General features: G+C 35.0%; 2 pseudogenes across 2 annotated transcripts; both read left to right on the top strand.

Annotated features, from left to right (window-relative positions):
• The first annotated feature begins 53,036 nt into the window (after positions 1-53,036).
• LOC308429714 (histone deacetylase 1-like) lies at positions 53,037-180,951 on the top strand (annotated as a pseudogene). Its single transcript has 3 exons — positions 53,037-54,471; positions 56,947-57,016; positions 180,835-180,951. The product of its transcript is annotated as a histone deacetylase 1-like (transcript).
• A 71,875-nt stretch (positions 180,952-252,826) lies between these two features.
• Positions 252,827-253,741, top strand: LOC308429713 (annotated as a pseudogene). Its single transcript has one exon. The product of its transcript is annotated as an uncharacterized misc_RNA (transcript).
• The last annotated feature ends 34,617 nt before the right edge of the window (positions 253,742-288,358 follow it).

The raw sequence follows: 288,358 nt of genomic DNA, 5'->3' as shown, positions 1-288,358 counted from the left end.
CACAATAGTCACAAATAATATTAAATACCTTTGTGTGTCCCTAAATAAGGAAGTGAAAAATCTGTATGACAAAAACTTCGAAGAAGGAAATTGTACAAGATCTAAGAAGATAGAAAGATATCCCATGCCTCATGGATTGGAACTATCAACATTGTAAAAATGGCCATATTGCCAAAAACAATATATAGATTCATTGCAGTCCCCACAAAAATTCCGACTCAGTTCTTAAAAAGTAGGAAAAAGCAATTTGAAATTTACATAAATAATAAAAAAACCTTGAATTCCAAAATCTACTCTCAACAGTAAAATCACTTCCGGAGGTATCACCATCCCTGTCCTCAAGCATTATTTCAGATAAGTTTAGATTTCAAAAAAAATGTGGAATTCATACAGAGATAGACAGGTAGACAATTGGAACAGATTTAAAGACTCAGAAATGAACACACACAACTATAGTCACTAAAATTTTGACAAAGCAATGTTAAAAGAACAGCTTCTACATCAAATGGTCTTGGCTCAATTGGTAGTCAGCATGTAGAAGAATGCAAATTGATCCATTCTTCTTTTTTTAAATTGAACAACTTATTTATGAAAACTTAAATGTACAGATTTTTAAAAGAATTTTTGCATAAAACTATGTGAATATATTTTTGTCAGTACTTGATATTTTTAAACGTTTGATAGTATGGTTTAAAATCTTACTAGTTACAATGAACATAAAGTATATGTAGAACAGAATGTAACCTGGAAATAAAGATTTCTTGATGTGTAGAGATTGAGAATAATGCTTTTTTTTTTTTTTTTTTTTTTTTTTTTAGCCTCTCTTTTTCTTGAACTTCTTATAGTGTGTATGTTGTTTCTGGGGTGTTCAAAGATTTCTGGCATATTATGTCTGTTCTTTTGTGAGTGGGTTATCACACTAAGGATGATATTCTCTGGATGCCTCAATTTTTCTTAAGAATTTTATAAAATCATTGTTTCTAATAGCTGAATAGTACTCCATTATATATATGTACAAAATATTTGTATCCGTTCATCTACTGAAGGACATCTGGGTTCTTTCCAGCTTCCATCTATTATAAATAGAGATGCTATGAAAATTGTGGTGCATGTGTCTTTGTTGTATTTTGGGGATTCTCAGGGGTATATGCCCAAAAGTGGAATAACTGGGTCTTCAGGGAGCATTATGTCCAATTTTCTTAGAAATCGCCAGACCGATTTCCAGAGTGGTTATATCAGTTTACATTCCCACCAACAGTGGAGAAATGTTCCTCATTCTCTGCATCCTTGCCAGCATCTGCTGTCATCTGAGTTTTGGATCTTGGCCAATCTGACTGGTGAGAGGTGGAATCTCAGGGTTGTTTTGATTTGCATTTCCCTGATGGCTAAGGATGTCCAACACTTACTTCGATGCTTCTCAGTCATTCAATATTTCTCAATTGTGAACATTTTATTTGGTGTGTACATTCTTGAGCTCTTTGTATAACTTGGATATTAGGCCTCTAACTGATGTGGGGTTGGTAAAGATTATCTTTTCCCTAAATTCTTTCTCTGCATGTTTTTTCTTTGAGAAGAGTAAGGCTACTGATTTGAGTTAATTTTATATCCAGCCACTTTGATGAACTTGGTTATGAGCTGTAGGTATTCTCTGCTGTATGTTTTGGGGTCACTTGCATATGCTGTCATGTCATCTGCGAACAGTGATGTTTTTAATTTTTCCTTTCCAATTTGTATCCCTTTGATTACTTTTGCTGTCTAATTGCTCTGGCCAGGACTTACAATACTATTGTGACTAGGAAGGGTGAGTGGGCAGCCTTGTCTAGTCCCTGATTTTAGAGGGATTGCTGCAAGTTTCTCACCATTAAGTTTGATGTTGACTATTGTTTTACTGTATATTCTATTATTATGTTTAGATTTGGGCCTTGGATTCCTGTTCTTTCCAAGACTTTTAACATGTAGAGATGTTGAATTTTGTCCAAGGCATTCTCACCATCTAGTGAGATGACCATGTGTTTTTTTTTTCTTTGAGTTTGTTTATATGGTGGATTACATTGATGAATTTCCTCATATTAAAACCACATCTGCATCCCAGGAGTGAAGCCTAATTAATCATGGTGAATGTTCATTTTGATATGTTCTTCGATTCGGTTTGCAAGGATATTTTTTGAGTATTTTAGCATCAATGTTCATAAGTGAGATTGGTCTGAAGTTCTCTTTCCTTGTAGGGTCTTTGTGTGGTTTTCGAACAAGGGTTCTTATGGACTCAAAAAATGTGTTAGGACAAGGAGAAGCCGAGAAACAGAGCAACATGTCTGACAAGAATGAGTTCCACCTAGCCAGGGGGCAGAGAGATTTCTGCAGTGCACAGAGAAAGTGTTCCCCTACTCAGATTGATCCAGAGAAGAAGGAACCTGGCATCAGGCCCTCTGTTCCCAGCTGGCAGTTTTTGAGTGCACAACAGGCACTAGGACTGTCTGCCACCAGGACCAGTGGAGATCAAGGGACACAGGCCAGGTACAAGGAAAAGGCGAGAACCAATCACTGACAATAAGATGACATGAGGAAAGCAAAAGAACATAACCCAGGGAAACCAAGACAACCTGACAAGAGTAGAACTCAGCTCTCCAATTAAAACAAAGAGTGGAATGCCAAACTCCCCAGAAAAAGAAGACTCAGACCCGAAATCCTACCTCAAGATTATGAAAGAGATTCTTAAACAAGAATGGAAGGAAAAACATGAAGAATTAGAATCTTTAAAAGAATAAACAAGGAAAACTTTCAATAATCTCAAAGAAGTAGAAGAATAAAGAACCAAAAAGATGAGGAAATGGAAGAAGGAATTTAAAATGGAAATGGACACAATAAAGAAAACACTAAAATAAACAACCCTAGATGTAGAAATCCTAAAAAAAAATTAAAAAAAAATAAAAAAAATAAGGAGTCACAGATGCAAGCATTTCCAACCAACTACAAGAGATGAAAGAGAGAAACTCGGGGGCCAAAGATAACATTGAAAACATAGACAAAGTGTCAGAGAAGATGAAAAAACCAAAAAGCTCCTAACACAAAATATCTAGGAGATACAAAACACAATGAGAAGACCAAACTTAAGGATAATAGGAATAGAAGAAGGCGAAGAATATCAACTAAGAGTTACAGTAAATATCTTCAACAAAGTTTTAGAAGAAAACCTCCCTACCCTTAAAAATGAGATGACCACAAGCATAAACAAAGCATACAGAACTCCAAATAGGTTGGACCAGAAATGAAATTTCTCATGACACATAATAGTCAAAACACCAAGTTCCCAAAGAAAAGAAAGAATACTAAAAGCAGTAAGGGAAAATGGTCAGTAAAATATAAAGGCAGAGCAATCAGAATCACACCTGATTTCTCCGCAGAGACTATGAAAGTTAGAAGAGCCTGGACAGACATCATGCACACCCTAAGAGAGCACAAGTGCCAGCCCAAGCTGCTATACCCAGCAAAACTATCAATCACCATAGACAGAAAGGAAAATATATTCCAAGAGAAAACAAAATTTATAAAATATATGACCACAAACCCAGCACTAAAAAGAATCATAGGTGGAAAACCCAATACAATGAGAGGAACCACCTCATAGTGAAAACCAGAAAACTCCTAAGCAAGAAAAGAAAAAGAAGAAAGGCACACAGGCACTATTCAAACTACAAAAGCAATAATAGCAGGAAACAGCAACCACTATTCCTTGATATCTATTAAAATAAATGGACTCATTTCCCCAATATAGGCTATTAGACTGCATACATAAACAAAACATAGCATTTTGCTGCATACAAGAAACTCAACTCAGCGACAAAGACAGACACTATCTCACATTAAAAGGTTGGGAAAAAAAAAAAAAAAAAACCTTCAAGCAAACGGCCCCAAGAAGCAAGCTGGAGTGGCTATTGTAATATTGAAGAACATAGATTTTATACCAAAGGTTAGCAAAAAAAATAAAAAGGACACTTTTTTTCTCATTACAGGGGAAATCTGTCAGAAGGAAATCTCAATTCTTAACAGATATGCTCCAAATACAGAAGCAGCCATATTCATAAAAGAAACCCTACTAAAGCTCAAAAAATACATTTCACCCCACACAATAATAGGGGAGACATTACTACTTCACTCTATCCAATGGACATATCATGAAAACAGAAACTGAAAAAGGACTCTGTAAAACTAGCAGAGACTATGAACCAACTGGAAGTAGTAGATATCTACAGAACATATCATCCTAAAACAAAAGAATAAAACTTATTCTCAGCACCTCACAGCACCTTTTAAAAAAATAGGCCTCATAAATGGACACAGAACAAGCCTCAGTCTATATAAGAATGTTGATATGCTCCAAGGTGCCCTTTCGGATCACCATGGTCTATGTCTGTTCTTTAATATCAACAAAGACAACATAAAGCCCATATACACATGGAACCTAAACAATGCTATACTAAATGATAGCAGAGTCAAAGAAGTAATAAAAAAAAAATTAAGGATTTTCTACCATTCAATGAAAATGAAAACACAACACACCCAAACCCATGGAATGCAATGAAAACAGTAAAGAGAGGAAAATGCATAGCTCTGATTGCTTCCAAAAAGAAACTGGAGAGAGCATACACTAGCACCCTGACAGCACAGTTGAAAGCTCTAGAACAAAAGGAAGGAGATACACACAAGAGGAGTAGAGGACAAGAAATAATCACACTTATGGCAGAAATAGACTAAATAGAAACAAAAAGAACCATTCAAAGATTCAACAAAACCAAAAGCTGGTTGTTCCAGAAAATTAACAAGATTGATAAATCCTTAGCCAGACTAACTAGAGGGCAAAGAGAGAGTATCCAAATTAACAAACTCAGAAAGGAAAGTTGAGAAATAAAGACGGAAACTGAGCAAATTCAAGAAATCATCAGATCCTATTACAAAAGTCTATACTCAATAAAGCTGGAAATTCTTTAGGAAATGGATGAATTCCTAGACAGATACAAGATATCAAAGTTAAACCAGGACCAGGTAAACCATTTAAATAATCCCAGAACACCTAAAAAAATTGAAGACGTTATCAAAAGCCTCCAAACCAAAAAAAAAAAAAAAAAAAAAAAAAAAAAAAAAAAAACCCAGTTCCACATAGATTTAGTGCAGAATTATATCAGACATTTATTTAGGACATTATATCAACATTCTCCAAACTATTCCACAAAATAGAATCAGATGGAACACTACCTAACTAATATTTTGAGGCTAAAATAACCTTCATTCCTAAACCACACAAAGACCCTACAAGGATAGAGAACTTTAGACCAATCTCACTTATGAACATTGAAGCAAAAATAGTCAACAAAATCATAGCAAACCCAATCCAAGAACATATCAAAATGATCCTTCACCAAGATCAAGTAGGCTTCATCCCTGGAATGCACAGATGGTTTAGTATAAGGAAATCCATCAATGTAATCCACCATATAAACAAACTCACAGAAAAAAAAAAAAAAACAAAAAACAAAAAAAAAACAAAAAACAAATGGTGATCTAACTAGATGCTGAGAAAGCCTTTGACAAAATTTAACACCACTTCAAGTTAAAGGTTTTGGAAAAAACAGGAATCCAAGGCCCATACCTAAACATAGTAAAAGCAATATACAGCAAACCAACAGCCAACATCAAACTTAACGGTGGCAAAATTGAAGCAATCCCACTACAATCAGGGACTAGACATGTCTGCCCATTCTCCCCCTACCTATTTAACATAGTATTGGATGTCCTGGCCAGAACAATTAGACAGCAAAAGAAAATCAAAGGGATACAAATTGGAAAGAAACATGTAAAAACATCACTATTTGCAGATGACATGATTGTTTACTTAATCTACTCCACAAATTCCACCAGAAAACTCCTACAGCTGATACACAAGTTCAGCAAAGTGGCTGGATATACAATTAACTGAAAAAAAAAAAAGTAGCATTTCTATATTCTAAGGACAAACATGTGTAGAAAGAAATTAAGGAAAAATATCCTTCACAATAGTCACATAAACTATGAAATATGTTGATGTGACTCAAACTAACCAAGTGAAGGACCTGTATGACACGAACTTCAGACCTGTAAATAAGGAAATCAAGGAAGATCTCAAAAAATGGAAAGATCTCCCATGCTCATGGATTGGAAAGATAAACATTTTAAAAATGGCCATCTTACCAAAAGCAGGCTACAGATTCAATGCAATCCCCATAAAATTCCAACACAGATTTTCACTGATTTGGAAAGAGCAATGTGCAATTTCATCTGTAATAATAAAAGACCTAGAATAGCAAAATCCATCCTTAACAACAAGAAAACATCTGTGGGAATCACTATCCCTAACCTCAAGCTATATTACAAGGCAATTGTGCCAAACATTTCATAGTACTGGTATAAAGATAGGCATGTGCATGAATGGAATAGAATAGAAGATCCAGATTTGGGCCCTCACATATATGGTCACCTGATTTTTGACAAAGGATCTGTAAACATTCAATGAAAAAAGAACAGCCTATTCAACAAAAGGTTTTGGTCAAACTGGCTCCAAGAATGGAAAAGAATGAAAAAAGAATCTTTCTTATCTCCTTGTACAAAACTCAAGTGTAAGTGCATCTAAGATCTCCACATTAAACCTGGTATACTGAAACTATTAGATGAGAAAGTAGGGAAAACCTTAGAACACATTAGCACAGGAGAAAATTTCCTGAACAGAACAACAATGACTCCAGGTCTAAGGTCAAAGATTGACAAGTGGGACTTAATGAAATTTCTAAGATTTTGTAAGGCTAAAGACAATGTCAAGTAAACAAAACGGTAGCCAAAAGAGTGGGAAAATATCTTTACTAACTCCACATCAGATAGTGGTTTCATATCCAAGGTATACAAAGAACTCAAAAAGCTAGACACCATAGAATTAAACAACCCTATCAAAAATGGGGTACAGACTTAAACAAAAAGTTCTTCAACTGAGGAATATTAAATGGCTGAGAAACATCTAAGGAAGTGCTCCTCATCCTTAGCCATCAGACAAATGTAAATCAAAACAACCCTGTGTTTCCACCTCACACAAGTCAGATTGGCCAAAATCCAAAATTCAGATGACAACTAATCCTAGTGAGGATGTAGAGAAAGAGGAACACTTCTACTGCTGGTGGGATTGTAAACTGATACAACCACTCTGGAAATCAGTCTGGCTGTTCCTCAGAAAATTGGACATAGTACTACCTGTGGACCCAGTTATTCCACTTCTGCTCATTTACCCCACGCACACTCCAACATACAACAAAGATACATGCACCATAATGTTCATTTCAGCTCTATTTATAATAGCCAGAAGCAGGAAAGAATCCAGATGTCCTTCAGTAGATGAATGGATACAAAATTGTGGTACATTTACACAGTGGAGTACTACTAAGCTATCAGAAACAATGACTTATCGAAATTCTTAAAAAATGGATTCATCTAGAAAATATCATCCTGAGTGAGATAAGCCAGTCTTAAAAAAAAAAAAAAAAAAAAAAAAAAAAAAAAAAAAAAAACAGACATAATATGCAGTCACTGATAATGTGATACTAACCCCACAAAGCTCTGAACATCCCAGAAACAACTCACAGACTGTGTGAAGTTCAAAAAAATTAAAAAAAAAGTAGGTTATCCTTTCACCTTGTGTAAGCATTATCTCAGCTACACTGCTTTGTGGAATTGTGTTGCTTTGGCTGTGATCTGAGAATGGTGTCTTTATTTCATTTTTGTGGACCAAGATCTTACTTTCAAGACAACAACTATGCTTTTCATATTGTTTCAGCTTTTGACAATGTTTTTATAACTTAAAGGCCCTGTACTCTGATTAGCTTTTCATTTTCTACAAACTCTCCTAATTTCGCTACTTTTTTGTTCAAAGGTTTTTTGATAAAGAAGAGCTAAGAAAAGAGACATAGAGAAATAAATTATGCATTGGAACTATTTCTCTGAACCTCCCAGTTGTGGATTAAATAAAAAATGTGAAAAAAATAAAAACCCCTATATTCAAAAAACTAAAAAAAAAAAAGATGAAAAATAAGTTAGGTAGTGTTCTATCTGACTCTATTTTGTGGAATAGTTTGGATAGTATTGGTATTTGGTCATCAATAAATGTCTGACAGAATTCTGCACTGAACCCATCTGGACCTGAACTTTATTTTGGTGGGACGCTTTTGATGTCTGATTCTATTTCTTTAGGTGTTATCAGGTTATTAAGATGGTTTACCTCTTAAGGATTGAGTTCCTCCTGTAACATGCATTGAAATCCCACTAATTACCATAAGCATGAAGTACATGTAGGACAGGACAAAATATGGAAACAGATTTCTTGGTGAGTATAGTTTAAGCATAATGATCTTTGAATACCAAAAATTACCACAAGGCTATATTCTTAGCTCTTGGATTATTAATGTTTTAAGGTCCAGGTGTACCACAAACTGAAGAGGTGCTATACATTTTTTTATCTAAGAAGGACTGAGGTTTTCATTTTTTGGCCTTTGTTTTTCTTGAGCTTAATATGGCCTGTGAGTTGTTTCTGCGGTGTTCAGAGCTTTCTCGAGTTAGTATCCATTTATCAGTGACTGCACATTATGTCTGTTCATTTGTGATCTTCCTATTTTAAAAATAATTTTAGATGTTATAATGGTTACATCATATAATCTTTCAAATACATACATATATAGAGTAATGTGGGGCGCCGCCCGCACATTCTCCATTACAAGATGGCACTGATATCCGGCTAGAGTTAGCAGTAAACAAGCCATGTGCGCCCGTGCTGGGTAACTTTCCACTTCTTGAGCTCTGCCTCTCCCGTGGCGTCATAGGGCCTGATGAGTTTCAACCAATCAGGGGGCTCCGCGTCCAAGGCAAGGACTGATCCCTTTATAAGGGGACGGGCTAATTAGTTCCGCCTCTCTCTCCCTCTCTCGTTGGTTTCGTTCCTCTCGTGGGCTCGTCGTCTTGTTCGTCTTGTTCGTCTTTTGGTCTTCTCTGTCTTCTTCGTCTTTTCGTCACGTGGAGCAAGTACTGGTTCTCGAGAGCAATAAAGTTTACCGCAGAAGGATTCTATTTCGTGTGCAGCATCGTTCTTGCAGGCGAGACGGTTGCGCGGGACAGAGTAATATGCAGTATCATGGAATAAAATATTACTATATAAAATATATTTATTTATATCTTTTTAAAAAAATATTCCTACTATAGCTACTGAAACCCTTGGCAATTCCATTTTCCTAAAAAAGGCTAACAACTAAACACGCATTCCTAAATGTACTCTTTTTGTTGTGGTTTAGTAACATTTATTCTATTTTTTCCTTTTTATTTATTTTATTATATTTTTTTTACCCAAGATTTTCTTCCCTCCAGGTTCACCCTTCTACTGTTTCATATCCCATACCTCTTCCCTACCCCAACCCTGTCTCCAAGAGGATGGTTCCACCCCATCCACCCTTGCAAACACACCAGATTTCTAAACTCTCTGGGCCCTCCAATCTCTTGAGGGTTCAGTCTTCTTTGACTGAACCTGAACCTGAGAGTCCTCTGCTGTGTATGTGTTAGGAGACTCATTACCTGCTATATGCTACATAGTTGGGGATGCAGTGTCTGAGAGACCTTGGGGGTCCAGGATTGAGTAATTACTCAAGTCCAGTAATTGAGACTGCTGGTGCTCTGACATGGTCATCCTACTCTTCTGCTTCCTCCAGCTTTTCCCAAATTCAACCACAGGTGTCAGCAGCTTCTGACCATTGTTTGGGTGCAAATATCTTCAGTGGACTCAGCTGCCTGCTGGGTCTCTCAGAGGGCAATCATTCTTTCAAATAAGCTTCAGGATATTATAATCCTGTTCCACATGATAATTAACAAATACTCTGGTATGACACTAGAGCATTGCATTGTTCTAAAGTGGAGTTTGAGCCAACCTAAAGATTTTCAAATTGTGTTCATTTTTATAGAAACACAACAAACCCAACATTCTGCATTCTCCACATTACGTGTTTGGTCTGGAGTAAGATTTGTCTCACATAACCCTATGAGTCATCCTCATCTAGGCAAATGCATGCTGCACTTTAAAATAATTGACAAATACTTATTTTATATCCATAAGCTTGATGGTGTAGGGGTTCTTCAATATCACAAAAAATTTTTTTTCATTTTTGTTTCATTATTTGCAAATAATTTAGCTGCAGTATTTCAGGAATTAGAAACTAACCGTTCATGTGTGTTTGCACGTGTGTGTGTGTACCTCTGTGTGTGTATTTGTGTGTGTTTTGTGTGTGTGTGTGTGTGTGTTTGTGTGTGTGTGTGACAACACCTTATATCATATGGGCTGACCTTGAACTGCTAAATTTATGTTTCTAGCTTCTTCAGTGCTGACCCAGCTGACACATGTAAGCATAGCTCAGTGGACAGATGGACAGACCATTTGAGATCTGCTGCAAGATGAATATATTTTCCTGATGACTGATATATCAACTTTGCTAGCCAGATTGTCACTGTTCTAGGCTAAGAAGTGAAGCAGCTCTGCTTGATGTTCAGCCACAGTTTGATAAAATATTCTCACAGATCCTGCCAGGTGAACTGTAAGCAAGATATAACTTATTCCAATAAAAGAGTTCCTCCTGAAAAAATTTTCCCCATAATGAGTAATAAGTGTCCTTCCTTATCTTTTTTTGATAACTTTTGGTTGAAAATCTACTTTATACGATATTAAAATTGACACTCCAGCTTTCTCCTTGGGACCATTTGCTTGGAAGGTTTATCTCAATCTTTTACTCTGAGATAGTGTCTGTCATTTTTTCTGAGACGAGTTTCCTGTTTGCAGGAAAATGGTGGATTTTGTTTATGTATCCACTCTGATAGCCTATGTCTTTTTATTTGGAAATTGAGTCCATTTATGTTAACAGATATTATGGAATATTGATTGCTGTTCCCTGCTATTTTTCCTTTTAGGGATAGAATTGTGCCTGTGTGTCTTTCTTCTTTTAGTTTTCTTGCTTAGGTAATTTTTTGTTTATACTAGGATGTAGTTTCCATCCTTTGTATTGGGTTTTCCACCTATAATTTGTTGTAGTGCTGGGTTTGTGGTCATATATTGTTTAAATTTAGTTTTTTACTGGAATATCTTGTCTCTCCTATGGTGATTGAGAGTTTTGCTGGGTATAGCATCTTGGGCTGACACTTGTGTTCTCTTAGTGTCTGCATGATGTCTGTCCAGGATCTTCTGGCTTTCATAGTCTCTGTTGAGAATTCGGGTGTGATTCTGATTGGTTTGCCTTTATATGTTACATGACCTTTTTCCCTTACTGCTTTTAGTATTCTTTCTTTGCTTTGGGCAATTGATGTTCTGACTACGATGTGTCACAAGGAATTTCTTTTCTGGTCCACTCTATTTGGAGTTCTGTAGGCTTCTTTTATGCTCATGGTCATCTCATTCTTAAGGGTAGGGAAGTTTTCTTCTACAATTTTGTTAAAGATATTTACTGTGCCTCTTATTTGATATTCTTCTCCCTCTTCTATTCCTATTATCCTTAGGTTTGGTCTTCTCATTATATCCTTGATCTTATGGATATTTTGGGTTAGGATCTTTTTGTCTTTTGGATCATCTTGGACTGTTTTGTTTATGTTTTCCATGTTGTCTTCGGCCACAGAGATTCTCTCTTCCATATCTTGTAGTCTGTTGGAGATACTTGCATCTGTGACTCCTGATTTCCTTTTTAGGTTTTCTACCTCCAGGTCAGTCTTTTTTAGTGTTCCCTTCATTTTTTCCTTTTACATTTAAAATTATGTCTTCAATTCCTCCCTCTCTTTGCTTCTGTTTTCTCCTAGTTCTTTTATTTCTTTTAGTGTTTTTCTTGTTTCCTCTTTAAATGCTTCTATTTCTTTATGCTTTTTCTACAGTTCTTGCTTAAGGATCTCTATCATCATCTTGAGTTATGATTTTGGTTCTGAGTCTTCTTTTTTTGAAGTGTTTGGCATTCTCCTGTTTGCTGTGTTTGCAAAGCTGGGTTTTTGTGTTACAATGTTGTCTTGGTTTCCATTGGGTAAGTTGTTTTGCTTTTCTCTTTCCATCTTGTTTTCTGTGATTAAAAGTGGTCTTACTGTCAGTGATTGGTTCCTGTCTCTCCTGTGTACCTTTACTTTGTCCCTTGATCTCCGCTGTTCACGGTAGCAGATGGCCTGTACATTTAGTCAGCATGCATGAACCCTCCAGGGAGAAACTGAGTCCCTATGGCAGAGTTCCTGTTCCTAGGAACCAGTCTGGGTGCAGGCTTTCTGCATGTTCGGCCCAGTCCTCTCTCAGCCCAGGCTACTTGCTGTGCAGTCTCACCATACCTGTGTCCCTGGATATCTGTTTTTTCTGGTGGCAGATGTCCTGAGCATTTGGTTAGCATGCACAGGCCCATTTGGGTAGAATCTGGTCCCTATGGCAGAGTTCCTGTTTCCCTGAATCAACGGGGGGGGGCACTTTCTATGTGCTCAGCCCAGACATCTCTGAGCCCCAGCTACTTGCAGTGCAGTCTCACCAGACCTATGTCCCTGGATCACTGCTTTTCTCGATGGCCAAATTAATCTATTCTTATCTCCTTGTATGTAGCTCAAGCACAATTGGATCGAAGATGTTTAGATTTTTAAAAAGGACAATGATACCAATAAAAGAGAATGTGAGTAAGAGCTTAAAACACATAGGCACAGGGAAAAGTTTATGACCAGAACATCAATTGCTTATGATCCAATATCAAGAATCTACAAATGCACCTTATTAAATTGTGTTTTTGTATGTCTAACAACACTGTCAATAAGACAAAAAAACAGACAACAGACTGAGAAAAGAACTTTACCAACCCTACATCTGTTAGAGGACTAATATCTAATGAATACAAAGAACTGAAAAAATAGACTCCAGAGAATGAAACAATCCTATTAAATTGTAGAAAGCTAAACAAGAATTCTTAACTGAGGAATATTGAATGGCTCAGAAGCACCTAAATAAATGCTCAACATCTCTAGTCCTCTTGAAATGCAAATAAAAACAACTCTGAGACTCCACCTCAAACCATTCAGAATGGCTAAGGTTATCCTAAGATTAACAATGAACATGATAGTAGATGCTAGTGTTGATGTGGGAAAAGATAAACACTCTTCCACTGTTTCTGGTATTGCAATCTGGTGCAGTCACACTGGAAATCATTCTGGCAGTTCCTCAGAAAACTGGACATAGTACTACCTGAAGACCCAGCTGTTGTACTTCTGTGCATATACCCAAAAATGCTCCAATATTGAACAAGTACACATGCTCCACCAGGTTCATAGCAGCCTTATTTTTAATTAATAGGGAGAAGCTTGAAAGAAACCAGATGTCCCTCAACAACTGCATGGACACAGTAATTCTGGTACATTTACACAATGGAGTACCTCTCAGCTATTAGAAACAATGACTTTATGATTTTTTTAGGTAATTGGTGGAACTAAAAACTATCATTCTCTGTCAAGAAAACAAAACAGCAGCTACCAGAATGGGAAAAGATCTTTACCAACCTTACATCAGATACAGGTCTAATATCCAAGGTATACAAAGAACTCCAAAAGCTAGACACCAGAGAATTAAACAACCCTATTAAAAAATGGGCTACAGACTTAAACAAAAAGGTCTCAATCTAGGAATATTGAATGGCTGAGAAACATCTAATGAAGTGTTAGACATCCTTAGCCAGCAGGGAAATGCAAATCAAAATAACCCTGAGTTTCAGCCTCATACCAGTCAGATTGGCCAAGATCCAAAACTCAGATGACAACAGATGTTGGCAAGTATGTGGAGAAAGAGGAACACTTCTCCATCGTTAGTGGGTTGTAAATTGATACAACCACTCTGGAATTCAGTGTGGCGGTTCCTCAGAAAAATGGACATAGTACCAATGAAAGACCAAGTTTTCCACTCTGGGCATTTACCCCAGAGATGCTACACCATACTACAAAATTACATCCACCACAATATTCATTGCAGCTCTATTTATAATAGCCAGAAGCTGGAAAGAACCCAGATGTCCTTCAGTAGAAGAATGGATACAAAAATTGTGGTACATTTACATAATGGAGTACTACTCAGCTATCAGAAACAATGAATTAATGAAATTCTCAAGAAAATGGATGCATCTAGTGAATATCATCCTGAGTGAGATAACCCAGTCACAAAAGAACAGACATAATATGCAGTCACTGATAATGGGATACTAACCCCAGAAAGTTTTGAACATCCCAGTAACAACTCACTGAGTGTATGAAGTTCAACAACAACACCAATATATATATATATATAATTTAATTAAAATAGAACTGCATCACATCCCCCTTTCATCCCTACAGCCCCTCCTAGTTTCTCTCCTATGCCGTCAAATTAATAGCCTCTTTTCCTATTTTATTGTTACATGTATACGTATGTGTATGTATATGTACCCACAAATACTTAATTACAACCTGAAAAAATATATATGTATACTTTTATGCAAAAATGCTGAAAATTTGTACATTTATCTTTGTTTTTATATAAAGTTAAAGAAAGAAACTATCATTCTGAGTGAGGTAACACAGTCACAAAAACAGTCATGGTATGCACCCACTGATATGCAGATTCTATGTCCAGAAATCTTTGAATATCCAAGAAAGTTTCCTATAAATTATGAAGCTCAAAATACAAGGAAGGCCAAAATATGGGTTACCCAGTCCTTTATGGAAACGAAGACAAAACACTAAAGGGAGGAGATGCAAGTTCAAATAGAGGAGAAGTGTTGGAAGAAAAGATTGTTCAGAGCCTGCCTTACCTTCAGATCCACCCCATATGCAGCCACCACTATTGCTGATGTCAAGATGTAATTATTGACAGCAACCAGATAGGGATGCCTCTTCAGTGGCTCTGCCATAGTCATATGGACAGAGCAGAGCATGCTTGCAGCCAACCATTGGAAAGAAGATGGGGACCCCCAATGAAGCCGCTAAAGGAAGGACTGAAGGAGCTGGATGGGGTTGCAACCTCTTGGGAAGTACAACATTATCAACCAATCAAACTCTCCAGAATTCCCATTGACTAAATCATCAAGCACACATGAAGAGAACCATGACTCTAGTAGTATATGTAGCAGAAGTATATGTGGCATTAATGTGAGAAGAGGCCTTTGGTCCAGGGAGGGCATGTTTTCACAATGTAGGGGAATTCCAAGGCACTGAGTGTGATTAGGAGTGTGCAGCTTAGTGAACTCAAATGGAGGGGGAGGAAATATGAGAGCAGGTTGTGGGAAGCTTATAACTTTTCAAATGTAAATACAGAGTATATCTAATAAAACATTTTTTAATCAAAATTTAAAGTGAGTTAGTATATGCTTTGCTTTCTACAAGTGTGCTAGAGTAGGAAAGCATATATCTTAGAGAATAGACTAATTCAATCTATATTCTTTTATTTATTTATTAACCATTTAACTTCAAATATTATCCCTCTTCTGGATCAGTCTCATTTCCATTAATACCTGGTCATCTAGGTCTTTTGTTAGCTTCTTAGAGGGTACGCCCCCACTTAGCCACCCACTTCTGCCTCACCTACCTATTATCCCCCTTCTCTGGGGTGCAAGCCTCCACAGGACAAACAACCTCCCCACCAACTGATGCTGATAAGTCAATGCTTTGCTACATAAACAGCTGGAACAAAAGACTGGCTCACATATACTCTTTGCTTGGTGATATAGTCCCTGGAAACTCTGAGGGAACCTGTTATTTGATAATGCTGTTCTTCCCTTTGGGTTATGTTCTCCTTAGGCCATTTCCCTAACAATGTCATTGGGGTACTCTGGTTCACTCCAATGGTTGGCTCTATCATCATCTGTCTTAGGTGCTGACATAGACTTTTGGGAGACAGCCATTCCAGGCTCCTGTCAGCAAGAACACCCTAGCATCAGCAATAGAGTATGTCTTCGGTGTCTGCAAATGGGCTTAATCCTTAGGTGCACTTCCATGAACTTTTCTCTTGTCTCTTCTCTGACATCCTCTTTTTTTTTTCTCCCAGGCTCCATTCACCCATTCAAGTCTTATCATCCCTCTTCTTCCCATGATTAGTTTCTTCTCTGTGCAAAGTGAGTTTGAGGTATCCCGACATTTCAGCAAGCTTGTAAAGCTTCAAATGGTCTTTGAGTTGTAGCATGGGTATTCTGAGCTTTGTGCCTAGTATCCCTTATCACTGAGTACACACCAATTTGTTCATTAAGTACTTGACTCATTGAAAATAATAGTTGTGGAAAATTTCTTGATTAAATGGTAAATTATAATTTTTCTTGCATTAACAGATATTAAATTACTGTCTCTAAAGTTGATACCAATGTCACTTCCTTATGATCGCATGGTCCTATTTTTTGTTTTACCTATGTTTATAATGTTTATTTGGTTAAATAAAACATCTGATGAAATGTACTACTTTGAGAAAGATATGATGAATCAAGCCAAAATATTTTCATGTTAACCAACACTTGATAAAATAAATTTTGACTCTACATAGGTTTGTACTAGCATAGAAGACCACAATAATTTTTAACTTGAATATCTATACAATTATATGTTATAAATAAATATCTACTTTAATAATTTTCTGCTATTTTAAGCTTTCCTGAATGATAAGTTTGTACACAGACATATATGTACTTATCATCTTTATGATAATTAGTAGATTTTTTTAAGTCACAAAGTTGTATTGTTCAAAATAAACATAATGTTTTATGTTGGTAGACATATGGCTTATTTAAGGAAAATAGGAAGCACCTGTGCTTATGGAAAAATTTCCCTCTGTCTTTTACTTTGTGTAACATGTTTAGGGATTGAAGAAAATACATTTTTCTGGGCAAATGGTGCTTTAAAGTTCATAGTTTTGTGTACTCAGATATTTTTTAAATGACATGAGCTTGTTCAAAGCATCACCCAGAAACCCCTTTGCTCTCACAAGAGACTTCTTAATTAGCAATCACATCTGTGCCTTTTCACTATATTTTTGCAATGCTAGCAACAACTTAAACCACGTTATTAAATTATGAAAAAAATATAAATCTCAGTGGACTTGTTTAGCGTTTCAGGAGCCAGAAGTAGTGATCTCTATGCCTCTGGGGTTTGGGCTTAAATTACATAAATTTTTTGTTTAATGATGTTTTAAAATATTTAATAGTATAATATTTTGATCACCTTTCACGTATAAATGACATTAAAAATTAACCTTCTTGAACTATTAAAGGTTACCTGTGTAAATTTGATTTGAAGTCTACTTGAGTTCTGTGAAGAATCAGTTATGTTAGGACATGCAGTTATCTGAGAAACCAATGTATCATAATTCACGTGTTTAATAAAATATATATTAAAGAACAAATAGCTACAATCCTTTTACAAGGCTGGAGATTGCCTAAAACATTGAAGTAAATTATATAATATAAATGATATTTCCAGTATCATATCTAAAAATGAATAATCACTGCCCAAAAATTATACAGTGCTACTCTAAAGTAATATGAAATGTCTGTTAAATGTCTTCCAACTTTTCATAAAATTTCAGTTATTTTCTTTTACATTATTATGCCACTTCATTTTCATTCACTAAAAATTTCTTTTTTTTATTTCTTACAACTTTATTTTTTTAAAAAAGAGAGATACATGTACAGATTTTTAAAATCATTTTGGCATAAAACTATATGAATATATTTTTGTCAGTACTTGATTCTTTTAAAGGTTTGATAGCATGCATTGATACCTTATTAGTTACCATAAGCATAAAGTACATGTATAACAAAATGTATCGTGTAAATAGTCACTAAAAATTTCTATGCGACTTTTTAATCTTTGAAATAGAATTCAAAATAAACTCAATTCATACTGAATATCTGATAGCAAATATAATTGTGGTAAGGCAAAATATAGACTCCATGTTTAAAGGTCACTGATTTAATATGCATATCCATACTTATCAACCATATGTCAGATCTGTAATGAGATCTCTATTGAACACATTAACTCTTATTAATAAAAACAATTATGCTGAGTAGAAAAATCATTTATTATGACATTAAGTATTTCAAAATCTCTTCTTGTAAACTTGCTAAAATTTTGTTCAATTTTAAAACAAAATCAGATCCAATGATTAATTACAATTAATCACATGGGAGAGTTAAACACAACTTCTAAAGATCTGAATTTTTTAGTAGAATTTTAATAAAACAATTAAGTCTCCTCATTATCAGTTGAGGTCCAACGGAGATGATTTAATTTTATAGTTCTAAGTCTGTATTAAATGAAACTTTGGAGATGTTTCCTCCAGCTTCAATAGCTTGATGATTTACAGAAAGTCACAGTCAAGTGTGTGATGATATCAATCATTTCCAAATCAGAAGAAAGGGTCATTTGACTGTGGGGTTCTGTGATTTGACTTTGTGACTGCATGGTGTTTTAAAATAGAAATTGTATGATGTTTTTGATGTATTCTTGGATTTGGTTTGCAAGAATTTTATTTTATTTTTTTTCACAATGCCCGACTTTCACCCATCTTGACTCAGTCTCTGCAAAGAAGTCACACTTATAAAAAGGTGTGTAGCCCTGCTTACTCTTTATTTCTTTCCATGAGAAACACTCCTCTTAAATTACACAACCTGGTCATGTATTCATTAGATAAGGCTGCAGGAAGTTTTATTATGTCTAGACACATATTACACATTTTCATTGAGATGAATTATGCACCATCATGTTTCTCTTTTTACAGAATCACAAATTTTCATACACATCATGTAATTGAGGTTAGGACTACTCAATACATCTCCTCTTTAAAATGAAACAGACATTGGGGATCTGAAACATTGCAAATAAGAATAACTGTCAAAGGCAAACACAAAAGAAAATGAAAGCAAGAAACAAAGCACAGCCTGTACACACCACTCCCAAAGGTAGCAGAGAAGTGTGTAAGTGATTTGGCTAAAGTCTAAGACTGTAAGAAGTTCATCTCTGGTGGCTCCAAGAAGTGTGAGAAACAGAAAAATTTAGAATCATCACACATTTTCCAAAGCTAAATAGGAAACTGGAAAACATTTGAAATATTATTGAGGGTAAAATTCCAGTAACACAAATGCCAAGCTTAGAGATTGTCAGATTGTGATTTACCTTCTTTGTTAGAAGAGAAAGCCTTGTTAGTGTGGTGTTACATCAAAAGTTGGGTATGGGAGTGATTTATCCTGGGAGGAATGGAATTCTAGAAATGAATATCCGTAATATAATCCGATAAATGGCCTCTGCTTTTAGATTTTTTCCCTAGGGATATAGTGAATTGGAGAAATTAGGAGACAAATGTCTCAATGTGTAAAAATGGTACTAGGAAAGAGAGTTGGTAGAAGAATCCTTGAACACTTTTGTGCAACAAGAATGCTCTCAAACAACTATTGGACTGAAAATGGGTTCCCAATGAAGAAATTAGAATAAGGACTGAAGAAGTTTAATGGGGCTTTAACCCCACAGGAAGATCAACATTACCAACCAACCAGACCTCCCAGAGCTCCCAACTAAAGAGTACACATAGAGGGACTCATGGCTCCAACTGCATATGGAGGAGCAGAGAATGGCCTTATGGAACAATAAAAAGAGGAGAAACCCTTGATCTTGTGAAGGCTCAATGTTGCTCAAGTTTAGGGGAGTGCCAGGGCAGGGAGGTGGGAGTGAACGGGTGGGTAGAGGAACAATCTCATAGAGGCAGGGGGAAAGGGAGGGGATGGGGAGATTTCAGAGGGAAACCGGGAAAGTGGACAATATTTGAAATATAAGTAAAGGAATTATCCAATAAAATAAAAGTACTCAATACACGTGGAAATCAGGAGTCTAGCTTTGATGAGCAAGAAACTGGGTTAGAGAAGAGTCCAAGAGCAGTATGTTAAAAGCCACTGCAACTGAAAATGCACCTCTCATGGAAGCAAATGCTTTAGACCTAATCTCTACTCTATATTAGAAAATAAAATGAGTTACTGAGAATTGCCAAGTACACTATTTCTTCTTGGTCTACATGACTTGTGATCTCCAGATGATTTTTATTTTCCAGGTGACATGTGGCCTCAGACTTATACCTACTTTTCTGTAAACTTCTGTTTTTCTGGGCTGTTCTGTCTAACCTTTTCCAAAAGGAGATGAGTATTAAACCGGCTGCTGTTTTTGTTTAGTGTCCTGGACTGTGGCCAAGATGTACTGCCTGCCAGGCTCTCCCGAAGATGTCTACTCTCCCCGGGGATTCAGGCCACCTTGGTTTCTTTAATGACTTTACATGTGCCAGACACCTTCTCAAGGTATTGAAGACTGGCTATTTACAATAATTAATTTCCCATTCCTGATCTCATTTCTGTAGTTACCAGCAAGCTGGGAGCAGGTGTTTCTTCCCATTGTTCTGCAAGCTGCTTTGTGTGGGACTATGAACATGCTATCATGCAAGGAGAAAGACACAAGTCAGTTTTCATATGCTTCAGTGATCTCACATCTAGCAGTTTGCTGTCTATTTTTCTGTACTGTACTTGAATCTTCCGTTTTATCCTATAATAATTTGTATTAAAATGATTTATGCACCTCCTCCTGGGATCAAGCTAGAAATAATAATTGACCATCTTTTCTGCCATTGACTCCAAGTATCCTCCAGCTTGGCTAACCTCCTGCAGGCATATTAATTATAGTCTCTTTCATATGGTTGCTACTGGCTGTTTTATCTCCTCTTATCTCCCTCAAAACTTAGAACTTTGGGAAGAGGGGAAGGAAAACCATGATCAGAATATATTGTAAGAAAAAAATGCATTTCCAATAAAGATAATAAATAAAACTATTTTATAGTTTCAACTAAATGTATCAGCTACCTTGAAAAATTCTTGATAAAAATCACAAAGAAAGCCTTTGATCTTCTTTGTTTAGCATTTTGAGTTAAGTATTTCTATGTGTAACTTAATTCTTTTTTTCTGATTTGTTTTAAAATTTCAAATGTAGGTGGCAACTCAGAGTTTTATTAACTCTTTTAGCTCACCAAGATTCAATAAAAGTTTGTATTTATATAAAAGAGAATTAAGAAGTATGAAATAGTGTGTATATCTGGTGGTTCTTTGATATTAATGACATCTGCATCCCTGGTGTGTAGTTACCACTTTAATTAAGTCATTCTTATTAGTACTAAACAGTGTCCTGGAGATATTAAAGTAATATCCTCTAATGATGCCTAGTTGGTGACCAGAGACCAATGAATAACTCATGAAAATTACATCATTATATTGATCTCTTTTTTGTCAATAGTTTCTTTCTGATTATTATAAAACTGCACATTCTACTAAACTTACAGGTGTATAAATTTAAGCAATTTTTTCAATGCTGTTACTCTGCCAATGGCTGCTGGATTTCATTTCCTTGGGGTAATTTTTTTAGCTTTAAAGATTCCAAATTACATAAGAACATTAACACCACAAACAAACTACTTGTACATTTCAGTATTCAATTATTTTTTAATTTCATAAAGGTAATGTTATTAGTCAACATAACTTCAGAAGCAAATTCTTTAATTTGTAATTAATTATTATTTTATTAAAGTCAATTTTTTAAATTTATTAACTTTTTGTAGATATTTCACTTTTTAATTTTATTATTTTTTTTAAACGATTTTATTTTTTAAAACAAAGATAGATGTAAAGATTTTAAACATTTTTTCCTTAAAATTATACATTTTTGTCAGTACTGTTTTTTCAGACATTAAAATAAATTTTACATAAAACCATGTGAATATGTTTTTTAGTCGGTACTTGATTTTTTTCAAGGGCTTGACAGTATGCATTGAAAACGTACTAGTTGCAATAAGCGCAAAGTACATGCAAAACAAAACGCAACATGGAAATAGTCAAAGTCTTCTTGTTTTGTGAATATATGTATAGTTTTTGTTTTCTTTATTTCTAGGACTTCATACAGTCTGTGAGTTGTTTCTGGGGGAGTGCAAGCCTCTGGGGTTAGCATCCCACTATCAGTGACTGCATATTATGTCTGTTCTTTTGTGACTGGGTTATCTCACTCAGGATGATCTTCTCTAGATGCAGCCATTTTCTTAAGAATTTGGTTAAGTCATTGTTTCTGGTGGCTGAGTAGTATTCCATTGTGTATATGTACCACAATTTTTGTATCCATTCGTCTTCTGAAGGACATCTGGGTTCCTTCCAGCTTCTGGCTATTATAAATAGAGCCGCTATGAACATTGTGGTGCATATATCTTTGTTGTTTATTAAAGTGTCTCTGGGGTATATGCCCAGAAGTGGAATAGCTGGGTCTTCAGGTAGTACTATATCCAATTTTCTGAGGTATCGCCAGACCGATTTCCAGAGTGGTTGTATTAGCTTGCAACCCCACCAACAGTGGAGAAGTGTTCCTCTTTCTAGGCAGCCTCGCCAGCATCTGCTGTCATCTGAGTTTTGGATCTTGGCCAATCTGACTGGAGTGAGGTGGAATCTTAGGGTTGTTTTGATTTGCATTTCCCTGATGGCTAAGGATGTCGAGCACTTCCTCAGATGTTTTTCGGCCATTCGGAGTTCCTCAACTGAAAAAGATTTGTTTAGCTCTGTACCCCATTTTTTAATAGGGTTATTTGATTCTCTGGTGTCGAGCTTTTTGAGTTCCTTGTACACCTTAGATATTAGGCCTCTATCTGATGTGGTGTTGGTGAAGATCTTTTCCCATTCTGTTGGTTGTCGTTTTGTTTTCTTGACGATGTCCTTAGCCTTACAGAAACTTTGCAATTTCATTAAGTCCCATTTGTTAATCTTTGACCTTAGAGCTTGAGCCATTGGTGTTTTGTTTAGGAAATTTTCTCCTGTGCCTATGTGTTCTAAGGTTTTCCCTACTTTCTCATCTAATAATTCCAGTGTATCAGGTTTAATGTGGAGATCTTTAATCCACTTGCACTTGAGCTTTGTACAAGGAGATAAGAACGGGTCTATTTTCATTCTTTTGCATGTTGAGTGCCAGTTGGACCAGCACCATTTGTTGAATAGGCTGTCCTTTTTCCATTGAATGTTTACTGCTCCTTTGTCAAAAATCAGGTGACCATATACATGAGGGCTCATTTCTGAATCTTCTATTCTATTCCATTGATCCACTTGGCTATTTCTGTGCCAGTACCATGCAGTTTTCAGCACAATTGCCTTGTAATATAGCTTGAGGTCAGGGATAGTGATTCCCGCTGATGTTTTTTTGTTGTTGAGGATGGTTTTCGCTATTCTAGGTCTTTTGTTATTCCAGATGAAATTGCACATTGATCTTTCCAATTCCATGAAAAACTGGGTTGGAATTTTGATGGGGATTGCATTGAATCTGTATATTGCTTTTGGTAGGATGGCCATTTTTAAGATGTTGATCTTTCCAATCCATGAGCATGGGAGATCTTTCCATTTTCTGAGATCCTCCTCAATTTATTTCTTCAGAGGTTTGAAGTTCTTGTCATACAGGTCCTTCACTTCCTTAGTTAGAGTCACACCAAGGTATTTCATAGCTTTTGTAACTATTGTGAAGGGTACCTTTTCCCCAATTTCTTTCTCCACATGTTTGTTTTTTGAGTATAGGAATGCTACTGATTTGTTTGAGTTAATTTTGTATCCGGCCACTTTGCTGAACTTGTTTATCAGCTGTAGGAGTTCTCTGGTGGAATTTTTGGGGTCACTCAAGTACACTATCATGTCATCGGCAAAGAGTGATGTTTTTATGTCTTCCTTTTTGATTTGTATCCCCTTGATCTCTTTTTGCTGTCTAATTGCTCCAGCCAGGACTTCCAGTACTATGTTGAATAGGTAGGGAGAGAGTGGGCAGCCTTGTCGAGTCCCTGATTTTAGTGGGATTGCTTCAAGTTTCTCGCCATTAAGTTTGATGTTGGCTGTTGGTTTGCTGTATATTGCTTTTATTATGTTTAAATATGGGCCTTGGATTCCTGTTCTTTCCAGGACTTTTAACATGAACGGGTGTTGGATTTTGTCGAATGCTTTCTCAGCGTCTAGTGAGATGACCATGTGATTTTGGTCTTTAAGCTTGTTTATATGGTGGATTACATTGATGGATTTCCTTATGTTAAACCATCCCTGCATCCCAGGGATGAAGCCTACTTGGTCATGATGAATGATGGTTTTGATGTGTTCTTGGATTCGGTTTGCAAGGATTTTGTTGAGTATTTTTGCATCAATGTTCATAAGTGAGATTGGTCTGAAGTTCTCTTTCCTTGTAGGGTCTTTGTGTGGCTTAGGTACGAGGGTTATTGTAGCCTCAAAAAATGAGTTGGGTAATATTCCATCTGATTCTATCTTTTGGAATAGCTTGGTGAATATTGGTGTTATATCCCCAATAAATGTCTGATAAAATTCTGCACTGAACCCGTCTGGACCTGGGCTTTTTTTGGTTGGGAGGCTTTTGATGACTTCTTCTATTTCTTTAGGTGTTATAGGGTTATTTAGATGGTTTACTTGGTCCTGGTTCAACTTTGGTACCTTGTATCTGTCTAGGAATTCGTCCATTTCCTCCAGATTTTCCAATTTTGTGGAGTATAAGTTTTTGTAGTAGGATCTGATGATTTCTTGAATTTCCTTAGTTTCAGTTGTTATGTCACCACTTTCCTTTCTGATTTTGTTAATTTGGATACTCTCTCTTTGCCCTTTAGTTAGTCTGGCTAGGGGTTTATCAATCTTGTTGATTTTCTCAAAGAACCAACTCTTTGTTTTGTTGATTTTTTCAATGTTTTTTTTTTGTTTCTATTTGTTGTATTTCTGCCCTAATTTTGATTATTTCTTGCCGTCTACTCTTTTTGGGTAAATCTGCTTCCTTTTGTTCTAGGGCTTTTAGCTGTGCTGTCAGGTTGCTGATGTGAGCTCTCTACAGTTTCTTCTTGGAAGCACTTAGAGCAATGAGTTTTCCTCTCAATACTGCTTTCATTGCATCCCATAGGTTTGGGTATGTTGTGTTTTCGTTTTCGTTGAATTCTAGAAAATCCTTAATTTCTTTCTTTATTTCTTCTTGGACCCTGCTATCCTTTAGCAGAGTGTTGTTTAGTTTCCATGTGTATGTGGGCATTTTGTTGTCTTTGTTGTTGTTAAAGACCAGCCGTAGACCATGGTGATCTGAGAGGATGCATGGGAGTATTTCAATCTTCTTATATCGATGAAGGCTCGTTCTGTGTCCAATTATGTGGTCAAGTTTCGAGAAGGTGCCATGGGGTGGTGAGAAGAAGGTGTATTCTTTTACTTTAGGATAGTATGTTCTGTATATATCTATTAATTCTAGTTGGTTCAAAGTCTCTGCTAGTTTTGCAGTGTCCTTGTTCAGTTTTTGTTTCCCTCATCTGTCCATTGGTGAGAGTGGGGTGTAAAGTCTCCCACTATTATTGTGTGGGGTGAAATGTATTTTTTGAGCTTTAGTAGAGTTTCTTTTATGAATGTGGGTGATTTTTTATTTGGAGCATATATGTTAAGGATTGAGAGTTCCTCCTGACAGATTTCCCCGGTAATGAGTAAAAAGTGTCCTTCTTTATCTTTTTTGATAACTTTTGGTTGGAAATTTCCTTTATTCGATATTAGAATAGCCACTCCAGCTTTCTTCTTGGAGCTGTTTGCTTGGAAGTTTTTTTCCCACCCTTTTACTGTGATATAGTGTCTGTCTCTGTCTCTGAGATGAGTTTCCTGTATGCAGCAAAAGGCTGGATTTAGTTTATGTATCCAGTCTGATAGTCTGTGTCTCTTTATTGGGGAGTTGAGCCCATTTATGTTAATAGATATCAAGGAATAATTGCTTCTGTATCCTGCCATTTTTGCTTTTTTGGGTTGAGTTGTGTCCGTGTTTTTTTTCTTTTTTTAGTTTTCTTGTTTAGGAGTTTTCTTGTTTTTACTAGGCTGTATTTTCCCTCCTTGTATTGGGTTTTCCACCTGTAATTCGTTGTAGTGCTGGGTTTGTGGTCATATATTGTGTGAATTTTGATTTGTCTTGAAATATCTTTGTCTCTCCATCGATGGTGATTGATAGTTTTGCTGGGTATAGCAGCTTGGGCTGGCACTTGTGCTCTCTTAAGGAGTGCATGATGTCTGTCCAGGCTCTTCTAGCTTTCATAGTCTCTGCTGAGAAATCGGGTGTGAGTCTGATTGGTCTGCCTTTATAAGTTACCTGACCTTTTTCCCTTACTGCTTTTAGTATTCTTTCTTTACTTTGGGCACTTGATGTTTTTACTATTATGTGTCGGGAGGTATTTCTTTTCTGGTCCAACCTATTTGGGGTTCTGAAGGCTTCTTTTATGCTCATGGTCATCTCATTCTTGAGGGTAAGGAAGTTTTCTTCTATGATTTTGTTGAAGATATTTACTGTTCCTCTTAGTTGATACTCTTCTCCCTCTGCTATTCTTATTATCCTTAGGTTCGGTCTTCTCATTGTGTCTTGTATTTCCTGGACATTTTGGGTTAGGAGCTTTTTGTTTTTTGCATCTTCTCTGGCTGTTTTGTCTATGTTTGCAATGTTGTCTTCTGCCCCCGAGATTCTCTCCTCGATCTCTTGTAATCTGTTGGAAATGCTTGCTTCTGTGACTCCTGATTTCTTTTTTTGGTGTTCTGACTCTAGGGTTATCTCTTTTAGCGCTTTTTTTATTGTGTCAATTTCTGTTTTAATTTCCCTCTTCCATTCCTTTATTTCCTTGGTTCTGTTTTCTTCTCGTTCTTTGAGTTCTTTGAGTGTTTTTCTTGTTTCTTCTTTAAAAGCTTCTGAATCTTTTTGCTTTTCCTCCCTTTCCTATCAGCGTCTTGAGGTATGTTTTCAGGTCTGTGTCTTCTTTCTCTGGAGTGTTTGGAATTCCTATGTTTGCTACTATCGGAGAGCTGGGTTCTGGTGTTGCTAGATTGTCTTGGTTTCCTTGGGATATACTCTTTCTCTTTCCTCTTGCCATTTTGTTGTCAGTGATATGTTCTTGCCTTTCCCTTGTATCTGGTCTGTGTCCCTGGTACACTTTCCGTGTGCACTCCTCAGAGTTCTCTCTACTCCCCAGCAGCCCAGGTTCCGGGTGGCAGCTGGGCCAGGCTCTGCTCTGCGTACTGAAGTCACCTCCGGGTGGGAACAGATGTTCCTAAGATTTGTTCCTGGTCACAGTAGCTCAGCCTTTACTAGCCGCCTTTCCGGCTGGTGGTTGGGCCATGCTCTGCTCTGCGACCTGAAGTCCTCTCCGGGTGGGAACAGAAGTTCCTAAGATCTGTTCATGGTTACTGGATCGGGGAGGACAGGGCAGGTCAGGGCAGGGGGTGCCCTTTCAGTGTGCACTTTGCAGAGATCCCTCTGCTCCCCCACAGCCTAGGTCTCCCACTCACCAGTTGCTCAGCCTGTACGAGCCGCCTTTCTGGCTGGAGCCGCCTTTCCTGGCTGGTGGTTGGGCGAGGCTCTGCTCTGCGACCTGAAGTCCTCTCCGGGTGGGAACAGAAGTTCCTAAGATCTGTTCCAGGTCTCAGTAGCTCAGCCTGTACGAGCCGCCTTTCTGGCTGGAGCTGCCTTTCTGGCTGGTGGTTGGGCCAGGCTCTGCTCTGCGACCTAAAGTCCTCTTAGGGTGGGAACAGAAGTTCCTAAGATCTGTTCCAGGTCTCAGTAGCTCAGCCTGTACGAGCCGCCTTTCTGGCTGGAGCCCCCTTTCCGGCTGGTGGTTGGGCCAGGCTCTGCTCTGTGACCTGAAGTCCTCTCCGGGTGGGAACAGAAGTTCCTAAGATCTGTTCCCTGTTACTGGATCGGGGAGGACAGGGCAGATCAGGGCAGAGGGTGCCCTTTAGTGTGCACTCCGCAGAGGTCCCTCTGCTCCCCCGCAGCCTAGGTCTCCCACTCACCAGTTGCTCAGCCTGTAGGAGCCGCCTTTCTGGCTGGAGCCGCCTTTCCGGCTGGTGGTTGGGCCAGGCTCTGCTCTGCGACCTGAAATCCTCTCCGGGTGGGAACAGAAGTCCCTACGATCTGTTCCAGGTCTCAGTAGCTCAGCCTGTACGAGCCGCCTTTCTGGCTGGAGCCGCCTTTCTGGCTGGTGGTTGGGCCAGGCTCTGCTCTGCGACCTGAAGTCCTCTCCGGGTGGGAACAGAAGTCCCTAAGATCTGTTCCAGGTCTCAGTAGCTCAGCCTGTACGAGCCGCCTTTCTGGCTGGAGCCGCCTTTCCGGCTGGTGGTTGGGCCAGGCTCTGCTCTGCGACCTGAAGTCCTCTCCGGGTGGGAACAGAAGTTCCTAAGATCCGTTCCCGGTTACTGGATCGGGGAGGACAGGGCAGATCAGGGCAGGGGGTGCCCTTTCGTGTGCACTCTGCAGAGGTCCCTCTGCTCCCCCACAGCCTAGGTCTCCCACTCACCAGTTGCTCAGCCTGTACGAGCCGCCTTTCTGGCTGGAGCCGCCTTTCCGGCTGGTGGTTGGGCCAGGCTCTGCTCTGCGACCTGAATTCCTCTCCGGGTGGGAACAGAAGTCCCTAAGATCTGTTCCAGGTCTCAGTAGCTCAGCCTGTACGAGCCGCCTTTCTGGCTGGAGCCTCCTTTCCGGCTGGTGGTTGGGCCAGGCTCTGCTCTGCGACCTGAAGTCCTCTCTGGGTGGGAACAGAAGTTCCTAAGATCCGTTCCCGGTTACTGGATCGGGGCGGACAGGGCAGATCAGGGCAGGGGGTGCCCTTTCGTGTGCACTCCGCAGAGGTCCCTCTGCTCCCTGCAGCCTAGGTCTCCCACTCACCAGTTGCTCAGCCTGTAGGAGCCGCCTTTCTGGCTGGAGCCGCCTTTCCGGCTGGTCAATTTTATTATTTTTTATTGAAAAACTTTATTAAGAAACAAAGATAAATATACAAATTTTAAAAAATTTTGCATAAAAGTATATGAATACATTTTTGTCATTGCTTGGCTTTTTTTTTTTGTAAGGTTTGATAGTGTGCATTAAGATCTTACTAGTTACAATGACCATATAGTACTAGTAAAACAGGATGTAACCTGGAATTGGTCAAGGTTTTCTTGGTGTGTAAGGAATAAACATAATGTTTTTTTTTTTCTTTTCTTTTTTTTTCCTTGAACTTCACACAGTCTGTGAGTTGTTTCTGGGGTGTTCAGAGCTTTCTGTGGTTAGTATCCAATTATCAGTGACAGCATATTATGTCTGTTCTTTTGTGACTGGTTTATCTTACTCAGAATGATATTCTCTAGATGCATCCATTTTCTTAACAATTTCATAAGGTCATTTTTTTCTGATAGCTGAGTAGTATACATTGTGTAAATGTACCACAATTTTTGTATTTATTCATCTACTGAAGGACATATGGATTCTTTCCAGCTTCTGGCTATTATAAATAGTGCTGCTATGAACATTGTGGTGCATGTGTCTTGGTTGTATGTTGGACGGTCTCTGGGGGTAAATTCCAAAAGTGGAATATCTGGGTCTTCATGTAGTACTATGTTCAATTTTCTGAAGAATCACCAGACTGATTTCCAGAGTGGTTTTACCAGTTGACAACCCCACCAACAGCTGAGAAGCATCTAAGGAAGTTCTAGACATCATTAGCCATCAGGGAAATGCAAATTAAAACAACCCTGAGATTCCACCACAAACCAGTCAGATTAGCCAAGATCAAAAATTCTGATGATGGCGACGAGGAGGTGGAGTAAATGTATTAAATTTAATAAAATAAAATAAAATAAAATATTATTAAATAATTAAAATTTATTAAATTTTATTATATTTTATTAAATTTTATTAAATTTATTAAATTTATTTAACAGTGAATGTGAGTTATTTGGGAAAGCACCAATATATTAGTGTAGTACTTACACAGCCCAGGGAGCACTGTCCAAGGTACAAGTACCCATCATGTAATTTTCATCAATATAATGGACCTTGGGCAGTATTTGTAATCTCTGAGTATGATAAAAACAAGAAGTTTTGTAGTCATGGTAAACTGATCTTATCACCACATATGAAGATTATTAAAGTAATAATATACTTATAAAATCAATACAATGTGTACTTTTCTTGAATTATTAGGTTAAATTATCAATTTAATTACTGAATTACCAATACTATTCTTATAATAATTGTATTTGTAGAAAAACTTTCCTTGCAGTGGATGCAGATTGGCTTTTTTTTCTTATTCACTTTATATCCAACTCATGATACCTGCGCTGTCACCTCCTCTTGGAATCCTTCCCCTATCTCTCATCAAATTCTCCTCTGAATGGGTGGGAGTTTTCTGGGCATCCTTTCACTCTGGCACTTCAAGACTACAAGGTTATGTGCTTCCTCTCTTACTGAGGCTAGACAACACAACACAACTAGAAGACCATATTCCACAGACAGGCAACATCTTTTGCGATAGTCTTGTTCCAGTTTTTTGGCACCCACATAAATGTCAAGCTGAACTTCTTCTACATAAGTGCTGGGAAGCCTAGGTCCAGATTGTGTATTAATTTTGTTGAGGTACTCCCAGTATTTCATGATTTATTTTATCAAAATCATATGACTCACATATACATAACTCTGTGAAAGAAGATTTTATTAGCTAGAAGCATTTGTTGTCTCAGAGGCTTACTACTGAATAATCTCACACTTTCTAGTTATTTTCTGAGCTTGGGCTAGCTGGTTCAACTCAGCTATTTTGCTACAAACTTCTCCCCAATTACATAAATTTTTCTCTTATCCATTTAGTTTTTCACAGTGTAATCAGAAGGGCAATAATATTACTAACAGAGATTGTGAGCAATAGAATGGAATCACTTATAACACAGGTTTAGCTTACCTTGGAATTCAAAAAAAGCATAAAAATAAAAATTCCTATAACAAGTTACAACATAATATGTTTTGAATAATAAATTTCAATCAAATTACTCTTTAAAGCTAGATTAAAAAGCCACTGGCAATGTCTCTATTACAAATTGTCTATAAAGGGGAAATAAAACCAAAAATGTATATGATAAAAGAAATCAAATTAATAATTTTTGTTCATGTTTTTTCCCTTACAACTTTATTTTATAAAAAGAGGGATACATATACAGATTTTAAAGGCATTTTGGCATAATACTATATGAATATATTTTTTATTATTCAATTCTTTTAGAAGTTTGATAGCATGCTTTGAAATCCCACTAGTTACCATAAGAATAAAGTACATGTAGGACAGAACCTAACATGGAAACAGATCTCTTGGTTAGATTATGCATAATGATCTGTAAATACCAAAAATTGCCACCAGGCTATTATCTTAGTTCTTGGATTATTAATGATTTATTGTCCAGATATACCACACTCTGAGAGGGTGCTATACATTTATTTATTTCCTAAGAAAGACTGAGGCTTTCATTTTTTGCATTTGTTTTTATGTGACCATCTATAAAATTCTTAAAAATTCAATAATCACTATCATTTCTAGGGTATTATTTTCCATGTGTTACCTATTTATTGACACTGCATCTGTCTTTGTGTGGAATTTTAAACCTGTTTATGTAACTTTAAATTTTTACTTCAAAACATTTGGTGTCTAATGATGTACCTATGGCACAATTTACAAATATTCATTATAATAAAATATAAAATTATAGTTCATGTTTTCACACTGCTTTTAAACTCTCTATTATTTTAATAATGTATATACCTAAAAAAACAAATTAATAGTAATTATACATAGTATAATTGGAAATGTGTACAAATACACTTAGTGATTATCTCTAAATTTCTTTATGTTTCTTGAAATTTGTTTAGGAGATAAACATACTTGCTTATAAAAATTTGGAATCTGGTGTCTGAATAATTTCTCAAATTCTTTTAGAGCCAATTTAATTCACAGGTAAAAGTAGTCCTTCCTTCAGAGGGTAAATTTTTTTGTTGTCATTTTTTTGTGATGTCAGCAGTTATGGAAAATAATAATTATAGACCCTTTTCATGATTGATTTATGAAAATGAATTTGATAAATCTTAAACTGGGAATTCATACATCATTTACAATCATAGTAATTTGAACAAGATTATTGTCAACACTCAAATTAATGGTATATATTAGTTTAGTTCTGACAGGAATTTTATTAATTTTAATTGCAAATTATATCATTTATTTTCTATTTCAATAGCTGCTCCAAAACTGTTCTGCGTGGAGACTTATTATAAAGTATGGTAGATTTAGAATACCCAAGGGAGGTTATATGTTATACCCCATCAATAGCCATTTTTCATTTCTTCAAACTGAGTATGCCATTAAAATATATATTTAAATATTTATTGCTTACAAACAAGAAAAACAAATTCTAATACCTCTGGATCCTTTACAAACCATAAATCTAGAAGTGGACTTATGGTGTGAGAGCTCTCATATGTTATAAAGGCATTTTTGAAATAAACTACACAAAAAAATCTAAGTTTTATGAAGATAATTCTAGTAGGAGTTTCTTCTAAGTTATCATTTTATTAATAGTTAAAATAGCACTCATTCTATACTTTTGATATAGATGCAAAGTAAAACTATAAAATATAATGTTGGATATATGATGATACATGTTTCAATCCCACATATGATAAGTTAACAGGCATGCTTCCTCTAGTATATAGACAGAAATAAGGACAGTGCACAGGTCTACTCCTAATCATATAGTAAAATCCCAGCATGGATAGGAAGTGGGCAAAAACTTGGCACAAAACCAACCTTTAACAAAGATCTTGAAACATCTAGGAGTTGGGAGAGGAAGTAATATTAAGAAAATATATTTTATAAAATCATCAAAACTTAATAAAAATAAAAAGTCCCAAGACTTTGAGTACCTAAATGATTTACTTGTTTTGAATTTATATATTTTGATATTACTGAAATGGTTAAATGCTTACTCTCTTCAAACAAGGTCAAGGAATACAAATTAATAGCCTTACATAGATTCCTTGATATCACTTAGTCCAATAAAGAAGCTTATCATGGGACAGAAAGCAGAAAGAGAATGAGAGAGCTGGACTAATATATGTTCAGATCCCCATAGATTCTAGGATTACATTCAATATTACATAATTTTTGAGGATGATCCTGTTCTACAGTATCATCATATTGTCTTATTAAGATTACCTTGTTACAGTCATCACTCCAGGCTCTGAAGGGGCTAGACTGACTTCATAACATTACCTCACCCATCTCTCCTCCAAATCCCAACTCCCAGCCCTATTCCCAGCTTTGTAGCAGACTACTCGCTACAAACTTTCTCCTGTCTCTTAATCCATGCCCATTAATCGTACAGATTGTCTCCTCCAAGCCCTCTTCTACCCAGTTATGCCTTTATCTCAGGCCCTATCTCTACCAGGCTCACCAGAGAACACACTGTCTGAGAAGCAAATAGGCAATCAAAGTAGGATAGCAAGCTTCAGAATCTCACTTTACCCAATTTCTTCCTTTCAAGTCTGTCATTCTCTTTGCCATCTCTGTAGTCAAGTTACTACTGGGCCTCTTTTCACTTTTCCCCTTTTTCCATGGGTCTTTCCAGGTCCTGAAAAAATATCTTGTTTGTCTGCCTTTGTGAGCTCTTTCCGCTTATGCCCTCTAAACTCACTAACCCTAGCCCAAACTTGCCATGCCAAAGTGTTAGTTCTTATTCCTCTAACGAGCCAAACCTGGAATAATTCACAAATCATTCTATACCTGGCATTATAGCAACTACACTCTCTAAAGAATTTGATGGGACAACAAAAACAAAGTTAAAATGAAAGAAAAATGAACAAAAAACCCAAAGCCAAAGCAAAACAACAAACAAGGCAACTAACAAATACATGACCAGATACCTAGAATTAAAATCATCCTAAATCTACATACCTAAACACCAAAAGAGAGAAAAAAAGAATAGAAAAAAATAAACAAAAACAGGATAATATATATTCACTAGAGCCCAGCAACCCGACTACAGTAGGTTATAACTGAAGTATAACTGAAAGCAGAAAGAGAATGGGTTATTATCTGTTAAGTCAATTACAAGCACACTTAAACATAGACATTCAGAGGACCAATGTAGAATAGACACAAAGATTTCTACGTTCCCTCTTTGCCAAAGGGACAACCAACAAAGATTTCTAAGAAAGAGAAATATAATTGCTAGTTGTATTTGGACTGGAGACCATGGTCTGACATAAATAGGAGGATAAAGTTGCCATTGGAGGTAGATGAGTCAGTAGGGAATTTCCTCTGGGCAAACAGCTAAGATTACAAGTAAATTGAGGATTAGTATTGAATCAAATGCAGTAAAATCTTCCTATAATATATATGCATAAATACTATCTAAATTAAACATCCAAATAATAGAAAAGATAAAGTCTACACAGGCCATCTTTTGTTACTAAACAAAGCCTTCTGTACTGGAAATGGATTGCATTAATCTAGTTATTGGCACAAAGGACTCCATAGTACATTTAACATGCCCACTTTATTAATAAGGTTATACATTCCTCTCCACATAATGGCTGCAATTACCTATTCTTAAAAACAACATCTATATACACAACTCAATAAACATGGAAATGTTAACCAAATATGTACACACATATGTGTCCCATATCCTATAGTAATTTCTCAATATAGGTAAGTAATCTTGGCAGGAAGATTCTCTGCATGCTACCAAAGAAGACATGTAAACAACACAGCCTCCCCCGCCCCCAAACTTCTGAGCTACAGTCCTATACTTCCTACAGGACATTCTAAGAACACACAAAGCTTTTGGTACTGAGCAGCCAAGATTTGAGCAAGACCCACTATAGGTTATGGAACACATAACAGATGCAACTTTCTAAGTCAAAACTCAAGACTAAATAACATAATGACCTAAGAGAAAATTAAATTCTATTAGTATTAAGGGACAGAGCCAATAAAAGAGTCCTTATCACACTATGGTACATTAATAGATTAGTAGCTTGCTCAGCCATTATCAAAAAAGCACGCTTCTTAAACATAACAAGCACAAAGACACAGACTCACTACACATATTTTTCAAACAATGAGACATGCTTGAACACTTATCTATAATTAAAATATATCATAAAATTCTGATCCTCGAACATCAGAGATCAATATAGAAACAAAGGAGAAAATAAGAGCATAAGAGAATTAAGGGAGAAAAGTAAACAAAGCTTTCAATCAACAATAAAATTAGCATGAACTTGAACTCACAGATTCCAATTCAGTATACATGGTGCCTGAAGAGTCCAAGAGTTAAAGTATATTACAAGGATATTTATTCTTTTCCTTATTTTTATTTATAGATATTCTCTGTATTTGAAATTCAAATGTTATCTCCTTTTCCCCCATTCCCATCCCTTCTTCTCTTCCCCTTGCTTCCATGAAGGTGTTCTCTCTCCCAACCACCCTGTCCACCTCAGTGCCTTGGCATTCCTCTATACTGTGAAAACAAGCATCTAATGGACCAAATCCCTCTTCTCGCATTGATGCCAGACAATGCTATCCTCTGCTAAATAAGCAACTGGAGTCATGGGTCTCTCCGTGTGTGCTTATTGGTTAGTGATTTATGCCCTGAGAGTTCCTGAGTGTATTTGGTTGGTTGATAATATAGTTCTTCCCATGGGGTTGTAAAACCTTACAGCTCCTTTAGTCCTTTATCTCTTTCTTTGGGGGCCCCATGCTCAGTCTGATGGTAAGCTGAAAGCATCCTCAACTATATCTTTATGACAGCAGCAGAGCCTCTGAGGAGGCATCCACAGCTTTATCCTACCAGTTAGCACTTCTGAGAATCAGCAATAGAGTGTGAGATCAGTTTCTGAAAAAGGGTTGGATCCACAGGTAAGACTGTCTCTGAATGATCTTCCATTCCAGCTCCTCTTTTTTTCTCTGTATTTCCTCCATTGAGTATTTTATTACACTTCTAAAAAGGACTGAGGCATCTTCATTCTTTTCTTCCTTATTTTTATGCTTCATAAGCTCTGTGATTTGTTTCTTGGTTATTCAGAGCATTTGGGGCTAGTATATGCTCATCAGGGAGTGCATACCATGAGTATTTTTTCTAACTGGGATACCTCATTCACGATGATAGCTTCTAGTTCCATTAATTTGCCCTAGAAATTCCATGATGTCATTTAATAGCTGAGTAGTACTCCATTGTGTAAAAGTACTACAATTTATGCACCAATTCCTCTGTTGAAGGACATTAGAGTTCTTCCCATCTTAAGGTTCCTATAATCATGGTGGAGCATGTGTACTTGTTACATGTTGGAGCTTCTTTTAGACATATGTTCAGGAATGGTTTAGATGGGGCCTAAGGTATTACAAAGTCAAATTTTCTTTAGGAACTACCAGACTGATTTCCAGAGTAATTGTACCAGCTTGCAATTCCACCAACAATGAAAAAGTGTTCTGTTTTCTTCACATCCTCACAAGCAACTCTTCTCACTGGAGTTTTTTATTATAGATATTTTGTCTGGTGTGTGGCAGAAACTCAGGGATGTTTTGATTTGCATTTTCCTGCTGACTAGGAATTTTAATCATTTCTTTTGGTGCTTCTCAGCCATTAAAAATTCCTCAGTTGAGAATTCATTGTTTAGCTCTGTAACACATTTTAAATGTGGTTATTTCAATGTCTCAAGACTAACTTCTTGAGTATGTTGTATATATTTAACATTGGCTCTCTATTAGATGTCAGATCAGTAACGATCCATTCTCAATCTGTTGGCTGTCATTTTGTCTTCCCGACAGTGTCCTTAGCCATACGGAAACTTTGCAATTTCATGAGATCACATTTGTCAATTCTTGATTTTAGAGCAAAAGCCACTGGTGATCTAATCAAAATTTGCCTCCATGCCAATGTGTTCTAAGATCTCCCCCACTTTATCTTTTTTTTTATTATTGAAGAACTTTATTTTTAAAAAATACAAAGATAAATGTACAAATTTTTAAGCATTTTTTAAGGTTTGATACTCTGCATTAAGATCTTACTAGTTACAATGAGCAAAAAGTACATGCAAAAAAGGACAAAATCCGGAATTAGTCAAAGTTTTCTTAGTGTGTAAGAATTGAGTGTTGCATGCCTAACATCTCTTTCTAAAGCATACTAAGCCAAACAGAGGGAGAGGTGCCCATTTTGAGTGCAGCAAGAGCTTGTGCTATGACCACTTTGTCACATTATTGTTGAGTATGGAGTTTGCACACCATCTAGAGCAGAAACACAGTCTCTCTGCACAAAAGCATGCCAAAATTACTTGATAAGGTAAGGGTTCTATAATCCCCTAACCCTGCTGTCTCCATGTCTAAGGGCAAGTACAGTACATCAAAGGTTTTAATGGTGTCAAACAAAGGAGGAAAAAGTTTTGCATTAAGGCAAATGGGCGTTGGTTTTGGAAACACCGACAGAATCTCCCAACTCGGTTTTGTTAGAATCGTCATGCAGGACAGGCTCATCAGTAGCAGGTGGAACAGCTTATTGTTCTGGTAGCACTCAACGTGTTAGACATTCTGGGATCCAAATCGGGCTTTTTTCTTCCTGTGGAAAAACACAAATAGCTCCCCTGGATCATATTAAGATAGGATCTGGACCTTTCCAATTACCAGTGTGGACATCTTTCCATTTTATTAACTCTTTAGGTGGCACAGGCCATTGTCTATGGCGCTCGGCAGCTGAATGGCCATGAGCATCCAAATTTAAAAAAAAAATTAAGGTAAGAAGCATAGTAGAAATGGCCAATTTGGGTGTGGGGGGGCACCTCTTCAATTCCCCCTTTTTGTTTATTTAAATAAACCTTTAGGGTGCAATGAGCACGTTCAATGATGCCTTGACCCTAAGGATTATAAGGCAATCCTGTCAGATGTGAAACTCCCATGTGATAACAAAATTGCTTGAATTTTGTCGAAGTATAGGCAGGACCATTATCTGTTTCTAACACTTTAGGTATGCCCCACACACTCCAGGCTTCAAGACAATGAGTAATAACATGAGAAGCCTTTCCTCTTGATAAAGGACAAGCAAAAATGACTCCTGAACAGGTATCAATAGACACATGTAAAAGATACTGAGATAATTATTTATAATAATTTGCAGCTTTAGTTAAATTTTCATACTGAACACTGGTCACACATAATCCTGAGAACTTCCATTGGCAGCCCAGCTGGGCAACCTGCCACAATATATCTATCTGTTCTTGAACCAGATCAATTCTCTAAGGTATTATTATAAACAGTTCCTATATTAGGAGAAAAGGTAAAGAGGCCGTTAAGTGCCCAATGTACTCCCCGAGATTGACAGCCATTCCAAAGAGGCAGGGCTGAATCTCTTCTTCCTGTACAGAAGGGTGACCACTTTGGTTGGGTTGGAATAGACAAGTTACCCTTTGGCTGGGAAATAGACCAGTGACCAGCAATCCAGATGGCATTAGCTTTCCCAGGTTTTTCGTATAATTAGCAGTGACTCCATAAGTTCGGACTGACTCTGCCAACTCTTTAACCTGCTTATGCTCGAGGGGCAGATAACCACGGGCACCATTATCATCCTCGAACACAGGAAACATTTGCCTGACAGCATGGTGTGTCTCCGGTGAACAGAAGGAGAACTCGCACTTCCTCTCTGGATAAAGCAGAGGAGCAGAGGCCACCATGGCGGCTGCTTTAAGAGCTTTTGGTTTCGCCACAGGAGCCTTCCACCCAGGATATTGCTCCACCTCATATTCTGCTGCCTCCTCCTCTAAATCTTCCTCTTCAGCCTCAAACAACAGAGTATCCTCTATGGGGAACTTGTACTTCCTTTCCCTGGGCTGAATTGTTTTCTGTCCCAGAAATCTTTCCTGGGGCTCTCTTGGCAGTCCTTCCACCTTTCGGTTTTCTTTCACTTTTATTTTGTACTCTGCTCTGTTTCTGACATGCTCTGGACATGCCACTCGGAGCTTACCTGTTTTAATTTTTGTTCGTTGCGTGCTCCCAATTTCACTCCGCTCCGTTTCTGACATTCTCTCTTGAAACATTGTGATAACTTTCTGTCCTGCCTTGATCATGGCCTCACATTTCTGATCTCGCAAACATGATCTAACTAACTTCCATAGCATTATTGTCACAACAGTCACCAGGAATACAAGCAATGACCCTTCTGCTGCCAGAGAGAATATAAAGAGGTACATGCCTCTGGGAGCTTACCTATTCAATTTACCTTTTTGAAGATCTGAATCCACTTCAGCAGACTGAAGGTTCCCCTTGATGCCAGGAATGTTAAGGTTTCCCGGGATATTCAGCACCACTTGTCGCAAGCCTAACATCTTACCAGCAAGAACGACTAGAGGCAACAGGATTCTTCTGCACATAACATTATTGTAAAGTACTCTTGAGCAGGGGACAAAGTGGAAGAAAAGTGCACTGATTATATATGCCCAGGAAACTCTTGTTGCTACCTGAATGGTGAGCCCTCCAGTATCTTATTAGCATGCCCTGAGAGCAGGCTGTGACATGCATGGTACAGGCACACTATGTCCCTCAGGCTGGACAACAGCTCTGTTTGCTGAATCATCAGCAGGAAGCCATCACCATCTTTGGGTGCAGGACAAACTGCTACCAACAATTAAGCTTAATGTTTTTGTTTTGTTTTGTTTTGTTTTGTTTATGTTTTTGTTTTTGTTTTTTTGGTTTTTTTTTCTTGAGCATCACACAGTTTGTGAGTTGTTTCTGGGGCAGTCCAAGCCTCTGGCGTTAGCATCCCATTTTCAGAGATTGCATATCATTTCTGTTCTTTTGTGACTGGGTTATCTCACTCAGGATGATATTCTCTAGATGCAACCATTTTCTTGAGAATTTGGCTAAGTCATTGTTTCTGATAGCTGAGTAGTATTCCATTATGTAAATGTACCACAATTTTGGTATCTATTCATTTACTGAAGGAAATCTTGGTACTTTCCAGCTTCTGGCTATTGTAAATAGAGCTGCAATGAACATTGTGGTGCATGTATCTTTGTTGTATATTGGAGTGTATCTGGGGTATATGCCCAGAAGTGGAATAGCTGGAACTTCAGGTAGTACTATGTCCAATTTTCTGAGGAATCTCTAGACTGATTTTCAGAGTTGTTGTTTCAGGTTACAACCCCACCAACAGTGGAGAGTTGTTCCTCTTTCTCTGCAACCTCACCAGCATCTGCAGTCATCTCAGTTTTGGATCATGGCCAATCTGACTGGTGTGAGCTGGAATCTCAGTGTTGTTTTGATTTGCATTTCCCTGATGGTTAAGGATGTCCTGCACTTCCTTAGATGTTTCTCAGCCTTTCCATATTCCTCAATCGAGAACATTGTGTTTAGCTCTGTACCCCATTTTTTAATAGGGTTATTTGATTCTCTGGTGTCTAGCTTTTTGAGTTCATTTATACCTTGGATATTAGGTCTCTATCTGATGTGGACTTGGTAAAGAACTTTTCCCATTCTGTTAGCTGCCATTTTGTTTTCTTGACAATGTCCTTAGCCTTACAGAAACTTTGCAATCTCATTAAGTCCCATTTGTTAATCTTTGACCTTAGATCTTCAGACATTGGCATTTTGTTCAGAAATTTTTCTATTGTGCCTATGTGTTCTAAGGTTTTCCATACTTTCTCATCTAATAGTTTCAGTGTATCTGATTTAATGTGAAGATTTTTGATCCACTTTCACTTGATCTTTCTACAAAGAGATAAGTAACAGTCTATGTTCATTTTTCTGCATGCTGAGTGCCAGTTAGACCAGCATCATTTGTTAAATAGGCTGTCCTTTTCCAATGGATATTACAGTTCCTTTGTCAAAAATCAGGTGACCATATACGCAAGGGCTCATTTCTGGATCTTCTATTCAATTGCATTGATCCACATGCCTATTTCTCTATCAATACCATGCAGTTTTCACCACAATTGCCTTGTAATATAGTTGAGGTCAGGGATAGTGATTCCCGCGGATCTTTTCTTGTTATTGAGGATGGATTTCCCTATTCTAGGTCTTTTGTTATTCCAGATGAAATTGCACATTGAACTTTCCAACTCAATGAAGAACTGGATTGGAATTTTGATGTGGATTGCATTGAATCAGTATATTGCTTTTGGTAAGATCGCAATTTTTTAAATATTGATCCTTCCAATCCATGAGCATGGGATATCTTTCCATTTTCTGTGATATTCCTCTATTTCCTTCTTTAGAGGTTTGGAGTTATTGTCATTCAGGTCCTTCACTTGCTTAGTTAGAGTCACACCAAGGTATTTCATAGTTTTTGTGACTATTGTAAAGGGTATCTTTTCCCTAATTTTTTCTCCACATGTTTGTCCTTTGAATATAGGAAGACTACTGATTTTTTTGAGTTAATTGTATATCCAGCCACTTTGCTGAACTTGTTTATCAGCTGTAAGAGTTCTCTGGTGGAATTTTTGGGGTCACTTATGTACACTATCATGTCATCTGCAAGAAGTGATATTTTTACTTCTTCTTTTCCAATATTTACCCATTTGATTTCCTTTTGTCTTCTAATTGCTCAAGCCAGGACTTCCAGTTCTATGTTGAATAGATAGGGGGTAAGTGGGCAGCTTGTCAAGTCCCCGATTTTAGTGGGATTGTTTCAAGTTTCCCACCATTAATTTTGATGTTGGGTGTTGGATTTCTGTATATTTCTTCTATTATGTTTATGTATGGACCTTTGATTCCTGTTCATTCCAAGACTTTTAACATGAAGAGGTGTTGAATTTTGTCAAATGCTTTCTCAGCATCTAGTGAGATGACCATGTGATTTTGTTCTTTGAGTTTGTTTATATGGTGGATTACATTGATGGATTTCCTTATATTAAATCCCAGAATCCCAGGGATACAACCTACTTGGTCATGGTGAATGATCATTTTGATATGTTCTTGGATTCAGTTTGCATGGATTTTGTTGAGAATTTTTGCATCAGTGTTCATAAGTGAGATTGTTCTGAAGTTCTCTTTCCTTGTAGGGTCTTTGTGTGGTTTAGGAATGAGGGTTTTTTTAACCTCAAAAAATGAGTTAGATAGTAGTCCATCTGATTCTACCTTGTTGAAAAGTTTGGAGAGTATTGTTATTAAGTCAGCAATATATGTCTGAATAAAATCTGTACTTAAACTGTCTGGACCTGTGCTTTTTTTGTTAGGAGCCTTTTAATGACTTCTCTTTTTTTAGGTGTTTTGAGATTATTTATATGGTTTACTTGGTCCAAGTTAAAATTTCGGATCTTGTATCTCTCTAGGAATTCATCTATTTCCTCCAAATTTCCCAACTTTTTGAAGTATAGGCTTTTGCAGTAGGATCTGATGATTTCTTGAATTTTCTCAATTTCAGGTGTTATACCTCCACTTTTCTTTGTGATTTTGTTAATTTGTATTCTCTCTCTTTGCCCTCTCGTTAGTCTGGCTAAGGGTTTATCAATCTTGTTGATTTTCTCAAAGAACCAGCTCTTGTTTTTTTGATTCTTTCGATGGTTCTTTTTGTTTCTATTTGGTCTATTTCTGTCCTAAGTTTGGTTATTTCGTGCTGTCTACTCCTCTTGGGTTTATCTGCTTCCTTTTGTTCTAAAGCTTTCAGCTGTGCTTTACAGTTGCTGATGTATTCGCTCTCCAGTTTCTTTTTGGAAGCTCTCAGAGCTATGAGTTTTCTTCTCAGTACTGCTTTCATTCAATCACATAGGTTGTGGTTTGTTGGGTTTTTGTTTTCATTGAATTCTAGAAAATGCTTAATTTCTTTCTTTATTTCGACTTTCACCCTGCTATTGTTTATCAGAGCATAGTTTAGTTTCCATATGTATGTGGGCTTTTTTGGTCTTTTTTTGTTGTTAAAATCTAGCCATAAACCATGTTGGTTTGAGAGGATGCATGGGAGTATTTGAATCTTCTTCTATTGTTTGAGGCTTGTTCTGTGTACAATTATGTGGTCAATTTTCGAAAAGGTGCCTTGAGGTGGTGAGAAGAAGGTGTATTCGTTTTCTTTAGGATGATATGTTCTGTAGATATCTGTTAATTCCAGTTGGTTCAAAGTCTCTGCTAGTCTTATAGTGTCCTTGTTCAGTTTCTGTTTTCATGATCTGCCCATTGGTGAGAGTGGGGTATTAAAGTCTCCCACTATTATTGTGTCAGATGTAATGTATAATTTGAGCTTTAGTAGTGTTTCTTTTATGAATGTGGGTTCTTTGTATTTGGAGCATATATGTTAAGGATTGCCAGTTCCTCCTGACAGATTTCAACTGTAATGAGTAAAAACTGTCCTTCCTTATCTTTTGTGATAAATTTTGGTTGGAAATTTACTTTATTTGATATTAGAATAGCCACTCCAGCTTGCTTCTTGGGGCTGTTTACTCAGAAGTTTTTTTTTTTTTTTCCCAACCTTTTACTCTGAGATAGTGTCTGTCTTTGTCTCTGAGATGAGTTTCCTGTATGCAGCAAAATGCTAGATTTTGTTTATATATCCAATCTCATAGCATATGTCTTTTTACTGGGGAGTGGAGTTCATTTATGTTAATAGAAATCAAGGAATAGTGGTTGCTGTTTCCTGCTATTTTTGCTTTTGTAGGGTGATTTGTGTCTGTGTCTCTTTCTTCTTTTGGTTTTCTTGCTTATGAGATTTCTTGTTTTTACTAGGATGTAGTTCCCCTCATTGTATTGGGTTTTCCCTCTATAATTTGTTGTAGTGCTGTGTTTGTGGTCAGATATTGTGTAAATTTAGACTTCTCTTGAAATATCTTCATCTCTCCATCTATGGTGATTGATAGATTTGCTGGGTATAGCAGCTTGGGCTTGCACTTGTGCTCTCTTAGTGTCTACATGATGTCTGTTCAGGCTGTTCTACCTTTCATAGTCTCTGTTGAGAAATTGGGCTTGATTCTGATTGGTGTGCATTTATATGTTTCATTACATTTTTCCCTAGTGGTTTTAGTGTTTTGACTATTATGTGTCAGGAGGAATTTCTTTTCTGGTTCAACATATTTGGAGTTCTGAAGGCTTCATTTTTGGTCCTGGTCATCTCATTTTTAAGGATAAGGAAGTTTTCTTCTACAATTTTTTTGAAGATATTTACTGTGCCACGTAGTTGATATTCTTCTTCCTCTTCTATTCCTATTATCCTTAGGTTTGGTCTTCTCATTGTGTCCTGTATATTCTGGACATTTTGGGTTAGGAGCTTTATGGTTTTTGCATCATTTTGGACTGTTTTGTCTATGTTTTGAATGTTGTCTTCATCTCTCGATAGTCTCTCTTCTATCTCTTGTAGTCTGTTGCAAATTCTTGCATCTGTGACTCCTGATTTCTTTTTTAAGATTTCTACTTTTTGGGTTGTCTCTTTTAGTATTTTCTTTATTGCTTCCATTTCTGTTTTGAATTCCTTCTTCCATTCCTTCATCTCTTTGGCACTGTTTTCTTCTAGTTCTTTGAGTTCTTTGAGTGTTTTTCTTGTTTCTTCTTTAAATGTTCTAATTCTTTATTTGCTTCCTCCCGTCCCTGTTTAAGTATCTCTATCATCGTCTTGAGGCAGGATTTCATGTCTGAATCTGCTTTTTCTGGAGTGTTTTGCATTCTGCTGTTTGCTGTAATGGGAGAGCTGGATTCTAGTGTTGCCAGGGTGTTTTGGATTCCCTGGGATATGTTCTTTTGTTTTCCTCTTGCCATCTTGCTGTCATTGACAGGTTCTTCCCTTTCCTTGTACCTGACCTGTGTCCCTGGATCTCTGCTGGTCAAGGTGGCAGATGGTCTGAGCCCTGTTCTGTGTCCCAAAGCCGCTGGATGGGAGCATAGATCCAAATGCTGGGTTCCTAGTTCCTGGTCAGGCAGGGCAGGGGCTTGCTTTCCTTGTGTGCTCGGCAGAGATCTCTCTGCCACCTGGCTACTTGGATCACCTTCTCCCCAGGCCTTTATCTCTGGGGCTCTGCTGGTTCAGGTGGCGGATGGACTTAGCCCTGTTCTTCACCCCAAAGCTGCCGGGTGGGAACGGAGTTCCTAATGCAGGGTTCCTGGTCCCTGGATCAGGCAGGGCAGGGGCCCATTTTCCGTGTGTGCTTGGCAGAGATCTCTCTGACCCTTGGATACTCAGATAAACTTTTTACCAGGCCTTTATCTCTGGGGCTCCACTGGTCCAAGTGGTGAGTGGTCTGAGCCCCACTTTATCTTCTATTAGTTTTAGAGTACCTGGTTTTATGTGGAGAACTTGTATCTACTTGGACTTGAGGTTTGTACAAGGAGATAAGTACGGATTGATTTGAATTAGTCTGCATGCTGGCTATTGAATCAACATCATTTGTTGAAGAGGCTGTCATTTTTCTATTGAAAGGTTATTGCTACTTTGTCATAGATAAAGTGACCATAGGTGCCTGTGTTCATTTCTGTGTCTTCAATTCTCTGCCATTGATCTCCCTGCCTATTTATCTCTGTACCAATACAATGGAGTGTTTATCTCATTTGATCTATAATACATTTTAGGTTAGAGATGTTAATTCTCCTTGAAATTCTCTTATTGTTTATTGTTAATAGTAGTTTTCACTACCCTTTTTGTTGTTGTTGTTATTAAAATGAAACTCTAATTTTCTCTTTCAAACTCCAAGAAGAATTTAGTTGGAAATTTGTTGGGAATTGCACTGTATCTGTAGATTGCTTTTGGCAAGATGGGCATTTTTACTATGTTGATTCTTCTAGGCCATGAGCATAGGAGATATTTCCATTCTGAGACCTTTGTCAATTTCATCCTTCAGAGACTTTAAGTTCTTGTAATATAGATTTTTTACTTGCTGGTTTAGGGTCAGCCAAGTATCTTATATTGTTTGTGATTATTATCAAGGGCATTGTTATTATATTTTCATTATCATCCCGTTTAAACTTTGAGTAGAGGAAGGCTACTGATTTTTTTTTTTTTTTTTAGTTAATTTTATATCCAGACAATTTACTGATATTGTTTATCATCTGTAGGAATTCTCTGGTGGAATTTTTGCAGTCACTGAAGTAAACTATCATATCACTTAAAAATAGTGATATTTTGACTTCTTTTCTGATTTGTATTCTGTGACTTTCTTTTTCGCTCTAATTACTCTGGCTTTGATTTCTTGTAATATATTGAATAGGTGGAGGGAGAGTGGACATTATTGTCTAGACCCTGAATTTACAGAGATTGTTTAAAGTATCTCAGCATTTAGTTTGAAGTTGGCTACTATTTTGCTGTGCGATGCCTGTACTATGTTTAGTATGGGCCTTGAATTCCTGATCTTTTTAAGATGTTTAGCATGAGGTGATATTGAAATTTGTCAAATGTTTTATAAGTACCTAAAGAGAGGATACTTTTTCTTTGATTTTGTTTATATAATAGATTATATTGACATATTTCCTTTTATGGAACCATTCCTGCATCTCTCAGATAAAGCCTACTTGACCATGGTGAATGATCATTTTGATGGGTTCTTGGATTAAGTTTGCAAGAATTTTTTGAGTATTTTTTTACAGGTGTTCATAAGGGAAAATGGTCTGAAGTTCTCTTTCTTTGTAGTGTCTCCTAAGACTGATGTGGGTACTGTTCTGTATGTTCCCATTTTGTGGAATAATTTGAAGTGTATTGCTAGTAGATCCAGGGTTCTGAGGATTTTTTTTTTTTTTTTGTTTTGTTTTGTTTTTTTTTTTTTTTTTTTTTTTTTTTTCTTTTTTTCTTTAGGTTCTATGGGACTCTTTCTATGGTTTATCTAATCCTAATTGACCTTTGGTACCTGGTATCTGTCTAGAAACTTGTTTATTTCCTCTAGATTCTCCAGGTTTGTTGAATGAAGGTTTTTATAGAAGGATCTGATGATGCCGTGAATTTCCTCTGTTTCTGTTGTTAGGTCTCACTTTCATTTCTGATTTTGTTAATTTAAACACACTCTCTGTCCTCTACTTAGTCTAGTTTAAGTTATCAATCTTGTTGACTTTTTTCAATCAAGCAGTTACAATTTTTGTTGATTCTTTGTATAGATCATTTTGTTTCTACTTGGTTTATTTCAGTTCTAAGTTTGATTATTTACATTTGTCTACGCCTATTGGGGTATATTTGATTCTTTTTGTTCTCGAGCTTACAGGTGTTCTGTCAAGCTGTTAAGATTATTTACTTCTACTTAAATCTTTGTAACTTTTTTTTTTTTGACTGAATATACTGACATCTGTGAAATACTGAGAAGATGTTATATTCTTTTATTTTAGGATGAAATGTTCTATAAATGTCTGTTTAAACCATTTGGAATATAACTTCTGTTTATTTTACTTTGTCTTTGTTTGATTTCTGCTTTTATGATCTGTCCATTAATGTGAGTGGGGTGTTGATGTCTTCCAGTATTATTCTATGTGGTGAAATATATGCTTTGAGCTTTCAGAGAGTTTCTTTTATGAATGTGAGTGTCCCTCTATTTGGATCATAGATGTCCAGGATTGAGAGTACATCTTGATATATTTTTCCTATGCAAAAATTTCCTTCCTTGTCTTTTACAATAACTTTTGTTTAAAAATCTATTTTATTTGAAATTAGGCTGGATAATACAGCTTTTTTCTTGGAACTATTTGCTAGGAAAGTATTTTGTTTTCCCAACCTTTCTTTACTCTGAGGTAGTACCTGTCTTTGTTGCTGAGTTGTGTTTCTTGTATGCATCAAAAACCTGGATTCTGTTTATATATCCAGTATGATAGTCTATGCCTTTTTATAGGGAAACTGATTCTATTGATGTTAAGAGAAATTAAGAAATAGAGATTGTTGTTTCCTAATGTTTTTGTTGTTAGAGATAGAATTATGTTTGTGTGCTTTTCGTTTTTTGGGTGTGTAGCAAGAAGATTATTTTCTTGCTTTTTCTAGTTGTAGTTTCTCTCCTGGCATTGTAGTTTTCCATCTTTTATTATTTTTAGAGCTGAGTTTGTGGACAGTTATGTAAATTTGTTTTTGTCATGGAATATCTTGGTTTCTACATCTCTGCTAATTGAGAGTTTTGTTTGATATAGTCACCTGGGTTGGCATTTGTGTTTTCTTGGAGTCTCTATTATGTCTGTCCAGAATCTTCTAGCTTTTATAATCTGTTGAGAATTCAGGAGTCATTCTGATCACTGTGCCTTTATATATTACTTACCATTTTCCCCACACTACTTTTAATATTTTACTTTTATTTTGAACAATTAGTGTTTTGACTATTATGTGTCAGGAAGAATTTCTTTTCTCTTCCAATCTATTTGGGTTTCTATAGGCTTCTTGAATGTTCATAGTCATCTCTTTCTTTGGAGTATGGAAGTTTCCTTATATAATTATGTTGAAGATATATAGTGGACCTTTTACTTGGTAGTCTTTGATGTCTTCTTCACCTATTATCATTAGGGTTGTTCTTTCCTCCCCAGAGTGTCCTGCATTTCCTAGAAGTTTGAGGTTAGGAGCATTTTGTATTTTCTCTGACTGATATTTCAATATTTTTTATGTAATCTTCTGTCCCTGAGATTCTCTCCTCCATCTTTGTTAGTCTCTTGGTGATGCCTGCATCTATGATCCCTGATCTCTTTACTATGTTTTCTATCTCCAGAGTTGTCTTCTTTGTGATTTCTTTATTGTTTCTATTTTTTAAAACAACTTTATTTTACAAAACAAAGATAAATGTACAGATTTTAAACATTTTTTGCTTAAAATTATACATTTTTGTCAGTACTTTTTTCAGATTTTAACATAATTTTTACATAAAACTATATGAATATATTTTTTACTCAGTACTTGATTTTTTTCAAGTTTTGATTGTATGCCTTGAAAACTTAATAGTTACAATGAGCTAAAGTACATGTAAAACAAAATGTAACATGGAAATAGTTAACGTTTTATGTTTTGTAAATATTTTTTTGTTTTGTTTTGTTTTCTTTGTTTCTAGGACTTCATACAGTCTGTGAGTTGTTTCTGGAGGAGTGCAAGCCTCTGGGGTTAACATTCCACTATCAGTGACTGCATATTATGTCTGTTCTTTTGTGACTGGGTTATCTCACTCAGGATGATATTCTCTAGATGCAGCCATTTTCTTAAGAATTTGGTTAAGTCATTGTTTCTGGTGGCTGAGTACTATTCCATTGTGTATATGTACCACAATTTTTGTATCCATTCATCTTCTGAAGGACATCTGGGTTCCTTCCAGCTTCTGGCTATTATAAATAGAGCCGCTATGAACATTGTGGTGCATATACCTTTGTTGTGTATTAAAGTGTCTCTGGGGTATATGCCCAGTAGTGGAATAGCTGGGTCTTCAGGTAGTACTATATCCAATTTTCTGAGGTATCACCAGACAGATTTCCAGAGTGGTTGTATTAGCTTGCAACCCCACCAACAGTGGAGAAGTGTTCCTCTTTCTCCGCAGCCTCGCCAGCATCTGCTGTCATCTGAGTTTTGGATCTTGGCCAATCTGACTGGTATGAGGTGGAATATCAGGGTTGTTTTGATTTGCATTTCCCTGATGGCTAAGGATGTTGAGCACTTCCTCAGATGTTTCTCGGCCATTCAGTGTTCCTCATCTATTTTTGATTTAGTTTTTTCACCTTTTTGGTTTTGTTTTTATATAGCTCTTAAGTAATTCTTGTGTTTCTTTTTGGAGGGCTTCTCCTGGTTCTCCTGTAATTGTTTAATGGCTTCTTAAATAATCCATGTGCTTCTCTGGAGGACCTTCAACATCATCCTGAAGTATGGTTTTAAGTCCAAGATATTTTTATTGTTGTTGTTGTTTTGTGTGTGTGTGTGTGTCTGTGTGTGTGTGTGTGCATGTGTGTGTTGAGATATCCACTACTTGCTACTGTGGGAGAACTAGTTTCTTATGTTGCCAGATTTTCTTGCTTTCCATTGTTTTAATACTTATACTTGTGTCTCGCTATCTTGTTATCCGTGATGCTAGGTGTTCTTGTTTTCTTTGACTGGAGCCTTTCACTCCTCTAGGTCCATGGGTCTGTTGTCTCAGGAGACAGATTGCTACTGGGTGTTCAGTTCTCTGCCGTTAAGCTAGGAGTTCTGATGTTTGTGGCTTACCTTTGGCTCTGTGCTTGAACAGTCTGTTCCCATTCAGCATTATGCTACCTGCATCTTAGGAGTTCCTTGAAGTTAAGTACCAGATAGTCAGTGGAGAGGAAGTGGGGACTCACCCATGGGCTCAGGTGGGTGAGCACTCCTGAGGCTCCTTTGGGTGCTTAGCAATCTGCTCGAATGCAGTGATTCCTCATTTTGGTGGTCTGGTTATATTTCTACTTCTAAGATAGAAAAAATCTCCAGTTGATATTCATTTGCAAATGAATTTTTTTAAGAGTGTCTCATAGGAGAAGCAAAGTTTCACTAGAGAATAGGCTGAGAAAACTGATAGAAAACAATTAAAGAATGTACTCAATAAATTATCATCATTGGCAGTTTCCTGTTTCATAATTCCATACTAAAGATTCTTTTAAAAATGTAATGTTAAATTTCAATTTGTTTTCTATAAAATCATAAAAGACTGTGTATGTTTTATGCATATGCATAGACTCTGTATTTTTCTATGTGTGTCAGCTCTGCAATGTCTGGAGGATATTGTTTTCTTGGAGTCAACCACCATTTCTGTTTTGCTTTTCTGCCTCCTCTTTCATATACATCCCTGAACCTTGAATGCAGCAATCACATAAAGACATCCCCATTAAGTGTGAGTGCTCAGTTCTCTACTTTCCTGTACATTGTCCAGTTCAAGATCTCTGTGTCAATACCCAACAACTGTAAAGAGAAGTTTCTCTGATAAGGGTTGAAAAATACTGTTGTGAATCATTTCATTGTTATGTTTATTAAACAGAATAATAGCAATAGTTTCTTATACGTTTTTATTGGCCATTTTAGCAGTGTCATGTCATGAATTGGCTTTATCTCTAAGAATGATCTGCAATGTTTATTAATATTTCTGTACTGATTTAGACAGGAATAAGTTTATACCTTACTTAAGAAATGCTTAAGGTAAAACCAACTCAGTCATTCTAGATGTAATAGCATATTGTGAGCTCAATACTCAAATCAGCAGAGCAGTAAATTTAAAGCCAATTTTTAGGATGATTTTGGCTGAACTGCCTAGAGTCCCTCCCAAGGCTGATTTCTGACTACAGTTTTATGGGCTTCAGTGCATATATTTTCTTTGTTAGAATGTTAAGTTCTCATAGAGCAGGACATTAGCCTTCCTGAATGAAATGTGCACCAAAATGGAGGCTTAAAATAGTTAGTTTTAAATGATGAATTTATCAGAGGATATATAATTTTAATTTAATTTCTATGAAGAAATATCATGGCAATCTTGAAGAAATTTTATCAAAAATATATTGATTAAGGTTGCATAAACTATTACATCTTTTTGACATTGTAATATGCATCATGTGACTTCTTCCGTAGACAAATATCCATGCATCATTACAACAACAAAAGTTCTTATATAGTCATAAAGTAATAAAACCTGGTAATTAAGTGGTTACAGTTTGATATGAGACAGTGCTGGGCTGAAATCTAAAATATATTTGAAGCATCACATTTTGCTTTCCCCTAGGACAGGATGAGATGAGAGTCACACTCAAAATTTACAAATAAATGGCTTAGGCTTAGCCCAGAGTATTTTTATGTAATTATCCTTAGACCTATGTCAGGAAGTGTTTTAGCTATCATACAATATAATATTTTGTATTCCTAGGCCTTAAATGATTCAGCTTCTAGCCTCTTTCTGCTAACTCAAAACTAAAATGTTTCAGCCTCTGAGACTTAAGTCACCAAATGTAAATTTAAATGTTATTAACCAAATATGATTAACCTCTTGTAGAATTAATGCTGTACATTCTCACTCTTTCTATGTCTTTCTAAATTCTGGCTGGCTAGGTCAATAAAGCTGTTTTACTCAGACTCACCCTCAAATTTACTGATTCAATCTGGATTCACTCTGCTTCTCACAGAATTCCTCTTCTTGGCATTGTTTCGACTTGTTTTAATCTTCTCATTCTCTGGTTTCAACTGTCTCTGGTGACTTGCAGTCAACTGCACCAAAATCAACTCCACTAAATTGAAATGACTCTCAACTGAATTAACTCCCAACTTACTCTCTCTCCCTGCAGTGTTCTTAATAGCATTTCCTGGGAGCTGGACATCTTTTATCTCTGATTTATAACTTTGCCCATCAATTCTATTAAAGCTGTGCATTAAAGGCATGTCTGCATTTCAGTCAGATCACTTAGACCTGAAAGGTCTTTGGATGTGATCCCTTGATAGAACAGTCATGTGCTTAGATGCAAATTTCTCTACACAGTTCAACAGGTTCTATGTAGTGTAACTATGTGAAAACTCTTCATATCTCTGTGATGAAAAGAATATTAAAATACTCACCATTGACATTTACAAAGCTCTTCTGATTTAGGGAAATCTGTGTAATAACACACATTTCAATAGCTCTTCAAACTGAGATGAGATTTATATTTGAATTAATATACTAATATATATATATATATATGATGTTAAATGAATAATAATATATGAAGAATAAAATGTTCGTCTTAATTTTTTTTAAATTATGAATTTATAATTCAAACACAAGAATGTTAAGTAAGGATATAGGAAAAACTATGTTGAAGTCAGTTGTTAGTCTTAGGAATACTTTATAACTTTTATTTATTATGTAGATGTTATAGATAACACAGCATCTTAAGGTGAGTTTTTAATATGTATGTATTATCTCTATTACTTAGTAAATCTAGATATAAATTTTGGAGCATAAATGTAACTCTGACTTGCTTACTTGTTTCTCACATTTGAGTTTTTGTTTGCTTTTGAACTTGAAATTAAGATAATAATTTCTTTATAAATATAATTTCAAAAACAACTGATAGAGGTTGGTGTAAGTATGATAAATGTTGTATATAATAATGCAATGTTTAGTTTGGGCATTCATTGTAACAAAGTGATATGAATCCATGGGTCAGAGGCTGTGAAATGCCATGGGTAAGCAAACAGAGAGATTTCCTAGAGGGCCAGATTAGGAGCAAGATGGCACAGACGCAGGACACCAACAGGAAAGTCTGTTACTACTATGTTGGATGGGGATGGTGGAAACTACTGTTATGGACAAGGGCACCCATTGAAATCTCACTGAATTCGCATGACTCACAATTTGCTGCTCAACAATGGTCTCTACAGAAAAATGAAAACCTATTATCCTCACAAAGACAATGCTGAAGAGATGACCAAGTATCACAATGATGACTACATTAAATTCTTGTGTTCTATTCACCCAGATAATATGTCGGAATACAGCAAGCAGATGAAGAGATTCAAAGTTGGTGAGGTATTTGATGGTTTGTTTGAGTTTTGTTAGTTGTCCACAAGTTTCAATTGCTGTGAAACTTAAGAACCAGAAGGCAGACATATCTGTGAGCTGGGTTGGGGGCCTGCACCATGCAAAGAACTCTGGAGCATCTGGCTGCCGCATCAGTGGTATTGTCTTGACCATTTTGGAACTTCTAAAATATCACCAGAGGGTGCAGTATATCAGCATTGATATTCACCTTAATGATTTTGTGGAATAGGTCTTCTACATTTCAGACAGGGTCATGACTGTGTCCTTTCATAAATACAGAGAGTACTTCCCAGGAACCGGGACCTACAAGACATTGGGACTGGCAAATTCAAATATTACACTGTAAATACTCACTGCAAGACTGCATTGATGATGAGTCCTATGAAGCCAACTTCAAGCCAGTCATGCCCAAAGTAATAGAAATGTTATAGCTTAGTTCAGCAGTCTTAGAGCGTGGCTCAGATTACTTGTCTGGAGATTGATTAGGTTGTTTCACTTGGAACTTCAAAGGGCATGGCAATTGTGTGGAGTTCCTGAAGAGTTTCAGTCCGTCTATGCTAATGCTATGCGGGATATTGCTCAGTTCTGAACTTATGAAACAGCTGGATCCTTAGACACAGAGATCCCAAATGAGATCCCTACTGACTACTTTGAATACTTTGGACAAAATTTCAAGATTCACATCAACTTTTCCAATATGAATAACACTAATGAATACCTTGGAAAGATCAAGCAGTGGCTCTTTGAGAACTTAAGAATGTTACACTTTGTCCCTGGAGTCCACACGTAGGCCATATTGAGGATAACATTACAGAAGATGATATTGATGAGGATGAGGAAGACCCTGACAAAGGAATTTCCTTCTGCTTCTCTGGCACACACATTGCCTGTGAGGAAGAATTTTCTTATTCAGATGAGGAGGGAGAAGGTGGTCACAAGAACACTTATAACTTCAAAAAAAAAAAAAGCCAAAAGATTCAAAACAGAGGATGAGAAAGCAAAAGATTCAAAAAAAAAAAAAAAAAAAAAAAAAAAAAAAAAAAAAAAGCCACAGAAGAGGAAAAACCAAAAAAGGAGAAGAAGCCAAAGGGGACACAAAACTATTGTTGAGTTGGTCTGTGAAAGGTCTGCAGCTCCATCTTCTACCCAAGTCACTCACTTTCCCTCCATTTCTCATATTTTAGATTTTATATTCCACAGTGTATTTATATAAAACATGTTAAATACAATATCTCCAAGAACTAGATAAGAACCAGAGCCATAGATCTTGGAACTGTGATTTCATTTCTGGAATCTTCCCACATCATCAGGCATTTTATTCCTCCAGTTTTCATGATTCTGTCACTTTCCTTACTACTGTTTCACTCTGCTGTAACTCTAATAGCATGTTCAGTGTAAGGGCAGAAACTCACCCTTGAGTCATGTCTGGTGCACTGATAATATCTATTCTCTCTGCCATGTGAAAAGCTTGGGAAGGATTATTTTAAACTCAGTGTCAGCTTAATTAAAAAATGGGTTTCAGGCCAATAAGGTCCTATATTTACCATATATGGATTATATCTCACATCTATAATACATACATATTACATATATGAATATAATATGCTATACATTTACCTTAATTCTGTTAGTACTATATATATATAATATAAAATATTAAACAAGGGCTGTATGTGTTGCTTAGACATAGAGCTTATTTGTCAATTCATGTGAACTGTGAATTTGTAAATCTACAAAAGCTAAACAAAGCAAAATCTCTGCCTTTCATTTATGTGTTACTTTGCCTTAAGTCTAGTCCTCTATGCATAACTTACCTATTCATTGAGGACCCGCATGTTTCCAAAACACCTCTCACTTTATGTCAGCTTAGACTTTAGGTAGTATTTGACAGGAATTACAATCTCCCTTGAAAATCCCTGCAATTTTTGGCTATTTCTGTGGTAAGTCCAGAATCTCTTATTTTCCAATTTTATCAACCCCTGTTTCAGTTAATGATTAAAAAGAAAAATGTATATTTCTGCATAGTGTGAATTCTTTTTTCTTTTGGTGGTGCTGGGGAATAAAACCTGTGGAATTGTAGCACTAAGCTATTTCTCCCAGGTTTGTCAGACACTGTTTCACATGGTAGAGTGGCAGGAATACATTAACTGTAACTGTATAAGTTCTTAGCTTCATTATATCTGTATCATGATGGTGAGAAAAGTATTTTCATTCTACTCTGTATCTCAATTTCATTACAATGGATTTGTACAACTGAAGAATACAAAATAGCATTACAATGAGGGTTAAAAAGCCCTTATGGAACATCACTGTATACAGTGAGTGCTATATAAGCCTAATCGTCATCCTCAACAGCATTAATTGTTATTAATATATACACAAGACCATCTATTAAAAAAAAATAAAGAACCAGAGCCAGAGGATTCCAAGGCAATGATCCTAGGAGAACTCTTCCAAGAGCTTCCTTGTCTGTCATTCCCCAGGTTTTGATTTTGAACTACATTGGGTCAAAATAGAAATAAAACAATCAGAAGGCAAAATCCTGAATTGCCAAATGTCTGCTTCGAAGCTCTGTTCAGATTTCCTTATTAAGCTTTTTAGAAGGGGTGACTGGGCCTTCTTTGACCCCTCTTTACTCTTGGGTAATATCAGCCATTTTTAGATTAGATATGTTTATACATTCCCACCCATTCTGGGTAAGCAGAAAAAACAACTTACATTGCCAGATCTTCCCCCAATTCTGTAGGTGGATGTTATAAGCCTAGTGTCCTTATTGAGATATTTTTATCTTATGTAACTCTTTGTAATGAAAGAACATATATCCTTACCCTCATGAAATGAATCAGTTTTATGAATAATTTTATTTAGATTTTCAATCATTAAACTTTTAGTTGATATTTAGAGAAGAGATATTTTGAGATATTTAGAGAAAAGTGGTATGATTATCAACATTCATAGGTTATTATGAACTACTTGAAATCATGCACAGGTACTGAAAAAATTTACAGAGAGGATTCAAGATCTCTCTTTCCTTATTCAACATGGCAGGGATTAATAGCAACATAAGGATAGATGAGTGTAGCACTTTCGGGTAAATGGCTGTTAATGCAGCTTCGCTCTAAAAAACACTTGCTTATTTTCCTGTGTCTTTGTAAAGTAGCAATGAGTACCATAAACGTGACATATTAAACTTTCTTAAAATGGCTATAAAATAAAAAAGAAATAAATAAAAAAATAAACAGCCGAAGCTACAGGAACTTCAGGATATAAAAGCAACTATGATTGCACAATTCTCATTTTTCTTTGTTTTTGTTTTTCTTTTATTTTTTAAGATCCAAGGAAGTTTTATTAACTTTAAGACAACCTTTCATGAAACACACCACTGACGCAGCTAACAGATTATGATACTAAAAGTTCATGGCTTGGTAGGTATAGTTTGTAAACCTATAATCCCAGCACATGGAAAGGGAAGCAATTTTCCATTTTTTTTTTTTTTTGAAGTATACTATACTCCTTCTTTTTTTGTTTTTCACTCTTATGTCTCATTGATTTGAAGCTGATGAATGTGGCCATCTGAAACATCTCACATAAATGTTCTAGAACAACTACCACTGAAGTCAATGATATAGAAATGCAAGAATTGTCAATAAGCCATGACAAAAATGCTCAGGTAAAAATTTAAGCCATCATGTTTTCCCACATAAGTTAAAACATGCCCAATGCCTGATCAAAGGTGCTCTCAAGGAAAATAATTGGTAAATACCAAAGCTCAAATTTCCAACAAGCAATGATGAGACATGTCCCTTTCTGCTATAAAGCAGAGAATAGTGTGGAATACATTTTTAACCATCCAATGGAAATAAAATATATCCTTTTTCTTTCCCTTCAGAGTAATTGTTTTCAGGCCAGGTCTTCCTGTGTTTCCAGTACTTTGAAACAACCAATGACCTATCAGTTTCAAGTTCTGTCATTGAGAGCTAAATGAGGAGCAATATTAAGATTTTCTCTGTCACTCCAGTCCTCAGAGGTAGAGCAGAGGCTCTCTAAAGAACTAGAGTCCTATTACTGTCTTATTACTAAGTCTTAATGAGAAGATACCTAATGCAGACAGATGTCACGTGCAAGGCACACAGCTCTCTAGGATGATGTCCTGTTAGAAAGATAAACAGCAGGCCTAAACAGAGTCTGAGGCCACATAGAAAATGCTTAAAACATCAAATTTTTAATATAAATGCTTCTGTCAGTCCAAAAAATTATAAAACATCACAGTAATTGAAAAAAAAACTCATTATAATTAAAAATAAATTATTTTAAATTTCTATCACAGAAACAGAAAAGGCTATTACACTTATGTTTGATACTTGAAAAATATAGAAACTTAGAGCAAATATAGTTATTAGTGGATGAAATTGTTTTATAGATAATGTAAAGAACCTGACTATGGAGTGCATCACAATAAGGCAGACTAAAAAATAAAGTAAATTTAAAATTAAAATAATATTGTACTCATGTATATGGAACAAAAATTGGTAAAAAATGATTGTATAAGAATAAAACTAAGTAAGTAGAAGCAACCACAATATAATAGGGTCTCAAGAGCTTTGGGCATAAGTGTTACAAAAAAGCTCATAAAAATGAGAAGAGCAAGGAGAACTGAAATATTATTATGTTATTATTAAAGCACAGAAGATTGTTAATAAAATATGTATTATTATTTTTGTTCATTTTAGTGAAAATTTTATATAATCTAATGTTTTGATCAATTCTATTTTCTGCTCCACCAATTTGGTCTGATCCAATTTTTGTAACCAACTACCAATTTTCCAACCAAGTTCAAGCATTAATAATCCCTTTCTTCAAGCCTCAGGAATTATTTCAGAAGAAGCAAACTGCAGAATCAGAGACTGTGGACCCTGCAGCAAAACATTATCTGCTTGACCAGAGAGGGCTGTGTTAGACTTGTGGTTCTGTGTCTTGAATGACATACACAAGACGTTCACAGGTCCCCATAATTCTTGGGTATAGTAGTTTTAGTGAAGTTTCCAGTACTAGCTGAGAAAGTATTAGCAGTCAATGGCTGCTGAATAAACGGAAGGTAGTTTTATTTAACATGGAGATCCTGAAAAGCTACATAAGACCCAGTAGATTATCCTACACTCATGCATATGCAGGTAGCATTAAGTGGACACAGTCTTTGAAGAGGAAAAAAGAAAAGATTGGAAGGACAACAAACAAACAAAAACAAAAAATAGGTAGAAATCTAATAAGAACAATAATGTCAAAACAAAGCAAAATGAGACAAAATGAAAATACCTAACCAGACCCTCACTTCCACTGAGAATGAGGCAGTGCTGTACAAGCATTAGGCCCTGAATTTGAATTATCAGAACACATGTAGATGTGTATGCACCATGTAGGTATATAGATATCCCACATTGTAGAGAAATAACATGTAATATGTCTTTAGTCCAGATACTCTTACTTTGAGGTAACAGGGTGAGAAAGGCTAATCATTAGAGGTCTGGCAGCCATCTCGGATTATGCAGCAATAACTAAAAGACTCCACCCAAGAATGATAGAGGAAAAAGATCAACACCTGCTCAGCCTCTGATCTCCATCACCTTCTACATTTGTGTTCTCTCATTTTTGTTCTTACTAGATTTTTACTTACTTTTTGTTTTTGTTTGTTTCTTTGTTGTCTTTTCAGTCTTTGGTATTTTCTTTATGTTACTGAGTCCACTTAATGCTCCTTAATGTAGTCTTAACTGGTATATAGGAATACACACAAACACACACACACACAAACACACACACAAACACACACACACACACACAGAGAGAGAGAGAGAGAGAGAGAGAGAGAGAGAGAGAGAGAGAGAGAGAGAGAGATTTCATTATATTAGAAAAATTACTACCTATAATTATGGGTAAATATAAGATTTTCATTATTTTGAAGAAAGTTTTTAATTGCTCTTGTTTGGAACTTTTTAAAAGAAATTCTCACATATGTTCATATTTCTTTCTCAATGTAAGCATAGAAAATAAGTAAAATTACATTGCACTCTATAAAATGTAAAAGAAGGTAAACAGAGATAAAAATTGCAAACTAAGAACTGGTATGAAAGTCATAAAGATAGATATCTATAGGATAGATACTAAAAAGAAAGATAGAAACTTTATTTATAAAACCACTAAAATTTCATGAATATATGCTGGCTCAGAGAGCTGTGACAATATGCCATAGACTGGTGGCTTAAACAACAATTTTTTTTCTACATAGTTTTAGAACTACACATTAACTTCATAGGTCTGCTAATGTGGTCTCTTTGAAAAGTTATAATCTGGGCTTGTATTTGATTACCTCTTCCTGTTGTTACTGTCAGGAAATTTGCTTGGTTCTTGAATTTCAGTAGATTTTAATAACACACACACACCCACAAACACACACAGAAAAAATGACAAAATATGAAAGATTTATTAAGGCAGCAGTATACCTTCAAAAGCACAAGTAAGTGGTGAGCCCAATGGCAAATCAGTTCACAGGTTCTGAAGAATTCTATTCTATTCTTACTCAGCCCATGACATATATCTCTGCTTCTAGAGTGGCAGCTCCAAAAATCACTACCTACAAATAACTACAGCATGTTCACTTGGGATCCGTTTAAAAATCTAAGTAGTTTGTTCTGCATTTAGTTGTTCAAGATCTGATTGATCTCAGGACTATGTTTCTGCATTCTATTGCCTCAAAATTTGAAATGCTGTTATATAAAATTCATGACATCACCAAAGCTGAAGCAAGGAGCTTGTAAGCTTTTTCATATTGAGATCAGTATTCATTACTAGTAATGTCCTCAGAAGTACTATGCATACGTATAGCTATACACATTACTACCTAGCTTAAAGCTTCAAGACATAAGTCCATTATGAAGGTATATAATAAAGTTCTAAAAGTAAGAATGGCTAGGGGGTAATATTAGTGTCCAGTAATGTCACTATAAATGAAGTAATTACTATAATCATTGGATAGATTTTTAGTATGATAAAAAGATTTGTTATGCACTGAATTATGTCTCTTTACATGCATATGCTGCAGCACAAGCTACCAATGTACCTGTATCAGAGAAAAGATGCAGAGTTCAGAGAGGTCACAACAATGCAGCCTTAATGCAACAGCACAAAGCACTCCCTTGTGAAACAAATAAAGTTCCTGTGATTCCATGAAAAGATAAGTAGAAACAAATGTCAAGGGATATCTCATTGTAAATTTTTCATCAGTATTTTTACAACTTTTAGAAATCAGATGAAATACATATCTGTTGTTAAAGATACCCATTCTGAGGTATTCAACAATGGAGTGTGAGCAGACTAATAAATATCTCCAACTATCCCCAAATCATAACCAGAACTTAGTGTGTATAATAGAAAAAGACCTATCTCAAGAAGATATGAAGCTAATGCAGTAAAAATGAAATATGGAGGCACAAATCAACTGCTATGGTGGAAAGAATCAAAAATTGACCAAATAGGAAGAAGTGACCAGATTGGGAACTACTGGACGGTTTTGTGAGTTTACAGAAAAGACACACGACTGAGCCAATGATACACATATCAATTTATTGTACATCTCAGGGTATAAAAAAAAACACCAATCATTTAAATATTTGGATCCAAAAACATATCTCACAAAATTGAGGTAAATATAGAATAAACCCTCAGTTATTCACAGTGAAACATGTTTTACATAAACAATGGTAAAATAAAAAGGTTTAAATTTAATTATTAAGAAACAAACCTGGCAACTTTGGGGCGCAGAAGAGGGCTGGGCACATCTGCCATCCGGACCAGCAATTCCTAAAGTTTTAAAGACTGGTGAGTAGGAGATCTGGGCAGCCAGAAAGCAGAGAGATCTCTGCTGAGTGCTCACAGAAAGCGAGCCTCCGCCCAGCCTGATCCAGGGACCAGGAGCACAGCATTGGAAACTCTGCTTCCACCCAGCAAATTTGGGGTGCAGAACAGGGCTCGGCCCATCTGTCACCTGAACCAGTGGAGATCCAAGGACACAGTCCAGATATAATGGAAAGGCAAAAATATATCACTGACCACCAGATGGAAAGAGGAAAGTGAAAGAGTATATCCCAAGGAAACCAAGACAACCTGGCAACACCAGATCCCAGCTCTCCCATAAAAGCAAACATCAGAATGCCAAACACTCCAGAAAAAAGATGACACAGACCTGAAATCATACCTCAAGACACTGAAAGAGATACTTAAACAAGAATGGGAGCAAAAGCCAAAAGAATCAGAAGCTTTTAAAGAGGAAACAAGAAAAACACTCAAAGAATTCAAGAACTAGAAGAAAACAGAAACAAAGAGATGAAGGAATGGAAGAGGAAATAGAAAATGGAAATTGACACAATAAAGAAAACACTAAAAGAGATAACTCTAGAGGAAAAACACCTAAAAAAAAAAAAGAGGAGTCACAGTAGCAAGCAATTCCAATAGACTACAAGAGATGGAAGAGAGAATCTCGGGGGCAGAAGACAACATTGTAAACATAGACAAAACAGCCAGAGAAGATGCAAAAAACAAAGAGCTCCTAACCCAAAATGTCAAGGAGATCCAGGACACAATGAAAAGACCGAACCTAAGGATAATAGGAATAGAAGAGGGAAAAGAGTATCAACTAAAAGGCACAGTAAATATCTTCAACAAAATCATAGAAGAACACTTCCCTACCCCTAAGAATGAGATGACCACGAGCATAAAAGAAGCCTTCTGAACTCCAAATAGGTTAGGCCAGAAAAGAAATATCTCCAGACACATAATGGTCAAAATACCAAACGCCCAAAGTAAAGAAAGAATACTAAAAGCAGTAAGGAAAAAAGGTCAGGTAACATATAAAGGCAGGCCAATCAGAATCACACACGATTTCTCTTCAGAGACTATGAAAGGTAGAAGAGCCTGGACAGACATCATGTATGCCCAAAGAGAGCACAAGTGCCAGCCCACGCTGCTATACCCAGCAAAACTATCAATCACCATAGATGGAGAGATCAAGATATTTCAAGACAAATCTAAATTTACACAATATCTGACCACAAACCCAACACTACAACGAATTATAGGTGGAAAACCCAATATAATGAGGTGAAACACATCCTATTAAAAACAAGAAAACTCCTAAGCAAGAAAACCAAAAGAAGAAAAAGACACAGACACAACTCAAATCTACAAAAGCAATAATAGCAGGAAACAGAAACAACTATTCCTTGATATCTCTTAACTTAAATGGTCTCAACTCCACAATAAAGAGACATAGACTATCAGACTGGATACATAAACAAAATCCAGCCTTTTGCTGCATACAAGAAACTCATCTCAGATACAAAGACAGATACTATCTCAGAGTTAAAGGGTGGGAAAAAAACTTCCAAGCAAACAGCCCCAAGAAGCAAGCTGGAATGGTTATTCTAATATCGAATGAAGTAAATTTTCAACCAAAGTTATCAAAAAATATAAGGAAGGACACTATTTACTCATTACTGGGTACATCTGTCAGAAGGAACTCTCAAACCTTAACATATATGCTCCAAATAAAAAAACACCTACATTCATAAAAGAAACCCTACTGAAGCTCAAAAAATACATTTCACTCCACACAATAATAGTGGGAGACTTTAGTACTTCACTCTCTCCAATGGACAGATCATTGAAAAAGAAACTAAACAAGGACACTGCAAAAGGAACAAAGACTTTGAATCAATAAGAATTAATAGATAGCTACAGAACTTATCATCCTAAAGTAAAAGAATATGCTTTCTTCTCAGCACCCCATGGCACCTTCTCAAAAATTGACCACATAATTGGACACAGAACGAGCCTAAATCAATATAAGTAGGTTTAGATACTCCCATGCATCTTTTCAGATCACCATGGCCTACAGCTGGTGTTTAATAACAACAAAGACAAAAAAAAAAGCCCACATACACATGGAAACTAGACAACACTCAGTTAAAAAATAGCAGGGTCAAAGAAAAAATAAAGAAAGCAATTAAAGATTTACTAGAATACAATGAAAATTAAAACACAACATTTCCAAACATATGTGATCCAATGAAAGCAATACTGAGAGGAAAACTCATAGCCCTAAGTGCTTCCAAAAAGAAACTGGAGAGAGCATATATCAGCAACTTGACAGCACAGCTAAAAGCTCTAGAACAAAAGGAAGCAGATATACCCAAGAAGAGTAGACTGCAAGAAATAATCAAAACTAGGACAGAAAAAAGACCAAAGAGAAACAAAAAGAACCATTAAAAAAATCAACAATACCAAGAGTTGGTTCTTTGAGAAAATCAACAAGATTGATAAACCCGAGCCAGACTAACTAGAAGGAAAAGAGAGAGTAAACAAATAACAAAATCAGAAAGGAACGTGGAGACATAACAACTGAAACTGAGGAAATTCAGAAAATCATCAGAACCTACTACAAAATCCAGTACTCCACAAGTTGGAAATCTGGAGGTAATGGATGAATTCCTATTCAGATACAAGATCATAAAGTTAAACCAGGACCAAGTAAACCATCTAAATAATTCCATAACACTTAAGGAAATAGAAAAAATCATCAAAAGCCTCCCAACTAAAAAAAGTCCAGGTCTAAACAGGTTCAATGAAAAATTTTATCAGACATTAATTGAGGATGTAACACCAATACTCTCTGAATTATTCCACAAGATAGAATCAAATGGAATACTACCTAACTCATTTTTTGAGGCTACAATAACGCACGTTCCTAAACCCCACCAAGACCCTACAAGGAAAGAGTACTTCAGACCAATCTCACTTATACATGTTGATGTAAAAATACTGAAGAAAATCCTTTCAAACTGAATCCAAGAATACATCAAAACGATCATTCACCATGACCAAGTAGGCTTCATCCCTGGGATGCAGAGATGGTTTAATATATGGAAATCCATCAATGTAATCCACCATATAAACAAACTCAAAGAACAAAATCACATGGTCATCTCACTAGATGCTGAGAAAGCCTTTGACAAAATTCAAAACCCTTTCATGTTAAAAGCCCTGGAAAGAACAGGAATCCAAGGTCCATGCCTAAACATAATACAAGAAATATACAGCAAACCAACAGCCAACATCAAACTTAAAGGAGGGAAACTTGAACAATCCCACTAAAATCAGGGATTCGACAAGGCTGCTCACTCTCCACCTAATTTTTCAACATAGTACTGGAAGTCCTAGCTGGAGAAAATAGACAGCAAAAGAAGATCAAGGAGATACAAATCGAATAGGAAGAAAGAAAAATATCACACTTTGCAGATGACATGATAGTGTACTTAAGTGACCCTAAAGATTCCTCCAGAGAACTCCTACAGATGATAAATAAGTTCACCAAAGTGGCTGGATACAAAATTAACTCAAACAAATCAGTAGTCTTCCTATACTCAAAGGACTAATATGTGGAGAAAGAAATTAGGGAAAATATACCCATCACTATTGTCAAAAAAATTATGAAATACCTTGGTGTGACTCTAACTAAGCAAGTGAAGGAGCTGTATGACAAGAACTTCAAACCTCTAAGAAGGAAAACGAGGAATATCTCAGAAAATGAAAAGTTTCCCATGCTCATGAATTGGAAGGATCAACATTACCATAATGGCCATCCTACCAAAAGCAATCTACAGATTCAATGCAATCCCCATTAAAATTTCAACTGAGTTCTTCATTGAGTTGGAAAGATCAATGTGCAATTTCATATGGAATAACAAGTGACCTAGAATAGCAAAATCCATCCTCAACAACAAGAAAACATCTGGGGGAATCACTCTCCCTGACCTCAAGTTATATTACAAGGCAATTTTGTTGAAAACTACATGGTACTTGTACAGAAATAGGCACATGGATCAATGGAATAGAATAGAAGATCCAGAAATGAGCCCTGATGTACATGGTCACCTGATTTTTGATGAAGGAGCTGTAAACATTCAATGGAAAAAGGACAGCCTATTCAACAAATGGTGCTGGTCCAACTTGCACTTAGGATGCAAAAGAATGAAAATAGACCCTTTCTTATCTACTTGTACAAAGATCAAGTGTAAGTGGATCAAAGTTCTCCACATTAAACCAGACACATTGAAACTATTAGATGAGAAAGTAGAGAAAACCTTAGAACACATAGGCACAGTAGAAAATTTTCTGAACAAAACACCAATGGCTCAAGCTCTAAGGTCAAAGATTAACAAATGGGACTTAATGAGATTGAAGTTTCTTTAAAGCTTAAGACATTGTCAAGAAAACAAAATGACAGCCCACAGAATGGGCAAAGATCTTTACCAACTCCACATCAGATAGATGCCTAATATCCAATGTATACAAAGAACTCAAAAAGCTAGACACCAGAAAATCAAACAAACCTATTAAAAATGGGGTACAGAGCTAAACAAAACATTCTCAGTTGAGGAACACCGAATGGCCGAGAAACATCTGAGGAAGTGCTCCACATCCTTAGCCATCTGGGAAATGCATATCAAAACAACCCTGAGATTCCACCTCACACCAATCAGATTGACCAAATTCCAAAACTCAGATAACAACAGATGCTGGGGAGGTTGCAGAGAAAGAGGAACACTTCTCCACTCTTGGTCGGGTTGTAAACTGATACAACCAATCTGGAAATCAGTCTGGCGATTCCTCAGAAAATTGGACATAGTACTACCTGAAGACCCAGCTATTCCACTTCTGGGCTTATACCCCAGAGACACTTTAATATACAACAAAGATGCATATTAAACATGCACCACAATGTTCATAGCAGCTCTATTTATAATAGCCAGAAGCTGAAAAGTATCCAGATGTCCGTCAGTAAATGAATGGACACAAAGATTGTGGTACATTTACACAATGGAATACTACTCAGCCATCAGAAAAAATGACTTAACCAAATTCTTAAAAAAATGGCTGCATCTAGAGAATATCATCCTGAGTGAGATAACCCAGTCCCAAAAGAACAGACACAATATGCAGTCACTGATAGTTGGATGCTAACCTCAGAGGCTCGGACAGCCCCAGAAACAACTCACAGACTGTGTGAATTTCAAGAAAAAAAAGAAAAAAAAAGTCATGCTCAATCCTTTCACACCAAGAACTCATTGACAAAAACTGGGTTACACCCTGTTGTACATGTACTTTTTGCTCATTTTATAAAAAAAAATAAAAATAATAAAAATGGAAAGGCTAAGCACTGACACAATTGCATCTGTTTATATTTATGCAAAAATGTTTAATTTTTTTTATTTGTGTTTTTAAAATAATGTTTAAATAAAAGCATATTTTAAAAAATGGCCACATTTTCTTCATAATATATAGTGGCATTTAAATTTTTTATTTAAAATTTTTGCATACAGTATAAGTTAGTCATACTCTTTTGTCTTCCCCAGATTTGCCTCCTTTCTGAGATATTGGTTACATTATTTCTATTTCTAAAAAATAAACTAAAATACTATACAAAAAAGACACAAACTCAATAAAATGCATTTAAATTAAGACTTGGAATAATAACATTCAACGTTTTGGAGATGTACATAGACATTGTCATTTAAAGCAGAGCATGGTGGTATGTATGGTCCAAGTATTCTAAACATCTAGAGGTAAAGGATGGATCTTTGTAAATTCAAAGGTCAATATGAATTGTATGCATTTTACACAATGAACCAGGCATGTCTACTTAAGAATATTATCAATAACTTCTTGTCTAAAATCTTCATTTTTGTTCCATACATTTGCCTAGAAATTGCATAAAGTCATTGCTTGTAATATCTGAGTAGTACTTCGTTGTGTAAATGTACCCTAATTTCTGTATTCATTCTTCTGCTTAAGGACATCTGGTTTCTTAACAGCTTCTGTTTATTATGAATAAGGCTACTATGAACATTACGGAGCACATGTCCTTGCTATGTGTTGGATCATCTTTTGGGTATATGCCAAGGAGTAGAATAGCTGGGTCTTCAGGTAGTACTATGTCCAATTTTCTGAGGAACCACCAGACTGATTTTCAGAGTGGTTGTACCAGTCTGCAATCCCAACAACAACAGAGGAGTGTTCTTCTTTCTCCATATTTTGCCAACATCTGCTGTCAGTTGAGTTTTTTTGATCTTAGCCATTCTGAGGTAGAATCTCAAGGTGGTTTGGTTTGTTTCCCTGATGACTAGAGATGTTGAGACTTTTTAGGTGCTTCTCAGTCATACAGTATTACTCAATTGAGAATTTTTTGTTTAGCCCTGTACTCAAATTTTAATAGATTTACTTGATACCCTGGAGTCTAACATCTTGTGTTCTTTGTATAGGTTGGATATTAGCTCTCTATCAGATGTAGGATTGATGAAGGTCCTTTCACAATCTGTTTTCTGCTGTTTTTTCTTGTTGGTAGTGTCCTTAATCATAAAAAACTATGCAATTTTATGAGGTCATTTTTGTCAATTCTTGATCTTAGAGCATTATCCATTGGTGTTCTATACAAGAAAATTTCCCCTGTGCCTATGTGTTAAAAGTCTTTTTCCACTTTCTCTACTAATAATTTCAGTTTACTTGATTTGATGTGGAGGTCCTTGATCCACTTGCACTTGAGCTTTGTACATGCACATAAGAATGGATCAATTTGCATTCTTCTGCATGCTGACTGCCAGATGAACCAACAACATTTTTAGAAAAGGTTGCACTTTTTCCATTTAATGGTTTTAGCTCCTTTGTCAAGGATCAAGTGGACATAAGTATGAGGGCTCATTTCTGGATCTTCAGTTCTGTTCCCTTTATCTACCTGGCTGTCACTGTAACAATACCAGTTAATTTTTTTTATCACAATTGATTTGTAATATAGCTTGAGGTTAGGGATAGTGGTTTCCCTTGTAGTAGCCCCCAAAATCTCTGAATACCCAAGAAAGAGTTCAAAGACTTTATGAAGCTCAAAAAGTGGAGGTGAGGCCAGAATGTGGATGCTTCTGTCCATCTTAGAAGGGAAAACAAAACATTCACAGAATAAAATACAAGGTCAAATAGAGGAGCAGGGATTGAAGAAAGATAATTCAGAGACTGCCTCACTTTGGGATCCACTCCATATGCAGTCACCAAACCAATCCACTATTGTTGATGCCAAGAAGTGTTTACTGGCAAGAACCAGATATGGATGCCTCCCTAGTGGCTCTGCAAGAGTCATACAGATAAAGTTGAGGATTCTTGCATCTAAGTATCTGTCTGAACATGAGAACCCCAATGAAAGAGCTAGAGAAATGACTTAAGGAACTGAAAAGGTTAGTAACTGCATGGGAAAAAACAACGTTATCAACCAAACAAATCCCAGAATTTACATAGAAACACCAACCACTGAGCACACATGGAGAGGCCCATGACTCCAGTTGAATATGTAACAGAGGATAGCATTGTCTGGCATCAAGGTCAGAAGAGGCATTTGGTCCAGTGAAGGCATGTTTTCCCAATATAGGGGAATACCAAGACACTGAGGTGGAGAGGGTGGTTAGGAGGGGGAGAAACTTCATTGAAGTAGGTGAAAGGGGAGGGGGAGCTGGGATGGAAGTGGGTTGGGGAAAGGAGCTAACATATGAAATGTAAATATAAAGAATATCAAATAAAATAATAAAAAACCCAAAACCAAAACAAAATAAAAACCTTCTTTCTTTATTTGTTATTTATTTTTTTGGTTCTTTCTCTCCTTGTTTCTTTCTTTTTTTTCTGTTTTAGTGGGGGTAAGTGTGTGTGGGACTGGATGTTGCCACAGTAGTTTTTAATGTGTCTCATATTTCGTTATCAGTCAGCAGTTATAACAGTTTCCCGGAGGCAGCACAAAGGACATCAGAATTAAAACACTTCTAACAACCATGACAGCTGTCCTTGTATCAAAAACTCATACATATACCCATATTTAAAACCAATAGAATGAATCTTAGGTACTTGGGTGCACATCTCTCTCTCTCTCTCTCTCTCTCTCTCTCTCTCTCTCTCTTTCTCACACACACACACACACACATACACACAAACACACAAACACACACACAGCAGCAGCAGCAATTAAAAAGTAAAGTTCATAGTTATCTATCACCCAGTAATATATATATATATAATAATCAAAGGATTTTAACCATTATTAGTACTTTGTGTTTATAATTAAAATCAAATCAGCAAAACTAAGATAAACTTTTCATGAATGTTTAAACCTAATTGAAACCGATTCTTAGAGAACAGTGAAGGTAGTTGAATCATAATTTCAGGTTATGATAAATAAGCAAATATTTGAAAATTTACATAGAGACACTTATTTTGTGTTTTAGTTATAATTAATAGAAATATCTGAAAAACATTTAATTTCTAAAATAATTATATTATATTGATATTTGGTTAAATTTTTGGTGAGGTAATACTGCAAGCATTTAAAGTACAGTTCATTGTCTTATAAAATGTTATACTATAGCTATTAGAAATGATGTTAAAACATAGACCTATTAGGCATTTTCTATTCTTTCTTATTTTAAAAATTATTTTATCTATTTGTATTCAAGTTATTGTCCCCACTCCCAGTTCCCTTCCTACAGTTCCATATCTAATTCCTCCTGACCTTTGAATCTGAGAGTCTGATACCACCTCAGGTATCCCCCTTCCCTGGGACCTCAAGTGTCTGGAGAATTAGGCACATCTTATATCTTCCACTGAGGCCAGACTACATAACCCTCTGCTATACATGTGCCAAGGAACCTCAAACCAGCCCATGCATACTGCCTGGGTGGCTCAGCCTCTGGGAGTTACTAGGGGTTCAGGTTAATTGAGAATCCTGGTCTTTGTATGTGGTTGCCTTCCCTTTCGGCTACTTCAAACCTTTCCCTAATCCAACTATAGGGATCCCTGACCTCAATGCAATGTTTGGGTATAACTCTCCATACCTGTCTGACAGTTGCTGGTAAGGCTGCTTAGAGGACAGCCATGCTAGGCTCTTGTTTATAAGCACAACATAGCATAGCAACAATATTAGTGTCAAGCCTTGATGCCCCTCCCAACAAAGAAATGGACAAAAAGTTGTACTTGTCACTGGACAGCTTTCCCTTCTGTCTCTTTTTAATTTTTGTCTCTGCAGTTCTTCTTCTTTATCATTGTCATCATCATCATTATCATCATCATCACCTTCTTCTTCTTCTTCTTCTTCTTCTTCTTCTTCTTCTTCTTCTTCTTCTTCTTATTATTATTATTATTATTATTATTATTATTATTATTATTATTATTACTATTATCATATCTCTTTTTACAGTTTATTCATTATACTCCTCACGGTCAGTCTTCTAACTGTCCCTCATCCTATACCTTTTCCCTCTTCTCTAAAAGTATTTCTCCACACACTTCCATCTCATACCACCAGATATCACTACTCTCTAGGACTCAAGCCTCTGTATTGTTAGATACATCTTCTATCATTGAGGCTATAAAAGGCAGTCTCCCTGTATATGTGTTGGAGACTTCATATCATCTGATTTATGCTGCCTTTTTGGTGGCTCAGTAATCTCAAGGGTCCAGGGTACTTGAGACTGTTAGTTTTCCTATGGACCACTGTCTTCCTCAGCATTTGCCAGCTTTTCCAAAATTAAACCACAAGGGTCCCTGGCTTCAGATCATTGGTTGGGTGTAAGTACCTGCACCTGACTATTTTAGCTGCTTTTTGACCCTCTTGAAAAACAGCAATGCTAGGCTCCTGTTTGTAAGCACAGCATAGCATCAGTAATAGTGTCAACCCTTGGGCCTCCTCTTTTACTGGGTCCAACTTTGGGCCTGTCACTGGACCTCCTTCTCTCAGACTTTTCTTCATTTTACCTCTGTATTTCCTTTTTACGGAAACAATTTTGTGTCAGAAATTTTGTCTGTGGGTTGATATCCTAATGTCTCCACAAGACTTTTTGAGTTGCTTCTCCCCAATGTTAGATATTTTGGTTAAGGTCACACATTTTTTTTTTTTCAATTTTGTCCAATTATTTTCTTTCTTTCTTTTTTTTTAGAAACCAATAATAAACATTTATTTATTTTTTTAAACAAATTTATTTTGCAAAACAATGATAAATGTACAGATTTTAAACATTTTTTGCTTAAAATTATACATTTTTGTCAGTACTTATTTATCAGATTTTAACATAATTTTTACATAAAACTATATGCATATATTTTTAGTCAGTACTTGATTTTTATCAAGGTTTGATAGTATGCCTTAAACTTGATAGTTACAGTGAGCATAAAGTACATGTAAAATAAAGTGTAACATGGAAATAGTTAAAGTTTTCTTGTTTTGTAAATATTTTTTTGTTTTGTTTAGTTTTCTTTATTTCTTGGACTTCATACAGTCTGTGAGTTGTTTCTGGGGGAGTGCAAGTGGGTTAGCATCCCACTATCAGTGACTGCATATTATGTCTGTTCTTTTGTGACTGGGTTATCTCACTCAGGATGATATTCTCTAGATTCAGCCATTTTCTTAAGAATTTGGTTAAGTCATTGTTTCTGGTGGCTGAGTAGTATTCCAAGTGTAAATGTACCACAATTTTTGTATCCATTCATCTTCTGAAGGACATCTGGGTTCTTTCCAGCTTCTGGCTATTATAAATAGAGCTGCTATGAATATTGTGGTGAATATATCTTTGTTGTGTATTAAAGTGTCTCTGGGGTATATGCCCAGAAGTGGAATAGCTGGGTCTTCAGTAGTACTATGTCAAATTTTCTGAGATATCGCCAGACTGATTTCCAGAGTGGTTGTATTAGTTTGCAACCCCACCAATAGTGGAGAAGTATTCCTCTTTCTCCACAACCTCGCCAGCATCTGAATTTTGGATCTTGGCCTATCTGACTGGTGTGAGGTAGAATCTCAGGGTTGTTTTGATTTGCATTTCCCAGATGGCTAAGGATGTCCAGCACTTCCTTAGATGTTTCTCAACCATTGGATATTCCTCAATTGAGAACGTTTTGTTTAGCTCTGTACCCCATTTTTTAATTGGGTTGTTTGATTCTCTGGTGTCTAGCTTTTTGAGTTCTTTGTATACATTGGATATTAGGTCTCTATCTGATGTGGAGTTGGTAAAGATCTTTTCCCATTCTGTTGGCTGTCGTTTTGTTTTCTTGATAATGTCCTTAGCTTTACAGAAACTTTGCAATCTCATTAAGTCCCATTTGTTAATCTTTGACCTTAGAGCTTGAGCCATTGGCGTTTTGTTCAGAAAATTCTCTCCTGTGCCTATGTGTTCTAAGGTTTTTCCTACTTTCTCATCTAATAGTTTCAGTGTATCTGGTTTAATGTGGAGATCTTTGACCCACTTACACTTGAGCTTTGTCCGAGGAGATAAGAGGTCACCCCTTTCTAAATGGAATTTGATCACCCTTACGTGGGACTTCATGTTTATGAAACTTTCTTATGGTCTTTGGGTTGTATCCTAAGTATTCTGTACTTTCTGGCTGATATCTACTTACCAGTGAATGCATACCATACATGTCCTTTGTGGTCTTGGTTATCTCACTCATTGTTTTATAGTTTTCATCCAATTGTCTGCAAAATTCACAATCCTCTCATTTTTGATAGCTGAGTAGTATCCCACTGTAGAATCTCTGTAGAGAGACATCTCTGTTGTTTCCAGCTTTTGCCTCTAACAAGAACAAAAACAACAACAACAACAAAAAGCTGCCAAGTCCCAGTTTAAAGGGGGGGGGGGCTGCAGAGCTAAACAGTATTCAAAACAAAAGAATTTCAAATGGCAGAGAAGCACTTAAAAAATGTTCAAAGTTCCCTTGTCATCAGGGAAAAGTCAATCAGAATGTGGTAAGATAAAATTTCAAGTGACAGTACATGCTGGTTAGGGTGTAGAGAAAGAGGGACACTCTTCCATTGCTGTGGAATTGCAAACCAGTACAGCCCCTCTGGAAATCAATCTCTTAGAAATACTGCTACCTGAAGACCCAGCTATCCCATCCTTGAACATATACTCAAAAAATGCCCCACTATACCACCAGAGCACCCGATCCATTGTTTTAAGTGTTTCTTAAGTTAAATACAAAGTAAGGAAATGCTTAACATGTTTATAAGCCTCTATAAAACTATAAGTTCAAAATAAGGTTAGCTCAATAATTTATGTTGCTGCCTTTTGTATTCAATAATTTGGGAGTTTTGTTTGTTTGTTTGAAAAGTTGGTGAGAAATCTATACAAACCCTTTTGCATGCTAAGCAAACTTGTGATAGATCAGAGATATTATTTTGCAGGTTTTTTTTTCTTTCATTTTTTTTCAATAAATCATAATCAGTAACTTAGTGGAACTGTTAATTATATACTTCTCATTTTGATTCATTTCTAACTTTGGAAGAAAATCATATTAATCTCTGAAGACTTGGTGAATAAAATATTAATAGTTGCTGTCTCAATTTAATATGTAAATTAAAATTAAACTCAAGTTACTATAATTTTTGTGTTCCTAATTTTCCATTTTGTGAAATCCAAAAATAACTGTTAAATTTGAAGGAAATATATAGAAATCTTGATATGTTTGAGGAAAATATTTAGGATCCTACAAACTTGATAAATTCAAGACAATAATTGGGTGCCTTTATTAGTAGTACTTGGGTGTGATTGATGTTACTCCTCATTTGCTTGAAAACAATAGATAATTTCTTGAATTAAAATTAATATTGCTATTAATATGAGTTGAAGAATGCTACATTTTCAAGTGTTAGAATAAAATAACTGGAACAATAACACAAAGTATTCTGTTAAAATTATTTTAACATTTTCTATATTACTTCAGTAAATATTAATGTATGATTGGTTCATTTTAAATAGCTAATAATCACACTGAAAATGAGTGACATGACCAAAAGTTTAGTATACACATAATTTATATGCTTAATACAAACTACTAACATCAACTAAAATTTCTTGTAGGACATGAATTAAATCATCTAACCAAGGAGTGGCAAAAGACACAAAATTGAATGTCATGGTTAATTTGTTAGGGAAGTACTGCTTTAAGTACTTAGGTATTTGGATATATAGGTGCATGAAATTTGCTATAGGTCCATGAGGATGTTTTATCAGCTTCAGGCTTTAACTATTTAATTGACAATTCAGCATTCACAGGACTGCCTCTGCTCTGTCATCCACTCACAGCATGGATTCTAAATTACATCTGGCAAGCAATAGAAGACTATTAACCTACAGGGCTTAATCCAAAAGATAATTTAAGAGATTGTGTTTTTTCTTCTTTTTAATAGCATATACTGAGAAATAATTTTTATTGAGAATCCAAACAACTAGAATTTATTTCATGGTCTCTAACTTTATGAGAAATGGGTGATAATAAACAGGCTGATATTATGGGTGTATTCATAAAGCGGCAAGGAGAATGTTGAATACATAGATCTTTACATTAATAATCATGTCCTTCCTTAAATATGATTGAAGTATGAAATGGACACATACATCTGTAATAGCTGTGACACTCCCGGGGTTATAAGAATTATATATATAATTATATACTTTTATATATGCATATACTTTTATAAATAGAGCACATATGTTAAACAAATAAAACTATGGATAACTTTCAGGAGTATTGGAAACCTGAATATTTAGGGAAGGCTAAATATAATCACTTCTTCAGGTCCTCAATTTATCCATGTTTAGTTCTATTTAGGACATATAGACTCTGAGTTCTCATTTATATATTTATAACTAAAGTTGAATACACCTATAAAATTATCATACATACTGCTTAAATAACTAAAGAGATTTTAACATGTGTAAGATTGTTATTAATATAATGAGTGTTATATATAATAGGATTGTCTGTATAATATTTTAAAATATATGTATACATTTTTCTGGTTATGCCAAATTTTTATACATTCTCTCATTCATTTCTTCCATTTTTATAGACATATTATATGATATATTTATGCATTTTCTTCACAGTAGAGAAGTAACATATTTCTTTACATAGAAAGAAGTTTATTCATAGTGATTCTCTGTAATTTTCATCATCAATACACATAACACCGGTATAATCAAAGGAAAAATATTAGAAATTTAAGTATTTTAAAAAGTATTTCATTCAAAGTCTTCAAATTTAAAGGCATCAGGGGATGGACAGGTAGGAGACTACAAAAAATTGTTACATGCTGCACTGAGCAAACACCAAACCAGCTGGACAACTGGCATAATTTGTTATCTTTCTGAGAAAGAGAAAATAAGTAACTCTAAACAAAGTACAGATTTTTGTGAATATTGACATACATTGTAACCGAAAGACTACATACATTTAGAACACTAATAATTTTCTAATCTGAATCTAGAATGTAAGCTAATTAATTATACTAACTTTGTGTCATGTCCTCACTCTGATATTATTATGCAATAAACATTTTATTTTATTTTTGTGGAAAAAAAAAAAAAACCCTAGGCCAAGATTTCATGCGTCTTATGTTTCATAAGATGCCTCTGCTCAGGAATTTTAATGAATGGCTTTAAAAGTTAAGGTGAGAACTATATTTCTCAGTATATAGTTAGAAAGCAGAAATTTTTATTTGGCTGTATATGCTTACAAGATGGAAAGATTTATATTTCTCAAAATTAACTGTAAGAGGTCACTGAGCACTTACAGATGTCCTTTGTAGAGACTGGGGGAGATTACAAGGGACATGAATCGCTAACCTGCCTCACTGCACTGATACCCCATGATTGACTTACTGTGACAAACAGCAAATGAGATTCTTTTCCCAAGGAACACAATGACACACTCACTAGTTTTCCAGCCCCAAGCACATGGCAGGTATCACAGCCCAAATCACTCTTTCTTCTTGAGAAAAGAAGCATCACTTTTTTGTTTATCAACACAACATATTAATTTTAGAGGAACTGATGTCCAGGAATATATTTCTGGTCAGACAATTTTAAGATCAAGAAACTATTGAATTGTTTGGAATTTGTGGTGTCACACAGCGTAAGCCTTCCTGAAGCAAACAGAACTCACCATCTATCCATCAGTTTTCTTTCTAAACTTGAAGCTGAATATTTCTATTCCCAGATCATTCTTTACACACTGTGTTCCTGTGGCTACATTTCACTTCTGCCAGTTTGTGCTAAGACCTATGACTTTAAGAACTACGGACTCTGTTTGAAACAGATTTCAAAAGGAAGCTTGATGTATTCAAAGTAATAAGTTCACATGGACACATGGTTGTGAGCACAACTTTGCAGTCTTTTATTTAATGTGTGAGAAAGAAAGGCACATACATTGCATACATGTGGTTGCTCTGTGGAGGTCTCAGATGAATGTCTTCCAGCAATGGAATCATAATTATGTACACATTTGAAAAATGCAAATGTTTATCTCAGAAGAGTAATTATACCTTGGGCGGAACTGTACAATTTTACTCTTAAATTATATCAAATTTTCTATTCCTTCTACTTTTGGTCAAATAAAGGCATTCTATGCTTTTTTTGTCTATTTTATTCTATGAGTAAAGTATATTACATACACACACACACACACACACACACACACACATATGGCTTTGAAAAATAATATTGTTCATGGTATTAGAACATCATGTAATATAATATTAACATATTTGCTCCCAGCTCCTTCTATAATCATCTGCTCCATCCTTACCCTCCCAATCATCCTGCTCAGGTTCTCTTTTCTTACTTTCCTATCATGTACCGTTTTTGTTATCCAAGGCCTTTTCCTAGTGAGGCCTGTCTGGAGTGTGCCCACCTGCTGGATTCGAAATCATTAGTGAAAACTAATGTTCTACCCTTCGCAGTTATTAAATGTCAATAGCTCACCAGTAAGGTTGGGACTTTGTGCTGGCCTTATTTCCTCCATGCTGAGATTTCATCTAGCTCAGACTTGAAAACATGTTGTGTTTGTTATCACAATACATGTATGTTCCTGTGTGCAACTTGTTTGTGGTGGCTTAAAAACTGTTTCCTTGAAGTTACCTTGCACCTGTGATGCTGAACAATCACTCTGCTCTCTCTTCAGAGAAAAAATCAAAACTGACATTTCAAGGAAGGTTATATTTCTTAGAGTATGATACCAAATCAGTTTTGCCAGTATTTTGATACAGTTATATTTACAATATTTTAAGTTTTCTGAAAATCTTCTCTTTAATAAATAGATTTTTTTGTGTGTACTTGGAAGCTCACATAAGCTGCCTATGATATTCCCTGAACATAATGTCTTGTATTCAAATGGATGTGAGAGTATAAAACTGAGAATTTGAAAATCACAAGGAAAAAATAATAGAAGCTTTTAAAAAAGTATTTGTTTCTCTAACTGATCTCTATCCAAATGTCCGGAAAGAACAGTGCCATCTATTTTCTGAGTTGTGTCCTACTTTGATATTTACTCTTTCCTCATTTTTTTAAAAATTGAAAACATATTTTCCATACATTATATTCTGATCATGGTTCCCCTTGTACCTGAAAACACACTTTTCTGTCTTTCATTAGAAATCCAGTGGCATCTAAAGAATTATAATAAGACAAAACAAAAGCAAACAAACCAGAACAATATAATACACACTATGAAAAGAGACAAAGAAAAGGCATGAGGAAAATAAATAGATACTACATCATCCACATCTGCAGAGAAATGAATCAAATGAAAAGCACAAAGCCTGAAGCCATGACACAAACCCAAATACCCCTAAAAAGAAATGCCCTGAAAAAACATTATGAAACAAGCAATCTCTAAGGACTTCACTGTGTTTGATTCATCGTGCACATTGAGTGCTGGGTATAAGACCTTGCTTTTTGAATGATTTGTATCCCCAGTAGGACTACCCTAGAAATGACTAATTTTTTCATACATAGACTTTATTAGACATAGCTTCCTGATTAGACATGGGGCCTTTTGTCCACTTTTCTCAGCACTAGGACCACCTCTTTCATAGAATGTACATTCTGTATACATGCTGAGATAGTGTTTGTGAGTTCATGTGCGGGTAGATCCTACTATGTGAAGAAGGCCTTGTTTAATTGTGTCACCCATGCTTTCTGCTTTTTAGAGTCATTTATATTTCCTTTTAGTTAAGTTTTATATATTTAGTGGGGGAATTGTTGATATCATCTTTGTTGCTAAGTTCCCCAAGGACATTCATTCTCTGATCATTGTCCAGCTGTGGATTTCAGTATTTGCTCTGTCTATGAGGAAGTTTCTCTAATGATGGCTTAAGGCATCAACCTACAAGTATAAAAGAATATCATAAAAGACCTTTTTGAAGAAGAGTAGATTTTGGTTTTCTTCTATGTACAATGACATAAAGGCCCCTGCATCTATTTGGGTATGGATTCCATCTCCTGGAGTAGGTTTTAAACCAAATAAGGTACTAGTTGTTTATTCTCTCATGAGCTTTGAACCACAATTATACTAATTTATAATAAAAGAATTTACATGTATTTTTGTGTAAAAGAAAGAGTTTGCACTAAACATATGTTTGACTTTCTTCCTTGGTACCACAGAGAAAAACTTACAGTCACATGAACACTAGTACATAGGCGTAAAAACTATCAGTAGGCACTAACTTTACTCTGTATTCAGTATGTTGTGTAGGTGTAGTCTTCAGCAATGAGACCTTAGCATCAGTTATTGGGGAATAACCAATAGACATGGTAATAGGCCAAGTTATTTGGGGTTCAAATGGGGCCAATATAGCTAAGAACTCAATTAGATGTAACACATTCCCTGCACAGTAAGCTTGGTTTGGTGAAGGGAAATATCTATTATTGACATTATTTCCACCTATATTTGGCAATTTACTTTAAACAATATTCATACACACACACACACACACACACAAACACACTTGTTAATTGTAATATAATTGGTGACCTCTGAGAACACTGGCCTACAGCTATTTATGAATTGGCATTCTCATTTAAGTTTCAGGTACTTTGTTATCACACTCAGATGAAGTTGTTGGATGGCAACAGATTCATTATCCAAAACATGTATGTCACAGATTTATTGAGTTTGTTAGCTTTACCTTCAATGCTACAGACACCTCATTGCTTTGTTTTATCTGCACAATTTCATGTAGGTTATGCTGATAACAATCTTGCTATGATCTGAGACAGTCCTTGGATTCTTGATGATCCCGGTCTTAACTTCTCCAGTTTATAAGCATGAGCCACTCAGCCCAGTGTCCTGCTTTCTGTTATTTCTGTCTTATAATTCAAAGGGTATGTTTATGGGCTTATGTCCCTCGCAACCATCTCGCCAGCAAGAACAACGCAGCATACAATATAGGATTCTTCTGCGGTAAAGCTTTAATGCTCTCAAGAGGCAGAGCATAAGCTTACATCAAGTAGAATCGAAGACCACGAACTATCTAGCCTGTCCCCTTATATAGGAATCAGTCCTTGCCTTGGACGTGGAGCCCCCTGTTTGGTTGAAACTCATCAGGCCATATGACGCCACAGGAGAGGCAGAGCTCAAGGAGTGGAAAGTTACTCAGCGCGTGTGCACATGACTTGTTTACTGCCAACTCCAGCCAGATGTCAGTGCCATCTTGTAATGGAAAATGTTCAGGCAGCACCCCACATCTCCCCCTTTCTTTTATTCTTTAAGCAAAGTAGGACACTCATATTAGGAGGGCGGAGATAGAAGTCAAATCGTCATTAAGGTGTATAAAGACCATGTACAGGAGTAACCACTAGGCTTTTGTAGCCTATAGTACTCTTGACCTGTCACTCTGCTTTTTTTTTGTTTTTTTTTTTTTGAGGGAGGGACACTGGGGCAGGCCACCCTCATACAAAATGACATATCTCCCAGAGATACCCCGTGACAAGGGGCTCTCAGTGCGATCCTTAGCTCGGCATCCCTCTTGGCCTGCTCAAGCCAGACACTCTAATCCTGTGCAATGAACCAAAGTTCTAGGAGTGCAAGAGCTGTCTGGCCGGCGACCTACTGCTTAAGCATAGACAACCAGATATTGGCTGATGCTCCATGTTTTAGAGCAACAAGCGCTTGGGCAATAACCACCTCGTCTCTCTTTTTGTTTGGGCCTTGAGCTTACAAACCAGCCAATGAAGTGATGTGATTGTGGTGAATATATCTTTGTTGTGTATTAAAGTGTCTCTGGGGTATATGCCCAGAAGTGGAATAGCTGGGTCTTCAGTAGTACTATGTCCAATTTTCTGAGGTATCGCCAGACTGATTTCCAGAGTGGTTGTATTAGTTTGCAACCCCGTCAACAGTAGAGAAGTATTCCTCTTTCTCTGCAGCCCTGCCAGCATCTGTTGTCATCTAAATTTTTTGAGGTGGAATTTCAGGGTTGTTTTGATTTGCATTTTCATTTTCTGAGATCCTCTTCAATTTCTTTCTTTAGAGGTTTGAAGTTCTTGTCGTACAGGTCCTTCACTTATTTAGTTAGAGTCACACCGAGGTATTTTATAGTTTTTGTGACAATTGTGAAGGGTACATTTTTCCTAATTTTTTCTCCACATGTTTGTCCTTTGAGTATAGGAAGGCTACTAATTTGTTTGAGTTAATTTTGTATCCAGCCAATTTGTGAACTTGTTTATCACCTGTAGGAGTTCTCTGGTGGAATTTTTGGGCTCACTGAAGTACACTATCATGTCATCGGCAAAGAGAGATGTTTTTATCTCTTCCTTTCCGATCTGTATCTCCTTAATCACCTTTTGCTGGCTAATTGCTTCAGCCAGGACTTCCAGTACTATGTTGAATAGGTAGGGGGACAGTGGGCAGCCTTGTTGAGTCCCTGATTTTAGTGGGATTGCTTCAACTTTCTCGCCATTAAGTTTGATGTTCACTATTAGTTTGCTGTATATTGCTTTTATTATGTTTAGGTATGGACCATGGATTCCTGTTCTTTCCAGGACTTTTAACATATAGGGGTGTTGAATTTTGTCACATGCTTTCTCAGCATCTAGTGAGATGACCATGTGATTTTGTTCTTTGAGTTTGTTTATATGGTGGATTACATTGATGGATTTCCTTATATTAAACCATCCCTGCATTCCGGGGATGAAGCCTATTTGGTCATGATGAATGATGTTTTTGATGTGTTCTTGGATTCGGTTTGTAAGGATTTTGTTCAGTATTTTTGCATCAATATTCATAAGTGATATTGTTCTGAAGTTCTCTTTCCGTGTTGGGTCTTTATATGGTTTAGGTCTGAGGGTTATTGTAGCTTCAAAAAAATGAGTTAGGTAGTATTTCATCTGATTCTATGTTTTGGAATAGTTTGGAGAGTATTGGTGTTATATCCTCAATTAATGTCTGATAAAATTCTGCACTGAACCCATCTGGACCTGGGCTTTTTTTGGTTGGGAGACTTTTGATGACTTCTTTTATTTCTTTAGGTGTTATAGGTTTATTTAGATGGTTTACTTGGTCATGGTTTAACTTTAGTATCTTGTATCTGTCTAGAAATTTATCCATTTCCTCCAGATTTTCCAATTTTGTGGAGTATAAGTTTTTGTAGTAGGAACTGATGATTTCTTGAATTTCCTCAATTTCAGTTGTTATGTCCCCACATTCCTTTCTAATTTTGTTAATTTGTATACTTTCTCTTTGCCCTCTAGTTAGTCTGGCTAGGGGTTTGTCAATCTTGTTGATTTTCTCAAAGAACCAACTCTTGGTTTTGTTGATTTTTTCAATGGTTCTTTTTTGTTTTTCTTTGGTCTATTTCTGCCGTAATTGTGATTATTTCTTGCCGTCTACTCTTTTTGGGTATATCTGCTTCCTTTTTGTCTAGGGCTTTTAGCTGTGCTGTCAGTTTGTTGATGTAAGCTCTCTCAAGGTTCTTTTTTGAAGCACTGAGGGCTATGAATTTTACTCTCAGTACTGCTTTAATTGAATCCCATGGGTTTGTGTATGTTGTGTTTTCATTTTTGTTGAATATTGAAAATCCTTTATTTATTTCTTTATTTCTTCTTTGACACTGCTATCATTTAATAAAGTGTCTAGTTTCAATATGTATGTGGGTTTTTTTTTTTTTTTTTTTTTTGGTTTTTGTTGTTGGTAAAGACCAGTCTTAGACCTTGGTGATCTGAGAGGATGAATGGGAGTATTTCAATCTTCTTATATCCATTGAGGCTTTTTTTATGTCTAATTATGTGGTCAATTTTCGAGAAGGTTCCATGCGGTGATGAGAAGAAGTTGTATTCTTTTACTTTAGGATGGTATGTTCTGTAGATATCTATTAATTCTAGTTTGTTCAAAGTCTCTGCTAGTTTTGCGATGTCCTTGTTCAGTTTCTATTTCCATTATCTGTCCATTGGCGAGAGTGGGGTGTTCAAGTCTCCCACTATTATTATGTGGTGTGAAATGTATTTTTAGAGCTTTAGTAGGGTTTCTTTTATGAATGTGGGTGCATTTTATTTGGAACATATTTGTTAATGTTTGAGAGTTCTAACTTACAGATTTCCCTAGTAAAAGTGTCTTTCCTTATTTTTTTTTTTTTTTTTGATGACTTTTGGTGGGAAATTTACTTTATTCGATATTAGAATATCCACTCCAGCTTGCTTCTTGGGGCTGTTTGCTTGTAAGTTTTTTTCCCACCCTTTTACTGTGAGATAGTGTATGTCTCTGTCTCTGAGATGAGTTTCCTGTATGCAGCAAAACGCTGGATTTTGTTTATGTATCCAGTCTGATAGCCTATGTCTCTTTATTTGGGATTAGATTGCATTTATGTTAATAGATATCAAGGAATAGTGATTTCTGTTTCCTGCTATTATTGCTTTTGTAGGTTGAGTTGTGTCTGTGTCTTTTTCTTCTTTTGGTTTTCTTGCTTAGGAGTTTTCTTGTTTTTACTAGGATGTATTTCCCTCATTTTGTTGGGTTTTCCACCCACAATTCATTGTAGTTCTGGGTTTGTGGTCAGATATTGTGTAAATTTAGATTTGTCTTGAAATATCTTCATCTCTTCATCTATGGTTATTGATAGTTTTCCTGGGTATAGGAGCTTGTGTCGCCACTTGTGCTCGCTTAGGGTGTGCATGATGTCTGTCCAGGCTCTTCTACCTTTCATAGTCTCTGTTGAAAACTTAGGTGTGATTCTGATTGGTCTGCCTTTATATGTAACCTGACCTTTTTTCCTTACTGCTTTTAGTATTCTTTCTTTGCTTTGGGCACTTGGTGTTTTGACTATTATGTGTCGGGAGGTATTTCTTTTCTGGTCCAACTTATTTGGAGTTCTGAAGGCTTCTTTTATGCTCGTGGTCATCTTATTCTTGAGGGTAGGGAAGTTTTCTTCTACGATTTTGTTGAAGATATTTACTGTGCCTCTCTTCCATCTCTTGTAGTCAATTGGAAATGCTTGCTTCTGTGACTCCTGATTTCTTTCTTAGGTGTTCTACCTCTAGGGTTATCTCTTTTAGTGTTTTCTTTATTGTTTCAATTTCCATTTTAAATTCCCTCTTCCATTCCTTCACCTCTTTGGTTCTGTTTTCCTCTAGTTCTTTGAGTTCTTTTAGTGTTTTTCTTGTTTTCTCTTTAAAAGCTTCTGAATCTTTTTGCTTTTCCTCCCATTCTTGTTTAAGTATCTCTATCAGCATCTTGAGGTATGAGTTCAGGTCTGTGACTACATTTTTTGGATTATTTGGCATTCCAATGTTTGCTGTTATGGGAGAGCTGGGTTCTGGTATTGCCAGGTTTTCTTGATTTTTTGGGGACATACTTTCGCTTTTTTCTTGCCATCTTGTTATCAGTGATATGTTCTTGCCTTTCCTTTGTATCTGGTCTGTGTTCCTGTATTTCCACTGGTCCAGGAGTCAGATTGGCTGTGCCCTGTTCTGTGCCCTGAAGTCACTGCTGGGTGGAAACAGAAGTTCCAAAGTTGTGTTCCTGGTCTCTGGATCAGGCAGGGCTGGTGGTGCACTCCGCAGAGATCTCTCTGCTCCCTGGCTGCCCTGATTTCTTTGTTAGATTTTCTTCCTCTAGGCATGTCTCTTTTAGTATGTTCTTTATTGTGTCCATTTTCATTTTAAATTCTTTCTTCCATTCCTTCATCTCTTTGCTTTTGTTTTCCTCTGATTCTTTGAGATCCTTGAATTTTTTTTTTTTTTTTTTTTTTTTTTTTTTTTTTTTTAGTATCCTCTATAAAACTTCCAATTCTTTATGCTTTTCCTCTCATTCTTGTTTATGGATCTCTATCATCATCTTGAGGTATTATTCCATGTTTGAGTCTTCTTTCTTTGGACTGTTTGGCATTCTGCTCTTTGCTGTTATGGGAGAGCTTGGTTCCGGTGTTGCCAGGTTGTCTTGGTTTCCCTGGGTTACGTTTTTTTGCTTTTCTCTTGCCATCTTGTTTTCTTCTTGTCAATGATTGGTTCTTCACTCTCTCTTGTACCTGGCCTGTACCTGGATCTCTTGCATCCCGGCTACTTGGAATACCTTCTCACCAGGCCTATGTCCCAGGATCTCCACTGTTCCTGGTGGCAGATGGTCTGAGTGCCCGTTCTGCACTCAAAGTCCTCTGGCTAGGAAGAGCCCAATGATAGGTTACTGGTTTCCTGAACCAAGCAGTGTGGGGGGGGCACTTTCTGATCACTAGGTAGAGATCTCTCTCACCCCTGCTACTAGGAAAGCCTTATCACAAGTGCTGAGTCCCTGGATCTCTGCTGTACTTTAATATATCTCTTCTTAATCTGCATTAAGCCTCTGTTGTCTTCAGATGGAATTATGCCCAGATTACCATAGTGTCAACTTTCAATCTATTCCTTTATGCCAAGGATCTTTATTTACCTTCACTTGTTACACTTACAGAGTATATAAGTTGAAAACTCTTTATTCTGTTTGAAATATCTTTAACTAATATGTATAGCTGTGTATCTTAATAAAAGAAGAAAATAGTGGAATTTAATTTACTATATGATGTACTAATCTAATAGAAAAAAAACAGACTCATAGTTTTGAAACTTTGGTACCTGATGCTTAATTTAATGTGCTTAATTTAATCAAATCAAATAATTTAAAGAGGTACACAAGCTTAATAGTATAGGAAATGGCTGTCTGCTGGCTCTCTTTAAATCAGAACTAGAGATGTGCCAATGCATCACAACTTCTGTGCACAAAGCACACAGTATTTCTTCACAATCCTTTGAGCTCGTATCAATCACTGGAAAATAACATTTTTTTTCTCAGAATGAGCTGTCACTATCAATTTTAATAGTGACTATAGAAGAACTCAATTCCATCCAACTTTCCAGCAAGCCATTTGGTTTGCTATATTTCAAACCAAATTATTTGTATATATATATATATATATATATATATTTACAGTTTAACAGCAAATACAATAAACTTCTTAAAGATTTTGTTTCTTAAGAGTGTTTGGTCAAACTTATATCTTAATTTCTTATGGAATTTTTCTGATTTATAAGTATTTCAGATTAATGTTTTATAAATAGAGTTTTCTTCTCTTTGTCTCAAACATACTTGATCTCTCAGTGACATGGACCTTTGATCCATAAGTGACTATCATCTCATAAACAAACCTTTGTAATGTGTTGTTTCTGTTCCCATTATACAACTGTTAAAAATAGATACCCTTCAGTAAAAATAGTGCCCAGAGTAAAATTATATTTATGAGATGCATTCATCTGAATTGAAAGTCTTTTTTTTTTATGTCACCACAGTTTTAATCTAACTCACACTTGTCCTAAGATTTAACATTATTCATATTCTTAGATCAAACTGTGTGGCACAGTCTGAGGCTTTGTATTAACAATATAAAATAAGGTGCATTTTTTCCACAAGAAATCATGGATTCCCTTTTCTGAATTGGTACTTAGAATAATTTGTTTTAATATTTGTATATAAAAATTATCTGTTCAGAAGATGTATTATTTACTACTATCTCAATATTAATTTCCATTTAGATTAGCTACATTTTAATTAAACCATACTATAATTTTAAGTTTAATACATATTGTGAATCTCCTTATATGTTATGCTTGCTATTATTGTATAGTGGAATCAAGGAAACCTGACTTAAGGTTTCTCAATTTTGAAAAAGAAAAGTAAATTTTAATATCTGCAAAATATTGCTAATAGAGATAGAATAAAGTCCATATGAAAACATTCAATTTTTAATCTTTAGCTAACTTATAACTTTGAACACAGCTTAACTTAATTTTTCTGATAAAATGAAGTTCAAACACTGAATTGACTGTATTGTTAGTAAGCTACTAGAATGTTAATATTTAATAGGCAGAAAAGTTGGGTTGCAGTTTCTAGAACTGTCATAATTCATAAAATGCAGAAAAATGTTTGGGTGTAATATAAAAAAAATTAAGAGGTTGTTGAATAGCTAGCATCATTTTACCTACATTTTATTATCATATCTGAAAAACAGAGCTTAAAGGATATTTCTTTCACCTCTTGAAAAAAATATAAACTTCAATGACAAGTTTTCTTTTTAAGTTGATTCCTTTTTGGTGACTTGAATGAAAATGGCCCCTATATGGTCACTTATTTGAGTATTGGATCCTCAGTAGGTGAAACTATTTGTAAAGAATTAGGATCTGTGACCTTGTAGCATGTTTCTTACTTTTTAAAATTTTTTTATTAGATACTCTCTGTATTTACATTTGAATTGTTATCCATTCCCCCAACCCACTACCATAACCCCTCCTCCTTCACTTATCTTCAGGAAGCTACACTTGCACCTAATGCCCCTCTCTACTCCATTTTCTTGGCATTCCTCTACATTGGGAAAATGTGACCTCCTAGAACCAAAGGCCTCTTCTCACATTGATGCCAGACAGTGCTACCTTCAGCTTTATATGCAACTGAAGACATAGGTCTCTCAATATGTGATCAATGGTTGGTGTTTTAGTCCAACATTTTAATAAGTAACAGTGTCCAGTTTAAAACTATGTCTCTCAGGTTAAACAATGCCTCTCATCTACACTACAATGGTGCAGGTGTACTCCAAGTAGAAATCATTTCTTCTATCAAGAGCTGACCTGCTACCAGATTTTATACTGCTTCTAACAGATATTTGTATTAGATGCCCCTTTTACATTTACATAGCTAACTTACTCTTAATCCTCTGATATGCCAGTAGGACAACACTAGGCTTCTGTTAATGTTGACCACATGCCTTCCTCTGTGCTGTGACAACCCTGTGGAGTCTTAAGGCTCACTCTAGAGAAAGCCTCCTAGGATTTCAGATTCTGTTAGCATCTGTCCATGGGAAGTAGCTCCAGTGTCTGAGTAGCCTTTTGCACAGATGAACTGATGAAAAAACTTATGAGAATAAAATTTTATGTCTTAAATGAATTATTATTTAACAATTGCTGCAAGACAAGAAAATAAATGTTACCAGATTTTCTATACACTCTGGAATACATTTTCAACTAAATTTATCTAAAATTCTTTCCTTGATTCTGTTTTATACTCAGTATACTCTTTGACGCAAAATTGGACAAAAATATATTGCAACAGACTATGTCACATGTCCAAAATAGACCAAATTATTAATAAATCGAAGGAATGTGTAAATTTTGTATTTCAAATTATTAAATGTAGTGATAAAAGAAAGGGCATTTATTATAAAGAATGAAAAATATTTGGGAATTATGTGCTTCAATTATATCCTATAAAACATACATAGGTATTAGTATAATTAATTACTTATTTCATTGATATAAGAATTTTCTTGGCTTATGTCTTCTTTAAAACTATTTTGAAATATCAAAATGCTACATTTCAAGTGCTACCTCTCTATTAAATTCTTTGTTCCTGTGTGTTTGACCCCCATTTTCCCTCATATAACTTAATGAGTAGTACAATGAAAATGGCAGGAGTAAATTCCTTCAATTTAAGTGATTATGGAAATGATAATAATACTCAATAAGATGAAGGTCTTGTTTCTCAATAGTAATGTGCTCATTTTAATATTAATGTGGGAGAGAGACAAATACGCACACTGTAGCATTTTCTTATAATTATATTTTACTTTAGTATTTCTTTGGTAACTATTCCATTATCTGAAACTACTGTTACTTTATTTCTAACTCTTTGCTGCTTATTTGACGTATGAATCCATCATCTATGCTTCTGTGCACTTATCTAAGGTCCATCTTCTCTTTATTTACATCATCTAGCAGTCCCCTTTCTGTGTAACTATATATCGGGAATTACTTTACAGTGTTTCTAGAATACTTATCAACAATAAATTACTTCAGTGAAAGGAGTAGATATAATATTCACTTCAGGAAATCAGAGGCAAACTAACAAAAGGCAGATTTCATGTGAAAGAATTTAAAATAGTAAAGTTGTAATCGTATAATGTTAAATTTTGTTTTCGGTTGAGGAACCTTCTTCCTAATTAGTTCGATGACCACAAAAGTACTGTTGACTATGGAGATGCTAATATCAGCATTTTTGTTGAGTCTCCATTTCTGACTCATTCAGTAGAACATGGCTAAAAGGAGATAATTTGTCTTTTGAACTTATAAATGAACAAATTTGTGAACTTCCATCTAGATCTTTTATTGTGCTTATTTATAGATCATAGTTAAGGTCTGAAAGAACCATAAAGCCAAATGCTGAGGATCCAGATAGTTCTTATAACTTGTAGACCCTTGTCTGATGTCAGTTTACAATCAGCAGTTATTTGGAAAAGCAAGTCTTCATATTGTACTAGTACTCATATATATAATGAAAACTTTTTAGGATGAATGTCAACTATCCCTGCTAACTACAATGGCAATTGCAAGGTTGTTTACAATTATTAATTTTTGGATACATATTAGAAGGTATACAATAGATTTTATGAATTGATTAGTGGGAAAACCACCTAATTACAGAGGTAAATATCAATGTAACAACATAACAGATGTGAAAGTTTAGAAAATATGGTATGATAAAAGCAGAAAACTAATATTTATTTTGTTTAGTTATTTAAAAATATTAACTAAGAAAGATGAATGATGTATATAAATTTAGAAAACAAGAATTTACTATATGTTTTATCCTATGTTCATACAAGTATGAATTTATACCATGTTTATGAGTACTTATATAAATACAAATATATCAAAATTTAATGCAATATTTCTTTAATTATCTTACTCAAAAATAACTGTGTTTTTAAGTATGAAGACTTAGATCATTGATTAATGTGCTTACTTAAAAAAAGTAACAATACAAGGCTCTCAAACACTTTTTTCTTTCTTTATCAAATAAATTTATTTTTCCAGATTTTAATATGATTCCTCACAATTTTGGAACAAGACTATACATACTCATGTCCTCAGTTTAAAATGATTTTCTATCTATGTCACAAAATCTGTTAATTTAAATTACATACAACATCTTATTATATTATGTGGGATAGGTGAGTAAGAGATGTATTGCATAAAAAATGTGAAAACTCTTCTTTTTAGTATAAGTAATTGTTTATTGCTATATATTTATCTTCAAGATTTTGATTTTTTAAAGTGTTTTAATGCTGTTATAATAGAGCATAATAATTATTTGCAACAGAATACAAAGAAAAAAGAACTTTGTTCACTTTCATTGGCTTTCCATAGAACATGTGTTTACCTATTTACTTCTAGGTGACAAAAAGTCAGGCCATTTTAAAATGATTAATTGAGGTGTAAAAACAAGAGCATGTCCTCCAGCAAAGACCAGTATCTGTCTCTGAACAGAACAGAATTTCTATGTATTCATTGTAATTAAGTTTAGTTAGAATAATTGGAAAAAACCACAAAACACCTCTAAGACATTTTACACAAGATTGTTAAATATAGATCATAAGCCAGTACAGAAATAAAGCAAGCATAATAATTTTAGAGATTTGGGAATATATCATTTTCTCAATATTTTCTTAAAAAAACAGAATTCGATCTGCTACCCGGAACGGCAGCTCATAAAGGCTGAACAACTGGTAAGTGGAAGACCTAGGCTGCAGGGGAGCAGAGAGATCTCTGCGGAGTGCACATGGAAAATGCACCCGCTGCCTTGCCCTGCCCTGCCTTGCCCTATCCAGCGACTGGGAACAAAATTCCTAGACAGATACAAGATCCCAAACTTAAACCAGGACCAAGTAAACCATCTAAATAACCCTATAACACCTAAAAAAATAGAAGAAGTCATCAAAAGCCTCCCAACCAAAAAAAGCCCAGGAACAGACAGGTTCAATGCAGAATTTTATCAGAAATTTATTGGGGATATAACACCAATACTCTCCAAACTATTCCAAAAGATAGAATCAGATGGAATATTACCCAAATCATTTTTTGAGGCTACAATAACTCTTGTACCTAAACCACACAAAGACCCTACAAAGAAAGAGAACTTCAGACCAATCTCACTTATGAACATTGATGCAAAAATACTCAACAAAATCCTTGCGAACTGAATCCAAGAAAACATCAAAACGATCATTCATCATGACCAAGTAGGCTTCATCCCTGGGATGCAGGGATGCTTTAACATAAGGAAATCCATCAAAGTAATACACCATACAACAAACTCAAAGACCAAAATCACATGGTCATCTCACTAGATGCTGAGAAAGCATTCAACAAAAACCAACAACCCTTCATGTTAAAAGTTCTGGAAAGAACAGGAAACCAAGGCCCATACTTGAACATAATAATAGCAATATACAACAAACCAACAGCCAACATCAAACTTAATGGCGGGAAAATTGAAGCAATCCCACTAAAATCAGGGACTCGACAAGGCTGCCCACTCTCCCCCTACCTATTCAACATAGTACTGGAAATCCTGGCTGAAGAAATTAGACAGCAAAAGAAGATCAAGGGGATACAAATCGGAAAGGAAGAGATAAAAACATCACTCTTTGCCGATGACATGATAGTGTACTTGAGTGACCCCAAAAATTCCACCAGAGAACTCCTACAGCTGATAAACAAGTTCAGCAAAGTGGCCCGATACAAATTAACTCAAACAAATCAGTAGCATTCCTATACTCAAAAAACAAACATGTGGAGAAAGAAATTGGGGAAAAGGTACCCTTCACAATAGTTACAAAAGCTATGAAATACCTTGGTGTGACTCTAACTAAGCAAGTGAAGGACCTGTATGACAAGAACTTCAAACCTCTAAAGAAAGAAATTGAGGAGGATCTCAGAAAATGGAAAGATCTCCCATGCTCATGAATTGGAAAAATCAACATCTTAAAAATGGCCATACTACCAAAAGCAATCTACAGATTCAATGCAATCTCCATCAAAATTCCAACCCAGTTCTTCATGGAATTGGAAAGATCAATGTGCAATTTCATATGGAATAACAAAAACCTAGAATAGCGAAATTCATCCTCAACAACAAAAAATATCTGCGGGAGTCACTATCCCTGACCTCAAGCTATATTACAAGGCAATTGTGCTGAAAACTGCATGGTACTGGTACAGAAATAGGCATGTGGATCAATGGAATAGAATAGAAGATCAAGAAATGAGCCCTCATGTATATGGTCACCTGATTTTTGACAAAGGAGCAGTAACATTCAATGAAAAAAAGGACAGCCTATTCAACAAATGGTGCTGGTCCAACTGGCACTCAGCATGCAAAAGAATGAAAATAGACCCTTTCTTATCTCCTTGTACAAAGCTCAAGTGTAAGTGCATCAAAGATCTCCACATTAAACCAGATACACTGAAACTATTAGATGAGAAAGTAGGGAAAACCTTCGAACACATCTGCACAGGAGAAATTTCCTGAACAAAACACCGATGGCTCAAGCTCTAATGTCAAAGATTAACAAATGGGACTTAATGAGATTGCAAAGTTTCTGTAAGGCTAAAAACATCATCAAGAAAACAAAATGGCAACCAACAGAATGGGAAAAGATTTTTACCAATACCACATTAGATAGAGGCCTAATATACAAGGTGTACAAGGAACTCAAAAAGCTAGACACCAGAAAATCAAATAACCCTACTAAAAAATTGGGTACAGAGCTAAACAAAACGTTTTCAGTTGAGGAACACAGAATGGCCTAGAAACATCTCAGGAAGTGCTCCACATCCTTAGCCATCAGGGAAATGAAAATCAAAACAACCCTGAGATTCCACCTCACACCAGTCAGATTGGCCAAGATCCAAAACTCAGATGACAGCAGATGCTGGCGAGGCTGCAGAGAAAGGGGAACACTTCTCCACTGTTGGTGGGGTTGTAAGCTAATACAACCACTCTGGAAATCAGTCTGGCAATACCTCAGAAAATTGGATATAGTACTACCTGAAGACCCAGATATTCCATTTCTGGGCATATACCCCAGAGACACTTTAATACACAACAAAGATATATCCACCACAGTGTTCATAGCGGCTCTATTTATAATAGCCAGAAGCTGTAAGGAACCCAGATGTCCTTCAGAAGATGAATGGATACAAAAATTGTGGTACATTTACACAATGGAATACTACTCAGTCACCAGAAACAATGACTTAACCAAATTCTTAAGAAAATGGCTGCATCTAGAGAATATCATCCTGAGTGAGATAACCCAGTCACAAAAGAACAGACATAATATGCAGTCACTGATTTTGGGATGCTTACCCCAGAGGCTTGCACTCCCCCAGAAACAACTCACAGACTGTATGAAGCCCAAGAAATAAAGAAAACAAAAGAAAACAAAAAAATATTTACAAAACAAGAAAACTTTAACTATTTCCATTTTACATTTTGTTTTACATGTACTTTAGCTGATTTTAACTATTAAGTTTTCGAGGCATACTATTAAACCTTGAAAAAACTCAAGTACTGACTAAAAAATATATTCATATAGTTTTATTTAAAAATTATGTTAAAATCTGAAAAAAGTACTGACAAAAATGTATAATTTTAAGCAAAAAAGTTTAATATCTGCACATTTATCTTTGTTTTGCAAAATAAAGTTTTTTAAAAAAAGAATCAGATTAGATCACTTGTACATGGGGAATTAATATATGTTAAAAAGCTAAATTACATATAAAATTATTAACTTATGTTTTAAAAACACATCAGAATAGTTTTCTCATGAATAAAATTTAATGTAGGGTCGAATTTTCTTAAAAAGTGATCAATGTATATTTAAAAGATAATCAAGTAAAAAAATTAAGGAAGAAATATAAATTTTGTTTGCATAAAAATTTCCTTGTTTTATTGAATGACATATGAACCGCACTGCTTGTTAAATTTTCTCCCAGCTCTGCAAGTCATTAATACACAGAGCTCTTTTATTACCAGCAATCTTTATTATTACTAAAGCCATATATTAAATACCTCTCCCCGCATGCATTTGCTTTATTCCACTTGTCTTTGCTGCTTTTAACAAAGTTTAATAGACAATTCAGTATAGCCTCATATCTTCAAAGATCAGAAGAAATCCAAAAGTTGTTTAATGTTTAACTCTTAAAGAAAGTAGGGTAGATAATCAGAAAAAAAGCTTGAACTATGAAACTTTGCATGAAGCTTGATGCCTTTATGATTAATTTTTGCACAAGAGTTTTTAAGGTGCATGCATGTTCATAATTATTTCTCAAGCAAACATTTTAGGAGAAGTAAAGGACTTTCTATGTGACAGAGGTGTGTCTATTGTAACAAAGGTGTGTCTCCGTTGTAATTATGCTTCTTTTTTTTTTTCCTTTTTTTACTGGATAGTTTATGTATTTACGTTTCAAATGTTATCTGCTCTCCCAGTTTCTTCCTTTCCCATTGCCCCTTCCCCTGCTTCAATGAGGATTCTCCCCTTCCTACTCACCCACCCCCACCTCACAAACCAAATGAACACTAGTCTCAGTTGCATAAGGGTAGATTATTACCACAGAACTGATTGATTAAGGTCATGGGCCAGATTTTTTTCTAATAATATCACATTTATTGATTCATGAAAATGTGTGACTCTAGCAAAAGTTTGCTTTACTATAATTTGTCTACAAATAAATTTATAAATGAATTACAAAAAAAAAAAAAAGAAAATCAGAATTCTTCTGCAACGTTCATCCTCTAAATCAGGAAACAGAGTGATACATTCAAACAATTGGGTTTCCGGGGATTTTGTTAAAGGCTTTTGTATCTTTCATATTATGTAGCCATGACACTGTACCAGATAAGAACCAGCAATAAATAAATACTGCTGTCTTCCATACCCAGATCACTTTCAACTTAACAGAAATATTGTGGGGCAACTCATCAGTATGAGTTTCAGTTATCAATTTTCCCACAGGCTGCTTTTACTGCTCAACCTTGAAATAACTATATCTTACATACTGATTAATCTTAGAAATTAAAACTATATTTGTTGAGTGCATTTGGCCATCCCTCAAGTAGAAGTCATCACTCCAATAGTGGAAGTAAATTAACATATTATTTTAAGAATATAAATTCAAACTAAGAGGAAGTAGTTTTAATTTGTATACATATATGCCATAAGACTGAGGAAGAAACCACTTCTCAAGACTTCAAAAAAGCTAATGGATATTCATTGATAGCTCCATGTATGCCATATGCAGTACAATATTTGTTCTTCATTAAAAAAAAAAAAACATATTTAACCAGTATATTTAGAAATCTTTACAACACATACAAAACTACCCTACTTCATGCCAAGATTCTTGAAAATACTATGTATCTATGTATAAAGCTTTGTAAGAGACTTTCATATGGAGGTCAATAACACTGTGTCTCTGTATCTCAGAGGAATGTCAACTATAATAAAGAATCTATAAGGGAGTAAGTTATTCATATAGTATAAACAAAAACTTGGTAGCTGTAATTAATATATTCTAAGGTTTACTCAAATTAAGATGGGAAAGATTAGATCCATACAAGATCCAGATATGCAGCATGTAAAACTGGAAAACTCTCCACTTATAAACATTTTCTGCAATAGTCTTTGTAACTTACAGTTTAACCTTAAAAGGGCAATTACTTGGTATTTAGAATGACAATAAGTTAACTCTTCCTGGTCTTATTTTATCCTATAGTTATGGAAAATATTTTAAAATGAAAAGGAAATCAATGTTAAAGTTGGATTGATTCTCAATTCTAGCATGTTTTCAAAATGTAGTGTGAATAACACACTATTTTAGAAGCAAAATGATTTCAACTCTGTTAATGTGGGCATTATACTTTATGTCCCCAACTCATTCTCACTGCAGGGCTTTAAATTATTAAGAATGATTTTGTGATGTGTTAGTTTGCTTGCTGTGTTCCATGGGATTCATAACATTCTATCAAAATAAAATGCATGGCTTCAAAGATATTAAACATGAACATTCCCACCAACTCACCCCATAAACAACCTTTTAACCCTGTTTCTCATTGTACATATTAACATTTTTAGGGCAGACATCTCAGTATTAGATAACTAATTAGTGGGATCATCCCTGGGAAACAGAGACCTTATTCTCTCAGTACTCTGCACTTGCAAAAAATTCTTCATGCATTCAGTGCTTGATGGAGCATCAACTTGTCTTTTTGTTCAAATCTTATTTTTTAGATAATCACACTTTTGCTACCTTATATGTTCCCTCAAATATATATCACAACTTATACCATAATTTCTATATAGCTCTGACCATCTTTGTCCTCTTGGATGTTCTCTGAGTCTTAGGTGTAGAAATCTGCTTGTAGATATACTAAGTGTGACTAGACACTCCCTAATCAGGTATTTTCTGAATTTTAGCCAACTGTGATTGCAATGATTTCCATTTAATGCAGTAGTATGCATGTTTGAGAAAATATAATGTAAATATTTTCTCAATATTTTATATAAATTAATTTTTAGTCCTCTCAATATTTTATAACTATTTAATTAAGAAAACATGTCACTTTCATTTTTCATCTCTCAGCCAATTGTATCTCTTCATCAATCTTATAGAGTGTATGTCTATTGACATCTTATCTTTTCAATCTTTGAAAACATTATTTTTTCATTACCCAAAGGTTCTAGCATATTTATAATCATACTAGAGTTACTTTATTTTCAAAAGATACTGTGTCAGCAAGATATCTCATTGGGTAAAGAAACTGGTTGTTAACTAAACACAATGATGTGATTTCATGTACAAGGTTCTACAACATAATAAGAAAACACCAATTCCCACAGCTAGTACAGACACCACACACACACACACACACACACACACACACACACACACACACACACTAATAAATAGATGTTTAAAAGACATGTTGATAATGAATACAATATTTGACAATTTAACATGCATATATATTATCAATGGCCTTATTTTAGTAGCTTTTTTTTGTCTCTACTTATAGATAAAATGGAACTTTAGGCATGTACTATTTTTATCAGTGGTATCATTTGACAACATACTAAAAATTTATGATAAATGAATATGTAATGATATTAAAATTGAAATATTTTCTAAGCCACATTATAAATTCATTTCATCACTCATAAAAAATGGGGTTTAACAACATAAAACTTTATACTTTAAAATAAAAACAGAGAGAAAAAATTCAAGTCTTTTTCTCCAGTATTTTCATTTCTACACAATCACATTTACAATGTACCCATATACCATACTTAGTCACTCAAAAATTTTGTTTAGATATATTAGTAATGGGAATCACTGACATATGAATCATACAAAATCTCAAGCAACTTTAAAAATACCTAATACATTGAGGCAGACATTTAGGGTTCCTTTTCCATAGAAGAATGTCTTAGATATTTAATACTTCCAGGTTTTAAGTTACATTTTTTTCACATATTAAAAATTCTTTCCATGGTTGTCAGTGGTTTATTACATTATAATGTTGAGATGATTGAAATGTGAATAAATTAGGAATCTTAGTGTGTTATATATGCTTTATTGACTTCTGTTTATTCATTCTGTTTCTTTTAATTAATCATTTTAGGTGATTCTCCAAATTATCTTCTATTAAATGTTCTTTGTTTTATTTAAAAATGAAAGAAATACATATATTTACTCTGTCAATGTAAAGATTTTCAAGAACTGTTCTTGGTTTAAATATATATTAATGGAGATTTTCTTTGACATTTTTTAGGAAGATCCAAATATACTCTGAATACCAGAGGATATATAGAAATATCAATAATATTGCAGTATTTGGTAGTAAACTGTCAGTAATTTGTCTTTTTAATTTTTATTCAGTATAATATCAAAAGAAAAAAACTCAAGCTATAGCTGGATACAATTTTGGATATCTCATTAAATTCCTGACATGCTTTAGTAGCTTCTAAGTGTAAAGATATTGACTATAATTGGGAATTAAAATGCATTTTGGCTCCATTCCATGCAATTATTTTATCTTAAAGTTTTGTCACATTATATGATTTTATTGCATATTTAAATAAAATGATGACATTTTAACTTAATTCATGTGATTTCCCAATGCTTAATTTAAGATCATTTAAACATCTGCCTTTACTTATATTGTATAAATGCTGATTCTACAGTCTCTGGCACAGATGGCAGACAAATGTGCAGTCCACGTGGGCCATTTCAGCTTTCTGGTCACTGTTCTATCACATCCAATCCCTGGGGCTCCGTGCCTCCTTTATTTTGTTTTTGGCAGCCTTGTGTAAATTGGAGTGTTCCTATTCTCATCTGCTCATTCCTTTACTGTCACAACAATCCCATTTTTGTATTGAAAATAGGTCTTCTCTGAGGCTTAAATATTGTTTTATGTTCTTTATGGTTGTGATATTCTAAATGAAAACTAAGATTTATGATGCCCTGGAGAGACCACTTGTTTTCAGTCCTTCTAAGAAAAATGTTACATTAAAGAGAGTGTTGGTAACCCCTCAGTGCATCAGAACATTTCATGAAATATTAACTAGGCTGGAAAGGAAGTGAACATCACACTTATTTATTGAGCTGACAATAATTATATGTGCTGATGTAATACTGTGAATATTCACAATACTTCTTACTTTATTTTTTGAAGAATATATCTAAAAATATCTGCCTTCCTCATATCAGTTTAAAGCATTCTTTATATATCACTGCATAGTACTAAATAATGCCACAATATGAAATAACCTCAAAGGAATTCATCTATTTTCTTATATACGAAGAATCTATCTTTTAGGATAAATGTGAAGCATTAATAAATTTCACAGGCTCTCATATAAATTGTAATTCAATCTTAAGTAAAAAACAAATAAAAATTTAAAAAAAAAAAACTGTAACTTCTAAGGTTTATCTTCAAAGGATTACTTTTATATGAACATTTTATGAACTTCAACTAGAATAGCTGATGCACAGCCCATGTACTTAGATCATCAATTTACGGTCAACTTTAGGAATTATGTCATTTTAATTATTTTCATTTTCCAAGTCTTAAAGAAAATGCTGTCATGGTCTAGCTTAATAATTCTTATAAAATATTATTTTATAAAAAGTGGAATTTTTGTACTAGATTACATATCTCATCACTGAAAATTTATGTTAAGATAGATTTTCAGTTTATTTTAATGCACTGTTTGCATGGAAATTTGATCATTGGTTTTTGTATCATCTCTTGAAACAGGGCTTACACATTATTTAGCCACCATATGGATTGTGGGAATCAATCTAAATGGGCAATCCGTTCTTTTTAAGCACTGAACCACAAACATAAACTTTGTTTCAGCCAGTTATGGAGTCAGTGTGACTCTGACTAAGTCAGAATAAAAAAAAATGAGTATCTTCTAGCAAAAGTACGACAATGTATGGATTTTGATAAATAACCTATAGCAGGTAAGGGGTGAAACTTAAGTTAAGGACACAACATTGAATTTGGTCTTCTGACAGTGTCTTTGGCCTTACAGAAACTTTGAAATTTCATGAGGTCCAATTTGTCGATTCTTAATTAGAGCATAAGCCACTGCTGTTCTGTTCAGTAAAATTTTCCCTGTGCCTATGTGTTCTAAGCCCTTTTCTACTTTCTGTTCTATTAGGTTCAATGTACCTGGTTTTACGTGGAGGACTTTACTCCACTTGTACTTGAGCTTTGTACAAAGAGATAAGAAGGAATTGATTTGCACTCTTCTGCATGCTGACTGTCAGTTGAAAGAGCACCATTTGTTGAAGAGGTTGGCATGTTTTTTTCACAACTGATCTTTAATACAGCTTGAGGTCAGGAATTATGATCCCCTCAGATTTTTTTTTTTTTTTTTTTTTTTGGTTGAGAAAGTTTTTTGCTATTCTGGATTTTTTATTATTCCAAATAAATTTGCAAATTGCTCTTTCTAACTCTATGAAGATTTGAGTTGGAATTTTCATGGGGATCACACTGAATTTGTAGATTGCCTTAGGCAAAATGGCCATTTTTACAATGTTGATTCTTCCAATCTTTGAGCATTGGGAATTTTTCCATCTTTTGAGATCTTCTTCAATTTTCTTCTTCAGAGGCTTGAAGTTCTTGTTGCACAGATCCTTCACTTGCTTGTTTAGTGTCACATGAAGGTATTTTATATTCTTTGTGGCAATTGTGAGTGGGTTGATTCTCTAATTTCTTTTTCAGTATGTTTGTCCCTTGAGTAGCGGAAAGCTACTGATTTGCTTGAAATAATTTTATATGCAGCCCCTTTGCTGAAGGTGTTTATCAGCTGTAAAATTTCCCTGGTGAAATTTTTAGGGTCACTTAAGTATGTTATCATACCATCTGTAAACAAAGATATTTTGACTTTTACCTTCTCAATATGTATCCCTTAGACCTCTTGTTTTTTGTTGTCTTATTGCTATGTCTAGTACTTTAAGTACTACATTGAACAGGTAGGGAGAGTGTGATTGTTTTTTCTGTGAGATTGTTTATGTAGTGGATGTCATTGATGGATTTACATATATTGAACCATCCTTGCATCCCTGGGATGAAGCCCACCTGATCATAGTGAATGATTGCTTTGGTGTGTTCTTGAATTCGGTTTGCAAGAATTCTGTAGAGTAATTTGGCACCAATGTTCATGAGAAATATTAGTCTTAAGTTTTCTTTCTTTCTATGATTTTTGTGTTGTTTAGTGATGAGTGTAATTGTGGCTTCAAAGAATGAGTTGGGTAGTATTCTCACTGTTTCTATGTTGTGGAATAGTTTGGAGAGTATTGGTATTAGGTCTTTTATGAAGGTCTGATAGAATTCTGCACAAAACCCATCAGGTCCTGGGATTTTTATTATTGGGAGCTTTTTGAAAAATGTTTCTAGTTCCTTCAGGGTTATGGGGCTGTTTAGATGGTTTATCTGATCCTGATTTAACTTTGGTACGTGGTATCTTTCTAGAAACTTATCCATTCCCTCTAGATTTTCAAGTAATGTTGAAAACTCATAGTATGTACTCACTTATAAGCAGATAATAGCCTCCCACTTCCTCTTATAAAAAGAGCTTGGAATACCCAAGAAATTATTTACAGAACTTATGAAGCTCAAAAAGGAAGAAAACTCTAATATGGATGCCTCAGTCCTTTTTAGAAGGAAGAAAAAAACAAGGATAAAATACAAGACCAAATAGAATAACAGGGACATTCATATACTTTTATGCAAATATGCTTAGAATCTGTACATTTATCTCTGTTTTTTTAAAATATCATTGTTCAATTTAAAAAAAAATAAAAGAAAAATCAGTTGAGGAGAAAAATGGAAACTGGTCTATATATATGGCTCACATTTGGTGAGTGCTTTGAATTTGTCTCAACCAACTCTATTAGGCTTCTATTTGCAAGTCCCTGTAGGTGGTTCTCAAAAGCTAAGACTCCATCTCTCCTTGCATTCAAGTACTTTCAACTAATTAAATCAAATGGTGTTTGCCTCCTTCCTGGGCCAGCCTTGTGCTTAGAAGGATTCTCAGGTGTCACAAATCACATATTAATCACCCAGCCCTTTGATCCTAGAAGTTTGTGGAATTTGATCATTACTGAATACATATCGTTATATCTCCTGAAATAAAATCTATTATTGATAGTAAAAAAAAAGAAGAGAAAAGAAAAAATCTACTGAGACTGCTTCACCTGAAGAACCATCCCATGTGTAGCCACTAAATCCAAACATCTAGGAAATCTAGGGCACAATGAGAAGACAAAACCTAAGTACAATAGGTATATAAAAAAACAAAGATGCCAAAATAAAAGGCCCACTAAATATCTTCACCAAAATTATAGAAGAAAAATACCCTAACCTAAATAAAGAAAATATGAAAATACAATAAGCCCACAAAACTACAAAAAGATTGGATTAGAAAAGAAATCCTTCCTGGCACATAGTAGTCAAAACACCAAACGCTCAAAACAATGAAACAATACAAAACAAAAACAAAAAAGAAGAAGAAAAGAAAAAGTAAGGGAAAATGAACAAGTAACATATAAGAGCAGACTGATCAGAGTTATACCAAACTTCTCAACAGAGAGTATGAAATCTATAATATTCTGGACATATGTCAAAAGACCCTAAGAGAACACAAATACCAGCCCAAGTTACTGTATCTAGCAAAACTCTCAATTACAATAGATGGATGAGCAATATATTTCAGGACAAAACCAATTTTAAATGATACCTTTCCAAAAAAACAAGTTCTACAAATGATAATAGATTGAAAACTCAAATACAGGGAGAAAAATCACACTCTACAAACACAAAAAAACAATCTTCTTGCAAAAAATAAAAAAAAAAATTACACACATACAAAATTCTACCTTTAACAATGAAAATAATGGGAAACAACAATCAAGATTCCTTAATAACTCTTAATATCAATGGACTGAATCAAAAGGCATAGATTATCAGACTGGATACTTAAACTGGATCCAGCATTTTCCTGCATACAGGAAACTCATCCCAGTGACAAATACACGCACTAGTTCAGATTAATAAACTGGGAAAAAATTCTAAGAAAATGGTCTTAAGAAAAAACATTCTATTATCTATTTGATAATAGAATGGAGCACCCATTCTATTATTAAATAAAATAGATTTACAACCAAAAGTTACCAAAAAATAGAAGAAATGATACTTTTTACACATCATAGGAAAAACATATCAAGATGAACTCTTAATCCTGAACATCTATCCTGCAAACACAAGGATACCAACATAAAAACAACAACAATAAAACCTCTACTAAAGCTCAAAACATGTATGCACCACACACAATAAAAGTGGAAGAATTCAACACACCACATTCATCAGTGGACAGATCATGAAAACAGAACCTGAACAGAGACAGAGTGAAACAAATCAAAGTTATGTTACAAGTGGATTTAATGGACATCAATTGAACATTTCATACTGAAACAAAAGAATTTACTTTCTTCACAGAATCTCATGGTATCTTCTCCAAAATGTACTATACAGTCAATCACAAAACAGACCTTAACAAATAAAAGAGAATAGAAATAATCTTATGCACCCTTTCAGATCAACATGGACAATGGTTGGTCTTAAATAACAACAAAAACAACAAAAAGCCAAAGTACACATGAAAGCTCAATGATACTTTACTCAATGATAACTTGATCAGGATAAAATGAAAAAATTAAAGACTTCTTAGAATTTAACAAAAACGAAGGCACATCATACGTAAACTTGTGGATACAATAAAGCACTGCTAAGAGGAAAACTCATAGCAGTGAGTGTCTCCAAAATGTAACTGGAGAGAGCATAAAGCACAACTTAAAGCTCTAGAACAAAAAAAAAAAAAAAAAAACAAAAACAAAAACAAAAAAAAAAAAGCAGATACACTGAAGAGAAGTAGATGACAAAATAATCAAACTCAGAGCTGAAATTAGTCAAGTAGAAACAAAAAGAACTATACAAACAATTAACAAAGACAGGGGCTGATTCTTTGAGAAAATCAAAAAGAATGACAAATTCTTAGCCAGACTAAATAGTGTGAAAAGAAAGAGTATATAAATTAAAAAAATCAGAAATGAAATGGGGGACACAACAACAGAAAATGAGGACATTCAAGATATCATCAGATCCTACTACAAAAGCCTATACTCAGCAAAACTGGGCAACTTTCTAGACAGATACCACTTACCAAAGGTCAATGAGAATTGAATAAACCATCTAAGCAGTGCCAGTGCCATAACCCATAGAAAAAGAATCAGTCATCAAAAACCTCCCTACAAAAAAAAAAAAAAAAAAAAAAAAAAAAAAAAAAAAAAAAAAAAACCTCAGGAGGAGATGCGTGTAGAACAAAATTCTTTCAGACCTTCATAGAAGACAAAATACTAATACTCTTAAAACTTTATCAAAAAACAGAAAAAGTAAAAACCTTACCCAACTCATTCTTTGAAGCAACAATTAAACACATAATTAAACCACTCAAAGATGTTACAAAGTAAAGAAATTCAAAAAATTTCCATCATGAATTTCTATATAAAAATATTCAATAAAAGTCTTGCAATCCTAATAAAGAAATGCAACAAAATGTTCATTCTCTTTGATCAAGTAGACTTAATCCCTGGAATGAAGGGATGTTTAAATATACAGAAATCAATCAACTTAATCCACTATGTGAGACTATGGGGTAGAACAAAGAGATAAGCAATCATTTTTAATATTTATTGCAACACCTGCCCACCTATGGTCTTTTACAAAGGAGCTACATATAATCAATGGAAAAATGACAACATCTTCAACAAATGTTGCTGGTTTAATGACAGCCAACCTACAAGAAATACAAATTGATCCATTTTTATCTCCTTGGACAAAGATCAAATGTAGATTAAAGACTTCCACATAAAACCAGTTATACTGAAGCTAATAGAAGAGAAACGGGGAAGATATTAGAACACGTAGGCACAGAAGAAAATTTCTGGGACAGAATACAAATTGCTTATGCTTTAAGAGCAAGAATTGAAAATTGGGACCTCATAAAATTGCCAAACTTTTATAAGCAAAGGGTAAATAGAACAAAACTGCAACCAAAAATTTGGAAAAGGTCTTAACCAATCTTATATCTGATAGAGAGCAAATATCCAATATATGCAATAAACTCAAGAAATTAGATTCTAAAGAATCAAGTAATCCTCTTAAAAATCAGGTACAAAGCAAAGCAATGAATTCTTAACTGAAGAATACCAAATGTCTTTAAAGCACATAAAAGAAATGTCCAACATTACTATTCATCAGGAGAATGCAAATAAAAAAAAATCCTGACATTACACTTCACACCAGTCAGCATGGCCAAGACAAAAAGTTCAGGTTACAGCAGATTCTCAAAAGAATGTGGAGAAAGAGGAACACTCATTCATTGTTGGTGGGATTGAAAGCTGCTACAACCACTCTGAAAATCAGCCTGGAAGATTCTCAGAAAGTTGTACTTAGTACTATCTTAAGACACAGCTATACCAATCACGGGCATATGCCTAAAAGATACTCCAACATAAAACAAGGACACATGTTCCACCATGTTCATAGCAGCATTCTTTATAATAAAAGCTGGAATAAACACAGATGTCCATCAACAGAAGAATTGATACAGAAACTGAGGTACATTTTTACCCAATGGAGCCATTGTGTAAATGTACCTTATTACTCAGCCATTAAAAACAATAACTTCATGAAATTCCTAGGCTAATGGATGGAACTACAAGGTATCATTCTGAGTGAGGTAACCCAGTCATAAAACAACAAATATGGTATGTGGATACTAGCCCAAAAACCTCGAAATACACAATAAACAATTCTTAGATATTTTGAAGCTCAAAAAGAAGAAAAGTGAGGATATGGATGACTTAGTCCTTCTTAGAAAAGAGAAGAAAAGTCATGGGAGGAAATACAGGCATAAATACTAGGACTGAAAAAAAAATACTAGGACTTATGATCTGTCTCATATGCAGTCACCAACCCATGCACTATTGCTGATACCAAGAAGTGCTTACAGTTAGGAGCCTGACTTGGATTCCTTCTCAGATGCTCTCCAGTTGCATATTGATACAGATCAGGACACTTGCAGCAAACCATTGAACTGAACATGGGATCCCAATGAAGGAACTGGAGAAAGGACTGAAGGAGCTGAAGGGTTTGCAACCCAATGGGATGAACAACAATATTGACCATTCAAACACTCCAGAGCTCTCAGGATGTAAAATACCAACCAATGAGCACATAGGGAGAGACCTATATATATATATCATTCCTTAAATCATATTTACAGACAAAAGACTTAGAAATCTTACAAGAATGAGAACCAGACTTATCTTCATCATGATATTATATCCCCAAATTAAGACAATGGCACTCACACTTAGAGACTAGCTCACGGGTTCAGACTCTATCGTAGAGAACCTGACCATGGTTGAACTCTCTAGCACTAGTTTCTGGGTTACTCCCCAAGAAATCTGTACCTCCAGGTTACAGTTCTTCTTCTGGTCCTTCACTTTCAACCAACTCTCTAGAGAAAACAGAAGTTTAAGGTTCGGCTCTCAGCAGAGATGATTATTTTAAAGGACGATAAAATTTCATAATACCTACTTCCCAATCAGATGTATGCCAGGTTAGAAATCCCCTTGCTTGCCATTTTCTATGAAATCCTGTCCCTCTGAGAGGTCATGGTACCACCTTCTAGTCCTGTTATGTCAGGATGAGCTGGGAGCCCTAGCTGAAGCTTGAAGAAAAAGACCCTAGTGCAATCTCATCAAAATCAGCTCCCAGGTTGTCTTTTGGAACACATGAAGGAATTACAATACCAACAATAGTCTAATTACCATTCACATTTATTCAATGTGTGGGAACTCATGTATAGTACTATCATCTAAAAATTACTAATAGCTGGTAAGGTCATGTAAAACCTAGAAGAAAACTTTCTAATTTCTATGTTAGTCAATCAATATAATTTCTAACTGCCATTATATCTATAGACAAGTGTAGCACAAAGTTGTTAAGGGCTGTTCCCTTTCAAAAAAACACAGAGATATTTACAGATTCAGAACTAGTCCAAATGCAGAAAACATGAATATAAAGATGGCTTAGTGTGTAAGAACATCGAGTGTTCTACCAGTGATGCTCGGATAGATTTCCAGCAAGTACATGGTCTTTAAAAATCTGTCCAGTTACTAGTAATTGAATATCACATTTTGGCTATTTTGATGAATATAGTTTACAAATACATAAGAGGGAAATTACATAAAGATTTAATTAAATAAAATATTATTTCACTTTTATACACTTAAAATTAATATATAATTACTTTAATCTTTCCTTCCCTTTTCTACTTCCAGATTCTCCCAAATTCTTTCCATTTAACTACACCTGAAATCTCAGATGATAGTCACTTATTTCTTTGTTACTGTTATGTTTATCTTTAAATGTATAAATAAGTATATAACTAAAACCTAATAATTTTTGTTATTTGTATGTTTTTGTATATATGTATGTACATGTATGTCTGTATTTACTGTTGTTTTTTTATTTATATTGGCTTATTTATTTATATTTTAAAAGTTATCCCTGTTCCAGGTTTTACCTCTGAAAAACCCATATTCCACCTCCAAGAAGGTACTTCCCCACACACCACTCAATTCCTCCCCACTGCCACAACATTTCCCTACATTGGGTATCAAGCCTTCACAGAACCAATGACTTCCATTCCCATTGATGCCAGACAAGGCCATCCTATGCTACATATATAGTTGGAGGCATGGATGCCACCAATTTTGGTTGGTGATTTAGTCCCTGAAAGGTCTGGGGGTTCTATTTGGTTGATACTGTTGTTCTTTCTATGGGATTGCAAACACCTTTAGCTCCTTCAGTACTTTCCCTAACTCCTTTATTGGGCACCCTGTCCTCAGTTCAATGGTTCGCTGCAAGCATCTCCATCTGTATTTGTCAGGCTCTGGCAGAGCCTCTCAGGAAACATCAATATCGGTCTCCTGTCAGTAAGCACCTAGTGGTATCAGAAATAGTGACTCAGTTTAGTGGCTGCATATTGGATGGTCAGTTTCTGAATGGCCTTTTCTTAAGTCTCTATTCCACTTTTTGTCCCTGTTTTGTTTTAGACAGTAGCAATTATGGATTAACCTTTTGTGAAGTGTAGCTCTCCTCATCCCTTAAACAGTGTTCTTGCCTAACCTCTGGAAATGGCCTCTTCAGATTCCTTCTCTTTTTTGTTGTGAATTTCAGCTAACATTATTCTGCTTGGAGACTGTGAGTGTCTTGCTTTTCTGGAACTTGGGACATTCTGGTGGCTATCTTTATTTTCTCATCCCCATTGCTACATGGTTCTGTTCTATTTTTTGAAACTCTGTACATTTTGCCCATGTTTGCCCATATCTAATTCTGCTCCCCCCTTTTTTTTTTCTTCCCTTCCTCTCTCCCTCCAAAGTCCCACCATCCTTCAACTGCCCTTGATTATTTTGTTCCCTCTTCAAAGTAGGACTGAAGTACTTAAACTTTGGTCTTCTTTTTCTTGAACTTTGTGTAGTCTGAGTTTTTCCATGGATATCCCAATTTTTGTTCCTAATATACACTTATCATTGAGTACATACAAAATGTATGTACTCTTTTGGGAGTAGATAATCTCACTAAGGATGATATTTTCTAGATCCTTTCACTTACCTAGGAATTTCACGAAGACATTGTTTTTAATGGCTGAGTAGTACTCCATTATGTAAATGTACCATATTTTCTGTATCCATTCTTCTGTTCAAGAACATCTGGGATCTTTCTAGCTCTGGCATTATAAATAATGCTGCTAAGAAAACAGTGGAGTAGGTGTCCTTGTTATATGTTGGAACATCTTTTGGGAATGTGCACAAGATTGGACTAGCTCGATCCTCAGGTCGTACTGTGTACAGTTTTCTGAAGAAATGTCAGACTAATTCCCAAAGTATTTGTACAAGCTTGCAATCCCAACAGCAAACAAGAGATGTTCTTTCTATACATCCTCCCTAGGATCTGTTGTCATCTGAGTTTTTTAATATTAGGCATTCTGACTGGTGTGAGGGGGAATCTCAGGTCCTTTTTGATTTATATATCCCCTTATGACTGAGGATGGTTAAGATATCCTAAGTGCTTCACAACCATGCAAGATTCCTCAGTGGAGAATTCTTTGTTTAGTTCTGTACCCTATTTTAATAGGGAGTTGTGGTTTTCTGGAATCTAACTTCTTGAGTTCTTGGTATATTTTAGATATTTGCCATCTATTGGATGCACGGTTAGTTAAGACATTTTCCCAATCTGTGGGTTACTGTTTTGTCCTATTGATATTGTTCTTTGACTTTAAGCTTTTAAGATTTACAGTTTTATGAGGTCCAATTTCAACTTTAGGTCTTAGAATATAAGCCATTGGTAGTCTCCTCTGAAAATTTCCCCTGTGCCCAAGTATTTAAGGCTCTTTCCCACTTTCTCTTTATATTAGATTCAGAATTACTATGTTTTTTTTATGTGCAGGTCCTTGACATACTTGGACTTGAGGTTTGTACAAGGAGATAAGAATGAATCTATTTACATTCTCCTACATACTGACCACATTTTGAAACAGCACCATGCTTGAAAATGCTTTCTTTTTTCCACTGGATGGTTTTAGTTTCTCTGTCAAAGATAAATGGACCACAGGTGTGTGGGTTCATTGGTTCATTTATAGTGGGTAATAAATTTTGTTTAATTGTTCTACTTGCCTGTCTCTGTACCAATAACATGCAGTTTTTTTTTTTTTTTTTTAAATCACTGTTGTTCTATAGTAACGCTTGAGATCAGGGATGGTGATTCTCCTAGAATTTCTTTTATAGTTTAGAATAGTTTTCCCTATCCTGTTTGTTTGTTTGTTTTTGTTATTCGAAATGTGTTTTATAATTGCTCTTTATAACTGTGTAAAGAACTGAGTTAGAATTTTTATGGGGATTACATTGAATCTGTAGATTGCTTTTGGTAAGACAGCCATTTTTACTATATTAATCTTGCCAATCTATGAGTATGCGAGATCTTACCCTGTTCAAAAGCCCTCTTCAACTTCTTTCTTCAGGGATTTTAAGTTCTTGTCAAACAGATTTTTTACTTGCTTGGTTAGAGTCACACTAAGATATTTTATAATATTTTGATTATTGTGAATGATGTTGTTTCTCTAATTTCTTTATCAGCTCTTTTATCCTTTGTGTAGAAAAAGGCTACTGATTTGATTAAGTTAATTTTATATCTTACCATTTTGATGAAATTGTTTGCCATTTGTAGGAGATTTCTAGTAGAATTGTTCAACATACTTTATCATCAGGGAAAAGCAAATCAAAACAATCTATAGGTTCCACCTTATACCAGACAGAATGGCTAAAATATCAAAAATGTAATGGCAGATGTTGTCAAGGATGTGTAGAAAGATCAATATTTCTCCATTGTTGGTGAGATTGCAAGCTAGTACAATCACTCCAGAAATAACTCTGGTGGTTCCTCAAAGAATTGGAGACAATTTTACCCAAGGACCCAGCTATACTACTATTAGGAATATACCCCCAAAATGTTTCAATATAAAAACAAGTATATGTGCTCTACTATGTTCACAGCAGCTTTCTTTATAATAGACCAAAACCTGGAAGCAACCCAGATGAGGAATGAATACAGATAATGTATTACACTATTAGGTACTTCTCAGATATTTAAACAATGACTTTATTAAGTTTATAGGCAAATAAATGGAACTTGAAAATTTAATCCCAAATGAGGTAGGAGCCAAAGAAATAGCACACATAGTGTGTACTTGCTCATAAGTGGTTATTAGCCAAAATGAAGCTCAGAATACCCATTATACAACTCCTTGTACTTATGAAACCCAAGAAGTAAGGACATTACACCAAAATTTGAATTCTTCAGTTTTACTAAGAAATGGAGGGATACAACAATCTCTGAGAATTAGATAGAGAGATCTGGCTTGGAAAGGGGGAGAGGAGAAAAAGTTGGGCAAGTCAGATATGGAATGAGATGGGCGAAAAGTAAACAGGGTCAGGAAATTGAAAGTAGGTGTTTAGAAGTGTAGAAGGCACAACTAAGGGTAACCACAAAAAGTCCCAGATTTCATGGACCACTAAATTTCCCATGATGCAACATGGTGTACATTAACCAAAATACCCAACAAAGGAGAGATAAACACTATAGAGAACATATCCAGTGAATAGGCACGACCTGCCAACCTCAAAAATATAAATCCAGAATTTCTCATGTCAAAAGGAAATGTAGGGACAAAGAGTGAAGCAAAAACTAAAGGAAAGGTCACCAAAAGACTGATTCATCTAGGTATCCATCTTATTTGCAAACACCAAACCAAGACACTGTTGCTGATTCAAAGAAGTACTTACAGGAGCCAGGTAAAGCTGTTCTCTGAAAGGCTCTTCTATAACCAGACTGTAGGTTGATGTTTATATGTAGGTAAGGGTTGGCATTATTTTTGTCAAGGCTATAAATTATTTGATAGTAAACAGTAGGGCAAGGACAAAAGTTTTGGTAAGATGGAGAAGAAGAAGCAGGAGATTCAAAATGGAGACAGTAGAGGAAGATGGGTTCAGATCACAGTGAACCACATTGATTTCATGTTTTCTAGGTGGACAGTTTATATTTTTATTAACTGAGAGTGAATTTATTGTTTGGATGTATTGTAGATTCAGAATTTAATATATATATCTGTTTGATAAGTCCTTTATTGTTTAGTCATGGTTTTACTGCACTTTGGAGGACAGTGTATAAAAGCAATGGCTGAGAGGCAGCTGGAGCATGTAGTTCCATCTCTGTTGCCCATATGAGGTAAGGAAACATGGGGCCCATGGAACAATATGTGTGGGTGCCAGGCTTGGTAACTGTCTTAGTTAAGGTTTTATAGCGGTGAACAAACACTATGACCAAGGCAAATCTTATAAATGAAAACATTTAATTTTGACTGGCTAACAAGGTTCAGAGATTCAGTCCAGCATCAAGGCAGAAGCATGGCAGCATCCAGGCAAGCATGGTGCAGGAGGAGCTGAGAGTTATACATCTTTATCCAAAGGAAGCCAGGAACAAACTAAGCATCTTAAGGCAGGTAGGAGGAGTGTCTCCAAGCCTAACCCCAGAGTGACACACTTCCTCCAACAAGGCCATACCTTCTACTAGTGCCACTCCTTGGGTCAAGCATATGTAAACCATCACAGTCACTAACCACCTGAAAGAATATGTGGGATTGGGTATCCAGCCCCACATTGCTGAGGCTCCCCAAAACTGAACATTACCAATGAATGAGAGTACAGAACATGTAGCAACATACAATTAAAGATTTACTACAATAGCAAACATATACAGATGCAGATGTACACAGCCAAACAGGGGACTAAACACTGGGGACCTCAATGGAAAAGTTAGCACACAAACTATTGGAGTTGAATGGCATTACAAACCAATATAAAGAACAGGGTCACAGGCCTGGTGAGAAGGTGCTCCAAAAAGCCAGGGAGCAGAGAGGTCAGTGCTGAGCACTCAGAAAGAGGGCCCCCTCCCTGATTGGATCAGGGAAGCAAGAACCCTGCCTTAGGATGTCTGTTTCCAGCCAGAAGCTTGTGTATGCAAAACAGGTGCTCAGGCCATCTGACACCAGGAATATTGGAGATCCAGTAACACAGGCAAGGTTCAGGGAAAAGACAAGAAGCAATCACTGATAACAAGACCACTTATAAGCACAGACAACAAGATGGCAAGAGGAAAGCAAAAGAACATACCCCACGAAAACCAAAACAACCTGGCAACATCAGAACCCAATTATTCCATCAAGGCAAAGAGCAGAATGACAAACACTCCAGGAAAAAAAGACTCAGACCGGAAATCATACTTCAAGATGATGATAGAGTTCCTTAAACAAGAACGGGAGAAAAAAGCATAAAGAAATAGAAGGTTTTAAAGAGAAAACAAGAAAAAACACTCAAAGAAGTCAAAGAACTAGAGGAAAACTGAACCAAAGATATAAAGAAATGGAAGAAGAAATTGAAAATGGAAAAAGAAACAATAAAGGAAACACTAAAAGAGACAACCCTAGAGGTAGAAAACCTAAAAAGAAAAAGAAGAAGGAAAAAAAAAAAAAAAAAAAAAAAAAAAACAAGACAACCAGATGCAAACATCTCCAACAGACTAAAAGAGATGGAAGGGAGAATCTCAGGGCCCGAAGACAACATTGAAAATATAGACAAAACAGTCAGAGAAGATGCAAAAGCCAAAAATCTGCTAACCCAAAATATCCAGGAGATCCAGGACACAATGAAAAGACCAAACCTAAGGATAATAGGAATAGAAGAGGGCAAAGAATATAAATTAAGAGGCAGGGTAAATATCTTCAACAAATCAGAGAATACTTCCCTACCCTTAAGAATGAGATTAAAATGAGCATAAAAGAAGCCTGCAGAACTCCAAATAGATTGGACCGGAAAAGAAATTTCTTCTGACACATAATAGTCAAAACAATAAGTGCACAAAGCAAAGGAAGAATACTAAAAGCAGTAAGGGGGGAAAAAAGGCAGACCAATCAAAATTACACAAGATTTCTCAACAGAGACTATGAAAGCTAGAACAGTCTGGACAGACATCATGCAGACCCTAAGAGAACACAAGTGTCAGCCCAAGCTTCTATACCTAGCAAAATTTTTGATCACCATAGATGGAGAGATTAAGATATTCCAAGAAAAAACTAAATTTCCACAATATCTGATGACAAATCCAACACTACAACAAATTATAGGTGGAAAACCCAATACAAAGAGGGAAACTGCATCCTAGTAAAAACAAGAAACTACCTAAGCAACAAATTCAAAAGAAGAAAGACACACAGGCATAATTCTATCTCCAAAAAGCAAAAATAGCAGAAAAAAGCAACCATCATTCCTTAATATCTGTTAACATAAATGGACTCAATTCCCCCAAAAAATAAGACATGTGCTATCAGACTGGATACATAAACAAAATCCAGCATTTTCCTGCACACAGGGAACTCACCTCAGAGACAAAGACAGACACTATCTCAGAGTAAAAGTTTGGGAAAAAAATTTCTAAGCAAAAGGCACCAAGAAGCAAGATGCAGTAGCCATTCTACTACTGAATAAAGTAGATTTTCAACCAAAAGTTATCAAGAAAGATAAGGAGAGACATTTTTTACTAATTACAGGGAAATTTTGTCAGGAGGAACTCTTAATCCTTAACATATATGCTCCAAATACAAGAGAACCCATATTCATAAAAGAAACCATAATGAAACTCAAAAAATTCATTGCACCCACAAAATAATTATAGGTGACCTCAACACCATTCTCTCACCAATGGAGAAATCATGGAAACAGAAACTTAACAAAGACACAGTAAAACTAGTAGAAGTTATGAACCATTTGGAATTGATATATATCTACAGAACATATCATCCAAAAACCAAAGAATAGACCTTCTTCTTAGCACCTCATGGAACCTTCTCCAAAACCAACTGTATAATCTGTCACAAAACAAGCCTCAAAAGATATAAGAAGATTGAAATACACCCATGCATCCTTTCAGATCACAATGGTCTAAGGCTGGTCTTTAATAACAACAAAGACAACAAAAAGTTTGTATATGCATGCAAACTAAACAATGCACTGTTAAACAAAAGCAGGGTTGAAGAAGAAATAAAGAAAGAAATTAAAAATTTTCTAGAATTTAGTAAAAATGAAAACACAACATACCCAAACATATCCATATCAGATTCAATGAAAACAGTACTGGGAATAAAACTAATAGCTCTGAGAGTTTCCAAAAAGAAACTGGAGAGAGCATACACTAGCAACTTGACAACACAGTTGAAAGCTCTAGAACAAAAGGAAGCAGATACACCCAAGAGGAGTAGATGGCAAGAAATAATCAAACTTAGGGAAGAAATTAATCAAATAGAAACAAAAAGAACCATTCAAAGAATCAACAAACCCAAGAACTGGTTCATTGAGAATATCAACAAGATTGATAAACCCTTAAGCAGACTAAATAGAGGGCAAAGAGAGAATATCTAAATTGACAAAATCAGAAATGAAAGTAGAGACATAATAACTGAAACTAAGCAAATTCAAGAAATCATCAAATTCTACTACAAAAGTAGATACTCAACAAAGCTGGTAAATCTGGAGGATATAGATGAATTCCTAGACAGATACCAGAAAGTTAAACCAGGACAAGATAAACCATCTAAATAATCCCATAACACCTAAAGAAATAGAAGCAGTCATCAGAAATCTCAAAATCAAAAAAAGCCCAGGTCCTGATGGGTTCAGTGCAGAATTTTATCAGACATTTATTGACAAACTAATTCCAATACCCTCCAAATTATTCCACAAAATAGAGTCTGATGAAACACTACCTATCTCATTTTTGAGGCCACAATAACCCTTTGTTCCTAAACCACAAAGACCCTATGAGAGAAGAGAACTTCAAACCAATCACACTTATGAACATTGATGCAAAAATACTCAACAAAATCCTTGCAAACCGAATCCAAGAACAGATCAAAATGATCATTCACCATGATTAAGTAGGCTTCATCTCTGTGATGCAGCAATGTTTTAATATATGGAAATCCATCAATGAAATCCATCATATGAACAAACTCAAAGAAAAAAAAATCACGTGGTCATCTCACTAGATGCTGAGAAAGTATCTGAATAAATTAAACAACCCTTCATGTTGAAAGTCTTGGAAAGAACAGGAATTCAAAGCCCATACCTAAACAAAATAAAAGCAATATAGAGCAAACCAACAGCCAACATCAAACTTAATGGTGTGAAACTTGAAGCAATGCCACTAAAATCAGGTACTCAACAAGGCTGCCCACTCTCCCCCTACCTATTCACTATAGTACTGGATGTCCTTGCAGGAACAATTAGACAGCAAAAAGAAGTCAAATGGATACAAATTGGAAAGGAAGAAATAGAAACATCACTGTTTGCAGATGACATATTAGTGTATGTAAGTGACCCCCAAAACTCCACCAGAGAATTATGACAGCTGATAAACAAGTTCAGCAAACTGCCTTGATATAAACTTAACTCAAACAAATCAGTAGCCTTCCTCTACTCAAAGGATAATCTTGTGGAGAAAGAAATAAGGGAAAAGACACCCTTCACTATAGTCACAAACAATATGAAATACCTTGGGGTGACTCTAACTAAGTAAGTAACAGACCTGTTTGATAAGATCCTAAAATCTTCTAAAAAGGAAATCAAAAAAATATCTCAGAAAATAGAAATAACTCCAATGTTCATGGATTGGAAGGATCAACACTGGAAAAATGGCCATCTTACCAGAAGCAATCTACAGATTTAATGCAATCCCCATCAAAAATCCAACCCAATTCTTAATAGAGTTTAAAAGAGCAATGTGCAATTTTATCTCTAATAACAAAGACCTAGAATAGTAAAATCCATCCTCAACAAGAAAACTTTTGCAGGAATCACTGTACCTGACCTCAAGCTATGTAACAAGGCAGTTTTGGTAAAAATTGCATGGCACTGGTATAGAGATAAGCATGTGGTTCAATGGAATAGAATAGAAGATCCAGAAATGAGCCCTCGCAAATATGGTCACTTGATATTGTCACTTGAATGTTTAGAGGAGCTCTAAACATTCAATGTTGAAAGGACAGTTTTTTCAACAATTGGTGTTGATCAAACTGGCACTCAGCATGCAGAATAATAAAAATAGACCATTTTTATCTCCTTGTACAAAGCTCAAGTGCAAGTGGATCAAAGATCTCCACATTAAACAAGGTACACTAAACTTATTTCAAGAGAAAGTAGGAAAAACCTTATAACACTTAGGTCCAGGAGAAAATTTCCTGAACAGAATACCAATGGCTTGTGCTCTAAGGTAAAATATTGACAAATGGGACTTTATGAGATTGCAAAGTTTCAGTAAGGCTAAGGACACAGTCAAAAAAACAAAACAGCAGCCAACAGAGAGAAAAAAGTTCTTTATGAATCCTCCATCAGATACAGGCCTAATATCCAAGGCATACAAAGAACTAGAGAAGGTAGCCACCAAAGAATCAAACAACCCCATTACAAGTGGGTACAGAGCTAAACAAATGTTCTCAATTGAGAAATATTGAATGGTTAGAAGCATCTAAGGAAGTGCTTGACATCATTAGCCATCCCGGAAATGCAAATCAAAAGAACCCTGAGACCCCACCTCACACCAGTCACAATTCAGATGACAGCAGATGCTGGCAAGGATGGGGAGAAAGAGGAAAACTTTTCTACTTTTCAGGGGGTTTTAAAGTGGTACAACCACTCTAGAAATCAGTCTGTGTTTCTTCAGAAAATTGGACATAGTCCTACCTGAAGACACAATTATTCCACTTCTGTGTATATACCACAGAGAAGATCCAACATAAAACAAAGACTCATGCACCACAATGTCCATAGCAACCCCCTTTATAATAGCCAGAAGATAGAAAGAACCCAGATGTCTTTCAGTAGATGAATGGATAAAAAATTGTGGTATATTTGCACAATGAAGTATTACTCATCTATCAGAAACAATGACTTTATGGATTTCTTAAGAAAATGAATGCATCTCGAGAATATCATCCTGAATAAGATAACACAGTCATACATAATATGCAGTCACTGATAATTGGATACTAACCCCAGATAGCTCTGAAGAGCCTAGAAACAACTCCTAGACTATATGAAGTTCAAGAAAAAAATAATAAAATTAAAAAAAAAACATTATATTTAATCTTTACACACTAATAAAACTTTGACTAATTCCTGGTTACGTCTTGTTTTACATTTATTTCATGCTCATTGTAACTATTAAGATCTTAATGCATACTATCAAACCTTTAAAAGTACCAAGTACTGACAAAAATGTATTCATATACTTTTATGCAAAAATGACAAAAATATGTATTTTTATTTTTGTTTTTTAAAATAAACTTGTTCAATTAAAGAAAAAAAAAAACAAGTTTAGTAAACAACCAGACCCTCGCCCTCAAAGTCCTCAGGGACTAAACAATCAATCAAAGAAACTAAACAAACATGACAGTGTGTTTGTGTGTCTGTGTGTGTGTGTGTGTGTGTTTGTGTGTCATAGCTTCATATGTAGCAGAGAATTGAGTTATCTGTCATCATGGGAACTGAGCCCCTTGTTCATGTAGAAACCTGATCATCCAGGTTAGTGGAATGCTAGGGTGCTGAGGCACTACTTGAGGTTACGGTAGGGGGGCACCATCACTGACTCAGGGGATGAGTATAGGAGGATTGTGGAGGGGAACCTGGGAAGGTAGATGATATTTGAAATGTAAATAAAATAATCAATAAAATAAAAAATAGAATTCATATAATTATAAAAACTTAGATAAGTGTGCTGATGATATACAAACTAAGTATAATTGTATCATAGAAATATTAAAATTCAACTGTACTTGTTACATTTTTTTCTTTCCTTATTTTTTTCTAAAACTTAAGGCTATTTTTAATTAGTCTTATATAAATTATTAGCATTAACTTATTTTATATTTTGCAAAAACTTCCTGAAAATAGAAGGACAATGATGGGTATTATATAAAAACTTGTCATGGTACACATTACATGTTTAAAAACTCTGAAATTATGCAAAAGTGAATTGCTCTCCAATAAAATCTAGGGAGGCAAATATAAACCTTAAAAAATATGAGATTTTTTAAAACAGTGTAAAGACTTTATATATGTATAATTATGTTGTGCCAGAAATTTTTGTGAACCCCAAAAGACTATCAAGGAGCTGACTCCGATATAATCTTAAGAGTCTCTTTACGAAAACTTGAGTCTGGGCTTACTCATCTTCTACCCACATGACAGTTTGGTGAAGCAGACCTGAACTCTCATTGGGACAAGGTTCTAAAGAAAATAGATGCAAATGACAAAGGGTGGAAATAGATCCTTGCAAGCATCTCAGTTAATGACTATTATAAGCCAACAGCTGGGTGTCTGAAGACCAAGGCTCATCCCAAGACTGAGTAAGTTTAGCTTCTCAAGTATAATTATTTAAATATAGTAATTTTTGTTTCCATATTCAAGAGAAATCAACTATGGAAATAATTGGTCATACCATATGTGAAAGCTAAGTTGGTTGTGCCTTGCTAGTATATGTAATAAACTGTAGCATATCAGACCCATAAATTTTTCATGCATTTAATTAGAATTTTTATCAGCTTAGATTTTTTGGAAGTCACTTTGTGCACTGCCATAAAGAATAAAAACAGCAACTATTTTTTATGGAGAGCTACCCCTTATAGGTATCAATAGCTGCTTTATATGTCAAATAAACTCCAATTTCCTGTGTTGCAATTATTTCAGTCTGAGTAGCTTTGCTCTTTGTACTACATCTATGATGTTTGATACAGTATTTGTGACTTGGCTATTTTGCTACCCATGTCTTCTTTAATACCAGCTTCATATTTTAATACAGCTTTACTTCCTTCCTCTCCTTCAAACCATGCCTTAATCAAAATATAAATCCAATCCAGTTGTAAGTAGATCCATATTTTATCTGGTCTGCAGACATATACAGTTTTTACCTGCTAACTACCTCTTATGAATATGACAGAGGATGACAAATGAAGGGTGACCTAAGTTGAATAAAGGAAATTCGCTGTGAGTCAGTTTTAGGGAAGGAGAAATGTATGTATGGCAACACAAGAGAAGCAATTTGGTATATATAAGGATCTGCATAAAGAGTGAGGACAGAAGATAGAGAGAGAGAGGCAGAGGAGAGAGAGAGAGAGAGAGAGAGAGAGAGAGAGAGAGAGAGAGAGAGAATGAGAAAAGCAAAGTATAGGAGGAAATGTCTGAAAAATAGTTTAAAGAAAATCAGCAAGATCATGTTTCTGTCTGTGAGATAAGCAATAAAAGTCTAAATCAGGTTCAGATCAAGTACTCTAGATATGGCTGATTGGCAATGGTGGTGAAGTCAAGGTTCAGGTCAGAAGGAGTGCAGAGACAATCATAGAAGGATTAGCATCCCCAAAAGGAGCCTGGAGGAAAAGCAGAATTGAAAAAAAAAAAAAAAAAAAAAAGGTGATTATGAAGTATAATGGACAGGAGAAAAATATCCGCAAGGGAAGGAAAGGAAATATAAATAATACTTAATTGGTTGGGGTACACTGAAGAGTTATGTAGGTCTTAGGGAGTTTAAAGAGCAATGAGTATGAAAATGGTTGATAGCAGGATCTGTAAAACTAAGAAGAATCAGCTATTATTAACACATGAGAGATTTTTACTAGATTGTATAGCTAGGTTTAGCGGCAATGTCATTGTACTAAAACTCTGGCATCTTCAATCTATGGACAACTAATTAGAAAAAATACAGAACAACAAACAACAAACAATTTCATAAGGCAGGAGGAGAGACAAAAATGGGCCTCTGTTGACACTAAAGTAGTTTGTGTGTTTGTCTGTTGCAAGGATATGTAAAACTTAAACAAACTATACATAGTTGAGAAAGTCAATCTATTCTATGATAATAAACAGAAGCTGGAAACAACCCAGAAGTCCCTCAACAGAAGAATGGGTACAGAAAATGTGGGTCATTTACACAGTGGAATGCTACTCAGCCTTTGAGAATGAGCACATCCTGAGTTTTGCAGGTAAATGGATGGAAATAGAAAATATCATACTGACTGAGGTAACTGAGACCCAAAAGGACATGTCCAGTATCTCCTCACAAACAAGTGAATATTAGTCAAAAAAGTACAGAATATGAAAGATGTAATCCACAGAACTCAAAATGGTCAACAAGCTAAAAGGCCTAAGTGAGGATGTCTCAGTCCCATTTGGGACAGAGAAGAAAGTAACTACAAGAGGGAAAGGAAGTAGGGATTTTGGAGAAAAAGATGAAGGAGGGGCAGTGCTGGGAGAGGAACATAATTGGTATTGGGTCGGGAAAAAGGTCTGAAACCCTAAAGACCAGGAGAAAGAATGGAAACAGGAAGATTCTTCAGAGATAAAATGTTAGGAGGACTGTCCAGAATGTAGCAAAGATCTGGGAAGTAAGAGACTCTTAGGAATCAAAGGTGGGGCTAGAGTGGGGAGAAGGAACTTTCAGAGGCTATTTCCTGCAGAAAGACATGGCATCAAGTAAGGGATGTGGTTGTCATTCTACAGTCAAAAAAAAAAATCTGACTCATAATTGTTCCTGTCTGAAAAAAACTGGAGGGATAGAAATAGAGAGGAGTCTGAGGAAAAGAAGTTCCAAGAAAAGGCCCAAATTGGATCTAGCTCAAGGGGAAGCCCCATGGCCTGACATCATTACTCAAGCTATAGAGCACTCACAAAAGGGACCTATTATGATTGCCCTCCAGAAAAGGCAATAAGCAGGGGAAAGAATAAGATGCAAATATTTGCACCCAACCAATCAACAGAAGCTGATGACCCCTCTGGTTGAGTTAGGGAAGTGCTAGAGGAAGCTGAGGATGAGAGGAACCTATAAGAGATCTAGCAAACTCAAATAACCTGGACCCCTGATATCTCTAAGACACTGGATCACCAACCAGGCAGCATTTATCAGCTGATATAAGGCCCTCAACACTCATACAATAGAGGACTCTCTGGTCTAGGTTCAGTCAGAGAAGCTGTACTTAACCTTCAAGAGACTCAAGACCCCTGGGAAAACTAGTTCTGGTGGTGTGGGTGGGTGGGGACATCCTCATGGAGACTGTGGGTGGAATGGGGAGAAGGTATGGGATGTGGAACAGTAGGAGGGTAGATCTGGAAGGAAATAAAATCTTGAGTTTAACAATAAAATGAAACAGAATACAATGTAATGTTACACAGAAATGGAAATATTAAAAAAATAAATATATGTGTCACAATAACCAACAAATACCTTTGAAAGGAAACCAGGCCTTTCATATTTCAAATCTACTGCAAGCTGCTAGTGAATCCTAAAACAAATGCAACAGAAGATTCCTGAGCTGTCTACAGTAAGAGCGGGAAGGCAAATAGATCAGAGATATTAGTGTCAGCTTCTGGTACTGAGAAGGGATAGACAATAGATGAGCAATACAGTGATGCTTAGGCCAATAGGAGCCTGAAAGCTCCAGGTTCTTCTGTCTCAGATCAAGAAATTAGACTAGTTATGGGTGTTAGGGAAGAAACAGAGGTAAATCTGCAACAAGCACCAAGACTTTTCACAGTAAATTGTGGGTGTCAGAGCAAGAGCACGTCATGGTTAAGATTTTAGCTTGTGTCCTAGAAAAAGTAGAAAAGGAGAAAGAAAGGGGCATGATTTTATTTTCAGTTGAAGTTGAGGATTAAGCCACCATATTGACTCTACATTCAGTTGTGCTATAAAAGAAACTTCAGTGGTCTATAAGTGTACATTGCTTTAAGGATAACTATTTTTTCCCATCTTAAGTGATTTCATCTGTTTCAGATTGCCTGACATTTTCTGTCCAGTCGATGGACAGGTCCAGTATATTAACTCTTAGAGGAAGGAGGGAATATTATGTTTTTATGATGTTATAATTTTTTGAATGATGTAAAAAGTTATATCATCACCCTGAGTAAGAGGTAGGACTCAGATCTCATTCTTTTAACCAAAATCATGTAATAGTCGGTTACTAATAATAAAAAAGTACAAAAAAGGAGATAACATATGTTTACTGTGAAGAATAAAAGTTCCTAACTGTGGCTCATCAAAGCCCTGTTTCATATACCTACTGCATTTAAAATATTCATTCTTACTTTTTCCCATAATTTTATGTTTTATATACTTGCTAGCATGAGTGTGTGCACACATAAATGTAGGTGTCCTTCCACAGGAAAGTAAAGATTCAATGTCATATGGCTTATCTTCACGATTTCTATAATTATTTTATGAGAAACACTCTTTCATTAAACCTGAAGATTACAAATTAAACAGTCTGTCTGCTCAGTGAGCCTGTCTTAACCAAGGATCTCTTCTGCTACTGAGCAACCTAATTTTGCCATAGTAATATAAAACATTCAGGTGAATTCCCTACCCAATACTAGACTGTTTATTGCACAGATTGCCCATAAAATGTTTAAATCTATTGACAATTATGTTTCATATATTTATTTTCTCCTAGAATACAAGGTAATTATCTATCCTGGTAATTTCAAATAAATATATAACTTTTCCCAAAATTTTCAGCTGCCTATTTGAGATGACTACAGTCATCCCCTGAAATTGGAGTTACATTTACATTTCTTAGCTTCCATGTTTTTGCTGGGAATTTGGATCTGTGTCCTTTAGAAGAGTAGCCAGTGCTCTTAATCCCTGAGTTATCTCTCCAGCCTCTAAATTCACTTTATTAACATAAAATTTGATTTTTCATTAAATATATTCTGTTTATGGATTTCTCTCCCACTGACCCTCTCATATCCTCCCCATCTAACCACACACCTAAGTTTTAAATGTATCTAATCTTATTTAATCCAAGAGTATCCTATTGATATTTTTTACTTGACATCTTAAAATCTAGTCTCTATGGAATACATGATTCACAATAGGGGCTCTAGTTAGCACATATAGTAAACATTATTTTTATTAATTGAATAAACAGTTTTATTTTTCTTTTTTTATGTGTACCTGTGTTTTGCCTACATATATGTCTGTATACTTCACATCTTCTTGGTGCCCATGGGGGCCAGAAGAAGATAGTAGTTTCCCAGAGACAGTTACAGACAGAGGGGAGCATCAAAAGAGATTTCCCAGATACAGCCATACATGTTCTTAACCGTTAGGCCATCTCTATGCATATTAAACGCAGCAAAATGGCAGAAAAGCTTATTCCCCCCTGAAAAGTCAACTTTTCTCCGAATTTTTAAATGCAATTTAGCACACACATTTAGTCATTAAGTATTTCCTAAAGCTTACCAGAAGTTAGGCATAACTCCAAATGTTAAGATCCAATGTGTCACTATCCATTTTATAACAGTATGAGAAAGGTGGTGACCCAGAACATGCAGAGTTCATTGCAAGTTCCAGAGTGTGTATTGTAAAAAAAATAATGGTTGAGAGCTAAAGGAAAAGTAAGCAGAAAATAAGGAAGTGGGGCCAGAATGGAACACTTAGACTGATATCCTATATTATACCTTAGGGAATAAGAAGTGAGCATTTAAAGTTAAAGATGTTATAGAAAAATTATATAAAAATATATCTTATAGTCTAGAAGAGTAGCCATAAAATAGTCAGACTGACTTGACATGGTTGAGGTACTCACATTCAAAAAAGGACCCTTATAAACTATAAATAAACTATTTCTTGACAACATTTCCAATAATATTAACAATATATAAATATAATATTTACCTCAAATAATATACAAGATCAAGATACATTCATTTGTAGTTGTTTTAACTTAAATGTTAAATAAGTTACAGAATACAAAAGAATTATTATTAAATCTAGAAGACAAGTACAGTTCCTATGTATCTGAATTATGTGTTTAGGTAAAAGTTCTGCAGGAGGAAAAGAGACTCTTCAGAAATTTATGATTTAAAAAGCACTGAAAGCAAACGTGACTGTAAGAATATTCTTTCACACTTAAGGTCACTGGGAATATTTAGACTGATTTTTAATAAAGTCAGGACACATAAAGGAAGGTGTTATGGTTTGAATGTAAGTTTTAAATCTCCTGGCAAACTTTAATTCCAGAAAAACTATATTAAGGCATATGACAGTTACAACATATAGAAAATTATATGTTCACAATAAAACAGAGATAATTATATCCATACATGAAAAATAGGCTTTGTCTTTGAGAATCTATTATTATTTATGTGGAAGTGAGTTCTTTATCATAAGGAAATATTTCTTTAAATTCAGAAACCTTCTGTTTCTAGATTGGAGACTGCTATGTCCCATGCATCATGATTTGTTCAGTATAATAGATATCGTGGACCACTGGTTGATGCTAATATACAATTCTGGAATGTGTTAGTCTTCATTCCAAAAGCTAAATATATCAAATTTGTTCAAAGAATGTAATATTGTTACAGCAAAAAATAAATTAAGATTGACATTGACATGTACATAATAAAATTTTAAATACAAACACACACACACATACATATATATTTTGACTGATAAGAGAAAAATCACACTTGAGAGAATTACAATGAATGAAATTAGAATATTTTGTACTTATAAAATATAAAGAAAGAAACAAGTTAAAATACAAACATAAATAATTCCAAGTTTATGAAAGTAATATTGATAAGCATTTAGTCATACAATGAAGGTGATAAGAATGCCAGAAATGGGAAAGATAAATTCAAAAATTTTAAGGTTTTATGATATAAAATATAGAATGTTAAATAGTATGATTAACAATTTAAAATCAATCATTTTAAATTGGGCGTTATAATAGAATGACAGCATTTCTCCATTTTATTTTTAAGTATAAAATCCTTCATATGTGCCCTGACTTTCTCTCCTTCAATTCCGTAGTATTTTAATGTTGACTCAAGTCTCCCTCTCCCCCTCCATTCTCTCTCTCTCTCTCTCTCTCTCTCTCTCTCTCTCTCTCTCTCTCTCTCTCTCTCTCTCACACACACACACACACACACACACACATACACACACACACACACACACTCAAATTTACATGCTAACACACCACTGATTGACTTTGGAAAAATGTAAATCATCCTCTGTGATATAAGCTTTCTTTAGCAAGAACTAGACTTGTTATAAAGAGCCTATTTTTAAAGTATTTCACTTGACATTAACAGATACATAAAGTAACATATTTCAGTATTAAATTCCCAATCATATTAGACCTTTTTTGTTAAAGATTTTACAGAAATGTTTCCAATAATACTAGTAATAAATTTTACTGGGCTTCCATAGAGAGTCCTGAAAAATCTTTTCTCCCTGTGTTGAGATGCCAATAGATGCATTTAAATTTAAATGAAAATGTGTGGCAAAAGGTTACTACAAGAGTTGTTCTACAGCTGTAACAGACCCTCAGATTTTTGTATTTTCAGATTTTTTTTTCTATACAGGGAAAGAGAATGAGTTGTTCGTGGGTCTAGGAGAAAACATTTCTATTTTATATTTCATTATGCAGGCAATTTTTTAACACAGGAGTTAAATGCACACTTCTTAATTTTGCAGCACTTGAATATCCCAAGATAACTATTGGTATTCCACAGCTGGTTGAATAACTTACTTACTAATTTATCTATCTATCTATCTATCTATCTATCTATCTATCTATCTATCTATCTATCTATCTATCTATATACCTGTCTATTTATATGGTATTGTCAATAATCCATTCTAATAATTGATGAAATTCTAATTTAAAATTCCAGAAATGAATTTAGAGGGTTTGATCTTCAGGTAGTATTGGATTATCAAGAGAAAGACTAAAAACATAAGACTTCAAGTTTTACAAGTTAATATTCTTGAAAGTGTATTAGTTAATTTGTTTAAATTTCATGTTATGTGTGTTTATCTCTGTGTTTTTGGTGCCACACAGGCTGGGCAAGTTTGAGTCCATAAAACTAGTGTTATATATACATAGTGTATTCTGCCCACCATAGATGTTGCAAATTAAGATTTTGCTCTGTAGAGGAACAGGATCTTAGTCTTCAAAGGCTAACTCTCTCATGTGGCTTTCTATACTACCATAATATTTTTGAACATCTTAGCTTTATAGAGCAGAAATATTTATTCAGCTCAAAGTGTAAGAGACATAGGGTGTGGTGCCACCTGTGTTCAGATTTGAAGAGAACACAACTGACTGTCACATGACAGTAGACAGCAACAGTGTAGACACATGAACAACCCATAACATTATCATAAGAAAAGACAGAGACAGCTAGTTGCAGAAAATGGTAGACATTTGAGTGTCTTTTGTAAACACTCACTTTGCTAGCAATTTTTCTCAGCTGTTCAGAGCATTCTCTGTCCTTTCAGAGGTCCGCAGATAAATTCCCAGCAACCACACTGCTGACTCATAGCTTCACAAAACTCCAGCTCCAGGGTGTCTGATGTCTTCTGATTTCTATGAGCACATAAATACACAACACTCAAACATTTAGAAATAAAATTAATAAACTAATTTAAAAAAGGGGATAAAGAAGTCACCAGGAACCTCCATAAAATATTTAAATCTCTGAAAAATAATATTTCTCCTGAACTTAAAATCTCATTAATAGTACACACTATTAAAATTTTCCATCTGCCTCCTCCATCTGGCTGTCTCCAGCCAAGGATAAGATTCCCAATCAACCTTTGAGAAAACAATTTGAAGCCACATTCTAAAAGTAGCAATTATCTGTTGAGTATAGACAACATTGCTTTTTGAGCTATTCTTCCTTTTTCTATTATACAAAATATACAAAAACATGTAATCATATTTTTTCTTTGTATAAATTTTTCAAACCTCTCAATACCCATGAAATTAAACACATGGCACTTATAAGATATATATATATATATATATATATATATATATATAAAACATTTTAATACAATAAATTTACAAATTTATATTTACAAAATAAAACATTGAAAGGAATAAGTTTTAAAATAACAGAAATACTCAGTGAAATGTTTTTAACAGTTAAAAATATGTAAGATTGTTCTCTTTAATTATTTAGAGTGACACAAATAATAATATGCGACATTAGAAATAAGTTTGGGGCCAAATATTGAAGATTTGCAAATGCAAGCTAAGAAAACTGGAGTTTTTCCTCTCATCTATGGGGACACTTGGCATGAGGTTTTTTTTTTTTTTTTTTTTTTTTTTTTTTTTTTATTTTCTTTAATTGATCTTCATATAGTCTGTAAGTTGTTTCTGGGGTTTTCAGTGCTTTCTGGGGTTAGTATCCAATTATCATTGTCTGCATATTATGTCTGTTATTTTGTGACTGGGTTATCTCATTCAGGATGATATTCTCTAGATGCTTCCATTTTCTTAAGAATTTCATAAAGTCATTGTTTCTGATAGCTGATTAGTACTCCGTTGTGTAAATATATCACAATTTTTGTATCCATTCATCTACTGAAAGACATCTGGGTTCTTTCCAGCTTCTGGCTATTATAAATAAGGCTGCTGTGAACATTGTGGTGCATGTGTCTTTGTTATATGTTGGAGCTTGGCATGGGTTTAAAACAGAAGAACAACAGCAGAAATGAATGTTGAAGTATATCCTTACTTCTGAAGCTTGCATAATGCCTTCTGGTACCATGAAAGCTAGTTCTCACAGACAAGGCTCTCAGAACCATTCCTACTCAGGATTCTGGGCCCTGCAAATGAAGTACCTAGAACTTTACATTTTCTCTCCGTGGGGTAAAGCAAGGGCAAAAGTAATAGCCTGTGTTGCTCTCTAATAACTTACAAGAGAGTTCCTAGTGTTCGAGATTTTGTTAAATTGACACTGTATCTTAGAGGTAACACTGTCATATCTGATAAGAAATTTCATCTACACTACCTCCCTACATGCATTTATGCATGGGCTTATGTTTATTATGTTTTTGAAAATGCTGTTGTTGAGTTTTTTTTGGTAATTGGTGACATGATGTTCTTATATTTTTAAATATATTCTCATGGTTATGTTAATTTTACTCTCCTATCTATATTTTCTGCATTTACTTTTATTCCTCTCTCTAATTTCCCTGTCAAGTCAATGGTACAGTGCTATTCCTCTCTCTATCACTCTCTGGTGCATATTCACACAAGTAAACAAATATTTATACATATAGAACAAATTAACTACATAAGTATTTTTAAGACATTGGGTGAAAATCTAGAAGGTTGGTGTTGGAGCACATCTTTAATTGCAGTACTCTGGATGCAGAGGATGGTAGAGCTGCATGACTTCTAGGACAGCATGGTTTACAGATGGAGTTCCAGGACATTCAAGGATGCAAAATAAAACCATGTCCTTAACCAATATATTTATATTATTCTTATATTCATACATGGATATTATATTTATATATAAAAATGCTTGAACTCTACTGAAGAATAAATGTAAGAGTGTAAAGTCTAAATATTTCCTCGGAGAGAAAATTCTTTCTTTGCTTCTAAGGAACCAAGGACATATTTTTCTTATGAAATGTGTCTAATCTATGCTGCTGTCACTGATAATTGTGTTTGTCCTATTGCAGGGGAAAATTTTCCTAGTCATTGGCTGTTTTCTGGTCTTCTCAATTCCCCTTCTATTAGTCTACTGCAGCCAGTTTCTGCTCCTCCCATTCTGCATTTTCCTTTCTTTTGTATCTTTTTTAGTTTGCTTTTTTCTCTTTATTTGCTGAACAATGACTCATTCTTTTCTCCCTTTTTACTTCAATTTTTCTTTACCCCCATATTCTTTCAGCTCAACATATTGCTACCAATTAATAAATTTATATGAATAAACCATTTATTTAAGAAAAAACAAGTGATCACATCTTGAATTTTACATCACATGCCACTTATCACTCATTAGTATATAGTTCACATTACCAAACTGAAAGAAAAACAAACAAACAACAAAAAACAACATAATCATCTTACTACTTGTGAAAAAAATAACAACAAAAAGGGACAAAATACAACACATCTTCATGATAAAAGCCATGGACAGAGCAGGAATATATAAAAAAGAAACACACAGCAAGCCAATAGTCAACATAAAATTAAATAGAAACTTAAATTATTCCACTAAAATCTGGGACAAAACAAGGCTTTCTACTTTCCCCATATTTCTTTCATATAGGGCTTGAAATTCTAGTTTGAGCAAAAGACAAATAATGAATACAAATTGGAAAGGAAGAAGTCAATATATCACTATTATCTGATAATATAACAATATATAAAGTGACTATAAAAGATTCTACCAGAGAACTCCTACAGTTGATAACCATTTTCAACAAAGTTGTTAGAAACAAAGACTACTCAAAAAAATTAGTAATCCTCCTCTAGACAAACAATAAATACGCTTAAAAATAAGTTAGGGGCAGAGTAAATTTCATATAGCCACAAATAAAGTAAATTACCTTGATTTAACTCTAACCAAGCAAGTAAAGATCAATATGACAAAAACATCAAGTCTAAAGAAAGAAACTGAGGAAGATATCAGAAGGTGTAAAAGTTTTTTTTTTTCCTTATTGATCAGTAAGATTGACATACTTGAAATTGACATCTTAACAAAAGCAATCCTCAGATTCAGTGTAATCCTCAAAAAAATTCCAATACAACTCTTTGCAAACCTTGAAAAGATACTTCTCAACTTAATATGAAAAAAAAAAAAACAAAAGACTCAGGATAGCAGAACAATAAAAGAACTTCAAGAGGTATCACTATTTCTCACTTCAAGCTGTTATACAGAACAATAATATAAAAAATACATGGTGTTGGTATAAAAACAGACAGGAAAGTCAATGGAAACAAATCAAATCATAGAAATAGATCCACATACCTAAGGACAGTTGATTTTGACAAAGAAGCCAAAAATATACAATGGAAAACAGAGTGCATCCTCAATGAAGGCTACAATTCTAACTGAATGTCTGCATATAGAAGAATGAAAACAGACCTATTATTATCACACTGCATAAAACTCAAGCCCAAATGGATTGACATTCTCATCATAAAACCAGACATACTTATTCTAATAGAACAGAAAGTTGGAAATAGCCATGAACTCTTCAGTACATGAGATAACTTCCTGAAAAAAACATCAACTCAGGCCATGAGGTCAACAGACAGGGGAACTCATGAAACTGAAAAGCTTCTGTAAGTGAAGGATAGCACTTATAGAACAAAATGACAGGCAACAGATTGGGAAAAGACATTGAGCAAGTATCCAAAGTATATAAAGAACTCAAGAGAGTAGACACCTACAATCCCTGCATTCAAATTTTAAAAATGTGGTACAGACGTAGACAGAAAATTCACAACAGACCAATCTCGAATGGCTGATAAACAATTGATGAACTCTTTAATATAATTGGTCATTAGGGAAATGGAAATAAGCATGACTCTGAGATTCCACTTTACACCCAGAAAATGGTTAAAAACTCAAAAGGCAGCACATACTTTCAAGATTATGAAGAAAAGCAAACACTTCTCTGCTGCTTTTGAGAGGATAAATTTGTACTGCCATTATGTAAATCAATTTTGACAGATTATCAGAAGATTGTGCATAGTTTGACCTCAAGACCAGCTACCCATATGTTTAGCATATATCCAAAAGATGCTTCAACATCAAACCAGGATAATTTTTAACTATTTTCCTAGCAGCTTTTAGTCAAAACAAAGAATCTGGAATCCAACTACTTGTCTCTTAACTGAAGAATGGATTTCGAGAAGCGGTGTCTATGCAGTGGAATACTACTCAGCCATTAAAAGGGGCATTATTAGCTTCACAGGCAAATGGATCAAAATAGAATATACCATCCTGAGTGAGGTAACTCAGACCAAAACTACATGAAGAAGTGATTATGGCTGAATCTCAAAAAGATAAAAGATAGAAACTGGAGGATGATTGAAGGAAGGAAAATGGTGGAAGTGAGAATGGAGTCAGGGGATCTTATGTAGGCAAAGCAGGGGAGAAAGTAGGGAGATAGTCTCAACTATATGCAGAGACCTAGGATTGGGAAAGGCCCAAGGGGGATTTAAGGTGGCAAATCTAGCTAAGATTCCTAGCACCGGAGGATATGGATCCTCATGTGCTCACTTCCTCAAGCCAGGCAGGATTCTATGTGGAAGAATAAGAACATCAACCCGCTCACAAAACCTTTGACCCCAAATGTCTCAGGTCTACAAAATGTGCAGGGACAAAGATAAAGGACAGACTGAGTAAATGGCCAACTAATCACTGCCACAAGTTGATACCCTTCCCACGGGCAAGAACCAATTGCACATGCTGTTTTGCTGTCAGATAGTAACCTAGCATAACTCTGAGTGGCTCCATCCAACAGTCAATAGAAAGGCATGCAGGGACTCATGACCTAATAGTAGATGGAACTTGGGATATATTGCAAAAGATTTAGGACAAAGATTTAGGGACATGAAGAGAACAACCATTCTACAGGAAGACCAACAGTTTCAACTAACTTGAACTATAAGGACTCCCTGATACTGAATCACCAACCAAAGAGTGTGCATAGGCTGGACTTAGACCCCAGCACACATGTAGCAGATGGGTGTCTTGGTCTTTGTGTGGGTCCCCCTAACAACTGGCTCAGGGTCTATCAAAGAATATGTTACCCACCTGCCTGCATGTGGCTCTCACACCACTCAATGGAGAGCATTGTCTCTACTCAGTGGGACAGGATATGCATAGTCCTGCAGCAACTTAAACTGTGGGGTAAGAGTGGGGGATGTTAGCAACCAGAGGGGTTCTTTCCATTCTATTGAAAAAGTTGGGAGTACTTGTGTGAGCGAGTTTTGAGGTAGAGAAAGGGACAATACTGGCTTGTAAGTTGACTAAATAAATAAATGTAATGAAAAGTATATTTTAATGTGGCTACTCAAGTTTCAGTTTTACAGTATTGAACAAGTGGTCATGACAAAACTAAATAATTTACATTCATGTATTTCTAGAAAGATTTTTTTATTTATCATTGTAATAATTTAACTTAGTAGGTTGAACCATGGTGAAAGTTATGAACATTAGTGATACCAAGATCTATTATGATTACAAAATATCAAAATCTAAAAATGATTACAAATTTATAAATTAACAATGATACCTACTTTCTATGGTCTATTATAAGAATAAGTAGGCAACTCAACACTATGGAAAGCATTTATATAGTTTAAGTCTAATACTGTGTTTCCTTTGTGTTTGACAACACAATAGCTGACTACATTAACACTTATTTTTGATGTTACTTTTGATTTATATTATGCAGGAATACATATTAATTCCAAGAGAATACAAACATATTTTCATATTATTACTGCATAAAGAGGCAGGATATATTATATAACCGCTGAAATCAATTTCTCCAAAATATCTTCTATTTACAGATTATTTCTGGATATGAAGTGTGAAAGGTTTAGAGAGCACCTAACATTCTTATTGTGTTTTTGGACTACATGGCTTAGAACTTTAAATGTTCACTACTAGTATCTATCCACTTAGTAATAATTTTATTAGATGCATAATATTGAATGAAACAAAAACACATGGACATGAAAATTGCAATTTTGAATACATATATTTGACCTATATATACATTATATATACTAAATATATACATAATAAATATATTATATATACATAATAAGTTAAACCTTTCATATAACATCATGCTGACTTTATGCTTTAGATTGATATTTTATCATAAACCAGATTTGGTCATAGATAATATTTCACTTATTACACTTGTTTTTATGAATAAATTTGGAAAAACTATGAATCAGAAAATAGAGGTTATTTGTCCTAAGCAATTGTTTTCTCAATCTTCAACTGAAAAGTAATTTGAAGTCTTTCATCTTATTTCAGGCTTTTTTTTTCTTTAATTAATGTTTCAGTCATCACAACTACAATTTGCCATCTCTCCTCTTGTCCCAGTTAAGACTCCCCCACCTCCCTTTTTTAACCAGATTGATTCCCTGTAAGAAACAAGCAGGCCTCCCGGGGATATCAGCCAAACAGAGAATAGCAAATTACAGTAAGATTACCTCTTCAATCTGGATGAAACAAACAATAGATCAGACAGAGCCAAACATAGTTATTATTTCAGAGGCTTCATCCAGCAACTGATGAGAATCAATGCAGAGATCACAGCCAAACATCAGGTGTTGCTCATGGAGCCTGGCAAAAAAAAAAAAAAAAAAAAAAAAGAACAGGAAGGATTGTAGGAAACAAAAGAGTCTCAGAACACCAAGAAAATACAGCCCACAGAACAAACTATACAGAGCTCATAGGGGCTTTCTGAGACTGAAGCAGCAATCATAGAACCTGCATGAGCCCCTTAGGTCTTTTTGGAATTTAAGGTACAATTATACATCATGGTGTTGTGTGGGATCTCTGATGATTTTGCCTCCACTTGGGACTATTTTCCTCATACTCATTTGCCATATTCAGCCTTGATATGCCTAACTTTATTATGCTGTTTTCAGTTTTATTTTTAAGTAGACATTCCTCAAAGTAGTTCTTATTTATATGCATTCATAAATGATATACCATTCTCTGTATCACAGACATGCACATAACTCACAACAAGGAAAGAAAAACTAAACATTTAGTATGGCCATTATAAAGGCATATTGGTAAAAATAACCTTGGAAAATGTTAATATGCTTCATTCTTTTTTAATTTGCTTATATTTTCATTTTACATTTCAAATGTTGTCCCCTTTTCCCACACTCCAATTCCTTTTTCCCTCCCTATGACTCCATAAAGGACCTTCCTCTCCCAACCACCCTCTCCACATAACCACCATGGCATTCCCCTAGATTGGTAAAACAAGGCTTCACTGGACCAAAGGCTTCTTCTCCCATTGATACAGGGCAATGATATCCTCTAATGCATATGCAACTGGAGCCATGATTCTCTCTATGTACTCATTGGTTAGGAATTTAGTTCCTGGGAGATTAAGGGTTTTGTTGGTTGATATTACTGTTCTTCCCATTAGGTTGCAAACTCTTTCAGCTTCTTGAGTCCATTCTCTAACTCCTTCATTTTGTCCCCATGTTTTGTCTGATGGTTAGCTGAAAGCATCCTCATCTTTATAAGGATGGCTCTGGTAGAGCCTCTGAGGAGGCATCCACATCAAGCTTTTGCCAGAAAGCACTTATTTACATCACCCATAGTGACTGGGTTTAGTGGCTGCATATGGGATGGAACCCATGGTTACACAGTCTCTGGATGATCTTTTCTTCAAGCCCTGCTCCCCAATTTGCTCCTGTATTTACACCTATGAATATTTTATTCTCCCTGATTACAAGGACTTAAGCCCTTACCTTCTGGCTATTGAGATACATAAGGTCTGTGAATTATTTCTAGAGTATTCAGAGCTTTTTGATCCAGTATCCTCTTCCAATTGAATGCATACCATGTGTGTTCTTTTGTGACTAGGTTACCTCACTCAGTATAATAGCTTCTGGTTCCATCAATTTGTCTAGGAATTTTAGAAGTCATTGTTTTTAATAGATGAGTAGTAAGCCATTGTATAAATATATTACAATCTCTGTATCTATTCCTCTGTTGAAGGACATCAGGGTTTTTCCCATCCTCTGGCTATCACAAATAAGGCTACCATGAACATGGTGAAGAATGTGTCCTTGTTATATTTTGGAGTGTCTTTTGGGCATATGTCCAGGAGTGGTATAGCTGAATTCTTAGGTAGTACTATGTCCAATTTTCAAAGGAACCACCAGAATGATTTCCAGCATGGTTGCACCAGTATGAAATCCCACCAACAGTAGAAGAGTGTTCTTCTTTCTCAACATTCTTCTGGCTCCTGAGATTTTGATCTTGGCCATTCTGACTGGTATGAGGTTAAATCTCAGGGTTGATTTAATTTGCATTTCCCTGATGACTAGGTATATTGAGCTTTTCTATAGGTGCTTCTCAGGCATTGGGCTTTTTTGGTTGAGAATTCTTTGTTTAGCTCTGTACCCAATTTATATAGGATTATTTATTCTCTGAAATCTAACTTTTTGTATTTGTTGTGTATATCAGACATTAGCTCTCTATCAGATGTAGGGTAGGTAAAGATTTTTTTTTCCCAATCTGTTGGTTGCTGTTTTGTCCTATTGATAGTATCTTTTGCCTTATTAAAATTTTATGAGGTACCCATTGTAGATACTTGTTCTTAGAAAATAAGGCCTTGGTATCCTGTTCAGAAAAATTTCCCCTTTGCCTATGTATTCTAAGCTCTTTCCTCCTTTTTGTTTCAATGTACTTGATTTTATGTGGAGTTCTTTGATCCCCTTGGATGTGAGCTTTTAACAGAAAGATAAGAATGGATCAACTTGCATTTTAACAGCCAGTTAGACCAGCACCTATTGAAGTTTCCGTCTGCCTTCCATTGACACATTCCAGGTATTAAATTTGAATCAGAATCAAATAAACCATCTAAACAGTATGATAACCCATAAATAATGGAAGCAGTCATCAAAAGGCTCCCAATCTAAACAAAAATCCCAGCACCAGATGCATTTAGTGCAGAATTCTCTCAAACATTTATAGAAGACCAAATACAAATACTCTCCAAACTATTCCACAAAATAGATACAGATTGAACACTATCCAACTCATTCTTAAAGCCACAATTACGCTCATACCTAAACCAAACAAAGACCTTAAAAAGAAAGAGAAATTTGGACCAATTTCCCACATGAATTTTAATGCAAAATTACACAATAAATTTATTGCACTTTGAATAAAAAGACACATCAAAATAATTATTCACCATGATCAAGTAGGCTTTATTCCAGTTATGTAAGGATGGTTCAATATACAGAAATCCATCAATGTAATCCACTATATAAACAAACTTAAAGGAATCAAAGTAACCTGTGATCATCTCAAGAGATGCTGAGAAAGCATTTGACAAAATTCAGTACCCCTTAATGTTAAAAATATTGGAAAGTTCAGGAATTCAAGGCCCATACCTACACATAGTAAAAGCAATATACAACAAATCAGTAGCCAACCTCAAAATGAATGTTGAGAAACTTGAAGCAATTCCACTAAAATCAGGAACTGGACAAAGCTGCTCACTCTTTCCCTATCTATTCAAAATATTACTGGAATTCATGGACAGACCAATTAGACAACAAAAGAAAGTCATAGGGATATAAATTGGAAAGGAAGAATTCAAAATATGTATTTGCAGATGATATGATAGTATACGTAAATGACCCCAAAAATTCCATCAGAGAACTCCTACAGCTGATAAATAACATCAGTAAAGTAGCTGGATATAAAATTAACCTGAAGAAATCAGTAGCCTTCCTCTACTCCAAGGATAATTAGGCCAAAAGAGAAATTAAGCAATTGTCACCCTTCACAATAGTCACAAATAATACAAAATACCCTTGTGTAAACCTAATGAAGCAAGTGAAAATTCTGAATGACAAGAACTTTAATAAGTCTCTGAAGAAGGAAATTGAAGAAGATCTCAGAAAATAAAAAAATATCCCAAGCTTTGGATCAGAAAGATCAACATTGTTAAAATGGGCATCTTGCCAAAGAATAAATGCAATCCCCATCAAAATTCCAACTCAGTTCTTCATATGTCAGAGTGAAAAATTTGAAAATTCATTTAAAATAACAAAAAACCCAAGATTTCAAAAACTATTTTCAACAATAAAATAATTTTCAGGGGAAATCACTATCCTTGACCTCAAGGTCTATCTCAAATTAATTTTTTTAAACAACTTTATTTTACAAAATAAAGATAAATGTACAGATTTTAAACATTTTTTGCTTAAAATTATACATTTTTTGTCAGTATTTTTTTCAGATTTTAACATAATTTTTATATAAAACTATATGAATATATTTTTTTAGTCAGTACTTGATTTTTTTTCAAGGTTTGGTTGTATGCCTTGAAAACTTAATAGTTACAATGAGCTAAAGTACATGTAAAACAAAATGTAACATGGATATAGTTAAAGTTTTCTTGTTTTGTAAATATCTTTTTTGTTTTGTTTTGTTTTATATATTGCTTGGACTTCATACAGTCTGTGAGTTGTTTCTGGGGGAGAGCAAGACTCTGGGGTTAGCATCCCAATATCAGTGACTGCATATTATGTCTGTTCTTTTGGGACTGGGTTATCTCACTCAGAATAATATTCTCTAGATGCAGCCATTTTCTTAAGAATTTGGTTAAGTCATTGTTTCTGGTGGCTGAGTAGTATTCCATTGTGTCTATGTACCACAATTTTTGTATCCATTCATCTTCTGAAGGACATCTGGGTTCCTTCCAGCTTCTGGCTATTATAAATAGAGCCGTTATGAACATTGTGGTACATATAACTTTGTTGTGTATTAAAGTGTCTCTGGGGTATATGCCCAGAAGTGGAATAGCTGGGTCTTCAGGTAGTACTATATCCAATTTTCTGAGGTATCACCAGACTGATTTCCAGAGTGGTTGTATTAACTTGCAACCCCACCAACAGTGGAGAAGTGTTCCTCTTTCTCCGCAGCCTCGCCAGTATCTGCTGTCATCTGAGTTTTGGATCTTGGCCGATTTAACTGGTGTGAGGTGGAATCTTAGGGTTGTTTTGATTTGCATTTCCCTGATGGCTAAGGATGTGGAGCACTTCCTCAGATGTTTCTCGGCCATTCTGTGTTCCTCAACTGAAAACGTTTTGTTTTGCTCTGTACCCCATTTTTTAATAGGGTTATTTGATTCTCTGGTGTCTAGATTTTTGAGTTCCTTGTACACCTTGGATATTAGGCCTCTATCTGATGTAGTGTTGGTAAAGATCTATTCCCATTCTGTTGGTTGCAGTTTTGTTTACTTGACGATGTCCTTAGCCTTACAGAAACTTTGCCATCTCATTAAGTCCCATTTGTTAATCTTTTACCTTAGAGCTTGAGCCATTGGTGTTTTGTTCAGGAAATTTTCTCCTGTGCCTATGTGTTCTAAGGTTTTCCCTACTTTCTCATCTAATAGTTTCAGTGTATCTGGTTTAATGTGGAGATCTTTGATCCACTTACACTTGAGCTTTGTACAGGAGATAAGAAAGGGTCTATTTTCATTCTTCTGCATGCTGAGTGCCAGTTGGACCAGCACCATTTGTTGAATAGGCTGTCCTTTTTTCCATTGAATGTTTACTGCGCCTTTGTCAAAAATCAGGTGACCATATACATGAGGGCTCATTTCTGGAACTTCTATTCTATTCCATTGATCCACATGCCTATTTCGGTACCATTACCATGCAGTTTTCAGCACAATTGCCTTGTAATATAGCTTGAGGTCAGGAATAGTTATTCCGGCAGATGTTTTTTTTTTTTTTTTTTTTTTTTGTTGTTGAGGATGGATTTCATTATTCTGGGTCTTTTGTTATTCCATATGAAATTGCACAATGATCTTTCCAATTCCATGTAGAACTGGAATAGAATTTAATGGGGATTGCATTGAATCTGTAGATTGCTTTTGGTAGGATGGCCATTTTTAAGATGTTGATTTTTCCAATTCATGAGCATTGGAAGATCTTTCGATTTTCTGAGATCCTCCTCAATTTCTTACTTTAGAGGTTTGAAATTCTTGTCATACAGTTCCTTCACTTGCTTAGTTAGAGTCTCACCAAGGTATTTCATTTTTTTTGTAACTATTATGAAGGGTACGTTTTCTCTAATTTCTTTCTCCACATGTTTGTCCTTTAAGTATGGGAAGGCTACTGATTTCTCTGAGTTAATTTTGTATCCAGCCACTTTGCTGAACTTGTTTATCACCTGTAGGAGTTCTCTGGTGGAATTTTTGGGGTCACTCAAGTACACTACCATGTCATTGGCAAAGAGTGATGTTTATATCTCTTCCTATCCGAATTGTATCCCCTTGATCTCCTTTTGCAATCTAATATCTCCAGCCAGGATTTCCAGTACTATGTTCAATAGGTAGGGGGAGAGTGGGCAGCCTTGTCAAGTCCCTGATTTTAGTGGGATTGCTTCAAGTTTCTCGTCATTAAGTTTGATGTTGGCTGTTGGTTTACTGTATATTGCTTTTATTATGTTTAAGTATGGGCCTTGGATTCCTGTTCTTTCCAGGACTTTTAACATGAAGGAGTGTTGGATATTCTCGAATGCTTTCTCAACATTTAGTTCGATGACCATGTGATTTTGGTCTTTGAGTTTGTTTATGTGGTGGATTATGTTGATGGATTTCCTTATGTTAAACCATCCCTGCATCCCAGGGATGAAGCCTACTTGGTCATGATGAATGATCGTTTTGATGTGTTCTTGGATTTGGATTGCAAGGATTTTGTTGAGTATTTTTGCATAAATATTCATAAGTGAGATTGGTCTGAAGTTCTCTTTCCTTGTAGGGTCCTTGTGTGGTTTAGGTACAAGGGTTATTGTAGCCTCAAAAATGAGTTGGGTAATATTCCATCTGATTCTATCTTTTGGAATAGTTCGGCGAGTATTGGTGTTATATCCTCAATAAAATCTGATAAATTCTGCACTGAACCCGTCTGGACCTGGGCTTTTTTTGGTTGCGAGGTTTTTGATGACTTCTTCTATTTCTTTAGGTGTTATAGGGTTATTTAGATGGTTTACTTGGTCCTGGTTTAACCTTGGGAGCTTGTATCTGTCAAGGAATTTGTCCATTTCCTCCAGATTTTTCAATTTTGTGGAGTATAAGTTTTTGTAGTAGGATCTGATGATTTCCTAAATTTCCTCAGTTTCAGTTCTTATATTGCCACTTTCCTTTCTGATTTTGTTAATTTGGAAACCCACTCTTTGCCCTCTAGTTAGTTTTGCTAGGGGTTTATCAATCTTGTTAATTTTCTCAAAGAACCAACTCTTTGTTTTGTTGATTTTTTCAATGATTCTTTTTGTTTCTATTTGGTCTATTTCTACCCTAATTTTGATTATTTCTTGCCATCTACTCTTTTTGGGTATATCAGCTTCCTTTTGTTCTAGGGCTTACAGCTGTGCTGTCAGGTTGCTGATGTGAGCTCTCTCCAGTTCCTTTTTGGAAGCACTTAGGGCTATGAATTTTCCTCTCAATACTGCTTTCATTGAATCCCATAGGTTTGGGTATGTTGTGATTTCATTTTTGTTGAATTCTAGAAAATTTTTAATTTTTTTCTTTATGTCTTCTTTCACCCTGCTATCCTGTAACAGAGCGTTGTTAAGTTTCCATGTGTATGTGGGCTTTTTGTTGTCTTTGTTGTTGTTAAAGACCAGCTGTAGACCATGGTGATCTGAGAGGATGCATGGGAGTATTTCAATCTTCTTATATCGATTGAGGCTCGCTATGTGTCCAATTATGTGGTCAATTTTCGAGAAGGTGCCATGGGGTGGTGAGAAGAAGCGTTTCTTTTATGAATGTGGGTTTTTTTGTATTTTGAGTATATATGTTAAGGAACGAGAGTTCCTTCTGGCAGATTTCCCATGTTATGATTAAAAAGTGTCCTTCCTTATCTTTTTTGATAACTTTTGGTTGGAAATTTACTTTATTCGATATTAGAATAGCCACTCCAGCTTGCTTCTTGGAGCTGTTTGCTTGGAAGTTTTTTTCCCACCCTTTTACTCTGAGATAGTGTCTGTCTCTGTCTCTGAGATGAGTTCCCTGTATGCAGCAAAAGGCTGGATTTTGTTTTTGTATCCAGTCTGATAGTCTATGTCTCTTTATTGGGGAGTTGAGACCATTTATGTTAAAAGATATCAAGGAATAGTTGTTTCTGTTTCCTGCCATTATTGCTTTTTTGGGTTGAGTTGTGTCTGTGTTTTTTTCTTCTTTTAGTTTTCTTCTTTAGGAGTTTTCTTGTTTTTGCTAGGCTGTATTTTCCCTTATTTTATTGGGTTTTTCACCTATAATTCATTGTAGTGCTGGGTTTGTGGTCAGATAATGTGTGAATTTTGATTTGTTTTGAAATATCTTCATCTCTCCATCGATGGTGATTGATAGTTTTACTGGGTATAGCAGCTTGGGCTGGCACTTGTGCTCTCTTAAGAAGTGCATGATGTCTGTCCAGGCTCTTCTACCTTTCATAGTCTCTGTTGAGAAATCGGGTGTGAGTCTAATTGGTCTGCCTTTATATGTTACCTGACCTTTTTCCCTTACTGCTTTTAGTATTCTTTCTTTACTTTGGGCACTTGATGTTTTTAATCCTCTGTGGTGTCATAGGGCCTGATTAGTTTCAACCAATCAGAGGGCTCCATGTCCAAGGCGAGGACAGATTCCTATGTTAGGGGATTGGCTAGATAGTTTGGGGTGATGACAGCCCTGCTCCTGATGCTTTGGAACCAGAGAGTCAGAGGAGAGGTGAGATGGGCGATACTGTTGGTGTTTCTAAAACCAATGCTTTTTTGCCTTAATGCCAAACAATTTTCTTGTTTGTTTGTCACCATTGTAACCTTTGATGTACTGTACTTGCCCTTAGACACAGAGATAGCAGGGTTATGGGGATTATAGAACTCTTGCCTTATCAGTAGTTTTGGCATGCTTTTGTGCAGAGAGACTGTGTTTCTGCTCTAGATGGTGGGTAAACTCCGTACTCAACAATAACGTGACAAAGTGGTCATAGCACAAGCTCTTGCTGCATTTAAAATGGGCACCTCTCCCTCTGATTGGCTTAGTATGCTTTAAGAAAAATGTTGGGTCTGTGTATGGATAGCCCCTGCACGCTGAGCTTTTTGAGGCATTGCACCAGGATCGGGTGTCCTAAACTAAGGCAGCCTTTGCACCCTGCAGGACTTGTTCCCATTGCATGCAGGAACGTGCCTTACCCAAAAATTATTACTGATCATGGTCTTGAACCCTAAAGGTCCAACAAGAGCCTGATGGTTGATTGGCCATGTTTTTTTTTAAGAAAGTAGGGGGAGATGTAGGGAGCCATTTGTGCCACACCCAAACATGGCGCCAGCTTCCAGCCGAAAACTTAGCAAACAGAGCTGTTGCCCAGCCAAGAGACTTAATGCACATGCGCCACATACGTCATAGCCCGCTCTCTGGTCATACTATTAAGTTACTGGAGGGCGCACCAATCAGGTAGCGACACGAGTCTCCTAGGCATATATAGCAGTGCATTTCTCCCCTACGTAGAGAGGAAGATAGTGGAGAGATTGCGGGAGACCTCACGTGGAGAGATGGCAGAGAGATACCACATAGAGAGAGACCCGATAGGAGAGATTGCGGAAGATCCGATGTGGAAAGAGACTGGGCAGAGAGATCGGACGTGGGAGACTGCACATGAGAGGTCGCCTATACAGTAGACCCCAGTAGGGAGTCCCCGGCTCAGAGAGAAGTTTCCTGCTCAAGAAGGCCCCTGCTCAGAGTGCTGTACAATAAAGGTTGTCCGCAGAAGAATCCGGTTGTTGCACGCCTGTTCCTATGGACGGGAAGCGTGGGCGCGCTACACTATTATGTGTCGGGAGGTATTTCTTTTCTGGTCCAACCTATTTGGAGTTCGGAAGGCTTCTTTTATGCTTGTGGTCATCTCATTCTTGAGGGTTGGGAAGTTTTCTTCTATGATTTTGTTGAAGATATTTACTGTACCACTTAGTTGATACTTTTCTCCCTCTGCTATTCCTATTATCCTTAGGTTCGGTCTTCTCATTGTTTTTTGGATTTCCTGGACATTTTGGGTTAGGAGCTTTTTGTTTTTTGCATCTTCTCTGGCTGTTTTGACTATGTTTGCAATGTTGTCTTCTGCCCCCAAGATTCTCTTTTCGATCTCTTGTAATCTATTGGAAATGCTTGCTTCTGTGACTCCTGATTTCTTTTTTTGGTGTTCTGACTCTAGGGTTATCTCTTTTAGTGTTTTCTTTATTGTGTCAATTTCTGTTTTAATTTCCCTCTTCCATTCCTTTATTTCTTTGGTTCTGTTTTCCTCTAGTTCTTTGAGTTCTTTGAGTGTTTTTCTTGTTTCTTCTTTAAAAGCTTCTGAATCTTTTTGCTTTTCCTCCCTTTCTTGTTTAAGTATCTCTATCAGCGTCTTGAGGTATGATTTCAAGTCTGTGTCTTCTTTTTCTGGAGTGTTTGGAATTCCGATGTTTGCTTTTATGGGAGAGCTGAGTTCTGGTGTTGCTAGATTGTCTTGGTTTCCTTGGAATATACTCATTCTCTTTCTTCTTGCCATTTTGTTGTCAGTGATATGTTCTAGTCTTTCCCTTGTCTCTGGTCTGTGTCCCTGGTTCTCCACTGGTCCAGGTGTCAGATGGGTCGAGCCCTGTTTTATGCCTCAGAGTCATCGGTGTGAGCAGAAGTTTCAACGTTCTGTTTCTGGTTGCTGGATCAGGCACGGCAGGGCAGGGCAAGGCAGGGCAAGGCAGGCTCCGCTCTGCATCCTGAAGTCACCTGCGGGTGGAAATGGAAGTTCTAATTTTCTGTTCCCAATCGCTGGAAAGGGCAAGGCAGGGCTGGGCAAGTTAGGGTGTGCACTTTCAGTGTGCACTCCGCAGAGATCTCTCTGTTCCCAGGCAGCCTAGGTCTTCCACCCACCTGTTGCTCAGCCTCTAGGAGCCTTTGTTCCGGGTGGCAGATGTGCCAGGCTCCGCTCTGAGTCCTGAAGTTGCCAGTTGCTCAGCCTCTATGAGTCGCCGTTCCGGGTGGCAGATGGGCCAGGCTTAGCTCTGTGTCTGGAAGTCGCCTCCGGGTGGAAACAGAAGTTCTAATTTTCTGTTCCCAATCGCTGGATCGGGCAAGGCAGGGCAGTGCAAGTTAGGGTGTGCACTTTCCGTGTGCACTCCTCAGAGATCTTTCTGCTCCCCTGCAGTCTAGGTCTCCCCTAAAATTAATTTTTATAAAAACTGTATGATATTGGTACAGAGGCAGGCTGTTTGTTCAGCTGAATAGAAGTATAGATGCAGAAATAAACCCACACTCTTATTATCACTTCATCCATGAGAAAAATGCTAATATGTTTCATTCTTTAGGAATACCTCTTCTATTTTTAATGTAATTTTTATAGGCCCTATTCATACAGATGATAAACTTATCCTTATTTCAGAGTTTCAAGTCTATGATTTGTTTTATGACTATTATGAACATTATTCAATAATATTTAATTTATAGAATGCAAATAGATAGCAACTACTATTCTAGCCCATCATTTAAAACCGTAATTTAATGTGCCAAAAACTATGGAGGTGTTTATAATATCAATCTGCCAATCTGCCAAGGGTAACAAGTGATCTTAACCACAATAACAATCAGCTGTGTTTTCTTCTTTATCACAATCTTTAATTGATTTGAAAAAAAAACTGAATTTATTATCCAGAACTAAACATGTCATTTCTTGTTTCCACATGATGATAAGTCATGTCCACTCATGACTAAAGCCTCATTTATTGACATGAAAATGTATAATACTTGTCTTATTTTACTTAAAATTTTAATAGTTCTCTAAATTATGTGTAATAGTATTTGACAGAGCTAAACGTTGGCTGTAATATCTTTCTTTTGCTCTTTACATTCTTTTTAAAATTGGTAACTATCTGGAGTAAAATTATTACTAAAAGTTAGAACAGTGAGTTTCTTATGATAGGAAAAAAAAAACAAAGAACACTTTTGACATCTCCTAAGCATATAAGATTTAACCACAATTTCACTTTATTAAGCATTCTTTTCTTGATTGAAGTTATCTTGTTTTCACATCTAGAAAAGCATTCTTTGATTGTAATTTGTAAGCTTCAATTTCTGATTAAAAGCTTCCCAAACACATGTTTGGTCAAAGTCATAAGAATTTATAATCTAAATTTGTACTTCGACTCAAGAATTGTCTACTAAGAGGCATTGCTAGAACCTACTTTCTATCATCTAAATAGATAGAAAAAAATAACAAATCATAATATGCTGGGTTCTGTACATTGGACACATTCATACCAGACTCAGTGTATTCCTTGTCTTACATATATAAAAATATACGTGTTTAATGTGATTTTCAGAATGAAATATTGACTCTGTGTATGTTTATAGTTACCTGTAATAGAAGATATTTTCTTTAATAGAGAAGGCAAAACTGAGACAAGAATTTTATTTGTCATAGAAAAGTTTTATTAATAAGTCATGTAAAGTTTTGATGATCCTAATATTCAAGATTATAAACAAAGGAAATGCCCTTCAAACAAAATACTTGGTTTACTATAAGTTCTTTTTATTCCCCTGCTTTTGGCTCCATTCTACAAATTGAGTAATGAAAAACAGTAAATGCAGCATGCAGCAGACTCAGGGACCGAGAAACTGGTGTGGAATGTTCTTATCCTTTAATTTTGTGACTCCTCTAGGAATGCTCTGTCATTAGTATTTAAATCACTTCATAAATATTTCACTTTAAATACCATTGCAATGTCTTGTATATGCCTTAATTTGTGGCTAACATAATGGTTTTGTATAGTGAGACAATTTCATCAGGACACTCAAACGATTTAAAAGAGATTTAATAGAACTCTGCATCTTTACTTTGATTTGACCATGGCATAGAAACCAAAAACCCATCTGAGTTTCTGAAACATCTTGTATTTAACTGTTTGTGCTTTTAAAGAAACATCTACAAAAAAATGTCTGTCAAAAAAATGTACAATAACTGTGAGTATTATTTAACCAAGGTATGTTTGGAAAGAAAACCAAGAAAAATAGGGACAAATTCAGCCATCACCTATTGTTTTTCTAGGGAAAAGATAGTTAAAAGACAGAACGAATTAATGTAAACATATAAAAATTATTTTAAGTACTTTTAACCCTTAAGTTTATTTGACCTCTATTTTGAGGTAATTTGTCACTGGTTCATTTTATTTAAATCAAACATTTGCAAAATTTCTAAATTTTGTCATTAAGAAAAACAACCTATGTAGAAAATGGAAAACAGAAGTCAAATACATTTGTCTTTCTGCTAGAAACATGGCAGGGGTTGCTGCCTGGCAAATATCGTTCCTTGGTCATGGTTTTTTTTCCCCTCTTATATCTTTATTTAAAAGAGAGAGAGAGAGAGATACATGTACAGATTTTTAAAAGCATTTTTGGCATAACATTATATTAATATATTTTGTCAGTACTTAATTCTTTTAGAAGTTTGAGAGTATGCATTGAAATCTTACTAGTTACCATAAGCATAAAGTACATGTAGAACAGAATGCAACATGGAAACAGTCAGAGTTTTCTTGGTGTGTGTAGGTTAAACATAAAAATTTTTGAATACCAAAAAGTGCCACGAGGCTATACTTTTAGCTCTTGAATATTAATGATTTAAGGTCCAGGTGTACCACACCCTGGGAGGGTGTTATATACTTTTTTTTCTAAAAGGGACTGAGGCTTTCACTTTTTGTTCTTTGTTTTTCTTGAGCTTCATATGGCCTTTGAGTTGTTTCTTGGGTATTCAGATCTTTCTAGGGTGTTTTTTCTTATGTAGTCATGTTTTGCTTAGTTTGAAGGCTCATAAAATAACTAAAGAAAGGAGTTATATCTTCTCTGGTTGATTTTTTTGAAATACTGACATCACTGAATAGCAATCAGTGATTAGTTAAATAACTTATTTTGCAGCCACATTTATGAAAACAGTAAATCAGATGCATGTTTATTCACATGCAGTAATCACACTCTTACCCTTACACATGCTCCACTACATTTATAGCAGTCTTATTTATAACAACCAGAAGCTGGAAAGAACCCAAATGTAATTCAACAGAGGAATGGATACAGAAATTCTGGTATATGTATACAATGGAGTTCTACTCAGCTATTTAAAACAATGACTTTATGAAATACTTAGGTGAATGGATGGGACTAGAAAATATCATCCTGTGTTAGGTATCCTAGTTATAAAAGAATACACATGGTGCACATTCACTGATAAGTGGATATTAGTCTGAAAGCTTAGAATTATCAACATACAATTCAAAGACCACATGAAAAACAAGAAGAAGGAAGACCTAAATGTGGATTCTTCATTTTTTCTTAGAAGGTGGAACAAAGTACTCACAAAGGAAATATAGCAATAAAGAGTTGAGCAGAGACTGAAGTAAAGGCCATCCAGACTCTACCTGACCTGGGGATCCATCCAATATGCAGCCACCAAACTGAGTAACTATTTCTGATGTGAAGAATTATTTGCTGACAGGAGCCTGATATGGATATCTCCTTAGAGGATCTACCAGATGCTAACTGATGAAGGTGAGGGTGTTTATAGCTAACCATTGAACTGAACACAGGCACCCCAATGGTGGAATTAGAGAAAGGACTAGAGGAACTGAAGGGGTTTGTAACTCCATATGAATAACAACAAGCAAATATCCAGATCCTGAGAACTCCTGAGAACTAAACCAGCAAGGAAAGAATAAATGTGGAGGGACCCATGGCTACAGCTACATTTGTCGCAGAGAATGACATTGTCTGCCATCAATAGGAGAAGATGCCCTTTGTCCTGTGAAGTTCCAGTATAGGGGAATGCAAGGGTTTTGAGGTGGGAGTGTGTGAGTGAGATTTGGAACATCTTCATAGAAGCAGAAGGAAAGAGGATAACTTTTGACATGTAAATACATAAAATATCCAATAAAATTTAATTTATTATCCAGAACATGAGTGTGGATCTTGAGGTTTCAAAAAGCCAGTACCCTCCCCAATTATCACTCTCTGCCTTTTGATTGTGGACAAACATGTAAACTCAAAGCTATACTCTAATTTCTGCCTACAGGTTTCTGCCCTACTCCATGCTTTGCACCCATATATTCATGGACTCTTACTCTCTGAGAATGGAAGGCCAAATACACTCTTCTTTCTTGAAGTTGGCTTGGTAATGGTAACATCCTAATGCTCAAGGAACACTGCAGAAAAGGAGGCAAGGAAGATTGTAAGAGCCAGAGATCATGGAGTTTTGTCAGAAATTGTGTCTCCTAGTAACAACAAAAAATAAATTCATAAAGCCATAATGTGAAGATGTCTCAAAAATAAACTGGACAAGAATGGCACCAATAAACATGGCCAGCTTTTAAAAGAAAAGTCCTCGAACTGGCCACATTACTCACAGAACTTTCTATAACTGAGGAAAGCTAGGAATGGGAAAGGTAATGCTCACCAGAGAACATGTTACCAAACCATCCCTGAGTGACAAACTGTATGTGTTAAAATCATTGAGGTAGCATATATTGATGAATATATATGTAGGAATATATACAAATATGCATGTAATAAAAATAAAAGATAAAATGGAGAGCTCGCGAATTTGCAACAGCTGAGGTGGGGAAGAGAACAGGGGGTAAAAAAAGTGAACATAATCTGGTATCAGGGGACTGGACTGAGCTTTGAAAACCAGCAGAAATAAATGGAATCATGCAATCTTGGGAGATCAGTACTGGGAAGAACTTCTAGATTGTACCAGAGATTTGGGTGGTGAGAGGCTCAGGTCACAAAGAGAAGGACTGTAGGTAAAATGCCCTAGTGTGGAAATTTGCCTCCAGTAGAAAAACATGGGATCAAGTGGAGGGATGGGCTTGCCATCACACAGTCAAAAACTATGTTCCAGAATTGTTTCTGTCTGAAAGAACTGCAGGGATTAAAATAGAGAAAGTCCTCAGGGAAAGTAGGTCCAGTAATTGGCCCAAATTGAGATCTATCTTAAGGAGAGGCCTTAAGGCCTGTCACTATTACTGATGCTATGGTGTGTTTACAAACACTATCCCAGCAGTACTGCCCTACTAGAGGCTCAAGAATCAGTTGAAAGACACAGATACAGACACTTACACCCAGCCAATGGACAGAAGCCAGGAACCCCTGTGGTTAAATTAGGGAAAAGCTGAAAGAAGCTGAGGAGGAGGGTGATTCCATAGAAAGACCATAGTTTCAATTCACCTGGACCCCTGAGATCTCAGATACTGAGACACCAACCAGGTAGCATATACCAGATGAAATGAAGTCCCTGACACATATACAGAAGAGACTGCCTTTTATGGTCTCTAAGAGAGAATATGTATCTAACCCTTGAGAGACTTGATGTCTCAGGCAGTGGTGAGGTCTGGTAGTTTGGAGATCAGAGGCTGTGGACATTCTCTTGGTGATGGAACCATGGGGAGAGGAGATTTGGAATGAGAAATAGAGACCAGACCAGAGGGTGATTAAAACTAGCCTGTAAAAAAAATTTAAAAAGAAAAAAAAAGAAAAAAAAAGAAAAGTTTTATTCTCCACCACAGAACAAAAACAAAAACTTAAATAAATATATATGTGAAGAATAACATTCTAATAAATCTATTGATAAATAACAGCATATTTACAAAATTTATTTGACTTACAATAACAACAACAACAAAGCTGAAGAACACAGAACTGCGTCACTAGGGAAATTGAGGGGATCTGGGAGGAATTGAGAAAGTGGGTGGCTATAATAGAAATACACTTTATGACATTCTGAAGGAACTTGTAAACATTGATTAAGAAAAATAGAAAAGAAATTAGATGTATTAAGCAGTCAAAGAGAGAAGCTAGAAACACATGTATATTTCCACAGTCCCACAGTTGTTTGCAAATGTATCAGAAACTGGCATTGTAGAAGAAAAACAGTAACTGGAATAAAAGTAAAATTTTCATACTATGTAAAATGAATGAAATTGTGATAAAATAACCAAAGACCAATGATGGTTCTTATAATAGAGTAAAAATTTTAGCATAATCCTGAAATTAATTTAGAAACAGAATACACTTAAAATCTTATTCACTTGACATGCATATTACAGGAACTATCGCGTTAGTTAGAGGACTTTCTAAGTATCAAAATTGTATAAATTTTATAGGAAGACAATTTTTCATTTAGTTTGAAAACTCAAGGACTCTAAAACAAAGTTACATTCTTATAACCCAGAGCTTTTCAAAAATCTACTTGACATCTGGAGCTTCAAGTGCCTAGTGATATATGTGCATTACAATTTTTCTGAGATTGAATGTTCTAGTTCAATTAATGCCCAATTACAATATACATTTAAAACTATAATATCATTTATTTCTGATCTTAGAGTAAATTTATTCACTGTATTTCTCCTAAGAAATAAAAGTAAGATCACATTTTTAAAGAAATCAGTAGAAATGCAGCTACAAGATAGATTATCTACAGACACCAAAACCAACGTAAAATATGATAATGAGTTTCTAGCTTTGTGTTTTGATATACTCACCTTTTGCTAATGTGGCCACTCCTATTTTTCTCTTCTCAAAGAGTTTCAGTAACTCTTGAATGAACATTTGAACATAGGAGACCAGAAATTGCATCTAATTCAAATCACTGCATTTAGGAATATTTTCCATCTTAGTAGACACTCCATGAGGATAGTGAACTTCAACCCTTTTGTCTGGCATAAAAATATCTTCACCCATGTTCATTGTTTGCTTTTCTGGCTGACTGTCTCATAAAAAAAACATATTTACTTATTATTTTCTAAACACATTTTAGATAAAGAATCACTGTATCATTTGATACAACCTGAGCATTTTAATTCATTAAACAATTTTAGCACAAAAATGCTTTATTCACTGAACAAATACCCATGTTTTTGTTTGCTTTCTGTATTGTTCTCTTCTAACAATTCTTTTGTGACACAAACTCTTCCCACAGTGCTTCCATCTCCATCCAAACCTATGGTTTTCATTACATAGTCTTGCTATCTTAAAAAGTCAGAGCAAAATTAGAAGTCCTTTCCAGGGATATTCCAAAATTCCTGTTCATAAACTGGCAACTGACAGTTCTAATGGTCAAGACTAGTCACAGAGCCCTGTAGGTAAGAAGTAATCCGTGTGAGTTCAGCTTACACTCTATTCCCAGGAAGAAGAGGTAGTTCATGTATATATATATATACTGCAGACAGTCTTCTTTAATGGTAAAGAAAACTCATTGTTAGATAAATAATCTGTAAAAAAATAGTCAATTGGATAAAATTTAGAATATGATATCCAAGCAAGTATAAAGTAAAATTATGAAAAAATATTAAGGCATAGAATATTTCCAAATTAGAAACATCCTTAAAATCATATTTTTAAAACAAATACATATATAGAAATTTACTGCCTCATAGACTATTGGTATGGTAATAGAAAATAACCCTTCAGTGACTATGTAAGCATTTATAATTGGTATGTCACAATGTGATGTATTTAAATCTTCATCTATCAAATCCATGTTGAATAAATCCAGGGTGACAGGCTCAATTTGATGAAGTAGTATTGTGAAGTAAAAGTCAATAGGATAAGATGCTTACCAACTTCATGGAAGCCATAAAAATCTAATGTAGTATTGTTCAACAGTCTCAAATGTGTTGGAGGATGAATTTACCAAGATGTGAAGAAGTTCCTTAGGTACTATAACAAAGGTGGCAGGCTTAAATTATTTTAGAAAATATCAAATTTAGTTTGATTAAATGATTCTTCTAAATTTCACAACTAAAGTGCCTTTCCAATTAGTTACACCTTTTTTCTATTTTTTTTTCTGTTTGTTTGCTTTTTTAGTATGTTTTGTTAGAACCTAGTTCTTCATGAGTTGTTCTACACATTACAGCACGTTCTCTTGATGTAAGACAAAGACTATTTGGTTATATTATAGTATGTCAAGAAGGAAAAATTACTGACAAAATTTATATTTGCAACTCAGGAAGGCAGTAAAATACTAATATTGTATCGTTATTTTTATGTATTTTATCATGTCAACCTCATATTTTTAATATTTAAGGACTCACGCATTAAGTTATTGAAAAAGCACAAATTATATGAAATGCATTTCATTGATTTTCATAAGTCATTAAATAAAAATAAATTATATATCCTAAATTTCATAGATATATTATGAAAAGATTAACTTATCCTAATAAAGGATATTATAGCATTTCACAAAGTATTAATGAGTGTAAATATATTCTCTCAAGATTCATTTTTCTTGTACTAAATATCCCAGTATTCAATCACTCAAATCCAAAATGGCTCCTTTGTGTTTAAAGAAGTGTAAAGTGGTGTCCATGGGATTTAAGGTTTCTACTTTTCAGATTATACTGCCTATATATAAATTCAAAGGCATGAAATGCTCCGAAGGTAAAAAGCCTGTGATTATAATTGCCTTTTGTTTTCTTTGTAGTATTTTAGCATCTTATCCATAAGATCAAAGGCCAAAAAGAGAATTGTCCTCATATGATTTTTTCTAAATCATTTGATTTTAGAAGATTATGTTAAGTATTTTATACACATAAAATAAAACTAAAATTTCATTTTCATTGTGTTTTAATAATAAATATTTTTCATAATACAACTGAGTTCAAGGCCCATTTAGCAACATTACTAAACCGTACATGAAAATTAAGAAAGAAACCAAATTTTATTTTTAGGGTTATGTCTGTGCTATTAGAAATTGTTGGTATTAACCCAATGTATATAAACAGTACCATTGATTTTTTAGCTTTCCTCTTCCTTCAGAAGTAGGAGTCTTTTCTGTTTTAGTTCATTGCCAGTTTTGTGCTGAATGCCTGCTGCTTCCCAACTACATATCTAGAATTTTGTAGTTTAATTGCCACTTGCACAGTGGTATTGTACATAAACACAGCAGCTGCTACTGTATCTTGGAAGTAGCTCAGAAAAATTCTATGGACACTGTTCAGAATTGACTAAAAAGCCAAAAAATTAGACCCAGCTGCATTACTCTAACAGACTGGCAATATAACACCTTCACAAAAAGTATTCAACTCATTGAAAAACTTCTTGCAATATTTTTGAGACCATACAGAGATAATTGCATGAAGCCATGTGGAATAGTGTTAAAAACTTTTTGAAAATAAAGATTACCTCTCTCTCTCTCTCTCTCTCTCTCTCTCTCTCTCTCTCTCTCTCTCTCTTTTCCCAGACACAGACATCCTTGAATTCTGTTTGTTAGAATTCTGTGTTGATACAGATTTCCACTAGAGGTACAAAAGCTAGTATGAAACTTGGATATCTTCCTGGTAGCAGGTAGAGAATATGTTCTTTTTGGTTAAACCAAATAAAAAGTGAAACCAAAGGGGAAATCTAAAGAGACCTTCACAGTAGACCTTTGCTGGGGCAGATTGCACACTTTAATGAATTCTTTGGTATATGAATGAGGTGACCTGATTGATGTTAGATTAAAAATCTAGCAATGCCAAAATGAATGAATGAATAAATAATTAATAAATGAATAAAATAAACTACTTTGAGCTATATGAATTTTTTCAATAGTGTATATTAGAGGGACATTTGTATTTTACCTGCAAGTAATATGCAAATATTTGTAAAAAATGTATGAAATCAAGATCACCTTATTTTTATTTCATCGACTTGATATTTAACCCTGTGGTATAAAAGAATTTCTGTACTTCAACCTTTAGAAGCTCAAGTGAAACCTCTGAAAACAATAGATACTTAGGAAATTTAGAAACCAGTATAGGTCCATTGTGAAACTTGTTATATGGTTTTCTGTTGGAGTTTAGTTAATCTAAGAATGCATAAAATAATTTTTTAAAACTCCCTTAGAAACTGAGGTAACAAGTCACAAAAGAATACATATGGTATGAACTCACTCATAAGTGGATATTAGCCAAAAAGCTGGGCATTCCCAAGATACAGTGATGCTCAAGAAGATCACTTAAGCTTAAGAAGAAAGAAGATCAAAGCATAGATGCTTCAGTTCTTCTTAGAAAGAGTAACAGAATACTCACAGAAGAAAATGAGGATACAGAATATGGAGTAGAGATTGAGAAAAAGCTATCCAGAGACTTCCTCTCATGGGTATCATCTCATATACAGCCACCAAAGACAATATAGTGGATTCCAAGAAGTGCAAGCATCCTGAGAGGCTCTGCCAGAGTCTGACAAATACAGAAATAGATGCTGTCTGCTAACCATTGAACTGAGAACTCAATGGAGTTAGAAATAAACTGAAAGAGCTAAAGGGGTTTAAAACCCCATAGGAAGACCAATAATATCAACAAACCTGACTCTGAGGAGATTCTAGAGATTAAAGCACAAACCAAAAAGTACACATGGAGAGACCCTTGGTTCTAACCCTATATGTAGCAGTGTGTACTTACTGGGCATCAACAGGAGGAGAAGCCCTTACTTCTATGAAGATTCTATGGCCCAGTGTAAGGGAATGCTAAAAAGAGGAAGTCAGAAGACCTGAGTGGGTCAGTGGTGGAGCATCTTCATAGAAGCAGGAGGTGGGGGGATGGGATAAGTAAATTCTAGAGGAAAAACCAGGAAGGGGGAAAACATTAAAAATATAAGTAGAGAAAATACCCATTGAAAAGAAGAAGGTGGAGGAGGAGAAGGGAAGAAGAAGAAGAAGAAGAAGAAGAAGAAGAAGAAGAAGAAGAAGAAGAAGAAGAAGAAGAAGAAGAAGAAGAAGAAGAAGAAGAAGAAGAAGAAGAAGAAGAAGAAGAAGAAGAAGAAGAAGAAGAAGAAGAAGAAGAAGAAGAAGAAGAAGAAGAAGAAGAAGAAGAAGAAGAAGAAGAAGACAGATAAACATGAAGCATATGTGTGCATATAAAATCAAGTTTAATATTCAACAATTTCATGAATGTGTGATGTGCATTTTTTTATCATTATCCCTCAATTCTCTCACATATACCTTTATTTGACTTCGTTCGACATATTAATGGCCTTCCAAATGCTCTTTTGAAGTTTAACCAAGATTATCTGAGTTTGCAACAATTCATGTAGTCTTCTAAGCTTCTCAGTGGGCACACATGAAGAATAATGGGTAACCCTCTCAGACATTATCATTAATCAAGTACTTAATGAAACAAGACAATAGAGTCACATTAGCTGTATCTTAAACCCTCCAATGCCTGTGGAAACCACAGTAACTTTCTGGCACTTTGGATATTTAAATTATTAAAATTATGTGTTTTTGTGTAATAGAAAACTATTTTGAGTACGCTAATCTATCCTCTTGTTAGGCTCTGACTTAATCCTAGTCAGTAAACATATTCTTCAAAATAACACATGCAGGTTTTCTCTTTGTTATTAAAGGTCAGTCAAATCAAGTCCATTGCCTTGCACCTGTGAGAATCTAGGTGGGTCTTTTTTCTTGCTTAATAATTAAAGCACCAACTCACACACACAAACACACACACACACACACACACACACACACACACACACACTCACATTATTTCAATGTAACTATTTTTATAAATAGATATTGTCTTCTTTTATTTTCACTTTCTATTTTATTTACAAAAATAAGACAGTACTGTTCACAACTGCAATATCAACTACATAATACATTGAATAATTCAAAGACAAAAATTTTTATCTTCTAAGCAGAAATTAATTTTAAGCATTCAAATTTACTTTTTTTATTTTGTCTATTTTATTTGCTCTATTTTTTCTGTAAAAATTTTTCTTTGACACACAACTAGGATGATGCTACAATTTAATATTCTAATTTTCAAAAAACATTTTCTCAGTGTTGGGTTCTATAAGATTCTCAGGCACACTTCATTCCTTAATAATATTCTACACATTTCTAGCAAGCCCACTCCCTCATTTTTCAATCATTCTACATCTTTTCAAGGCTAAGCATGTTCTGTAATCTCAAAAACTGTGATTAATTCCATCCTACCCGTCTACTATTGAAATTTGGGTAGAATATTGCTGTCAATTTAAAATATCCTTTCCCTTTCATGCTTCAACTATGCTAACTACATTTCACACATTTTTAGAAACATTTTGGTTTTCCATGAGACTCTGTGTCAGCAACCTTACAGATTCATACTTTTCTCAGCAAAAGAGAAGAAAGGTGTGTGTGCACATTAGGAATGAGACTATTAATGAACACAATAGATTTCTCTCTATTAAACATCAGCTCCAATAATGTGTTGATTTCTAGTCTCTATAACCAAATACTTCAGAAAAATTAGTTTCATAGAAGAAATATTTAATATTAGCTGTTCACCAGTTGGCTCAACTGGTTTAGAAATTATTTTGAAACAGAATATTAAGGGGGTTGGTGTATGAATTGATAATATACAAATGCAATGACTCATATATGACAATTATGAGTGAATTTCTATCAATGTGACATATAAGAAAATAAAGAAAATACAGTTCAAATTTCAGTATTACAATGAATTCTATAATGCATACTATGTTTTCAAATTCCCTGCATGTATTTAATCTGTGAGCATGATTTAATCCCTTCCATTCCTAAAATATATTTATCTATTCCATATAGGTGATGGACAATTTGCATTGGAAGGAGAGGTAGTGAGAGCTCATGAGGTACATGAGTATTATGGAAAACATAATATAACAGAGAATATCTTGGACATGGAGATGCCGTCATGTCACCTGTGTAATTCAATCAAAGCACACCCATTTCTTCACAACTTTTTTCTATTATACTTCAATGCTCTTCTTTTATTCTAGACCCACATAGAATTGATTTTCATTTTAACATATTGTTTAACCTTGAGTGCTTTCGCCTCTTTTGCAGTTTTTACTCATTTACTTGCAATATTGTTCTCTATTGCTTGATTTTTCATTTTAATTACCTACCTAGATATGTGAATGAGGAATGCTCATAAGTGAAATATCATTATCTATCTCTTTCTTACATCTCTTTTTAAAATTTAGATGGATTATTTTATCTCCAGAATAATATGTTAAAATCATATACCAAGGGTTCAACAGCTTTTGACATATTGATATGTTCTCTTCATTAATATTAGTTACACACTGATTTTAATAATATAAGACAACGTGTTCTAAAAATCATATCACAAGTATTGGAAGTTAATAATTTTATTTTTATTCCTATTATCTACCACCAAAAGCCTTTTTTCTACCTGATAAAATAGTACTTCATATTATATAAAAAATTTATATTGAAAATGAATTAGTGTCATTAGAATCAACCAAACATATATTTTCCAATAAGACATTTTAAATATGAGTTAATTTAATGAGAGATGGAATACTATCTATACTTAAGAGAACAGACTTAGTAGCACAGACTGATGTTCCAGAGAAATTGAGTTTATTTAACACCAATCAAATGGCATCTCAGAATTATCTGTGAGTCTAGACTCAGAGCATCCTACTTCTCTTTTGGAACCTACAGATTCTTATAAACACTGTCGTCTCACTCTGTTGACTCTGCTCCAGTGCTGTGGGGCCACATTACACTGCAGAATATCTCTGTCTTACTTGCTTCATGCTGTCACAAGGAACTTAGGCTTGGATTACTCCATCCTTCTCAGCTACATCTGTCTCCTGTGGCCTGTGACCACCCCAGTGTGTTGTTTTCACTCTCTTTACACCATTACCCAGTAAAAACAGGACTCTGCAGTCATTAATTTATCAAACAGGTTTATATGTTAAATTCTTAATCCACAAACCTTCTACACAATCAGCTTACAGCCAATTGACAAATATATAAGCTTCCAACCTAGATAAGATTAATTAACCCATAGAAACCCCCAGAAATAGTCATTAAAACCTCACCCATTTAGAAATACACCAAGAGAAACATTCACATCTGCTTCAATGTTGCCTCCACTTAAATCTCCTCCTTTCTGCACCACTTTACTGCTTACCAGAAGTCTGTCTCCACCCACTCTCTACTGTCCAACTATGTGCCACCTTTACATCAACCTACAGATGAATTCAGTTAAACAAATGGTTTACATACGTATGCTCAGATAACGTCTAGGCATAAATGCATTAGTTAAAAATATATACAAAAGTAGTAATTATATTGTTGATGTTATAATATTACTCAGTTATTGTAGTAGTCTGGAGGAAATAAAATCATAAATTACTTTTTACATTTAACAAACAGAATGTAGGGTTTCTTAAAATCCAACATTTAAGTAATTTTCTTTGTGTCATTTCAGGGAGTAGATAACAAAGTACTTCCTGCTTGTCCTTGAGCTACTACATCCTGATGAATTCTGTTGCCTCAAAGAGTTTAGACTGAAATCTAATACTATGGAAAAAAGATCACTGGATCTGGCAATGACCTTGTGAAAATAATATTTGCATGTTCTTGGCACTTTTTAGCCTCTCATTTAGCTGTAAATTAAAATTTGTATTTGATGAAGATTTTTATGGATATTAGTTTTTAAACTTTTTGCATAGTAAATGATTAGTGATTTCAAAATTCAATTATTGCCCCTAAATTTTTTTTCACATTAAATATGTATATTAACATATATCTATTATATGTAACCTGTGATGCCAAACAAGCATATTAACAAAGAAGAATGTTATAAAAAGAGCAGATGGTGGTAGTCATAGAAGTGGGAAGCTGTTGTGGCATGCAACATGAACAGGGATAATATTCTGAGCCTTCTGTGGAGTTCTAATTCAGCCAATGAGCAGTAGCAATAGAAATCTCACTGGACAATGAGAAGAAACAAACGGTTCCAGTGAACAGAAGCTGCTCACTTCTGTGGTTTAATTGGGAAAAAAAATGTAGGAAGCTGAGGAGGAGGGCAACTCTGTAAGAGGACCAGCCGTTTCATTTAACCTGGACTCTCTGAGATCTCTCAGATACTGGATCACCAACCAGGCAGCATAAAACACCTGATATGAGGCCCTCAACACATATACAGCAGAGGACTTCCAGGAAAGTGTTCAGACAGAGAAGATGCACCTAAACCTCAAGAGGCTAGAGGCTCCACAGAATTTAGAGGTTGGTGTGGAGGGTGGGGTGGGCGGGATGGAGACATTCTTGTTGATAAAGTGGTGCAAAAAGAACATATCTGATGTAGAAAAGTCGGGGGGTGGACTTGGAGAAGAATAAATTCTGGTATGTAAAATAAATTATTTAATAAATTATTAAGAAAGAAAGGGAGAGAGAGAAAGAGAGAGAGAAAGAGGGATAGAGAGAGAGAAGGAGAGAGAGAGAGAGAGAGAAAGAGAGAGAGAGAGAGAGAGAGAAAGAGAGAGAGAGAGAGAAGGAAGGAAGGAAGGAAGGAAGGAAGAAACAAAGAAACAAAGAAAGAAAAAAAGAAATACTAGTTTAAATTAGTAATCCAATAAAGAAGTTCACAGATATTTTGTTCCATGATATTTCCATTTTCAATTGTATATCTAAATATCCTTAATGATCTCAGATCAGAAACCTCACCTTGTTCCAGCATTTAGTTATACAGAATTGAATAATAGTAGTTCTGTTTCCCACAAGATCCAATTAAAATAAGGCATTTTCAATATTTAAATATAGAAAGCATTTATTTGCTATTACTGAAATTTAGTTTTAATTTTCTTATGACAAGTATCATTGCTAAATAATGAAATTTTAAAATGACTTACATTATTCATATTTTGTTGTAAGTATATCATGTTGCTTAAATTAAGAAAAACATACCTGAGGCTTTCAGATTCTTGGTAAAAACATAAGCATCAAGCAGAAATTGGAGGTAGGTCATTCTCACTGTTGATCTGTTTATTACTTGGTCTGCTCAATCAGTTTGTTTTTAAAACATGTCTTGTCTGTGAAACAGTTAGCAAACACTATTTAAGTAATTAATTCCATGTTAATTAGTGGATTATGGTTAACAATCTAATATTAGTACATGGCAAAATCAACCAAATGTGATATTTCCCTTTGAAATAGACACATTCAACAGGGGGTCTGTAAGTGTATTTTTCCCAGCTATTTCCTCCATTTATGAGGAAACAACAAAACCTTATATAATCTTTCCACTCAGCAGTCCTCTCGCATCCCCAAATAAAGATGGAAGAGGGCTTAAAAGCTGCCAGCATCAGGCATTTTGCTGTAAATAACATGAATAAGAAACAAAGTTGTAAAGATTTATTTTATTTATATGAGTGTACTGTTGCTTTCTAATGATACAACAGAAGAGATTGTTGGAGCCACCATGTGGTTGTGAGTCATCATGTGGTTGGTGCGAATTGAACTTAGGAAATTGGAAGAGCAATTAGTGCTCTTAAACACTGAACCATCTTTCCGCACTGACATTCCTCTCTAGTGGGGAAATAGGTCTTCAGAAGACCAAAGACTTCTCCACATAATAGCAGCCTTTTTTATAATAACCAGAAGCTGGAAAGAACCCAGATGTCTTTCAACAGAGGAATGGATATGGAAAATGTGGTACATTTACACAAAGAAGTACTACTTAGCCATTAAAAACAATGGCATCATGAAATTCAGAAAATATCATTAGTGAGGTAAACCAATCTCTCTCTCTCTCTCTCTCTCTCTCTCTCTCTCTCTCTCTCTCTCTCTTCTCTCTCTCTCTCTCTCTCTCTCTCTCTCTCTCTCTCTCACACACACACACACACACACACACACATACACACACATAAAAAACAAACAAGCAAACAAACAAACAAAAAATATGATATGTACTCATTGGATATTAACATGATATGTACTCAAGTGGATATTAACCTAAAATCTCAGATTACCCAAAAGACAAGATACAATTCACAGACCACTTGAAGCTCAAGAAAAAGGAAGACTTAAGTGCAGATGTTTCAGTTCTTAGAAGGGGCAACAAAAATATTCATAGGAAGAAATAGGGAGACAAAGTTTGAAGCAGTGACTAAAGCAAAGGCCATCCAGTGCCTTTCCTACCTGGAGATCCAATCCATATATAGTCACCAAAACTAGACATTATTGCAGTTGCCAAAAAACACATGGTGACAAGATCCTGATACAGCTGTCTCCAGAGAGGCTCTACCAGATCATGCAAAATACTGAGGCAGGTGCTCACAGCCAACCATTGATCTGAGAATGGGATCCCCAATAGAGGAGTTAGAGAGAGGATTGAAGGAGGTGAAGAGGTTTGTAACCACATAAGATCAAGAATACCAACCAACCACTAGTGACTAAACCATTATCCAAAGAGTGCACATCTATGGACCAATGGCTCTAGCTGCATATGTAGCAGAGCATGTTCGGAATCAATGGGAGAAAAAGCCCTTAGTCCTGCCAAGGCTTAATCCTCCAGTGTAGTGTAATGTCAGGGCAGAGAGACAGGGCAGGGGAAGAGTGGATGGTGGAACACCTTCATAGATGAAGGGGAGGAGGGATGAGATAGAGGGTTCATGGAGTGGAAACCTGGAAAGGGATAACATGTGAAATGAAAATGAAAATATATCCAATCAAAAAAAAAAAAAAAGAAACAAGGTTATAATATTAAGAATTATTCCATTTATGAATAGCTCCTTACTGTAGCAAGGCCTAACCACAAATTATTGTTTTTACAAACTGTCTGATTAATTAGCTATAAAAATTACTCTGTAAAAATGAACAATCTGCATACTAGACAGCAGTTAAAAATGGTTCTCATCACTCAAGCAGGGCCTTTACTTGATGCACTAAAATACTTTCTAATGTTTTTAATCTATAAAAAATATGATCAGGAATTATTCTATTTCACCTGTGATGTTTGTGATTATTGATGATATTGAGTCTCTGGTCATGCATAAAATGTTCTTTCTTCTCTGTAAATGATATCACATGGGGACCTGATGCATTATTCTATAAAATTTAATGACTTTTCAATTCTTACCTAACAGAGGCTCGCTCATCTTCTCTTGATTTGTGATGTCTAATTTAGTGAGTATTGAGTCTGTCTCTGTTTTCCATTTTGCTGCATTGTTCTATTTATGTATTCCTGTGAAAATACCACACTAATTTTATTTGTATGACATTAAGATATGTTTACTGTTAGAAGGCTTCACTTATTGAATATTTTCAGTAACCAAATAGACCTGCTGATGTTTAACATTCAAACACACAAAAAGCTTCTTAAATATTATTGAAACTGTTTATTTTGTGAATTAATTCGTCTGCCATCTACTTGTAAATTTACATTAATCACTGCAAAGACAAATCACAACAGGGGCCTTAGCTTCCACCAGACTTCTGTCTCAGCAGATGCTCAACTCCTTCATAAATGTGATAATATTGTTAATAATATCTTCAATTAAATTAATTTTAAGAGTTGGATTTTGCTATGATAAAGAAAGTATTTTGTAGTTTGATAGATACTTAGAAATTTTGGAAATTTTTTTCAGATTTATGGTGGGTTTTTATATTTATCTCCTACCTATACTTTGGAAAGTAGATAGGATAATTTTCAAACTATGATACTCAAATGTGAGTAAACAATATCCACAATCTTCAAGTATATTTAATTCTATAAGTAAAAGAGCTTGAAAAATGCATGCAAACATACTCATTGATAAGAGGGTGATCATCAGGAACTGTGTCTTTAAGTAAGCGAGAAGCATAGGTAGTCCATAACAATTACAAACTGTGCTATTGCTTATCTTTCCAATATTAATAATGCAGTTTGTATTTAAATTAGACATATTTGCTCTTAATGTTAAATGATAATGGATTTAAATGTCATAATAAATATTTAACTAATTTATATTTTTAATGAAGAATAGATTCAAATATATCTAGGCTATTATCTTTGCCTAGAACTTACTTGAAGTTAAAGTCTAGTCTTTGTTTGTTAATAATATTAGATAGTGTAGTTTGTGAGTCATAATTCAAGTGTTGAAAGTTAATAATTTACTTTTCAAACTTATTTTCTACCATCTAAACCATATTTATATCTGATATAATTCTGCTCCTTCAAATTATACAATACAACTAAATATTAAACAATAATTTAATGTCATTAGAATCTAGCAAAACACATATTTTCAATCTAATATTTGGACTCAGGTTTGAAGAATAATATAATATAAATGTTTGATTTATTTATAACTGTAATAATGATAAATAAAATTATGTGACTATGATGCTACCTTGTCATTGTATGGTTCTACAGTAATTTTTCCAAACAAAAATGTCTTGTCATATTTTACATCTGTATATACACATGAACTGTGGGGCGCTGCCTGCACATTCTCCATTACAAGATGGCGCTCACATCCGGCTGGAGTTAGCAGTAAACAAGTTATGTGCTCACGTGCTGGGTAACTTTCCACTCCTTGAGCTCTGCCTCTCCCGTGGCATCATATGGCCTGATGAGTTTCAACCAATCAGGGGGCTCCACGTCCAAGGCAAGGACTGATCCCTTTATAAGGGGATGGGCTAGATAGTTCAGGGTCTTCTTTGTCTTCTTCGTCTTCTTCATCTTCTTCGTCTTCTTCGTCATGAGTTGCAAGCTTATGCTCTGCCTCCCGAGAGCATTAAAGTTTCCCGCAGAAGAATCCTATTTCGTGTGCCGCATCGTCCTTGCAGGCGAGGCGGTTGCACGGGACATCTGGTGCCTGAACCCGGGAACTTGACCACTCCATCGTCTGCACCACAGATGATTCCCTGTCTCCAGGCAGGGAGGATCCAGAACTGCGGGGAGATAAGTTCGGCAAGGTATGTCTGACCCTGGATCTTTCTTTAAATTTGGTTTAAATCTTCCACGGCTGTGGGAAGGGTCCGTAGAGGCTCTGGTTTTTGTCAGTGCAGTTTGTATTCTCTTCCTCTTAATTTCCTCTTGTGTCCATCAGGGCTAGGGTTAGTTTTGTGCTTACTCACCTTTCAGTTTCACTTTGTGCCGCAACATAAATAAGCCTCTTGCATTACATCGCTCTGATGGGCTCTTCACACTCGACCGTTACAGCCCTGCAGTCAATTCTTAAGCAGAGAGATCTATAATTGCCCACCTGCATCTTACAGCATTTTGTAAAAGAGGTAGAGCATGCTGCCCCTTGGTTTGCGGTCTCTGGGTCTCTCTCACCAGCCTCATGGAAAAAATTGGGTAGAGATTTAGACTGTGCACTGACTGCCAGAGATCTTGGGCCTGGGACCATGGCCATTTGGAAAATGGTACAAAATTGTTTAAAAGATGAGTGTTGTAGGCCCGCTGTCGCTGCGGGGCAAGAGGCATTGAGTGAACTCCAGGATAGACTATCAGAAGCCGAACAGAGCAAGAGGATGGGTGCGCGAGGAAAAGATATTTCCCCCCTAAGGAAAAAGGACCTCCAGGTACGCTGTACAGCGGGAAAGTTGTTACCTACAAACCTTCAGATTTTCATTCCCTTATGCCCTCTAATTTTAAGAAAAGGGGAGTCAGCTTGTACCCTGTAGAAGACTTTGAGGCTCTTAACATTGATAGCCCCGAGACTTCAGATGATGATGAGCAAGAAGGCTTAGACCCAGAAGAAGAAGCAGAGCTAGATGAAGAAGAAGCTAGATATGAAGAAAAAAGATACTATCCTGATGAGCAGTTCAGGCCCATGCACTTGTCCCCAATTGTTCCGACAGCACCTCCTTTACCAGTGGCCCCCCCCTCCTTATGCAGCACGCATGCCTGTAAAATCCTTCTCGTTCCTCCTGGAAAGGGTGAGAAGGCAGATGCGTCTTGCTTTCCCTGTGTTTGAGACAGCTGAGGGTGGCCGCGTTCATGCCCCCGTAGAATATAATCAAATAAAAGAATTGGCAGAGTCAGTCAGAAAATACGGGGTAACCGCCAACTTTACTATTGCTCAGCTTGACAGATTGGCTATCTCTGCCTTAACTCCCTCTGATTGGCAGACAATCGCCAAGGCTGCTCTACCGAGCATGGGACAGTATATGGAGTGGAAGGCTCTTTGGTATGAGGCTGCCCAAACCCAAGCAAGAGCCAATGCTACAGCCCTGACTCCTGAACAACAAGAATGGACATTTGATCTGCTGACTGGCCAAGGTCGCTATGCAGCAGATCAGACAGCTTATCATTGGGGTGCCTACGCCCAAGTATCAAGCACAGCCATTAAGGCCTAGAAAGCACTTTCAAAAAAGGGAGGGCGCGATAATCAGCTTACAAAAATCATTCAGGGACCTCAAGAGCCTTTTTCAGATTTTGTATCCCGCATGACCGAGGCGGCAGGACGGATCTTCGGGGATCCTGAGCAGGTGAGATGGTTGCGCGGGACAATGGACACAATTAATATTATTACTCAATTAATCTATCAGATGAAATACAAAGACTTTTTAAGATAATTTTATAATACCATGTAGGTGAAAATAATATAGTACAGTATTAAGTGGAAATTGATATTAAGCAGCAGATGCTATTTTCTGGGCAGCGTTAAAATAAATTTGTCAAAATGCACAATACTGTAGAGAGCTGAACTCAGGATGTTTTTCTTCCTATGTTTTTCTCCTTTCTCTAACACCTCCATTGGTGTCCCCATGAGCAGTATGGTGATTAGGTGCAAGCATCATCATTTATATCCATAAGGCTCTGGGAATGCTTCTCAGGAGACATCCATATCAAAGTGGAATTATTAACTTTAAAACAAATAAGGAACACTTACAGAGCTTTTCTTTGGATTCCCTAAAAGCTTATGTTTGTAGAGGAATTTCCTATAACACTAACCCTTGCTATCTTTCTTCAATTGTTTTATAAAAGGAGCATTTTGATAAAGGTAAATGGAACATCCACTGGGAAAATGATAACTAGGGTCCAGAGAGGTGAGACCAGCAGGGTTCTCCTACTAAATTCAGATTTATTGATTTCCTGTTTCTCAGGAAGACACCATTCTAGTTGCTCTGTCAAGATCTCTGCTTCTAACCCATATAGGTGAATGTCTTATCAGAAGAAAATGCACACTGCTGATATTTACATGCCTGAAAATATTTTGTTCCTTTGTTCAGACAAGAGTTTTGGAAGAAAATTTAGCTTTCTCTCAAACTGTAATATTAAATAAATGTACTTTAAGGATCTAGTAAATAAATTGCATAACGAATGGTAATGGAAATGTATTCATTCAACTATATTAATTTTCTACCTTAAAGATTTCCCTTTCCAGAATATTATCATATTCTTATTAAATGGCATAATTGTTCCTGTGGTGCTAGTGAATATTTATGGCAACAAGAGAAAGATAAGGTGAAGAATAAATGCCAGGTATAGGTGTGAGACAGGGAGAAGAAGCAAAGCCAACTGAACATAGGTAAAGGAGGTAAAGTAATGCAGCCAGATTGTCAGAAACAGTATCAACATCAAAACAGCCTGGGACAGCAATACTCCCTACCCCACAGATTTTTCTTACAGAATGCTTAACACACTTTCTCTAAAGTAATATGAACAAATAAACACTAAAACAAACATCAAGATAAATTAAGAAGAGGACAACATGTACTAAAGCTTATCTGGTTAAGTAAAATTGGATACTAATTAAATAAACCTGAAAGACAGGGAAATGGGTGTAGGAGGAGCTTCTATGGGCCTGTCTTGTGTGGTCCCAGGGTTCCTACAATCTGTATTTGGAACCTAAGAAGCTTTCTAAAACAGTTTCTCTTCCTTAGTGCTGATGCCCTGGAATTCACTTTGTAGAACAGACTGACTCAAAGCATGGAGACCTACCTGCCTCTGCCTCCCTAATGCTTGGATTAATGTTTTGTACAATTGTACCCCACAGGCTCTTTACTTGTCAAAATTTATATATATATTGCATTAATTTTTAGAAAATGAGTTTATATTTACTTTGTTGATGAAAATAGATTTTTCTTATCATACACTATATCTCAGCCACAGTTTTCCCCACACACACCTTTTCACCATTTCATAGTCATATCACTCAAATCCAATCAAACTCCATTTCCCCCTCAGAAAATACCAAGCCTCTGAGAGACAACAATCAACATGACCAAACACAATACAAAAAATAATAGATATCCACCCCCATATCGCAGCAGTATTAGTTTGTGTCTTTGAGAATGAATGTAGTTAGATCAAGAACCATACTGAATGTTCACAAACACATCTGAATCACAGTTTGTTTAAAAGAAGTTCAGACTTATGTTGTCAAAGAGATTCTAGTTTCACAGGCATTCTACCTCCAAATAATAAAAATAACTGTTAATTCCCATTAAAATCTCATGGAAGGCAAAAATCTCAGCATATCGTCATTCAAATATTGTATAAAATATCTCTCCACAGTGTACCTGTGGGAATTATTCTATAATTAGATTTTTAAAGCAATCACCAGAGGATCTTATTGAAGTATATTTATGATAGAATTCTTATGACTTGGTGCCTGAGAAACAACATTCCATACAAAAGCTCAGCTAATATTTAGGCTGCAGTTTTTGTAAAATATTTCAGAACAGAAAAATGTTTATGTTGCCTATGTAATAAAATCCATCAAACTATATGATAACCTTGGTGGAAAATATAAAATTAGAGATTTTATTCTTCTTATTTCTCATAATTAGAGTTATGTAATAATGATGATGCTTCTGTTTAATTTTGTATTTTCATAAAATCTTATTGCTAATATCCCTTAACTCATGTGAGGAGCCATCAGTCAAATGTGATTCTCAAAAATTAGACATTATTTATGGTCAATTTTCTCTCCAGCTATCTCTGTCACTTACCATTGCCATAACCAAAAATATATTCTTATTAAAAATTCATAACTTACTGCAATATTGAAACTCAATGAACTTTTTTCAACTTTATGGAAACTTTACAAAGAGAAGAAAATGAAAGCAAATTTCATCCTGGAAATTATTAGAGACAAAATTAGAGTATTGTATAAACTCTTGAATTTCTGGATGAGGAAAGAGGGTTCCATGACATTCTAGTGTAAGTGAGAGCATTGTGTTGGTTAGTGATAAATAAGCATCATATTGTTTCACTGCAACACATTTCTCACGTGTTGAGGGTAAACTTGAATAAAGATATTGTATTGTTGTGGATTATAGAAAGGTGTAGTCAATAAGAATATGTACAACACAAATTGAAAATATTAAGCCACAAGAAATGAATTAACTATCCACTCTACCACAATTTTTGTATTTATTTCAACAAGCCTTCATTACATAAAAATTATGATTCTTTACTTTTGGGTTATATAATTTGTTTTAAGATTTTTAGGCGATATTGCAAAATATTCATTAGGTTTTCATATGATATTTAGTCAAGTGTCATTTTGTTAACATTTGAATGCTTGACAATATATACATATTTATAATGAATGTGTTGTGAACATGTTAATTTCTCTGAACTCTTCTTTAAAACACTCTTCTTCAACAATCATTCTTTTTCTATTATACTTATTACTTTTTACACATGTCTTGTGGGATTTACCACAACAGCTGTGTGTTCATAATGACAATGAACTTGACAAATCTATAAGAAAGATTATCAGGTGACTCTTCTATACCTTTCAGCTTTTAACCTTTTCACTTATTTCCATAACTATTAGGGGGGAATCTTAGATGTCACTCCTTCCTCTTAGTGATAAGCATGAAGAAGTCATTTAGTGTCAACATTCTGCGAATTTATAGCTCCTTGTACTAATAATCGTCCAGTGAAAAGAATATTCTCTGTCTTCAGTTATAGCAGAGACATATAGGGAATATAAGTATTTATATGTGTGATTACAGTAGAATATGTCTGCAGATTTTATACATATGCATATGTGTACATATTATATACATAAAATATATATATATATTATTATACACATATACATTCATATAAACATACATATTCAAACACATGAATAGATGGAAAGTGTAGGAAAGAGAAAAAGCAACTTTGGGAACTAAGGGGAAAAAATGTAATGTAAATCTTCAAAATAAAGTAATTTTTTTTTCAAATCTTCATTTAAACTAAGCAAATTAAACAAGTACATTTAGAAAGTCTTGTTCTTCTGAACTCTGAGTATGGCTTTTTATACATGTCATGAGAAGAGGATTCATGCAATTATATTTTACCCATGTTTCATCAGGCAACGTAAAAGGTTTAAGTCTTATCCTCCTTATATGAACCCAAATGTGCAACCTGTTTCTCTGTCATCTCTCTAATGTACAATTCACCACTATTGATATCTTAAAACCATTCCTTCTATTACTTGCCCCCAAAAATATGGCATTTCTGTAAACATTATTGTTTTGTTTTGTTTTGTTTTTCCTCAATTAAGAGATTATCAATTTCTTGACTTTACATTCTAACTCATTATAATTTACAGACTCTCCTTTTTCCCCAAATAATAAGACATTGCTAGCCTTTGTCAATGTCCAGTTATTTTACAATTTACTTATATAAAGTAAAAAGTCCATAGACCCTTTTATGATTTATTTCAACGTATCCTGCATACATGAGTTTGAATTTATTCATTTTCTTTTGTACCATCCCTGTTTATAAGGGCATGTTTGTTCCTGTCCTTATAAAGTATCATCTTTCCTTAAGAAAATTTCAAGACAATTTTATTCTAACCAGAGAAAAGACAAATGAAATAAAGTATAAAATCTCAATTGACCAAAAAATTTTACATACTGTGTATGAACTGCTTAATAATCCATGGAAAAAGAAATTGAGAGTAAGTCTATGATATGCGAAGATATTAATATGGTTGAGAATTTCATTTTATCTTATGATATAGAAGAAGAGGTGTGTTGATGCACAGCTAATGTCAATCTGCTGTGAAACTATTTATCTTCTTTAATTTTCTAAAAAAAGAAAAAAAAAGACTATGCTTACAATCTGTTACCCTTAGAATTCAAGTACAGAAATGCAAAGCAACTATTTTCAGTAAGAAAGACAGGTGATATAAAGCAACACATTAGTCTGAAATTGTATTACATAAGAAAATTAAATTTATAACACCAATGAATGTATCCTACAGAACACCAAATAGATTAGATAAGAAAAGAAGGAGTTATTATCATATAATAATCAGAGCAGAAAACATAAGGAGCAAAAGAAGACTATTCAAAACTGAAAGGGAAAAGTCCAATTTAAATATATATGTATACTTACTAGTATTGCATATCAGTTCTCAGGAAAGATTAAAAGCCAGAAGGTTCTAGACAGATAGACTGTAGACTCAATGAGATCACAGGTATTACTTCTGGTTGCTATACTCGGAAAAACATTCAATCGACATAAAAGAAAAGAATAAGATATTCTATGGTATCATCAAATTCAAATATTTGAAAAATCCAGCCTAGCAGAGGTAGAAGTTAACTATTAACTATTAACATGTTAGTGAGGAAATAACACTACCAAACCAGTAAAATCAAAACGCACAGACAAACAGTCATAAACACATACAAATATGTATAAAGACATACAAACTCATTCAACACATTGCCATCATCATGATCACCACCAAAAACAAAATAAAAATTAACAATCATTGGTCACTGATATCACTAAACATCAATGATCCTATTTCCGTTACTGAAAGACACATAGTGAACAAACCTTTCATCTGTGGGATGAAGCCTACTTGGTTAAGGGAAATGATGGTTTTGATGTGTTCTTGACTTTGGTTTGAAAGACTTTTTTGAGTATTTTTGCATCAATATTCATAAGCACTATTGGTCTGAAGTTCTGTTTTATGTTATGTCCTTGAATGGTTTATTAATCAGAGTAATTAAGGGTTCATAAAATGAATTAGATATTGTTCCTTCTATTTCAATTTTATGTGAAAGTTTCAGGTCTTCTTTGAAATTTTGTAGAATTCTGCACTAAAGCCATCTCTGGCCCAAAGCTTCTTTTGGTTGGGAAGATTTTAATGACTTCTATTTTCTTCAGGGATACGAGCCTGTTTAGATAAATTTACCTGCTCTTGATTTATCTTTGGTATTTGATATCTGTCTAGAAAATGATGTATTTCATCTAGATTTTCAAGTTTCCTTGAGTAAATGCATTTGTAATAGGATCTGATGTGTTTTTGAATTTCCGATTTCTATTGTTATATTATCCTTTTCATTTTTGATTTTAATAATTTGCATAGTGCCTCTGAGCCCTTTAATTAGTTTGTCTAGGGCTGAATCTATCTTGTTGATTCTAATAACCAGCTTTTGTTTTCTTGATTCTCTGTATTCTCTTTGTTTCTATTTGGTTGATTTCTGACTTGCCTTTGAATATTTTCTACCTTCTACTCCTCTTCTTTGTGTTGGCATTTTTTTTTTTTTTTTTTTTGTGCTAGAGCCCTGAGGATGCAAGGTTTTATCAATACACAAAAATCCTTTAACATAATCCACTACATAAACAAACTAAAAAAAAAAAAAAATAACATGATCATCTACTTAGAGGCTGAAAAATATTTTGATGAGATACAACATCCCTTCACTTTAAAAGTATTTGAGAGACAAGAAATTGAAGAACCATACGTATAAACAATTAAAACAATTTACTGCAAACCAATATCCAATATCAAATTAAATGGAGATAAACTTGAAACCATCCCACTACAAACAGGAACAAGACAAGGATGCCCACTCTCTCAATATTTATTTCATATAGTACCTGGAGTTCTATATAGATTAAAAACACAAGAAAAGGATCATGGAGATACAAATTGTCAAAGAAGAAGTAAATGTATCATTATTTTTAGATTCTGTTATAGTGTATATATATATTATATATATATATAATCAACACCAAAAATTCTACCAGACAGCTTCTACAGATGATAAACTGTAGGGAGCTGTTTGTGCTGCACCCAAACATGGCGCCGGCTTCCCGCCGAGAACTCAGCAAACAGAGCTGTTGCCCAGCCAAGAGACTTAATGCGGATGCACCACATAAGTCACAGCCCACTCTTGGGGCACGTGATTGAGCTACAGGAGGATGCACCAATCAGGTAGCAACACGAGTCTCCTAGATATATATAGCAGTGCATTTCTCCCCCACGTAAGGAGAAGAGGAAGACAGTGGAGGGATTGCGGGAGACCCCACGTGGAGGGATGGCGGAGAGGTACCACGTGGAGAGAGACTCGGTAAAAGAGATTGTGGGAGGTCCCGCATGGATAGAGACTGGACAGACAGATCGCTCGTGGGGGACTGTGCGTGAGAGGTCGCCTAGACAGTAGAACTCCCTGCTCAGATTGAAGTTTCCTGCTCAAGAAGCCCCCTGCTTAAAGTGCTGTTCAATAAAGGTTATACACAGAAGAAGCTGTTTGTTTGTTGCACGCCTGTTCCTAGCGGTGGGAAGCGTGGGCGTGTGACAATAAACAATCTCAGCAAAGTGGTTGGATATAAAATTAATTCAAATTAATCAGTAGTCTTTCGTTGAAAAATAATACTTCTTCCTTGTGTTGGAAAGAACAATTTTAACATTCATTTGGATTAACAAATAACCCAGGAGGATAACAAATCTATTCTCAAACATAAAAAATTGCAAAGAGAACCACAATCCACCTCCTCAAGCTGTATTACAGAGCAATCATGGTGATTAAAAAACAAACAAAAACAAAAACAAAACAAAACAAAAAAAAAAAAAAAAAAAAAAAAAACAGCATGGTTTTGATAAAGACAGGCAGAAAGTTCAATGGAAAAGAATTGAGGACCCAGAAATGAACCCACACATCTATGGTCACTTGATGTTTGATAAAGGAGTTAAAACATATCCAGTGAAAAAGGACAACATTTTCAACAAATGGTGCTGATTCAACTGGTGGTCAACCTGTAGAAGAATGCAAATTGATCCATTCTTATCACCTTGTAAAAAGCTGAAGACCAAGTGGATCAAGGACCTAGACATAAACTTTGATACTCTGAAACTAATAGAAAAGAAAGTGGGGTTAAAGTTAGAACACATAGCACAGAAGACATTTTCCTGAACAGAACACCAATGGCTTATGCTCTAGATTCAAGAATCCACAAATGGTTATCATAAAATTGCAAAGGACAGAACGGCCACAAATTAATTGCGAAAAAAATTACATCTCATATAGGGCAAATATTTGTACAAAGTTTGGAGCAGAGACTGAAGAAACAGCCATCCAGAAACTTCCACATCCTGGGATCCATCCTGTATACTGTAATCAAACCCAGACTATGTTGTAGACTCCAATAAGTGCATGTTGTCACCAAAGGTGCCTGATATAGTGGTCTCCTGAAAATCTCTGCCAGAGTCTGGAAAATGCATAATTGGATGTTCTCAGCTAACCATTGGAATGAGAATGGGTTCCCCAATGGAGGAGGTGGAAAAAGGACTGAAGGAGCTGAAGGGGTTTTCAACCCCATAGGAAGAACAACAATATCAACTAACCAGACTCTCCAGAACTTCCAGAGACTAAAACATCAACCAACGCACCAGCAACATATGTAGCAGATGATGACCTTATCAGGCATCAATGAGAGAAGTACTTGACCCTGTGAATGCTCAACACCCAAGTTTAGGAAATTCCACTTTGGGGAGATGAGAGGGAATTAGTTGGTGTGGAAACACTCTCAAACAGGGAGGTGGAAGGGGATGGGATAGGGAGATTCCAGAGGGGAAACTGGAAAGGGGAATAACATTTACATTGTAAGTAAGAAAATATTGAATAAAAATTAGAAAAGACAAATAATAACTAAAAGATATATACTAAACCAATAGATATGAAAACAGGGTATTTACTTGTGCTGCATTCAAGAAAAACCTTTCAACATCACAGATAAATATTTCTGGGTAGGATGATGGAAGTGGGTATTTCAAGAAAATTGCAGTAATCAGAGGCATCTATTTTAATATCTACCAAAATCGATTTTAAGCAAAACCGAATCAAAAGTTCAGAGATGGGCATTATATACTCATCAAAAGAAAATCCACCAAGAAGACATTTTATTCTACAAATCTATGTAGAATTGCAAATTGAGGGACCTATTTTAATTAAAAAAATTTAATATAGTTTAAACCACACACTAAACCTCACACTTGGATAGTGGAAACCTTCAATACCCACTCTTAACAATGTGCACGTCATATAGGCAAAAGTAACCAGAGAAATATTGTGGTTCACAGGTGTTATAAACCAAGTGGTATGAGACAGTATTTATGGAACAAGTCTTAAAATATTGTTACTTATTTACTGAGATATATTTTTTTTTATCTTGGAGACTTAATGTTGGCTGACCTCATCCTTTCTAGTTCTTTCGAAACTCTGTCTGGTTCATCTCAACTGTTCTAATGATAAACTCCCATCTTCATGATGATTCAAACTAGCTTCTCTTGGCTTCTCAGTGGATTGATTCACTTGGAAAACTGCCTCTGAAAATCGCAAAATAAACCTGACTATGTGAATGTGATGTAAGTGAACAAACACCTTGAATTTAACTGCATTCTACAGAAGTGAAAGGCCTGATTTGAACTGTTGGAAACTTGTATAGTTTACAGATTTAAGAGATATGGCATACAGGGAGAAAGTGCAAGAAAGAAAACTGCAATTAAGTGGCATTTACAGTATAGAAGGTACACCTAGTCCACTGGAAACCCCCTGGAACCTGATCTAGGTGATCTTACTGTGGACTCCTAGAAATGGGAGGTACAATCTCAACTGGCCATCTCTTGTCTCCAGGAAATGCTTTCTTTTCTCTTCTTCTTTTTTCAAGACAGTAATATTTATTTCAACCTTCAAACAGCACAAAGAATTAACAGCTTCTAATACCAAATCATATAAGGGTTATTGGAGTAACAAAACACTATTAACATAAAGAAAATTATCCAAACAACTAAAAGTGCTTCACATCTCAGACAATGCTGTGCTCTACCCGGGCCTTTACACCTGGGATTCAGTAGGTGCTTTCTATAGATTACTGAGTTGCATTCAATTAAGTTGTTGGTACAGTTGTCCCCATGGAAACCTCCAAACAAACCAAGATTTTGTGAAGACAAATGGTTGTTGTCTGCAAGCTTACTCTAATCTCACTGCAGAAGACAGCACCCAAACAATTCAGTGAAGAAGCAAAAGTCACATTGCGCTAACACCCCTGGATTTTAGGGTCTTTTTGGTGCAGAGAATTATTTGCAGGCTACCAAAAGAGCAATGTGGACACAAATTAAACTCCAAACTTTACATCTTTCTTGCCTACAAAATATGGTAGAGCAATGAAGTCATAGAATTTGGGGAAAGAGCCAAGCAATGTTGAATTTAAGTTAAGGCACACTCCATGAGGAGGAACCCACCACCAACACTGCTGGTGTAACTAAGAACCAGAGACGTAGGGTAAAAACTAAAAAACACATTTTTAAAAAATCTATTTATGATAATTTGCTTATAATGATAATTCACTGTACTTATATATTGGTGCCTTATCTAGTAATCAGCAATGTGGCTTTCTCAAGCAGTGGAAAGGTACAGATCCTTCAACCCATAGAAAGCTATTAAGTGTAGAAAGTCTAAATGGGAGGTCCCCATCAGTCCTTCGGATCAGAGCTAATCTAAATCCTTATGAAAAAAAGTCAGAAAGATTAGAGGATATGAATGGGATTAAAGGCACCAGAGAACAAGGTCCTCTGTATTATCTAAGCTAGGTATATTATGAAGTCACCAAAACTGAGACAACAAGCTAAAGGCATACATGGGTGTATACCAAGTCCTCTGAATATATATCATAGATATTAGCTTGGTATTTTTATGACTGTAAGAATGAGTAAGTCTCTTAACTCTTTTGTCTGATTTTAGGACTCTTTTTTTCTGTTGGATTGCTGTGTTCAACTTAGATACACCATTTTTTGTTTCATTTTACTAGGTTTTATTTTGACATGGTTGCTTGTAATCACTTAGACTGCTTTTCTATTCTAATTAAAGACAGGGGGAAAAGTGAATCTGGAGTGGAGGAGAGGTGGGAAGGAATGAGAAGGAATAGATGATAGGAAAATTAAAATGAAGATATATTGTATGAGAATCTTTTTAAATTTATAAGTCTATTTCTTTTAAAACAAAGTGTATGGGAAAATCGATATCATGGTGGTTGTAATAGGTTTGGCATCCATAGATTCATGTGTTTGAACCGTTGACGCATACAAAGTGACAGTATCAGGAGGTCTGACCTTATATGGGTAGGCATGGCAATGTTATTGGAAATAAGTCACTATGGACTGAGTTTTGAGGTTTCCTATGCTCAGGCTCTTCTCAGTGAGGAATCCAGTTCTCCAGATCAACATGTCAAATTTGTGACTCCTCCTAAATCATGTTTTTCTTCATATTGAAAATGTAAGTCATGTCCAATAAATGGGTTTGTTGTGTAAGAGCTATCATGGTGGTGATGGTATCTCTGCTCTAATCAGAACATATATTAATAATATACAATATTTGTGAAATAAAGTTTATACTACACAACAGTACATAAATATATAAAGCACAAGTGTTATGTATTTTTAAAATGCAAAGTAATTTTATAAATACAGAGTCCTATACAATTCCAATATTTTTTCTCTTTTATTAGATACGCTGGATTTACATTTGAGATGTTATCTTTTTACCCTGCCCTGCTCCCATTCCCCCTACCTCTCCAGTTGCCTTCAAAAAGGTGCACTCCCTTCTGATCCCCCTCTCCACCCAATTTCCTTGTTATTATTCTGCATTGGCACTACAGGGATCTGTGTTTTGGTACTTTATGCTGACTCTAAGAACTCAGGCATGGTTGACTTAACTCCCCACATACTACTTCTCTCCTAGTTGAAGATCAGTGCCCTGTGTGTCGTCCTTTCATCTACTGGCTGGTACAAGCATGACTGGGGTCCAATAACTTGTCAAACAAGTTTCTCTGCAATTTCTCAATCCACAAACCCTCTACATAATATGCTTACAACCAGCAGACAATGATATAAACTGCCCATGCAGTTGAAATTAGATAAATTTCTATTCAATGTTCATTAGCAGCAAAGTCATTATCATATCTATCTTCAGAAAATTATTTTAAAATTTAAGATGCTTTTGCTTATAAAATGCTTTCGTATAATTGTTTTGAACATATTTAAGGTAACTCATTATTTTTTAGTGTTCCATTTTTAAGCCATAGCCACAATGAATAAAAATACAACTAAACCTAACACTACATTATGAAAAACAACTGAGAGCAAATGCATTCAGTGTGTCATTTTATTTAAGAAAGCTCAAACTAACTTCAATGTTTTATATTGGAGAAACTATTTGAACCAAATATAGACAGGATGGAACTGGAAGCTATCATCCTAAGTGAGGTAATCCAGTCACAAAGGAACACATATGGTATGCACTCACTGATAATTGAATAATTACCCGAAAATTTTAGAATACACAAGAAACAATTCACAGACCTTATGAAGCTCAAAAAGTAGTAAGACCAGAATGTGGATAGTTCAGTCCATTTTAGAAGGGAGAACAAAACACTCAAAGGGGGAAATACAAGGTCAAATAGAGAAGCATGGACTGAAGAAAAGACTATCCAGAGACTGCCTCACCTGCCAATCTGCCCCATATGCAACCACCAAACCCACCCACTTCACTATTGCTGATACCAAGAAGTGCTTACTGGTAGGAGCCTGATATGGATGTCTCCTCAGAGGCTCTGCCACAGTCATACTGATACAGATGTGGATGCTTACAGCTGACTATCGGACTGAACATGAGGGACCCCAATGTAGGAGCTAGAGAAAGGACTTAAGAAGCTGAAAGGGTTTGCAACTTTATGGGTAGAACAACATTATCAACCAACGAAATCCACCAGAACTCCGAGGTAATCAAGTACCAACCAATGTACACAAATAGACCCATGGCACCAGTTGAATATGTAGCATTTTCTGACATCAATGGGAGGAGAAGCCTTCCGTTTAGTGAAGGTGTTTTTTTCCCACTGTAGGGGAATGACAACATGCTGAGTTAGGAGAGGGTGGTTGGGACACTGAGCACCTTTATAGATATGAAAGGAGGGTTGGAGGCATAGGGGGAAAGGGAATAATATTTGAAATGTAAATGGAGAATATTTAATTTAATAAAAGTAAAGAGGAAAAGAAATCAAATATTTTTAAGGATATCTGAGTTTTTACTTTAAGTAAATGAAACAACAGAGTACATTTAAAGGTTATATAGAATATTTCTATATATTCACTGAGCTTACATTATACAGTAAGTTTTATTATAATCTGAATTGAGTTATTAAAGCTATAGGGTTTGTTGCTTTTAGTTGCTACTATATTCAGAATTGTGCCCCATGTGTGTAACTGCTTAACAATAAAATATGACTTCATGTAAAATCAAATTTGAAGCATGCAAAGTAAGAACCACCATTCATTATTATTTCAACTACTTGTATTAAAAGTTTGTAACAGAAATTCCCAATCTTTCATTTCAAATCAATTAGGTAAAAACAACTAATGGCTGTTTATAGTTACCCTCCTGTCATAAACGATTATATTTTTAAATAATTTAGTAAAATATCATTGCTCATACATTTCATTACTAAAATTTCTAAGTAGTTAGTAATGACTTTTAGCTAACATGAAAAAGATTCCTTAAATAAAAATAATTATATATATATATATATATATATATATATATATATATATATATATTCTATGAATAATGTAAGATTGTGAAACATATATCCTATCAAGTTCCAATATATTTTAAAAGAAAAAAATGGCTTTTAAAAACACCCTATTCATAATTGCCAGAATCTGGAAAGAACCCAGATGTGCTTCAGTAGATGAAAGGATACAAAAATTGTGATATATTTACATAATGGATTACTACTCAGCTATTAGAAACAATGAATTTATAAAATTCATAAAAAAAATGGATACATCTAGAGAATATCATCCTGAGTGATGTAACCCAGTCACAAAAGACAAGATATAACATGCAATCACTGATAATTGGATACTAACCCCAGAAAGCTCTGAATACCCTAACAACTAACTCACAAGCCTTATGAAGCTCAAGAAAAACAAAGGCCAAAAATAAAAGCCTCAGTCTTCTTAAGAAAAAAATAGATGTATAGCATCCTCTCAGAGTGTGGTACACCTGGACCTTAAAACATTAAAAATCCAAGAGCTAAGAACATAGCCTTGTGGCAATTTTTGGTATTCAAAGATTATTATGCTTAATATATACTCACAAAGAAAATGGACTGTTTCCATATTACGTTCTGTCCTACCTGTATTTTATGCTTATGGTAAATAGTGGAATTTCAATTCATGCTATCAAGCCTCTGTGCCAAAATGCCTTAAAAATCTTTATATCTATTCTTCTTTAAAAAAAAAAAATAAAGTTGTAAGAGAGAGAGGGAAGAAAAACAAAACAAATGGCCATCTTCCTCTTCTCTATTCTACAATTACCTGAAAACAAGTTTTAGACTTTTAAACAGAGCAGATTTCTTTATAGCTGGTAAATAGGAATGGACATAGTGATGTGTGGCTGTGCTCTGCAAGCAAATAGATTTTATTTTCCATCAAATTCATTGCTTTAGTTTAATAATATAGTTTGTAATTTGTTTTAGAACATTTTTGTCAAGTATCATATTTATTAAAATTACTAACAGACAAAAATAGTAAGATTTTTCTTTTTCCCAAGGTAAAGTTGAATTTTAATATAGCTTGGGTTTAAATTTTTAAATAACTATGGTAAAAACTATGAACACTGGCAATTTCCAATTTTGCACATATTTAACAAAAAAAATATTTGTTTTGTTCAGGACCTCCCTATCTTTCTGTGTTTTCAAATATATAATCTAATATCATTTCTTCAACTTTAGTGTTATGGTCTCACTCCCAACAGAATAGCCTTAACCACTCTGTCCCATTCCTGCCAGCTATTTTATATTGTTGCTGTAGCATACCCATCAGTTATTGACACAGAGAAGTGACTTGACTCAAGGGCATTCTGACCACATACCCATTTTTGTTCAATATGTTCTGAATACTCTGTATAGAGTTTGCTCATCTTAACAAATTCCACAAAGCTTTATGAAGGACCAATCAAATAAAGTATCAATATCAACTATTATGTCTAAAATATATTGATTTAATACTTGTATCCTGGAATACTCTTTTACAACTATGTAGGAACTTATTGTGGTTTGGCAACTGACACTGAAGAATGCTACCAAACCTTATGATTGTACTGTGCATCCCATTGTTTCAATGCTTTGAAATTCCCCAGTTCATCACTCTGCCACTTAACATTTTAACTTAATCGAAACCAATGATCTGAAAAATTAGCTGATGGGGGCGCAGAACATGGCTGGGCCCATCTGCCACCTGGACCAGCAGTTCCTAAAGTTTTAAAGACTGGTGAGAAGGAGATCTGGGCAGCCAGGGAACAGAGAGATCTCTGCAGAGTGCGCAAGGAAAGCGTGCCCCCGCCCTGCCAATCCAGGGACCAGAAAAACAGAGTTGGAACACCTGCTTTCAACCAGTGACTTTGGGGTGCAGAACAGGGCTCTGTCCATCTGCCATCTGTACCAGCAGCTACCAAAGGTTTAAAGATTGGAGAGGAGGGGATCTGGGCAGCCAGGGAGCACAGAGATCTATTCCGAGTGTGCACAGAAAGGACGCCCCTGCCCTGCCTGATACAGTGACCAAGAACACAGCATTGGAACCTCTGTTTCTACCCAGCGAGTTTGGTGCACAGAACAAGGCTAGGCCCATCTGCCACCTGGAACAGTGGAAATCCACAGACACAGACCAGATACAAGGGAAAGGCAAGAACATATTACTGACAACAAGATGGCAAGAGGAAAGTGAAAGAGTATATCCCAAAGAAACCAAGACAACCTGGAAACACCAGAACCCAGCTGTCCAATAACAGCAAATATTGGAATGCCAAAAACTCCAGAAAAAGAAGACACAGACATGAAATCATACCTCAAGACACTGATAGAGATACTTAAACAAGAACGGGAGGAAAAGCAAAAAGAATCAGAAGCTCTTAAAAAGGAAACAAGAAAAACACTCAAAGAACTCAAAAAACTAGAGGAAACCAGAACCAAACAGATGAAGGAATGGAAGAGGGAATTTAAAACAGAAATTGAGACTATAAAAAAAAACACTAAAAGAGATAAACTTAAAGGTGGAACATCAAAAAAAAAAAAAAAAAAAAAGGAAAAGAAAAAAAAAAAAAAAGAAACAGGAGTCACAGAATCAAGAATTTCCAAGAGATTACAAGAGATGAAAGAGAGAATCTTGGGGGCTGTCCCGCGCAACCGTCTCGCCTGCAAGAACGATGCTGCAAACGAAATAGGATCCTTCTGCTGTAAACTTTAATACTCTCGAGAGCCAGCACTTGTTACAGGTGACGAAGAAGATGAAGAAGACCAAGAAGACGAACAAGACGAACAAGACAACGAGACCAACGACACCAACGAGAAGACCAAGACGACCCGAACTATCTAGCCCGTCCCCTTATAAAGGGATCAGTCCTTGCCTTGGACGCAGAGCCCCCTGATTGGTTGAAACTCATCAGGCCCTATGACGCCACGGGAGAGGCAGAGCTCAAGGAGTGGAAAGTTACCCAGCATGTGCGCACATGGCTTGTTTACTGCTAACTCCAGCCGGATGTCAGCGCCATCTTGTAATGGAGAATGTGCAGGCGGCGCCCTACAGGGGGCATAAGACAACACTGTAAACATAAACAACACAGCCAGAGAAGATGCAAAAAACAAAAAGCTCCTAACTGAAAACGTCCAGGAGATCCAGGACACAATGAGAAGACCTAACCAAAGGATAATAGAAATAGAAGAGGGAGAAGAGTATCAACTAAGAGGCACAGTAAATATCTTCAACAAAATCATAGAAGAAAACTTTCCTACCCTTAAGAATGAGAAGACCACGAGCATAAAAGAAGCCTTCAGAACTCCAAATATGTTATACCAGAAAAGAAATACCTGCCAACATATAATAGTCAAGACACCAAGTGCCCAAAGCAAAGAAAGAATACTAAAAGCAGTAAGGGAAAAAGGTCAGATAACATATAAAGGCAGACTAATCAGAATCACACCCGATTTCTCAACAGAGACTATAATAGCTAGAAGAGCCTGGACAGACATCATGCACACCCTAAGAGAGCACAAGTGCCAGAACAAGCTGCTATACCCAGCAAAACTATCAATTCCCATAAATGGAGAGATGAAGATATTTCAAGACAAATGTAAATTTACACAATATCTGACCACAAAACCAGCACTACAATGAATTATAGGTGGAAAACCCAATATAATGAGGAGAACTACATCCTAGTAAAAACCAGAAAACTCTTAAGCAAGAAAACCAAGTGAAGAAAAAGACAAAGACACAACTAAAACTACGAAAGCAATAATGGCAGGAAAGAAAAACAACTATTCCTTGATATCTATTAACATTAATGGACTCAACTCCCCAATAAACAGACATAGGCTATCAGACTGGATACATAAACAAAAACCAGCATTTTGCTGCATACAGGAAACTCATCTCGGAGACAATGACAGACACTATCTCAGAGTAAAGGGGTGGGAAAAAAAAACTTCCAAACAAACGCCCCAAGAAGCAAGCTGGAGTGGCTACTCTAATATCGAATAAAGTAAATTTCCAACCAAAAGTTATCAGAAAAGATAAGGAAGGACACTTTTACACATTACTGGGGAAATCTGTCAGGAGGGACTCTCAATCCTTAACATATATGCTCCAAATTAAAAAAAAAAAGCACCCACATTCATAAAAGAAACCCTACTAAAGCTCAAAAAATATATTTCACCCCACACAATAATAGTGGGAGACTTTAATAACCCACTGTCACCAATGGACAAATAATAGAAACAGAAACTGAACAAGGACACTGTAAACCTAGCAGAGACTTTGAACCAACTAGAATTAATAGATATCTACCGAACATATCATCCTATAATAAAAGAATACACCTACTTCTCAGCACACCAAGGCACCTTCTCGAAAATTGACTACATAATTGGACACAGAACAAGCCTCAATCGATATAAGAAGATTGAAATACTCCCATGCATCCTCTCAGATCAAAATGGTCTCTGACAGATCTTTCACAACAACAAAGACAACAAACAGCCCACATACACATGGAAACTAAACAACGCTCTGTTAAATGATAGCAGGGTCAAAGAAGAAATAAAGAAAAAATTAAGGATTTTCTAGAATTCAATGAAAACGAAAACATAACATTCCCAAACGTATGGGATACAATAAAAGCAATACTGAGAGGAAAACTCATAGCCCTAAGTGCTTCCAAAAAGAAACTGGAGAGAGCATACATCAGCAACCTGACAGCACAGCTAAAAGCCCTAGAACAAAACGAAGCAGATATACTCAAGAAGAGTAGACAGGAAGAAATTATCAAAATTAGGGCAGAAATAGACCAAATAGTAACAAAAAGCACTATTGAAAAAATCAACAATACCAAGAGTTGGTTCTTTGAGAAAATCAACAAGATTGATAAACCCCTAGCCAGACTAACTAGAGGGCAAAGAGAGAGTATACAAATTAACAAAATCAGAAAGGAAAGTGGAGACATAACAAGTGTAACTCAAGAAATTCAAGAAATCATCAAATCCTACTACAAATACTTGTACTTCACAAAGTTGGAAAATCTGGAAGAAATGGATGAATTCCTAGACAGATACAAGATCCTAAAGTTAAACCAGGACCAACTAAACCATCTAAACAATCCAATAACACGTAAAGAAATAGAAGTCATCAAAAGCCTACAAGCAAAAAAAGCCTAAGTCCAGACGGGTTCAGTGCATAACACCAATACTCTCCAAACAATTCCAGAAGATAGAATCAGATGGAATTCTACCTAACTCATTTTTTGAGGCTACTATAACCCTCCTACAAAAACCACACAAACACCCTACAAAGAAAGAGAACTTCAGAACAATCTCACTTTTGAATATTGATGCAAAAATACTCTACAAAATCCTTGCAAACTGAATCCAAGAATACATCAAAATGATCATCCAGCATGACCAAGTAGGCTTCATTCCTGGGATGCAGGGATGGTTTAATATAAGGAAATACATCAATGTAATTCACCATATAAACAAACTCAAAGAACAAAATCACGTGGTCATCTCATTAGATGCTGAAAAAGCATTTGATAAAATTCAACACCCCTAAATGTTAAATGTCCTGGAAATAACAGGAATCCAAGGTCCATACCTATACATAATAAAAGCAATATACAGCAAACCAACAGGCAACATCTAACTTAATGGTGAGAAACTTGAAGCAATCTAACTAATATCAGGGACTCAACAAGGCTGCCCACTCTCCCCCTACCTATTCAACATAGTACTGGAAGTCCTGGCTGGAGCAATTAGACAGCAAAAGGAGATCAAGGGGATACAAATCGGAAAGGAAGAGATAAAAACATCACTCTTTGCCGATGACATGATAGTGTACTTGAGTGACCCCAAAATTCCACCAGAGAACCCCTACAGCTGATAAACAAGTTCAGCAAAGTGGCTGGATACAAAATTAACTCGAACAAATCAGTAGCCTTCCTATACTCAAAGGACAAACATCTGGAGAAAGAAATTAGAGAAAAGGTACCCTTCACAATCATCACAAAAACTATGAAATACCTTGGTGTGACTCTAACTAAGCAAGTGAGGGACCTGTATGACAAGAACTTCAAACCTCTAAAGAAAGAAATTGAGGAGGATCTCAGAAAATGGAAATATCTCCCATGCTCATGGATTGGAAAGATCAATATCTTAAAAATGGACATACTACCAAAACCAATCTACAGATTCAATGCTATCCCCATCAAAATTCCAACCCACTTCTTTAAGGAATTGGTAAGATCAATGTGAAATTTCATATGGAATAACAAAAGACCTAGAATAGCGAAATCCATCCTCACCAACAAAAAAACATCTGCGGGAATAACTATTCCTGACCTCAAGCTATATTACAAGGCAAATGTGTTGAAAACTGCATGGTACTGGTACAGAAATAGGCATGTGGATCCAGAAATAAGCCCTCATGTATATGGTCACATGATTTTTGACAAAGGAGCCGTAAACATTCAATGGAAAAAATACAGCCTTTTCAACAAATGGTGCTGGTCCAACTGGCACTCAGCATGCAAAAGAATGAAAATAGACAATATCTTATCTCCTTGTACAAAGCTCAAGTGTAAGTGGATCAAAGATCTCCACATTAAAACAGATACACTGAAATTATTTGATGAGAAAGTAGGGAAAACCTTAGAACACATAGACACAGGAGAAAATTTCCTGAACAAAACACCAATGGTTCAAGCTCTAAGGCCAAAGATTAACAAATGGGACTTAATGAGATTGCAAAGTTTCTGTGAGACTAAGGAAATTGTCAAGAAAACAAAAAGGCAACCAACAGAATGGGAAAAGATCTTTACCAACACCACATCAGATAGAGGCCTAATATCCAAGGTATACAAGGAACTCAAAATGGTAGACACCAGAGAATCAAATAACCCTATTTAAAAATGGGGTACAGAGCTAAACAAAATGTTCTCAGTTGAGGAACACCGAATGGCCGAGAAACTTCTGAGGAAGTGCTCCACATCCTTAGCCATCAGGGAAATGCAAATCAAAACAACCCTGAGATTCCACCTCACACCAGTCAGATTGGCCAAGTTCCAAAACTCAGATGAAAGCAGATGCTGGCTAGGCTGCGGAGGAAGAGGAACATTTCTCCACTGTTGGTGGGGTTGCAAATTAATACAACCACTCTGGAAATCAGTCTGGCGATACCTCTGGATTGGTATCGCCAATTGGATACAGTACTACCTGAAGTCCCAGCTCTTCCACTTCTGGGCATATACTCCAGAGACATTTTAATACACAACAAAGATATATGCACCACAATGTTCATAGTGGCTCTATTTATAATAGCCAGAAGCTGGACAAAACCCAGATGTCCTTCAGAAGATGAATGGATACAAAAATTGTGGTACATTTACACAATGGAATACTACTCAGCTACCAGAAACAATGACTTAACCAAATTCTTAAGAAAATGGCTGCATCTAGAGAATATCATCCTGAGTGAGATAACCCAGTCACAAAAGAACAGACATAATATGCAGTCACTGATAGTGGGATGCTAACCCCAGAAGCTTGCAGTCCCCCAGAAACAACTCACAGACTGTATGAAGTCCAAGAAATAAAGAAAACAAAAAAAAATATATTTACAAAACAAGAAGACTTTGACTATTTCCATGTTGCCTTTTGTTTTGAATGTACTTTACGCTCATTGTAACTATTAGAATTTCAATGCATACTGTCAAGCCCTTGAAAAAATCAAGTACTGACTAAAAAATATATTCATATAGTTTTATGTAAAAATTATTTTAATATGCGAAAAAACAGTACTGACAAAAATGTATAATTTTAAGCAAAAAATGTTTAAAATCTGTACATATCTTTGTTTTGTAAAATAAAGTCATTTAAAAAAATAGGGTACAGAGCTAAACAAAACATTCTCAATTGAGGAATATCGCGAATGGCTTAAAAACATCTGAGGAAGTGCTCGACTTCCTTAGCCATCAGGGAAATTTAAATCAAAACAACCCTGAGATTCCACTTTACACCAGTCAGTTTGGACAAGATCAAAACTCAGATGACAGCAGATGCTGGCGAGGTTGCAGAGGAAGAGGAACACTATCTAGTGTTGGTGGGGTTGTAAACTGATACAACCACTCTGGAAACCTTTCTGGCGATACTTCAGAAAATTGGACATAGTACTACCTGAAGACCCAGCTATTCTACTTTTGGGCACATACTCCAGAGCCACTTTAATATACAACAAAGATACATGCACTACAATGTTCATAGCAGCTCTATTTATAATAGCCAGAAGCTATAAACAACCCAGATGTCCTTCAGTAGATGAATGGATACAAAAATTGTGGTACAGTTACACAATGGAATACTACTCAGCCTCCAGAAACAATGAATTAACCAAATTTTTAAGAAAGTGGTTGCATCTAGAGAATATCATCCTGAGTGAGATAACCCAGTCACAAAAGAACACATATAATATGCAGTCACTGATTGTGGGATGCTAACCCCAGAGGCTTGCACTGCCCCAGAAACAACTTACAGACAGTGTAAGTCTGTAAAAAAAAAAAAGAAAAGAAAAGAAAACAAACAAAAAAAAGTTATTCTATATCCTTACACACCAAGAACACATTGACATATTCCAGGTTACCCCCTGTATTACATATACTTTTTGCTCATTGTAAAAAAAAAAATGAAAAAAAAATTATATTGATTGATTTTCTCTACAACATTTTTTTCTTTCTGTTAAACCCTTTAAAATGTTTTTTTAAAGTCTTGGACAACCAGGCGACTATTGCCTGCAAATTTTTCACTGCCTTATTTAACATGTTTAAAGAGTTTGGTTAAATTCTGTGTATTAGAAACACTGTTTTTCTCCTTTAGCTTTTTTGCATACTATTGTTTTTTCTAGGAAACCCCATTTTGGTGTTTATTGTTTCTATGTGCCCTTTTACCAATAAATGACGGTCTATGAAAAAAAAAAAAAAACTATTTATTTGAGCAGGAAGCTATAGCACAATGGTTTGAAGCATAACTTTCTAAATACAAAAAGTATAAAAAGATGTACTATAGTAGTTAATTCATCTATTTAATTTTTCCCTTTGTGATTTTACTTAATATAACCTAATAAAATCAGCACAAATATTTAAAAAATAGCTGATAATACTTTTTGTATAAGCCAACTCCTTCAACCCCTCTACTCTTTGCTTTTTAAACCTTTGACCTTGTTGTTTTCTTATTAAAAGTCTACTCAGAGAGGCAACTATTATGACAGTTAGATTCTTTTTTTCTTCTGTGGACCTCAACATCTGTCCAACAGTATGGTATACATTCAATAAACTTTTATATCGCTTAACTGTGATTAGTGTATACATAATTTGTGTGGAAATTTCCTTAATCCCAAAATTCATAATCTTTATTTCTGACCCAATCTTAAATTTTGTTTTTTGTAAGACAACCACATCTACATACTTTAACATATACAGTCTTTTCTCAATTCCACAATGGACAATGTGAAAAATATTTGACTCTAAGTAATTATAAAGGATTTTCTCCTTATAGACTCTTCAGAAAGACATTTGTGATTTTGTATATATTAATACATTAAAAATAATCGAGGTACTAATTTGTTAGTGTGCCTTTTCACATATCACACAGGGTACCTGTTTTAATATATATGCATCGAGACAAAATTATTTTAAGATAATTGAAATTTGAATACAAATGTGATTAAATTTGTACGGCATCAAATGCTAAACATGTCTATAAAAGTAACCTTTGTTGCAGATGTCATCTTTGAATATGGATGATGAATGAACTCAAACTTTGTAGCTCTTTCTGAACTCTGAGTGGCTAGTTCAAATCAGCCCTTCAGCAAAATCTACTCTCCAAGAGGTCTGATTCAAACCTTTTCTCTCAGCTTCCCCCTGCATTGCTCTGTTTGGCCTCAAAGATACTGTGGGAGTTTGTTCTAATTTTGTTGCTTATTTCCAGGCTTCTTAGGCTCTAGATTCTGCCTGCCTCTGAACTTACCTAACCAAACTCAACTGAACCAATGGTAGAATAGAACTCAACAAGTCAATTCAAAGAGGCAACCCAGTCACATAAGAACAGACATAATATGCAGTCACTGATAATTGGATACTAACTGCAAAAAGCTCTGAACATCCCAGAAACAATTCACAGGCCATATGAAGATCAAGAAAAACAAAAGCCAAAAAAAAAAAAAAAAAAAAAAAAAAAAAATGAAAGCCTCAGTTCTTCTTAGGAAAAAATAAATAATTGTATAGCACCCTCTCAGAATGTGGTTCACCTGTAAATTAAATCATTAACAATTCAAGAGCTAAGATTATAGCCTTATGGCAATTTTGGTATTCAAAGATCATTATGCTTAATCTATACTCACCAAGAAATCTGTTTCCATGTTAAGTTCTGTCCAACATGTACTTTATGCTAATAGTAACTAGTGGGATTTCAATGCATGCTATCAAACTTCTAAAAGAATTAAGTACTGACAAAAATATTCACATAGTATTATGCCAAAAGGTCTTTAAAAGTCTGTATATGTACCCTTCTTTTTAAAAATAAAGTTGTAAGAGAGAGAAAAAAATGGAATTCAACTTCACTGCACTGTCGAACTTCACAGGAACTGCCCCCAACTTGTAGGAACTGAGTGCTGCTTTTATGTAGCCTCCATTTCCGGTCGGATCTTCAGATTACTGTGTGTGTCCTCTCACTTACTCATTCTGTCATATCTTCTTCTCATTAGTCGGTTGTCTGGCCAGCAATTACATGCTAGTATTTGGGATTAAATATGTGTACCAATGGAGGGTCTGTATGCCAATGAGACAGATTAAATGTGTGGTTTTCCATTCTGACCACACAGAATAGAAGGTCCATGGTTGTAATCTCTTGCCAAAGATGCCATGTAACTGAAGAAAATCCATTCAGTATATAAGAAATGAGAAACAAGTGATAGCATTAGAATAGAGAGAAAGTGAAACATAGTAGTTTATAGTATATTGTGTTACATGTAAATTATGTATTTTATATTCGTATGGCTCACATTAAAATATACTCTACATGTAAAATAAGAGGAAATATAGCAGAACATACAAATTTTATTACAGTATATGCTAACTATAGGTAACTTTGTTGGTTTATTCCAGAAGATAGTAGTTTCGGATGGATGCATATATTCAGAAACATATTAAATATGTGGCTGGGACAATTATATTGCTGTGGAAAATTTCTGAATGTTGAACATCTACTGAAGTTTGTTTTTTTCAAGAATAATGAATGTACATATTTTGATCTTCCTACAACTAAGCATGAACTTGTTGCAGTGGGACTTATAATATAGGTTATTACAGAAAAGAGAATTGCTTTTTTGCTTTTTTCACATTTTCCTATGATATCCATGACAGCATGAAGGATGAGAAATTTTACCCCCATTTTGTCAGTGGCGTATGGGCAGGTGGTAAGCTATTAAATTATTTTGTAACATGCCTTCTGTGACACTCTCACTCAATTAAAATAAGAAAAAAACTTGCACTCAAATCTGTAGACATTTAGTGTTGCTCCTTCTCTTTACAGTTTCTCAACTTATCTACAACATATGTAAAGTTTAAGTAGATATATTTATTAATGTATTAGACAGCTCTTGAGTGGAATTCCGGGTGTTTCAGAATTCACCATATTCAGTTAATGAATTCACTGAGATAAGTTTTCAAATTAAAAAAAAAAATAAAGTTAAAGCATATAAACATAGACTATTCTCCCATGAGAATGGATACAAATAAAAGGAAAAGGTCATGTAACATTTAATGGCAGACCAATCAGAATCACACCTGACTTCTCAACAGAGACTATAAAAGCTAGAAGATTCTGGACAGGCATCATGCAGACCCTAAGAGAACACAAGTGTCAGCCCAAGGTGCTATACCCAGCAAAACTCTAAATCATCATAGATGGAGAGACCAAGATATTCCATGACAAAACTAAATTTACACAATATATGACCAAAATCCCAGCACTAAAATGAATTATAGGTGGAAAACACAATTCAAGGAGGAAAACTATATCCTAGGAAAAATAAGAAAATACCTAAGCAAAAAAACCAAAAGAAGAAAGACACACAGGCACAGTTCTACCTCTAAAATCAAAAATAGCAGGAAACATCATCCACTATTCCTTAATATCTGTTAACATAAATGCTTGCTTATTAATTTCACCTAAGCTTGAAATTGTGTTTTAATAACCCTATTAAAAATGGGGTACAGATCTAAACAAAACGTTCTCAGTTGAGGAATATCGAATGGCTGAGAAATATCTGAGGAAGTGCTCGACATCTTTAGCCATCAGGGAAATGCAAATCAAAACAACCCTGAGATTCCACCTCACACCAGTCAGATTGGCCAAGATCCAAAACTCAGATGACAACAGATGCTGGCGAGGTTGCGGAGAAAAAGGAACCCTTCTCCACTGTTGGTGGGGTTGCAAACTAATACAACCACTTTGGAAATCAGTCTGGTGATACCTCAGAAAATTGGACATAATACTATGTGAAGACCCAGCTATTCCACTTCTGGGCATATACCCCAAGAGACACCTTAGTACACAACAAAGATATATGCACCACAATGTTCATAGCGGCTCTATTTATAATAGCCAGAAGCTGGAAAGTACCCAGATGTCCTTCAAAAGATGAATGGATACAAAAATTGTGGTACATTTACACAATGGAATACTACTCAGCCACCATAAACAATGACTTGACCAAATACTTAAGAAAATGGCTGCATCTAGAGAATATCATTCTGAGTGAGATAACCCAGTCATAAAAGAACAGACATAATATGCAGTCACTCATAATGGGATGCTAACCCCAGAGGCTCGCACTGCCCCAGAAACAACTCACAGACTGTATGAAGTCCAAGAAATAAACAAAGCAAACAAAAAAATCTCTATACAACAGGAGAAATTTGAATGTTTCCAAGTTACATTTTGTTTTGCGTGTACTTTATGCTCATTGTGGCTATTAGGTTTTCAATGCATATTATCAAACCTTTGAAGAAATCAAGTACTGACTAAAAAATATATTCATACAGTTTTATGTAAAAATTATTTTAAAATCTGAAAAAAAGTACTGACAGAAATGTATTGTATAATTTTGTGCAAATGATGCTTAGAATCTGTACATTTGTCTTTGTTTTGTAAAATAAAGTTGTTAAAAAAAAAGAAACTGAAAGACCATCCAGAGACTGCCCTACCTGGGAACCCATTCCATATACAGATACCAAACCCAGTCACTATTTCAGTTGCTAAGAAGTGCATGCTGACAGGAGCCTGATATAGCTGTCTTCAGATAGGCTCTCCAAGAGCTTGACAAATACTACTTGTCGCTAATCATTGGACTGAGCATGGGATCCCCAATGAAGGAGTTAGATAAACGGCTGAAGGAGCTGAAGGTATTTGCAACCCACAGGAAGAACAACAAAATCAACTAACCAGATCTCCCTAGAACTCCCAGGGACTAAGGTACCAGTCAAAAAATAGACATGGAAGGACCGATGACTCCAGCTGCATATGTAGCAGAGGATGGCTTTGTCAGACATCAGTGGGAGGAGAAGCCCTTGGTCCTGTGAAGGTTTGATTTCCCAGTGTAGGAGAACGCCAGTACATGGAGGCAGGAGGGGGTTAGTTGGGGAGCACCTTTATTTAAGCATGGAGAGGGAGGATAGGATAGGGGGTTTCTGGAGGCGAAATTGGGAAAGGGGATAACATTTGAAATGTAAACAAATGAAATATCCAATAAAAAAAAGAAAGTAAGCATCAAAAAAAAGGCAGGGATAAATATACAGATTTTATGCATTTTTGCATGGAAGTATGCAAGTACATTTTTGTCAGTGCTTGGTTTGTTTGGGGGGTTGATAGTGTGCATTGGGATCTTGTTAGATGCAATGAGCATGGAGTATATGTGAAACATCATGTAACCTGGAGTTAGTTAAAGTTTTCTTGGTGTGTAAAGATTAAGCATAATGGTTTTTCATTTTTTTTTTCCTTTTTTTCTTTCATTTTTTGAACAACATTGTTTTAAAAAACAAAGATAAATCTACAAATTTTAAGCATTTTTGCATAAAAGTATACGAATAAAAAAATAGCTAAGTAGTAATCCATTGTATAAATAAACTTCCCATTTAATCCATTCTTCTGTTGAGGGACATCTAGATTGTTTCCAATTTATATCTATTATGAATAGTGAGAGTAGATATTAACATGGTTGAACAACTGTCTCTATCGTACAATGAAGCATTATGGGGGTATGTTCCCAAGAATGGTACAACTGGATCTTGGAGTAGATATAGTCCCAACTTCTTTCAGAACTATCCCACTGATTTCTATAATGGCTGTATAAGTTTATACTCCCATCCACAATGGATGAGCGTTCCCTTTAATCCATATCCTTATTGCCATGAGCTGTCCCAAGTTCTATTGATCTTTGTCATTCTGTTATATTTAAGGTGTAACGTACATCTTGATCATATAATACACTAATTTCAACAAAAAAAAATCATATTTTCACAGATCTTATATTAATAATAACTATATATTAACCCAATATTAGATCTACTTTCAGGTTCTCCAGATTTCTTGACTATTTACTCAAATATTGGAATCACTAGTATTTATTGATATTCTTAAAAAATTCCCGAAGTTTTTACTCTCCAGGATGTCCACAAATGTTATTACAGATTTAATCCATAATTTCTGCTTTGTGAGTACATCTGTGTATATACAGAGAGCTTATATTTTTTTTAATTTATGCTGTATTTTGTGTGATCTGGAAGGTAATTTAGTTTCTACTGGAAAATTAGAAAGTCTACCTGGTCTCCATAAATGTTGGCGCATAAAATCCTGTGCAATACTAATGAGTGATCCCACACACTGTATCTGTTGTTGTCAATGCTGTATTTTTTGATGGAAAATCACAAATGGACTATGATAACTAATACATTTAAAAAGGTTTAAGCAGAGAATTTCATAAATTCATTTCTTATTTTACTTCTGAACATATTTATTAAACAAAAGTCTTAAATATTGTTGAAGTAGCAAAAATTGATGTTTGAATATATACTAATTCAGAAATTTCATTATATCTTCAGTTCACAGTCTCTATAGATGCATATATGTGCATGAATATATATATATATACATATATATACATACATATATATATAAACATACACACATATATATATATAGTAGATGAGTAAGCATGCTTTCAATCAGAAAAACATTTTATTCTATAAATTGCTCAAATAATAACCATGCCTTCTTTTTAAGATGTGTAATATGCACACATTTCATTGTTATATAATAAATTATAAATGCTAATATTTATTACTTTGAAAATTGCAAAAACCTCTCCAAGAAGAAATAAGTAAAAATATAAAAATAAAAGTTTCAAGGGAATTAAATTTCATACATACTGAGGTTCTTGCGAGTGGCTTACTGAGTGCGGACTGTGACTTTATATCTGACATGTCTGTGATTACATGCGAAGATGAAGAAGGCAAGTCTAAATCAGCTCTGATGCCCAGCAGAGGAACATCCTTTACTTCTATCCCCTGCTCTCCATGCAATCCCATTTGACAAATGCTGCTTCAATTCAGATATCATCTTGATAAAATAACTGATTTTTAATGAACATGGATTATATGAGTGTAACAGTCTAATTCTTTCTCTTTGTGCTTGTACATCAGTTACACCTGAATGAATAAATGATTGCACTTCAGACTTAACAAATATCAAATTAAATCACTTTAAAACTTTTTACATTTGAAATTGCAATAAAGTTGCTAGTTTTATACTTTTACTTACATGTTTAGATATGAGATATTCCTGCTTCAGTCCTGAAAATATTGATTTTTGGCTTTTTTTTTAATGACTTTATTTTGCAAAACAAAGATAAATGTACAGATTTTAAACATTTTTTGCTTAAAATTATACATTTTTGTCAGTACTGTTTTTTCAGACATTAAAATAAATTTTACATAAAACCATGTGAATATATTTTTTAGTCATTACTTGATTTTTTTCAAGGGCTTGACAGTATGCATTGAAAACCTAGTAGTTACAATAAGCGTAAAGTACATGTAAAACAAAACGCAACATGGAAATAGTCAAAGTCTTCTTGTTTTGTGAATATATGTATATTTTTTGTTTTCTTTATTTCTTGGACTTCATACAGTCTGTGAGTTGTTTCTGGGGGAGTGCAAGCCTCTGGGGTTAGCATCCCACTATCAGTGACTGCATATTATGTCTGTTCTTTTGTGACTGGGTTATCTCACTCAGGATGATCTTCTCTAGATGCAGCCATTTTCTTAAGAATTTGGTTAAGTCATTGTTTCTGGTGGCTGAGTAGTATTCCATTGTGTATATGTACCACAATTTTTGTATCCATTTGTCTTCTGAAGGACATCTGGGATCCTTCCAGCTTCTGGCTATTATAAATAGAGCCACTATGAACATTGTGGTGCATATATCTTTGTTGTGTATTAAAGTGTCTCTGGGGTATATGCCAAGAAGTGGAATAGCTGGGTCTTCAGGTAGTACTATATCCAATTTTCTGAGGTATTGCCAGACAGATTTCCAGAGTGGTTGTATTAGCTTGCAACCCCACCAACAGTGGAGAAGTGTTCCTCTTTCTCCGCAGCCTCGCCAGCATCTGCTGTCATCTGAGTTTTGGATCTTGGCCAATCTGACTGGTGTGAGGTGGAATATTAGGGTTGTTTTGATTTGCATTTCCCTGATGGCTAAGGATGTCGAGCACTTCCTCAGATGTTTCTCAGCCATTCGGTGTTCCTCAACTGAAAATTATTTGTTTAGCTCTGTACCCCATTTTTTAATAGGGTTATTTGATTCTCTGGTGTCTAGCTTTTTGAGTTCCTTCTACACCTTGGATATTAGGCCTCTATCTGATGTGGTGTTGGTAAAGATCTTTTCCCTTTCTGTTGGTTGCCGTTTTGTTTTCTTGACGATGTCCTTAGCCTTACAGAAACTTTGCAATATCATTAAGTCCCATTTGTTAATCTTTGACCTTAGAGCTTGAGCCATTGGTGTTTTGTTCAGGAAATTTTCTCCTGTGCCTATGTGTTCTAAGGTTTTCCCTACTTTCTCATCTAATAGTTTCAGTGTATCTGGTTTAATGTGGAGATCTTTTGGCTTTTTATTACAATGGTAAAATTTGACTTAAATTATGTGTTAATGTGCTCTTTTGGAAATTTTCAATGAAAAACAGTATTAATAAAAAATAAGAAAAGTATTAGTATTGATGATTATTGGATTTATGTCTCATGAATTTATTATTTATACTTCACATCTTCCAAAATGTGTTCTTTATTCTCTAAATGGTAATGCTCAGTGTTGAATTCTTTAACTTTTCTCAGAGTCCCAGGAAAATTATATTTATTGTATCCTGTGTGTTCCTGCTCAATATAAGACAACATATTTGCTCCTTTCTACAGTGGATTCTTCATAACTACTAATTTATTTTCATGTTATTTGAGTTTTTTCAAAAAATATATTACCAAATCTTTGAGAAATATGTGCAGTTTTTTTTAAATCATATTTTAAGTCTTTACTATAGACCCAACTCTCATACCAATCTAACCAACATTCTTTTCTTTTTTATTTTAACAGACAAAAAAAAAACATAAGGACCAATTCATTTTTCCAAAAACAGTCCTGAAATGTAGCCTTGCAGAAGGTGAGGTTATCAGCTGCTACACTGTCAGGAAGAAGCTTGATTCTCTTTTTCCCTGTATCTAACAATTCTCATTAGCTCCAAAGCTAGGGGTAAAATTTTATGTTTACTCCCATCGTCAAGTTAAATTTTTATTTTTTAGACTTGCACAGGTCATATGCTAACTGTCACAGATATTTGAGTTACTTTTAGGTAGCTGCTCTTCTATATACAGAGTCTACTGTTTTATTATTATTATTATTATTATTTGTATACTCAAATGACTATGATGCTTAAACTTTTTTAGCCCCATATGCTCCAATGATCACTGTCTTGAGGGGAGGAGATGTGGTTGGTATATATGAGCTATTTAGGTCTAATCATTCTCACGACTTTTATTCTCTATAACTTAGCTTCTGTGGTGTCACTGTGATAATTACTGTGTACTTCAGATTAAAGCTTCTCTGATCAGACTTGAAATATAAATTAATAACTGTATTTAGCAAGCAATTAGAGGTTTAAATAATAGAATGGTCATTCAGAAGAGTAATATTTTTGACTTCTCTCTTAGGACACACCTGCCTATCCATAAGTTTATGGTTCAGTAATAGTGCCATGTATAGATTTCATCTTTTGGAATGGGTCAAAGATCCAACTGTCACGTGGTGTGTTATGCCTATCATGTTTTATGTTATTGCTGCACTGTAAGCTGGTCTTGCCATATTAGTCATTAGTGCATCTTGGAGAGTAAAGTATGTGGTTAGGATTATTGGCTCCTTTTCTCTGCAGTGTGGATAGCCTCTTCCGGCACTTCAATATGTGGTACCTGTGACAGTGGTGTCAAATAGACAACTCTGGAACCTGTTACTACAGGGTCATGAGATTTCACCAGCTAAAATGATGCAATACTTTCACACAGGGTTTTTAAATGTCTGTTTATTTTTATTGTAAATAATTTTTATATAATATATTCATATCATTGTTTTCTTTCCTCTTTTTCATCCCAGATAATTCAATCTTTCTTTACCACACAAACTCAGTGTTTTAGTTCCTTTTCTCTTTTGGAAAAGAAAAAGGAAAAGATAAACTAGCACATCTTGCTCATCCATGATTATTGCTGATCTACTCACATTAGTCAGAAACTGAAAACATCACCAATGTCAATCAACAGCTGAACAGAAATGAAAAAGAGGGTATATTTACATAGTAGCATATTATTTAGCTGTAAAAGCATGCAAAAAAGCAAAGTCATGAAAATTTCAGATAAATGATAAATGAAATTTTTATATAAATATTCATCCTGAGTAAGGTAACACAAACACCAAAAGGCACATATTCTATTTACTCTTTTACATGTGGAAGTTAGGATTTTAAGTCTTTGATAAGTGTAGTACATTCCATACAATCTCAGTGCTTATGTAGATAGATTTTAAGGGACAAGGAGAAAAGGAAGAAATTCTTAAGGTCATGATGGAGATGCCTGAGGAAGATTGGAAAGGGATGGTAAACAGGGAGGAGAAGAAAGAGCTGCAGAAAGAAGGGAATTTGGGAAAGAACAAGTAACACACTCGCCAAAATGAGGAGTGATATAGAAAACTGCTATAGTAAAAACTGCCTAAATTCTTAGATTGTATGAATGAAATCTAAGTGTAGTCCACACATAATGGGAGAAACAATCTCCTTTACACACCTCTTTTCATCATATAAAATTTAAGTGCCATGAGTTTGTTACATGCGAAAGGTTTTATGGCACTGGAATTTTTACCCATTACTCTTTGTGATGAACATTGATGTTATTGTCCTGTTATAAGAAACCCTAACTGTGTGTCTCTCTATTTCTTTTTGTGTCCCCCCCATATTTGCATTTGAACTCAAGCGCTGTGTATACATGAAAATGAAAAGGTCCCTTTTAATATTTGTTAGTAATGTATTAAAACAATTTTCCATAATGTGATTTATACTATGCTTATGCCAAACAAAGTGTGGTGCTCTTTTTAGCCTGCTACAGTAAGTCAATGTGGTAAAGCATACAATGTCCTCACAAACAGACTAAACTAAACTAAAGCAAACAATGTTTTCTTCCTCTCCCGCTCTCTCCCCCTCTCTCTTTCTGTCTTCACTTTGGCCTTTTTCCTCCCTCTCTCTTTTTTCTTTCTTTGTCTAATTGTTTTCATTCTTTTCCTTCTTTCTCTTTATTCCTTTTGTTTTACTTCCTTTATTATGCTTTTTCCCACCAAAATACACAGGTCATTCAAATGGATTTCCAATATTTAGATAGGAAGAAAACAGGAGACCAAGTCCAGATGGTCCCAAAGTTTCACAATAGATAACCAGGCATTGGAGATTTGTTTCATGAGTATAATAACAGCAACAAAAATAACTTACATATTTTAAAATTAGAAAAAAATTGAAATTCAGATATCAATAGTATGAAATTCTATGTGAGAGATTGTGTATTTGGTAATTATATTAATCAATCATTAAATTCTACATATGAACTAATATTTTAGTTTTGCACACACACAAACATGTATATATATATATATATATATATATATATATATATACATATATATATATATATATATATATATATATATATATATATATATATATATATATAATATGTATAATTTTACCATCAACAAATTAAGGAAGCTAGGAGAAAGTTAAAAAGATATAAAACACATAAACTATACTAAAATAAAATTCCGCTTCTGGGCATATACCCCAGAGACACTTTAATATACAACAAAGATACATGCACCACAATGTTCATAGCAGCTCTATTTATAATAGCCAGAAGCTGGAAAGAACCCAGATGTCCTTCAGTAGATGAATGGATACAAAAATTGTGGTACATTTACACAATAAAATAATATTCAGCCATCATAAACAATGACTTAACCAAATTCTTAATAAAATGGCTGCATCTAGAGACTATCATCCTGAGTGAGATAACCCAGTCACAAAAGAACAGACATAATATGCAGTCACTGATAGTGGGATGCTAACCACAGAGGCTTGGACTGCCCCAGAAACAACTCACAGATTATGTGAAGTTCAAGAAAAGTAGAAAAGAAAAGAAAACAAACAAACAAACAAAAAAGTCATGCTAAATCCTTACACACCAAGAACATGTTGACTAATTCCGGGTCACACCCTGTTTTACAAGTACTTTTTGCTCATTGTAAAAAGTAAGAAATTAATGTAGAGTATCAAACCTTAAAAAAAAGAAAAAAAAAGCCATGCACTGACACTTTGTATTTGTATACATTTATGCAAAAATGTTTAATTTTTTTTCTTTTATCTTTGTTTTTTAAAATAAAGTTTTAAAAAAAAATTAAAAAAAGAAGTTATAATGAAAATAAATTACCTAGTTGAACTTAATCTAACTGTAAGGAGATTTGATGAGCTAAGTTTGAAGATCTATAGAAGTTAGTTCTTCTTAGGAGAAAAATAATCATCAGAGGCAGAGAGAGGGAGAGATCTGGGAGAGAGAAAGGAGGGGGTGAAAAAGGGGGACAGGATCAGGTGTGGGGTAGACATGGGGGTCAGAAGTTTGAAAAGAGTGTGTAGCAACCCAAGAAGTTATCAGGGCCAAAAACGCATAACAATGAGGAAAGAAAACCTGTAGAGAGTTTATCCAGTGGATAGACATGCCCCCCCCCCAATTGAGGAATAGGGACACCCTACCTATCTCAAAAAATATTAACTTAGAATTGCTCCTGTCAAAAGGTAATGAAGGGACAAAGAATGGAGCAGAGACTTAAAAACAAAAAATCCAGAGACTGCCCAACCAGGCATCCATGACTCTGGAAACAACAAACCCAGACACTATTGCTGATGCCAAGAAGTACTTGCTGAGTGGAGACTGAGGCAGACTGTCCCTTGAGAGGCTCTGCCAGAGCCCAACCAATACCAATGAATATTCTCTCAGCCAACCATCAGACAAAGCACTTGGACCCCATTGGAAGAGTTAGGTGAAGGACTGAAAGAGCTTAAGGGGTTTGCAACCCCATAGGAAGAATAACAGTATCAATGGACCAGAACCCTCAGAACTCTCAGAGACCAAACAACCAACCAATGGGATGGGGGTGGTGCATGTCTCTAGCTGCATATGTAACAGAGACAGTTTATCTAGCAGCAATGAGAGGGACATCCCTTGGTTTTGTGGAGGCTTAATGTTGCATTATAGAAGAAAGCTAAGCACAGATATGGGAGGGGAGAGAGGAGTGAGAGGATTGGTGTTTTAAGTGGCAAGGGGCATAACATTTGAGTGTAATGAATAAAATAACCAGTAAAAGAGAAATCAGCTAGAAGGCGTTAAAATATGAAAATAAACTGCATATTTCATAATGTACTTTTTATTACTATTATTATTATTTAATATTTTTACAGTACAGTCATTATCTCCCTCACGGTTATAATGTGGTTTTGTACTATCTTCTCCTTTCTTACATTTAAATATAAAGTTACTGACATAAACTATTACCTCATCTTAAAATTAAAGACACTCATACTAACAAATTTTCAGTATCTTTAGTTTTGACATTTCAAAAGAAACTAAATCTATAGCTTGAATAATTGAGCTTCATAGTTTTCTGCAGAATTAACTGGCAGGCATATTCATATATTTTAGTATGTTATTTATTTTAAGAAGGACTGCATCCATAGTAAGTTTATGGAAATATAAAATTAATGAAAAAAATTAGCATCATCAGGTTTTCGAAATCTGCCTCCTTACATCACATCTGGATTTTCAGCCTTTCTGATAACTTAAATGAATATTACTAGACATTTCTATGAAACCGCTAAGAGCGGTGATGGTGAAAAATTACAGCAACATTATCCATGTTTATAACTGTCATGATGGCAAGTGAAGCACCTAAGAAGCATTGGCTATCTGTCTTAGAGTGCTTTAACTAAAACATTTGTCTCTGAAACAAAACACTACTGCTGCAGTGTTATTAGTCTTCTCTCTTCCTCATCTACCACTGATTGCACTTTGTATACAAGACATCAAATCAATGTTAGGATGTAGCCGGAACAGACAGACAAGCAGCTTACTTTTCATAGGTGAGAAAGTACACACATAATGGGCAAATGTCACACAACGGAAGAGTGGTGTTGAGAATGTTATAAAAGACTCAACATTAATTTGCAAATGCTCTATAGACAAAGGACTTGCTTATAGGCAGCAGTTATAAGAACTCAACAATAATTTTTAAAGGGATATTATATTTCTTACAAATGATGGCTAGAGAAAATAAAGTCATTGATATATTGATAAATTCAGGGACTTTTCACTATTAGGAAATATTTAACATATGCTGTAAATCTAAAGAACTTATAATAAGTGAAAATAAAAATTTTTGCATGGATATGGGAGATGCTGTCAGAGTGGTAGATTCGTCCTTTTGGTGGTTGATGCCTGTAAGTTCTGGCAATTACAAGGTTGAAATGGTTGTCAAACAATTCTTGAGTTAAGTGTTGAAATTTCAAAGATATATGACCCTTAATTTAATGTAATAAATACCTTATATAAAAAAATCAGAGAATCTTAGAATAGCCAAAACACACACACACAAACACACACACAAGAAGGTATATGCTGAAGGAAAGAAAAAAGCAAAGCTTCCTAGTTTGTAACAAAAGTATTCGGTGTGTGTTAAATACTTCAGCCACCATAATTCTTACTTTTCTGGTTTTTTTTTTGTTTTATTATTATTTTTTTTTGTTTTATTATTTTTTTGCTGTTTAATCCATTATATATTTTATTGGATATTCTTTGTATATAAGTTTTTAGCTCGTTATTTTATTTATTTACAGTTCAAATGCTATCCTCTTTCCTGCTTTCCCTTCCAAAAACACTCTATCCCACCCCTTTCAGCCCTGCTTTTATAAGGGAGATTCCACCACACACATCCTGCCTCATTGCCCTAGTATTCCCCAATGTTGGGGCACCAAGACTTCACGCCAGATAAAGCAATCTTCTACTACATGTGCAGCTTGAGCAGTGAATTCCTCCGCATGCACACATTGGTTAGTGTTTTAGTCCCAGAAATCTCTGGAGGGTCTGATTGGAATCTCAAAGTATCTTTCACAAGAATAAAGAGAAAGAAATTAAATTTTTAAATGATAAATAAGGTATAAAAATTATTAACTTAATTTTTATGTATACAAGTCATGCTTTTAAAGCTTGCTTGTAATACTTACCTGACAGCAGATGTACCAGGAAAATAAAGGTGAAATTTTAGGGGTGAGGCGTATCTCTTTCACTCTGGATACTCTGATCCCTGCAAATCTGACCCCACATGCAAAAAACATAACTACATATTTAGGACTAATATGATACTGCATTGAAAATCATTTTTAAATTATGGCGGATGATTATGTAGTCTAGTTTTTGCTTTACTTTTAGGACTTTTATTTAGTATTTAATGTCAATAAAGTTTTTCTTGTTCATCATGGAGAAAAATGAGAAAACCTAATAATATGGGTTGTTAACATTTGTCAAAATATGACATTTAAATATTTAATAAGTATTTTTATGAGCAAAATTTAAATTGTGTAATGTGTGTAGACCAATTATATTTTTAAGGTGCAATAATTTTTGCTAATGCATAGTGTGATTATTATTGTATAATTATTTGGTCAACCCTGCATAGCCTTCAAGTTGTTACCTTGTGTCATTCCTAAGTTTCTTAAGATTCATTAATTTCGGTTTGTCCTTCTTGCTGCATGTTTACCAATTTTACTTGCCTATTCTCAGAATCCCCGAATTTAAATTTCTTAGCTTTGTCCATTACAATTTTCTTGTTAATTTAATCAATTTTAGCTTTTACCTATAAAAATTACTTTAGATACAGTATGATTTAATTCGCTCATTATTTACTATATCATTTAGAGATTCATTTTTCAGACATCAAGGCATACTTTTAATTCTTTTAATAAACATAAAATGTTTCAATAACAAGGCAATTAAATTGAAACACATTACTTTTGCTACATATTCTATTTTTATATTTTAATGATTTATCATTTTGTTTTAAGATTATTTAAAATATTTTAGTGAACATATATGTATTTGCTGCTTTTCATATTATTTTTAATTTTAGTTTTCCTTTATATGTCTACAGACAATTGTTTTCAGTTCATAGCATTTAAAATTAGTGCAAACTTTGAGGTAAGGTCTCTGAATATTAGTAACCAATTAACTTCAAAACCCAGCTTACCACTCCTAGGCATATATGAAAATGACACACCATCCTATCACAAGGGTGCTCACCTGCTCAATTAGTTCATAAAGCTCTATTCAGCTTTATTCATAATATCCAGTTAACAGGAACAACCTAGTAGTCTCAGCTGAGAGCAGTTAAGAAAATGTTGTATATGTATACAATGAAATATTATTCAGCTGTTAAAATCAATGACAAAATGAATTTCAGTCAAATGAATGAAGCTAGAGAAATCATCTCAAGGGAGGTAAATCAGACCTAAAAAGCTAACCATAGCATTCACTTACATACAGCTTCATATTAACTGTCATTTAATATACAATTATGCACCAATGCTCAGACCCAGAGAGACTAAGTAACAAGGAGGAGTTAAGAAAGAACCCAAGGATAACTTTGGGAAAGAAAGATGGGGAAACAAACAAACAATGGGTGCATGGTGATAATAGGAGGCATCACGTGGCAAGTGGCAGGGAGGGGGAAAATACTGGCAGAAATAAATATAATGGGGGTATGTAAACTTCATGGACTTATCCCCTTTCTCCAGTCTTATCCCCTCCCCTTTCCACTGCCTCCATGAAGGAGTTTCCTCTTCCAACCTACAATAGCTGTGGTGGCAGGAACTTTCTATTTAGTATGGTTGAGAGCTGAATTTTATTCAATATAATTCTTTTGTGCTATGATATTGGACAAATATTACTGATTTATCTTTAAAATAATTGCCTCTTCTGCTCTTTCCTTCAAAAATAATCATTAGATTTGTTCTGAGCTATAAAATTTTCAATTTTTTTTTGTTATTTCATTGTGGAAGTCTTATGTTTTTACATTTGTTTGCCAGTCACTTGGTGGGACACACTGCTGTTTTAAAATCTTTGGTAAGTAATACGAACATCTCTGTCCATTTTATAAATGGTGATTTTTTTGCCATCCAATTTGATAATATTCTCATACTTTGTGTGGGAGGAAGTTTTCAATGAACTCAATAATATTTTAAACATTAATTTTAGAGTTCTCAGCCTTTCAAATTATGATAATGAATGAATGATAATGAACGTGCTTGATTAGGCAAATCAACATAGTGATTAGAGACCACAAGGACTAACCAATATTTGAAGAATGGGGTCCAAAGTGGTCTCCATGTCTGGCAAGTAACTTTGCCAAACTCCTGTCTTTGCTCTTTTTCTGCTGTAATACCTATGCTTCATCAAAGGCAGATCTATAAGGTTCTACACCAAAAACCCTGTTCTGTGATTAAAAGGAAAGTAGAAGAAAACAAGCTGCAGAATTTAAACTGCAGTGCTTGTGTTTTGGTTTCTACTGAGTTTAATAAGACCTATTAGTTATTATATTACCTCACCAATATCCGAAAATGGAGACAAAGACCTGTGGATTTAATCATCTCTGGCACAATTACCATCTCTGTGGCCATGACCCAGATGTATTTTTCAGCACTGGAATGCTAATTGCCCAGCTCTGCTCCCCAAGTACCTGCAGTCTGAGCCTCCTCAGGTTATTTCTATTCTATCATCACGTCTTCATTGTCCGTTTTATTTTGAGAAGTTACTCCTGGCTCATCAAATCTAACAGATGCCCTCTGTCTTCTGTATTTTCTTTCTCCTACCTTATTTTCTCTGTCTCGTCATTCCTAACTGCAAGTCCCTTGCCTTATAGCTGAAAAATCAGCCTCTTCTTTTCTCCCTAATAATTGGCCATAGCCACTCTTATATAACAAATAATTTGAAATTAGGGGGCATCATCTGGTGTATGCTGCTTGGTTGCTGATGCAGTGTGTGTGAGATCTTGGCGGTCAAGGTTAATTGATACTGCTGGTCTCCCTTCTTCTCAAGTTCCTCCAGCTTTTTCCTAATTCAACCACAGGGCTCAGCAGCTTCTGTTGGTCTGCATCTGATGCTTTCAGCAGCTTTTTGTGTCTTCTAGTGGGCAGTCATGACAGGTCCTTCCCTTTTTCTGTTGTTTGTTTTCATCTTTTTCTACTTTATTTATAAAACAGAGATACCTGTACATATTTTTAAAAGCAGTTTTGCATAAAATGAATATAAATATATGAGTATATTTTTGTCAATACTTGATTTTTTTTTAAAAGGTTTGATAGTATACATTGAAATCATACTAGTAACAATGAAAATAAAATACATGTAAAACAAAACATAACATGGAAATAGTCAAAGTTTTTGGTGCGTACCTAGGCAAATGGATGGGTCATGAGAATATCATCCCAAGTAAGATAACTCAGTCACAAAAAACAGACATAATTTTCAGTCACTGATAATTGGATACTAGCCTCAGAAAGCTATGAATACTCAAGAAACAACTCACAGAGCATATGAAGCAAAAACAAAAAAAAAGTAATAAATAAATAAATAAAGAAAGAAAGACCAAAAGGTGGAAGCCTCTGTCCTTCTTAGAAAAAAAAAGTGTATAGCACCCTCTCAGAGTGGGGTACACCTAGACCTTAAATCATCAATAATTCAAGAGCTAAGTTAGGTCCCTTTTCTGTGAGCCCTCCTTACCATTTGTAATGGTTTCAGGCCTTGGGGCCTTCTCTTGATTTGGATCCCATTCAGGCCTGTTCCTGGACCTTCCCTTTCTTTACTCAGGCTCTTCTACATTTCCATAACTACACTTCTTTCAGACAGAAAAAATTATGTGCCATCATAAACATCTTTCACAAATGTGAGTCTTATACAAAGTAGCTGATAAGGTCTTATTCAGAATATGAGACATATTTGTATCTTTTGATACTTACATAAATAACGTCTGCAGTATTTTATTGGTGTTATACTTAACTACAGTTTGAAGCTATTAAAACAGCACTCTATAGGGCTGATGCTTATTATTTTATGTGCCAATTTAATAATCTCCTGTGACAACGTGCTCTTCTCAACAAGCACAAATGAGAGCATCAAATTCCATTCTTCTGAAATAAGATGAGATTAGAGATATTCAAAATGGGTGGACAGAGACAACAGTTTTATTCTTTGTATTTTTCCCCTCATATTTATTGTATATTCTCTGTATGTACATTTCAGATGTTATCCCCTTTCCACTAATCTATTTGCCCCTCCTGGCTCCCATTTCCAAATTGTCTTCACTAAGGTGCTCTCTATCCCATACACCATTTCCAATGTCAGTGCTTTGGCATTCCCCTATATTGGAAAAACAAGCCTTCCATGAACCAAAAGCCCCTCCTCACAATGATGCCATAGATTACTTTCCTCCACTGCATATGCATGTGGAGACATGGGTCTCTCCATGTGAATGCACTGGTTGATGTTTTAGCCCCTCAGTGCTGTGGTGGGTTTGGTTAGTTAACAACATTTTTTCTTCTCATTGGGGTTGCAGACCCTTTCAGCTCCTTCAGTCCTTTCTCTAGGTCCTTCATTGAGGTCCCCTTGTTCAATCTGATGGTTAGCTGCAAGTTCCTTTCTCTGTATCTGAATGGTTCTGGCACAGGTTATGAGGAGGCATCTATATCAGATTCCTGCCAGTAAACACTTCTTGATATTAGCAATAGTGAGTGAGTTTAGTGGCTGCATATGGAATGGATCCCCAGCTGATACAGTCTCTGGATGATATTTTCTCCAATCTTTGCTATTTGATTTGTCCATTATTTCCTCCTATGAGAATTTTGTACTCCCTTCTGAGAGGAACTGAGGCAGCAATCTTCTGTTCTTCCTTCTCTTTGAGCCTCATAATTCCTGTGAATTATTTCTTGAGTATTACAAGCTTTAATTTTTGGGCTAGTATCTGCTTATCAGTAAGTAAATACTGTGACTGTTCTTTTGTGACTAAGTTAACTCTCTCAGGATGACAGCTTTACGTTCCATCCATTAGCCTAGGTATTGTTTTTAATAGCTGAACAAATACTTTATTGTGTAAATGTACTGCAATTTCTGTATCTTTTCTCCGTTTGATGGACATCTGGGTTCTTTCCAGGTTCTGGCTATTAGGAATAAGGCTATTATGAACATGAAGGAGTTTATGTCCTTGTTAGATGTTGGAACTTCTTTTGGGTTCCAGGAGTGGTATAGATGACTCCTCAGGTAGTACTATGTCCAATTTACTGAGGAACCACAAGACTGATTTCTAGAATGGTTGTACCAGTTTATAACCCCACAAACAGCAAAGGAGTGTGCTCTTTCTCAACATTTTTTCCAGCATATGATGTCACCTGAGTTTTTATCTTAGCCATTGTGAATGGTGTGAGGTGGAATCTCAGGGTTGTTTTGGTTTGCATTTCCCTGATGACTAGGAGTGTTGAGCATTTTAGGTGCTTCTCAGCCATTCAATATTCCTCAGGTGAGAATTCTTTGTTTAGCTCTGTAGCCCACTTTTAATAGGATTATTTGATTCTCTAGAATCTATCTTCTTGAGTTCTTTGTATTTATTGGATACTAGCCCTCTATCAGATATAGGATTGGTAAAGATCTTTTCCTAATTTGTTGGTTGTAGTTTTGTCCCTTGACCATGTACTTTGCTTTACTAATGTTTTGCAATTTCATAAGGTCACATTTATTGATTTGTTGATTGTAGAGTATAAGCCACTGATGTACAGTTCAGGAAATTTCCCCCATGCCTATGTGTTCTTAGTTTTTACCCACTTTCTCTTCTAATAGTATCAGTCAATCTGGTTTTATGTGGGGGTCTTTGATCCATTTGGAATTGATTATTGCACAAAGAGAAAAGAATGGATCAATGTGCATTCTTCTACGTGCTGACTGACAGTTGAATCAGACCATTTGTTGAGAAGCTTGCTTTTTCCATTGAATGTTTTTAGATACTTTGCCAAAGATCAAGGGACCAGAGCTATGTCAGTTCATTTGTGGGTCTTCTATTTTATTTTATTGATCTACCTGCCTGTCTCTGTAGAAATATCAAGCAGTTTTGATCACAAATGATTGTGACAGATGGTGATTCTTCTGAAAATTTTAATATTGTTCAGAAGATTTTTTGCTATCCTGGACTTTTTATTATTCCAAATAAGTTTGAAAATTGTTCTTTCTCACTTCCTGAAAAATTAAGTTGGGATTTTGATGGGCATTGCACTGAATCTGTAGATTACATTAGGCAAAATGGCCATTTTTACTATGTTGATAATTCCAATCCATGAGCATAGGTAATCTTTCCACCTTCTGATGTATTCTTCAATTTCTTTTTCAAAGACTAGAAATTCTTGTCATACAGATCCTTCACTTACTTGGATATCATTATCTCATATTATTTGTGACTATTGTGAAGGGTGATAGTTCTCTAATTTCTTTTTTAGTCTGTTTATATTTTGAGTAGAGGAGGGTTACATAATTTTTTGAGTTAATATTACATCCAGCTACTTTGCTGAAGTTGTTTATCAGCTGTAAATGTTCTCTGGTGAAATTTTTGGGGTCACTTTTGAATCATCTGCAAATAGTAATATTTTGACTTCTACCTTTCGAATTTGTATCTCTTTGAACTCTTTCGTTGTCTGATTGCTCTGCCTAGGACATCCAGAACTATATTGAAGAAGTAGGAAGGAAGAGAGTGGGCAGCCTTGTTTAGTCCCCAATTTCAGTTGGATTGCTTCAAGTTTCTCAACATTTAGTTTGATGTTAGCTACTAGTTTGGTATATATTGTTTTTACTATGTTTAAGTACTGGCCTTGAATTCCTGAACTTTCCAAGACTTTTCTGATGAAAGGGTATTGAATTTTGTTAAATGATTTCGCAGGATCTCATAAGATGATCATGTGCTTTGTTTTCCTTTAAAATTTTATTTTAAAATGTGGATTACATTGATGGATTTCCAAATATTGAACCATCTCTGCATCCCTGAGATAAAGCTTACTTGATAATGGGAAATAATCATTTTGATAGGTTTTTGCATTCCGTTTGTAAGAATTTTATTGAGTATTTTGCATTGATGTTCATGAAGAAACCTATTCCCATTCTTTTTATGATATTTTTGTGGTTTAGGAATGAACATGATTGTGGCTTAGATGAATGAGTTGGGTACTGTTTCCTCTGTTTCTATTTTGTGGAAGGGTTTGGAGAGTATTAGTATTAGCTCTACTGTGAATATCTGATAGAATTCTACAGTAATCCAATCTCAATCTGGGCCTTTTTTGTTTTGCTTTGTTTTGTTTTCTTTGGGCGGCTATTGATGACTTCTACTGTTTCCTTAGGCATTGTGGGGCTGTTTAGATGTTTTGTCTGATTCTGATTTAACTCTGGTATCTGGTATTGGTCTAGGAATTTGTTCATTACATCAAGATTTTCCAGTTTTGTTGAGCACAGGTTTTTGTAGTAGCATCTGATGATTTCTTAAATGTCCTCAGTTTCTGTTGTTATGTCTCTCTTTTCATTTCTGATTTTACTAGTTTGGATACTCTCTCTGTGCTCTCTAGTTAGTCTGGCTAAGGGTTGTTTATTTTCTCACAGAAACAGCTCATGATTTTATTAATTCTTTGTATAGTTCTTTTTGTTTCTATTTTCTTAGTTTCAGATTGTGTTTGATTATTTCCTGCTGTATACTCATCATAGTTGTATCTGCTTCTTTTTGTTCTAGAGCTTCCAGGTGTGCTGTCAAGGTGATAGTGAACGCTCTCTCCAGTATCTTTTTGGAGGCACTCAGAGTTATGAGGTTTCCTCTTAGCACTGCTTTCATTGTATACCATAATTTTGAGTATGTTGTTCCTTAAATTTTATGAAATTTTAAAAGGCTTTAATTTTATTCTTTACTTCATATTTGACCAAGCTATCATTGAGTAAAGCATTATCAAGTATGTGGGCTTTTTGTTGTTCTAGTTGTTATTGAAAGCACCCTTAGTCCATGGTGACCTGATAGGTACATGGGATTATTTGAATGTTCTTGTATCTGTTAAGGCCTGTTTTGTGACTGATAATATTGCAAATTTCGAAGAAGATGCTGTAAAGTGCTGCAAAGAACTTATATTCTTTTGTTTTAGAATAAAATATTTTATAGATGCCTGTTAAATTCAACTGGTTCATAACTGCTGTTAGATTCACTGTGTCTCTGTTCAGTTTCTGCTTCCATGGTCTGTCAATTGATGAGAGTGTCCTGTTGGTGTCTTCCACCATTATTGTGTGTGGTGCAATATTTGCTTTGAGCTTTCATAGAGTTTCTGTTATAAATGAGGGTACCCTTGTATTTGGAGCTTGGATGTTCAGGATTGAGAGTTCATCTTGGTAGATTTTTTCTTTGATGAGTAAAGAGTGTCTTTCCTTATCTTTTTCTTATTTAATTTTTGAAAATCTCATTTATTCAATATTAGTATAGTACTCCAGCTTGTTTCTTGGGACCATTTGCTTTGAAAGTTTTTTCTCAACATTTTACTCAGAGGTAGTTCCTATCTTTGTTTATGAGAAGAGTTTTCTGTATGCAGAAAAATGCTGGGTCCTATTTTATTATCCACTCTGATAGTCTATGTGACTTAATTGGGGAATTGAGTCCATTGATGTCAAGAGGTACTAAGAAATAGTGATTGCTGTTTCCTGTTATTTTACTTGTCAGATATAGAATTATGTTTGTGTGCATTTCTTCATCTAGTTTTGATGGAAGAGATTTATTTTATTAATATCATTTTCTTTTATTATTATTATTATTATTAATTATTTTCTTTCGGTTTAGTTTCTCTTTTTGTTAGAGTTTTTCAGTTATTATCCTGTGTAGGACTAGATTTGTGGACAGATATTGTATAAATTTGGTTTTGTCCTGAAATATCTTGGTTTGTCAGTCTATAGTAACTGAGAATTTTGCTGGATATATAACCTGGACTAGCATTTGCTTTCTCTTAGCGTTTGTATGACATCTGTCCAGGATCTTCTATTTTTCATAGTTTCTATTGAGAAGGCAGGTGTAATTCTGTTCAGTCTTCCTTTCTAGGTTACTTGTCCTCTTTGTCCTTTTTTTCCTCACTGCTTTTAGTATACTTTCTTTGTTTTGAACATGTGGTGTTTGAACTATTAAGTTTCTGGAGGAATATTTTTTCTGGTCCAATCTATTTGAAGTTCTGTAGGCTTCTTATTTGTTCATGGTTATTTCTTTCTTTAGGTTAGGGAAGTTTTCATCTATACTTTTGTTGAAGATATTTACTGGGCCTTTTAATGGTGAGTCTTTGCTCTCTTCTACACATATTATTCTTGAGATGGCTCTCCACATCATATCCTGAATTTACTGGATGTTTTGGGTTAGAAGCTTTTAATTTTTACATTTTCTCTGACTGTTATGTCAATGCTTTCTATGTTATCTTTTGTTCCTTAGATTCTTTCTTTCATCTCTTGTGTTCTTTTGGTGATGCTTGTATCTATGAGTACTGACCACTTTTCTAGGTTTCCTATCTCCAGGGCTGTTTCTCTTTATATTTTCTTTATTGTTTCCATTTTTGTTTTTAAAACCTGGATGATTTTGTTCAATTTCTTTATCTGTTTGCTTGTATTTTCCTGTGTTTCTCTAAGAGCTTGTGCTTGTTTTTCTGTGTTCTCCTATATTTCTCTAAGGGAGTAATTCATGTGCTTCTTTATCATCAACATGGGGCACAATTTTAAATCCAAATCTTGCTTTTCTATTGTGTTGAGTTGTACAACTCTAGTTGGTTTCTGTTGCTAAGATTCCTGTTCTTGCCTCTTCCCATTTTCTTATCTTTCAATTAGGTTGATCTTGTTGTCTCTGAATGGAGCTTGTCTCTCCTGTAAATCTGTGGACTGTGGGCTTCAGAGGGAGATAGGTCCTGGGTGTTCAGTTCTCTATTGTCAGGTTGTGAGTTTTGATAGCCATGGGCCAGCCTTAGTTCTGGGTGCAGATTGAGGCCTGAAGAACACAGACCCAAGTGCTACACTGATACCTGTGCCCTGAGAGTTTCCAGAGGTCTTGCTCCAGGTACTCATGGAGAGAGATTGTGGACTCAACCGTGGGCTAAGTAGAGAGACAGCTCTTAACTCTCCTCTGTGCGCTCAGCTTTCAGCAACAGGCCTCTAGTCCTAAGGGCTGTGTGCAGGCTATGCCTCTGCACTTTTATTCTTAAAACTACACAATTGAGTGGAGTAAATGTCTTTCTTTATTCCTTAATTCTATCCAAATTTTCATTTCACAGCATGCTGATTCCCTCTTCCAATCACAAATAATTGCCTACAAGTTAAATTTTTGCAGAAAATATTTCATTAAAATACTCTCATAACATGTTTAACTAACATATCACAATTCATTTTCTCATTTGAAAACAGCTTTATTTCAGTTACATTTGATACATGCATAAAATTAGCATAATAAGAAGTAATATAATAAGAAAGTAACACCAAAAATTAATTGTTAATAAATTATTAAAACCTACATAATCTTAGTTTAGAGTATTTACGAATAATTTGAGCAATAATGTCATGTATGTATATAATTTTTCACACATATTCCAGAATTATGTTCTTTGTTAATAATAAACTGAAACCAATAATTTCTTCCTATTTTGTTCTTAGAAATATTTTGCAGTTAAAATTATTTGAGCACATTCTTACTTTCAAAAATGCACTATTGCTCTTCTGTTAATATTTATCTCTTTAAATTATGTGCAATGAAAACTGCTACATTTGCATTTTTGCAAATCTGGTAGGGATCAGCACAATAATTTTTCTACTTTTCCTGGGTAAGCGTAATTTTGTACTACTGTTAAAATTTTAGGTGCATAAAATAAGATAGTCATTTACTATATTTTAAGCTATGTTTACCTTGTAGACATATAAAAGTTTTATTAAGGACGAGTTGCATATATATTTTATACATACTAGAACATAAATGTAAATAGCAATGAAATATTTGTAATATGTATTTAAACTCAGTTTTATAATTATTAATTGTAGTATAATATTCAAATAATTAATTTACTGAAGAATGTGCATTTGGGTTATGTCTTGGGATAACTTATGTATGTTTCTTTATTTATAGACATGGACATTCAGTTTCAAGCTAGTGTTCTGTGAAGTTGTAGAGAAAAAGGGTACATGTATTTTCCTCTCCTATTCTCCACTTCATTTTATGAGATTAGGGTTCCAACATTTGGCAAGAATTAAAAAGTATTAAATATTAGTTATTTCCAAGGAATATATGAATGGTACAGGTTTTACCATGTTTGTTGATATAACTGTTATACTGAGCATAGGAATATAATATTAAACAGCATCAATAAGCATTGTACTTAATGAATGGATTTAAAACCTATGCATTATTTACAGATAATGAAATTAGAGTGAAATATAAAAGTTGTGAACATATACATACATACCTAGAAAAATAACAGCACCTATTTTATTTAATCTTTGAAAGGGTAATAGTTTAAAATAAAGGTCTAAAATTCAGGAGATCATTTGTAATTCAATATAAAGTTATTTTCTTCTACCTTCTTCAAAAAATAAATCAATTTAAAATTTTAAACTTTGGATTTAAACACACTATAATAAAATATTCCACATCTGGGCCCTAGGTATTGATGTGTACCCATAATAATCAGATTTGTGCTGTTTATAAAAATACACAGTGTTCAACAGAAAAAGAAAAAAATGTTGAATTCTTAAGTAAGGCATTAGCTCACACATGCTATGAGTTCTTCAGACTCTATTGAAATCAATATTTTTGGCAGTGTTCTCAGTACAAACTCTAAAGCCTTAAAACACCTTGCAGTATAAATTGCTTTTACATATCCTTTAGAGGTACAATAAGAGTTCCAGTCAGTAAATTCTCTAAAAAAGTATCATCAGATGTAGAAGAGTAAAACTAATTAAAATGAGTCATGATGAGATTTCAGACATATCTGTATTTCTATTTAAGATTCTACTTATTGTTGTAAAATAGTTATTGACAAAGATTATCATCTTCAATATCTATAATTTATTTATTAATGGAATTTGGCATACATAAATAGCTGTAGGAACAAATATTTCATTCTCTTCAGATCAAAAATAATGGAAATAAATCCTATCTATGCTCTCTATTTCAACTATGAATATTTTAAAAATTGCACTGATTTTCTGAAGCAATGGCTCAAAAATAAATTCTCATATTCAAAACAGACTAATAAGAAAGTCCATCATCTTACTTTGATAAATATTGACTGATGCAGGATAATAATTTAACTTTTTTTCTCAGAATACAAATTATTTTTATTCAGACTTAGACCATTATTTTACAAAGAATTTCTTTTAGTGTTTATTTATTTAGGGAAGAGTTTTGGGTCAAATTTTAATATAAGATTTTGATGACTTACTATTTTATACATTGTAAATCAAACATAGGAACACACAAGTACTTCCATCTCCACCTAAATCCACAGATTATCCAGGCTGAGTACATCACAAAAACTCAAATTAATTTTATGTTTTTGTTCTAAAATGTCACTATTTATTTATCTTCTTTTTATATATGAGTATGTAAATTGTATTAACATTGGAAAGTGTGTAATAGTTAAATGGAATATATTCTCAGATTTTATAGAATTTCATAACAGAAAGAAGAAATCCTACAAATTAATCTTTCATTTTATCTACAGTATGAAGAATATTTTCAAAGCCAGAAATTTTCCATCAACATTACAAGGACCACATTTTAATATTCAACCATAGTTATTAATTTTGGAAAAAGGCTACAAAATATATTTTATGGAGTTTTTTACCTTTTGAATAATTAATTAAATTGGGTATCTTATTTCCAGTCCCTAAAAGATAGAAATGTGATATTGAATACATTAAAATATAAATTTAGTCGGTTCTAGAATTCAGCACTTGCAATTTGGAAAAAATATGTAAGAATATATGGTTGGTAATAAGCCCATTATGGTCTGAATGCAAACAATTGCACTAACAATAATCAAAATGAGAAAGTTTAAATTTTTTATATTTTTCTTTGAAATTACATACAAAAACAAAAACTATGAAACAGTGAAAAGCATCTTTTACAAATCATGTTAAAATGGTCTGTCTATTGTTTAATTGTGCTTAGTTATGATCTGTTCTCATCATAACAAGATATAGGACATTTTAAAGAAATGTAACCGATAAAACTATTTAATTGATTTAAAGACATCTTTTGAGAGATGCCTGTGTTTAGATGTTCAATTATACCATCACCCTACCAATCCATGGAATGCTTGTGACATTAGCTTCCTACTTTGCTTTTTTTGTTCACCCACACAGAGCACCAATTTCTCTTCCTTCTGAAGGGTCTGGTCTACAGAGTGACTCAATAGTGTTTCTATTTCCACATGATACTCACTCTCTTTATTTAATAGAATTGTTAGCCTCTGAAAACATATTTCCCTTCTAGCATTTCTAGCATTCAAGAATTTCAGATTTCTTAGAGTATGAACTCTGTCTCTTTTCTCTCTGTCTGTCATTCTCAGTCTCCACCTCTGTGTCTCTGTCTGCCTCTCTCTCTCTCTCTCTCTCTCTCTCTCTCTCTCTCTCTCTCTCTCTCTCTCTCTCTCTCTTTCATTTATCGTCTAGTAAGATGACAGTACTCCTTTGTACATTGTTTTAATTTTTATAAATAAGTTTCTTTCATGTTAATCTTTATCTGGTTGAATCTTAAAGCTAAATATTGGATCTTTTTCAAGATAATTTATGGCTTAAAAGTGCTGTTTTGTGTCACGTTATATATGATGAATGATCTATAGATTTTAAAAATTAATTTAACATAACCTGAAGTCACATATGAAGAAGAAACCTCAACTGAAGAATTCCCTTGATTATACTGCTAGATTTATCTCTGCAATTTCTTGATTGATAATTGATATTGGAAGCTCCAGATTACTGTGGACACAATTAATCCAATGTAAGAGGTCCAGTGATATATAAGACAGCTATCTGAGTTTTGTGGCTGTACATATGCTGGGTGTCAAGGTGGGGGAGTCTCTGGATGGCCGTTGATTTCTTGAAGTATATTCTGATAAGAGCCTGATATAGCTGTTTCCTGAGAGGCTCTGCCAGATCATAACAAATACAGGAGCAGATGCTCACAGCCAACCATTGAACTGAGAATTGTGTCCCTATGGAGGAGTTAGAGAAAGAATAGGAGAAGCTGAAAGTGTTTGCAACCCTGTAAGAACAACAATGCAAACCTACCAGAGCTCACAGTAACTAAACCACTATCCAAAGCATACACACGGATGGACCCATGTCTCCAGCTGTGTATGTATCACAGGATGGCTTGTTGGATATCCATGGAAGTAGAAGACTTTTGGCCTGCCAAGGCCAGATTCCCCAGTATAGGGGAATGTCAGGGAAGGGAGGTAGGAGGAGATGGATGGTGGAGCACTCTCATAGAAGCTGGGGGAGGAGATAGTATATGGGTGTTATGTAAGGGAATCTGGAAAGGGGATAACATTTGAAATGTAAATAAAATACATCAAATAAAAAAAATTTTTAAAAAATTAAAAAGGTATCTGAGGTCATGCCAGTGGAAAAGCTAGCCAACAAGATTCCTTTATGGGTTTTGTGTTAAGTTTCTACCTGAATGTGTACCCTTACTGATTATCTGCAATCTATAATGCAGGTTACCCATTCCAGTGAATTAATTTGTTATTTCTCTCCAGTACAGGCTCATCTAGTCTTTTTTACATTTTTCTTCTGAAGAATCACTATCTGACTTAGTGTAATACATACATGACAGGCTCATTTATTTAAGAAAATGATTAACTGAATAATAATCCATTTAGGAACAATTTCCAGTTCAAGGATGACATGAGGCAAATTATTTAATGTTCTAATCCTTTATTGTAGTACACACCTCTACTAGTGATAATAGTATTTTCAGTGATAGCCATTAAGATATTATCAGGTACTAAAACAAACTTATAGCATAGGATCCAAAAAAGTAAATATCAATAGGAATATTAATTATTGTTAAAGTTATTGCTAATATTGGGTATTGTAATTTTATGGTAGTTCTAAAAAAATACAACAAAATTTATCATACAGTTAAGTTTTATAAAAAAATGCAGTTAATGTCATACTTATTCATTACTTATAGTATTTAATAAATGTTAGACCATTCAATAATTTGGAATATAAAGTGCTTATTTTAGCTTATTTGTTGTCAGAAATTATAAGTTGTGATTTTCAAAACATTTGAATGTAGCTAAAAGTAGAAAAAGTAGTTTTTTTTAGCAAATTCATAACTATTTGAGTAAAGTCAACATTATCATTTTTGGGTCAGTCTATTAGACAGTTTATGGACAATACAAGTTTTATTTTATTTTTACTTATATAAACAGTGAACATAAATTTGGCTATGTAATAAGTTTGGAGAGGTGCAAAGAATCTAGGAGGAGATGAGAAAGGGGACATCATCAAAATACATAAAAAATTTAAAATTCTAAAATATGTTATTTAGAGTTGGCATGATATGTGAGTCAGACATGCACTTGATTCACAAGCACAAGCACCTAAATTTGTTCTGCACAGGCTACTCTCAAACAAAGTTATGTGTAGTGGTCCATGACACTAATCCAAATGAAGTGTGGGTGAATAAGGTGGATCCTAGGGCTCACTTACAGGTACCTAAGAGTACTCACTGAGAGAACTTGTTTCAACAGAGCAAATGAATGACAACTTATGTACGACTCATTTTATCTGGCCTATGTACAATCTCAGGCATGAGCACCTGCAAACACATGTATATAAAAGTATGCACATGAGTTTGCTAAAAATGTAATATACTTTGGCCATAAAGTCAAGAAGGTAAAAATATGAAAACTTATGTGTGTATATATAACAGCACTTAGAATATATAACAGAGGGGGTAGAAAAATTCCAAAGTAAAATATAAGTGCAGCTATTTTTCAAAGTGTTGCTTCCTCAAACGTTTTATAGTCAGTGTCGTTGTAATTTAAAAGCAGCTGGGAAAATATGTGTTGAATTTTCAAATTACAGACAATATTGTAAGAAATTGTTACAGTGAGACATCATCTGAATCTTTTAATTGTATACTTAATTAGACCTCCAGGAAATGAAAATGTTTGAGGACAGACAAGACTGTACCTGAAGACTGATATTTTATACTATTGTTCGACCTGGATTTGGTGATTTGTCTTTCAGAAAAGCAAATTTCTATGTTTAATAAGGGCACTCTGAGTTAACAAGGTAATGATTTCATCATGTGACATACCCCTTACATGCAATGCATAAACTAAGTGGATGTTTCCATAACTTATTGACAACTTTTTCATGTGAACTTATAAATTGTAAGCACATTGGACTCATCTCTGGAACAGATGGCATGATATTCTCCATTGACCACTCTACAATATGGTTGAAAAAAATCTATGGTATTCATAGCTATTATTGTTCATTCTGCCAATTAGTATTGACATACTATTTACTTGCCAACTTATGTTGACACTAATTTTATGTCATTTTACTGTTCACTTAATATCACCTTCAGAAAGTAATAACTGCGTAGAGAGAGCCTCAAAGTATGTGAGATTGTTTCTGTCTACAGAATTGTTGACACTTATTTTTGCAAATATCATTGCTATATTAAATAACAATATGGAAATGGTTTGCCAGATAACACTTAGAAAGTGATATCAGTACTGCTAAATACATCATCCCTCCTTCAAATCAAATAGAAGTTGCAAATTATTTTTTCACATCATAAACAATAAATATATTTCCCTTTTAAATTTAAACATCTAACTGCAACACAGGGAGAAGCCTTAGTGTTGGAGTTCAGTACAGTGAGACTAGTAAGAACTGAAGTTCTGGCAGCTCTCCTTACACAACTCATATCTATACTTAGGGATATCTGCCTTTTACTTGGGTATCTGATTCTCTATTAATCTTATGTCTTAAAACCAAGTTTTCAATTTCATTTTATTAAACTAAATACTTCATAAAAGTTGAAATTAACAGATCAAGCTTTAATTTTGAAATAATTATTTTGAATAAATTTTAAGATTTTTGCACAGATTATAACAGAGGAACTTTACATAATTCATATTAAAGACACTATGACATTACCAATGCATCATGAAATAAACTTGGACAAGAATTCATACTTACAATAGATTTTTCTTTTTATTAGATACTCTCTGCATTTACATTTGAAATGTTTTACCCTACCCCAACCTTGCTCCTATCTCCCCTCCTCCTCTAATTGTCTCCATGATGGTGCAATCACTCCTAATCACACTCTCCACATCAGTGCCTAGGCATTTCTCTACATTGGGAAAACATGCCCTAACTGTATCAAAGCCTTCTTCTCACATTAATGCCAGACGCTAGTATTATCTGCTACATATGCAACTGGAGCCATAAGTCTCTCAATGTGTTCACAATGGTTGGTGTTTGAGTCCATGGGAGTTGTGGAGTATATGGTTGGTGGATAATGTTGTACTTTCCATGAGGATGAAGCCCCATTCAGGCTTTTCAGTTTTTGTATAGCACCTTTATTTGGGTACCTGTGATCAGTCCAGTGGTTAACTGCAAGCATGCTCAGCTTTATCTCTATGACTCTTGCAGAGCCTCTGATGAGGCATTCATATTTGATTTCTACCAATAAGTATTTATTGGTATCAGCAATAATACTTAGGTTTGGTGGTTGTTTATGGGGTGGATCACAAGGTGAGGCAGCCTGTGAATGATATTTTCTTCAATCTCTGCTTGAAATGACATAACAAAATGGATAACAGGATGGCAAGAGGCAAGAACAAAAATATAAGAAACTGAAGCCAAGACAAACTGGCAACATCAGAACACAGTTCTCCAACCACAGCAAATAGTGGATATTCCAACTCACTAGAAAAAACAAGATTTAGCCTTAAAATCATACTTGATGATGGGGATACTTGAGAAGTACATAGATAACAGAAAAGCCAGAAGAACACTCGTGAACAAGTTTAAGCCCTTAAAGAAAAAACACAAATAACAAAAAATTCACTTAAGAAGCTACAGGAAAGCACAAGGAATTAAAAATAAAAATAAAAACAATGAAAAAAACACAAAAGGAGACAACCTGGAAGTTGGAAAATGTGGGTAAAACATCAGGAGTCTTAGATTCAAGAATCACCAACATATTACAAGAGGTAGACATGAGAATTTCACGGGCCGAAGATACGATAGAAAACATTGACAAAACAATCAGAGTAAATGCAAAAATCAAAAAGGTTCTAACCTAAAACATCCAGGACACCCAGGACCAAATGGGAAGACAAAATCTATGGATAATAGATGTAGAAGAGAGCAAAAACACCCAACTTAAATGGCCCAGTAAATATTTTCAACAAAATTATACAAGAAAACCTCCTTAACCCAAAAAAGGAGATAACCATGAACATATAGAAAGCCTATAGGACCCCTAATAGATTGGATCAGAAAAGAAATTCTTCCTGACTCATAATAGTTCAAATACCAAATGTTCAAAATAAAGAAAGAATTACACAAGCAAAATGGATGACAGGTAACATAAAGGCAGCCCAAACAGAATCACACAAAACTTTTAACCAGAGATTATGAAAGCTAGAAGATCCTAGACAAATGTCATACAGACCCTATGAGAACACAAATGGCAGCCCAGGTTACTATATCCAGAAAAACTCTCAATTATCATACATGGAGAAAGCAAGATATTCCTAGACAAAACCAAATTAATACAATATCAATCTACAAATCAAGGCCTACAAAGAATAATAGATAGAAAACTCCATGACAAATAGAATAACTTCACCCTAGGAAAAACAAAAAATCAGTCTTCTTGAATGAAACCCAAAGAAGAAAAGCACACAATTAAAATTCTGCCTCTAACAACAAAAATAACAGGAAACAGCAATCACTATTCCTGAATATCTCTTGACATCAATGGAGTCAATTCCTCAAGAAGAAGACATAGACGTAAACAGGATTCAACATTTTTCTGCATAAAGGAAACTTATACTAGCAACAAAATCAGGCACTACCCCATAGTAAAATGCTGAAAAAACATTTGCAGCAAATGGTCCAAAGAAACAAACTGGAGTAACCAACCCTATATCAAATAAAATAAACTTTCAACAAAAAGTCATCAAAAAAGACAAGGAAGAACAAATTTTACTCATCAGAGGAAAAATTTTATCAAAATGAACTATTAATACTGAACATCTATGCCTCAAACACAAGAGCACCCATATTCATACAAGTAACTCTACTGAAGCTTAAAGCATATATTGTACTGCAAATAATAATAGTGGGAGATTTCAGCACCCTACTCTCATCAATAAACAGATTGAAAAGATCATAGAAGCAAAAACTGAATATAAACACAGTGAAGCAAACAGAAGTTATGAACCAAATGAATATAAAAGATATCCACAGACATCTTATTTTGAAACATAAGAATTTAAGTTATCAGGACCTCATGAAACCTTATCCAAAATTGAACATACAGTTGGTCACAAAACAAGCCTCTACAGATACATTAACATCTAAATAATCCAACTAATCCTATCAGATCACCATGGAGTAAGGCTGGTCTTAGATAACAATGAAAACAACAAGAAGTCCATATACATACAGAAGCTAAACAATGCTCTACTCAATGATAGTTTTTTGAAGGAAGAAATAAAGAAATCTTCAGTCCTTCTGAGGAAAAAAAAAATAAGTGTATAGCACCCTCTCAGAGTGCAGTACTCCTGGAACTTAAATCATTACTAATCCAATTTCTAAAAGAATTAATTACTGACAAATATATTTACATGGTGTTATATGAAATGCCTTTAAAACTTTGTACGTCTCTCTCTCTCTCTCTCTCTCTCTCTCTCTCTCTCTCTCTCTCTGTCTGTCTGTCTCTCTCTCTCCTCTCTCTCTCTCTCTCTTTCTCTCTCTTTAAATAAAGTTGAAAGAGAAAAAAAAAGAAAGAAATCATAGACTTTTTAGAAGTTAATGAAATGACAGCAAAACATACTCAACCAGATAGGATACAGTGATAGTCATCTTAATAGGAAAACTCTTAGCTCTAGTCTCCTCCATAAAAAACTGGAGAGAGCATACACTAAACCTTTTCATCACATTTTCTTTTGTTCTGAAAGCTTCTTAACAAAGAGAAACAAATACACCCAAGATGAGTAGATGCCAGGAAATAATTAAACTAGGAGCTGAAATTAACCAAATAGAAAGCAAAAGAACTACACACACACACAAAAAAAAAATCAACAAAACCAAGAGCTTGTTGTTTGAGAAAGAGCAACAAGATTGATAATTCCTTAGCCAGACTAGCTACAGGGCACAGAGAACGTATGCAAATTAACAAAATCAGTAATGTAAGGAGATACATAACTACAGAAACTGAAGCAATTCAAGAAATCATCAGATCTTACTAGAAAAGCCTATGCTCAATAAAACTGGAAAATATAGAGCAAATGGACAATTTTCTACACAAATATAAGGACCTAAAATTAAATCAGGATCAGGTAAACCATCTTAACAATCCAATAACTCCTAAAGAAATAGAAGCATTAATCAAAAGCCTTCCACCCCCCCCCCAAATAAAATACTAGGACCTGATGGGTTTAGTGCAGAATTCCATGAGATCTACATAGAAGACCTAATACTAATCCTATCATTTCAAAGAATAAAACAGTGGGAACACTACCAAACACATTCTTTGAAGCCATATTTATGCTCATTCCTCAACCACAAAATCACCCTACAATGAAATAGAAGTTGAGACCAATTTTTCTCATGAACATTAATACAAAATACTCAATAAAATTCTTGAAAACCAATACCAAGTAAACATCAAAATGATAATTCAGCATGATCAAGTAGCCTTCATCCAAATGATTCAAGAATGGGTCAATATACGAAAATCTATCAATGTAATCTACTATATGAACAAACACAAAAATCCACATAATCAGAATAGCAAAAACTCTTCTCAACAATAAAAAAAATACCCTGTCCTTAATCTGTGTAACAAATAAATTGTGAGGAATACTACATGGTATTGGTACAGAGACAGGTTGTAGATCAATTTAATAGAATCAAAGACGCAGTTATAAACCCACAGACCTAAGGTCACTTGATCTTTGACAAAATAGCTAAAATTTTGAATATAAAAAAGAATGCTTCTTCAACAAATCATGATGCTTCAACTGGCAGTCAGCATGCAGAAGAATGCACATAAATCTATTTTTATCTTTTTGTACATATCTCAAGCCCAAGTGGATCAAAGATCTCCTCATAAAACCAGGCACACTGAAACTATAAAAAGGGAAAGTGGGTAAGTTCTTAAAACACATAGGAACAGGGGAAATTTTCCTGAACAGAACACATATGGCTTATGCTCTAAAATCAAAAATCAACTAATGGGACCTCATGAAATTGCAAAGATTCTGTAAGGTAAAGGACACATCAAAAGGACAATTCAGAGTCTAAAATTCTGGGAAAAGATCTTTACCAATCCTACATCTGAAAGATGGCTAGTATCCAAATATACAAAGAACTCAAGAAGGTAGACTATAGAGAATCAAATAATCCTATTAAAAATGTGGTACAGAGCTAAACAATGTATTCTCAACTGTGAAATACTGAATCACTGAGAAGTGCTTATAGAAATGCTCAACATCCCTGGTCAGCAGAGAAATGCAAATCAAAACATTCCTGATATTCTACCTCATACCATTCAGAATGCCTAATATCAAAAACTCAGGTTGCAGCAGATGTCAGCAAGGTTGTAGAGAAAGAGGAACACTTCCCCACTGTTGGAGGGATTGCAATTTGATACAATCACTCCAGAAATCAGTTTTGTGGTTCCTCATAAAATTAGACATAAAACTACCTGATGACCCAGCTATGCCACTCCTGGAGATATACCCAAAGGAAGCTCCAACATCTAACAGAGACACATTGCGCACCATGTTCATAGTAGCCTTATTTGTAATATCCAGAAGCTAGAAAGAACCCAGATGTCCTTCAATAGAGGAGTGGATAAATAAATTGTGCTACATATACATAATAAATAACTACTCTGATATTTAAAACAATGAATTTATGAAATTCCTAGGCAAATAGATGAAACTTGAAGCCATCATCTTGAGTGAGGTAATCCAGTCACCAAAGAACACTCATGGTGTGTACTCACTTATACACAGATACTACCCCGAAAAGTTCAGAATTATATGCGTTCTTCTTCTGGCACTTGCATTCTTTCTGCAGACATTCATAACACCCTCATTCTTTTCCTTCCCCTAATCCTCCACCCTATTTCTTCTCCAACCGAGTTCCCTGCCTCTAACTCCCTCCTGTGACTAGTTTAATTCCCCTTATAAGAGAAATTAGAACATCTTTGTTTTGGCATTTCTTAAATTGAGATTTCAGAACTATATCCAAGGTTCAGATGTGAAAGTGCTAGCTGCACTTACAGATGTTCTGAGATCAGTTCAAGACAAAGGTATGTATTAAACATGTGTTTTTGCAGGTAGGGTATGAATGTGTGTGTTTCTGTGAATTTTAAGTTTTACCATTTTGATAAAAATGCTTCATTCCAAGAAAACATAGACTATCAAACTAAAGCTACTCTGCCAGGTATAAAAAACTTACTTTTGAGTTGTTGATTAAAAAATTTTAAGAGATGCACAAAGCAATATAGGCTATTATTGCTATCTTCCCTGTAGTTCTTGCAAAAGAAAATAATAGCATACTGTTGAAGATGCTATACAGTTTGGAGAAAGAACTGGCAAGATTGCATTTGGATTTGACTAAAATAGTGACCAGAATATCAAGTTAAGTTAAATAAACATAAGGACAATAGTTGTGTGTGGTATTATGTGCTGAAACTGCAATTATTTAGCAAACTGTATTCAGACATGCCCCACATTGAAGTACATTTGCACTATATAAATATGACCTAGTGAAGGTTAGTGGAGTTATACTACCTAGAAGGAAGCACTCACTAGAAGACTCAAGAATTTGTAATGAAATTCTGACCAATTTAAGATGCCTCCTATCTAGCTGTTTATCAGGTGTTCCAAGAGATTTTCAAAACAATGTAAAGTAACAGCATTGTCCTTGGTTGCCTTCAGAAACTTGCAGTTAAGGCTCTGTTACAGAACACAATGTTTAGACACTGGACTTGGAGGACTAAAGCTTCATCTTTCTGGTAAGCCTGCTTTCTGAGTATTAGTTTTCATAGTATCGGAAGGTACTGAGCAAGGTTTCAAGGGTGGAAAGCAAGCAGAATTGCTACCTGGCTATGATACCTTTGAAACACAATAACTGTCAGCATGGAAACTAGTTACTAAAGGCTTAATAGTATGTGTTCTTTCTAGTGAGTGAATCTTAGCTGGATTCCTAGCCAACTTAATAGCACAGAAATCTTACCTGTACTGTAAACCTATCCAGCCACAGTAACCACTATAACATGTGGTTAGTGAAAGAAATAGATATTAAAGAGTAACCTACTACTCTAATGTTCCCAAACCCAATATAATATGAAGCTGCATTCAACATATATCTTCCTGCACACACAGATAATTAGAACTCTAATAACTCATTAAAACAGTTTTACTTTGCAGCAGGAGGAGACCATTAAAAAACACTGTACCTAGGATAAAAGCAAAACATTATATATATACCTAAAACATAACATCTTTATTTAGGATGCAAGCATATTTTAGAAAGAAGGGATTAAATATTGCAAAAGCCTGATGTTCTGAAAATTTGCAGTAAGATTGTTTCTACTTGATATCACAAGGTAGATACCCATACATTATTAATAATATGGTGATGTAAACAAGATAAGCAATTCCAAAACTAGTTGACAACTCACTCTAGTAGGTGAAGTATCATGGGGATCTATACATAGAAAAGTCTATGTACAGTTAAAGACTGATGAAAGAGAGAGAATTCGTCTTTACCAGGGATAATCCACATAAATGGTTATCTTATCTCCACATACTAAATACTAGAAAATGTGTATTCACAAACAATACAAAACAGACAAGCTGGATTTACATATATATTTGTGCATATAAGCAAGTGTGTTCATATAACAGTAATAAAGAAAATATATTTGCAAAAATGTGGAGTGTCATTACATAAAGGCAAATTGTAAAATTATAATTAAATTTATAAGAAAAAAACCCACATTAAGTACTGTATACAATTGAAAAATTAATTGCAAAATACTTAATTAAAAGAAACTTAATTTGTGAGATAAATCATAAACTATTTAAGGTAGTCAGTTGTAAGCATTTAAGATGAGTTTTAGTTTTGAAGTTCACAAGCAATTGCTCTCAGCTAATATTCAAACATTCAGTCTTCAGTTTTACATTCTATGTGTAAGCTAGACCTGGGAGAATTGAGATTCAGAAGGATCATGATATGCTATGTTGAATGGAATTCAAAATAATAAATATATTATTTCAAAAGATATTCATGTAAACAAAAAGGTACATGTTTTAAAGCTGTAGAATGTGAAAATATTTTATTATAAGCATTATCTTCTAGAAGCTCATTATATATTCCAATTGTGATAACATATATTTCAGTTGTGGGAAATATACAATCATTTAAATCTTGGTAATAAGATTAATCTTTCCTTCCCTACAAATATACAACGTAATTTCTTCATGGTACTAACATTTAAAAAAATTCTATAACAATTATCTCCAAATTTTACTATCTCCAATGTCACATTATTCCATATTTGACCTGGGATTTTACTGGGATTCTAAGACTGTAGTCTGTACTTTTGCACCCCAATTCCTTTGTTAGATTATATAGTAAAAATATATTAATATTTTTTTATTTTAATCTGCCATCCTTAAATGGTTCTCTAAATTCATTCTTGTTGTGATAAAATACACTCTCAAAAAAAAAAAAAAAAAAAAAAAAAAAAAAAAAACTGAGGTGTGGTCTAGAACAAGGTGTACTTTCACAGAAGATGCTAGTTTGACTCCTCACACCCACCATCAGAAGAAACCCAACTGCTTACTGCTCCTGATATAAAAGATATGATATTTTCTAGATCTCTGTTAGAATTTTTGCTCCCAGGTGCTCACTCCACATATGCATAATTAAAAAAAATATATGCCCTTTAAAGCAAAGCAACATCAAAATTAGTTAATTCAACTTATAATTATAAACCACGGTCCATCATTGACTAGAAGTTAATACAAGAACTCAAAGATCTAACTGTGATTTATCTACAGTAAATATAAGAGAGAATAACCACCCATGTTCCCTGTTACCTTTGTTATCATTAGCTACCTTTGCTTTCTTATACATTTCAGGACAACTTATACAGAGATTGGTCTGACCCACAGTATGTTAGAACTTTCCACATCAATAAACAATAAATATCTTGCCACAAAGACATAACCAGAGACAAGCTTTATTTTTGATATATGTATTTGTTATTTTATTTATTTACATTTGAAATGTTATCCCATTTTTCCAATATCCCCTACTCAAATCCCATAGTTCCTGCCCCTCACTGAGCTTCTATGAGGGTGCTCCTCTACCCATTCATTCACTACTGACTCACTGCCTTAACATTACCCTACCCGAGGCCTCCACAGGACCAAGGGTATCCCTTACCATTGATGCCAGATAAGGCCATCTTCTGCTACATATGAAGCTGGGTCTCACCATGTGTACATTTTGCTTGGGGGTTTAGTTCTGGAAGCTCTGTTGTAGTCTGTTTAGTTGATATTGTTGTTCCTCACATGGGGTTGCTAACCCCTTCAGCTTCTTCAGTCCTTCTTATAAGTCTTCCATTGTGGTCTGTATGCTCTGTTCAATGGTTGGCTGTGAGCTGCAGCCTCTGTATTGGTGAGGCTCCGGAAGAGTCTCTCAGGCGACAGTTATACCAGGCTCCTCTCACCAAGAGCTACTTGTCATCAGCAATAGTGACTAGGTTTGGTGATAATTTTCTTTTCTTTTTTTCTTGTTTTTATTGGATATTCTCTATATTTATGTTTCAAATGTTATCCCCTTTTCTCCCACTCCCATTTCCCCTCCCTCTCCACTTACCTTCATTAAGGTGCTCCTTATCCCAACCACCCTCTTGGGGCTCTTTCTAGTATCATGTGGGCATGAAAAGTTGTAAGCAATAACTATTCACCAAAGGTGGCTTCACAGTGAGATGACAGTTTATAGCTGAACAAATGAAAGACTAGAAATCAGAGAGGATTTGAATAAACTGATTGCTGTGATGTTTCATTTTTGGCATTTATTTGCTAAACATATGTGTTAATTAACTGCTTTGAGTATATGTTGTTATAACTTTAAAATCTTTCAGTCTCATAGGAAAATAATAAGTCTCAGAGTGACTTTCCCTAAAAAATACAATTAAGAATTGATAAATATATGTTATATTTATAGACATACAAACTGATATATCAATAACAATTATATTTGACAAATAGCTTTAATATATACATGCATATTAAAACTTGTTTTAGTATATAATAAGTGAAGTTTTAAAATATTCTACATGTTTATTAAAACTGGTTAAATATAATTATTTATGCTACTATAAACTATAATAATAATTAGAACTTATTTTAATGATAGGTTATTATTAGGAATAACTCAGCTTCTAATACATTTACAATACTTTTATGAGATACCAAGCAGTTGTTAAGCCATAACATTCACTTACATGCTTACTGTAATGTCAACCCAAGCAAATTTTAAATAAAGATAAAGTGGTAAATTCCAGTATTCCTGTAACACATCTATGCTATAGCCTCTATTTGGTCATTTGGAAGACACAAGTTCAGTTTGTTCCAGTTACTCTTATCTGTCTCTGCTGAGGTATTCTCTCAAAGGAATAAAGAAACATCTTACCATTTGAGTATTTTCTATTCTAAATGTCATGACATGCTATGTGATTTTGACCAAATGCCTCTCATTGTACAGGTGATAGCAGTAGTTATCAAAATATAGCTGCAGTGTTTGTGACAGATTTTGCTACACTTGTAAAACTTATATTTGTAGCTCCAGTCTACCCAAATATCAGTAATAATGGACACTTAGCTGAATGGCAGAAAACATCAGTCCTGTATTTTTAAGGCTACTGTCAGTGCTTTTATTACGAAGAGACTTCTCCAATGACCTAGTTTGAGTTTGTTCTCCAAGCAGCCATTCTTTTCATTAATAAGTTGACATGTATTTTGCAACTCCTTATGAGCTTGGGAAACACAAATCACTAATGACAGATAAAACCTAAGGAGTAAGTCTCTTGGCCTCACACATGAACTATACCTTCAATAGAATTATTGAAAAGATTACTATAGTCACAGTCCCTTAAAGGCTGAAAGTGAATTCACTATAAATCTTTCTTCAGAGTTTCTACTTCATTGCTGCACATACTTGGAGAAAATATTTATGTCCAAGTCTGCAAGTGTTTTCCTACTGTTAGCTTATGCCATAAATCTCAACTTGTACATCTGGCTATCAGTTAGTGACATAAAGCAATATTCATTTTAACTTCAGGAATTTGCCCTTCTCCCTCAGAACTTATATTTACTTTCATATTGAAAGATATTGAACTTTGCTCATAGTGATACAGAATTCTTGATAGATGGATATTTCACTGAAGCTTAACATGAAGGGTGGCTTAGTTAAATCAAGACTGATATTATTTTCTTCAAAACATCTTACATATCACTTACTCAATAAATATTGGCCTGACTTCAGAGTCTAGAGTTGTGGATCTACTTTCATTTCATCATTGATGATTTTGTGACACTCAAGACTTAAGTTATTTCCTTGCTTCATTGAGCAGCTTAAATACTTCCAGTTTGATTGTTGTGAGTGTGATCTTCCTCTTTTTGAGACCAGTAAGTGTGCTAATAGAAATATTACCATATTGCTTTTAGCAATTTTTTTAAAACGCTAAAAAATTTCAAAAATAGAGATTTAAAGATTGCAGTGGGCTATTATTTTTAAAGAATCAAATAATATCAGAATGATTATAAATATAAATTATGAACACCCACAATTACTATCATAATACTGTTACTGCTGGTTGCCACATTTAGTCCCTAGAGATGATACCAAAAAGGAAATCTTCATCAAGTTGATACAAATTTAAACAAAAATAATATATTTTTTTTCAAAGTATAGCTCTGGTTTTCTAGATGTATCTTTAAAAAGAAATAAGAGAAACACATCAAATCAAGGTAGATGTTGCATTTTATAATAAAGTTTTGGAGACTCTCAATACGATGAGATGTTTATATAAAAGTAAAATTCAATTATAAAACTATTAACAAAAGATTAGACACTGCAATACCTTTTCAGACCCATAAAATCTACCTCAAGAATAAAACAAATATTCAGTATGGATTCAAGATTTGGAGACTAGAAGAAAAAGCATAATATAATTTTTACTTTAAATTATTTATTTTATAAAATATTATTATAGCTCACAGAATATACTACATAATAATATATGGTGAATACATTTTTTTAATCTAAGAACTACTGAGGCATCCACATTTTGGCCTTCCTTCATTTTGAGCTTCATAATGTCTGTGAGTTGTTTCTTGGGTGTTCAGAGATTTCTGGGACTAGTATCCAAGTATCAGTAATTGCATATTATGTCTGTTCTTTGGTTACTGGTTTGCATCATTTAGCATGATAGTCTCTAGTTGCAACCATGTGCCTAGAAATTTCCTAAAGTCTTTGTTTCTAATAACTGAGTAGTACTTCCTTGTGTAAATGCACCATGCTTTCTGTTATCTATTTCTCTGTTGAAGGACATCTGGGTTCTGTCCAGCTTCTGGCTATTACAAATAAGCCTGCTGTGAACTTGTTGGAACATATGTCCTTATTATATGTTGGAGCATCTTTGGGGTATATGCCCAGAAGTAGAATAGCTGGGATCTCAGGTATTATTATGTCTAATTTTCTGAGGAACCACAGACTGATTTCCAGAGTGGTTGTAACAGAGATATACTGGCTTTAGATTTTCTGAACATATGGTACAATAGTTTGTTGATTCTGTTGAGTTTACTAGGTCTTCTTTCTTGCTGTCCTCTATCTGTTCTGGATCGTTCAATCTTTCTGTCTCCTCTTCTAAAGAATTACTTGAGTTATAAGTAGGTGGGGATTTGATGGCAAAATCCCATTTATGGCAGAGCATTCCAAGCTCTCTCACATCCTGCAGTATACATGGCTGAGGGACCTCTGTATTTTTTCCCATCTGCTTCAGGAGAAGCCTCTCTAGTGACTGCTGAATAAAGCTCTGATTTATGAGTAAAAATAATTTAATTAGAAGTCATTTTATTGTTACACTTTTTGTATTTGGTTTTAACTTAGGTCTCTGGACTATATAGTAGCTACTTCTTAGTCACACACAAAAAATATCAGGTATGGGTTACATCTCATAGAGTGAGACTTAGGTCATGTCACACATTGATTAATTATTCCCACAATTTTTATGCCATAATATTTTCAGTCAATAGAGATTAAAAATCCAAGGTATCATGTCTGGGCATGTATTTACCCTTCTTTTTGGTAGCCTATAGTAAAGAATGAATATTTCCTTACCCAAAGCCACCAGAATACAACCCGAAAGTTCTATATAGACATCACCTCAATCTTACCATATTTAATGAGTTGTGTGAGTATTATTCTCAGTAATGAAGCTATGCAGTCAGTTTTTGGATAATAACATTGTAGCATAGCAACAGTTTAAGACTTTCATTTGGGGCTTCCTATGGGACTCCTCTTGTCAGCAGCTCAATTAGATATAACCAAAACTTAGAAAAGGCAGTTTCTTTTGGTGAAAAGAGGCTCTGTCTTTCTAAATACTTGGGGATTTATTTATTGCCTTCATATATGGTCATATTTTAAGAAGGTTATACTACCTTAAGTTAACTTATTACCCCTTAAATGGCTCTATCTCACCATGGATTTGCTCTATCTTTCCACTTCTTTGTCTTCTCTACTTTATTATCCAATTCTAGTTCTCCACCACTCATCAGATATTGAATATCCAAATTAACAAAATTAAATATAGAAAAGGTACATAATAAGAGACACAGAGGAAATCAAATAAATCCTAAGAACTTACTTTAAAAATATGTGCTACACCAAATTAGAAAACCTAAATAAATGAAAAAAGATACTGGCACCTATCACTCACCTATGTTAAATCAAGACAGATAACATTTAAAAGGAATTGTAATACCCTAGTGAAACAGAAGCAGTGATTAAAATATTACACAATCAACAAAAGTCTGCACCCGATGGTTGTAGTGCGAAATTCTGCCAGAGTCTAGAGGAATGGTTGAGACCTATACTCCTCAACTTAGTGTGCAAAATAGAAACAGTAGAAACATTGCCCAGTTTATTTTATGCAACTACAGGTATCCCAATGCCCAAACCACATAAGGACACAATAAAGTTAGAGAATTATAGATCAATGTTCTTTTTAAATATAGATAAAAATATTTTAATAAAATACATACCTCCCAGTTTCATGAGGATCAGCGGCCTGCCTGCCCACAGGTCAGGGAAGCTCAGAAGATCTACAAGAGCACTCTTTATTCTAAGTGGAATAGTGAGTCAACTTCTTTTACCCACTGTGCAACCTGGGAGAGGCCACCAAAAACTCTCGCCATAAAAGCAGTAGTACTGCCAGAAAGTTCACACATCTGGCCCAAGTCAAGAACTGGCCCAGGAACATCAGGACTGGGCTCTGCCATTGGAACTCACAGCACACCCTGAGAGAGGAACACCCAGGAACAATATCCCTCTGTAGACCACTGGCCCACAGACTCACAATAGAGACAAGGTCTAGTAGGAGACAACAAGATTACCTAGCATCATCTGTATCAAGATGGGAAGAAGCAAAGGCAAAACTCTAAAAACGGAAACCAAGACAACCTGGAAATATCAGAACCCATTTCTCCCATGACCACAAACAGTGGATATCCCAACTCCCCTGAAAAACAACATTTAGACTTAAAATTATACTTCACAAAGATAATGGAGATCATTGAGAAGCACATAAATAGCATACTTTAAGAAGTACAAGAAAACCAGGAGAATATGGGCAAACAAATTTAAGACCTTTAAGAGGAAACACAAAACTCACTTAAAGAACCCAAAGAAAACACAAACAACCAGGTGAAGAAACTGAAAACAGAAATAGAAAAAATGTAGAAAAAAATAAAGGAGACCACCCTGAAGTACGAAAACATAAGAAAGACATATGGACTCATAGGTGCTACTATTGCCAACAGAATATAAAAGATGGAGGAGAGAATCTCAGGAGAAGAAAATATAGAAATAACTGACACAATAGTCAGATATAATGCAAAAATCAAAAAGGTTCTAACCCAAAATATCCAGAAAAGCAAGGAAACAAGGAGAAAACCAAACCTAAGGATAATAGGTGTAGAAGAGGGCAAGGAATATCAACTGAAAGGCACAGTAAGTATATTCAAAAAGTATAAAAGAAAACTTCCCTATCCTAAAAAAAAAAAAAAAAAAAAAAAAAAAAAAAAAAAAAAAAAAAAAAAAAAAAAGACCACAAACATGCAAGAATCCTATAGATCCCCATATAGACAGGGCCAGAAAATAAATGCTTCACAACAACAAATGCTTAAAACAAAGAAATAATACTAAATGCAGTAAAAAAATAAAAAAGGACAGGTAACAAATAAAGGCAGACCAATCAAAATTCCACCAGACTTTTCAGCCGAGAATATAGAAGCTAGAAAATCTTGGGCTTTCATACACACCCTAAGAACACAAGTTCCATCCCAGGTGGAACTTGCAAAACTCTCAGTCACCTTACATGGAGAAACCAAAATATTCCAGGAAAAAAACAGATTTACACAATATTTTTCTAGCCCTACAAAGAATAATAGATAGAAAAGTCTGCCACAGAGAGGCAAACTTCACACTAGAAAAACCAAGAAATTAATCCTCTTGCAACAAACACAAAAGTAGAAAAGCACACAAACATAGCTCTACCTCTAACAACAAAATAACTGGAAAAAATGATCACTATTTCTTAATATCCCTTAACAACAATGTTCTCAATTCTCTGATAGAAGACATAGACTGGATATGTTAACAGGATCCAGCACTTTGATGCATACAGTAAAATCATCTCAGGAACAGTCAGGCACTATCTCAGTGTAAAGGTTTGGGAAAAATGTTCTGAAGCAAATGGTTCCAAGAAATAAGCTGCTATAGCCATCCTAATATTGAATAAAATACAATTCCAACCACAAGTCATAAAAAAAAGACAAGGAAAAACACTTTTTATTCATTAAAGGAAAAAAATCTATCAAGATGAACTCTCAGACCTGAATATCAATGCTCCATATAAAATACCACACACATTCAAAAGAGCAACTCTACTAAAGCTTAGAGCATATATTACACAATAATAATGGGAGACTTCAGCAACCCACTCTCATCAATGGACAGATCATGGATGCAGAAACTGAACAGAGACACAGGGAAATTAAGAGAAGTTGTGAACCAAATGTATTTAACAGACATCTATAAAGTTTTTCATCCTAAAACATAAGAACATAAGTTCTCAGCACCTCATAGCATCTTCTCCAAAATTGACCATAAATGTCAGTCACCAAACAGGCCTCAACAAATACAAAAATTTGAAATAATCCCATGCATTCTACGAGATCACCCTGGACTAAGGCTGATCTTGAATAATAACAGCAAAAAAAAAAAAAAAAAAAAAAAGCCCACATACGCATGGAACCTAAACTATACTCTACTCAATGATATGTTGGTAAAGGAAGAAATAAAGAAAACAATCAAAGACTTTTTATAATGTGACCAAAATGAAGGTACAACGTACCAAAACTAATGAGATACAATGGAAGCAGTGGTAAGAGGAAAATTCATAGCACTGAGAGACTCCAAAACAAAGAAACAAACAAAAAAAAAAAGTAGAGGGCATACATTAAAAACTTGACAGCACAACTGAAAGCTCTAGAACAAAAAGAAGAAGTTACACCGAAGAGGAATAGATGGCAGGAAATAATCAAAATCAGAGCTGAAATCAACCAAATAGAGACAAAAAGAACTATACAAAAAAAATCATCAAAACCAGTAGCTGGTTCTTTGACAAAATCAACAAGATTGAAAAACCATTAACCAGACTAAATATAGGGAACAAAAAAAATATCCAATTGAAAAACAAAATAAGTAAAAAAGGGGAGACATAACAACAGAACCTGAATAAATTCCAGAAATTATCAGATCCTATTAAAAAAGGCTGGGCACAACAAAACTAGAAAATTATAGGAAATGGACAATGTTCTAGATAGATTCTAAGTTCCAATGTTAAATCAGAATCAAATAATCTATATAGCCACAAAAACCCTAAAGAAATAGAAGATATTCATCAAAAAGCTGCCAACCCAAAAAAAAAAAAAAAAGAAAGAAAAGGAAACCACAATTATGCTCATTCCTAAACCACACAAAGACCTAAAAAAGAAAAAGAACTTTAGATCAATTTCTTTAGTAAACATTGATTCAAAAATACACAATAGAAGTCTTGCAAACCAAACCCAAGAACACATCAAAATGATCATTCACCATGATCAAGCAGACTTCACTCCAGAAATGCAAGGATGTTTCAATATTGGAAATCGATCAATTTAATCTACTGTATAAACATTCTCAAAGAACAGAAGTGAAATGATTACCTCTCTAGATGCCAAGAAATAATTTGACAAAATTCAACATCCCTTTATGATAAGAGTTTTTGAAAGTTTAGGTATTCAAGGCACATACTTAAATATAATAAAAGCAGTATATAACAAACCAGTAGCCAGTATCAAATTAAATGTCGAGAAACTTGAAGCAATCCCACTAAAATCAGGGAGTAGACAAGGCTATTCCTTCTCTCCTACCTCTAAAATATGGTACTTAAAGTACTAGCCAGAACAATAAGACAACAAAAAGTGGTCAAAGGAATACAAATAGAAAAAGAAGAAGACAAAGTATCAATATTTGAAGAAGATATGATTGTATCCTTAAGTGATGCCAAAAATTCCACCAGGGAATATTTACATCTGATAAACACCTTCAACAACATGGCCTGATATAAAATTAACTCATAGAAATCAGTAGCCTTCTTCTACTCAAAGGACAAACAGGTTGAGAATGAAATTAGAGTATTACCATTCTTCACAATAACAAATAATATAAAATACCTTGGCATGACCCTAACCAAGCAAGTGAAAGATCTGAATGACAAAAACTTCAAATCTCTGAAAAGAAAAATTGAAGAAGACTTCAGAAGATGTAAAGATCTCCCATTCTCATGGATTGAAGCATCAACACTGTAAAAATGCCCATCTTGCTTAAAGCAATAAACAAATTCAATGCAATCCATATTGAAATTTCAACTCAATTTTTCATAAAGTTAGAATGTGCAATTTGAAAATTCATTTTGAATAATAAAAAAACCCAGGATAGCAAAATCCATTCTCAAAAAATAAAATAAAATAAATTAAACTTTTGAGGGAATCACCATCCCAAACCTCAAGCTGCTTTTGTTTTGGTGATTAAAAGAACAAAAAACAAAAGAACAAAAAACAAACAAACAAACAAACAAACAAAAAAACAAAAACAAAAACAAAAAACAAAAAAAACAAAAAACCCTGTCTGGTATTGGTAGAGAGATAGGCAGGTAAAACAATAGAATATAATTAAAGACTTAGAAATGAACCCACACACCTATGGTCACTTGATCTTTGACAAAATATCCAAAGATATTCAATGGAAAAAAATAGAGCCTCTTCAATAACTTATAATGATTCAACTGGCAGTCAAAAGGGGTACAGAGCTAAACAAAAAGTTCTCAATTGAGGAATATTTAATGCCTGAGAAGCATCTAAGAAGTGCTCAACATCATTAGCTATCAGGGAAATGCAAATCAAAACAATCCTGAAATTCCACCTAACACCAAATAGAATGGGTAATATAAAAAATTAAGATGGCAGGAGATGCTGGCGAGGATGCAGAGAAAGAGGAACACTTTCCCAATTTTGGTGGGGTTGTAAACTGGTACAACCACTATGGAAATCAGTCTGGCGATTCCTCAGAAAATTGGACAAAGTACTACATGAAGACCAAGTTATTCCACTTCTGGGCATATACCCCAAGGAAGCTCCAACATACAAAATATAAACATGCACCAAAATGTCCATAGAAGCCCTATTTATAATAACTAGGTCGAAAGTACCCAAATGTTCTTCAGTAGATAAATGGAAACAAAAATTGTTGTATATATACACAATGGAGTACTACTCAGCTATCAGAAACAATGAATTTATGAAATTCTTAAGAAAATGGATACTCATTTTGATGTGTTCTTGGATTTGGTTTCCAAGGAATTTGTTGAGTATTTTTGCACCAATGTACATAAGTAAGAGTGGCCTGAGGTTCTCTTTCCTTGTAGAATCATTCTGTGGTTTAGGAAAGAGAGTTATTTTAGCCTCAAACATGAATTAGGTAGTGTTCCATCTGATTCTATTATGTGGTATAATTTTGAGAGTGTTGCTATTAGGTCATCGATAAATGTCTGAAAAATTCTGCACTGAACCCATATGGACCTTCGGTTTCTTTGGTTGGGAGGTTTTTGATGACTGCTTCTATTTCATTAGATGTTATGGGATTATTTAGATGGTTTACCTGATCCTGGTTTAACTTTAGTATCTGATATCTATCTAGGTATTCATCCATTTCTTCCAGACTTTCCAATTTTGTGGAATAAAGGCTTTTGTAGTAGGATCTGATGATTTCTTGAATTTCCTCAATTTCAGATGTTATTTCTTCACTTTCTTTCTTATTTTATTAATTTGGATACTCCGTCTTTGCCCTCTAGTTAGTCAGGCTAAGGGTTATTTTAGCTTGTTAATTTTTTCAAAGAACCAGCTCTTGATTTTGCTGATTCTTTGAATAGTTCTTTTTGTTTCTATTTGGTCTATTTCTGCCTGAAGTTTGATTGTTTCTTGCCCTCTACACCTCTTCGGTGTATCTTCTTCCTTTTGTTCTAGAGCTTTCGATTGTGCTGTCAGGTTGCTGGTGAATGCTTTCTCCAGTTTTTTTTTTCTTTTCTTTTCTTTTTTTTTTCTTTTTTTTTGAAAGCACTCAGAGCTATGATATTTTTTCTATCAGTGCTGCTTTCATTGCATCCCATAGTTTTGGGTATGTTGTGTTTTTGTTTTCATTGAATTCTAGAAAATTCTTAATTTCATTTCTTCTTTGACCCTGCTGTCATTTTATTAACCATTGTTTAGTTTCCATGTGTATATGGCCTTTTTGTTGTCTTTGTTGTTATTAAAGAAAAGCATTTGACCATGGTGATCAGAAAAAATGCATAGCAGTATTTCAATCTTCTTATATCTATTGAAGTTCGTTTTGTGACTAATTATTTGGTAAGTTTTCGAGAAAGTGCGTGAGGTTCTAAGAAGAAGGCAGATTCTTCTGTTTTAGGGTGACATGTTCTGTAGCTATCTCTTAATTCCAGTTGGTTCATAACCTCTGATAGTTTTAGAGTGTCCTTATTCAGTTTTTGTTTCATGATCTGTCCATTAATGAGAGTGGCATATTGAGGTCTCCAACTATTACTGTGTAGGGTGCAATATATTTATTGAGCTTTAGTATGGTTTCTTTTATGAGTAAAGGTGCTTTTGTATTTGGAGAATATATTTTAAGGATTGAGAGTTATTCCTGACAAATTTGACCTGTAATGAGTGAAAATGTCCTTCCTTATATTTTTGATAACTTTTGCAAGAAAATATAATTTATTCCATATTAGAATGGCCACTACATCTTGCTTCTTGGAGCCATATGCTTGATCAAGTAGTCTTTATCACTGGGAAGTTCGGATGGTTTAATATACAGAAATCCATCAAGGTAATCCACCATATAAAAAATCTCAAAGAACAAAACCACATGATCATCTTACTAGATGCTGAGAAAACACTTGACAAAATTCAACATGCCTTCATGTTAAAAACCTAGGACAAAATAGGAATCCAAGCCCCATACCTAATCATAATAAAAGCAATACACAGCAAAGCAACAGATAACATCAAACTTAACAGTGGGAAATTTGAAGCAATCTCACTAAAATCAGGGACTAGGCAAAGCTTCCCACTCACCTCTACCTATTCAGCATAGTACTGGAAGTCCTGGCTGGAGCAATTAGACAGAATATGGGTATCAAAGAGATACAAATTGGAAAGGAAGATGTAATAACATCACTCTTTGCAGATGACATGATACTGTACTTAAGTGACCCCAAAAATTCCACCAGAGAACTCCTACGGGTGATAAACAAGTTCAGCAAAGTGGTTGGATATAAAATTAACTCAAACAAATCAGTAGCCTTCCTATACTCAAAGGACAAACATGTGCAGAAAGAAATTAGGGAAAAGAAACCTTTCAAAATAGTCACAAACTATATGAAATACATTGGTATGACTCTAATTAAGCAAGTGAAGGACCTGTATGACAAGAACTTCAAACCTCTAAAGATGAAAATCAAGGAAGATCTCAGAAAATGAAAAGATATCCCATGCTCATGAATTGGAAGGATCAATATTGTAAAAATGTCCAATCTACCAAAAGCAATTTACAGATTCAATGCAATCCCCATCAAAATAGCAACTCAATTCTTCATTGAGTTGGAAAGAGCAATGTGTAATTTTATCTGGAATAACAAAAGACTTAGAATAGCGAAATCCATGCTCAACAAAAAGAAAACGTTTGTGGGAATCACTATCCCTGACCTCAAGCTATATTACAAGGCAATTGTGCAAAATACTGCATGGTATTGGTACAGAAATAGGCACTTTGGATCAATGGAATAGAATAGAAAATTCAGAAATGAGCCCTCATGTATATAGTCACATGATGTTTGACAAAAGAGATGTAAAACATTCAATATAAAAAGAACAGGCTCTTAACTAAATGGTGTTGGTCCAACTGGCACTCAGCATGCAGAAGAATGAAAATAGACCCTTTCAAAATGTACCCTTCACAATCGTCAGAAAAACTATGAAATACCTTTGTGTGACTCTAACTAAGCAAGTGAAGGACCTGTATGACAAGAACTTCAAACCTCTAAAGAAAGAAATTGAAGACTATCTCAGAAAATGGAAAGATCTCCAATGTTCATGGATTGGAAAGATCAACATCTTAAAAATGGCCATCCTACCAAAAGTAATCTACAGATTCAATGCAATCCCCATCAAAATTTCAACCCAGTTCTTCATGGAATTGGAAAGATCAATGTGCAATTTCATATGGAATAACATAAGACCTAGAATAGCTAAATCTATCCTGAACAACAAAAAAATATCTGCGGGAATCACTATCCCTGACCTCAAGCTATATTACAAGCCAATTGTGCTGAAAACTGCATGGTACTGGTACAGAAATAGACATGTGAATCAATGGAATAGAATAGAAGATCCAAAAGTGAGCCCTCATGTATATGGTCACCTGATTTTTGACAAAGGAGCAGTAAACATTCAATGGAAAAAGGACAGCTTATTCAACAAATGGTGATCATCCAACTGGCACTAAGCATGCAAAACAATGAAAATAGACACTTTCTTATCTCCTTGTAGAAAGCTCAAGTGTAAGTGGATCAAAGATCTCCACATTAAACCAGATAAAATGAAACTACTAGATGAGAAAGTAGGGAAAACCTTAGAACACATAGGCACAGGAGAAAATTTCCTGAACAAAACACCAATGGCTCAAGCTCTAAGGTCAAAGATTAACAAATTGGACTTAATGAGATTGCAAAGTTTCTGTAAGGCTAAGGACATTGTCAAGAAAATAAAACGGCAACCAACAGAATGGGAAATGATCTTTACCAACACCACATCAGATAGAGGCCTAATATCCAAGGTATACAAGGAACTCAAAAAGCTAGACAACAGAGAATCAAATAACCCTATTAAAAATGGTGTACAGAGCTAAACAAAACATTCTCATTTGAGGAACACCAAATGGCCACGAAACATCTGAGGAAGTGCTCGACATCCTTAGCCATCAGGGAAATGCAAATCAAAACAAGCCTGAGATTCCAACTCACAACAGTCAGATTGGCCAAGATCCAAAAATCAGATGACAGCAGATGCTGGAGAGGCTGAGGAGTAAGAGGAACACTTCTCCACTGTTGGTGGGGTTGCAAACTAATACAACCACTCTGGAAATCAGTCTGGCGATACCTCAGAAAATTGGATATAGTACTACCTGAAGACCCAGCTATTCCACTTCTGGGCATATACCCCAGAGACACTATAATACACAACAAAGATATATGCACCACAATGTTCATAGCCGCTCTATGTATAATAGCCAGAAGTTGGAAAGAACCCAGATGTCCTTCAGAAGATGAATGGATAAAAAAATTGTGGTACATTTACACAATGGAATACTACTCAGCCACCAGAAACAATGACTTCACCAAATTCTTAAGAAAATGGCTGCATCTAGAGAAGATCATCCTGAGTGAGATAACCCAGTCACAAAAGAACAGACATAATATGTAGTCACTGATATTGGGATGCTAACACCAGAGGCTGCACTCTCTCAGAAAAGACTCACAGAGTGTTAGAAGTCCAAGTAATAAAGAAAACAAAAAATATATATATTTACAAAACAAGAAGACTTTGACTATTTCCATGTTGCGTTTTTTTTTTTTTGCATGTACTTTACGCTCATGGTAACTATTAGGTTTTCAATGCATACTGTCAAGCCCTTGAAAAAATCAAGTACTGACTAAAAAATATATACACATAGTTTTATGTAAAAATTATTTTAATATCTGAAAAAAGTACTGACAAAAATGTATAATTTTAAGCAAAAAATGTTTAAAATCTGTACATTTATCTTTGTTTTGTAAAATAAAGTCATTTAAAAAAACAGCAAATAAATAAATAAATTAATTAATTAAAAAAAAAGACAATAGACCCTTTCCAATCTCTTTTTACAAAGCTCAAGTGCAAGTGAATAAAAGATCTCTACATTAAATTAGATAAACTGAAACTATTAGATGAGAAAGTAGAAAAAACCTTAGAACATATAGGCACATTTGAAAATTTCATGAACAGAGCAACAATGGCTAGAACACTAAGGTGAAAGATTAACAAATAGGACTTAATGAGATTGCCAAGTTTCTGTAAGGCTAAGGACATTGTCAAGAAAACAAAACGGCAGCCAACAGAATGGGAAAAGATATTTACCAACTCCATATCAGATAGAGGCCTAATATCTAAGGTATACAAAGAACTTAAAAAGCTAGACACCAGAGAATCAAATAACCCTATTAAAAATGGGGTACAGAGCTAAACAAAATGTTCTCAGTTGAGGAATATCAAATGGTTGTGAAATATCTGAGGAAGTGCTGGACATCCTTAGCCATCAGGGAAATGCAAATCTAAACAACTCTGAGATTCCACCTCACACCAGTCAGATTGGCCAAGATTTAAAACACAGATGACAACAGATGCTGGCGATGTTGTGGAGAAAGAGGAACCCTTCACTGTTGGTGGGGTTGCAAACTAATACAACCACTCTGGAAATCAGTCTGGCGATACCTCAGAAAATTGGACATAGTACTACCTGAAGACCCAGCTATTCCACTTCTGGGCATATACCCCAGAGACACTTTAGTATACAACAAAGATATATGCACCACAATGTTCATAGCCGCTCTATTTATGATAGCCAGAAGTTGGAAAGAACCCAAATGTACTTCAGAAGATGAATGTATACAAAAATTGTGGTACATTTACACAAAGGAATACTACTCAGCCACCAGAAACAATGACTTATCCAAATTCTTAAGAAAATGGCTGAATCTAGAGAATATCATCCTGAGTGAGATAACCCAGATACAAAAAAACAGACATAATACGCAGTCACTGATATTGGGATGCTAACCCCAGAGGCTCGCACTACTCCAAAAACAACTCACAGACTGTATGATGTCCAAGAAAAAAAGAAAAGAAAACAAAACAAAAAAAAAATAGTAAGGCTCGATCCTTATCCACAAAGAACACATTGACAAATTCCGGGTTGTACCCTGTAGTACATGTACTTTCTGCTCATTGTAAAAAAAAAAAGAAGAAGAAAGAAAGAAAGAAAGAAAGAAAGAAAATCTTTACACACCAAGAAAACTTTGACTATTTTCAGGTTGCATCTTGTTTTACATGTACTTTTTACTCGTTGTTATTGGTGGGATCTTTATCACACTATCAAACCTTTACAGAAAAAAAAAAAAGAAAAGAAACAAGTACTGACAAAAATGTATTGCATAATTTTATGCAAAATGCTTAAAATCTGTACATTTATCTTTGTTTTGTAAAATAAATTTGTTTAAAAATGGGGAAAAAAAAGATGTGCTTACTAGAAAGAACAAGACATGGATGTCTCCTCAGAGGCTTTCCCAGATTCATGTAGATAGAAATGATGATGCTTGCAGGTCAATATTAAACTGAACACCAGGACCCCAATCAAGAAGCTAGAGAAAGGAAAGAACTGAAAGAGCTGAAGGTTTTGTACCCTCATGGGAAGAAAAACACCTTCAACAGTCAAGGCACTGAGGTAGAGAGAATGATTGGGAAAGGGAGAACCTTCATGGAAGCAATGTGAGGGCGAGGAGTGGTTAGGGTATAACATTTGTAATGTAAATGCAGAGACTGTCCAATAAAATTTTAAAAATATATGTACAAACCAAATCTAAGAATGCATATAAAAGATCATTCTATATGATATAGAAAACTTCATCATATAGATTTACAGTTGGTTATAAATAAATAAATTTATCATTTTATCTACTATATAAACAAATTGAAAAAAATAAGAACCTGATTATCTCATTAGATGGAGTATAAGCCCTTAAATAAATCTAACATCACACCATGATAAAATTCTCAAAAATATTAATAATACAATGGACATACCTAAACATATTAACAGCAAATTACAGGCAAGCAATAACTAATATCATCTTAAATTTAGAGAAGCTCAAAGCAATTCCATTAAAATCAGGAACAAAACATGATTGTTCAATCTTTCCTTACCAATTTAATGTAGTACTTCTAGTCTTAGCTAGAACAGCAATGCAGCTGAAATATAATACAAAATAAAAAGGAATAAGTTAAAGTATCTCTATCTGCACATAATATGTTAGTATATATTAGTGACTCTAAAGTTCCACTGGGAAACTTTTATAGCTGATAAACATTTTGAGTTGACTAGCTGATACATAATCAATTCATGAAACTCTTCATCTCTCTTATACACAAATTACAAACAGACTTAGAAAAAATCAGGGATCAAACACCTTTTATTATATTCTCAAATAAAATAATATTATGTATACAGGTAAAATGTATGCTTAAATTTTTCATACTATGTTTTTAATAAGAGTCCTTAAATGTTTTAATCTCGCTTCTAGTCTATCACCCACCAGAAGTGATGAAAAGGAAAGTTTAATAGGGCAAAGAGAGAATGTGTACAGTGGTAGCACAGTCCCCTTAAGAATATCATTCATGAATCAACAATGGAAGTTGCTCCAGAAACTATGAGACTCTATCAAATTGGCACAATGCAGCTACAAAATCCACTGGAATACCAGAAGTTCTTTGGTTAATTCTCTGTATGAAGTTCCAGAAATTTGAGGCCATCAAATTTGGAAAGATGAACCAATACCATACAGCATTGTTAGTGGAGACTAGCATCAGCAAGGCAAAAGGATGACCAGCAAAGAGTGGCACTTTGTACCAATAACACACAGCATCATCCACTTTCTGTAGGGTTATGTTTATAAACTTTCCAACCATCATGGGTTCTCTTAACAGTCCACTCTACAAAACGCCACATGCCTTCTTTTCCTGGCTATTTCCAGAAACACTGTACTAGCCTTTTATCAGAAAAACCACATCCCATATGTCTCCTTCAACAAAAACATCCTCTCCAAAGTCAGTTTCCAGAAAATCACCATATGACACAAATGAGTCTTCAAAGAAACCAGAAATTTCCACTTCAGGAAAGACGTTAGGACACTGTAAAATTTGAAGAAATTATCAGACGGTGAAAAAATCTCCAATGCTCATTGATCGGTTCAATTAAATCAGTTAATAATTACCTTGCTGTCAAAAACAATCTAAGTATTCAATGTAATCCACATCAAAATTATAAGCAACTCTTCATAGATCCTGAAAAGATATTTTTAAGCTTTATATGGAATCACTCAAAACCGATGATAAATAAAATAATCCTGAATAGCAAAGGAACTGCAGGAGGGATTGCCATCCATTGTCTCAAATTTTACTATAGACGTATAAAAATAAAAGCAGCATGGTATTATCAATGAAAAAGGCTACCAGATCTATGTAATAAAATTGAAATCACACACATAAGTTCACATGCCTAAACATTCATAATAAAATCAAAATACACACTTAGAAAGACAAAGTATCTTCAACAAAAGGTTTTGGCAAACTTTGCAGCTATATGTACAAAACTCAAACGTATCTATACTTAGAACTCTGAACACAATTAGATGCCATGAAGGTCAATGTCTTGAACAAAAGATTATATACACTGAGTAGTCTAAATATTTCCTTCTTGTGGTAGGACCCTTAAGGATTCTCTACGCACATTGACATGTCAACTGATTTGCCATTCTGAAAGTCCTAAGAGAGTTAAGGTTTTTGAGATTTCATAATTATATTTGTAGAAGACAGCAAGTTTGCTGGTTCTCTGTTGTCTTTAATTTTTCTGCCCCACTGTCCAACTGTTGCCAGAGAATTACATATGTAGCTCATTAGTTAGTGATATACCAATTGGTGTGGAAAACCTTGGTGTCTGTTTTTTCTGTGATTTAACAGTTTGTCATTGACTTTCTTAGTAGTCTTATCTGTTTCAAAAAATATATTTTATGGTGGGGGATGAGAGCTGCACATCTCTGTGCATGTGCTTATTGAGTCAGGAAAGTAAAATGGGCACTTTTCTTTAAGGTCCATGACCTCAGTTTTCATGACTAGTAGGATAGGATCTTAGCACAATGTCCAAACTCACTCTTATTAATCACATTTTACATCTTATTTGACAGCTGCTGATTATCTCCAAGACATAAATGCCACTCATTAACCGTAAGAAATATGTTGGCAGCTTTTCTATCAATATGGTACACTAGTGTTAAACTTGGGCAGCATGAAATATTTTATACAGAACTTACAAGTTATCCCAGTGTTGTCATCATAAACAAATTGTTTAGAAAACATGTTGTTAGTATTCCATAGATTTCATGGTTACAGCTTCCTTGTCATGCCTAGATGATGTTATCTAACAAAAGGCAGTTTGGTCATCTGTCTCATAAAGTCTTCTCTTCTATCTTATGTATTGTTCCCTAAATATTAGGTTTAGGGGATCAGTTTAAATGTAAAAATTAACCTTATTCTCCACAGTGAATTATTTTCTAAGTTTTGATCAGTTTCATTTTTATGTGATTGTCTCTATCTGACATATTATGAAGATCTTTTCATGATGGGTAAGAGCAACATACACGTGGGTAAATATTTAGTATATGCTAGGAATTGAACTCGTTTAGGAAAATGGTAGTAGTAGATTTTCCTTTAGAATGTATGACCTCTCCAGATCCATAGTTTTATAGGTTCAAACATCAGACATGAGTACTCTCATATGCAATGCAGCTTACTTAATTCCATTTAGACATTGTTTAACCCAAATGTACACAATGCCAATGTTGTACCATTGGATACATTACGAAGTTATTCATTGCTGAGATTCATAGGCTATGTAGATGGCCAAGATAACTGATAGTTTATCTATGTTGCCAGATTGAATAGCACCTTCTGATATTATGAGAACTAGTTCTCAGCAAGAAACAAGTTGTTTAGTTCCAAATTTATTCCTTCAAGTCTATTGTCTGAATTATATGATTTAGTCAGCACTTAAGTCTTAATTTTCAACTCCGGAATGCAACCCAATATAACAGTGAAACACTATAGAGCTTTGAGAGTCTTTCTGAATACCTGACAATAATACTGAATGAAGGCCACATGTATAATGAATCTTGTGAATAGTTATAGTACATATATGGCCTAACAACCATATGATCTAACTTAATGAACACCCCCCCACACACATTATTTATTTAAGTCAGCTTATAAAATATTTTCCCTTATCACCTTTTAAATATTCTAAATATTGTCCCTTCTCTATCAAATTATGTATTATCTTCTCTGTCCCTAGTCTAATTAAAGCTTCTTACTCATTTATACAGTTTTCTGCTTCAGTGAACATATGTCCTATTTGATGTGTGTGTGTCTGTGTGTCTCTGTGCATGTATAATATGTGTGCATATGCATGTATGTATGCATGTGTGTATAAGAGTATGTTTGTGCATTTGTCTTTTACAAATATAGTGACACTGGTTCCAAACAGCTAAGGTTATAAGAACATGACTCACATTTTGTTATTGTCCTAATGTTGGTTGATTGTAAAATAACTACATTCTCGTTGACTTATTACCTGAATAATAAATTAGGCAAATATTCATATTGGCTTAATTAATTATTTGCATGAATTACATCAATATGAAACAATAGTACATGAACTCTAGTATTGAGACATCAGAAATTCAACATACAGATACACCAAGTAAATTCACACCATAATTGGGAAAAACTGGTGTTTTCTACTTGTTGTACAATCATGAAAATGAAGGTATTGTACATAGTTGTATTCCTAGATGAAATGGCAGTAATTCTAAAAGAAAATTAATATTAAACCAAATGATATTTGCGTATTATTCACTTATGATTTCCAATGTAAGTACTTTCCTAATTCTTCACACATGTCAAATTTTTTCTAGGTTTTGAGTCAGGTCAGTTTCTTATTATCAATCTCAAACCTCTTACATTTCTCAATTCTTTATTTTTATTTATACAACTTTATTTTTTACAAAACAGAGATAAATGTACAGATTTTTTAAAGCTTTTTTGCATAAAAATATGAATATATTTTGTCAGTACTTGATTTTTTTAAAGGTTTGGTAGTAGGCCTTGAAATTTTACTATTTACAATGAGCATAAAGTACATGAAAAACAAAATGTAACATGGAAATAGTCAAAGTTTTCTTGGTATGTAAAGATTAAACATAATGATGTTTTGTTTTTTTTTTTTTTTTTTACCCAGTATACCCTAGCTCATAAAGTACCCAGTTGGAGGCCAGGCCTGCAATGCTGGTCCAGCATTTGGTGGGCTGAGAATTAGAATTGCTCTAAGTTTAACATCAGCCTGGATTACACTGTTCCACACTTTGTATTATAAAGAACAGATTGAAAGCATTTGTTTTTATCATTTCAAAAAATTTGATTGATTAATTTGGAATTTTAACAATCATAAAACAAAAAAAAAATCCTTTGCATAGTAAAGCTCAATTGAGGCAAAATTAAATTTGAATATGTATATTTTATAATTTCAGATCAAAGCATTTGAGCATATTTATCTAGTATAAAAATTTGTATGTATTAAACAGTTTGGGATTTGATTTTTGAATACCTTTTTGTCCTAGTGATTAATGAAAAATCTAATCACACTTAATGAAGACATCAAGTGAATTATTCAGGATTAATTAAATTTTGGTATTTTGTAAACTCAGAATATTGACTTTCATAGAATGTGTTTTTCGTGAAAATATTAAATATTTTTAAAGCACTCTTACAAACATTATTTAATACAGGAACTTAGAAATTTGGACAAAGGGGATCAAATTGTAGGCTTAGAAAGTAGGCTAAAACAATTTATATTGAGCATTAAGGAGCACATTAAGTTGTACGGGAAATAATAAGAAACTTAAAAGATATTTTAACCGAGAATAAAAAGAAAATTGGAAAGTTCTTTACTTGATGCAGAGGATAAAAGAAATGTGTACAATATAAACAAAAAAAAATTGAACAAAGCAATCTATGAGAACAAAGAACTAAGGTTTTAATCCCCACACAATTTCACATATTGAGGGATAAATCCTAAGAACTGATTACTTTCTCTTTCTCCTTCAAAGTATCTTGGAAGAACAATGACTTTATGATAGATAGGCCTTCCCCAGATCTACAACATTCCTAGAGACTGTCAAGAAACATTACATCAAAATAGGAACTTTCACTTTTTCCCACCATAAAGAAAAGTAGTCCTTATTATCTCAAAGTCCAGAGAGCTCTAGTGAGTTCTAATGTTCTATAGTTGAATTCTCTTAAATATATAAAAGGCTTTATGTATTTAATTTTTTTATATATTCCTTTACTTTTTAGGTCAAGTTGTATTTCAGACTGTACTGAAATTCACAATGTATTTTCTGACTGATTTCAATATTTTAACAATCCTTTTGCCTCAGCTACAGAAGGGATGTATTTAGAGGCTTGTATCACATTAGGTTCAAATCACATCTCTCAACCTCTTCAAACTCTAGATGCTTAACTTTATTTTATCACAGTGTAGTCTCTGTCCATCCATAAAGTTACTGTTGTTCTCTAATCCAAAACCATAAATTTTGACCAACCATTTGCTTAGCTTTCTATCTTTCATGATTATATATTGAAAAACTTTATTCTTCAAAGTCCTCAGATAAAATTTTATGGACACACCATAAAATATTTATGGATACACTACACTACTTTAGACTTTAGTGTTTATATAAACTTAAATGAGTCATTTTATTTCCTTTAATATTTTCCAAATATTTTATTAGAATTAAAATATTTATTTTCTGAAAGGGTCTGGATCCCCATGAGAAGAACACTGTTATCAACTAACCAAAACCACCAGAGTTCCCAGGGACTAAAACACTAACCAATAAGATCACGTGGAGAGACCCATGGATTAAGGTACATATGCAGCAGAGGATACGGTTTTCTGACATCAACAGGAGGAGAGGCCTATGATCCAGTGAAGGCACTTTTTTCCAGTGTAGAGAAATGCTAAGGTCCTGATGTGGGAAAGAGTGATTGAGAGAGGGAGCACCTTACTGGAGGCAATAGGAGAGGAAGGGGAATGTGATTAGAGGAAAGGGATAACATCTGTAATGTAAATGCAGAGAATATCCAATAAAAATATGTACCTTCATACCTTTCCTCTTTCAAACTCCTAACCTAGTGCTCCCTCTCTCTTCCCTGACCTTTATATCCTCTTTATATACCCCCATTAGTCACTTTTAGATAACATGTCTCTTCCTATCACTATTATGGATATTTATAAAATATATAAATATAAAAATATGTCTAACTTATTGTTTGAGGTTAGTGTAGCTAGTAGGTATACTATTGGAGGATTAACAGCTAGGTATTGTATAATATACAAATTGTTTACCCATTGGAACTGCTAATTCTTCAATTCTCAGTAGCCATTAGTAAATAGCCTGTCATTCCTTATCCAGAGGTGGGGCCCCTTGAGATTAACATATCTATCAGTTTTATTGTTATATGGGAATTGTCTAAGCTGAAGTATTGTTAAGATGCTTTGATTATAGCTTCCCCGTCATTTCTAGGAGACTGATCCCACCTTAGACTTCTTGGTTATCTGGCATATAAAATCTTTTGACCCTGTCCAAATCCCATGTACCACAACAATGAGTTGAAGGTCTAGCTAAAACTAAAGATGCATTAGTAGGTCTTATATTTTTGGATTAACCAACAACTGTTTAACTGAGCATGCAGTCATTACTCATTCCACAAAATAAAAATCATGTTTTTTTTTTTTTTTTTTTTTTTTTATTTTTATTAAAGTGGGCACCTTAGCAGTGGCCAGGGTCTAAAGAGGTCATGGATTTTGAAGAAATATGTACTACTACCATGTTTTTTAGAACAGCACAATTAAGAATTGCACCTTAAATGCTTATCTTTATATTAACAGATAAATGTATCCAGAACATTTTCTATATAGCATATAGACAATCACAAAAATCACAACTGTTTAAAATACATAAAAAAATTAATCATGTAATTGTTCATTGTTATACTTATTTTAATGAAGCATTATATTAAGACCTATGGCATCACTTTGATCTAAAATATTTTGGTGAATCTAAATTTTTCTGTAACAATATGGAATCATGAGGATATTACTACAGCATTTGGCTTCCATGTCTGTCTCATAACACAAAATTTGGAAAGCTGCTCACTCAGTTTGTCCACAATTTATACCCACATTTGCAATATTGTGTCCAACTAAATGATCAGACATGTATACATATATACCATTGTTCTATTGGAGGAAACTATGTGAAATAGTACAAAACTTCTCATAATATTATGAGGCCTCTTGATTGTTAAACATAACTTGAACATACCAGGTTTTTACATCATTTTTATTGGATAGTCTCTGTATTTATATTTCAAATGTTATCCTCTTTCTCCCCCTCTCCCATACCTCTTTCCCTCTACCCTTGCTTCACTGAAGATGCTCCCTCTCCCAACCACCCACTTACACCTCAGTGCCTTGGCATTCCCCTAAATTGGGAAAATGAGCCTTCACTGGAAAAAAGTCCTCTCCTCCATTGTTATCAGACAGTGCCATCCTCTGCTGCATATGCATCTGGGGACATGGGTCTCTCCATATGTACTCACTGGTTGGTGTTTTAGTCTCTGAGAGTGTTGGTTGGTTTGGTTGGTTGATATTGTTGTTCTTTCCATGGGGTAGCAAACCCTTTCAGTCCTTTCTCTATCACCTCCATTGAGGTCCCTCTGCTCAGTCCAATGGTTAGTTGCAAGCATCCTCAAAAATGAAAGAAATAAACATATCTAGTCCATATGCAAGTAGTATGACACATTGATCTATGATATTTCTTGAATGTCTAATAAATTTCCACATTCATTTATACACATCCTTTACTCTATTTTAACAATAGCATAAATTGATTTCCATAAGATGTTATACTTATCTCATGATGTTTTTATCCTAATGCATTAAAATATTTATTTTTTATTTATTTATTTTATAAAATAGTATGACAGCTCACAAAATTTGTTATTTAATAATATATGATGAATACACTTTTTTTTTCTTTCTTTTTTTTTTTTTTTTTCTAAGAAGGACTAAGGCTTCCAAATTTTGGCTTTCCTTCTTTTTAAGCTTTATAAGGTCTGTGAGTTGTTCTTAAATATTTATTTTTATTGATTTGAGTCGTTACTGGTGATTGATCCAAGTGCATTGCGTTTGCTATGTAAGTACTCTATATGAAAGTTGTGATCCACATGGGTACACTCACAACTCTCTCACACACACAAATGTGCACACACAACAAGACATAGAGGGGGAATAAAGAAACATTATGGCAAATGAAAATCACTCAATCATAGACAAAATTAAATTGTGTCCACTCTGTATTGTGTATAACACACGTTAGAGAGCAAAGGTGAATGTGGCTTTCAGATTCAAATGATCCAGTTTAGTAGACAAAGAGTTGATAGAGTCTAGACAGAGAATACATGACTTCCTTGAATTGGCTTGACTTTAGATGCAGCACCTCCCCTTCCTGAACATCTGACCTATCAGGGCCTGGCCAAAGCTCCTCCTAGGGGTGGGGATTCAGGACTCTATTTAAAGCCAAACAGCTCTAAGGTGAGCACCATTTTCCAGTGAGCAGCACCCAAAGAAGGGCACAGAGGCCTGGCCCTGTATTCAGACTTGAGTGAAATCCTAATGCAGCAACCTCGACCTGTAAAAGTAGAGATGCCGATCCTGTCTACTTCCAAGTGGAAGCAGAGACTACAGCAGAAGGAAGAAGAAAAACATGCCTCTGAATACGAGGGGAACCATGGCAGAAACTCCAAGACCTCTCCAAAGGGCAATGAGAAGAACTGTCCAAAACGGGAGCCTAAGTTCCCAAGTCAGAGGCGATCTGGGCAAAGCCGGGCTGTCTCCTCCTGTGGAGTCCACAGGAGAAGTTCTGAGCCAGAAGAGAGCAGGTGGGCCAGACCATCTCCCTCCAGAAAGAGAGGAAGGGACAAGCCTGGATCTAGCCAGAGGAGAGATTCTTCGCGAGCAATACTGCATAAAGAGGACCAAAGGCCCCAGCTGAGATGTCCTGTGAAGAGTGTGAAGCACAGGCGCTCTGGAGACAGCTGTGGTGCTCCATCCAGCTCTGCCAAAAGGCGCAGACAGCCTTCTCCTGAAGCCTGATCAGCCCAGACTTTCTCCCTGCTCATGTCCACAGGCTTCACCAACCTGGGTGGCTTGCAGGTGGCCCTGGACGACCTGCAAAGCCCAGGAGGTGCCTTCTTGCCTGTGCCTTCAAGCAGCAGGGAGCCCTCTGTCTCCCAGCGCGCCTGGCTCTCCTGGCAGCTGACTAAAACAGGAGGAGCTCTGCATTGGGCTCTTCACACTGTCAAGTCCATCTTGGCAGCCCAGGACAGGCTGTCCACCTACGCCTGGTCCCAAGGCGTTTCCTTCACTGCTTACCCTGGCAAAGTGCCCACACCCTCCTCTTTCTGCAGTCCCAGGCCAGACAACTGGTATACATTCCAGGCAAGTCCATATCTCCCAACCCTTCCAGCCTTCCAAGAAGCATCCCTGCCTGAGCCCAGCAAGGTACAGACAACAGCCTACAGGCCTTGAGTTCACAGTGAGCACCATAGCATCTGCCACTCTGGTGGAACTCACCCTAGAGCCCCACGCTGTCTCTCCGGTCAAAGACACAAGGCCTGACTTGGAAGAAAACCTGAGAGGCCTCTCTGAAGACCTTGGACTGTTGGAAGATTTCACTGATGCATGTGGACACTTAACTATGCCCTTTAGGAGAAGTGGACCATTTGAGAAAGGACCAACACTTAGAACTCATCAGCAAAATCTTGCTTGGGTATTGTACAGACACACTCCTCCCCTTTCGGGCAGGGTCTAGTCTACCAACAGAGTGTGGAACTGCCAGATAAAGCCACAGGCCAGCACAGCACATCGGCTTGGTTTTCCAGGGGGAGCCCAGCTCAGGTCTTGGGCCTGCCACATGCCCAGTGCCCCATGTGCTCTCTGGGTACTGGAAAGCTGGGTTTCATTCCCTGCCGTAGATCTGCCATCCTTTCCTTCCGACGAGCACTCAAGGACTGCCTGGAATCCAGCCTTTACCTCAGGTTAGCAAGCAGGGCTTGGAACTCTTCTAGTTTTCCTGTGCTGGTGGACATAGGACAGAGCTCGACCTTCAGTAGAGTTATTGTCTCACAGACTTCATCCCTCCAGTACCCTAAACCTAGGACGGTTAAGATTTTGATCCAGTTTGAAGTTCCCTCTTACTCGAATCATCTCTTGTAATGCTTCCTCATGGTTTTTTCTATTTTAATAAAGATTAAATTTGTCTACCAAAAAAAAAAAAAAAAAAAAAAAAAAAAAGAAATGAGAAAAGAAAGTTGTAATCCCAACCCAAAAAGTTTATGCATAATTTCAAGTAACCTCACATTCATTATGTTTCCCATTTAAAGTATACAACATGATCTTAACAGAACAATAATTCAATATAATATAAATGAATGTGTGTTTCTTAGAATGAAATACATAACAAATCATATGTACGGTCTTTTCACTTTATCTGTATTTTTATATCAGTATTTACTGTACTTGAAATTATACACATTGTACTAATACACTTTACATATTATTCTCCATAAATAGGCAATAATAAAACATTACATATATATATATATATATATATATATATATATATATATATATATTGCTCAATCTTAAAATGTAAAATGATGCAGATCTAAAGAAGAAAATGTAAAATAAAATGCACTTATTTGAGAGATATTAGTGTTCAAAACTGGAAACAAAATTTAGACATAAAATATGTTCTTTTATTTATATAAATATAATTTCTAATGTACATTTTCCCATCATCCTTGGATAGAGAATTAATCTCGCTAACCTTTGCAGTTGTGACAGGTTTTCACTTTGTCGTTTCACTAATCTGTGAATACAAGGATTACTCATTCCTTTCAGGGTCACAGTACGTTTCTGTCAAGTTGAATTCTCTTTTAAAGAAAATCCACTAGCCTGAACAGTCAAGATAACAAGAAAATAAACATAAAGTTGTTAAACTTTCTAATACCACAGGTAAATATGTCTTATTGATAGGTTTTAAATTATTTAAACCTGATGAAAAACTGAATAAAATGTGGCCACAAATTCTGTACGGTGTGTAATTCTAATAATTAACTTTTGCAACTTTTAAAGCTGTTTGAATTCCTTAATCTAAAACTATACAATGCAACCAATTATTTGAATTCGAATGCTATATTGGTATAACTGACAGAATAATTAAATTATCCTGACTTGTTTTGACTGCTGTAATAATCATTCAATTATTTGACTGTAAAATATCCTTTGGAAAAAAATAACAATTTACAACAAAATATTATTAAGCATTATAGATGCACTTCTATTTATTTTTATTATAAAGTTTATTTTTACACATTAAATGGTAATTTTTTAGATTAGATTGAATAAAGGATGTCATAGTTTATCGAATCTTTAATATGACAAGCTTGTGAATAATCTATACTCTCTTTCATCATGAATTAAGAGAGGATATATTGAACTTTTTTAAAAACAGTTCTTTCTCAATTATTAGATATAAACATTTTAGCAATTAAAAAGAAAGTGTAAGAGTTGGTAATATAAAGAATTTGGGGCTACATTTTATTCTGTTTTATAAGAGATTTAAATAATTTAAAGCATATCAATAAGGCATATTTACCTTCAATATAATAATTCTGTTACCAAAATTTTAATCCAAAGCAATGCCATTTATTAGCTTTGCATATATCTGTAACATATCATAATTTTATATTTAATTTTATTGTAAATTTTAGAGCATAGTAAGAGTGACTGACCCTAGAGAACTTATAAACAGAGACCATTATGATATTTGCAGTCATCTAACATAAAGGAAAACAGTTTAAAATCAGTGATTTTCATTAACTAAAGTTGCCCATATCTGAGCTAACACAAGCTTTTGATTACCAGCATGTAGCAATGCTATAGGAACCATTCAGACAGACAAATAAATAATTTAACAGTAAATTCTTCATTACAAACATGACAGGCTACTTTTTATAAATAAGAAATCACACTTAAAAATGAATATACACATGGCCAGCAGTTTCCAAGGGTACAGGCCTGGTGAGAAATTGATCTGAGTAGCCAGGGAGCAGAAAGATCTCTGCCGAGTGTGCACAGAGAGTGTGCCCCTGCCCTGCCTGATCCAGGGACAAGGAACCCAGCATTAAGAACTTTGTTTCCTCCAAGCAGCTTTGAGGTGGAGAAAAGAGCTCGGCTCATCTGCCACCTGGACCAGCAGTTACCAAAGTTACAGGCCTGGAGAGAAGTTGTTCCAATTAGCCAGGGGGCAGAGAGATCTCTGCTGCATGTGCACAGAGAGTGTGCCCCTGCCCTGCCTGATCCAGGGACAAGGAAACCAACATTAGGACCTCTGTTCCCACCCAGCAGCTTTGGGGTGTAGAACAGGGCTCGGACCATCCCCCAACTGGACCAGCAGAGATCCAGGGACACAGACCAGGTACAAGGGAAAGGCAAGAACATATCACTGAATACAAAATTGCAAGAGGAAAGTGAAAGAGCATATCCAAAGGAAACCAAGACAACCTGGCAACACCAGTACCCAGCTCTCCCATCACAGCAAACAAGAAAATGCCAAACATCCCAGAAAAAGGAGACACAGGCTTAAATCATACCTCAAGACGATGATAGAGATCGTAAAACAAGAATGGGAAGAAAATCAAAAAGAATCAGAAGCTTTTAAGAGGATACAAGAAAAACACTCAAAGAACTTAAAGAACTAGAGGAAAACAGAACCAATGAGATGAAGGAATGGAAGAAGGAATTTAAAACAGAAATTGACACAATAAGGAAAACACTAAACTAGATAACCCTAGAGGGAGAACACCTAAAAAAAAAATCAGGAGTCACAGAAGCAAGCATTTCCAATAGACTACAAGAGATAGAAGAGAGAATCTCGGGGGCCGAAGACAACATTGTAAACATAGACAAAACAGCCAGAGAAGATGCAAAAAAAAAAAAAAAAAAAAAAAAGCTCCTAACCCAAAATGTCCCGGAGATCCAGGACACAATGAGAAGACCGAACTTAAGGATAATAGGAATAGAAGAGGGAGAAGATTATCAACTAGGAGGCACAGTAAATATCTTCAACAAAATCATAGAAGAAAACTTCTCTACCCTTAAGGATGAGATGACCATGAGCATAAAAGAAGCCTTCAGAACTCCAAATAAGTTGGACCAGAAAAGAAATTCCTCCTGACACATAATAGTCAAAACATCAATGCCCAAAGCAAAGAAAGAATACTAAAAGCAGTAAGAGAAAAAAGACAGGTAACATATAAACGCAAACCAATCAGAATCACACCCGATTTTTCAACAGAGACTCTGAAAGCTAGAAGAACCTGGACAGACATCATGCACACCCTAAGAGAGCACAAGTGCCAGCCCAAGCTGCTATACCCAGCAAAACTATCAATCAGAATAGATGGAGAGATGAAGATATTTCAAGACAAATCAAAATTTACACAATATCTGACTACAAACCTAGCAATACAGCGAGTTATGGGTGCAAAACCCAATACAATGAGGGTAACTACATCCTAGAAAAACAAGAAAACACCTAAGCAAGAAAACCAAAAGAAGAAAAAGACACAGACACATCTTAATGTACAAAATCAATAATAGCAGCAAACAGAAACAACTATTCCTTGATATCTATTCACATAAATGATCTCAACTCCCCAAAAATGTGCCATAAGCTATCAGACTGGATACATAAACAAAACAACAATGGCTTCAGCTCTAAGGTCAAAGATAGACAAATGGGACTAAATGAGATTTCAAAATTTCTGTGAGGCTAAAAACATTGTCAAGAAAACAAAATAACAGCCAACAGAGTGGGAAAAGATCTTTACCAACTCCACATCAGATAGAGGCCTAATTTCCAAGGTATACAAAGAACTCAAAAATCTAGACACCAGAGAATCAAACAACCCTATTAAAAAATGGGGTACAGAGCTAAGTAAATCATTCTCAATTGAGGAATGTGGAATGGCTGAGAAACCTTTAAGGAAGTGCTCAACATCCTTAGCCATCAGGGAAATGCAAATCAAAACAACCCAGAGGTCCACCTCAAACCAGTCAGATTGGCCAAGATCCAAAACTCAGATGACAACAGATGCTGGGGAGGATGTGGCAAAAGCAGAACACTTCTCCACCTTTGGTGGGGTTGTAAACTGATACAACCACTCTGTAAATCAATCTGGCGATTCCTCAGGAAATTGGACATAGTACTACCTGAAGATCCAGCTATTCTACTTCTGGACATATACCCCAGAGACACTTTAATACACAAGAAAGATATATGCACCACAGTGTTCATAGCAGCTCTATTTATAATAGCCAGAAGCTGGAAAGAACCCAGATGTCCTTCAGTAGATGATTGGATACAAAAATTGTGGTATATTTACACAATGGTATACTACTCAGCCACCAGAAACAATGACTTGACCAAAATCTAAAGAACATGGCTGCATCTAGAGAACATCATTCTGAGTGAGATAACCCAGTCACAAAAAAACAGACATAATTTGCAGTCACTGATAGTGGGATGCTAACCCCAGAGGCTCGCACTGCCCGAGAAACAACTCACAGACTGTGTGAATTTCAAAGTTCAAAAAAAAAAAAAAAAAATCATGCTCAATCATTACACACCAAAAATCTTTGACTAGTTCCTGGTTATATCCTGTTTTATGTGTACCTTTTGCTCATTGTAACTAGTAGGACCTTAACACAGAGTATCAAGCCTTAAAAAAAAAAAAAAAAAAAAAAAAAAAAAAAAAAAAAAAAAAAAAGCCAAGCACTGATAAAAATGTATTTCTATACATTTATGCAAAAATGTTTAAAATTTTTTCCGTTATCTTTGTTTTTTAAAATAAAGTTAAAAATGAATATTCAGCAGATTATAATGTAATCTAAGTGGAAATCCTGGTTAGCTCAAATTAAATAAATATTTAAGAAGAATTGAGGTTGTCATTTTTTATATGTCAAACAGATTTGAGACTGTATATATATACATACATACATACATAGGTACCTACACATATATATGTCTCTGTGTGTATATTAAGGTGTACACACGTGTGTAATGTGATAATCTGGTGTGCTGTTTGCAAAGATTCTAGTCTTTGTAGTGGCAATTTGACTCTAGGTTTATATACCATATACTTTTGGTTTCTTGGTTACCCAAGCATTTTCATGTTGTGTTTGTTTCTGTTCAAAGACATTGTGTCAGTGTGGTGATGAGTAATGGGTAACCCAGTGTTTTTTGATAAACATCAGCCTAATGTTTTATAATAGCCTAGTCTATTTTTGTGGTTCTTTGGGAAACACTTGGCTAACAATTTAATGTAAACAAATTCCATGACTGGAAGCCTTACTTTGTGACAAGAGGTGGCCAGTTGAGACTCTATGTTTTTCATTACCAGCAGAATTCATTAAGATTAACTTCATGTATTTTAGAAAACTTATACTGTAACACATTTATTTCCATATCATTCTCAATTTTTTCTAGAGTACAGTTGTCTCACACATTCGCTCCTTCCAACCTATCTTTCCTTTCTCTAATCACTTGATCATCTTTTTTTTAGTCTTCTCCTTCCCCTGGGTAACCCGTACATTTTTATAAGCATTATATACTAAAAACTTTGAGTTATACAATTATTTTCAGTTATTTTGTGAAGTATTAATATATTTTTATATATAAAATATAATATAATACATAGTTGCCCTCAGTAAGATCCTTGACTTATTAACTTATTAGTTTAATCATATTAAAGAATAGAGTGTTGGGATGGAATAATGGTGCTTGTTATGGTAGGAAAATTCTCTAATGTAGAGTTACATAACAAATCAGCCATAAACGTCTTTAAAGAAAAACAAATCAATGACAATTTTCATCTAGATAAAGAGCAAAGACATGTTAAATACCATGGATTTATTCATTTTAGATATATTTGTCTATGTATTTTATTGCATAAGTAAGAAAAAGTGTGGACTTAAATTGTCCATATTTCTTCTCTTAGTGTGTGCCACTTGGAAAAAAAAAATCCTAATGGTTTTATTTTTTCAATTTCATATCTGTTATAGGAGTGGGACAAACAAGAGGCATCTTTTCTACCTATGCCTAGGGCAGATACTTTAAGCACCATTAAAGCACATATTATTATTAATTAATTTATGCACTGAGTATATTAATACACTCAATGCTAACTTTTTATGTTCCTATTATAAGCATTTTTAAGTTTGTTTTCTTGTAAAGACATAAAAATATTGGGGAATATAATAGACTGGATATTATAAATTTATAAGATATTTTACAATTTATATAATTATGTCCATTGTATATCTGAGAAAAAGAGCCTTTTTAAATGGACAAAGGGGAGAGATGTAGTTGCCTGTATTATGAATGTTAATCTAATACTCCTCAAAATGTATAAATGTGCTGGCACATATCTTCTGGGAACCTGCCCCCATTTAATTCTGATTAGTAAATAAAAATGACTGAGCAGAGTAGACAGAGGGAGGACTTGAGATTTTCCTTGGCTTGGGAAAGAGAGAGAGGGGAGGAAGAATGAAATCTGTGATGCCCAGAGAAGGAGAAAGAAAACTGCACAGGAGAATGACATGAACTCCATGTGATGGAGCCAGGAAAGTGTGTTCCAGATTGCAACACAGTTGGACTGCCCTCTGGGTCCAGAGCAGCCTAAACAGATTAAATAGATTACAAATATTTTGTTGGGGTTTACTAAAGTGTTTTATAATACTGATACTCAGTCTTGCCTGTGGTCAGGGTAATGTGATCAATCTTGACACCTAGGCTTGCCTGGAAGCTGCAGGTATTGGTTAGAGGTTCCAGCTTCATAGATCTAGATGAGCGTGTGCACATGCTCTCTCTCTCTCTCTCTCTCTCTCTCTCTCTCTCTCTCTCTCTCTCTCTCTCTCTCTCTCTCTCACACACACACACACACACACACATACACACAAACACACACACACGGACACACACCTTCTATATGTAGTGTTTCTACATCAAAGACCTGTGAGAGCCCTGTAACAATATAAGGAATCAGTTAAGGATGCAACTAGCTGGAACTTGCATCTCACCTACTACCTGTTTCACACATGACAAGCTCACAGGCCAGTAAAACCTATCATACCATGGCACTCAAACCTTAGATTTTCCCACTGAGTACTTGCTTATCTATATACAAAAGGCCCCTTCATTTGATCTAACCTTTGACATTAAGACGACAATGATACTATCTAATACATAAAATGCCTTTGTTAAATATGAAAATATGTGTGCAAATAGTAAGAATAATATGTGGCTCTTGGCAAGTGTTTGGAATGTTTGTATGACTTTGTCTTATTCAGACATTGATATGTGCTTACATAAACATATATTCCTATTTTCTTGGTGTATAATAATTTGTATACCTATTTTTCTCACTAAATGAAAGTTAGTTCTTTGTGTCATAGTTTTATACTTGGATATGTTTATCTTTATCAGTTTGATTCACAAAAATGATTCTTGTCATTTTAATTGTATACAACTGATTTTCAAGTATCAGTGTATGGTTGTTCCCTGACAGGTTGTACCAGCACTTGACCAATACAGATGCAGATACTTATATCCCACCATCAGACTGTGCCTATGTACCCTTTGGGAAGAGCTAAGAGAAGGACTGGAGAAGCTGAAGAGGATTGCAACCTCAAAAAAAGAACAATAGCAACCTACCAGTTCACCCAGAGCTCTTAGAGACTAAACCCCCAAACAAAGAGTACACATGGAGAGACCAGTGGCTCCAGCTACATGTGTAGCAGTCGATCTAACATCAGTGAGAGTGGGCGAGACTTTGTCTTCTGCAGGCTTGCTGCTCTGTATAGGGCAATGCTTTAGTTGTGAGACAGGAGGAGGTTTGTGGAGAAGGAACATGCTCAGAAAGGAAAAGGAGAGAGGGAAGAGGTTTTATGAGAAGGGGGGTATCCTTTGAAATGTAAATGAATGAAATGATTCATGAAAAAAGAAGTTGTTGTGTTTTTATTTGAAACGTTGTATTTGTGTTTGTCAGGGAGATTGGTCATTTTCTTATCTTAGAGCCTTTTATTCACATTTTCATCAATAATAAGAATTCCAATTATAACCACAGTGACAGCAAACTATAAAGTGCGATACACATAATACTATCCTATTCAACTAGGAATTTCTGAGAATTATAAAAGAATTTCACATAGTTTTATCCATCAGTCTCTTTTCCTAAATGTCAAAACACATTTCCCTTACATGATTTCAGCCTATAACTATTTTATAAAAATATAATCCTCAAGTATGACAATTTAAAGTATTTTAACTGTCTTATTACTAGCAGCAAAGACTTTTCTAAAGTAATCTGAGAATTTGGAGCCCCATTAATAGTCTTAAACATAATCTATATTTCTATTTATGAATAAAAAATCTGGAAAAGAAGTGTATCTAAAGTGACTAATTGGCCAGATAAACTTTTAGTGCTTTAGGCAGATTCAAATATTTCAACTCCAAAACTCTAGTCACGTTATCTTTGGCTAGCTCTTTCTAACAAAAATCCTTGACCCCTTGTGTCAAAACTCATAGTTTTTAGAATCTATTGACTTATTGCTATATTGTTCAGCAATCCAACAAACTATAAAAATTTCCAAAAAGTGTTTCCACCTCGGAACATGGAATTTGGGGTAACATGATCTGCGAACTGGGCCAGAGAGTTATGGTTTCTATAGGTTCTCTCACCCCTCCCCATTTATGCATTGAGATATTTCTAATTTTTGTTTTTTCAATAATTTGTGTGAGTTGATTCTTATTATATAAAGATATTTTATATTTATTCTACCTTTGGTTCCACATAATTTCACACAAATCAGCTGAAATTTAACTTCACCAACATCGACTGTGTTTCACTCCTTCCCTTTTCACATTTTGCCGTAAATGACTGTGATATTTAGTCCATAAATATTTGTACTCTCTCCTCACTGTCGATTGCAAATGTCATCTCATTAAACTTTTCTTTGTTACCTGCTTTCACACTATTTGTCTAATTCTACAGACAATAATGGTGGTATTTCTGTGTTCTTTGTGGTTTCTCTTATTTTTTTTTATTCCCATGCTAACATATATTACTTTTAAACAAAACTGAGTATATGGGAAAAAATAAGACCAAGTACAAAATAGAAAAACAAAACAAAATGGAACAAACATTTATAACAATTAAGAATAAGTCCATTGCTCCTTGCTTGAACTGTCTTTATCCAAGGACTGGTTATGAACTCATATCATATTCATATCTGGAATTAGTTCAGTGACTAAATAATGTGGACAGCTTCATTGATGTCTCCCAGTTGTATATTCACCTGGGATTAAAGGGTTTACACATTAAGAAACCCTTTACTCACATTGTCAAGAAAACAAAACGGCAGCCAACAGAATGGGAAAAGATCTTTACCAACTCCACATCAGATAGAGGCCTAATATCCAAGATATACAAAGAACTCAAAAAGCTAGAAACCAGAGAATCAAACAACCCTATTTAAAAAATGGGGTACAGAGCTAAACAAAACGTTCTCAGTTGAGGAACATTGAATGGCTGAGAAATATCTGAGGAAGTGCTCAACATCCATAGCCATCAGGGAAATGCAAATCATTCCACCTCACACCAGTCAGATTGGCCAAGATCCAAAACTCAGATGACAACAGATGCTGGCGAGGTTGCGGAGAAAGAGGCACACTTCTCCACTGTTGGTGGGGTTGCAAACTGATACAACCACCCTGGAAATCAGTCTGGCGATATCTCAAAAAATTGGACATAGTACTACCTGAAGACCCAGCTATTCCACTTCTGGGCATATACCCCAGAGACACTTTAATACACAACAAAGATATATACACCAGAATGTTCATAGCAGCTCTATTTATATTAGCCAGAAGTTGGAAAGAACCCAGATGTCTTTCAGAAGGTGAATGGATACAAAAATTGTGGTACATTTATACAATGGAGTACTACTCAGCTATGAGAAACAATGACTTAACAAAATTCTTAAGAAAATGGATGCATCTAGAGAATATCATCCTGAGTGAGATAACCCACTCACAAAAGAACAGACATAATATGCAGTCACCGATGAAGGGATACTAACCCCAGAAAGCACTGAACACTCCAGAAACAACTCACAGACTGTGTGAAGCTCAAGAAACAAAAATAAGAAAAGAAAGAAAGAAAGAAAGAAAGAAAGAAAGAAAGAAAGAAAGAAAGAAAGAAAGAAAAGAAAGAAAAGAAAAAAAATCATTATGCTCAATCCTTACACACCAAGAAAACATTGACTAATTCGGGGTTACATCCTGTTTTACATGTACTTTATGCTCATTGTAACTAGTAAGACCTTAATGCACACTATCATACCTTTGAAATAAATAGCCAAACATTGACAAATATATATTCATATACTTTTTTGCAAAAGTCTTTAAAATTTGTACATTTATCTTTGTTTTTTAAAATAAAGTTGTTCAAAAAAACAAAAAAAACCCTTTACACTCTTAATGCTGTCATAAATAGGAATTGAAATCTGTAAATGTTGCTGTGATTTTGTTTACAAAATATAATATTTTATATTGAAATATACAAATTATTGATGGTCACTAAAATTTTTACAGAAGTCACAAAATTATCTAAGTTATGGTATAAAATGATGAGAACAGTGCCATTCAGTCATGTTTTTATTTAATTTATAGACTCTAATACATTTTCCTATGATGTAAACAAGAACAATATTTGGGTTACATCCCTATAGATTTTTTGAAAGATCTTAGGAATAATTAAGTTCTAAGTCTGTAGTCAAATACAGAATTGTATTCTATGGGTTTAATTATTGAGCTTCAGTGAATTCACTAAACATGTATAGTATGTAGTTGTAATATTTATTATAAAATTAGGTATAGTTTCAAAATTTACAGTATCATCTTTCTATTAAAATATTTTAATTCAATACTGCTTTCACAAAATATGGAAAGCAAAAATTAAATTAGACAGAAATCAAATTTCATGACTTAGATTCATAGATTGTTCGCTTTCATTTTAATACCTATATTAGATTGAATAGCAATGTTATTATAAACAACGACTAATTTAGAAAGCTTAATCTTCACAGTCAAACCTTTACCTACACCTATATTTTAATAAGTAGCATATGACCAAAATTCTAGCTAGTATCTTTAATTTTAATATATGTACTTATTTGTATATAATATATGGTTTAAGAATGATTTAAAAAATTAAAGGGTAGCATAACAACTTAACTAGTGACCTCCATCCCAATTCTGAAAGTGCTTGTTTAGTACATATTAATAGAAATTGGACTGCTATTTACACATTCCTCATTAGCTTTTGTGGCACCAGATCAAATATTTCTGACTGTGTACTGTTATGAGAGAAGTAGGACTAGACCTTTAATCATTTTTCCTGTGTAGGATCAATGGTAAATCTATTTACATTTAAGTCTGGTCGCAATATCTAGGTTACACTTTTAGTGCCTGGAAGAATCTTGAGAGAATTTAAATATTATGAAAACAAAATAGGTATGAGAAAATATTTGTATTCACTTAATTCTGGGATACATAAATTTATAAGATCCTTTCTTGTTACAAGAAAAATCCTCACTGTAAGAAGAAGGACAAGACAATTGCAACTAATACCATCTAAATTAGTATTTTTTATAATATATTTCATTTTATATACCTTTTATTTTAGTGAAGACTTCATATTTCTGTTGAAATAGTATTGTTTGTCAACAAGGTGTAGACATATTTCAACTTCATACAATTTTTAACTCTATATGTATTCAATTTTTTCTGCATGCATATCACTGTACTGTCTGCATTCCTGGTGCCTGCTGAGCAAAAAAGTTACAGATGTTCATTCAAGATCTATCAGTTAGGGTTATCAGAGGAGCAGCCAGTGTTAGTGTTTGAGGCAGATCAGTCCCTCATTTCTCTATTTTACATGAAGTTACATTATCCTGACTCTCACTACTTTATGCATCTGTTTTGAGTAGAATATTATACTGGATTCACTGAGGAAAATTGTGTATGCATATAACTGAATTCTCAAAATGATATTTTAGTTCAGAATTTACAGAAACACATTATTTCAGTATGTCAACCTGAAGTACTTTCAAGGTGTTTATTAGTCTGAAATATGTTTTTTATTACCTATTCTTTAAAAACTTATAGCATATATCTATCAGTTCCTGAGAATTTGTCCTTTAATCATACCTACTAATTTATGAAATTGGTTCTGAAAATAGTACTGTGAAATATATTTCATTAGGCTTTACTTACTATTGACAAATGTAATCATTTGATAACTATGTATTTATTTGGATACTGTCTAGTCACACAAAAGAATGATTCAATTTTCTGTGTGTCACAAAATAAAGTTCCAATTTTCATATCACATAATACCAATTTTGATTTGATATTAAGGCTGAGACTGAGGTTTAATAACAGGGTATTAGTAGACTAGTAGAGAATTTATAAACTATGTATTTGAGTTATTAGGTTATTTGATAAATTGGTACTATATACACTTTTTGAGTTCAGATTATGAAAATTCTACCCAATATGCCGTACTTGTTGTGATTATATTTTCTCCTATTTAATTCAACATTTTCTCTGTTGCCACAGTCCCTAAATAAATTCCACATATTATTTTATTATATGAACTTTTCTTTATGTGTTGATATGTTAATTTCAAAAAAATATCTGTCAGCCAGCAATCTAAAGAACATACCACTTGTTATAACTGAAACTCAAGGTAAGAGTATTCATAAAATGATATGTTAAATGTCTATCTTTTGGGCTGATCATGGTGGCTCATGGCTTTGATCTCAGTGCTCAGTTGTGAAGGAAAAGAACATACCAAGGAATACATTTAGAGACATCCATAACTACACTGATAGACCACATTTCAAAAAACATCTTTACATTCATTTGATAAAATTCTTAGAGCTCAGCTTCTAAAAGTGTGGGTCACACAGCCATCTGGGGTAGTGTAGAAGGCTGTGGAAATTTGACAACAATTAGATTTATGAATACATAGTGACCAAAACTTAACACAAAGTTATAATATGTGTTTAAGGTATTATAGCATCACTCACTTGCAATATATGGTAGGATTATCACTGTGGCCTTACTGAAAAATTTTTGTCAATTCAATAAAGTGTATATGGCACAAAGCAGATTAGATTATAGACCAAATGAGTGCTATTAACTGTAGTCCTTTCTGAAATGATTAACATTCTTATAAAAACAAAATGATGAAATTATGGAAAATAATTTTTTGAATACTTTTCTAATATTGTTTTGTAGTATGTATAGCATATTTGCTGTAAATTCCTTACATTCCATACATGCCATATAGTGATATAATATCTGATTTTTAAAAATTATTACATCAATTTTGAGGTTAGTTAAGAATTTTCAAGATCTGCCACTTGGACCGCCAGCCCATAAGGTGGAAAAACTGGTGAGTGGGGGATCTGGACAGCCAGGGAGCAGAGAGATCTCTGTGGAGTGCACACACAGGGCACAACCTCCGACCAGCCTGACCCACGGTCCAAAAACAGAACTTTGGAACTTCTGTTTCTAACCAGCGGCGATTTCAGGGCACACCAGAACAGAGTGCGGACCATTTGCAGCGTGGACCGCAAGCTCCTAGGCCTGAAAAACTGGGACCAGGAACAGAAATTTGGAACTTCTGTTTCCAGCCAGGGGAGACTTCAGAGTGCAGAACAGAGCCCGGCCCATCTGCCACACAAACCGCCAGCCCCTATGGGTTGAGAAACTGGTGAGTGGGAGATCTGGGCGGCCAGAGAGTAGAGAGATCTCTGCGGAGTGAGGACATGGAGCGCGCCCTCTGGCCTACCTGATCAAGGGACCAGAAACAGAACTTTGGAACTTCTGTTTCCACCCTGCGGTGATTTCATGGCTCGGAGCAGAGCCAGGCCCATCTGCCACACGAACCACCAGCTTCTAAGGTTGAGAGGCAGGTGAGTGGGAGATTTGGGCGACTGGGGATCAGAGAGATCTCTGCAGAGTGCGAACGGGGGCACACCATCCAACCTACCTGATCTGGAGACCAGGAACAGAACTTTAGAACCTCTGTTCCCACCCGGGGACCCTGAGGCATAGAACAGGGCTGGGCCCATCTGCCACCTGGACCAGTGGAGATCCAGGAACACAGACCAGATACAAGGGAAAGGCGAGAACATATCACTGACAACAAAATGGCAAGAGGAAAGCGAAAGAGTATATCCCAAGAAAACCAAAACAACCTGGCAACACCAGAACCCAGATCTCCAAGAACAGCAAACATCAGAATTCCAAACACTTCAGAAAAGGAAGAAGCAGACCTGAAATTATACCTCAAGATGCTGATAGAGATACTTAAACAAGAACGGGAGGAAAAGCAAAAAGATTCAGAAGCTTTTAAAGAGGAAACAAGAAAAACACTCAAAGAACTCAAAGAACTAGAGGAAAACAGAACCAAAGAAATAAAAAAATGGAAGAGGGAAATTCAAACAGAAATTGACACAATAAAAAAAAATCAATAAAAGAGATAACCCAAGAGGCAGAACACAAAAAAGAGAAATCAGGAGTCACAGAAGCAAGCATTTCCAATAGATTACAAGAGATGGAAGAGAGAATCTCGAGGGCAGAAGACAACATTGTAAACATAGACAAAACAGCCAGAGAAGATGCAAAAAACAAAAAGCTCATAAACCAAAATGTCCAGGAAATCCAAAACACAATGAGAAGACTGAACCTAAGGATAATAGGAAGAGAAGAGTATCAACTAAGAGGCACAGTAAATATCTTCAACAAAATCATAGAAGAAAACTTCCCTACCCTCAAGAATGAGATGACCACGAGCATAAAAGAAGCCTTCAGAAATCCAAATAGGTGGGACCAGAAAAGAAATACATCCCAACAAATAATAGTCAAGACACCAAGTGCCCAAAGCAAAGAAAGAATACTAAAAGCAGTAAGGGATAAAGGTCAGGTAACATATAAATGCAGGCCAATCAGAATAACACCCGATTTCTCAACAGAGACTATGAAACCTAGAAGAGTCTGGACAGATATCATGCAGACCCTAAGAGAGCACAAGTGCCAGCCCAAGCTGCTATATCCAGCAAAACTATCAATCACCATAGATCGAGAGATGAAGATATTTCAAGACAAATCAAAATTCACACAATATCTGACCACAAACCCAGCACTACAACGAATTATAGGTGGAAAACCCAATACAATAAGGGACAATACAGCCTAGTGAAAACAAGAAAACTCCTAAACTAGAAAACTAAAGAAGAAAAAGACACAGACACAACTCAACCCACAAAAGCAATAATGGCAGGAAACAGAAAAAACTATTCCTTGATATCTATTAACATAAATGGACTCAACTCCCCAATAAAGAAACATAGGCTATAAGACTGGATACATAAATAAAATCCAGCCTTTTGCTGCATTCAGGAAACTCATATTAGAGACAAAGACAGACATTATCTCAGAGTAAAAGGGTGGGAAAAAAACTTGCAAGCAAACAGCCCCACGAAGCAAGCTTGAATGGATATTCTAATAATGAATAAAGTAAATTTCCAACCAAAAGATATCAAAAAAGATAAAAATGGACACTTTTTACTCATTACCGGGGAAATCTATCAGGAGTAACTCTCAATTCTTAACATATATGCTCAAATTAAAAAGCAGCCACATTCATAAAAGAAACCTTACTAAAGCTCAAAAAAATACATTTCAACCCACACAACAATAGTGGGAGACTTTAACAACCCACTCTCACCAATGGTCTGATCATGGAAACAGAAACTGAACAAGGACACTGCAAAACTCTCAGAGACTTTAAACCAACTAGAATTAATAGATGTCTACAGAACATATCATCCTAAAATAAAAGAATACACCTTCTTCTCAGCACCCCATGGAATCTACTCGAAAATTGACCACATAATTGGACACAGAACACACCTCAATCGATATAAGAAGATTGAAATATTCCCATGCATTCTCTCAGATCACCATGATCTACAACTGGTCTTTAACTACAGCAAAGAAAACAAAAAGCCTACATACACATAAAAACTAAACAACGCTCTGTTAAAGGATAGCAGGGTCAAAGAAGAAATAAATAAAGAAATTAAGGACTTTCTAGAATTCAACAAAAACGACAACACAACTTACCCAAACCTATGGGATCCAATGAAAGCACTACTGAGAGGAAAACTTATAGCCCTAAGTGCTTCCAAAAAGAAACTGGAGAGAGCTTACATCAGCAACCTGACAGCACAACTAAAAGCCCTAGAACAAACGGGAGCAGATATACCCAGAAGAGTAGAGAGCAAGAAATAATCAAAATTAGGGCAGAAATAGACCAAATAGAATCAAAAAGAACCATTGAAAAAAATCAACAAAACCAAGAGTTGGTTCTTTGAGAAAATCAACAAGATTGATAAACCCCTAACCAGACAAACTAGAGGGCAAAGAGGGAGTATACAAATTAACAAAATCAGAAAGGAATGTGGCAACATAACAACTGAAACAGAGGAAATTCATGAAATCATCAGATCCTACTACAAAATCTTATACTCCACAAAATTGGAAAATTTGGAGAAAATGGACAAATTCCTAGACAGATACAAGATCCCAAAGGTAAACCAGGACCAAGTTATCCACCTAAATATCCCTTTAAAACCTAAAGAAATATAATAAATCATCAAAAGTCTCCCAACCAAAAAAAGCCAAGGTCCAGAAGGGTTCAGTGCGGAATTTTATCAGATATTTATTTGGATATAACACAAATACTCTCCAAACTATTCCAAAAGATAGAATCAGATGGAATGCTACCCAACTCATTTTTTAAGGCTACATTAACCCTTGTACCTAAGCCACACAAAAACCCTACAAAAAAAGAGAACTTCAGACCAATCTCACTTATGAACATTGATGCAAAAATACTCAACAAAATCCTTGCAAAACGAATCCAAGAACACATCAAAATGATCATTCATCATGACCAAGAAAGCTTCATCCCTAGGATGCTGGGATGGTTTAATATAAGGAAATCCATCAATGTAATCCACCATATAAACAAACTCAAAGAACAGTATCACATGGTCATCTCACTAGATGCAGAGAAAGCATTTGACAAAATTCAACACCACTTCATGTTAAAAGTCCTGGAAAGCACAGGAATTCAAGGAACATACTTAAACATAATAAAGGCAATATACAGCAAACCAACAGCCAACATCAAAATTAATGGCGAGAAACTTGAAGCAATCCCACTAAAATCATGGACTCGACAAGGCTGCCCACTCTCCCCCTACCTATTCAACATAGTACTCGAAGTCCTGGCTGGAGCAATTACACAGGAAAAGTAGATCAAGGGGAAAGAAATCAGAAAGGAAGAGACAAAATCATCACTCTTTGCCAATGACATGATAGTGTACTTAAGTGACCCCTAAAACTCCACCAGAGAACTCCTACAGCTGATAAACAAGTTCAGCAAGTGGCTTGATACAAAATTAACTCAAGCAAATCTTTAGCCTTCCTATACTCAAAGGACAAACATGTGGAGAAAGATATTAGGGAAAAGGTACCCTTCAAAATTGTCACAAAAAATATGAAATACTTTGGTGTGACTCTAACTAAGAAAGTGAAGGAACTGTATGACAAAAACTTCAAACCTCTAAAGAAGGAAATAGAGGAGGATTTCAGAAAATGGAAAGATCTCCCATGCTCATGGATTGGAAAGATCAACATTTTAAAAATGGTCATCTAACCAAAAGCAATCTACAGATTCAACGCAAAGCCCATCAAAATTCCAACACAATTCTTCATGGAATCGGAAAGATCAATGTGCAATTTCATATGGAACAACAAAAGACCTAGAATAGCTAAATCCATCCACAATTAAAAAAAAAAAAAAATCTGCGGGAATTCCTATCCCTGACCTCAAGTTATATTACAAGGCAATTGTGCTGAAAACTGCATGGTACTGGTAAAGAAATAGGCATGTGGATCAATGGAATAGAATAGAAGATTCAGAAATGAGCCCTCATATATATGGTCACCTGATTTTTGACAAATGAGCAGCAAACATTCAATGGAAATAGACAGCCTATTTAACAAATGGTGCTGGTCCAACTGGCACTCAACATGCAAAAGAATGAAAATAGACCCTTTCTTATCTCCTTGTACAAAGCTCAAGTGTAAGTGGATCAAAGATATCCACATTAAGCCAGATACACTGAAACAATTAGATGAGAAAGTAGGGAAAATTTTAGAACAAATAGGCACAAGAGAAAATTTTCTGAACAAAACATCAATGGCTCAAACTCTCAGTTCAAAGATTAACAAATGGGACTTAATGAGATTGCAAAGTTTCTGTAATGCTAAGGACACTGTCAAGAAATCAAAATGGCAGCCAACAGAATGGGAAAAGATTTTTACCAGCTCCACATCAGATAGAGGTCTAATATCTAAGGTCTACAAGGAACTCAAAAAGTTAGACACCTGAGAATCAAATAACCCTATCAAAAATGGGGTACAGAGCTAAACAAAACATTCTCATTGCGGAATATCGAATGGCTGAAAAACACCTTAGGAAGTGCTCGACATCTTTAGCCATCAGGGAAATGCAAATCAAAAACACTCTGAGATTCTACCTCACACCAGTCAGATTGGCCAAGTTCCAAAACTCACACAACAACAGATGCTGGCGAGGTTGCAGAGAAAGAGGAACCCTTCTCCACTGTTGGTGGGATTGCAACCTAATAGAACCACTCTGGAAATCAGTCTGGCAATACCTCAGAAAATTGGACATAATACTACCTGAAGAATCAGCTATTCCACTTCTGGTCATATACCCCAGAGACACCTTAGTACACAACAAAGATATATGCACCACAATATTCATAGTAGCTCTATTTATAATAGCCAGAAGCTGTAAAGAACTCAGATGTCCTTCAGAAGGTGAATGGATACAAAAATTGTGGTACATTTTCACAATGGAATACTACTCAGCCACTAGAAACAATGACTTGACCAAATTCTTAAGAACATGGCTGCATCTTGAGAATATCATTCTGAGTGAGACAACCCAGCCTCAAAAGAACAGACTCAATATGCAGTCACTGATAATGGGTTGCTAACCCCAGAGGCTCCCACTGCTCCAGAAACAACTCACAGACTGTATGAAGTCCAAGAAATAAAGAAAACAAAACAAAACAAAACAAAAAAAAATATCTATACAACAAGAAAACTTTGAATATTTCCATGTTACATTTTGTTTTACATGTACTTTATGCTCATTGTAACTATTAAGTTTTCAATGCATACTATCAAACCTTTAAAAAAATCAAGTACTGACTAAAAAATATATTCATACAGTTTTATGTAAAAATTATTTTAAAATCTGAAAAAAGTACTGACAAAAATGTATTGTATAATTTTATGCAAAAAATTTTAAAATCTGTACATTTATCTTTGTTTTGTAAAATAAAGTTGTTAAAAAAAAAGAATTTTCAATTTCTTTTTGATACAGACCTAAATAAGCCTCGGATAATCTGTATTGTATATTTATGAGAAGGAAATATTTTATTGTCAATTACAAAATCAAAACATTCTATTATATATCCTACAGCATCAAAATTCAAATAATTATGATTTAATGCTTGGAATATTTAAGTTTGTTTGCGTTATGTGTATTTTTCTGTATGTACACATATGTGCTTGCCACAATAAAGAGACCATGTGTCTCTCTCTATAACACTATATTTACCTTACTATGCTTTGATGTGACTGTCTTATTTACTTGAACCTCCCTTTTTATTGTATAATGGGTAGCAGGTCTCCAGTCTCCTCCTTTCTCTTCTTTTTCACAGTTCAGTTATGTTTGGCAATATATAGCCTTTGTATATAGCAGCTGAGTGTAAACCCTGACTTTTTTTAAATCAGCTTTTTAGTCAATGAATGATCTCCCACCCCCCTTTATCATGATACAAAACTAAAACATGTATGCCTCAATACTCATAAATCTTTAGTAAATAGTATAAAAATATATGGTAAGGGATATGTAAACATATATTCCTCTGGCATTTAAAATGCAGAAATATTTGACTTTATGCCTAAATTATGAACATTTATTCTCGTTCTTATGAAATTTTAGAGAAAGCTAAAATTGCAGGTGAGAAAATTTCAAGAAGTTTTAGATTGGTTCTGAAGCTCAGTAAGTGAGTTAGCAGTCAATATTTTTTATCAATGTTTGCATATATGCTCTTAGAATGTAGAAAAACAACAAATTTTAGGGAATGAAATATTAGTTAAATGTGATAGATAAAATGTGTGTTGTTATGATATTATTATTACTGTTATTATCATTATTATTGTAGTTATTATTATTATTTCATATAAAAATGAAATTGTTGTGGCAATTAATAGAGTAATATACATTCACAAAAATGTAGAGTTTACAGCCAAGTCAACTGATACCTTACATAGTACGTGATCACTGTTTACTATTGATAGACAGCACACCAAATCTGTTATACAGCACACCACATATGTTCCCATTGAATCAGACTAGAACTGAGACAAGATCTAGGGTACTGACTTCAAATTTACCTCCATTGCAATTGGTCTTTAGCCTTATTGCTCTCCAACCTTAAGGAGACCCTTAGCATTTCTAAATTATTGTTTTTTTCCTCTAATGGATTACTTGCATGAACTTACTGTATCAGATGGAATTGAGTTAATATACAGGATACAGAGACTCAGATCAAATTCTGCCACCAAATATATCAAAAATTCAAATTGATATTATAGACAAGTAACTAGTAGAACAACACCATGGATATTTCACAGGCTCTTTTTTTTTGTAGCATATCTGGATGCAATGAATGTTTTTTGAATTATCAAAATAAAATTTAACAATCCTGCATAAAGCATATGTTTTGTATTGGTCAAAGTTAACCAGGTACATCTTACTATGTTTTTTATGAAATTTAGTGTTAGCATTAGATTTATGTTTTATTAAAATTTATACATTGGCCTGAGAATTTGGACTCAAGTTCTTTACAGGATTTATTTTTACATTACTATAAAAAATAGAATTGAGTACTTCTAGGACTTCAGATGAAAATGGAAGACATTGCTAGAATAGCTATGAGCATCAAACACATTGGTTTTTGGCCTCTGGGCATTGAAGAAACCTATTTTGTACACACAAAACAAATTGAATGGGGCTATTCAAAAATCACTGTTATCTGGAGGTGATTCTGGTAAATACTCTTACTTCAATACCATAACTTGAATGGCAGTCAGACACTCAAAGAATAGCTGCAGGGATACAGAACTAAACACTGAGGAAAAAGTTTGAGAATTTTTGGTTTAAGAGATTGACAAATCTCACTTTAACAAATCAAAAATAACTTGTAAGGAAAGGGAAAGCATCAATATTCCTCACACTCTTGGTTATTTCTTCAATCCTCCTGATGTTGCAAACTGAAAATAAAATAAATACTTTCAATACAAAATATAAATAACAATGAATACCCTGACTGAGGTGAATATGGTAATCCTACAGGCTGAGACAGGAGCACAGCTTTGTCTAAGATGTGATGTAGTATGAAACACACATTTGTATTGTTCTTCCTCACCCCTATCCATCTCTGCTGCTCATCCCATTTCCCTACTTTACCTCTCCTCTTCCCCTTTCTTTGTGTGAGGGTTGCTCTTTTTAACTACCAAAATACTTTGACTGTGCATCGATAGACTAGCCATTACTTAAACGTCCTGATCCTCCTCCTCTTCCTGCTCTTCTTCATCCACCTTATTCTTCTATAACTATCTTAGAAATCTACAAAGCCACAGTAGATTTCTCATCTTTCTAAGACTTGCTTTAGGACTATGTGGAAGTATCAAAAGACAAATAGCTAAAGCAAGCACCCATCATTAATCAACACCAAAATAAAATTTAAAAATGAAATCCTTGCTTGTTAGTCCAATTTCTGACCACAATTACATGTCAATTTTTAAGTGACATACCATTCTTATTGGTCAAAAACAATTCTGGATAAGTATTAAGCACTTTTTTACTAATAGACCATAAAGGTCACAATATTCAATTATCAAATAAGTTCTTAAAAATTGGAAAATAAATAGATAAAATTTAATAACATGTATATGAATACAAGAAGTCTGACTAAAATATATTTAATATACTGGCATTATTAGCACTTTGACGATCCATAGAATGGCTAACTAGAAAGTAAAATCATGAATTAATCATTGGCAGACTATTAGAATTAATTTATTAAAACTTTCATTTTTTCTAGAAAATCATTCAGTGTAAGAGTAAAAATACTAATAGTTTATCCTCTAAGTACATATAAATTTCACCAGCAGCTTAGTATTAAATACATTAAAATATTTCAGGTTTTTACAAAAGCCAACAATTATGAGTATAAATATTAGTAAACTGAAATAATGAACCCAATCTAACTTTTAAATAAATCATATGATTACCTCAAAGGTTGATTAATTTGAGTACATAGGATATTATGATCCTTTTACATTACTCCAACTCCTATATAAAGACTGTTAAAATCAGTCAAGGTAAAATAAATTTAAACACTGAATGAAAACAAGACCGAGTCAAACGGAAATTGTGGAAAAAGTTTCTATATGTATGTACATTGTCAGGAAATGTTGCCTTTTAATTTCATGCTCAGAGGAAAATCTACTAAAATATCAAAAACACCTCTATATCTTCAGTGAAAAATTAATTAGAAATTTCTTGATAATCAGAATTCATTACCTTGCCCTGAACAGTTGACATGTTAAAAATAACTCGAGATGGCAGGCATAGCTATGTTCACTTAATAGTGGCAAAAGCAGTGGAGTGGGTAATTATACTTTTTAAACAACATTATTTTAAAATAACAGAGATAAATGTACAGCTTTTAAAAACAATTTTTGCATAAACGTATATGAATATATTTTTGTCAGTACTTGATTACATTTTAAAGTTTTGATAATATGCATTGAAATCTTACTAGTTATAATGCATATGAAGTACATGTCAAACAGAATGTAACACAGAAATAGTCAAAGTTTTCTTGGTGGGTAAAGATTAAACATAATGATTTTTTAAATACCAAAAATTGCCACAAGGCTATATTATTAGATCTTGAGTTCTTAGTGATTTGAGGTCTTTGTGTGCCATATTTTAAGAGGGTGCAATACACTTTATTTTTTCCCTAAAAAGAACGGAGGCATCCACTTTTCATACTTTCTTTTGTTATGTTTTTTTTTGTTTGTTTGTTTGTTTGTTTGTTTTTTTTCTGTTTTTTATTACTTGAGCTTCATATAGTCTGTGAGTTGTTTTGGGGGTATTCAGATCTTTATGCGACTAGTATCCAGTTATCAGTGACTGCATATTATGTCTGTTCTTTTGTGACTGGATTATGTGGCTCAGGATGATATTCTCTAGATACAGTCATTTTCCTAGGAATTTCATAAAGTCATTGTTTCTAATAAATAATTAGTACTCCATTGTGTAAATATAGCACAATTTTTGTATCCATTCATCTACTGAAGAACATCTGGGTTCTTTCCAGATTCCGGCTATTAAAAATCAGGCAGCTATGAATATGGTAAAGTATGTGTCCTTGTTATATGTTGGAGCTTTTATTGGGTGCATGAACAACAGTGGAATGACTGGATCTTCAGGTAGTACTATGTCCAATTTTTTGAGGAACCGACAGACTGATTTTCAGAGTAGTTGAACCAGTTTACAACCCCACCAACAGTAAAGTATTCCTTCTACTCCACATCCTTGCCAGCATCTGCTGTCATCTGAGTTTTTGATCTTAGCCATTCTGACTGGTGTGAGGTGAAATCTCAGTGTTGCTTTGATTTGCATTTCACTGATGACTAGGGATGTCGAGCATTTCCTTAGGTGCTTTTATGTTAAGCTCTGTATCCCATTTTTTAATAGAATTGTTTGATTCTCTGAAATTTAACTTCTTAAATTTTTTGTATATATTGAATATTAGATCTCTATCAGATGTGGAATTGGTAAAGATCTTTCTCCAATCTGTTGGCCACCATTTTTTTTTCTTAACACTGTACTTAGTTTTAAAGAAAATTTGCAATCTCATTAAGTCCGATTTATTGATTCTTGATTTTAGAATTCTTGTTCATGATGTTTCTATAAACAGGGAAAATTCTTGGTCAAAGTTTTTGACTGTGAGATGGCAACTTCATGCCTTCTCTTGATGTCCTATAGTTTTATTAAAGGTAGACCCTACAATTTCCCTCTCTACATTGTTACGAATTTTATCTAAGGTCCTTTACTTTAAATCCTAGCAGGTCCTCACCTACCAGGTTTCCTTGGTATTCTGTCCCCTGGCAACCAAGGTTGCATATTTCTGTTCATTCTGCAAGCATCATAGCTTCTCTCCTGTCTACTCTGCCCCCATACCTGATCATATACCACTTTTCTCCTTCTACTCTCCTCTTCCACCCAGGATCTTTCTGTCCCTCTCCCTCACTTGATTGTTTTCTTCTTCCTCCAAAGCTAGGCTCGCAACAACCACCACAAATGCTGTCAGACTAATGACTGAATTAAAAGTAAGTTTGGAAGATTAATGTGTGGAAAATAGACGAGAACTACATTAGACTATGTATTGAAAAAAAATCTGACTGTCTTGTGTTTTCTATAGGTATTTCCTGGTAATTACAAAACCTTTTAGCTAAACAATATGCACACAAATAATATTAATTTATTATACTATGTTGTGTACAAAGTCCTGACAGTTATCTATTGTCTAGAATATGCACTTTTTCAATAATTGTTACTTTTTATATTGCAGCATTGAAGCTCTTGTGTTTGAAATTTCTTTAAAACCTGAAGATTCATAGTTATATATTTATCTAATTATGCATGGTTCCTCACTAGAAAAATAAAGACTTTGGGAGATAACAGATGAAAACAAGCTATTAAGAAGAATGAAAGTGGATCACGAAAAGTGTATTGTACCGACAAGAAAATGTTGATAAAGAGAAAATTAGAAAAGAGGACATAAAATTACTATCATGAAATATTATACTATATTGTAAAAATAACTACAAAATATCTCAACAGAAAATATCAAACTAGTAGGCTTTATCCATTATTTTACATACAATCATGATAGAACTGATTATAAGCAAAGCCATATTTATTTTGTAGATTCATTTCATTCCAAAAGACATGTTGTCTTGTGAACTCTAAAAAGGCAGATATTGCTCCTGTATTTTTTATTATATCTCAGCACTTTCTTAGAGAGTAGGAAGAATTTACTTTCCAGGATCAGTAGTAGTTCAGGTTCTATGTCCTCTAGAACAATTTTTATCATGCTTTAGGATGAAGTATGTTTCTTATGACAACCTAAAATGTAACAATGACTATGTAATGTTGTATTTAGGTAATGGTGTTATTAATTTTATTGCCACGTTGATTTAGTAAAGCTTGCTTATAAATTTTGTTGCTGTGTTTTAGGTTGACAAATTTAGGGAATAAATTCCTATACACAATAGGAGTTCCTTCAGTAATAGTTCCTATATGTAGATTCTGGACACAATATAATTTCTAATAACATAAAAAACACTACTAGGTTTGGGGACTGCGAATGCAGTTTCCTTGATTTTTTGCTAAATGTCTAAATGTGCAATTTTATCATGTTACTGAAAACTACAAAATTTGGTATTTTGCATAAATAACTATTTCTCTGCACATAGGAGAGTATTACTCTTACCCCTTTTGTTCATAATAAAAATGGTTTGAATGAAAATGAATCACTACAAAAAATGACAGTATTATGCCAAAGTACCAAATAACCTGTCATCTGTCTCATTCTACTTTATTTTTTTATTGGATATTTTATTTATTTACATTTCAAAAGTTATTCCCTTACTGGGTTTCTCCTTTGAAACCTCATATCACATCCTCTCTCCCTCTGCTCTAATGAGTGTGCTCCCCAAACCACACCCATTCCTGTCTCCCTACCCCCGCATTTTCCTAAACTGGGATATACATCCTTAAAATGGCAAAGCACCTCACCTCCCATTGTTGTCCCAGAAAGCCACCCTATGGAACATATGTTGCAGGATTAATGTGTTCTGCCATGTGTAAACATTGGTTGTTTGGTTAGTCACTGGGAGCTCTGCAGAGGGCATGAGGTCTGGTTGATTGATAAGGGTTTCAAAACATTTCAGATCCTTCAGTCCACTTTTTTTTTTTCTTTTTCTTTTTCTTTTTTTTTTTTTTTTTTTTTTTTTTGGTCATAAAGTGCTACTTTATTTAGTTCAGTCACTACTGGTTTTATAATTTATTCATCATTACAAATTAAAACTAAAATTAACTTTATGATTTAAAAACTAAAACAGATTAAAAATTAAAAGTTATAAAACTCTGAAATAAGCAAAATGCGTGAAAGATTTAAACACTACTAGGGAATACTTTTGAACCTTTTTTTTTTTTTTTAACAACTTTATTTTACAAAACAAAGATAAATGAACAGATTTTAAGAATTTTTTGAAGAAAATTATACAATACATTTTTGTCTGTACTTTTTTTTATGATTTTAAAATAATTTTTACCTAAAACTGTATGGATATATATTTTTAGTCAGTACTTGATATTTTTAAAGGTTTGATAGTATGCATTGATAACTTAATAGTAACAATGAGCATAAAGTACATGTACAACAAAATGTAACATGGAAATAGTCAAAGATTTCTTGTTGTATAAAGATTTTTTTGTTTTGTTTTGTTTTGTTTATTTCTTGGACTTCATACTGTCTGTGAGTTGTTTCTGGGGCAGTGCGAGCCTCTGGGGTTAGCATCCCACTATCAGTGACTGCATATTATGTCTGTTCTTTTGTGACTGGGTTATCTCACTCAGGATGATATTCTCTAGATACAGCCATTTTCTTAAGAATTTGGTTAAGTCATTGTTTCTGGTGGCTGAGTAGTATTCCATTGTGTAAATGTACCACAATTTTTGTATTCATTCATCTTAAGAAGGACATCTGGGTTCTTTCCAGCTTCTGGCTATTATAAATAGAGCTGCTATGAACATTGTGGTGCATGTATCTTTGTTGTATATTGGAGTGTCTCTGGGGTATATGCCCAGAAGTGGAATAGCTGGGTCTTCAGGTAGTATTATGTCCAATTTTCTGAGGTATCGCAAGACTGATTTTCAGAGTGGTTGTATTAGTTTGCAACCCCACCGACAGTGGAGAAGGGTTCCTCTTTCTCCGAAACCTCGCCAGCATCTGTTGTCATCTGAGTTTTGGATCTTTGCCAATCTGATTGGTGTAATATGGAATCTCAGGGGTGTTTTGATTTGCATTTCCCTGATGGCTAAGGATGTCGAGCACTTCCTCAAATATTTCTCAGTCATTTGATATTCCTCAACTGAGAATGTTTTGTTTAACTCTGTACCCCATTTTTTAATACGGTTATTTGAATCTCTGGTGTCTAGCTTTTTGAGTTCTTTGTATACCTTAGATATTAGGCCTCTATCTGATGTGGAGTTGGTAAAAATCGTTTCCCATTATGTTGCCTGCGTTTTGTTTTCTTGACAATGTCCTTAGCCTTACAGAAACTTTGCAATCTCATTAAGTCCCATTTGTTAATCTTTGACCTTAGAGCTTGAGCCATTGGTGTTTTGTTCAGAAAATTTTCTCCTGTGCCTATATGTTCTAAAGATTTTCCTACTTTCTCATCTAATAGTTTCAGTGTGTCTGGTTTAATGTGGAGATCTTTGATCCACTTACACTTGAGTTTTGTACAAGGAGATAAGAAAGGGTCTATTTTCATTCTTTTGCATATTGAGTGCCAGTTGGACCAGCACCATTTGTTGAATAGGCTGTCATTTTCCATTGAATGCTTATAGCTCCTTTGTCAAAAATCATATGACCATATACATGAGGGCTCATTTCCGGATCATCTATTCTATTCCATTGATCCATGTGCCCATTTCAGTACCATTATCATGCAATTTTCACCACATTTGCCTTGTAATATAGCGTGAGGTCAGAGATAGTGATTCCCGAAGATGTTTTCTTGTTGTTGAGGATGGATTTTGCTCTTCTAGGTCTTCTGTTGTTCCATATGAAATTGCACATTGATCTTTCCAATTCCATGAAGAACTGTGTTGGAATTTTGATGGGAATTGCATTGAATGTGTAGATTGCTTTTGGTAAAATGGCCATTTAAAAAATGTTGATCTTTTCAATCCATGAGCATTGGAGATCTTTCAATTTTCTGAGATCCCCCTCAATTTCCTTCTTTAGAGCTTTGAAGTTCTTGTTATACAGGTCCTTCACTTGCTTAGTTAGAATCACAACAAGGTATTTCATAGTTTTTGTGACAATTGTTAATGGTACCTTTTTTCTACTTTCTTTCTCCACATGTTTGTCCTTTGAGTATAGGAAGGCTACTGATTTGTTTGAGTTAATTTTGTATCCAGCCACTTTGGTGAACTTGTTTATTAGTTGTAGGTGTTCTCTGGTGGAGTTTTTGGGGTCACTGAAATACACTATCAAGTCATCGGCAAAGAGTGATGTTTTTATCTCTTCTTTTCTTATTTGTATCCCCTTGATCTCCTTTTACTGTCTAATTACTCCAGCCAGGACTACCCGTACTATGTTGAATAGGTAAGAGGAGAGTGGACAGCCTTGTCACATCCCTTATTTTAGTGGGATTGCTTCAAGTTTCCCACCATAAAGTTCAATGTTGGCTGTTGGTTTGCTGTATATTGCTTTTAGTATGTTTATGTATGGACCTTGTATTCCTGTTCTTTCCAGGACTTTTAACATGAAGGGGTGTTGAATTTTGTCAAATGTTTTTTCAGCATCTAGTGAGATGACCATGTGATTTTGTTCTATGAGTTTGTTTATATGGTGGACTACATTGATGGATTTCCTTATATTAAACCATCCCTGCATCCCAGGGATGAAGCCTACTTAGTCATGATGAATGATCCTTTTGATGTGTTCTTGGATTCGGTTTGCAAGGATTTTGTTGAGTATTTTTGTGTCAATGTTCATAAGTGAGATTCGTCTGAAGTTCTCTTTCCTTGTAGGGTTTTTGTGTGGTTTAGGTACAAGGGTTATTGTAGCCTCAAAAAATGAGTTATGTAGTATTCCATCTGATTCTATCTTTTGGAATAGTTTGGAGAGTATTGGTGTTATACCCAAAATGAAGATCTGATAAAATTCTGCACTGAACCTGTCTGGACCTGGTCTTTTTTTGGTTGGGAGGCTTTTGATGACTTCTTCAATTTCCTTAGGTGTTAAAGGGTTATTTAGATGGTTTACATGGTCCTGGTTTAACTTTATCATCTTGTGTCTGTCTAGGAATTCGTCCATTTCCTCCATATTTTCCAGTTTTTGTAGTAGGATCTGTTGATTTCTTGAATTTCCTCAGTTTCAGTTGTTATGTCTCCACTTTCCTTTCTGATTTTGTTAATTTGTATAGTCTCCCTTTGCCCTCTAGTTAGCCTGGCTAGGGGTTTATCAATCTTGTTGATTTTCTCAAAGAACCAACTCTTGGTTTGGTTAATTTTTTCAATGGTTCTTTTTGTTTCTATTTGGTCTATTTCTTCCCTAATTTTGATTATTTCTTGCTGTCTACTCTTCTTGGGTATATCTGCTTCCTTTTGTTCTTGGATTTTTAATTGTGCTGTCAGGTTGCTGATGTAAGCTCTCTCCACTTTTGTTTTGGAAACACTTAGGGCTATGAGTTTTCCTCTCGGTATTGCTTTCATTGCATCCCATAGGTTTAGGTATGCTGTGTTTTCGTTTTCATTGAATTTTAGAAAATCATTAGTTTCTTTTTTTATTTCTTCTTTGACCCTGCTATCATTTAACAGAGCATTCTTTAGTTTTCATGTGTATGAGGGCTTTTTGTTGTGTTTGATGTTGTTAAAGACCAGCCATAGACCATGGTGATTTGAGAGGATGCATGGGAGTATTTCAATCTTCTTATATTGATTGAGGCTCATTCTGGGTCCAATTATGTGTTCAGTTTTTGAGATGGTGCCATGGGGTGCTGAGAAGAAGGTGTATTCTTTTCTTTTTCTTTAGGTTGATATGTTCTGTATATATCTATTAATTGTAGTTGGTTCAAAGTCTCTTCTAGTTTTGCAGTGTCCTTGTTCAGTTTCTGTTTCCATGATCAGTCCATTGGTGAGAGTGGGGTATTAAAGTCTCCCACTATTATTGTGTAGGGTGAAATGTATTTTTTGAGCTTTAGTAGGGTTTCTTTTATGAATGTGGGTACTTTTTTAATTGAAGCATATATGTTAAGGATTGAGAGTTCCTCCTGACAGATTTCTCCGGTAATGATTAAAAAGTGTCCTTCCTTATCTTTTTTGATAACTTTTGGTTGGAAATTTACGTTATTCGATTTTAAAATAGCCACTCCAGATTTCTTCTTGGTGCTGTTTGCTTGGAAGTTTTTTCCCACCCTTTTACTCTGAGATAGTGTCTATCTTTGTCTCTGAGATGAATTTCCTGTATGCAGCAAAAGGCTGGATTTTGCTTATGTATCCAGTCTGATAGCTTATGTCTCTTTATTGGGGACTTGAGTCCATTTATGTTAATAGATATCCAGGAAGAGTTATTTCTGGTTCCTGCCATTATTGCTTTTGTGGGTTGAGTTGTGTCTGTGTCTTTTTCTTCTTTTAGTTTTCTTGTTTAGGAGTTTTCTTGTTTTCACTGGACTGTATTTTCTCTCATTGTATTGGGTTTTCCACCTATAATTCGTTGTAGTGCTGGGTTTGTGGTCAGATATTGTGTAAATTTTGACTTGTCTTGAAATATCTTCATCTCTTCATCTATGGTGTTTGATAATTTTGCTGGGTATAGCAGCTTGGGCTGGCACCTGTGCTCTCTTAGGGTGTGCATGATATCTGTCCAGGCTCTTCTCGCTTTCATAGACTCTGTTGAGAAATCAGGTGTGAGTCTGATTGGCCTGCCTTTATATGTTACCTGACCTTTTTCCCTTACTACTTTTAGTATTCTTTCTTTACTTTGGGCACTTTGTGTTTGACTATTATGTGTCGGGAGGTATTTCTTTTCTGGTCCAACCTATTTGAAGTTCTGAAGGCTTCTTTTATGCTCATGGTCATCTCATTCTTGAGGCTAGGGCAGTTTTCTTCTACGATTTTGTTGAAGATATTTACTGTGCCTTTTAGTTGATACTCTTCTCCCTCTTCTATTCCTATTATCCTTAGGTTAGGTCTTCTCATTGTGTCCTGGATTTTCTGGACATTTTGTGTTAGGAGGTTTTTCTTTTTTGCAACTTGTCTGGCTGTTTTGTCTATGTTTACAATGTTGTCTTCTACCCCCGAAATTCTCTCTTCAATCTCTTGCAGTCTATTAGAAATGCTTGCTTCTGTGACTCCTGATTTCTTTTTTAGGTGTTCTACCTCTAGGGTTATCTCTTTTAGTGTTTTTTTATTGTGTCAATTTCTGTTTGAACCACCCTCATCTCGTTTGTTCTGTTTTCCTCTAGTTCTTTGACTTTTTTTCTTGTTTCCTCTTTAAAAGCATCTGAAGCTTTTTGCTTTCCTCCCGTTCTTGTTTAAGTATCTCTATCAGCATCTTCAGGTCTGCGTCTTCTTTTTCTGGCGTGTTTGGCATTCCAATGTTTGCTGTTATGGGAGAGCTGGGTTCTGGTATTTCCATGTATTCTTGGTTTCCTGGGACATACTCTTTCGCTTTCCTCTCACCATCTTGATGTCAGGGATATGTTCTTGCCTTTCCCTTGTATCTGGTCTGTGTCCCTGGATCTCTACTTGTCCAGGTGTCAGATTCGCCCAACCCTGTTCTGTGCCCTGAGGTCACTGCAGGGTAAAAACATAAGTTCCAAAGTTGTGTTCCTGGTCCCTGAATCAAACAGGGCTGGGGGTGTGCTTATTCTGTACACTCCGCAGTGCTCTCTTTGCTCCATGGCTGCCCAGATCTCCTTTTCACCAGTCTTTAAAGCATTAGGAATTGCTGATCCAAGTGTCATGTGGGCCGTGCCCTGTTCTGCACCCTGAAGTCACCACCATGTGGAAACAGAAGTTCCAAAGTTGTGTTCCTGGTCCCAGTCTTTAAGTCTTTAGGAGCTGCTGCTGGGGGGTGGGGGGGAGCAGGTGGGCCGGGCCCTGTTCTGTGCCCTGAAGTCGCCGCTGGGTGGAAACAGAAGTTCCAAAGTTGTATGCCTGGTCGCTGGATCAGGCAGGCCTGGGGGTGTGCTTACTGTGCAAGCTCTGCAGAGATCTCTCTGCTCCCTTGGTCCCCACATCTCCTACTTACCAGTCTTTAAAGCTTTAGGAGTTGCTGATCTGAGTGGCAGATGGGCCGCGCCCTGTTCTGCATCATCTTCAGTCCATTTTTTAACTTCTTTATTGTGTACCCCATAGCAAAGAACTATTTGAAAGAAATTCCCAGTCTTTATTATTGTGTGTTTGCCTGAAACATGTGGACACTCAGATTAATAAGGTGAATGAACTGTATAGAACTTGACTAACATTTTTATTATGTGTAAAATTACATTTAATTTCATATAACCATAAATTTAACCAGAAATATAGCATATAACAATTTTATAACTATCAGCACCCTAGAAATTAGCATTTGAGAAATGTAGAGAAATTTTAATACAGAAATATGGCGGCTTATGATCCATCCTAAGCCCTAGATATGTGTGATTAATTGAGATAGAAACATACCCTTAATATACATCTTTAATTTTGAATGATATAGATAAAGTTTGTGTATAAAATGAAACAGATTTATTTAAAGCGACTTCTAATTGGAGAAACATTAAGTTCGTAGAATTCAGTCAGTTCTACCCCATCAGTTGAGTTCATGGCAAAAGAATTCAGTCAGTCAGCTACTTATAAGTGCACTGAGTGAAGTGTAGAGTTTGTTTAAGAATTCATGTATTTCCATGCAGGTCATCAGATGTATATGAATCCAGAGAATAAGAAAGAGGAAGAAGACTAAAACAAGGTGACAGAGTTAATTTGAGGTGACGCAGAGCAATGCAGTAAGAAGCTGAGAGAAGCCAGATTGAGTCAGTCAGCTTGGTGAGTAGTTTGAGCCAGAACAGCTAAGTTGAATAAAGCAGCCAGAGTTTAGAAAGAAATAGAAAGCGTGAGATATGAAGCAGTAAGCCTCTGAGATAAAACATACATCTACAGTATAAAAGTTACTTTTACAGGGAAAGACAAAAACTACAAATGGATCACATAAATACATTTAAGTTTGTTGTTTATTGGGAAGACTGATATGTGAAACAAAAACAAATAAAGCAATGAATGGGACTACACTAAACAAAGATGTTATGGAATAACAAATGCAATGTAATAGCAGGGTTTAAAGTATGTATAACAGCATCACAGGATCTAAGCAAGGTGTCAGCACTAGCGAAGAGGAGTTGAGGAATGGTCTATGTACACTAAAAATTTATGAGGAGTCAATTATCTGATTTAAAGGTAGTCTGAGCATAGAAAAAACACTGCCAAGAATTTTATGTGATTACTTTAAGAAAATAATGGTAATAAAAGGTTAGACATAATATTGGAGTAGAGACATGGAATAACTACCATATCCATCAGATCATGTCTTTTGCTGTTAGTCTGAGATATATGACCTAACTTGTAGTGCTGAAGACAAAATCTATAGCTTTCGACATAGTAGAAAAACACTTTATTCAGCTCTTGGTTGACTGAAATATGCCTGTTTTGTTTTCAATAGTGTCATTGTTCCAGTAAAAGGGAACAGATTATTGTGGCAGATTTAGTTATTCACTACATAGATAATGTAGACCTAACCATGACGTGTCAGGGATGGCAAAGAGCATGGACTTTATATCACTTCTCTCACATTTCATGAAAAGAATGGAAATGGTTGAAAAATGAGTTTCTTTGTTGGAACTGAGAAGGTAAGAAA

Source organism: Micromys minutus (assembly GCF_963924665.1).
Source record: "Micromys minutus genome assembly, chromosome: 14".
NCBI classification, from domain to species: Eukaryota; Metazoa; Chordata; class Mammalia; order Rodentia; family Muridae; genus Micromys; species Micromys minutus.
The sequence above is the reverse complement of the archived record's forward strand: the minus strand, read 5'-3'. Positions and strand labels throughout refer to the sequence as shown.